The sequence below is a fragment of the Anomaloglossus baeobatrachus genome, chromosome 4 (assembly GCF_048569485.1).
Source record: "Anomaloglossus baeobatrachus isolate aAnoBae1 chromosome 4, aAnoBae1.hap1, whole genome shotgun sequence".
In the NCBI taxonomy this organism is placed as follows: Eukaryota; Metazoa; Chordata; class Amphibia; order Anura; family Aromobatidae; genus Anomaloglossus; species Anomaloglossus baeobatrachus.
In genome coordinates, this window is record NC_134356.1 from 172,524,957 (window position 1) to 172,813,314 (window position 288,358).

The 288,358-nt window shown below is 50.5% G+C and overlaps 1 protein-coding gene across 1 annotated transcript; it reads right to left on the reverse strand.

The window, feature by feature from the left end:
* Positions 1-110,694: 110,694 nt before the first annotated feature.
* Positions 110,695-228,485, reverse strand: LOC142302350 (telomere repeats-binding bouquet formation protein 1-like). The gene is made up of 17 exons (XM_075343409.1): positions 228,346-228,485; positions 228,050-228,150; positions 214,477-214,587; positions 189,680-189,808; positions 189,466-189,597; positions 180,983-181,043; positions 180,789-180,898; positions 180,527-180,655; positions 179,894-180,043; positions 171,342-171,473; positions 170,284-170,409; positions 154,577-154,687; positions 135,283-135,411; positions 135,069-135,200; positions 128,483-128,635; positions 117,927-118,058; positions 110,695-110,861 (listed from the first exon to the last, which is right to left on the reverse strand). The coding sequence occupies exons 1-17, from the start codon at positions 228,483-228,485 to the stop codon at positions 110,695-110,697; spliced, it is 2,145 nt and encodes a 714-aa protein (XP_075199524.1).
* Between the last annotated feature and the right edge of the window lie 59,873 nt (positions 228,486-288,358).

A 288,358-nucleotide genomic window follows, 5' to 3' on the forward strand; every position in this document is an offset into this window, starting at 1 on the left:
TGTCGTTTTTCAGCCACTGAGGTGTGTCTTATGAGGTTCTGCAGCAGCTAAGATGTGTATGAGGATGTTCCTTAGCAGCTGAGTTGTGTATTATAAAATTCTGCAGCAGCTGAGGTACATATTTAACGTCCTTCACCAGCTGGGTTTTGTAGGATGAGGTTCTGCAGCAGCTAAACTATGTATTATGGTGTTATGCAGCCTCTGAAGTGTCTATTATGAGATTCTGCAGCAGATTAAGTCTCTATTATGAGGTTCTACAGCAGCTGAGATGTGTATTATCAGGTTCTGCAGCAGATAAGGTGTGTATTATGAGGTCCTGCAGCAGCTGAGGTGTGTCTTATGAGGTTCTGCAGCAGCTGATGTGTGTATGAGGATGTTCAGTAACAGCTGCGTTGTGTATTATGAGGCTCTGCAGCAGCTGAGGTGTGTACTATGAGGTTCTGCAGCAGCTGAGTTGTGTATTATAAAATTCTGCAGCAGCCGAGGTACATATTTAACGTCATTCATCAGCTGGGTTGTGTAGGATGAGGTTCTGCAGCCTCTGAGGTGTGTATTATGAGGTTCTGCAGTAGATTAGGTATATATTATGAGGTTCTACAGCAGCTGAGTTGAGTGTTATGAGGTTCTGCAGCAGCTGAGGTGCGGATTATAAAATTCTGCAGCAGCTGAGGTTCATATTTAAAGTCATGCACCAGCTGGGTTGTGTAGGATGAGGTTCTGCAGCAGTTGAGCTGTTTATTATACAGTGCTGCAGCAGCTGGGTTGAATATTATGGGGTTCTGCAGCCTCTGAGGTGTGTATTATGAGGTTATGCAGCAGCTGAGATGTGTACGAGGATGTTTAGTACAGCTGTTTTGTGTATGATGAGGTTCTGAAGCAGCTGAGCTGTTTATTATACAGTGCTGCAGTATCTAGGTTGAGTATTATGAGGTTCTGCAGCAGCTGAGGTGTGTATTATGAGGTTCTGCAGCAGCTGAGGTGTGTATTATGAGGTTCTGCAGCAGCTGAGGTGTGTATTATGAGGTTCTGTAGCAGCTGAGATGTGTATTGGGTTTCTGCAGCAGCTGAGGTGCTTATTATAAAATTCTGCACCAGCTGGGTTGTGTAGGATCAGGTTATGTAGCAGCTGAGCTGTGTATTACACCGTGCTGCACCAGCTGGGCTGAGTATTTTGAGGTTCTGCAGCAGCTGAGATGTGTATTATGACGTTTTTCAGCTGCTGAGGTGTGCTTTGAGGTTCTGCAGCAGCTGTTTCGTGTATGATGAGTTTCTGCATCAGTTGAGATGTGTATTGAGTTTCAGAAGAAACAGAGTTGCAGAAGCTGAGGTGTGTATTACGAGGTTCTGCAGCAGCTGAGGTGTGTATGATGAGGTTCTGCAGTAGCTGAGATGTGTATTATACAGTGCTGAAGAAGCTGGGTTTAGTATTATGGGGTAATGCAGGAGATAAGGTGTGTCTTATGAGGTTCTGCTGCAGCTGAGGTGTGTATGAGGATGTTCTGTAGCAGCTGCGTTGTGTATGATGATGTTCTGCAGCAGCTGAACTGTGTATTATGGGATTCTGCAGCCTCTGAGGTGTATATTATGAGGTTTTGCAGCAGCTGAGATGTGTATTTTGACTGTTTTAGCCGCTGAGGTGTGTCATATGAGCTTCTGCAGCAGCTAAGGTGTGTATGAGGATGTTCTTTAGCAGCTGTGTTGTGTATAATGAGGTTCTACGGCAGCTGAGGTGTGTATTTTGAGTTTCTGCAGCAGCTGAGGTTTGTATTATGAGGTTCTCCATCAGTTGAGTTGTGTATTATAAAATTCTGCAGCAGCCGAGGTACATATTTAAAGTCATGCACCAGATGGGTTGTGTAGGATGAGGTTCTGCAGCAGCTGAGCTGTTTATTATACAGTGCTGCAGTAGCTAGGTTGAGTATTATGGGGTTCTGCACCAGCTAAGGTGTGTACTATGAGGTTCTGCAGCAGCTGAGGTGTGTATTGGGTTTCTGCAGCAGCTGAGGTGCTTATTATAAAATTCTGCACCAGCTGGGTTGTGTAGGATGAGGTTATGTAGCAGCTGTGCTGTGTATTACACCGTGCTGCAGCAGCTGGGCTGAGTATTTTGGGGTTCTGCAGCCTCTGAGGTGTGTATTATGAGGTTCTTCAGCAGCTGAGATGTGTATTATGTTTTTCAGCCGCTGAGGTGTGCTTTATGAGGTTCTGCAGCAGCTAAGGTGTTTATGAGGATGTTCTGTAGCAGCTGTGTCGTGTATTATAAAGTTCTGCAGCAGCCGAGGTACATATTTAAGGTCATGCACCAGATGGGTTGTGTAGGATGAGGTTCTGCAGCAGCTGAGCTGTGTATTCTACAGTGCTGCAGCAGCTGGGTTGAGTATTATGGGGTTCTGCAGCCACTGAGGTGTGTATTATGAGGTTATGCAGCAGCTGAGATGTGTATGAGGATGTTTAGTACAGCTGTTTTGTGTATGATGAGGTTCTGCAGCAGCTGAGCTGTTTATTATACAGTGCTGCAGTAGCTAGGTTGAGTACTATGAGGTTCTGCAGCAAATGAGGTGTGTATTATGAGGTTCTGCAGCAGCTGAGGTGTGTATTATAAAATTCAGCAGCAGCTGAGGTACATATTTAACTTCATTCACCAGATGGGTTGTGTAGGATGAGGTTCTGCAGCAGCTGAGCTGTGTATTATACAGTGCTGCGGCAGCTGGGTTGAGTATTATGGGGTTCTGAAGCCTCTGAGGTGTGTCATATGAGGTTCTGCAGCAGCTAAGGTGTGTATGAGGATGTTCTTTAGCATCTGTGTTGTGTATAATGAGGTTCTACGGCAGCTGAGGTGTGTATTATGAGGTTCTGCAGCAGCTGAGGTGTGTATTATGAGGTTCTCCATCAGCTGAGTTGTGTATTATAAAATTCTGCAGCAGCCGAGGTTCATATTTAAAGTCATGCACCAGCTGGATTGTGTAGGATGAAGTTCTGCAGCAGATTAGGTGTGTATTATGCGGTTCTACAGCAGCTGAGATGTGTATCATGTCGTTTTTCAGACTCTGAGGTGTGTATTATGAGGTTCTGCAGTAGATTAGGTGTGTATTATGAGGTTTTACAGCAGCTGAGGTAAGTATTATGAGGTTCTGCAGCAGCTGAGGTGCGGATTATAAAATTCTGCAGCAGCCGAGGTTCATATTAATGTCATGCACCAGCTGGGTTGTGTAGGATGAGGTTCTGCAGCAGTTGAGCTGTGTATTATGCAGTGCTGCAGCAGCTGGGTTGAGTATTATGGGGTTCTGCAGCCTCTGAGGTGTGTATGATGAGGTTCTGCAGCAGCTGAGTTGTTTATTATACAGTGCTGCAGTAGCTAGGTTGAGTATTATGGGGTTCTGCACCAGCTAAGGTGTGTACTATGAAGTTCTGCAGCAGCTGAGGTGTGTATTATGAGGTTCTGCAGCAGCTGAGGTGTGTATTATGAGGTTCTGTAGCAGCTGAGGTGTGTATTGGGTTTCTGCAGCAGCTGAGGTGCTTATTATAAAATTCTGCACCAGCTGGGTTGTGTAGGATGAGGTTATGTAGCAGCTGTGCTGTGTAATACACCGTGCTGCAGCAGCTGGGCTGAGTATTTTGGGGTTATGCAGCCTCTGAGGTGTGTATTATGAGGTTCTGCAGCAGCTGAGATGTGTATTATGTTTTTCAGCCGCTGAGGTGTGCTTTATGAGGTTCTGCAGCAGCTAAGGTGTTTATGAGGATGTTCTGTAGCAGCTGTGTTGTGTATTATAAAGTTCTGCAGCAGCCGAGGTACATATTTAAGGTCATGCACCAGATGTGTGGCGCCCCTGACCTGGTCAGGCACCACTGAGTACTGCACCCATGCTGGGGACAGTACAATACAGGTAATCCAGAAGGCTGACCGGGGTGTGGAACACAGGCGCATAGTGATCAGGTCTCACACATGTACCCATGAGAGGACCCCTGGGGATCCCAGGAGGGGGAAAAGCCTTGACCTTCACTGGAATAGTGGAGGGGGCCAAAAGCCTCCATCTCCTCTCAAGGGGTGTGGTAAGAGAATCTGGTTGCTAGGTGGCGTAGGCAAGAACAGGAGAGGGGGGGCAGTGAGTCAGTTAGAAGAGAACTCCAGAGGGCTCAGTGAGGAGCAGACCTGTGGGGTTGCTGCTGTCTAACAGCGCCCGCGCAGTGGCTACTGACGGGGGAGAACGGTCAACTAGGAGTGCTGCCTGAAAGCCAGCTTCAGCTAGAGAGAAAGCACGGAGTGGGAAGTAAGGAGACTGCTAGAGAGCACCAGGCCCAACCGGGCGGCAGATCCCGAAGCGAAGATAGATCCAGCTTTCTTCCGCTAAACCTGCCGGTGTGGGGCTCTCAAAGCCCACACCACAACACCACAAAAGCCGCAGCCACGTAACCGCAGTGAGGGCCCATAGGTCACAGGAGGCAAGCAGCTGGAGTGGCCTGGTCCGGGGAACAAGCAAACGGCAAACAAAAGGGGGAGAGAGAGGCTGCAGCATCTTCCCTGGGTGACCCCCATAGGGACTCAAAGTCGGGGTCACCCCAAACCACCAAGGGCTAAGGAAGGCGAGTCAGTAGTCACCCTCATAAAGTCAGCCTGAAGGATACCTGGTTCCCATCTGGTTCATCCCAGCTACGCCCGGGTTACTCACCCTGCCACCTGAAGTGAGTAAAAACCCTGAAAGACATTCTGCCTGTGTGAAGTTATTCTGCGCCTTGTGGTACTACGCACCTACACCGGGCCCTGGGGCTTGCCTCACTCTCAGGAGGCTATTCCAACTAACTGCACACACCATCAGCCCCAGGCGACCCTCAACCTGCAGTGGCGGTCCCCACTGACCGCAATACTGAGAGTGGCGTCACGATCAAAACCGAAGATTCCCTACCTGTGACCAGCACCAGCTACGTGGAGTCCCTGAAGGTATGCACCGATACAACACCTGTGGGGCTTCACATCTGGCGTCACGAACAGGATAAGGACTAGACCTGTTCAGACAGGTGACCATGTGCCTGGGCGGTCCGCTTGAAAAATTGGAAGCGCCGCCATATTGCCACCATGAAAAGCGCGCTGAAAAACAACAGCAGCCCGCGCTGGAAGAAGTTACCGCCCACGAAGAGGTGTGGCTACCCAGAGATCCTCTGCAGAGTCCTGACCTCGCTGATGAAGAAAGCGGAAGCGTCCAGAAACGGCGGAGCAGAAGAGAAGCCAGCAGCTTGCTAATGAAGATGGCGTCTGAGAGCAGAGATCCAGAGCCAGGCTCCGCTGCCTGGTGGTGCCGGGAGCTTGCTATTTTCTGTGACCAGCTGGAGGCCAGGATTGTGCGACAGCTCAGGGAAGAACGCACGGAGCTCCTGGAGATGGCTGCGGCGGTGCGGACCTACGAGGAGGGAGCCGCGCGACGCCTGCCAGACCGAGCGGCGACGACGCAGACCCCGATGCTGCCACAGATGGGTGAGTCGAGTGATGCCCCGGCCAGCGCAAGTGCCCCGGCCCCTGCTGCCACGCCCGCGGTCCCAGAAGAGGCGCCCGGCGCGGCGACGCTGGACCAGGCCGCAGCCACGCTAGAAGCGGCCCGCCAAATCCAGGCCGCCGCAGCGATGCCCCGCCTGTCCCGCAGGGCTCCGACCACCACGGCAGTGCTCATCCGTGCTGCAGGTGTGACGCTGACCCAGGCTGCCACCCTGCTGAACCCGGTCCGCCAAGACCCCAACGCAGCAGCGACGCTCGTCCGCGCCGCAAGTGAGATGCTGAACCAGGCCGCAGCCCCGCCAGGTGCGGCCCGCCAAGCTCCGATCGCTGCAGCGACGTCCAGCCCAGCCTGCACAGAGCCCCCTGCAACAGCGACACTGATCCAGGCCGCCGCCATGCCAGGCGCGGCCCGCCAAGACCAGGCCGCCGCCATGCCAGGCGCGGCCCGCCAAGAGAAGACTACCTCACTATTTTCCCCGGCCTGCAAGGCCAGAGCAGACACCGCTCCCCAGCTCAAAGAGGTCCCTGCTAGGAAGACCCTGATAGGAGAGGACCCCGCATACTGGAAGCTGAAGGCTGATCTGGAGGCCCAGTTCCCGCAAGAGATGGTGGATCGGTATCTGCTCCCTCCGCATACCCCCAAGGAAGTACAGGCAACCCCTGCAGCTGCGCCGGAGAGTCCACCGCCTGAGCCTGCTGAAGAAAGCCCATCCCCAGCACTGCCACCAAAGGAGTGCCAAGAAGAACTAAGGGGGAGAGGAGGCCAGGAAGCAGAAGGGTTGACTCCGACTCCAGTGCCACCAGCAGCAGACCCCTACCCAGAGCCGGAGATGCTGCCCTATTCCCGCTGGGAGGAGGAAGACTTGACACCGTCAGCAGATGAAGATCAACCCAAAGACCTCACCTGGGAGCCCGCAGGCATGAACCCAGCCCGCAAGACACGGCGCAGCAGAGCCAAGTATCCTCCAACACCACAGTCTCCAGAGCAGAGAGAGGTCACAGCCAGAGACCTGGAGGAGAAAAGGTGCCTAAGAAGGTCCAAAGCCCAGGCTAGAGGACCCCTTTACAGAGGAATAGTAGAGGACTTCAACCTGAAAAGCGGATACGGCTTCATTGTAGTAAAAGGAATAAAAGAGGGCATATTTGTGAATCGGAGAGATGTTCAAGCCCACCTGCCCAGAGGACATTCAGGCAGAAATTTGAAAATTGGGGACTTAGTACAGTTCACCTTGCATGAAGGCGAAAGAGGACTGTACGCGCTTGACGTAGCACTATGCACCAGCAAACCTTACAGCCACCCCATGCTACAAGAAAGAAAAGACAGAGATAAAGACACAGATGAAGATCAAGAAAGAAAAGACAAGGAACCTACAGATGAAACTACCTCAGACGACGACAAAGAGCAAGAAAGCAGCAGGTGCCGCAGCCCAACAGGCCCAAGCCCTGGTAAAGAGGAGTAAAAGTAAAGTAAAGAAAGAAGTTACCAGTTGAAGTTTTGAAAAGTTTTGGTTTGCAACGTTCTAAAGTTCAAGTATGTGCCCACAAAAACTATTGTGAGAAAACCATAAACCTTAAGGCTATGAACTAGCTATAGCCACAAACTCTCGCAGTGTAAATAGTTACACCAAAAGGGCACCACCGCCACCAGAGTCAGCCTGTTTAGGGGCTTGGCTCGTCTGCAACCAGGAGGAGCCCGTCCGTATATAGGGCCTTGGCTCACCTGCAACCAGAGAGCACGCCTGTTTATGGGGCCTTGGCTCACCACCACAAAGAGGGTACCTGGTCAGCACCAACTGTGGAGGCCGCCTCTGCATCCTGCCAGAAGAGGCTGAAGGCGCGGATCCACCAGGCCAGGTATACCCTGAAACCACCAGCCCATGAAAGCCGCCTCTACATCCTGCCAGAAGTGGCTGAAGCCGCGGCCAACGTGAAAGGGTTTTGGGTGGGTTAACGGACTTGTGGGTGGAGGGTGGTGATGTATGGTACCTGGTGCTTTTAAAAGTTTTAACATGTTTTAATGTTTTATGCATTTTAAAATGTTGTCTTGCAGCCCGAGGACGTGCTGGTGATAACTAAGGGGGAATGTGGCGCCCCTGACCTGGTCAGGCACCACTGAGTACTGCACCCATGCTGGGGACAGTACAATACAGGTAATCCAGAAGGCTGACCGGGGTGTGGAACACAGGCGCATAGTGATCAGGTCTCACACATGTACCCATGAGAGGACCCCTGGGGATCCCAGGAGGGGGAAAAGCCTTGACCTTCACTGGAATAGTGGAGGGGGCCAAAAGCCTCCATCTCCTCTCAAGGGGTGTGGTAAGAGAATCTGGTTGCTAGGTGGCGTAGGCAAGAACAGGAGAGGGGGGGCAGTGAGTCAGTTAGAAGAGAACTCCAGAGGGCTCAGTGAGGAGCAGACCTGTGGGGTTGCTGCTGTCTAACAGCGCCCGCGCAGTGGCTACTGACGGGGGAGAACGGTCAACTAGGAGTGCTGCCTGAAAGCCAGCTTCAGCTAGAGAGAAAGCACGGAGTGGGAAGTAAGGAGACTGCTAGAGAGCACCAGGCCCAACCGGGCGGCAGATCCCGAAGCGAAGATAGATCCAGCTTTCTTCCGCTAAACCTGCCGGTGTGGGGCTCTCAAAGCCCACACCACAACACCACAAAAGCCGCAGCCACGTAACCGCAGTGAGGGCCCATAGGTCACAGGAGGCAAGCAGTTGGAGTGGCCTGGTCCGGGGAACAAGCAAACGGCAAACAAAAGGGGGAGAGAGAGGCTGCAGCATCTTCCCTGGGTGACCCCCATAGGGACTCAAAGTCGGGGTCACCCCAAACCACCAAGGGCTAAGGAAGGCGAGTCAGTAGTCACCCTCATAAAGTCAGCCTGAAGGATACCTGGTTCCCATCTGGTTCATCCCAGCTACGCCCGGGTTACTCACCCTGCCACCTGAAGTGAGTAAAAACCCTGAAAGACATTCTGCCTGTGTGAAGTTATTCTGCGCCTTGTGGTACTACGCACCTACACCGGGCCCTGGGGCTTGCCTCACTCTCAGGAGGCTATTCCAACTAACTGCACACACCATCAGCCCCAGGCGACCCTCAACCTGCAGTGGCGGTCCCCACTGACCGCAATACTGAGAGTGGCGTCACGATCAAAACCGAAGATTCCCTACCTGTGACCAGCACCAGCTACGTGGAGTCCCTGAAGGTATGCACCGATACAACACCTGTGGGGCTTCACAGATGGGTTGTGTAGGATGAGGTTCTGCAGCAGCTGAGCTGTGTATTATACAGTGCTGCGGCAGCTGGGTTGAGTATTATGGGGTTCTGCAGCCTCTGAGGTGTGTATTATGAGGTTCTGCAGTAGCTGAGCTGCGTATTATACAGTGCTGAAGAAGCTTGGTTGAGTACTATGAGGTTCTGCAGCAGATTAAGTGTGTATTATAAGGTTCTTCTGCAGATAAGGTGTGTATTATGAGGTTCTGCAGCAGCTGAGTGTGTATTATGAAGTTCTGCAGCAGCTGAGGTGCGTATTATACAGTGCTGAAGAAGCTGAGTTCAGTATTATGGGGTTCTGCAGCCTCTGAGGTGTGTCTTATGAGGTTCTGCAGCAGCTAAGGTGTGTATGAGGATGTACTGTAGCAGCTGGATTGTGTAGGATGAGGTTCTGCAGCAGCTGAGCTGTGTATTACACCGTGATGCAGCAGCTGGGCTGAGTATTTTGGGGTTCTGCAGCCTCTGAGGTGTGTATTACGAGGTTCTGCAGCAGCTAAGGTGTTTATGAGGATGTTCTGTAGCAGCTGTGTTGTGTATTATAAAGTTCTGCAGCAGCCGAGGTACATAATTAAGGTCATGCACCAGATGGGTTGTGTAGGATGAGGTTCTGCAGCAGCTGAGCTGTGTATTCTACAGTGCTGCAGCAGCTGGGTTGAGTATTATGGGGTTCTGCAGCCACTGAGGTGTGTATGATGAGGTTCTGCAGCAGCTGAGCTGTTTATTATACAGTGCTGCAGTAGCTAGGTTGAGTACTATGAGGTTCTGCAGCAGCTGAGGTGTATACTATGAGGTTCTGCAGCAGCTGAGGGGTGTATTATGAGGTTCTGCAGCAGCTGAGGTGTGTATTATGAGGTTCTGTAGCAGCTGTGTTGTGTATTATAAAATTCTGCACCAGCTGAGGTACATATTTAACTTCATTCACCAGCTGGGTTGTGTAGGATGATGTTCTGCAGCAGCTGAACTGTGTATTATGGGATTCTGCAGCCTCTGAGGTGTATATTATAAGGTTCTGCAGCAGCTGAGCTGTGTATTATACAGTGCTGCGTCAGCTGGGTTGAGTATTATGGGGTTCTGTAGCCTCTGAGGTGTGTATTATGAGGTTTTGCAGCAGCTGAGATGTGTATTATGATGTTTTTCAGCAGCTGAGGTGTGTCATATGAGGTTCTGCAGCAGCTAAGGTGTGTATGAGGATGTTCTTTAGCAGCTGTGTTGTGTATTTTGAGTTTCTGCAGCAGCTGAGGTGTGTATTTTAAGCTTCTGCAGCAGCTGAGGTTTGTATTATGAGGTTCTCCATCAGCTGAGTTGTGTATTATAAAATTCTGCAGCAGCCGAGGTACATATTTAAAGTCATGCACCAGCTGGGTTGCGTAGAATGAGGTTCTGCAGCAGCTGAGCTGTGTATTATGGGGTTTTGCAGCCTCTGAGGTGTGTACTATGAGGTTCTGCAGCAGCTGAGATGTGTATTATGATGTTTTTCAGCCACTGAGGTGTGCTTTGAGGTTCTGCAGCAGCTAAGGTGTTTATAAGGATGTTCTGTAGCAGCTGTGTCGTGTATTATAAAGTTCTGCAGCAGCCGAGGTACATATTTAAGGTCATGCACCAGATGGGTTGTGTAGGATGAGGTTCTGCAGCAGCTAAGATGTGTATGAGGATGTTTAGTACAGCTGTTTTGTGTATGATGAGGTTCTGCAGCAGCTGAGGTGTTTATTATACAGTGCTGCAGTAGCTAGGTTGAGTATTATGGGGTTCTGCACCAGCTAAGGTGTGTACTATGAGGTTCTGCAGCAGCTGAGGTGTGCATTATGAGGTTCTGCAGTAGATTAAGTGTGTATTATGAGGTTTTACAGCAGCTGAGGTAAGTATTATGAGGTTCTGCAGCAGCTGAGGTGCGGATTATAAAATTCTGCAGCAGCCGAGGTTCATATTTAATGTCATGCACCAGCTGGGTTGTGTAGGATGAGGTTCTGCAGCAGTTGAGCTGTGTATTATGCAGTGCTGCAGCAGCTGGGTTGAGTATTATGGGGTTCTGCAGCCTCTGAGGTGTGTATTATGAGGTTATGCAGCAGCTGAGATGTGTATGACAATGTTTTAGTACAGCTGTTTTGTATATGAAGAGGTTCTGCAGCAGCTGAGCTGTTTATTATACAGTGCTGCAGTAGCTAGGTTGAGTATTATGAGGTTCTGCAGCAGCTGAGGTGTGTATTATGAGGTTCTGTAGCAGCTGAGATGTGTATTGGGTTTCTGCAGCAGCTGAGGTGCTTATTATAAAATTCTGCACCAGCTGGGTTGTGTAGGATGAGGTTATGTAGCAGCTGTGCTGTGTAATACACCGTGCTGCAGCAGCTGGGCTGAGTATTTTGGGGTTATGCAGCCTCTGAGGTGTGTATTATGAGGTTCTGCAGCAGCTGAGATGTGTATTATGTTTTTCAGCCGCTGAGGTGTGCTTTATGAGGTTCTGCAGCAGCTAAGGTGTTTATGAGGATGTTCTGTAGCAGCTGTGTTGTGTATTATAAAGTTCTGCAGCAGCCGAGGTACACATTTAAGGTCATGCACCAGATGGGTTGTGTAGGATGAGGTTCTGCAGCAGCTGAGCTGTGTATTATACAGTGCTGCGGCAGCTGGGTTGAGTATTATGGGGTTCTGCAGCCTCTGAGGTGTGTATTATGAGGTTCTGCAGTAGCTGAGCTGCGTATTATACAGTGCTGAAGAAGCTTAGTTGAGTACTATGAGGTTCTGCAGCCTCTGAGGTGTGTCTTATGAGGTTCTGCAGCAGCTGAGTGTGTATTATGAAGTTCTGCAGCAGCTGAGGTGTGTATTATGAGGTTCTGCAGCAGCTGAGGTGCGTATTATACAGTGCTGAAGAAGCTGAGTTCAGTATTATGGGGTTCTGCAGCCTCTGAGGTGTGTCTTATGAGGTTCTGCAGCAGCTAAGGTGTGTATGAGGATGTACTGTAGCAGCTGGGTTGTGTAGGATGAGGTTCTGCAGCAGCTGAGGTGTGTATTTTGAGTTTCTGCAGCAGCTGAGCTGTGTATTACACCGTGATGCAGCAGCTGGGCTGAGTATTTTGGGGTTCTGCAGCCTCTGAGGTGTGTATTACGAGGTTCTGCAGCAGCTAAGGTGTTTATGAGGATGTTCTGTAGCAGCTGTGTTGTGTATTATAAAGTTCTGCAGCAGCCGAGGTACATAATTAAGGTCATGCACCAGATGGGTTGTGTAGGATGAGGTTCTGCAGCAGCTGAGCTGTGTATCATACAGTGCTGCAGCAGCTGGGTTGAGTATTATGGGGTTCTGCAGCCACTGAGGTGTGTATTATGAGGTTATGCAGCAGCTGAGATGTGTATGAGGATGTTTTGTGTATGATGAGGTTCTGCAGCAGCTGAGCTGTTTATTATACAGTGCTGCAGTAGCTAGGTTGAGTACTATGAGGTTCTGCAGCAGCTGAGGTGTATACTATGAGGTTCTGCAGCAGCTGAGGCGTGTATTATGAGGTTCTGCAGCAGCTGAGGTGTGTATTATGAGGTTCTGTAGCAGCTGTGTTGTGTATTATAAAATTCTGCAGCAGCTGAGGTACATATTTAAAGTCATGCACCACCTGGGTTGCGTAGAATGAGGATCTGCAGCAGCTGAGATGTGTATTATGATGTTTTTCAGCCACTGAGGTGTGCTTTGAGGTTCTGCAGCAGCTAAGATGTGTATGAGGATGTTCTGTAGCAGCTGTGTCGTGTATTATAAAGTTCTGGAGCAGCCGAGGTACATATTTAAGGTCATGCACCAGATGGGTTGTGTATGATGAGGTTCTGCAGCAGCTGAGCTGTTTATTATACAGTGCTGCAGTAGCTAGGTTGAGTATTATGGGGTTCTGCACCAACTAAGGTGTGTACTATGAGGTTCTGCAGCAACTGAGGTGTGCATTATGAGGTTCTGCAGTAGATTAGGTGTGTATTATGAGGTTTTACAGCAGCTGAGGTAAGTATTATGAGGTTCTGCAGCAGCTGAGGTGCGGATTATAAAATTCTGCAGCAGCCGAGGTTCATATTTAATGTCATGCACCAGCTGGGTTGTGTAGGATGAGGTTCTGCAGCAGTTGAGCTGTGTATTATGCAGTGCTGCAGCAGCTGGGTTGAGTATTATGGGGTTCTGCAGCCTCTGAGGTGTGTATTATGAGGTTATGCAGCAGCTGAGATGTGTATGACAATGTTTAGTACAGCTGTTTTGTATATGAAGAGGTTCTGCAGCAGCTGAGCTGTTTATTATACAGTGCTGCAGTAGCTAGGTTGAGTATTATGAGGTTCTGCAGCAGCTGAGGTGTGTATTATGAGGTTCTGTAGCAGCTGAGATGTGTATTGGCTTTCTGCAGCAGCTGAGGTGCTTATTATAAAATTCTGCACCAGCTGGGTTGTGTAGGGTGAGGTTATGTAGCAGCTGTGCTGTGTATTACACCATGCTGCAGCAGCTGGGCTGAGTATTTTGGGGTTCTGCAGCCTCTGAGGTGTGTATTATGTTTTTCAGTCGCTGAGGTGTGCTTTATGAGGTTCTGCAGCAGCTAAGGTGTTTACGAGGATGTTCTGTAACAGCTGTGTTGTGTATTATAAAGTTCTGCAGCAGCCGAGGTTCATATTTAAGGTCATGCACCAGATGAGTTGTGTAGGATGAGGTTCTGCAGAAGCTGAGCTGTGTATCATACAGTGCTGCGGCAGCTGGGTTGAGTATTATGGGGTTCTGCAGCAGCTGAGGTGTGTATTATGAGGTTCTGCAGCAGCTAAGGTGTGTATGAGGATGTACTGTAGCAGCTGGGTTGTGTAGGATGAGGTTCTTCAGCAGCTGAGGTGTGTATTTTGAGTTTCTGCAGCAGCTGAGCTGTGTGCTACACCGTGCTGCAGCAGCTGGGCTGAGTATTTTGGGGTTCTGCAGCCTCTGAGGTTTGTATTATGAGGTTCTGCAGCAGCTGAGTGTTGTATTATGATGTTTTTCAGCCGCTGAGGTGTGCTTTATGAGGTTCTGCAGCAGCTAAGGTGTTTATGAGGATGTTCTGTAGCAGCTGTGTCGTGTATTATAAAGTTCTGCAGCAGCCGAGGTACATATTTAAGGTCATACACCAGATGGGTTGTGTAGGATGAGGTTCTGCAGCAGCTGAGCTGTGTATTCTACAGTGCTGCAGTAGCTAGGTTGAGTACTATGAGGTTCTGCAGCAGCTGAGGTGTGTATTATGAGGTTCTGCAGCAGCTGAGGTGTGTATTATGAGGTTCTGTAGCAGCTGTGTTGTGTATTATAAAATTCTGCAGCAGCTGAGGTACATATTTAACTTCATTCACCAGATAGGTTGTGTAGGATGATGTTCTGCAGCAGCTGAGCTGTGTATTATACAGTGCTGCGGCAGCTGGGTTGAGTATTATGGGGTTCTGAAGCCTCTGAGGTGTGTCATATGAGGTTCTGCAGCAGCTAAGGTGTGTATGAGGATGTTCTTTAGCAGCTGTGTTGTGTATAATGAGGTTCTACGGCAGCTGAGGTGTGTATTTTGAGTTTCTGCAGCAGCTGAGGTGTGTATTATGAGGTTCTCCATCAGCTGAGTTGTGTATTATAAAATTCTGCAGCAGCCGAGGTACATATTTAAAGTCATGCACCAGCTGGGTTGCGTAGAATGAGGTTCTGCAGCAGCTGAGCTGTGTATTATGGGGTTTTGCAGCCTCTGAGCTGCTATTATGAGGGTCTGCAGCAGATTAGGTGTGTATTATGAGGTTCTGAAGCCGCTGAGGTGTGTATTATGAGGTTCTGCATCAGTTGATTTGTGTATTACACTGTGATGCAGCAGTTGGGCTGAGTATTTTGGGGTTCTGCAGCCTCTGAGGTGTGTATTATGAGGTTCTGCAGCAGCTAAGGTGTTTATGAGGATGTTCTGTAGCAGCTGTGTCGTGTATTATAAAGTTCTGCAGCAGCCGAGGTACATATTTAAGGTCATGCACCAGATGGGTTGTGTAGGATGAGGTTCTGCAGCAGCTGAGCTGTATATTCTACAGTGCTGCAGCAGCTGGGTTGAGTATTATGGGGTTCTGCAGCCACTGAGGTGTGTACTATGAGGTTATGCAGCAGCTGAGATGTGTATGAGGATGTTTAGTACAGCTGTTTTGTGTATGATGAGGTTCTGCAGCATCTGAGCTGTTTATTATACAGTGCTGCAGTAGCTAGGTTGAGTACTATGAGGTTCTGCAGCAGCTGAGGTGTATACTATGAGGTTCTGCAGCAGCTGAGGTGTGTATTATGAGGGTCTACAGTAGATTAGGTGTGTATTATGAGGTTCTGTAGCAGCTGCGTTGTGTATTATAAAATTCTGCAGCAGCTGAGGTACATATTTAACTTCATTCACCAGCTGGGTTGTGTAGGATGATGTTCTGCAGCAGCTGAACTGTGTATTATGGAATTCTGCAGCCTCTGAGGTGTGTCTTATGAGGTTCTGAAGCAGCTAAGGTGTGTATGAGGATGTTCTGTAGGTAGCTGTGTCGTGTATTATAAAGTTCTGCAGCAGCCGAGGTACATATTTAAGGTCATGCACCAGATGGGTTGTGTAGGATGAGGTTCTGCAGCAGCTGAGCTGTGTATTCTACAGTGCTGCAGCAGCTGGGTTGAGTATTATGGGGTTCTGCAGCCTCTGAGGTGTGTATTATGATGTTTTTCAGCAGCTGAGGTGTGTCATATGAGGTTCTGCAGCAGCTAAGGTGTGTATGAGGATGTTCTTTAGCAGCTGTGTTGTGTATAATGAGTTTCTGCAGCAGCTGAGGTGTGTATTTTGAGTTTCTGCAGCAGCTGAGGTTTATATTATGAGGTTCTCCATCAGCTGAGTTGTGTATTATAAAATTCTGCAGCAGCCGAGGTACATATTTAAATTCATGCACCAGCTGGGTTGCGTAGAATGAGGTTCTGCAGCAGCTGAGCTGTGTATTATGGGGTTTTGCAGCCTCTGAGCTGCTATTCTGAGGGTCTGCAGCAGATTAGGTGTGTATTATGAGGTTCTGAAGCCGCTGAGGTGTGTATTATGAGGTTCTGAAGCCGCTGAGGTGTGTATTATGAGGTTCTGCAGCAGCTGAGGTGTGTATTATGAGGTTCTGCATCAGCTGAGTTGTGTATTATAAAATTCTGCAGCAGCCGAGGTTCATATTTAAAGTCATGCACCAGATGGGTTGTGTAGGATGAGGTTCTGCAGCAGCTGAGCTGTGTATTATACAGTGCTGCGGCAGCTGGGTTGAGTATTATGGGGTTCTGCAGCCACTGAGGTGTGTATTATGAGGTTCTGCAGTAGCTGAGCTGCGTATTATACAGTGCTAAAGAAGCTGGGTTGAGTATTATGAGGTTCTGCAGCAGATTAAGTGTGTATTATAAGGTTCTTCTGCAGCAGCTGAGGTGTGTATTATGAGGTTCTGCAGCAGCTGAGGTGTGTATTATGAAGTTCTGCAGCAGCTGAGGTGTGTGTTATGAGGTTCTGCAGCAGCTGAGGTGTGTATGAGGATGTACTGTAGCAGCTGGGTTGTATAGGATGAGGTTCTGCAGCAGCTGAGGTGTGTATTTTGAGTTTCTGCAGCAGCTGAGCTGTGTATTACACCGTGCTGCAGCAGCTGGGCTGAGTATTTTGGGGTTCTGCAGCCTCTGAGGTGTGTACTATGAGGTTCTGCAGCAGCTGAGATGTGTATTATGATGTTTTTCAGCCGCTGAGGTGTGCTTTATGAGGTTCTGCAGCAGCTAAGGTGTTTATGAGGATGTTCTGTAGCAGATGTGTCGTGTATTATAAAGTTCTGCAGCAGCCGAGGTACATATTTAAGGTCATGCACCAGATGGGTTGTGTAGGATGAGGTTCTGCAGCAGCTGAGCTGTGTATTATACAGTGCTGCAGTAGCTAGGTTGAGTATTATGGGGTTCTGCACCAGCTAAAGTGTGTACTATGAGGTTTTACAGCAGCTGAGGTAAGTATTATGAGGTTTTGCAGCAGCTGAGGTGCGGATTATAAAATTCTGCAGCAGCTGAGGTTCATATTTAAGGTCATGCACCAGCTGGGTTGTGTAGGATGAGGTTCTGCAGCAGTTGAGCTGTGTATTATGAAGTTCTGCAGCAGCTGAGGTGTGTATTGGGTTTCTGCAGCAGCTGAGGTGCTTATTATAAAATTCTGCACCAGCTGGGTTGTGTAGGATGAGGTTATGTAGCAGCTGTGCTGTGTATTATGCAGTGCTGCAGCAGCTGGGTTGAGTATTATGGGGTTCTGCAGCCACTGAGGTGTGTATTATGAGGTTATGCAGAAGCTGAGATGTGTATGAGGATGTTTAGTACAGCTGTTTTGTGTATGATGAGGTTCTGCAGCAGCTGAGCTGTTTATTATACAGTGCTGCAGTAGCTAGGTTGAGTACTATGAGGTTCTGCAGCAGCTGAGGTGTGTATTATGAGGTTCTGCAGCAGCTGAGGTGTGTATTATGAGGTTCTGTAGCAGCTGTGTTGTGTATTATAAAATTCTGCAGCAGCTGAGGTACATATTTAACTTCATTCACCAGATGAGTTGTGTAGGATGATGTTCTGCAGCAGCTGAGCTGTGTATTATACAGTGCTGCGGCAGCTGGGTTGAGTATTATGGGGTTCTGTAGCCTCTGAGGTGTGTTTTATGAGATTTTGCAGCAGCTGAGATGTGTATTATGATGTTTTTCAGCAGCTGAGGTGTGTCATATGAGGTTCTGCAGCAGCTAAGGTGTGTATGAGGATGTTCTTTAGCAGCTGTGTTGTGTATAATGAGGTTCTACGGCAGCTGAGGTGTGTATTTTGAGTTTCTGCAGCAGCTGAGGTGTGTATTATGAGGTTCTGCATCAGTTGAGTTGTGTATTATAAAATTCTGCAGCAGCCGAGGTTCATATTTAAGGTCATGCACCAGATGGGTTGTGTAGGATGAGGTTCTGCAGCAGTTGAGCTGTGTATTATACAGTGCTGCAGTAGCTAGGTTGAGTATTATGGGGTTCTGCACCAGCTAAGGTGTGTACTATGAGGTTCTGCAGCAGCTGAGGTGTGTTATGAGGTTCTGCAGCAGCTGAGGTGTGTATTATGAGGTTCTGTAGCAGCTGAGATGTGTATTGGGTTTCTGCAGCAGCTGAGGTGCTTATTATAAAATTCTGCACTAGCTGGGTTGTGTAGGATGTTATTTAGCAGCTGTGCTGTGTATTACACCGTGCTGCAGCAGCTGGGCTGAGTATTTTGGGGTTCTGCAGCCTCTGAGGTGTGTATTATGAGGTTCTGCAGCAGCTGAGATGTGTATTATGTTTTTCAGCCGCTGAGGTGTGCTTTATGAGGTTCTGCAGCAGCTGAGGTGCGTATTATACAGTGCTGAAGAAGCTGAGTTCAGTATTATGGGGTTCTGCAGCCTCTGAGGTGTGTCTTATGAGGTTCTGCAGCAGCTAAGGTGTGTATTTTGAGTTTCTGCAGCAGCTGAGTTGTGTATTTCACCGTGCTGCAGCAGCTGGGCTGAGTATTTTGGGGTTCTGCAGCCTCTGAGGTGTGTATTATGAGGTTTTGCAGCAGCTGAGATGTGTATTATGATGTTTTTCAGCAGCTGAGGTGTGTCATATGAGGTTCTGAAGCAGCTGTGTATGAGGATGTTCTGTAGCAGCTGTGTCGTGTATTATAAAGTTCTGCAGCAGCCGAGGTACATATTTAAGGTCATGCACCAGATGGGTTGTGTAGGATGAGGTTCTGCAGCAGCTGAGCTGTGTATTTTACAGTGCTGCAGCAGCTGGGTTGAGTATTATGGGGTTCTGCAGCCACTGAGGTGTGTATTATGAGGTTCTGCAGTAGCTGAGCTGCGTATTATACAGTGCTGAAGAAGCTGGGTTGAGTATTATGAGGTTCTGCAGCCTCTGAGGTGTGTCTTATGAAGTTCTGCAGCAGCTGAGGTGTGTGTTATGAGGTTCTGCAGCAGCTGAGGTGCATATTATACAGTGCTGAAGAAGCTGAGTTCAGTATTATGGGGTTCTGCAGCCTCTGAGGTGTGTCTTATGAGGTTCTGCAGCAGCTAAGGTGTTTATGAGGATGTTCTGTAGCAGCTGTGTCGTGCATTATAAAGTTCTGCAGCAGCCGAGGTTCATATTTAAGGTCATGCACCAGATGGGTTGTGTAGGATGAGGTTCTGCAGCAGCTGAGCTGTGTATTATACAGTGCTGCAGCAGCTGGGTTGAGTATTATGGGGTTCTGCACCAGCTAAGGTGTGTACTATGAGGTTCTGCAGCAGCTGAGGTGTGCATTATGAGGTTCTGCAGTAGATTAGGTGTGTATTATGAGGTTTTACAGCAGCTGAGGTAAGTATTATGAGGTTTTGCAGCAGCTGAGGTGCGGATTATAAAATTCTGCAGCAGCTGAGGTTCATATTTAAGTTCATGCACCAGCTGGGTTGTGTAGGATGAGGTTCTGCAGCAGTTGAGCTGTGTATTATGCAGTGCTGCAGCAGCTGGGTTGAGTATTATGGGGTTCTGCAGCCTCTGAGGTGTGTATTATGAGGTTATGCAGCAGCTGAGATGTGTATGAGGATGTTTAGTACAGCTGTTTTGTGTATGAAAAGGTTCTGCAGCAGCTGAGCTGTTTATTATACAGTGCTGCAGTAGGTAGGTTGAGTATTATGAGGTTCTGCAGCAGCTGAGGTGTGTATTATGAGGTTCTGCAGCAGCTGAGGTGTGTATTATGAGGTTCTGTAGCAGCTGAGATGTGTATTATGATGTTTTTCAGACGCTGAGGTGTGCTTTATGAGGTTCTGCAGCAGATAAGGTGTTTATGAGGATGTTCTGTAGCAGCTGTGTCGTGTATTATAAAGTTCTGCAGCAGCCGAGGTACATATTTAAGGTCATGCACCAGATGGGTTGTGTAGGATGAGGTTCTGCTGCAGCTGAGCTGTGTATTATGCAGTGCTGCAGCAGCTGGGTTGAGTATTATGGGATTCTGCAGCCTCTGAGGTGTGTATTATGAGGTTATGCAGTAGCTGAGATGTGTATTATACAGTGCTGAAGAAGCTGGGTTGAGTATTATGGGGTTCTGCAGGAGATAAGGTGTGTATTATGAGGTTCTGCAGCAGATTAGGTGTGTATTATGAGGTTCTGCAGCAGCTGAGGTGTGTATTATGAGGTTCTGCAGCAGCTGAGGTGTGTATTATGAGGTTCTGCAGCAGCTGAGGTGTGTATTGGGTTTCTGCAGCAGCTGAGGTGCTTATTATAAAATTCTGCACCAGCTGGGTTGTGTAGGATCAGGTTATGTAGCAGCTGAGCTGTGTATTACACCGTGCTGCACCAGCTGGGCTGAGTATTTTGAGGTTCTGCAGCAGCTGAGATGTGTATTATGACGTTTTTCAGCTGCTGAGGTGTGCTTTGAGGTTCTGCAGCAGCTGTTTCGTGTATGATGAGTTTCTGCATCAGTTGAGATGTGTATTGAGTTTCAGAAGAAACAGAGTTGCAGAAGCTGAGGTGTGTATTACGAGGTTCTGCAGCAGCTGAGGTGTGTATGATGAGGTTCTGCAGTAGCTGAGATGTGTATTATACAGTGCTGAAGAAGCTGGGTTTAGTATTATGGGGTAATGCAGGAGATAAGGTGTGTCTTATGAGGTTCTGCTGCAGCTGAGGTGTGTATGAGGATGTTCTGTAGCAGCTGCGTTGTGTATAATGAGGTTCTACGGCAGCTGAGGTGTGTATTTTGAGTTTCTGCAGCAGCTGAGGTTTGTATTATGAGGTTCTCCATCAGTTGAGTTGTGTATTATAAAATTCTGCAGCAGCCGAGGTACATATTTAAAGTCATGCACCAGATGGGTTGTGTAGGATGAGGTTCTGCAGCAGCTGAGCTGTTTATTATACAGTGCTGCAGTAGCTAGGTTGAGTATTATGGGGTTCTGCACCAGCTAAGGTGTGTACTATGAGGTTCTGCAGCAGCTGAGGTGTGTATTGGGTTTCTGCAGCAGCTGAGGTGCTTATTATAAAATTCTGCACCAGCTGGGTTGTGTAGGATGAGGTTATGTAGCAGCTGTGCTGTGTATTACACCGTGCTGCAGCAGCTGGGCTGAGTATTTTGGGGTTCTGCAGCCTCTGAGGTGTGTATTATGAGGTTCTTCAGCAGCTGAGATGTGTATTATGTTTTTCAGCCGCTGAGGTGTGCTTTATGAGGTTCTGCAGCAGCTAAGGTGTTTATGAGGATGTTCTGTAGCAGCTGTGTCGTGTATTATAAAGTTCTGCAGCAGCCGAGGTACATATTTAAGGTCATGCACCAGATGGGTTGTGTAGGATGAGGTTCTGCAGCAGCTGAGCTGTGTATTCTACAGTGCTGCAGCAGCTGGGTTGAGTATTATGGGGTTCTGCAGCCACTGAGGTGTGTATTATGAGGTTATGCAGCAGCTGAGATGTGTATGAGGATGTTTAGTACAGCTGTTTTGTGTAGGATGAGGTTCTGCAGCAGCTGAGCTGTGTATTCTACAGTGCTGCAGTAGCTAGGTTGAGTACTATGAGGTTCTGCAGCAAATGAGGTGTGTATTATGAGGTTCTGCAGCAGCTGAGGTGTGTATTATAAAATTCAGCAGCAGCTGAGCTACATATTTAACTTCATTCACCAGATGGGTTGTGTAGGATGAGGTTCTGCAGCAGCTGAGCTGTGTATTATACAGTGCTGCGGCAGCTGGGTTGAGTATTATGGGGTTCTGAAGCCTCTGAGGTGTGTCATATGAGGTTCTGCAGCAGCTAAGGTGTGTATGAGGATGTTCTTTAGCAGCTGTGTTGTGTATAATGAGGTTCTACGGCAGCTGAGGTGTGTATTATGAGGTTCTGCAGCAGCTGAGGTGTGTATTATGAGGTTCTCCATCAGCTGAGTTGTGTATTATAAAATTCTGCAGCAGCCGAGGTTCATATTTAAAGTCATGCACCAGCTGGATTGTGTAGGATGAAGTTCTGCAGCAGATTAGGTGTGTATTATGCGGTTCTACAGCAGCTGAGATGTGTATCATGTCGTTTTTCAGACTCTGAGGTGTGTATTATGAGGTTCTACAGTAGATTAGGTGTGTATTATGAGGTTTTACAGCAGCTGAGGTAAGTATTATGAGGTTCTGCAGCAGCTGAGGTGCGGATTATAAAATTCTGCAGCAGCCGAGGTTCATATTAATGTCATGCACCAGCTGGGTTGTGTAGGATGAGGTTCTGCAGCAGTTGAGCTGTGTATTATGCAGTGCTGCAGCAGCTGGGTTGAGTATTATGGGGTTCTGCAGCCTCTGAGGTGTGTATGATGAGGTTCAGCAGCAGCTGAGTTGTTTATTATACAGTGCTGCAGTAGCTAGGTTGAGTATTATGGGGTTCTGCACCAGCTAAGGTGTGTACTATGAAGTTCTGCAGCAGCTGAGGTGTGTATTATGAGGTTCTGCAGCAGCTGAGGTGTGTATTATGAGGTTCTGTAGCAGGTGAGATGTGTATTGGGTTTCTGCAGCAGCTGAGGTGCTTATTATAAAATTCTGCACCAGCTGGGTTGTGTAGGATGAGGTTATGTAGCAGCTGTGCTGTGTAATACACCGTGCTGCAGCAGCTGGGCTGAGTATTTTGGGGTTATGCAGCCTCTGAGGTGTGTATTATGAGGTTCTGCAGCAGCTGAGATGTGTATTATGTTTTTCAGCCGCTGAGGTGTGTGTTATGAGGTTCTGCAGCAGCTGAGGTGCATATTATACAGTGCTGAAGAAGCTGAGTTCAGTATTATGGGGTTCTGCAGCCTCTGAGGTGTGTATTATGAGGTTCTGCAGCAGCTGAGATGTGTATTATGTTTTTCAGCCGCTGAGGTGTGTGTTATGAGGTTCTGCAGCAGCTGAGGTGCATATTATACAGTGCTGAAGAAGCTGAGTTCAGTATTATGGGGTTCTGCAGCCTCTGAGGTGTGTCTTATGAGGTTCTGCAGCAGCTAAGGTGTTTATGAGGATGTTCTGTAGCAGCTGTGTTGTGTATTATAAAGTTCTGCAGCAGCCGAGGTACATATTTAAGGTCATGCACCAGATGGGTTGTGTAGGATGAGGTTCTGCAGCAGCTGAGCTGTGTATTATACAGTGCTGCGGCAGCTGGGTTGAGTATTATGGGGTTCTGCAGCCTCTGAGGTGTGTATTATGAGGTTCTGCAGTAGCTGAGCTGCGTATTATACAGTGCTGAAGAAGCTTGGTTGAGTACTATGAGGTTCTGCAGCAGATTAAGTGTGTATTATAAGGTTCTTCTGCAGATAAGGTGTGTATTATGAGGTTCTGCAGCAGCTGAGTGTGTATTATGAAGTTCTGCAGCAGCTGAGGTGCGTATTATACAGTGCTGAAGAAGCTGAGTTCAGTATTATGGGGTTCTGCAGCCTCTGAGGTGTGTCTTATGAGGTTCTGCAGCAGCTAAGGTGTGTATGAGGATGTACTGTAGCAGCTGGATTGTGTAGGATGAGGTTCTGCAGCAGCTGAGGTGTGTATTTTGAGTTTCTGCAGCAGCTGAGCTGTGTATTACACCGTGATGCAGCAGCTGGGCTGAGTATTTTGGGGTTCTGCAGCCTCTGAGGTGTGTATTACGAGGTTCTGCAGCAGCTAAGGTGTTTATGAGGATGTTCTGTAGCAGCTGTGTTGTGTATTATAAAGTTCTGCAGCAGCCGAGGTACATAATTAAGGTCATGCACCAGATGGGTTGTGTAGGATGAGGTTCTGCAGCAGCTGAGCTGTGTATTCTACAGTGCTGCAGCAGCTGGGTTGAGTATTATGGGGTTCTGCAGCCACTGAGGTGTGTATGATGAGGTTCTGCAGCAGCTGAGCTGTTTATTATACAGTGCTGCAGTAGCTAGGTTGAGTACTATGAGGTTCTGCAGCAGCTGAGGTGTATACTATGAGGTTCTGCAGCAGCTGAGGGGTGTATTATGAGGTTCTGCAGCAGCTGAGGTGTGTATTATGAGGTTCTGTAGCAGCTGTGTTGTGTATTATAAAATTCTGCACCAGCTGAGGTACATATTTAACTTCATTCACCAGCTGGGTTGTGTAGGATGATGTTCTGCAGCAGCTGAACTGTGTATTATGGGATTCTGCAGCCTCTGAGGTGTATATTATAAGGTTCTGCAGCAGCTGAGCTGTGTATTATACAGTGCTGCGTCAGCTGGGTTGAGTATTATGGGGTTCTGTAGCCTCTGAGGTGTGTATTATGAGGTTTTGCAGCAGCTGAGATGTGTATTATGATGTTTTTCAGCAGCTGAGGTGTGTCATATGAGGTTCTGCAGCAGCTAAGGTGTGTATGAGGATGTTCTTTAGCAGCTGTGTTGTGTATTATGAGTTTCTGCAGCAGCTGAGGTGTGTATTTTGAGCTTCTGCAGCAGCTGAGGTTTGTATTATGAGGTTCTCCATCAGCTGAGTTGTGTATTATAAAATTCTGCAGCAGCCGAGGTACATATTTAAAGTCATGCACCAGCTGGGTTGCGTAGAATGAGGTTCTGCAGCAGCTGAGATGTGTATTATGATGTTTTGCAGCCACTGAGGTGTGCTTTGAGGTTCTGCAGCAGCTAAGGTGTTTATAAGGATGTTCTGTAGCAGCTGTGTCGTGTATTATAAAGTTCTGCAGCAGCCGAGGTACATATTTAAGGTCATGCACCAGATGGGTTCTGTAGGATGAGGTTCTGCAGCAGCTAAGATGTGTATGAGGATGTTTAGTACAGCTGTTTTGTGTATGATGAGGTTCTGCAGCAGCTGAGCTGTTTATTATACAGTGCTGCAGTAGCTAGGTTGAGTATTATGGGGTTCTGCACCAGCTAAGGTGTGTACTATGAGGTTCTGCAGCAGCTGAGGTGTGCATTATGAGGTTCTGCAGTAGATTAGGTGTGTATTATGAGGTTTTACAGCAGCTGAGGTAAGTATTATGAGGTTCTGCAGCAGCTGAGGTGCGGATTATAAAATTCTGCAGCAGCCGAGGTTCATATTTAATGTCATGCACCAGCTGGGTTGTGTAGGATGAGGTTCTGCAGCAGTTGAGCTGTGTATTATGCAGTGCTGCAGCAGCTGGGTTGAGTATTATGGGGTTCTGCAGCCTCTGAGGTATTATGAGGTTATGCAGCAGCTGAGATGTGTATGACAATGTTTAGTACAGCTGTTTTGTATATGAAGAGGTTCTGCAGCAGCTGAGCTGTTTATTATACAGTGCTGCAGTAGCTAGGTTGAGTATTATGAGGTTCTGCAGCAGCTGAGGTGTGTATTATGAGGTTCTGTAGCAGCTGAGATGTGTATTGGGTTTCTGCAGCAGCTGAGGTGCTTATTATAAAATTCTGCACCAGCTGGGTTGTGTAGGATGAGGTTATGTAGCAGCTGTGCTGTGTAATACACCGTGCTGCAGCAGCTGGGCTGAGTATTTTGGGGTTATGCAGCCTCTGAGGTGTGTATTATGAGGTTCTGCAGCAGCTGAGATGTGTATTATGTTTTTCAGCCGCTGAGGTGTGCTTTATGAGGTTCTGCAGCAGCTAAGGTGTTTATGAGGATGTTCTGTAGCAGCTGTGTTGTGTATTATAAAGTTCTGCAGCAGCCGAGGTACACATTTAAGGTCATGCACCAGATGGGTTGTGTAGGATGAGGTTCTGCAGCAGCTGAGCTGTGTATTATACAGTGCTGCGGCAGCTGGGTTGAGTATTATGGGGTTCTGCAGCCTCTGAGGTGTGTATTATGAGGTTCTGCAGTAGCTGAGCTGCGTATTATACAGTGCTGAAGAAGCTTAGTTGAGTACTATGAGGTTCTGCAGCCTCTGAGGTGTGTCTGAGGTTCTGCAGCAGCTGAGTGTGTATTATGAAGTTCTGCAGCAGCTGAGGTGTGTATTATGAGGTTCTGCAGCAGCTGAGGTGCGTATTATACAGTGCTGAAGAAGCTGAGTTCAGTATTATGGGGTTCTGCAGCCTCTGAGGTGTGTCATATGAGGTTCTGCAGCAGCTAAGGTGTGTATGAGGATGTTCTTTAGCAGCTGTGTTGTGTATAATGAGTTTCTGCAGCAGCTGAGGTGTGTATTTTGAGTTTCTGCAGCAGCTGAGGTTTATATTATGAGGTTCTCCATCAGCTGAGTTGTGTATTATAAAATTCTGCAGCAGCCGAGGTACATATTTAAATTCATGCACCAGCTGGGTTGCGTAGAATGAGGTTCTGCAGCAGCTGAGCTGTGTATTATGGGGTTTTGCAGCCTCTGAGCTGCTATTCTGAGGGTCTGCAGCAGATTAGGTGTGTATTATGAGGTTCTGAAGCCGCTGAGGTGTGTATTATGAGGTTCTGCAGCAGCTAAGGTGTGTATGAGGATGTACTGTAGCAGCTGGGTTGTGTAGGATGTTCTGCAGCAGCTGAGGTGTGTATTTTGAGTTTCTGCAGCAGCTGAGCTGTGTATTACACCGTGATGCAGCAGCTGGGCTGAGTATTTTGGGGTTCTGCAGCCTCTGAGGTGTGTATTACGAGGTTCTGCAGCAGCTAAGGTGTTTATGAGGATGTACTGTAGCAGCTGTGTTGTGTATTATAAAGTTCTGCAGCAGCCGAGGTACATAATTAAGGTCATGCACCAGATGGGTTGTGTAGGATGAGGTTCTGCAGCAGCTGAGCTGTGTATTCTACAGTGCTGCGGCAGCTGGGTTGAGTATTATGGGGTTCTGCAGCCACTGAGGTGTGTATTATGAGGTTATGCAGCAGCTGAGATGTGTATGAGGATGTTTTGTGTATGATGAGGTTCTGCAGCAGCTGAGCTGTTTATTATACAGTGCTGCAGTAGCTAGGTTGAGTACTATGAGGTTCTGCAGCAGCTGAGGCGTGTATTATGAGGTTCTGCAGCAGCTGAGGCGTGTATTATGAGGTTCTGCAGCAGCTGAGGTGTGTATTATGAGGTTCTGTAGCAGCTGTGTTGTGTATTATAAAATTCTGCAGCAGCTGAGGTACATATTTAAAGTCATGCACCACCTGGGTTGCGTAGAATGAGGTTCTGCAGCAGCTGAGATGTGTATTATGATGTTTTTCAGCCACTGAGGTGTGCTTTGAGGTTCTGCAGCAGCTAAGATGTTTATAAGGATGTTCTGTAGCAGCTGTGTCGTGTATTATAAAGTTCTGGAGCAGCCGAGGTACATATTTAAGGTCATGCACCAGATGGGTTGTGTAGGATGAGGTTCTGCAGCAGCTAAGATGTGTATGAGGATGTTTAGTACAGCTGTTTTGTGTATGATGAGGTTCTGCAGCAGCTGAGCTGTTTATTATACAGTGCTGCAGTAGCTAGGTTGAGTATTATGGGGTTCTGCACCAGCTAAGGTGTGTACTATGAGGTTCTGCAGCAACTGAGGTGTGCATTATGAGGTTCTGCAGTAGATTAGGTGTGTATTATGAGGTTTTACAGCAGCTGAGGTAAGTATTATGAGGTTCTGCAGCAGCTGAGGTGCGGATTATAAAATTCTGCAGCAGCCGAGGTTCATATTTAATGTCATGCACCAGCTGGGTTGTGTAGGATGAGGTTCTGCAGCAGTTGAGCTGTGTATTATGCAGTGCTGCAGCAGCTGGGTTGAGTATTATGGGGTTCTGCAGCCTCTGAGGTGTGTATTATGAGGTTATGCAGCAGCTGAGATGTGTATGACAATGTTTAGTACAGCTGTTTTGTATATGAAGAGGTTCTGCAGCAGCTGAGCTGTTTATTATACAGTGCTGCAGTAGCTAGGTTGAGTATTATGAGGTTCTGCAGCAGCTGAGGTGTGTATTATGAGGTTCTGTAGCAGCTGAGATGTGTATTGGGTTTCCGCAGCAGCTGAGGTGCTTATTATAAAATTCTGCACCAGCTGGGTTGTGTAGGATGAGGTTCTGCAGCAGTTGAGCTGTGTATTATGCAGTGCTGCAGCAGCTGGGTTGAGTATTATGGGGTTCTGCAGCCTCTGAGGTGTGTATTATGAGGTTATGCAGCAGCTGAGATGTGTATGACAATGTTTAGTACAGCTGTTTTGTATATGAAGAGGTTCTGCAGCAGCTGAGCTGTTTATTATACAGTGCTGCAGTAGCTAGGTTGAGTATTATGAGGTTCTGCAGCAGCTGAGGTGTGTATTATGAGGTTCTGTAGCAGCTGAGATGTGTATTGGGTTTCTGCAGCAGCTGAGGTGCTTATTATAAAATTCTGCACCAGCTGGGTTGTGTAGGGTGAGGTTATGTAGCAGCTGTGCTGTGTATTACACCATGCTGCAGCAGCTGGGCTGAGTATTTTGGGGTTCTGCAGCCTCTGAGGTGTGTATTATGTTTTTCAGTCGCTGAGGTGTGCTTTATGAGGTTCTGCAGCAGCTAAGGTGTTTACGAGGATGTTCTGTAACAGCTGTGTTGTGTATTATAAAGTTCTGCAGCAGCCGAGGTTCATATTTAAGGTCATGCACCAGATGAGTTGTGTAGGATGAGGTTCTGCAGAAGCTGAGCTGTGTATCATACAGTGCTGCGGCAGCTGGGTTGAGTATTATGGGGTTCTGCAGCAGCTGAGGTGTGTATTATGAGGTTCTGCAGCAGCTAAGGTGTGTATGAGGATGTACTGTAGCAGCTGGGTTGTGTAGGATGAGGTTCTTCAGCAGCTGAGGTGTGTATTTTGAGTTTCTGCAGCAGCTGAGCTGTGTGCTACACCGTGCTGCAGCAGCTGGGCTGAGTATTTTGGGGTTCTGCAGCCTCTGAGGTTTGTATTATGAGGTTCTGCAGCAGCTGAGTGTTGTATTATGATGTTTTTCAGCCGCTGAGGTGTGCTTTATGAGGTTCTGCAGCAGCTAAGGTGTTTATGAGGATGTTCTGTAGCAGCTGTGTCGTGTATTATAAAGTTCTGCAGCAGCCGAGGTACATATTTAAGGTCATACACCAGATGGGTTGTGTAGGATGAGGTTCTGCAGCAGCTGAGCTGTGTATTCTACAGTGCTGCAGTAGCTAGGTTGAGTACTATGAGGTTCTGCAGCAGCTGAGGTGTGTATTATGAGGTTCTGCAGCAGCTGAGGTGTGTATTATGAGGTTCTGTAGCAGCTGTGTTGTGTATTATAAAATTCTGCAGCAGCTGAGGTACATATTTAACTTCATTCACCAGATAGGTTGTGTAGGATGATGTTCTGCAGCAGCTGAGCTGTGTATTATACAGTGCTGCGGCAGCTGGGTTGAGTATTATGGGGTTCTGAAGCCTCTGAGGTGTGTCATATGAGGTTCTGCAGCAGCTAAGGTGTGTATGAGGATGTTCTTTAGCAGCTGTGTTGTGTATAATGAGGTTCTACGGCAGCTGAGGTGTGTATTTTGAGTTTCTGCAGCAGCTGAGGTGTGTATTATGAGGTTCTCCATCAGCTGAGTTGTGTATTATAAAATTCTGCAGCAGCCGAGGTACATATTTAAAGTCATGCACCAGCTGGGTTGCGTAGAATGAGGTTCTGCAGCAGCTGAGCTGTGTATTATGGGGTTTTGCAGCCTCTGAGCTGCTATTATGAGGGTCTGCAGCAGATTAGGTGTGTATTATGAGGTTCTGAAGCCGCTGAGGTGTGTATTATGAGGTTCTGCATCAGTTGATTTGTGTATTACACTGTGATGCAGCAGTTGGGCTGAGTATTTTGGGGTTCTGCAGCCTCTGAGGTGTGTATTATGAGGTTCTGCAGCAGCTAAGGTGTTTATGAGGATGTTCTGTAGCAGCTGTGTCGTGTATTATAAAGTTCTGCAGCAGCCGAGGTACATATTTAAGGTCATGCACCAGATGGGTTGTGTAGGATGAGGTTCTGCAGCAGCTGAGCTGTATATTCTACAGTGCTGCAGCAGCTGGGTTGAGTATTATGGGGTTCTGCAGCCACTGAGGTGTGTACTATGAGGTTATGCAGCAGCTGAGATGTGTATGAGGATGTTTAGTACAGCTGTTTTGTGTATGATGAGGTTCTGCAGCATCTGAGCTGTTTATTATACAGTGCTGCAGTAGCTAGGTTGAGTACTATGAGGTTCTGCAGCAGCTGAGGTGTATACTATGAGGTTCTGCAGCAGCTGAGGTGTGTATTATGAGGGTCTACAGTAGATTAGGTGTGTATTATGAGGTTCTGTAGCAGCTGCGTTGTGTATTATAAAATTCTGCAGCAGCTGAGGTACATATTTAACTTCATTCACCAGCTGGGTTGTGTAGGATGATGTTCTGCAGCAGCTGAACTGTGTATTATGGAATTCTGCAGCCTCTGAGGTGTGTCTTATGAGGTTCTGAAGCAGCTAAGGTGTGTATGAGGATGTTCTGTAGGTAGCTGTGTCGTGTATTATAAAGTTCTGCAGCAGCCGAGGTACATATTTAAGGTCATGCACCAGATGGGTTGTGTAGGATGAGGTTCTGCAGCAGCTGAGCTGTGTATTCTACAGTGCTGCAGCAGCTGGGTTGAGTATTATGGGGTTCTGCAGCCTCTGAGGTGTGTATTATGATGTTTTTCAGCAGCTGAGGTGTGTCATATGAGGTTCTGCAGCAGCTAAGGTGTGTATGAGGATGTTCTTTAGCAGCTGTTTTGTGTATAATGAGTTTCTGCAGCAGCTGAGGTGTGTATTTTGAGTTTCTGCAGCAGCTGAGGTTTATATTATGAGGTTCTCCATCAGCTGAGTTGTGTATTATAAAATTCTGCAGCAGCCGAGGTACATATTTAAATTCATGCACCAGCTGGGTTGCGTAGAATGAGGTTCTGCAGCAGCTGAGCTGTGTATTATGGGGTTTTGCAGCCTCTGAGCTGCTATTCTGAGGGTCTGCAGCAGATTAGGTGTGTATTATGAGGTTCTGAAGCCGCTGAGGTGTGTATTATGAGGTTCTGCAGCAGCTGAGGTGTGTATTATGAGGTTCTGCATCAGCTGAGTTGTGTATTATAAAATTCTGCAGCAGCCGAGGTTCATATTTAAAGTCATGCACCAGATGGGTTGTGTAGGATGAGGTTTCTGCAGCAGCTGAGCTGTGTATTATACAGTGCTGCGGCAGCTGGGTTGAGTATTATGGGGTTCTGCAGCCACTGAGGTGTGTATTATGAGGTTCTGCAGTAGCTGAGCTGCGTATTATACAGTGCTAAAGAAGCTGGGTTGAGTATTATGAGGTTCTGCAGCAGATTAAGTGTGTATTATAAGGTTCTTCTGCAGCAGCTGAGGTGTGTATTATGAGGTTCTGCAGCAGCTGAGGTGTGTATTATGAAGTTCTGCAGCAGCTGAGGTGTGTGTTATGAGGTTCTGCAGCAGCTGAGGTGTGTATGAGGATGTACTGTAGCAGCTGGGTTGTATAGGATGAGGTTCTGCAGCAGCTCAGGTGTGTATTTTGAGTTTCTGCAGCAGCTGGGTTGTGTAGGATGAGGTTATGTAGCAGCTGTGCTGTGTAATACACCGTGCTGCAGCAGCTGGGCTGAGTATTTTGGGGTTCTGCAGCCTCTGAGGTGTGTACTATGAGGTTCTGCAGCAGCTGAGATGTGTATTATGATGTTTTTCAGCCGCTGAGGTGTGCTTTATGAGGTTCTGCAGCAGCTAAGGTGTTTATGAGGATGTTCTGTAGCAGATGTGTCGTGTATTATAAAGTTCTGCAGCAGCCGAGGTACATATTTAAGGTCATGCACCAGATGGGTTGTGTAGGATGAGGTTCTGCAGCAGCTGAGCTGTGTATTATGAAGTTCTGCAGCAGCTGAGGTGTGTATTGGGTTTCTGCAGCAGCTGAGGTGCTTATTATAAAATTCTGCACCAGCTGGGTTGTGTAGGATGAGGTTATGTAGCAGCTGTGCTGTGTATTATGCAGTGCTGCAGCAGCTGGGTTGAGTATTATGGGGTTCTGCAGCCACTGAGGTGTGTATTATGAGGTTATGCAGAAGCTGAGATGTGTATGAGGATGTTTAGTACAGCTGTTTTGTGTATGATGAGGTTCTGCAGCAGCTGAGCTGTTTATTATACAGTGCTGCAGTAGCTAGGTTGAGTACTATGAGGTTCTGCAGCAGCTGAGGTGTGTATTATGAGGTTCTGCCGCAGCTGAGGTGTGTATTATGAGGTTCTGTAGCAGCTGTGTTGTGTATTATAAAATTCTGCAGCAGCTGAGGTACATATTTAACTTCATTCACCAGATGAGTTGTGTAGGATGATGTTCTGCAGCAGCTGAGCTGTGTATTATACAGTGCTGCGGCAGCTGGGTTGAGTATTATGGGGTTCTGTAGCCTCTGAGGTGTGTTTTATGAGGTTTTGCAGCAGCTGAGATGTGTATTATGATGTTTTTCAGCAGCTGAGGTGTGTCATATGAGGTTCTGCAGCAGCTAAGGTGTGTATGAGGATGTTCTTTAGCAGCTGTGTTGTGTATAATGAGTTTCTGCAGCAGCTGAGGTGTGTATTATGAGGTTCTTCATCAGTTGAGTTGTGTATTATAAAATTCTGCAGCAGCCGAGGTTCATATTTAAGGTCATGCACCAGATGGGTTGTGTAGGATGAGGTTCTGCAGCAGTTGAGCTGTGTATTATACAGTGCTGCAGTAGCTAGGTTGAGTATTATGGGGTTCTGCACCAGCTAAGGTGTGTACTATGAGGTTCTGCAGCAGCTGAGGTGTGTTATGAGGTTCTGCAGCAGCTGAGGTGTGTATTATGAGGTTCTGTAGCAGCTGAGATGTGTATTGGGTTTCTGCAGCAGCTGAGGTGCTTATTATAAAATTCTGCACTAGCTGGGTTGTGTAGGATGTTATTTAGCAGCTGTGCTGTGTATTACACCGTGCTGCAGCAGCTGGGCTGAGTATTTTGGGGTTCTGCAGCCTCTGAGGTGTGTATTATGAGGTTCTGCAGCAGCTGAGGTGTGTATTGGGTTTCTGCAGCAGCTGAGGTGCTTATTATAAAATTCTGCACCAGCTGGGTTGTGTAGGATGAGGTTATGTAGCAGCTGTGCTGTGTATTACACCATGCTGCAGCAGCTGGGCTGAGTATTTTGGGGTTCTGCAGCCTCTGAGGTGTGTATTATGAGGTTCTGCAGCAGCTGAGATGTGTATTATGTTTTTCAGCCGCTGAGGTGTGCTTTATGAGGTTCTGCAGCAGCTGAGGTGCGTATTATACAGTGCTGAAGAAGCTGAGTTCAGTATTATGGGGTTCTGCAGCCTCTGAGGTGTGTCTTATGAGGTTCTGCAGCAGCTAAGGTGTGTATTTTGAGTTTCTGCAGCAGCTGAGTTGTGTATTTCACCGTGCTGCAGCAGCTGGGCTGAGTATTTTGGGGTTCTGCAGCCTCTGAGGTGTGTATTATGAGGTTTTGCAGCAGCTGAGATGTGTATTATGATGTTTTTCAGCAGCTGAGGTGTGTCATATGAGGTTCTGAAGCAGCTGTGTATGAGGATGTTCTGTAGCAGCTGTGTCGTGTATTATAAAGTTCTGCAGCAGCCGAGGTACATATTTAAGGTCATGCACCAGATGGGTTGTGTAGGATGAGGTTCTGCAGCAGCTGAGCTGTGTATTTTACAGTGCTGCAGCAGCTGGGTTGAGTATTATGGGGTTCTGCAGCCACTGAGGTGTGTATTATGAGGTTCTGCAGTAGCTGAGCTGCGTATTATACAGTGCTGAAGAAGCTGGGTTGAGTATTATGAGGTTCTGCAGCCTCTGAGGTGTGTCTTATGAAGTTCTGCAGCAGCTGAGGTGTGTGTTATGAGGTTCTGCAGCAGCTGAGGTGCATATTATACAGTGCTGAAGAAGCTGAGTTCAGTATTATGGGGTTCTGCAGCCTCTGAGGTGTGTCTTATGAGGTTCTGCAGCAGCTAAGGTGTTTATGAGGATGTTCTGTAGCAGCTGTGTCGTGCATTATAAAGTTCTGCAGCAGCCGAGGTTCATATTTAAGGTCATGCACCAGATGGGTTGTGTAGGATGAGGTTCTGCAGCAGCTGAGCTGTGTATTATACAGTGCTGCAGCAGCTGGGTTGAGTATTATGGGGTTCTGCACCAGCTAAGGTGTGTACTATGAGGTTCTGCAGCAGCTGAGGTGTGCATTATGAGGTTCTGCAGTAGATTAGGTGTGTATTATGAGGTTTTACAGCAGCTGAGGTAAGTATTATGAGGTTTTGCAGCAGCTGAGGTGCGGATTATAAAATTCTGCAGCAGCTGAGGTTCATATTTAAGGTCATGCACCAGCTGGGTTGTGTAGGATGAGGTTCTGCAGCAGTTGAGCTGTGTATTATGCAGTGCTGCAGCAGCTGGGTTGAGTATTATGGGGTTCTGCAGCCTCTGAGGTGTGTATTATGAGGTTATGCAGCAGCTGAGATGTGTATGAGGATGTTTAGTACAGCTGTTTTGTGTATGAAAAGGTTCTGCAGCAGCTGAGCTGTTTATTATACAGTGCTGCAGTAGGTAGGTTGAGTATTATGAGGTTCTGCAGCAGCTGAGGTGTGTATTATGAGGTTCTGCAGCAGCTGAGGTGTGTATTATGAGGTTCTGTAGCAGCTGAGATGTGTATTATGATGTTTTTCAGACGCTGAGGTGTGCTTTATGAGGTTCTGCAGCAGATAAGGTGTTTATGAGGATGTTCTGTAGCAGCTGTGTCGTGTATTATAAAGTTCTGCAGCAGCCGAGGTACATATTTAAGGTCATGCACCAGATGGGTTGTGTAGGATGAGGTTCTGCTGCAGCTGAGCTGTGTATTATGCAGTGCTGCAGCAGCTGGGTTGAGTATTATGGGATTCTGCAGCCTCTGAGGTGTGTATTATGAGGTTATGCAGTAGCTGAGATGTGTATTATACAGTGCTGAAGAAGCTGGGTTGAGTATTATGAGGTTCTGCAGCAGATTAGGTGTGTATTATGAGGTTCTGCAGCAGCTGAGGTGTGTATTGGGTTTCTGCAGCAGCTGAGGTGCTTATTATAAAATTCTGCACCAGCTGGGTTGTGTAGGATGAGGTTATGTAGCAGCTGTGCTGTGTATTACACCATGCTGCAGCAGCTGGGCTGAGTATTTTGGGGTTCTGCAGCCTCTGAGGTGTGTATTATGAGGTTCTGCAGCAGCTGAGATGTGTATTATGTTTTTCAGCCGCTGAGGTGTGCTTTATGAGGTTCTGCAGCAGCTGAGGTGCGTATTATACAGTGCTGAAGAAGCTGAGTTCAGTATTATGGGGTTCTGCAGCCTCTGAGGTGTGTCTTATGAGGTTCTGCAGCAGCTAAGGTGTGTATTTTGAGTTTCTGCAGCAGCTGAGTTGTGTATTTCACCGTGCTGCAGCAGCTGGGCTGAGTATTTTGGGGTTCTGCAGCCTCTGAGGTGTGTATTATGAGGTTTTGCAGCAGCTGAGATGTGTATTATGATGTTTTTCAGCAGCTGAGGTGTGTCATATGAGGTTCTGAAGCAGCTGTGTATGAGGATGTTCTGTAGCAGCTGTGTCGTGTATTATAAAGTTCTGCAGCAGCCGAGGTACATATTTAAGGTCATGCACCAGATGGGTTGTGTAGGATGAGGTTCTGCAGCAGCTGAGCTGTGTATTTTACAGTGCTGCAGCAGCTGGGTTGAGTATTATGGGGTTCTGCAGCCACTGAGGTGTGTATTATGAGGTTCTGCAGTAGCTGAGCTGCGTATTATACAGTGCTGAAGAAGCTGGGTTGAGTATTATGAGGTTCTGCAGCCTCTGAGGTGTGTCTTATGAAGTTCTGCAGCAGCTGAGGTGTGTGTTATGAGGTTCTGCAGCAGCTGAGGTGCATATTATACAGTGCTGAAGAAGCTGAGTTCAGTATTATGGGGTTCTGCAGCCTCTGAGGTGTGTCTTATGAGGTTCTGCAGCAGCTAAGGTGTTTATGAGGATGTTCTGTAGCAGCTGTGTCGTGCATTATAAAGTTCTGCAGCAGCCGAGGTTCATATTTAAGGTCATGCACCAGATGGGTTGTGTAGGATGAGGTTCTGCAGCAGCTGAGCTGTGTATTATACAGTGCTGCAGCAGCTGGGTTGAGTATTATGGGGTTCTGCACCAGCTAAGGTGTGTACTATGAGGTTCTGCAGCAGCTGAGGTGTGCATTATGAGGTTCTGCAGTAGATTAGGTGTGTATTATGAGGTTTTACAGCAGCTGAGGTAAGTATTATGAGGTTTTGCAGCAGCTGAGGTGCGGATTATAAAATTCTGCAGCAGCTGAGGTTCATATTTAAGGTCATGCACCAGCTGGGTTGTATAGGATGAGGTTCTGCAGCAGTTGAGCTGTGTATTATGCAGTGCTGCAGCAGCTGGGTTGAGTATTATGGGGTTCTGCAGCCTCTGAGGTGTGTATTATGAGGTTATGCAGCAGCTGAGATGTGTATGAGGATGTTTAGTACAGCTGTTTTGTGTATGAAAAGGTTCTGCAGCAGCTGAGCTGTTTATTATACAGTGCTGCAGTAGGTAGGTTGAGTATTATGAGGTTCTGCAGCAGCTGAGGTGTGTATTATGAGGTTCTGCAGCAGCTGAGGTGTGTATTATGAGGTTCTGTAGCAGCTGAGATGTGTATTATGATGTTTTTCAGACGCTGAGGTGTGCTTTATGAGGTTCTGCAGCAGATAAGGTGTTTATGAGGATGTTCTGTAGCAGCTGTGTCGTGTATTATAAAGTTCTGCAGCAGCCGAGGTACATATTTAAGGTCATGCACCAGATGGGTTGTGTAGGATGAGGTTCTGCTGCAGCTGAGCTGTGTATTATGCAGTGCTGCAGCAGCTGGGTTGAGTATTATGGGATTCTGCAGCCTCTGAGGTGTGTATTATGAGGTTATGCAGTAGCTGAGATGTGTATTATACAGTGCTGAAGAAGCTGGGTTGAGTATTATGAGGTTCTGCAGCAGATTAGGTGTGTATTATGAGGTTCTGCAGCAGCTGAGGTGTGTATTATGAGGTTCTGCAGCAGCTGAGGTGTGTATTATGAGGTTCTGCAGCAGCTGAGGTGTGTATTGGGTTTCTGCAGCAGCTGAGGTGCTTATTATAAAATTCTGCACCAGCTGGGTTGTGTAGGATCAGGTTATGTAGCAGCTGAGCTGTGTATTACACCGTGCTGCACCAGCTGGGCTGAGTATTTTGAGGTTCTGCAGCAGCTGAGATGTGTATTATGACGTTTTTCAGCTGCTGAGGTGTGCTTTGAGGTTCTGCAGCAGCTGTTTCGTGTATGATGAGTTTCTGCATCAGTTGAGATGTGTATTGAGTTTCAGAAGAAACAGAGTTGCAGAAGCTGAGGTGTGTATTACGAGGTTCTGCAGCAGCTGAGGTGTGTATGATGAGGTTCTGCAGTAGCTGAGATGTGTATTATACAGTGCTGAAGAAGCTGGGTTCAGTATTATGGGGTTCTGCAGCCTCTGAGGTGTGTATTATGAGGTTCTGCAGCAGCTGAGATGTGTATTATGTTTTTCAGCCGCTGAGGTGTGTGTTATGAGGTTCTGCAGCAGCTGAGGTGCATATTATACAGTGCTGAAGAAGCTGAGTTCAGTATTATGGGGTTCTGCAGCCTCTGAGGTGTGTCTTATGAGGTTCTGCAGCAGCTAAGGTGTTTATGAGGATGTTCTGTAGCAGCTGTGTCGTGTATTATAAAGTTCTGCAACAGCCGAGGTACATATTTAAGGTCATGCACCAGATGGGTTGTGTAGGATGAGGTTCTGCTGCAGCTGAGCTGTGTATTATGCAGTGCTGCAGCAGCTGGGTTGAGTATTATGGGGTTCTGCAGCCTCTGAGGTGTGTATTATGAGGTTATGCAGTAGCTGAGATGTGTATTATACAGTGCTGAAGAAGCTGGGTTGAGTATTATGGGGTTCTGCAGGAGATAAGGTGTGTATTATGAGGTTCTGCAGCAGATTAGGTGTGTATTATGAGGTTCTGCAGCAGCTGAGGGTCGTATTATACAGTGCTGAAGAACCTGAGTTCAGTATTATGGGGTTCTGCAGCTTTTGAGGTGTGTCTTATGAGGTTCTGCAGCAGGTAAGGTGTGTATGAAGATGTACTGTAGCAGCTGGGTTGTGTAGGATGAGGTTCTGCAGCAGCTGAGGTGTGTATTTTGAGGTTCTGCAGCAGCTGAGAGGTGTATTGAGTTTCTGCAGCAGCTGGGTTGTGTAGGATGAGGTTCTGCAGCAGCTGTGGGAAGATGCTATTAAGCACGTCTGGTTGCCGTGTGATACAGAAGCTTATTTGGAGCTAGTGATGCGCTTTTCTGGGATGCTGTGATATTAGTTTTTTTAATGAGCGCAGTAGTGGTCTATTCATTCAGGTTTCATGCCATGATCTCTTGTGAGTTATTCCGGGCATGAAGCAGTCACTGTCAGTGCGCGGCTACTAGATCTTTCTGGATTCATCCTTCTGGGCATACTGCAATATTCTGATATCTTGGCACTTTGCTGATATCGGGCACGCTAGCAGAATGTATCATTACAAGATTTACTATACTCATCTGGATGCAGGTAATGGACCGCTGTCATTTCCACACATGGAGGATTATTAGATTTGTCACGGTTACCACTAGTAACTAAACAAGTAAGTGAAGAAATGAGGGTTGACATCTGCATGACAGTCAGTACACTGCTGTTCTGTGCATGACAGGGGCAGGAGAATCGTGTTACCACTGTGTGATTAATCCTCTGTTCTGTATAATACATGTCCTTTACTAGGAGAACTAGATGGCAGAGAGGGCAAAACTCCCATCTGTGTGTACAGGACTTTACACCATCCACGAAAACACCAGTGCGTCATTCTCCCGATACATGGGGGCCCCATTGGAGAGATACACATGAACCATGCATTATGTAATATCCATGGATACAGCAGAAATGGACGAGATCCAAAGACCCCTAAAAGAATGAGGTCAGACGTAGTGGAATTAATGTGGATTTGAGGTGCAGATTTTCCAGCACAAATTTGGAGGAGTTTATTTTACAATACATTTGAAGAAATCAAGTTTCTTAGGATATTAAGAAAATGGCCTCCTGTCCTCATTTGTGTCTTGAGAAACTGGGTAAAAAAAATAGTCGAGTGGGGGCATCAAAGGGCAGTTTTGCACAGGGCACCAATAAGCCTAAGGCTGGCCCTGCCTAGAGTATTGTATATCTCTTCCCATCTTTTCTGTCTAAAGTACTCGACTGTGCTAAATGTTCACAATGATGTGATAAAACATATGGTACTATGAACTGAACGCCTCGAGCTTTTGTTTTACCATGACCGTGAAATCATACACCTTCTTGTATTGCAGTGACAATGGCAATTGTGTTATGTTCTTTGCTGCACTTTATTTTAATTGTTTTCATTTGTGTATTGCTCCTTTTTCTTGTGATTTTCTGAATTTGAGGCAACAGTTTTGAAAAATTGCAGCTCTGTGTCTGTCCCCCCCTGCTGTCTGTGTGTCCCCGCTGTCTGTCCCCCCCTGCTGTCTGTCCCCCCCCTGCTGTCTGTGTGTTCCTTGCTGTCTGTGTCCCCCCCCCGCTGTCTGTGTCCCCCCCGCTGTCTGTGTCCCCCCCGCTGTCTGTGTCCCCCCCGCTGTCTGTGTCCCCCCCCGCTGTCTGTGTCCCCCCCGCTGTCTGTGTCCCCCCCGCTGTCTGTGTCCCCCCCGCTGTCTGTGTCCCCCCCGCTGTCTGTGTCCCCCCCGCTGTCTGTGTCCCCCCCGCTGTCTGTGTCCCCCCCCGCTGTCTGTGTCCCCCCCCGCTGTCTGTGTCCCCCCCCGCTGTCTGTTTGTTCCCCCCCGCTGTCTGTTTGTTCCCCCCCGCTGTCTGTTTGTTCCCCCCCGCTGTCTGTGTGTCCCCCACCCGCTGTCTGTGTGTCCCCCACCCGCTGTCTGTGTGTCCCCCACCCGCTGTCTGTGTGTCCCCCACCCGCTGTCTGTGTGTCCCCCACCCGCTGTCTGTGTGTCCCCCCCGCTCTCTGTGTGTCCCCCCCGCTGTCTGTGTGTCCCCCCCCGCTGTCTGTGTGTCCCCCCCCGCTGTCTGTGTGTCCCCCCCCGCTGTCTGTGTGTCCCCCCCCGCTGTCTGTGTGTCCCCCCCCGCTGTCTGTGTGTCCCCCCCCGCTGTCTGTGTGTCCCCCCCCGCTGTCTGTGTGTCCCCCCCTGCTGTCTGTGTGTCCCCCCCGCTGTCTGTGTGTCCCCCCCGCTGTCTGTGTGTCCCCCCCGCTGTCTGTGTATCCCCCCCACTGTATATGTGTGTCCCCCGCTGTCTGTATGTCCATATATGTACCAAATGAGGTCATGCATGACACGTGAGATAAAGGATTGCTAAATGTGTTAGCTCCTAATTGGTTGACAGTCCTTATACCTGCGCTGTCTTTTACTTGTAGGATTATAGGATTATGCATAGCTCCACCTCCTATTTCATTTTATTGACAAGTCATCTGGCTATTATTAGAACAAGAAATTCCCAAGGGGTGAACAAGCAGGATAACCAAAACATGGCACCTACATGGCACACTCAAAACATTACAAAATCTGGATGAAATGATCTGACTATCGGTGATCGCAGTGCTTTTTTTGCGGTGGTACGCGCTGGTACGGCGTACCGGAAAATCTGAAGAACGCTGAGGATAAGCATCTCTGGCTCTGTCCACATGGCTAATTTGTAAATTTGCTATATCATCAGCCATTGGCTGGAGCAGGGTGACCTCTGTGTCTCCCCCCCCACCCCTCTCCGATCTGATTGGAGCTAAAATCCATGTGACGCTATACCTCCAATCAGATGTGGAGGGACGGTGGGTGCCTCCACATCTCAGTTGTCCCCCGTCGTCCGATTCAAACCTCCCCCCCGCTACCACCGGCGCCATGTCTGCTCCCAGCTGCTAAGCGGGAACACTAGAAAAAAAAATCTCACACTTACCGGTCTGCAGCCTCCCGGGACACGTCTGATCGGCTTCAGGACCTGCTGGTAATCAGCTGATGCAGACACGCTACGGCATCAGCTGACAGTTTAAGTCCAGCGGTGGGGCCGGCTTTTTACTGCCCAGCTGGTTTAAGCGATCAGGTGATGCTCTGAGGTGACTCCAGCAGCTGATTACCGGCGGCTCCTGGAGCGATCAGTCTTGTCCCAAGATTTTGCAGACAGGTGAGTAGTTTTTCTTTTTGCACTGATGCATCAGCTGATAGTATAAACGGCTTTTATACAATCAGCTGCTGTGTCATGTGATTCATGTCCTTTAACCTGACATCATCTGATCGCTTTGCCTTCCAGCAAACCGATCAGGTGATATTGGATACGGATTGGACGGTGTGGGATCCTTGACCCAGAATTACTGAGGAGGGGGGTTCTTTATTTCAATAAAGATGGAGTCACTAATTGTGTTGTGTTTTATTTCTAATAAAAATATTTTCTCTGTCTTGTGCTTTTTTTATCTTTACAAGGTGGCCATGTCTAATATTGGCGTGACACCATGAATTTCGGGCTTAGGGCCAGTTGATAATATACAGCTGGCCCTAACCCCTTATTACCCAGCGAGCCACCCGTCACCAGGGCCGCTGGAAGAGTTGGATACAGCACCAGAATATGGCGCTTGTATGAAAGCACCATTTTCTGGGGAGGCTGCGGACTGCAATTCGCAGCAGGGGTGCCCAGAAAGCTTGGGCACTCTGCGCTGCAGATTCCAATCCCCAGCTGCCTAGTTGTACCTGGCTGGACACAAAATTTGTGTGACGCCCACGTCATTTTTTTTTTTCTTAAATTATTTTCTGAAATAATTAAAAAAAGGGCTTCCCTATATTTTTGGTTCTCAGCCGGGTACAAATAGGCAGCTGGGGGTTGGGGGCAGCCCATACCTGCCTGCTGTACCTGGCTTAATACATACAAAAATATGGCAAAGTCCACGTCATTTTTTTTTTTTCTTTTTTTTTTTTTCATTTTAAGTTTTTGGGCAAAAAACTCCTGCATACAGTCTTGGCTGAAGGATGCTGAGCCTTGTAGTTCGGCAGCTGCTGTCTGCTCTCCTGCATACACTAGTGGATGGAATATGCTGAGCCTTGTAGTTCTGCTCCCCCTGCCTCTCTCTCCTGCATACACTAGTGGATGGAGTATGCTGAGCCCTGTAGTTCTGCTGGTTCTGTTGCTCTCTACCTGGTTGTGTAACTAATATGGGGGTATGCTTTACCATATGATTGGATCTGTCTGCTATAACTTGTGGTCCTCACTGCACAGTGTGGGTCATTCTGAGTCTTGATATTTGTTCAGCTTTCTGAAAAAGAAAGAGGTTGCAATAAATGAAATACTCCTGACTTTTACAATCAAATCTTTACAAGTCTGATATTCTTACACATATACTGTATTTTGAAAAGAATTAGGTGTGTTCAAAAGGCTTTTCTTGCCACACTCCTTAAAATGCTAATGACGCTGTGAGGGGACAGGTAAACGCAATACAACATGGTAATAAAAGGATTCATCACTTTATGCCAACTTCTTGCTTTCTTAACACAATTTTTAAATGGCGGTGAGTAATAAGTAAATAGTGCCCCCCAGCAGGCCAAAATCCTGAAGGTGACAGCTGTATATGACAACTACAACGTGCGGCATTGGCCTCGACCGATCAGATCTGATTAACCCCTCGAAAATATGACAGCAGGATCAAGTGGTTAAAAAGGGGGTAAAAACCATATTTTGACTCCAACAGCCTCCAGCAATCATAATGGTACTATGGTTGCTATGGCACCCCAGGGCACAGTGGCCTGTTAGAACCTGCTATAAGTAGCGTCTAAGAGGCTGTGTCAACGAACAACTGACAGGTCTCATGCACTGCAGTACACAAGTATTGCAATGCAAGAGACCAGCAATCAATGTAAAAAATATTTATGTCCCACAGTGCAACTAAGTCAAAAAGGAAAACAGTTTCATAAAATGTGTAAAAATAACACTCAAATCACAAAAACCCATCACCAATAAATTGCGCATGACCAGAAGTGCGGGACATTCAGCTCAGCGTTCACTATGGACACAGGTACGCGCATCACCACTGGTGACTGACGCTGCATTGAATAGCATGTTAGTACTAACATGCTAAGAGGTCAGCTATTCGGGGGGAAGTAGCGCCCTCATTAGCATATTTCAAAGAATCTTTAGAAATACTTTATCTAAAGATCTTTATCTATGCTAGTATATACCGGGACGATTAGGCAGGGATTAGCAATATGCACCCAGAACTGCTCGTGTTTCTGATTGCATACTGTACCTGACAGGTTCCCTTTAACAGAAATAAACACTTGAAATAGATCACTCTTTTTATTGAATCACAATTTGTTGTCCATAATTAGAGGGACACTAATCCCATTGTATGACATCACCTGATGAAGGAGACGGATCGTCCCTGAAACGCGATGTGATTGTGAATAAACCATTGTTCATTATTCCTTGTGGAGTTCACTTCCTACAGCACCCAGAGACCGCTCAGCTTTTGATCCAGCTGATAGAGTTTACAAGATAATACATGGCTACCATAAATAGAGCAGGTGAAATAAGTATTGAACACGCAACTGATTTTGTAAATAAATATCGTTTTAAGGCCTTGTGCGCACTAGGCGTTTTTGCCGCGTTTTTAGCGGCGTTTTTTACCGCGTTTTTGTGCTGAAAACGCAGTGACATTGCTTCCCCAGCAATGTCAATGGGTTTTCAGAAGTGCTGTCCTCACACAGCGTTTTTTTTCAGCTGCGTTTTTGTGGTGACCACAAAAACGCAGCATGTCAATTATTTCTGCGTTTTCCACTGCGTTTTTCACTCATTGAATTCAATGAGATGTTAAAAACGCAATGAAAAACGCATATAGCCACGTTTCTATGACTAAAAACGCAGCTATAAACGCAAGGGGTGGGCACTACAGTGACGTGTACAGGAAGAGGATTCCTTCTGTTGGTAAACACAGAAGCAGGAATCCTCCCGGTACCGTCACCGCTGCTTCCACCTCCCGTACTGTGCATGTCAGCTCCGTGCGGCGCCATGTACAGGCAGGAGGTGGAGGCAGCGGCGAAAAACAAAGTGAACAGTAGAAAAAAAAAAAATGTCATATACTCACCTGTCTGCAGGGTCCCGATGCCATGCCCGCTCCCATCTCCTCCCGGTCCCGCCGCTCTGGCGGTGTGCAGTCTCCCCGGGGCAGGACCTTGCTTGCAGGACCTGGCGCTGATCACCTGATGCAGTCACCTGACGCATCAGCTGATCGCGGTGTCGCCGGCTTTTTCGCGCCCGGCCGGCTATCAGCTGATCCTGCCGTCAGGGGACTTCATCAGCTGATTACCGGCAGCTCCGGCAGCGATCGTATAGGATCAGATTCCTGTCCAATCGATCGCTCCAGGAGCTGCCGGTATCAGCACAGCACATAAGTGAGTATTATTTTTTTTTTTTTTTTTGCACCGATGCATCAGCTGATTGTATAACCGGCTTTTATACAATCAGCTGATGTGTGATGGGATTCAGGCACTTGATCCTGACACATCATCTGATCGCTTTGCCTTCCAGCAAACCGATCAGATGATATTGGATCCGGATTGGACGGCGCGGGACCCTGACCCAGGATTACTGCGGAGGGGGGTTTATTTCAATAAAGATGGAGTCACTAATTGTGTTGTGTTTTATTTCTAATAAAAATATTTTTCTCTGTGTTGTTTTTTTTTTATCATTACTAGAAATTCATGGTGGCCATGTCTAATATTGGCGTGACACCATGAATTTCGGGCTTAGGGCTAGCTGATAATATACAGCTAGCCCTAACTCCATTATTACCTAGCTAGCCACCCGGCATCGGGGCAGCTGGAAGAGTTGGATACAGCGCCAGAAGATGGCGCTTCTATGAAAGCGCCATTTTCTGGGGTGGCTGCGGACTGCAATTCGCAGTGGGGGTGCCCAGAAAGCATGGGCACCCTGCACTGTGGATTCCAATCCCCAGCTGCCTAGTTGTACCCGGCTGGACTCAAAAATTAGGCGAAGCCCACGTCATTTTTTTTTTTAATTATTTCATGAAATAATTAAAAAAAAAGGGCTTCTCTATATTTTTGGTTCCCAGCCGGGTACAAATAGGCAGCTGGGAGTTGGGGGCAGCCCGTACCTGCCTGCTGTACCCGGCTAGCATACAAAAATATGGCGAAGCCCACGTCATTTTTTTTTTCTTTTTGGGCAAAAAACTGCATACAGTCCTGGATGGAGGATGCTGAGCCTTGTAGTTCTGCAGCTGCTGTCTGCTCTCCTGCATACACTAGTGAATGGAGGATGCTGAGACTTGTAGTTCTGCAGCTGCTGTCTGCTCTCCTGCATACACTAGTGAATGGAGGATGCTGAGACTTGTAGTTCTGCAGCTGCTGTCTGCTCTCCTGCATACACTAGTGAATGGAGGATGCTGAGACTTGTAGTTCTGCAGCTGCTGTCTGCTCTCCTGCATACACTAGTGAATGGAGGATGCTGAGACTTGTAGTTCTGCAGCTGCTGTCTGCTCTCCTGCATAAACTAGTGAATGGAGGATGCTGAGACTTGTAGTTCTGCAGCTGCTGTCTGCTCTCCTGCATACACTAGTGAATGGAGGATGCTGAGACTTGTAGTTCTGCAGCTGCTGTCTGCTCTCCTGCATACACTAGTGAATGGAGGATGCTGAGACTTGTAGTTCTGCAGCTGCTGTCTGCTCTCCTGCATACACTAGTGAATGGAGGATGCTGAGACTTGTAGTTCTGCAGCTGCTGTCTGCTCTCCTCCATACACTAGTGAATGGAGGATGCTGAGACTTGTAGTTCTGCAGCTGCTGTCTGCTCTCCTGCATACACTAGTTCTGCAGCTGTCTCCTGCATACAATGAACATTTTGAAGAAGGAAATGACATCAGACCTTTTTTTTTTTTTTTTTTTCATCAACAATCTTTAATGGCATTGTGCACTGATTAAAAACGCAGTGAGCAAAAACGCAGCAAAAAACGCACCAAATCGCGGCAAAAACGCATGCGTTTTTGCCGCGTTTTTTTTGCCGCGGGTGCGTTTTTTATACAAAAACGCACATAAAAACGCAGCGTGAAAAAAACGCCTAGTGCGCACATACCCTAAAGGTGATATTGACATAAATTTCTTGCCAGATGTCAGTAGCAACCCATCCAATCCACACAGGCAGAAGAAGAAATCAAACCATAGATGTCCATAAATTATGTAAAATAATGAGAAATGACACAGAGAAAAAGTATTGAACACACGTACTGAAATGAAGGGAATTTTGTTACTTACCGTAAATTCCTTTTCTTCTAGCTCCTATTGGGAGACCCAGACGATTGGGTGTATAGCACTGCCTCCGGAGGCCACACAAAGCAATTACACTAAAAAGTGTAAGGCCCCTCCCCTTCTGGCTATACACCCCCAGTGGGATCACTGGCTCACCAGTTTTGGTGCAAAAGCAAGAAGGAGGAAAGCCAATAACTGGTTTTAACAAATTCACTCCGAAGTAACGTCGGAGAACTGAAAACCGTTCAACATGAACAACATGTGTACCCGAAAAACAACCAAAAATCCCGAAGGACAACAGGACGGGTGCTGGGTCTCCCAATAGGAGCTAGAAGAAAAGGAATTTACGGTAAGTAACAAAATTCCCTTCTTCTTCGGCGCTCCATTGGGAGACCCAGACGATTGGGACGTCCAAAAGCTGTCCCTGGGTGGGTAAAGAATACCTCATGTTAGAGCTGCAAGACAGCCCTCCCCTATAGGGAGGCAACTGCCGCCTGCAGGACTCTTCTACCTAGGCTGGCGTCCGCCGAAGCATAGGTATGCACCTGATAATGTTTGGTGAAAGTGTGCAGACTCGACCAGGTAGCTGCCTGGCACACCTGTTGAGCCGTAGCCTGGTGTCGCAATGCCCAGGACGCACCCACGGCTCTGGTAGAATGAGCCTTCAGCCCTGATGGAACCGGAAGCCCAGCAGAACGGTAGGCTTCAAGAATTGGTTCTTTGATCCATCGAGCCAGGGTGGCCTTAGAAGCCTGCGACCCTTTGCGCTTACCAGCGACAAGGACAAAGAGTGCATCCGAACGGCGCAAGGGCGCCGTGCGGGAAATGTAGATTCTGAGTGCTCTCACCAGATCTAACAAATGTAAATCCTTCTCATACCGATGAACTGCATGAGGGCAAAACGAAGGCAAAGAGATATCCTGATTAAGATGAAAAGAGGATACCACCTTCGGGAGAAACTCCTGAATGGGACGCAGCACTACCTTGTCCTGGTGGAAGACCAGGAAAGGAGCCTTGGATGACAGCGCTGCTAGCTCAGACACTCTCCGAAGAGATGTGATCGCTACCAGAAAAGCCACTTTCTGTGATAGTCTAGAAAGTGAAACCTCCCTCAAAGGCTCGAAGGGCGGCTTCTGGAGGGCAACTAGTACCCTGTTCAGATCCCATGGATCTAACGGCCGCTTGTACGGGGGTACGATATGGCAAACCCCCTGTAGGAACGTACGCACCTTAGTAAGTCGTGCCAGACGCTTCTGAAAAAAGACGGATAGCGCCGAGACCTGTCCCTTAAGGGAGCCGAGCGACAAACCTTTTTCTAACCCAGATTGCAGGAAAGAAAGAAAGGTAGGCAATGCAAATGGCCAGGGAGACACTCCCTGAGCAGAGCACCAGGATAAGAATATCCTCCACGTTCTGTGGTAGATTTTAGCGGACGTGGGCTTCCTAGCCTGTCTCATGGTGGCAACGACCCCTTGGGATAATCCTGAAGACACTAGGATCCAGGACTCAATGGCCACACAGTCAGGTTCAGGGCCGCAGAATTCCGATGGAAAAACGGCCCTTGGGACAGTAAGTCTGGTCGGTCTGGTAGTGCCCACGGTTGTCCGACCGTGAGATGCCACAGATCCGGATACCACGCCCTCCTTGGCCAGTCTGGGGCGACGAGTATGACGCGGCTGCAGTCGGATCTGATCTTGCGTAGTACTCTGGGCAAGAGTGCCAGAGGTGGAAACACATAAGGGAGCCGGAACTGCGACCAATCTTGCACTAAGGCGTCTGCCGCTAGCGCTCTGTGATCGCGAGACCGTGCCATGAAGGTTGGGACCTTGTTGTTGTGCCGGGACGCCATTAGGTCGACGTCCGGCCTTCCCCAACGGCGACAGATTTCCTGAAACACGTCCGGGTGAAGGGACCATTCCCCTGCGTCCATGCCCTGGCGACTGAGGAAGTCTGCTTCCCAGTTTTCTACGCCGGGGATGTGAACTGCGGATATGGTGGAGGCCGTGGCTTCCACCCACGTCAGAATCCGCCGGACTTCCTGGAAGGCTTGCCGACTGCGTGTCCCCCCTTGGTGGTTGATGTATGCCACCGCTGTGGAGTTGTCCGATTGAATTCGGATCTGCCTTCCTTCCAGCCACTGCTGGAAGGCTAGTAGGGCAAGATACACTGCTCTGATTTCCAGAACATTGATCTGAAGGGTGGACTCCTGCTGAGTCCACGTACCCTGAGCTCTGTGGTGGAGAAAAACTGCTCCCCACCCTGACAGACTCGCGTCTGTCGTGACCACCGCCCAGGACGGTGGTAGGAAGGATCTTCCGTGTGATAAAGAGGTGGGAAGAAGCCACCACTGCAGAGAGTCCTTGGCCGTCTGGGAAAGGGAGACTTTCCTGTCCAGGGATGTTGACTTCCCGTCCCATTGGCGGAGAATGTCCCATTGAAGTGGGCGCAGATGAAACTGCGCAAACGGAACCGCCTCCATTGCCGCCACCATCTTCCCTAGGAAGTGCATGAGGCGTCTTAAGGAGTGCGACTGACTTTGAAGGAGAGCCTGCACCCCAGTCTGTAGTGACCGCTGCTTGACCAGTGGAAGCTTCACTATCGCTGAGAGAGTATGAAACTCCATGCCAAGATACGTTAGTGATTGGGTCGGTGACAGATTTGACTTTGAGAAGTTGATGATCCACCCGAACGTCTGGAGAGTCTCCAGCGCAACCTTCAGGCTGAGTTGGCATGCCTCTTGAGAGGGTGCTTTGACAAGTAGATCGTCCAAGTAAGGGATCACCGAGTGTCCCTGAGAGTGCAAGACTGCCACCACTGCCGCCATGACCTTGGTGAAAACTCGTGGAGCTGTCGCCAGACCGAATGGCAGAGCTACGAACTGAAGATGGTCGTCTCCTATCACAAAACGTAGAAAACGTTGGTGCTCCGTAGCAATTGGCACGTGAAGATAGGCATCTTTGATGTCTATTGAGGCAAGGAAGTCTCCTCGAGACATTGAGGCAATGACGGATCGGAGGGATTCCATCCGAAACCGCCTGGCGTTCACATGCTTGTTGAGCAGTTTTAGGTCCAGAACAGGACGGAAGGAGCCGTCCTTTTTTGGAACCACAAAGAGATTGGAGTAAAATCCTCGCCCTCGTTCCTGAGGGGGGACAGGGATCACGACTCCTTCTGCTCTTAGAGAGTCCACCGCCTGCAGCAGGGCATCTGCTCGGTCGGGGTGTGGGGAGGTTCTGAAGAACCGAAGTGGAGGGCGAGAACTGAACTCGATTCGGTACCCGCGAGACAAAATGTCTGTTACCCACCGGTCTTTGACCTGTGACAGCCAAATGTCGCAAAAGCGGGAGAGCCTGCCACCGACCGAGGATGCGGAGGGAGGAGGCCGAAAGTCATGAGGTAGCCGCTTTGGAAGCGGTTCCTGCATTTGCTTTCCTGGGGCGTGAGTGAGCCCGCCAGGAATCTGAGCTCCCTTGTTCCTTCTGAGTCCTTTTGGCCGAGGAGAATTGGGCCTTGCCCGAGCCTCGAAAGGACCGAAACCTCGACTGCCATTTTCTCTGTTGAGGTTTTTTTTTTTTTTTTTTTTTTTTTGGAACCAGCATCTGCTTTCCAATCCTTTAACCACAAGGCTCTGCGCAAAACCACAGAATTTGCGGACGCCATAGAGGTACGGCTCGTAGATTCTAGGACCGCATTGATAGCATAGGTCGCAAACGCAGACATTTGCGAAGTTAGGGACGCCACTTGCGGTACTGCTGGATGTATGATAGCATCCACCTGTGCTAAACCAGCTGAAATAGCTTGGAGTGCCCACACGGCCGCGAATGCTGGAGCAAACGACGCGCCGATAGCTTCATAGACAGATTTCAACCAAAGGTCCATCTGTCTGTCGTTGGCATCTTTAAGTGAAGCGCCATCCTCTACTGCGACTATGGATCTAGCCGCAAGCTTGGAAATTGGGGGATCCACCTTTGGACACTGGGTCCAGCATTTGGCCACTTCAGGGGGAAAAGGATAACGGGTATCCTTAGAACGTTTAGAGAAACGCTTGTCTGGATGAGCGTCGTGTTTTTGGATTGATTCTCTGAAGTCAGAGTGGTCCAAAAAAGCACTTAGTTTACGCTTGGGATACAGGAAATGGAACTTCTCCTGCTGTGCAGCTGCCTCCTCTGCTGAAGGGGCTGGGGGAGAAATATCCAACAGTCTGTTAATTGCCGATATAAGGTCATTAACCATGGCGTCACCATCAGGGGCATCCAGATTGAGAGGGGCCTCAGGATCAGAATCCTGAGCACCGTCCTCAGACTCATCACAGAGAGACTCTTGTCGCTGAGACCCTGAGCAGTGTGATGACGTCGAGGGTCTTTCCCAGCGAGCTCGCTTAGGGTGACTGGGACTGTCATCTGAGTCAGAGACTTCAGCCTGTGAAGCTTGAGACCCCCTTGAAGTACGGATTAGTTCCAACTGAGGGGGACCAGGGAGCATAGACACAGCAGTGTCCATGGTCTGTGTAACTGGCCTGGACTGCAAGGCCTCAAGGATTTTTGTCATAGTCACAGACATTTTATCAGCAAAAACTGCAAAATCTGTCCCCGTCACCGGGGCAGGGTTCACAGGCGGCTCTGCCTGGGCTACCACCACAATAGGCTCTGGCTGGCGAAGTGCCACTGGGACTGAACATTGCACACAATGTGAGTCATTGGAGCCTGCCGGTAGATCAGCCCCACATGCAGCACAAACAGTGTACACAGCCTGTGCCTTGGCACCCTTGCGTTTTGCGGATGACATGTTGCTGTCTCCTCAGAGCAGTACAGGGTGTCTAGCCAAGAAGCGACCTTACAGTGCAACTATATAAATATATATATATATATATATGGTACTAAGAAAAAAGTACACTAATATATCACTGAGGCACTAGTGGGGCCAGCACTAAAATGCTGCTTACCGCCCGCTTAAGAGCGGGTGTGTGGTCGCCGAAATCCCTTTAGTCTGGGTCTCCCAGAGCCTGTTGCCTTTCCCCAGCCAGACTGCATGTGTAATGGCTGCCGGCGTCCTTGTGGAGAGGGGGGGCGGGCCCTGGGCGTATACAGACGAAGAGCGGGAAGCCTGCTTCCCCCTGTGCCTAGTGAGAGGGCTGGAGCATGTAAATAAAGCTCCAGCCCTCGGCGCTGCCAATTGAGCAGCGTCTCTCCCCTACCCTGATTGACAGGGTGGGGGCGGGAACGAAGCGGCGCTAGGCCGCAGAAGCCGGGTACTAAAGTATGGAAGCGCCGCCGCCGTAAAAGCGCGGTCGGCGCAAGGTCCCCGGCGCACCACAAGTCGCAGCTGCGCCGCCGCTCCAGGAGCGGTCGGCGCAGTAGTTCCCAACATGTAACGTCACTCAGCAAAGCTGCAGTGACCTAACCCCAGCGCACAGCGCTACTGTCCCCGGCGCACTATAACGCTCAGCAAGCCTTGAGAGTGTCCGTGCCTGCCGGGGACACCGAGTACCTGAATGATGCAGGGCCTTGTCCCTGACTGTACTCATGCTCCGAATCCAGCAGGTTCTCTGGGTCTGTGGATGGAGCCCGGCCTCAGGGCTTGGGGGCCGGCAAGATCCCACTTCCACAGAGCCCTCCAGGGGATGTGGAAGGAAAACAGCATGTGGGCTCCAGCCTCTGTACCAGCAATAGGTACCTCAACCTTACAAGCACCACCGCGGGTGAGAAGGGAGCATGCTGGGGGCCCTATATGGGCCCTCTTTTCTTCCATCCGATATAGTCAGCAGCTACTGCTGACTACAAACAGTGGAGCTATGCGTGGATGTCTGACCTCCTTCGCACAAAGCAGAAAACTGGTGAGCCAGTGATCCCACTGGGGGTGTATAGCCAGAAGGGGAGGGGCCTTACACTTTTTAGTGTAATTGCTTTGTGTGGCCTCCGGAGGCAGTGCTATACACCCAATCGTCTGGGTCTCCCAATGGAGCGCCGAAGAAATAATACTTTGTGCAAAAGCCTTTGTTTGTGATGAAGCTTCAAGACACCTCCTGCCATATGCTGAAAAACAGCCCCATACCATGGTGTTCCAACCTCCAAACTTCACTGTTGGTATATGGTTTTTTTTTGGATGATTTGCCTGTTGACCTCCAAAGTGTACAATTTTAGTCTCATCTGACCCTGTATTTCAGACTTGTCTAAATATGGTTGAGAAAACTTTAAATGCGTTTGAACATGCTCTTTGGTCAGCAATTGAGTCTTCCGTGATGAGCGTGCATACAGGCCATGGAGGGGGAGTACATTACTTAGTGTTTTCTTTACAAAAATTGAACAATTGGACCTGTTGATTCCAGGTCTTTCTGTAGGTCTCTAGTTAGTTTTTTTCTTTTGGACACTTCTATAATTATTTTCACTGCTTTGTCTAAAATCTTGCAAAGAGCACCTCGTTGTGGCCGGTTTATGGTGAAATGTTATTCTTTCCACTTTTGGATTATGGCCCCAAAAGTGCTCACTGGAATTTTGATTAGTTTAGAAATTATTCTGTAACCAATGCCATCAGTATGTTTTGCAACAATAAAGTTGGAAATGTTGTGAGACAGCTGATGGGTGAAACCCATCAGGCGATGTTTCTTGTGCGGCACCCTTGGTAATCAGTCACTTTTTTATTTGACCCAACTCACATTTTGCACTAAGTTGCAGGATTCCTTTCTAATTACTGATAAGATTTCAGGTGATATCATGAATTTCCATGGCTTTTTGCACCTTTCCTCATGTGTGCAATACATTTTTCCTATGTAATTTCTCATTACTACGCATCACATCATTTATGGACATCTTCTGTTTGATTTATTTTCTTGTGTGGATTGGATAAGTTGTTCCCAACATCTGATGAGAAATTCATGTCAAGATTACCTTAATAAATATATTTACTTAGAACATTGGTGACATGTGCAATATTTATTTCACCTGCTGTATATACTGTGACTACAGATATCACACCAGTCACATATTATCCTGTCGTCCTAAAATGGATTAAAATACTAAAACAACTACTGGAAATGCAGCATACAATGTAAAGATATTGGAATGGCAGAGCTTACCACAATTTTGATGCCAATCTACTCTGCTGTTGATTTCTTCGTAGATTTTCGATATTCTAAAATAAATACCAAAATTGATTATGATCTTCATTCACATTTCAGCAGAGGAGCAATCTCTAACTTCCAACATTGGAAGAAGCAGAACTTAGAAGCAGACTTCTCCCGAGCATCCCCAGTCTCCTGGAACTCGCTGCCTCAACACGTCAGACTATCCCCTACTCTTGCAAACTTGAAACGGAACCTGAAAACGCACCTGTTCAGAAATGCCTACAATCTACAATGAACTCGCTGCCGCCCGACCACCGTGCGCAGCTGCCGCCCGACCACCGTGCGCAGCTGCCGCCCGACCACCGTGCGCAGCTGCCGCCCGACCACCGTGCGCAGCTGCCGCCCGACCACCGTGCGCAGCTGCCGCCCGACCACCGTGCGCAGCTGCCGCCCGACCACCGTGCGCAGCTGCCGCCCGACCACCGTGCGGAGCTGCCGCCTGACCTACACCCCACCTATTGTCTCCTCCCCATAATCCTATAGAATGTAAGCCCGCAAGGGTAGGGCCCTCTTCCCTCTGTACTAGTCTGTCTACTGTAACTTGTATACGTATTTTGTATGTAACCCCCTTCTCATGTACAGCACCATGGAATTAATGGTGCTCTATAAATAAATAATAATAATAATAATAATATTACACACTATACAGACCAAAGTATTAAGACGTCTAGACATTACACCCAGGGAAGTGTTATTGTGACGCCCTGGACTAGCCAGGTAGTCACAGGTAGACCCCCACACTACACTTGTCCCCCAATAAGGTAACATCAGCCAACCATTAAAACCTAGTCACCTCCCTCAGTGTTTGATGGACACACCAGGGGGCGGAGCCAGGTGGTTGACCGCGCCCATTGAGGAGTCCAGAGGGCCTGAGGCAGGAAAACAGGAGTTGAGTTCAGTCAGTCAGTCAAGGAGGACAGTAGTGAGAGGAGTCTGACAGGTGCCGGGATTGGAGCCCGGGCACCTTTGGCTAGGAGGCAGACGGTGGCCTTAGCCTGCAGGAGCCGGGAAGACTGCTCGGTGGAACCGTGGTGGACCGGGACAGGGTAGTGGCCCGCCGGTACCGACCCGGGGAACCGACTCGGAAACCGGAGCACACAGGGGGTTACTCAAACCCTGAAATGAGATCCAGAATCCACTGGACTGAGTAAATTGACTGATTGCGGTCTGGACTATAGGTCCTTTATCACCCAAGTCCCGACTGAAGACAACAGCCCACCGAGGGGGATAGAAAGCCACCGCACAGGCAGAGAGATCCCATGGGCCAGCGTCTGCGGGCAAAGGGCTTTCCCGACATTCACACAGCCGGGGAGTGGACTCCCGTCGCTGAAGCGCAGGCAGTCCAAATACACAACACGGTGCAGGAGAAAGGCCAAGACCACCGAACCAGGTGGGGGACCAGACGCAGCCGGCTGCTGGCACCGACCACCATCAACTTGGTTTACCAGAGACTTGTGTGTGTCAATAACAGTGAGTACAACTGTGCCATCCGGCCGTGCACCTCCCTGCACCGCCCAGCTACCCCCAACGGGTCCCGAGGCCACCATCCCTGACCATGGAGGCGTTAACAACTTGCTGCCTAAACATCTCTCCCGGGTGCCCCGTAACTGCAGCGGTGGTCGGTACCGGCGGGCCACTACCCTGTCCCGGTCCACCACGGTTCCACCGAGCCTCCTGCAGGCTAAGGCCACAGTCTGCCTCCTAGCCAAAGGTGCCTGGGCTCCAACCCTGGCACCTGTCAGACTCCTCTCACTACTGTCCTCCTTGACTGACTGACTGAACTCAACTCCTGTTTTCCTGTCCCAGGCCCTCTGACTCCTCGGTGGGCATGGCCAACCGCCTGGCTCCCCCCCTGGTGTGTCCATTGAGCACTGAGGGAGGTGACTAGGTTTTAATGGTTAGCTGATGTTACCTTATTGGGGGACAGGTGTAGTGCGGGGGTCTACCTGTGACTAACTGGCTAGTCCAGGGCGTCACATTATGACATCCCATTCTAAATCCCTAGTCATTAATATGGAGTTGCTCTCCCTTTGCAGATATTATAGCTTTCTAAAGAATGTTGGGGTATTTGTGTGCACATTTTTGTCCATTCATCTAGAAAAGCATTAATTAAATGCCACGGACTTCCCCTGTTGCAGAGTTTTGTGACATGTTCTGGGTCAGAGTCTCACTTTATCATGTGGGACTCTGCAGCCTAAATGAATTCCCTTTTCTTTGGGGAGGACAGGGTTAATTCCAGCAGCTCTTGACTCCTGGTCAGGTGTTTCCGGTGGGGACCACACCCAGGTTCTATAAATACCCTCTACGTCAGACCTGGGCACGGGGCGGCCCGCGGGCCACATCCGGCCCGCCTACTCTCTGTGACCGGCCTGCCTGGTTCAGGGCGTCCATGCAGGCCGCATAGTGATGAGGGCAATCTGCCCTGTTGTCCGGAGCTCCAGGGTCCGGGAGGCTCCAGGTCAGATCGCCCTCATCACACGCTGCAAGCCAGGCAGGGAGCGATCCTGCAGCTCCGCACAGTGTAGCAGCGGAACGCAGGAATCTGTCCTCTGTTCCCTGCCCGGCACCTTTCTCTATGACACACACGCACGCCTTGATGTCGTCAGTACGGCGCGCGTGTGTGTCATTTGAAAAGTTCCTGCCCGGCAGGAGAAGAAGCTGCAGCAGCCGGGGCCCGTATGGAGAGAAGCAGTGGCGGGGGCCCGTACAAGAACAGCAGCGGCGCAGTCAGGGCCCGTACAAGAGAAGAAGCATCTTGGCGGGGGCCCGTACGGAGGTGCCTGAGGAGGAGACAATAAGAAGGGAGAGGTGAGTGGGCACTAGTAACCTGAGGGGACAACTGGGGGAGGGGGGTAACTAGTGACTAATATTTGGGGTATAGTGATGTAGTATATGTAAATGTAGTTTTACAGGTGTAGTATTTAGGGGTGTAGTGATATATATATATATATATATATATATATATGGGGGTGTAGTGATGTATATTACAGGTGTAGTATATAGGGGTGTAGTGATATAAATGAGGTTGTAGTGATGTATATTACAGGTGTAGTATATAGGGGTGTAGTGATATATATGGGGTTGTAGTGATGTATATTACAGGTGTAGTATATAGGGGTGTAGTGATATATATGGGGGTGTATCGATGTATATTACAGGTGTAGTATATAGGGGTGTAGTGATGTATATGGGGTATCATCGATGTATATTACAGGTGTAGTATATAGGGGTGTAGTGATGTATATTGGGGTGTAGCGATGTATATTACAGGCAGGGCCGTATTTGCCATTAGGCACTTGAGGGCACGTGCCTAGGGGGGCGGCGCCTAAACCAAAATTTAAAAAAAAAAAAAAAATAATATTTTTTTTTTTAAATCTTCCTCCCTCCTCAACTCTTTATTAAATCCGGCGCCTTTTTGGAGGAGGGAGGGGGCGCACAGTCATTTATAGTCGCGTCTATAACACGCGAATATAAATGAAACTGTGAGCGTGCCGGCACTTACTTCCGGGGTCAGAGGAGCTGTAATCAGCTCCCCGCCCCGACGTGCTGCCGTGCGCTCACTGTGCAGAGGTCACAGGAGCGTGAGGCAGCGCCGCGCAGAGGAGGACGGGACATGGAGCCGCCGCCGAGGAAGATGTCCAGAGGAGGACGGGACATGGAGCCGCCGCCGAGGAAGAACGGGAGGTGCAGCCGCCGGAGATGCCGCCTGGAGCAGGTAAGCGCTTTACAGCCGAAGACAGCGCCGAACAAGCAACCCGGGGGGGGCGCAACATGGAGGATGGGGGGATGGAACATGATATGGGGGCGCAACATGGAGGATGGGGGGATGGAACATGATATGGGGGCGCAACATGGAGGATGGGGGGATGGAACATGATATGGGGGCGCAACATGGAGGATGGGGGGATGGAACATGATATGGGGGCGCAACATGGAGGATGGGGGGATGGAACATGATATGGGGGCGCAACATGGAGGATGGGGGGATGGAACATGATATGGGGGCGCAACATGGAGGATGGGGGGATGGAACATGATATGGGGGTGCAACATGGAGGATGGGGGGGATGCAGCATGATGTGGGGGTGCAACATGGAGGATGGGGGGATGCAGCATGATGTGGGGGTGCAACATGGAGGATGGGGGGGATGCAGCATGATGTGGGGGTGCAACATGGAGGATGGGGGGATGCAGCATGATGTGGGGGTGCAACATGGAGGATGGGGGGGATGCAGCATGATGTGGGGGTGCAACATGGAGGATGGGGGGGATGCAGCATGATGTGGGGGTGCAACATGGAGGATGGGGGGGATGCAGCATGATGTGGGGGTGCAACATGGAGGATGGGGGGGATGCAGCATGATGTGGGGGCGCAACATGGAGGCTGGGGGGGATGCCGCATGATGTGGGGGTGCAACATGGAGGATGGGGGGATGGAACATGATATGGGGGCGCAACATGGAGGATGGGGGGGATGCCGCATGATGTGGGGGCGCAACATGGAGGATGGGGGGGATGGAATATGATATGGGGGTGCAACATGGAGGCTGGAGGGGATGCCGCATGATGTGGGGGCGCAACATGGAGGATGTGGGGATGGAACATGATATGGGGGCGCAACATGGAGGATGGGGGGATGGAGCATGGGGGGATGGAACATGATATGGGGGCGCAACATGGAGGATGGGGGGATGGAACATGATATGGGGGTGCAACATGGAGGATGGGGGGGATGCAGCATGATGTGGGGGTGCAACATGGAGGATGGGGGGATGCAGCATGATGTGGGGGTGCAACATGGAGGATGGGGGGGATGCAGCATGATGTGGGGGTGCAACATGGAGGATGGGGGGGATGCAGCATGATGTGGGGGTGCAACATGGAGGATGGGGGGGATGCAGCATGATGTGGGGGTGCAACATGGAGGCTGGGGGGGATGCCGCATGATGTGGGGGTGCAACATGGAGGATGGGGGGATGGAACATGATATGGGGGCGCAACATGGAGGATGGGGGGGATGCCGCATGATGTGGGGGCGCAACATGGAGGATGGGGGGGATGGAATATGATATGGGGGTGCAACATGGAGGCTGGAGGGGATGCCGCATGATGTGGGGGCGCAACATGGAGGATGTGGGGATGGAACATGATATGGGGGCGCAACATGGAGGATGGGGGGATGGAGCATGGGGGGATGGAACATGATATGGGGGCGCAACATGGAGGATGGGGGGATGGAACATGATATGGGGGCGCAACATGGAGGATGGGGGGATGGAACATGATATGGGGGTGCAACATGGAGGATGGGGGGGATGCAGCATGATGTGGGGGTGCAACATGGAGGATGGGGGGGATGCAGCATGATGTGGGGGTGCAACATGGAGGATGGGGGGATGCAGCATGATGTGGGGGTGCAACATGGAGGATGGGGGGGATGCAGCATGATGTGGGGGCGCAACATGGAGGATGTGGGGATGGAACATGATATGGGGGCGCAACATGGAGGATGGGGGGATGGAGCATGGGGGGATGGAACATGATATGGGGGCGCAACATGGAGGATGGGGGGATGGAACATGATATGGGGGTGCAACATGGAGGATGGGGGGGATGCAGCATGATGTGGGGGTGCAACATGGAGGATGGGGGGATGCAGCATGATGTGGGGGTGCAACATGGAGGATGGGGGGGATGCAGCATGATGTGGGGGTGCAACATGGAGGATGGGGGGGATGCAGCATGATGTGGGGGTGCAACATGGAGGATGGGGGGGATGCAGCATGATGTGGGGGTGCAACATGGAGGCTGGGGGGGATGCCGCATGATGTGGGGGTGCAACATGGAGGATGGGGGGATGGAACATGATATGGGGGCGCAACATGGAGGATGGGGGGGATGCCGCATGATGTGGGGGCGCAACATGGAGGATGGGGGGATGGAATATGATATGGGGGTGCAACATGGAGGCTGGAGGGGATGCCGCATGATGTGGGGGCGCAACATGGAGGATGTGGGGATGGAACATGATATGGGGGCGCAACATGGAGGATGGGGGGATGGAGCATGGGGGGATGGAACATGATATGGGGGCGCAACATGGAGGATGGGGGGATGGAACATGATATGGGGGCGCAACATGGAGGATGGGGGGATGGAACATGATATGGGGGTGCAACATGGAGGATGGGGGGGATGCAGCATGATGTGGGGGTGCAACATGGAGGATGGGGGGATGCAGCATGATGTGGGGGTGCAACATGGAGGATGGGGGGGATGCAGCATGATGTGGGGGTGCAACATGGAGGATGGGGGGGATGCAGCATGATGTGGGGGTGCAACATGGAGGCTGGGGGGGATGCCGCATGATGTGGGGGTGCAACATGGAGGATGGGGGGATGGAACATGATATGGGGGCGCAACATGGAGGATGGGGGGGATGCCGCATGATGTGGGGGCGCAACATGGAGGATGGGGGGGATGGAATATGATATGGGGGTGCAACATGGAGGCTGGAGGGGATGCCGCATGATGTGGGGGCGCAACATGGAGGATGTGGGGATGGAACATGATATGGGGGCGCAACATGGAGGATGGGGGGATGGAGCATGGGGGGATGGAACATGATATGGGGGCGCAACATGGAGGATGGGGGGATGGAACATGATGTGGGGGCGCAACATGGAGGATGGGGGGATGGAACATGATGTGGGGGCGCAACATGGAGGATGGGGGGATGGAACATGATATGGGGGCGCAACATGGAGGATGGGGGGGATGCAGCATGATGTGGGGGCGCAACATGGAGGATGGGGGGGATGAAGCATGATGTGGGGGCGCAACATGGAGGATGGGGGGGATGAAGCATGATGTGGGGGCGCAACATGGAGGATGGGGGGGATGAAGCATGATGTGGGGGCGCAACATGGAGGATGGGGGGGATGGAGCATGATGTGGGGGCGCAACATGGGGATGGAGCATGATGTGGGGGCGCAGCATGGGGGATGGAGGAGAATGGGAAAATGGGGGGGGGGAGGGAAAATGAGGGAGGGTGGTGGACAGTATAGCAAATGGGAGTTACAGTATGGAGAATGAGAGGCATGGTATGGAGAATGGGGTAGCACGGGGGGGGGGGGCATGGTATGGAGAATGGGGTAGCACGGGGGGGGGCATGGTATGGAGAATGGGGTAGCACGGGGGGGGCATGGTATGGAGAATGGGGTAGCACGGGGGGGGCATGGTATGGAGAATGGGGTAGCACGGGGGGGGGGCATGGTATGGAGAATGGGGTAGCACGGGGGGGCATGGTATGGAGAATGGGGTAGCACGGGGGGGGCATGGTATGGAGAATGGGAAAGCATGGGGGGGTACTCTGTATGGAAGGGGAACCATGGTGGGCTTGGTATGGAGGGGGCTTGATATGGAGAAGGGGCAGCATGGGGAGCGCTCAGTTAGGAGCCTGGAAGGGCTGGGTATACAGAATGCGAAGCATAAGGCTCATTATAGAGTGGGGACATCATGAGGGGGGCAGTGAAGTGGGGGCTGCATGGAGAGGTGGGGACAGTGGAGGTCATAGTTCATAAGTGAGGAAGGTCTGGAGGGTATAATTCAGTGGGGAGGACAGCGGGGGGTTTTCATTTGAGGGGGCAGTGTAGTGGAAATGTTATAGGAGAGAATGTGGAGGCTGTATACTATAAGTGACGCGGTGTGGGGTCATTCTTTGTGCTGTGAGCTCAGTGATGGGCAATTACTTATTCTTGGGCACAGCCTTGGCTTACTTAGGGTGGTTACTCTTTAGTGAGAATTATGAGTCTGTCACCAGGTTTTTGCCACCTAATTTGAGAGCAGCATAATGTAGGGGCAGAGATCCTGATTCCAGTGTTGTCACTTACTGGGCTGCTTAGTGTAGTTTTGATAACTACTGCTGATTAAACAGTGATGTTATCATTACAGGACTACTTGGTGTGCTGCAGGTAGTCCAGCATATTCATGAGCTCTGTATAACTGCGAGATCTGCAGCAGAGAAAATGACAGCAAACAGCTCAGTAAGTGACACATCGCTGGAATCAGGGGCTCTGTCTCTACATTATGCTGCTCTCAGATGGGGGAGCAAAACCTGGTGACAGATTCCCTATACGGGCACCATTGCAGTATGTGCTGCAGCAGACCAAACAAGAGGGGAGTATTGGGAGACGCAGGACAATGTGTTGCTAAGAGCGATGACATTTTACTTTTACTCCCAAAATGCCAATTAATCTGCAGACACATTTATACAGGGGACGTCGCTCTGGCATGTACAGTTTTAACTTAATATTTTATTATATATATGCAGACTGTTCTGTCCCCCCTGGTGCGGCCGATGTCTTGGTGCACCGTCCTATTTGCATATTAAAGACAGTCCCTCGTCCTTAGGTGAGAGTCAGTGCTGTCTAAAATCACTTAGCATTTCTGCACGTGTCCTGACACTGGAGGAGCAGAGTAGCACTCCAAGTGTCAGTGTGGGTGCGCATGCAATGTGACTGCAGTGTCCGCGTGGGTGCGCCTGCAGTGTGACTGCAGTGTCCGCGTGGGTGCGCCTGCAGTGTGACTGCAGTGTCCGCGTGGGTGCGCCTGCAGTGTGACTGCAGTGTCCGCGTGGGTGCGCCTGCAGTGTGACTGCAGTGTCCGCGTGGGTGCGCCTGCAGTGTGACTGCAGTGTCCGCGTGGGTGCGCCTGCAGTGTGACTGCAGTGTCCGCATGCAATGTGACTGCAGTGTCCGCGTGGGTCTGCATGCAATGTGACTGTAGTGTCCGCATGCAATGTGACTGCAGTGTCCGCGTGGGTGCGCCTGCAATGTGACTGCAGTGTCCGCGTGCAATGTGACTGCAGTGTCCGCGTGGGTGCGCCTGCAATGTGACTGCAGTGTCCGCGTGGGTGTGCATGCAATGTGACTGCAGTGTCCGCGTGGGTGCGCCTGCAATGTGACCGCAGTGTCCGCGTGGGTGTGCATGCAATGTGACTGCAGTGTCCGCGTGGGTCCGCATGCAATGTGACTGCAGTGTCCGCATGCAATGTGACTGCAGTGTCCGCATGCAATGTGACTGCAGTGTCCACGTGGGTGCGCGTGCAATGTGACTGCAGTGTCCGCATGCAATGTGACTGCAGTGTCCGCATGCAATGTGACTGCAGTGTCCGCGTGGGTGCGCCTGCAGTGTGACTGCAGTGTCCGCGTGGGTGCGCCTGCAGTGTGACTGCAGTGTCCGCGTGGGTGCGCCTGCAGTGTGACTGCAGTGTCCACGTGGGTGCGCCTGCAGTGTGACTGCAGTGTCCGCGTGGGTGCGCCTGCAGTGTGACTGCAGTGTCCGCGTGGGTGCGCCTGCAGTGTGATGCAGGTACGTTCTGACACCTGGTTGCTGCCTGTATTTGACTGCCGATTCAATGAGGAAGGTTGTTGAAGTGAGCAGACAGCACATCACAGCGCCGTGTCCCCCTCCTTACTGTACTCCTCCTGTGTTGTGTGCACACCCGCACTGACGCTTGGCGTGTGCCGCTGTGCTCCTTCTGTGTTGGATGCACACATGCACTGACGCTTGGAGTGTGCCGCTGTACTCCTCCTGTGTTGGATGCACACCCGCACTGACGCTTGGAGTGTGCCGCTGTGCTGCTCCTGTGTTGTGTGCACACCCGCACTGACACTTGGAGTGTGCCGCTGTGCTCCTCCTGTGTTGTGTGCACACCTGCACTGACGCTTGGAGGGTGCCGCAGTGTTGGGTGCGGTGCAGTCAGGAGATCTGGTGTTGCGGTGCTCACTCTCACCAATGGATCACTATTAATCAAGACAAAGGCCTGGCTAGTATTTTCCTATATTCGGTGGTATCGGTGCACCCAGGCTTAGGCCGCGCAGAAATGTCCTCATTTTCATATCAAATGTGGCTTTTTCAGTGAACATTAAAGGGAACCTGTTACACCCTTTTTCAATTCTAAACTGCCCCCCCTCTTGTTAGTGACGCAACATTAAGTGATGCACATTTTCTGACTAACAAGACAATGGAGCAGTTTAATATTAAAGGTCGTGACCAGTTCCTTTTAAGCTGAACTATATGGGTGGGTTTATTTCTCCACAGATCATGTCCCCCATATAAATATTTCTGCAGTCTAGGTGTCATTTTGGGGTGACAGATTCCCTTTAAGTCAGCTTAAAAATCATCTCACCTGACGAATGAGTTTTTTGCTCGTGCATCGGGTGATGGACACTGTTTAGATAAATCAGTTTCCCATCTTTGGCTGCAGTGTGAATGCTGCTTTTAAAGGGGTTTTCTCACATTGGGAACTTACCCCCTATCCTTGGGATGGGGAATAACTTTCCAATCGCTGGGGGTCCGACTACCGTGGCCCCAAGTGTTTCCCAGAACCAGAACATGCAGACAGAATGGATTCCGGGAGTAAAATTTCATAGTCCTGTCTCCTGAGCTGTGCACTTAAGAGGTCTTTTGAGCAATTGGTGGGGGTCTCAAGTCCCACCCCATGATGCCCCTTCTCCCTACTGAGCCCACCTCTGCCCTACTAATCTCCTCAGAATTAATGGACCTAAACCTATAAGATCTCGTCCAAAAGTTAAGTCTACTGCCTGGGACTAATCAGTATTGTGGTTCTTATATGGTCCACAGTCTAATGATGGCTGGTAACAACTACCAGCATCTCCTTACCATTGTTAAGGACATACTGAGAGTTGTACGTTAATGCAATACATAGATGTATATGGGTCTAACCTGACACTGCACTTGATTGCTGTGTGAAGTTGGCAATGTATTCATGTACTGATGGTGGTTTTGGCGATGTATTGTCTTCAGGGTGGGTTTGGTGATGTATTATTGTATTTAGGGTGGTTTTGGTGATATTACTGTATTGACAGTAGTTCTGTTGATGTATTACTGTACTAACTGTGGTTTTGGTTACATATTCTTGTATGTAGTGTGGTTTTAGTTATGTATTACTGCACTGATGGTGGTTCTGGTGATAGTCATGTGGCTGTTGTAATCTTTACCTTATCAGTCTTGATCCTAAAACATAGGGTCAGCGTGCTGGACTAAAATACAGCTATCTGCATGTCTGTCAGCCGAATAAGTAATAGACTAAAGCCACCATACACTATAGTCTGATTTTTAGGCCGGCAGCTATCTTGCTCGGCTCTCCCATATACAGGAGCACTCATTCTGCCAATTGTTTCTGTGTTCTTTATTAGAGCCGCTGCTGGACATCTCCGACAGCAGCTTATCATTTAGAGGATAATAGGATCTACACTCCATAATTGGACATTCTGGATCCTTATTCCCCTGACAATCAGAAGTTAGAGCCCCCATACACATTGGACTGTAAGCAGAACCTGTCGATATTGGCGGGTTTAGACAACTTTAGGTTAATGTGTATGGAGGTCTTAACTACTATCTGAAGGCTCTGGGCTCTATCAGGGAATGTGCACACGTCTTGTAGATGTCTGTGAACCCCCGGAATTATTCAGACAGAAAACACTTCAGGACAGTCATCATTTTATCCTGAAGCAAATATTTATTTTTTTTTTTTGCTGTGGCTTCTTGGTTGTTTTTTCCAACATCTTTTAGCTACTGGATTTTACTTATTTTTTAAATGAAGTAGTAAGCGGCATCCAAGCAGAAGCCGCCATATAATGGCCGGTCACAACTAGTAAGCGGCATCCAAGCAGAAGCCGCCATATAATGGCCGGTCACAACTAGTAAGCGGCATCCAAGCAGTAGGCGCCATATAATGGACCGGTCACAACTAGTAAGCGGCATCCAAGCAGAAGCCGCCATATAATGGACCGGTCACAACTAGTAAGCGGCATCCAAGCAGAAGCCGCCATATAATGGACCGGTCACAACTAGTAAGCGGCATCCAAGCAGTAGGCGCCATATAATGGACCGGTCACTGTCAGCCGCTTCATGTCTGAGGAAACCTGACGCGCTTAAAAAAAACTCCAAAGACTGAACATATGGACAGCAAGTCATTTTACACTGCAGTGTATGAGTTCATTTCTTTAATATTTAGAGTTTGGGTTTTTTGGGCGGGTTATAGGGCGGATCTGTCTAAAAAAAAAAAAAAAAAAAGCTGTGTGCACATACCCGTAATCTGACTGATCAGAAGGGGGCGCCAGCACTGACAGTGCCTAGGGCAGCAAAAACCCCAAATACGGCCCTGATTACAGGTGTAGTATATAGGGGTGTAGCGATATATATTACAGGTGTAGTATTAGTATATAGGAGTGTAGAGGTGCAGTTGATTACAAGTGTAGTATATAGGAGTGTAGTGATGTATATTACAGATGTAGTATATAGGGGTGTAGTGATGTATATGGGGGTGTATCGATGTATATTACAGGTGTAGTATATAGGGGTGTAGTGATGTATATATGTATATGGGGTATCATCGATGTATATTACAGGTGTAGTATATAGGGGTGTAGTGATGTATATGGGGGTGTAGTGATGTATATTACAGGTGTAGTATATAGGGGTGTAGTGATATATATGGGGGTGTAGCGATGTATATTACAGGTGTAGTATTAGTATATAGGAGTGTAGAGGTGCAGTTTATTACAAGTGTAGTATATAGGAGTGTAGTGATGTATATTACAGATGTAGTATATAGGGGTGTAGTGATGTATATGGGGTTGTAGTGATGTATATTACAGGTGTAGTATATAGGGGTGTAGTGATATATATGGGGTTGTAGTGATGTATATTACAGGTGTAGTATATAGGGGTGTAGTGATATATATGGGGGTGTATCGATGTATATTACAGGTGTAGTATATAGGGGTGTAGTGATGTATATGGGGGTGTAGCGATGTATATTACAGGTGTAGTATATAGGGGTGTAGTGATATATATGGGGGTGTAGTGATGTATATTACAGGTGTAGTATATAGGGGTGTAGTGATATATATGGGGGTGTAGTGATGTATATTACAGGTGTAGTATATAGGAGTGTAGAGGTGCAGTTTATTACAGGTGTAGTATATAGGGGTGTGGTGATGTATATTACAGGTGTAGTATATAGAAGTGTAGTGACATATATTGGGGTGTAGTGATGTATATTACAGGTGTAGTATATAGGGGTTAGTGATGTAGTATATGGGGACTGTTTGTGTATGTATGTATATAGTGTGTGTATGTGTGTGTGTATATATATATATGTGTATATATATATATATATATATATATATCTATATATATAATTGCCTTATTCTGTCTGTCTGTCTGTCTGTCTGTCTGTCTGTCATGCTCCAAAATTGTGTCCTTACGGTGACACTAAGTGTCCTTACGGTGACACAAAGCTGATTGGCCGCTGGGCTCGCCATGGCCCCGCCCCCCCGCACGGATTGGCCGCTCGCCTTGCCTCGGCTCCTCCCCCGCATGGATTGGCCGCTCGCCTCGCCTCGGATCCGACCCCCCCGCACGGATTGGCCGCCACTCACACTCAGACTCACACTCAGACTCACACTCAGACGCAGACTCAGACTCAGACGCACACTCAGACGCACACTCAGACGTAGACGCACACAGACGCACACTCAGACGCAGACACAGACTCAGACGCACACTCAGACACAGACTCAGACGCACACTCAGACTCACATACTCACACTCAGACTCACACTCAGAAGCAGACTCACACTCAGACGCAGACTCAGACGCAGACTCAGACGCAGACTCAGACGCAGACTCAGACACAGACTCAGACGCACACTCAGACGCACACTCACACAGACTCACACTCAGACACAGACTCAGACACAGACTCAGACACAGACTCAGACACAGACTCACACTCAGACACAGACTCAGACTCACACTCACTCACACTCAGACTCACACTCAGACTCAGACTCACTCACACTCACACTCAGACTCAGACGCACACTCAGACGCACACTCAGACGCACACTCAGACGCACACTCAGACGCAGACTCAGACACACACTCAGACACAGACTCAGACTCACACTCAGACTCACACTCAGACACAGACTCAGACTCACACTCACTCACACTCAGACTCACACTCAGACTCAGACTCACTCACACTCACACTCAGACTCAGACGCACACTCAGACGCACACTCAGACGCACACTCAGACGCACACTCAGACGCAGACTCAGACACACACTCAGACACAGACTCAGACTCACACTCAGACTCACACTCAGACTCACACTCAGACTCACACTCAGACTCACACTCAGACTCACTCACACTCAGACGCGCACTCAGACGCGCACTCAGACGCACACTCAGACGCACACTCAGACGCACACTCACACTCACACTCACACTCAGACTCACACTCAGACTCACTCAGACACACTCAGACTCACACTCAGACTCACACTCAGACTCACACTCAGACTCACACTCAGACTCACACTCAGACTCACACAAACACACACACTCAGACTCACACGCACTCACACTCAGACTCAAACGCACACTCAGACTCACACGCACACTCACACTCAGACTCACACGCACACTCACACAAACACTCAGACTCAAACGCACACTCACACTCAGACTCAAACGCACACTCACACTCAGACTTACACGCACACTCACTCACACTCAGACTCACACGCACACTCACACTCACTCACACTCAGACTCACACTCAGACTCACACTCAGACTCACACTCAGACTCACACAAACACACACACTCAGACTCACACGCACTCACACTCAGACTCAAACGCACACTCAGACTCACACGCACACTCACACTCAGACTCACACGCACACTCACACAAACACTCAGACTCAAACGCACACTCACACTCAGACTCAAACGCACACTCACACTCAGACTTACACGCACACTCACACTCACTCACACTCAGACTCACACGCTCACTCACACTCAGACTCACACTCAGACTCACACTCAGACTCACACTCAGACTCACACTCAGACTCACACTCAGACTCACACTCACACTTACACTGACTCACACTCAGACTCACTCAGACTCACACTCAGACTCACTCACTTTCACACTCAGACTCAGACTCACTCACACTCAGACTCACACTCAGACTCACACTCAGACTCACACTCAGACTCACTCAGACTCACACTCAGACTCACTCACACTCAGACTCACACTCAGACTCAGACGCACACTCAGACGCACACTCAGACGCAGACGCAGACTCAGACACACACTCAGACTCACACTCAGACTCACACTCAGACTCACACTCAGACGCAGACTCACACTCACTCACACTCAAACTCACAAGCACACTCAGACTCAGACTCACACTCACACTCACACTCAGACTCACACTCACTCACACTCACTCAGACTCACACTCAGACTCACACTCAGACTCACACTCAGACTCACACTCACTCACACTCAGACTCACTCAGACTCACTCACACTCACACTCAGACTCAGACTCACTCAGACTCACTCAGACTCACACTCAGACTCACTCAGACTCACACTCAGACTCACTCACACTCAGACTCACACTCACACTCACACTCAGACGCACACTCAGACGCACACTCAGACGCACACTCAGACACAGACGCACACGCACACAGACTCACACTCAGACTCACACTCAGACTCACACTCAGACGCAGACTCACACTCACTCACACTCAAACTCACAAGCACACTCAGACTCACACTCAGACTCACACTCAGACTCAGACTCACACTCAGACTCACACACACTCAGACGCAGACTCAGACACACACTCAGACACAGACTCAGACTCACACTCAGACTCACACTCAGACTCACACTCAGACTCACACTCAGACTCACACTCAGACTCACACTCAGACTCACACTCAGACTCACTCACACTCAGACGCGCACTCAGACGCGCACTCAGACGCACACTCAGACGCACACTCAGACGCACACTCACACTCACACTCACACTCAGACTCAGACTCACACTCAGACTCACTCAGACACACTCAGACTCACACTCAGACTCACACTCAGACTCACACTCAGACTCACACTCAGACTCACACTCAGACTCACACAAACACACACACTCAGACTCACACGCACTCACACTCAGACTCAAACGCACACTCAGACTCACACGCACACTCACACTCAGACTCACACGCACACTCACACAAACACTCAGACTCAAACGCACACTCACACTCAGACTCAAACGCACACTCACACTCAGACTTACACGCACACTCACTCACACTCAGACTCACACGCACACTCACACTCACTCACACTCAGACTCACACTCAGACTCACACTCAGACTCACACTCAGACTCACACAAACACACACACTCAGACTCACACGCACTCACACTCAGACTCAAACGCACACTCAGACTCACACGCACACTCACACTCAGACTCACACGCACACTCACACAAACACTCAGACTCAAACGCACACTCACACTCAGACTCAAACGCACACTCACACTCAGACTTACACGCACACTCACACTCACTCACACTCAGACTCACACGCTCACTCACACTCAGACTCACACTCAGACTCACACTCAGACTCACACTCAGACTCACACTCAGACTCACACTCAGACTCACACTCACACTTACACTGACTCACACTCAGACTCACTCAGACTCACACTCAGACTCACTCACTTTCACACTCAGACTCAGACTCACTCACACTCAGACTCACACTCAGACTCACACTCAGACTCACACTCAGACTCACTCAGACTCACACTCAGACTCACTCACACTCAGACTCACACTCAGACTCAGACGCACACTCAGACGCACACTCAGACGCAGACGCAGACTCAGACACACACTCAGACTCACACTCAGACTCACACTCAGACTCACACTCAGACGCAGACTCACACTCACTCACACTCAAACTCACAAGCACACTCAGACTCAGACTCACACTCACACTCAGACTCACACTCAGACTCACACTCACTCAGACTCACACTCAGACTCACACTCAGACTCACACTCAGACTCACACTCAGACTCACACTCACTCACACTCAGACTCACTCAGACTCACTCACACTCACACTCAGACTCAGACTCACTCAGACTCACTCAGACTCACACTCAGACTCACTCAGACTCACACTCAGACTCACTCACACTCAGACTCACACTCACACTCACACTCAGACGCACACGCACACAGACTCACACTCAGACTCACACTCAGACTCACACTCAGACGCAGACTCACACTCACTCACACTCAAACTCACAAGCACACTCAGACTCACACTCAGACTCACACTCAGACTCAGACTCACACTCAGACTCACACTCACTCAGACTCACACTCACACTCACTCAGACTCACACTCAGACTCACTCACACTCAGACTCACACTCAGACTCACTCAGACTCAGACTCAGACTCAGACTCACACTCAGACTCACACTCAGACTCACACTCAGACTCACACTCAGACGCAGACTCAGACGCAGACTCACACTCACACTCAGACTCAGACTCACTCAGACTCACTCAGACTCACACTCACACTCAGACGCAGACTCAGACGCACACTCAGACGCAGACTCAGACACAGACTCAGACGCACACAGACTCACACTCAGACTCACACTCAGACTCACACTCAGACGCAGACTCACACTCACACTCAGACTCAGACTCACTCAGACTCACTCAGACTCACACTCACACTCAGACTCACTCACACTCAGACTCACACTCACACGCAGACTCAGACGCACACTCAGACGCACACTCAGACGCAGACTCAGACGCACACGCACACAGACTCACACTCAGACTCACACTCAGACTCACACTCAGACTCACACTCAGACTCACACTCAGACTCACACTCAAACTCACAAGCACACTCAGACTCACACTCAGACTCACAATCAGACTCACACTCAGACTCACACTCAGACTCACACTCAGACTCACTCAGACTCACACTCACACTCACCCAGAGTCACACTCAGACTCACTCACACTCAGACTCACACTCAGACTCACTCAGACTCACTCACACTCAGACTCAGACTCACATTCAGACTCACACTCAGACTCACACTCACACTCAGACGCAGACTCACACTCAGACTCACTCAGACTCACTCAGACTCTCACTCAGACTCACTCACACTCAGACTCACACTCACACTCAGACGCACACTCAGACGCAGACTCAGACACAGACTCAGACGCACACAGACTCACACTCACACTCAGACTCACTCACACTCAGACTCACACTCACACTCAGACTCACACTCAGACTCACACTCAGACTCAGATGCAGACTCACACTCACTCACACTCACACTCAAACTCAGACTCACACTTACACTCACACGCACACGCACACTCAGACTCACACGCACACTCAGACTCACACGCACACTCAGACTCACACGCACACTCAGACTCACACGCACACTCACACTCAGACTCACACGCACACACACTCAGACGCACACTCACACTCAGACTTACACTCAGACTCACACAAACACTCACACTCAGACTCAAACGCACACTCACACTCAGACTCAAACGCACACTCACACTCAGACTTACACGCACACTCACACTCACTCACACTCAGACTCACACGCACACTCAGACTCACACGCACACTCACACTCAGACGCACACTCACACTCAGACTCAGACTTACACTCAGACTCACTCACACTCAGACTCACACTCAGACGCAGACTCAGACGCAGACTCAGACGCACACTCAGACACAGACTCAGACGCACACGCACACAGACTCACACTCAGACACTCACTCACACTCACACTCAAACTCACAAGCACACTCAGACTCACACTTACACTCACACTCACACGCACACTCAGACTCACACGCACACTCAGACTCACACGCACACTCAGACTCAGACTCACACGCACACTCAGACTCAGACTCACACGCACACTCACACTCAGACTCACATGCACACACACTCAGACGCACACTCAGACTCAGACTTACACTCAGACTCACACAAACACTCACACTCAGACTCAAACGCACACTCACACTCAGACTCACACGCACACACACTCAGACGCACACTCAGACTCAGACTTACACTCAGACTCACACAAACACTCACACTCAGACTTACACGCACACTCACACTCAGACTTACACGCACACTCACTCACACTCAGACTCACACGCACACTCACACTCAGACGCACACTCACACTCAGACTCAGACTTACACTCAGACTCACACAAACACTCACACTCAGACTCAAACGCACTCACACTCAGACTCAAACGCACACTCACACTCAGACTCACACGCACACTCACACTCAGACTCAAACGCACACTCACACTCAGACTCACACGCACACTCACACTCAGACTCACACGCACACTCACACTCAGACGCACACGCACACTCACATGCACACTCAGACTCAGACTCACTCGCACACTCAGACTCACACGCACACTCAACGCAGCAGACACACAACACACAAACACCGCGGCACACACAAATATACGCACATACCGCACAACACACACATTGCACAAAACATACCTCCCCCCAAAACACACACACACCCACACAAACCGCGCAACACACATACACAACGATACAGACACACAGCGCTCCACAAATAACCACACACAACGCAACACACAAACAACACCGCTCTCACCCCCCGCTACACCCAGACAACACCCAGAACATGTACAGCCCCTACACAAACACTTGGTAACTACACACAACAACATCTATATATATATATATATATATATATATATATATAAACAAAAATCATACATTAACTACACAATACGTAAATTCTAGAATACCCGATGCGTAGAATCGGGCCACCTTCTAGTATGTATATATTGTGAGGTAGCGCGGTCAGCTGCGCAGCAGAAGACACGAGATCCAGGCATCAAGGTTCACAGCACACGGTGTTTAATGTCCAAACAAAAATCCACAGCAATATACATGTCCCTCCAGCAGAGAACACAAGGGTTGTGATCACTCCCTCACACCCGGCACACCTGCCCCTCGTTCCTGTTTCCATTTAACCCTTCCTTCAGCCTGTAGGGAAACAGCATTAACCCTAGAGTGGATTTACTTTCTATCATGGAGTGAGCACAACCGGGGCGAGACATACCGGCCGTCATAGATAACCCCGGTCACAGTCTCACACACCCCCCCCCCTCAGTTCAAGCGAGCGGGGTTGAACTCCCGCCATCAAACACGGGCCGCGGGACAAGGCATCGGCGTTGCCCTGCAACCTACCGGCCCGGTGTTCAACCGTAAACCGGAAGTTCTGCAGAGAAAGGAACCACCGGGTAACCCGGGCATTCCGTTCCTTGGCGGACCTCATCCAGACCAGTGGAGAGTGATCCGTCACCAAGCGAAACTGCCGTCCCAGCAGGTAATAGCGTAGGGACTCCAAGGCCCATTTGATCGCCAGGCACTCCTTCTCCACTACGCTATAATTCCGCTCGGGAGGGGTGAGCTTCCTACTTAAGAAGGTGACGGGGTGTTCCTCCCCCTGAACCACCTGAGACAACACTGCCCCCAGGCCGACCTCAGAGGCGTCAGTCTGTACTATGAACTCCTTCCGGAAATCAGGGTGTACAAGAACGGGCTGTCCGCACAAGACCCCCTTCAGGGCCCGGAAGGAGTCCTCGGCCTGCGGAGTCCAGCGCACCATGACGGACTTCTTGCCTTTGAGAAGGTCCGTCAAGGGGGCTGATAGTCCCGCAAAATCCCTTACAAACCTCCTGTAGTACCCCACGATACCCAGGAAGGCCCTAACCTGCTTCGTGGTCAGGGGTCTAGGCCACTTCTGGATCGCCTCAACCTTGTTAATTTGGGGCTTAATCACTCCTTGGCCTATCACGTAGCCCAAGTAGCGGGCTCCCGTGAGTCCCAACGCACATTTCTTGGGATTGGCTGTCAATCCGGCTGTCCGAAGCGCGTCCACCACCGCTTGTACCTGTTCCAAGTGGGTCTGCCAATCGGAGCTGTAAATAATGATGTCATCAAGGTACGCTGATGCATACGCCTGGTGGGGTTCCAGCACCAAGTCCATCAACCTCTGGAACGTGGCCGGAGCGCCATGTAACCCAAAAGGCAAGACAACATAGTGGAAGAGACCCTCCGGCGTAACAAAAGCGGTTTTCTCCTTGGCGGACTCAGTCAGTGGCACCTGCCAGTACCCCTTGGTCAGGTCGAGCGTGGTAAAATATCGCGCCTGTCCCAGCCTATCAATCAGCTCATCCACCCGGGGCATGGGGTAGAGATCGAACTTGGATATTTCGTTCAATCTCCGGAAGTCATTGCAGAACCTTAGGGAGCCATCGGGTTTTGGTATTAGGACAATGGGACTAGCCCATTCACTCCGGGATTTTTCGATGACCCCCAGGCGTAGCATTGTCTTCACTTCTTCTGATATGGCTTGTCTTCGAGCCTCCGGCACGCGGTATGACTTCAGGCGTACCTTCAGGTGGGGCTCGGTGACAATGTCATGTCGTATCAGACTGGTCCTACCCGGCAACTCGGAGAAGACATCGGGGTTCTGCTGAACCAGCCGTCTGGCCTCTCGCCTCTGTTGCTTGGTGAGGGCTTCTCCGATCCTTACTTCCGGTTCGTCCTCTCCGGAGGTCGCTGAAGCCGGGAGTGGACGACCCGAAGAGGAGGGAGATGGGGGAAACTCAACCATCAGGCTTTCCCGTTCCTGCCACGGTTTTAATAGGTTGACATGGTATATTTGTTCAGGTTTCCGCCTACCGGGCTGCAATACTTTATAGTTGACCACCCCGACTTTTTCCTTTATCTCGTAGGGGCCTTGCCACTGAGCCAGGAATTTACTCTCCGCCGTGGGGATTAATACCAACACCCGATCCCCGGGTTTAAAGGTCCGCACGGTGGCTTGTCTATTGTAGCGGCCGCTTTGCGCGGCCTGAGCCTCCTGTAAATGCTCCTTCACAATTGGCATGACCGCACTTATGCGGTTCTGCATTCCTAAAATGTGTTCAATCACACTTTTATGGGGGGTGGGCTCTTGCTCCCATGTTTCCTTTGCCAGGTCCAACAATCCCCGGGGATGTCGCCCGTATAACAATTCAAAAGGCGAAAACCCCGTGGATGCCTGTGGCACCTCTCGGATGGCAAACATCAAATAGGGAAGCATCATATCCCAGTCTTTCCCGTCTTTGGAGATCACCCTTTTTAGCATGGTTTTCAGGGTTTTATTGAATCGTTCTACTAACCCATCCGTCTGAGGATGATACACAGACGTACGCAACTGCTTGATCTGGAGTAGCCGGCATAGTTCTTTGGTCACTTTAGACATGAATGGGGTCCCCTGATCCGTAAGGATCTCCTTGGGCAACCCCACCCGGCAGAACACAGAAAACAACTCCCGAGCTATAAGCTTCGCCGCAGTATGTCTGAGAGGTATCGCCTCTGGATACCGGGTGGCATAGTCAACGATCACTAGGATGTGTTGGTGCCCTCGAGCAGACTTTACGAGGGGCCCCACCAGATCCATCCCTATCCGTTCAAAAGGGACTTCTATAATGGGTAACGGCACCAACGGACTGCGAAAGTGGGCCAGTGGTGCGGTAAGCTGACACTCCGGGCAGGTTTCGCAGAACCGTTTTACCTCCCCAAAGACCCCGGGCCAATAGAACCTTTGCAATATTCGCTCCTGCGTTTTCTTGACCCCTAGGTGGCCACTCATCAGATGGTTATGAGCCAAGTCGAGGACCCGCCGGCGATACGGCTGGGGCACCACCAACTGCTCCACCCCCACGCCCCGTATTTCATCTACCCGGTAGAGTAAATCCTGTTTAAGAGCGAAATGGGGGTACCTTACCTGGGCTCCGGGCAGCTGGGCCACCCCGTCAATTACTAACACCCTATTCCGGGCATGTATTAACGTAGGGTCTTGGAGTTGGGCTGTCCCAAACGCATCCGGGGATGCCTCCAAGTCCGGGATGGGCTCGACCGTCTCAGCCTCTCCTGCCAATACCTCTAGGGGCGACCTATCGGGTTCACATTCTGTCCCTATCATGGGGACCCCTACGGCAGGTGTCCCGGATTCAGGATTGTAGGGCTCAGGCCCCGGACTGACCAATATCGGAGGGGACCTAGGGGTTCCCTTCCATAAAGTCCAAAAATAGGGCAGATCCCGTCCTAGGATCACGTCATAAGGAAGAGTGTTAAGCAGTCCCACCTCATGTTGCACCTGACCGCAAGGTGCTGTGATGGTGACAATCCCCGTGGGATAGTCTCGGCGGTCCCCATGTATGCAAACCACCCCCACGGTACGTCCTGTGGCCTTTACTTTAGCCCTCAAGGTGGATCGCACAAGGGTCACTAAGCTTCCGGAATCCAACAATCCTGTAACCGGACATCCATTCACCTGTATTTGGCACAAGTGGGGCTCAGTCTCTGGGGGAACCAGGTCAGCGGTACACACCACCTGAGCATACATTGAACCCCGCCGGGTAACCCCACAATCCATGGGCTCCGTGGTCAGGGGACACTGGGCTTCCATATGTCCCACCCGCTGGCACCGCCAACATCTAATAGGGAAGGAAACCCCCTTGACAAGTTGTCGTTTAGGGTACATGGCCTTCCGGACCTCAGGAACGGCGGGCGCGGCCTCAGCCGGGATGGTAGCGGACCCCTGTACCGGTGTCGGTGGTGGGTCCTTGGCCCTAGGCTTGGAGGGGCCGGACCGACGGGCGGTACGCAAAGTCTCAGTGTCCCGTATCAAGTCCTGCGTAGCCACATGCCGCTCTACCAGGGACACTAATTGGTCCAGGGTACTCGGGTCACCCTGTCCTACCCACCGTTGAACGGTGACGGGTAAAGTGCGCACAAAACGATCCACTACTACCCTTTCCACCATTTGCGCCGGGCTCAGAGTGTCAGGCTGCAACCACTTTTTTACAAGATGTAATAAGTCATAGGCCTGGGAGCGTACGGGTTTGGCTTCCTCATAGAACCACTGATTAACCCGCTGAGCCCGTACATAGGTATTCACCCCCAACCGAGCCAGTATTTCGGCTTTCAGGGTCACATAGTCAATGGCGTCCTCGGTACCGAGGTCCAGGTACGCTTTTTGGGGTTCCCCTGTCAGATAGGGCGACAATACCTCAGCCCACTGGGGGGTCGGCAGCTTTTCCCGCTCGGCCACCCGCTCAAACACTGCCAGGAACGCTTCCACATCATCCCCCGGGGTCATCTTTTGCAACGCTTGTCTCACCGCTTTCCGGACGCTGCCGTCGTCACCCGGTCCCGGGGTTGTTGCTGCCGGTCCGGCACGGATTGACTTGGCCAGGAGAATCATCTGTTCTTGGTGCCTTTTTTCCTGCAATTTCAAGGATTGCTGGTGCTGTTGCTGCTGTTGCTCCAACGTCTGGAGCAGGTGGGTATTCACCTGTTGTTGCTGTGCATTAGCCTCTTGTTGTTGTGCATTAGCCTGAGCCAAATGCCTTAGTATGTCCTCCATGGCGTCGCTGGGTTTGGGCCGTAGTATAGCTGCTTGAATCCAGGACATGTGCTACCGGATCACCAGAAAAGGAAGTTACACCTCACCGGGCTGGCATGCCCGCCGATTCTCCACCATATGTGAGGTAGCGCGGTCAGCTGCGCAGCAGAAGACACGAGATCCAGGCATCAAGGTTCACAGCACACGGTGTTTAATGTCCAAACAAAAATCCACAGCAATATACATGTCCCTCCAGCAGAGAACACAAGGGTTGTGATCACTCCCTCACACCCGGCACACCTGCCCCTCGTTCCTGTTTCCATTTAACCCTTCCTTCAGCCTGTAGGGAAACAGCATTAACCCTAGAGTGGATTTACTTTCTATCATGGAGTGAGCACAACCGGGGCGAGACATACCGGCCGTCATAGATAACCCCGGTCACAGTCTCACAATATATATATATATAATATATATAAAATGTGTGTGTATTTATACTATATGCAGCTTTGTCGCCATAGAAGGGGGGGCCAGATACAATTTCTTGCACAGGGGCCCCAAGCTGTCAGTGTCCGCCCCTGCTGCTGAGAGCAGACACTTGATTGTGGTGCTCCTGGCATTGGCCCCGTGTGGAGCTCAAACATAACTAGAGTGGGTCTGGTACCTAGAATCAGCGCAGAGAAATCCCGTAACTGCGAGTGATACTGGAGTTACATCTGGTACCATGCGCACCCTCCCCGCCCCCTGCAGTGACATGCCGCCATTACAGGGCCTGATTGCGTTTCTCCGGTACCTGTTTGCATACGTGTGACAGGTACCGGAGAAAACACGAGTCTGAAATAAAAAGATTTTCCATATTTACCTGCTTTCTTTGGCTCTGCTGCCTCCCGCTCATGACCCCGCTCATTCATCGATTATTCACCGCACTCAGGACCTGGAAGCTGGAGCATCGCGGTGACAGCGCCGGGCACAGCACCGCCGAGAACATCACCTCGGGGACAGGTGAGCATTCTGCAAGCACAGTGACATCCAGGAGGTCATCAGAGTTTCCAATTAACTCTGATGACCCCCCTGCGATACTCGCGCTACAACTTCACGGGTTCATCAACATTCATTGGGAACTGTGAGGAGTCCCCGATGCTGTCCCTGCGATGCTCCGGCTTCCAGGTTCTCACGACACACACCCACACCCACATCCACACTGAGCACATATACACACATATGTATACATGCAAAGCAGACACACATGGATACACTGAGCACATATACACATATAGTGCACATGCATGTATACACTGAACACACACACACTCTGCTGTATACTCACCCAGCGATGTGGTCCACGGCGCTGTCCCCGCTTCCAGCTCCACAAGGCACTGAATATTCAGTGAGTATAATGAGCGGGAGTCGGAGACAGTATCGCTGGAGAGAGGTAAATATAGAAAATCTTTTTATTAAAAAGACCTGTGCTTTCTCCGGTCCGTGTCACACTGATGTCACACCAATCACATCAGTGTGCGATCCGTCTGACACCTGTGCTACCGGTGAAAAAACAGACATGTCTGCGTGCGGGGCCACGAGGGGGTCATACAGTCCGTGTGAAAACACGGACTTGTGAGGAACAACAAATAACAACATGGGTACGTGTGGCATCCGTGTTAAAAACGGATATCACATGTACCTAAAACACGTACATCTGAAACCGGCCTAGAGTTGACAATTTTCTAAAGTGAACAATCACAAGGTCATTAAAGTTCATCGTCTCATTAAATAATGAAATTAGGTCCTCCATATTTTCATTGAATCTTTGTATTGTTTAACTTACTGTTTGTTTATGAAGGGACTGTATAAATACTATATACAGTATTGGGTAAAACTGGGTTAATTATATTAGTCCGGCCCTCTAAAACCATCCCAATTTCTCATGCGGCCCCATGGAAAAATTAATTGCCCACCCCTGCTCTACGTCCACCAGAAGATGCCGGTTATTTTCTATCATTAGGAAGCTTGGCCAGGAGATTAAAAGAGCTGTTATTACTCTCTCAGTTGTTCTGTTGGCTGCAGCATTGGAGTTTGCTGCAGCATTCTCAGGTGTGTTTGTTCTGGTTTGGAAGTTCCTCAGTAGTCTTTTTATTCCCCCCTTTTATGTTGTCTACCCTCGTGCACTTATTGTGACTCTTTTGTGTGTGGTTGCCATGTGTACAAGTAGGTTTAGTTGTTGTTGTTACCCATGTCTATCCATATTCATTGGTGGGGTGATGACTCCTGTTTGTGCCCTTTTCCCCCGGGTGCTGGGTCATAAAATCAGGGACAAGGACAGGAGATAGGACCTGCACCTCCCTACCATCAAGGGTACTTCCAGGGTTAGGGTGAGCGCAAAGGCCCCAGCTTTGGGGCCAGTATAGGCTCCCCTGGGTTTCCCAGTCACTTTCGTGACATCAGGTCAGCCACTGATGTTGAACAAGGGGTCCTTGCTGGCAATCCCAACTTCAACCCTAACGTGTTTAATAGAATTAGGGTGCACTCACATTAGTGTTTGGTTTGAGTGCAATGCAAACTTTTCTAGCATTGCACTTGCCCGTTTTAATGTTATTCAATGAGGCAGAGCAGATCTGCGATTTTCTTAAATGCCGATTTGGCATTATAAAACAATCGCAACATGCTGCAAGTGCCTCTGCAAATCGAATCACGCGCACCCATACAAGTCTCTGGGTGAGCGTGAATCATCAGACTGCACTGATGCCATCCGAGTCCAATATACGCAGAGACAGGCAATGAAGAAGATGGAGATATTTATCTCTCCATCTTCTCTTCACTTGTTCTCCAATTCTCTCACATGCCAGAATTGGAGAACAGTGAATGACACTCGGCGCGTACTCGCAGCAGAGTTTGAGACGAGTGTCATTAGCATATGTCATCCAATTCTATCGCATGCTATATGCTTGAGTGACCCCGGCCTTAAGGTCAGGACTGTTTAAGGGCCAGTGAAGTTCTTCCACACCAAATTCACCCAATCAAGTATTTTTTGGACTTTCATGAACTGATTTGTTACAACAGCGACATACTCTTAAAACACAATGTTGAACTCAGTGATCTCTTAGAACAATCTATTTTTTAATAAGTGTATATAGAAACAGATTGCACATTTAGGAATTGAATTATATATATTCCTGTGGCAATGACATGGAAAGAAAACCTGAATGCAAGCATTAAGGAGTTCCCATACTTGCCCCGCAGTGTGAGGCATCATTCACGTGTCTGTGTTGTATGTATGTGTTGTATCAGTTTTTTTTCCAAGAACAGAATATGTACACATTATAAACTATGGGGCTATTCACATGTCATTTTGTCCATGCAAGACTCATGGAGACATGTCTGTTTCTCTGGAGTCACCAATGCAAAATGCCAATGTAAGTGTATGGGAAGGGGTTCCTGACATATAGGTATGTCATGGTGATCGCGTGGGGATCAGGAGCTATGCTTGAGCAATTGATCGCAGTGACCTCAGCTTACATGACAGCCAAGAGATGTGCCTGCACCGTCCCAGGATGGTTAACCCCCTAAATGCTGCAATCAATAGCAATCCCATCAGTTAGGGGCTGGGAGATGGACTGCGCACCCTCTAGCAAGAGATCGGTACCCCACGGATGTGATCACGGGGACCGTATCATTGGCATGGAAACCCAAATCATTATGACGACCTCTGCCACCCAGCTACAGAAAGCCTCTGAGATCATGCCAGGAGTTTTGTAAGTGCAGCACTGACAGGTGCATTGCAATAAATCATACCAGTGATCAGAGCAATAAAAGTTAAATGTCCCATATAGGGACAAAGTAAAAACGTTTAATATATATATATATATATATATATATACCAAAATACTATACCAAAAACAAAAATATACAAAAAAGTACCCAAATTTAGAATCATGTCCATAGTAACCAGATCTATAAAATTGCTCACTAGCTTTCCACGTGTCCCTACTTTTTACCTGTTACCTAAAATACATAAAAATTGCCGTCAACCCACCAGGGCATCTGATTGTGTCTGGCATAGAAGGTCTCTGTGATCCGATTTTGCAAATTTATTAATCACTATTTAAACCTGTACCTGTAGTTGAGTGCCTACCCTCCTATGTCAAAGACACAACAGACTTCCTAAATTGGGTTCAGGACATCTTTATGGAAGAGGACATGTTAATGGCCAGTGCCGACGTGAAGTCGCTCTATGCCTGTATCAGACATGAAGACGGTCTGGAGGCAGTCCGTTTCTTCCTCAAATCCATCGGTCTGGATGGTGGTCTCAATGATCTCAATATCTGCTGCTCAGCTTTGCCCTGACACACAATGTTTTCGAGTTTAAGGATGTTTTTTTATTTACAGCGATGCGGCACTGTGATGGGCGCGGCCTGCGCTCCCTCTTACGCCAAGCTTTTCCTAGGTTACTGGGAAAGGTTGATGCTTTTATTTTCTGGGAGGGCACAGCTGAGCACCTCCCCACATTGATGGGACAATAGAACAACAATTCTTTAAATATCATATAAACTTATAGATCAAGCAAGGCTAATTTAGATTTCCTGGACATTAAAATTATGGTTGATGATGAATAATACATCAAGACTGATGTGTTTCGGAAAGACATATCAGTCAATTCCCCCTTATACGCATCATCAGGACATAATACATAAACTATACGCGTCATCCCAACCGGAAAGTTACTACGTATGAAACTGATCTGCTCTTCTACTACCACCTTTGAATCTCAGTCGTCTGATCTCCGATGCAGGTTTAGAGCTAGGGGGTACAGTAACAAATGCATTAAGAAAGATTATCTTCCAGCCAAAAATACCCCTAGGAACCAATTGCTCAAATACGTACCACGTTGGACTGGCCATGATACACAAGTACGTTTTATTGGTACTGTTATGGACAAGATTATGAGTATATAGGAGTATATATGGAGATATCCATAAAGAACAGGATTTAAGATGGTGTTTGAACTGTACCACACATATATCTCTTGGCATAAGACTCAGACAGACAGTCTGGGCTATTCATGTGACAAGTGAATCATGCTGACATTGCTTAATATAAATGAGGAAGCAAGCACCTTACAGTAAATTGTATATCACAGAATAAGCTGTTCTACTTTATCCAATAGGAGACGTGTTACGTATTCTTGGCACCTAGCCAATAAGTCCGGGTTAAATATTTGTACAACTTCCGGAATAAATCAGTCTTACTTTCTATTCATATCTGAGTACGTCTCTAGTGTGAGTGAAAGAGAGTGGTATGCATGCTACCACGAGTGACTCATAATTTGGACTGCAGACAGTTTAAGAGGGATGCATGACTGAATGGCATCAACCTAAATTAAGGCTTTATCATTACCTTCAATCAAGACTGGGACACCATGAGGGGCATCCTGGGCAAACATTGGCCCATAATTCAAACTGATCCTTTCCTGGCAGGGACTTTGCCTAGAGTGTCCCTAATGACGGCTAGGAACCTCGGAGATTTTCTTGTCAGAAGCCTCTACATTCCACCTCGGACCAATTTTTTATGTTCGAGATGTCCTAACCGGGGTTGCTTCACATATGAGCATTGACCAATTTGGCCTTTGCAAACATATTACGGAGCACAACCTTCTGCTCATATGACGGCAAGAAAACGTTCTCAATCCAACACTATATATGCTGCGGGACTACTCATGTGGTGAACTATGCCACCTGTCTGTGTAACATGATCTATGTGGGCCTCATCTCCCGTGAGCTCCGAGTGCCAGAGAGTACGTAGTCAGGGACAAAGCAGCAGCTGGATCTGTAAAGGATGTGACACTCTTCAAGACCCTCCCACGCCACTTCAAGGCTTATCACAACTGCTCCAACCCCAAATACCTCCAGATTAGACGGCTTGACCTAATATAAGGTGGCATTAGCAGGGGGAACTTAAGGAAAACCCTCACCCAGCATGAAGCCAAATGAATAATATCTTTGAACACACTTGTCATGCATCTAAATGAAACAGTCAGCTTTGCTCCATTTTTATAGCCATTCATGTTGCATTTCAGCCCCTCCCTCCCACATTTTTCCCCTCACCCAATTTGGATCTCTTCTCAACCTGACCATGTATTAATAATAATTTTTTGCAAGAATATGTTCATATGAAATGAAATATTAAGGGATGGTTCTCCCATTGCTTCACTTTTTAATTGTTTTTATCTTTACTTCTCAGTTAACCACATGTGGTGATTTTTGTATTTCCCTTTTAATGTGCCTTTTCTTTCTTTTTTTCTTTATCTATATCAGGTCTTTTTAACAATTGATTCACATTCTGACATTTTGATGGCTTTTCCCCTTCTATCTCCTCTGGAAGCATCCTCCTAATTGATTTACAGACAGACATCTTGATACCGTTAGGTGTCTCAGTGGTTGCCTATAAAGATTTCCCTATGTATTTATTGTTTAAAAGAACAGAGAGTCCTCAGTGGTTGATTATCAATCTCTCGGATTACAAACCAAACAAAATGGAAGTTGCTGTGCTTTCTAGAGGACTCTCATTTTGTCCGACTAAAGCTCTAGACAAAATTGAACTCTGCAGCGACATGGAAGATTACTTCAGGAGACTACGTCTGAGGGAATATTTTAGCGATGCAGATGTTTCAGAATCCTCCCAGACTGAAGGAAGACGGATCTTGACAACCAGGAAAAGATCAGATTGGACACCTCCACCAGGACGCAACCCTCATCTGGATAACTATATAGACACTTTCAGACATTTGGTAAATCAACCACTGAGGACTCTCTGTTCTTTTAAACAATTTTTTTATCTCTACTGGCTAACACGGTACAAAGATATATTTTACTTGTATCCTATGTATTTATAACACTTAAATTAACAGATCTCCTCATAACCATGAGTACCATAATTACAGATAAGTGCGGGTCTTGGGGGCATGCATGAGTCCGGATCACAATGATTCATGGCTTTCAGCTCTGTTGGTAATGTGGCGCCCTGAGGCTCCAGTCGCCACAGAGGTACTGCACCTCAGCCAGAGGTGTGGTATCCCATTCCCGGGTAGGGAGGAGGTCACAAGTCGTTGCACACATACACAGACAAACACTCTTAATTTATGGACACTCCACTAGGCCGTGGTTAGGGCGAGTTGCACCTTTAGGGAAAGCACAGGCCCAAAAGCCAGTCTGGAGGTGGGGTTTAGTTAGTGGGAGCAGACTGTAGAACATGAGGCAGTCAGGAAGTGGACGTGGAGGAGAAAGGTCCTGGGGTCGGGAGCTGGAGCAGCTCATCCCATCTGAGCACCAGAATACAGAAGGAAAGAAAGGAGTAGAAGAAGAAGGGGTCCTAGAGCCACAGGAAGTGAGAGATCCACCAGTGGGCTCGCATCCACCGCCGATGTACCGATGTGGAGGGACTTGGCCGCAAAGGGGACCGGCCTCTCAACTAGTGGAGAACTACAATGCTCAGCTAGAAAACCGGAGGTTGAAGCTACTTCAAGTACTGAAGCCACATCCACACACATCCAGTGAAAAGGTGACCACATAGGACTAAGGGACAAGGCAGGAAAGCCACTGACAAAAGGGATCCATGGACACCGGTCCAGGGCTCTGTGTGTGAGGCGCAGGGCAGGCAGGAAAGGCCAGAGCAGGGAGATGACCAGGGAAGGAACACAGTCGGGTGTACCGGGTTGTGCCTCCAAACTATCCGAGGATCTGCTGGGGCCCATCACAGCAGGACCCAGCACTCCGAGGGCAAGCTCTGACTAGTCGTGGTAGCCTGGAACTATTCACTGTGAGCAAAGACATTGTGACTGCATTCCTCTGTTGCCCAGTTATTTCCTGCGCCTCTGGCCCTGCACCCCACCATTGCATCTCAACACCATAGACTCTATCACATGTCGACAGCCCTGGGGTTCAACTCTACCTATGGAGAGCTATTCCAATTCTACTGCATCACCACCGACCCCAAGGGAACTGAATAGCAGCTGTGGCACCTATCTTGCCGCATACCAGGTGGCGTCACAAACTCATCTACCCTTGTAAATAACATTCCCCATTTGAAAACAACACTGCCGGGGTCACGGAGCTGGGCCTTGCCCCCGTGGTATCCACTCCGGATAGAGCCGGCTCGGTAACTATTGCCCCCAGGCCCCGGTGGGTGTGTCAGTAATAGTAAGGGTCTGTGTGCACGTGTGCTCTTTTTCTTGCTTTTTGGTTGCTTGTTAAACTGCACTGTCAATGACAAAATGCATGCGTTTTGCTTCCCGAGTAAAGTCTATGAGAAGTCAGAATTTCCATCTGCACGTTGCTTTTTGTTTAGGCAGTGTTTTGCTTGACAAATATTTGACAAAATCGTTGCCTAAAAAAAAAGCAGCATCTCACTTCTTCATTGCACTTTGGTTGCATTTTCCATCCATTGACTTCTCAATCTCAAAACGCACTATTTAAATCGCGGCAAAAACGCATCGAACACGCTTGCGTTTTTACCGCGTTTTTTTGTCAAACACAGTGTTTACATTTGTCAAAACGCCGCAGTTTAGTTGTCAAGCCAGAATGCAGACATGCGGACATAGCCTTATGGGGCCTTTGAGGCTTACGCTGCGTTACATGGGTGGTATTGGATTTTTGTTCAATTATAGTGCCACCCGGTGGCCATCTGTATTAGTACATGCACCTTAAATTTAGCTGACTGATTTTGGACTTCTGTGCCATTATAGCTCCACCTTGTGGTCACTGGAGATAATACAGGCTTTTCAATTAATTGAGCCTACCATGACCTAAGTGTAATCTTATAAGGGATTTTAACACTTGATATATTTGACTAATCCTTGTAGTGTTGCTCTTCAGGGTGACTTTTCCTTTCTGTATCCTCATGATCTCTTGTCTTGGTTTTAGTAATTAACAAGCTGTAGTACCCGGCGTTGCCCAGGACAGTAACTGTCTCTGTTTGTCTGCTTCTCTGTCTGTCTCTTTCGCTGTCTGCCTCTGTCTATCTCTCTGTCTGTTTCTGTATCAGTTTATCTCTGTGTCTGTCTCTCTCTATCTGTGTCTGTATCTCTCTATCTCTGTGTCTGACTGTCTCTTTTCCCATCTGTCTCTTTCCCCGTCTGTCTCTATCTCTCAGTCTCTTACCATGTCTGTCTCTTACCATGTCTGTCTCTTACCATGTCATCTGTCTCTTACCATGTCATCTGTCTCTTACCATGTCATCTGTCTCTTTCCAGGTCTGTCTCTTTCCAGGTCTGTCTCTTTCCAGGTCTGTCTCTTTCCCTGTCTGTCTCTTTTGCTGTCTATTTTTCTGTCTGCCAGTGTCTGTCTGTCTTTTTCCTTGTCTGTCTCTATCTCTCTATCTCTTTCCTTGTCAGAAATCCTGTATCTTCCAGAAGACCACCGTCGAGGAAAAGCCAGGCCACCCGACCGGTACATCGCCGTGGTGACCTGCCGTAATGTCAGGAGGTTATGTTGAGGATAAAGAATTGAGTATCCAAAAATACTTAATTCAGCCATTTCATAGACTCAGGTATATAGTTTAGTAAGATGTAAACTAACACACATATCTATGCATGTCTTTGTTCTCTTTTATTATTTTACTAATATGTTTATATAAGTATATTGCATATTCAGTGTATTTTCCTTAGACTCAGTATATACTAGGATATATATATATATGTATAGCTTGAAGATGGCTGCTATTTCCTGTTCTACACCCAAGACAGATGGACAAAGGAAAATTCCTGTAGTCTGGACCGACCAATCCAAGGAGGATGTGTAGATCTCTCTACGTCATGAAGCCCTGCCCTGCGATATTTGATTGGACTAAAACTTTTGTTTACACCCCCTTACTGCTCGGTTTAGAGTTTCTTTCAAACAATAAAAAAAACACACTTGGTCAAGAGCCAGTCATGGAGATAGATGTAACTGACTTGCTGTCCAGTTATTTTTCATTCTCGTGTGCACACATGACATTTTTAATTAGAAACAGCAGCCGGATATCGAGAGATCCTTTGAGTCTCATCATCATCGTCATTCTGACTGTGACAGTTGGCGCCCAACGTGGGGCCACCGAGAAGGGTGAGTCAGAGATTCCATTTTCCGGACGTCTGGGGGCTACTCCACAAGTATCCAGGTGTCGCTCGATAGGATTGATCACCCTCCGTTTCACGGTGAGCATCATATACATTGTGTGTGCTGTTTTATCTGTGGATCGAGAGACAGCTCGCGAAAGGGGGTGGTCACTAGTCCGGAGAATGGTAGTGCACCGGAGACCTAACGGTGTGACTGTCACTCGCCGGTGAGCTAGGACCCAGCTTCTATAGGGGCTAGGTGTAGGTTTTAAAGTATCCGGCTGTCTGTATGGTTAATTAGGCTTGTGATTTCTCTGTTTGATTCTCGGAGAGTTAATTGTCTGTTATTGTTCACGGAGGGGACAGAGAGCGGGAGTTGTATTACGCGCTGTGCCTGCAGTCTCTTACACAAAGAAAGCAGGGGGGGAAGTTAATCACCCACTGCCTGCAGTTTTTTTCTTCTTCACTCAGAGCGAAGAGGCAGACTGCGGGGGTCTGGTAGAGCTCAGGGACATCCATGACAGTCTTTCTATTGAGAACAAAGAATGCGAGAGGGGGGAGCAGAAGCCCACAGAAGCAGCTACATCCTTACATTCTTACACTCAGAGGAAGCAAAAAGGTGGGGGCCATATGTCCACCAGCTGCTTGAGACAGAGCGGAGATCAAATTGCACAGCTACGTCTCTGCTGTCTTTTATCTGAGAAGCAAGGGGGGTTCAAGGAGTGAACAGGCAGAGACAAGACAGCGCAGCTCTTTGGAGTGAGGAGAGAGGAGGGGTCAGTGGGCTAATATACAGGAGATGGCGGCAGCCTTTGTATAGTACAGCAAACAGAGTTGTAATGATTTGAAAGAAAAACAAGTGTTATTTCGGTTTGGATTAGAGAGAAATTAACGAGTTCATGCATTTTTCAGTCTTTTCAAATTGTTTGTTTTTGAACAGAAGTATGAGAACTAGCGATTCCCCTGTGTTGCGGATAACACAGCCACTGTTTGTTAGATATTAGATATTAAATATTGAATATTAAATATTAAATATTGAATGTTGAATAGATAATAGACGAGGCGGGAAGGGTTCTGTTAACTTAAAGTGGATTTAGCGTATTCCCCTGCGGTTCAGGCGCATGTCACTGTCTGCGTGGCAGACGAGGCGGGAAAGGAACTCACTTTAGTTAAGTTAAGGGTGCTGGAGTTAGCGGATTCTCCTGCGTATTAGACGCGAGTCACTGTCAGCGCGTTACAAACGCGGACGAGGCGAGAAAGGACTCCGTTGGAACGGCCGGTCCAATTAAGCACTGTATACTCTGTTCAAAAGATAAATATGTTGTTTTTAGTAGGAGCTGAGAACGCTGTCGCCCTAGTTACAAAAAACGGAAAAAATATAAAAGATTGCAAAAAGTTGTGTAAAATCGTTGGACTACCACTAGATGGCAGGCTGCAATCCATGTACTGAAGTTCAGATTAATCTCCAGTGAGTTTATAATGAAGAACAAAGACCCCATTCACTGTCTGTTGCTGTTTGTAGAATCACTAAATGTTTTTCTCTAGCTGTGCCTCATGGTTTTCCTTTAGAAGTCATCATATCTGGTGCTAATCAAATCTTTCCTTTGTCCCCACCGGACTACCCAAACAGGGCGTGGACGTGGCGGCTCAACGATTCCTTATTAAGAGATGAAACATGTGTAACAGACCTAAGGGAGACAATGGACGTCTTTATGTCCACCCACGCGACGGACTCTACACCCCTACCATTTCAGTGGGAGGCATTTAAATGTGTAATAAGAGGAATCCTAATAAAACACGGGACAAGGATCAAAAAAGAGAGAACACAGGAGGTGGCTCAACTTCTCCGAACGATTAATTCACTAGAGACAACACACAAAAATAATCCCTCTTCGGATATTCTAGCCAATCTGACAACAACAAGGGACAAATTAAGAAAGCTACTGGATTGTAGACTTCTTAGGTTTCAAAATCAATTCAAAAGGCTATTATATAATCACTCGGACAAAAGCGGGCGACAACTTGCGCGGCTATTACACCCACGAAATCAAGCTTCGCACGTTACTAAAATAAAGACTCGGGGAAACTCAGACACGCAAGACCCCGCAAAAATTTTAAATCACTTTAAAGAATACTATGCAGAACTATACAATATACGGGGCACATTCTCAGATATGGCCCCGGGTGAATTACAGGCCCGAATTGAGTCATACATTTCAGAGACAGCTCTCCCTGCATTAGATGGGGAAGATGCCAGGGGACTGGACAGGACAATCGAGGAGGGGGAGGTGGCCACAGCGATAGAGATCTCCCCAAGCGGTAAAAGCCCGGGACCTGATGGGTTCTCTCCTGCTTTTTATAAACTTTTTAAAGCCCAAATCACTCCATTCCTCACAAAAGTATATAACTCGGTATCAGAATCGTCCCCTTTCACCCCACAATCCTTAGAAGCCCACATCACAGTTCTACCTAAACATGGTAAAGACCAAACAATGGTAGCCAACTACCGCCCGATCTCACTAATAAATATTGACGTAAAAATCTTCGCAAAAGTACTGGCTAGCCGGTTGGCACCTCTGTTGCCCTCCATTATACACACAGATCAGGTTGGGTTCGTGCAGGGTAGGGAGGCCCGCGACAATGTGACCAAAACAATTCACCTAATAGCCAGAGCCGCGTCGAGAAGGGAGCCCCTAGGGCTGCTCTCAATAGATGCAGAAAAAGCATTTGACCGTGTTCATTGGGGATTCATGAACTCAGCATTAAGACAAATTGGTTTAGGCCCGAACTTTGTGAGTAAGATAATGGCCTTGTACTCTAGACCGTCGGCACGAGTTCGGGTTAACGGGGCCCTCTCGGATCCGGTGGAAATCAGAAACGGCACCCGTCAGGGGTGCCCTTTATCCCCCCTTCTATATGTCATTGTTATGGAGCACCTTGCAGTGGCCATTAGACAGAACCCCAATGTACACGGTCTGAGCATTGGAGACAGGGAATTTAAGACGGCTATATACGCAGATGACCTCCTGCTCTATACGTCCCAACCTTTGATCACATTCCCTTCACTACTAAAAGAATTCGAACGATTTGGAAATTTGAGCAATTTTAAAATAAATTATTCCAAAACAGAAGCGCTAAACATCTCCCTTAAAATAGAGGAAGTCGCCCTACTAAAAGAAAAATTCCCGTTTCGATGGCAGGCATCCTCAATAAAATATTTAGGGGTAACGATCCCATCTAATCTGGGGACACTTTATTCCCTGAATTACCAAGTCTTATTAAACAGAACCCTAAAAGATATGGAAGAGTACAACAAACGACCCCTTTCGTGGTTCGGCCGCGTAAACACATTCAAAATGGACATACTACCACGATTCCTTTACATCTTTCAGGCGATACCTATAAATCCCCCTCCGGCCTTCTTTAAGACATTGAGGTCCGCACTGGTTCGCTTTGTGTGGAAAGGGGGAAAACCAAGGATCAAATATCAGACTTTGATACGACCCAAACAGAGGGGGGGAGCCGGATTGCCTGATTTACGTACCTATCACCATGCTGTCCTGGTGGCTAGGTTGTTAGACTGGCATTTTCACCGGCAGACCAAGCAGTGGGTGGCACTAGAGCAGCTTTATTCCCCAGTTCCGCTTGGGGCACTTCCCTGGCTATTACCAAAAGAGTTGGAGGATGTAAGGAGACAGGTGGAGCCTGGTGGGATTTTGCTCAGGGCGACACTGGAGGTATGGGAGGCCACAAAGCTGAAAAGTGGCCTGATTGGCTCGCCCACTCCTCTGATGCCTTTGTTCGGCAATCCGGGCTTCCCTCCGGGGTGTACGGTGGAGAGATTTCTGGGCTGGCAACGAAGTTTGGATATTAGACTGGGGCAGATATTACAGGGCAGAGACTTGCCCCCTTTTGAAGACTTTCAGGCCGCGTTCCCCGGATTGAGATTGAGGTGGCTCGAATACATACAACTTCACTCCTTTGTGCGATCCTGGCTGGGTGGGAAGAGGCCCCCCTCCCCGGATACATCCACCCCATTTGAACACTTATTCCTGCAGAGTTTGCCTCCGACGCACCAGATCTCCCTCATTTGCAATATGATGAACAGGAACCTCTATTCTGAGGACCCCAGTTACATTGGAAGATGGGAATCGGAATTAGGTTTCAGCCTTACTGAAGAGGAAAAACGAAAGGCGTATGTGTTCTCCCACAAGATCTCAGTAGCATGCAATGCCCAGGAAAAGAGCTTTAAGCTACTGGCAAGATGGTATCAATGCCCGGTCAACCTCCATAGAGCCTTCCCTATGGTCCCGGAGGAGTGTTGGCGCTGTGGCTCAGACAAAGGTACGCTGCCACACATTTGGTGGGGTTGTAACAAACTATCCAACTTTTGGACTCAGGTGTTTGCGACCTACAACCAAATGGCAGGAGAAAGCGTAACTCCTTCCATTAAGATCGCCCTACTGTCTATTTTACCCGGTTCACTGGGATGCCAAAAGAAGCGCCTGTTGCGGTTCTTTTTGATTGCGGCCAGAGCAGTCATTCCACGACACTGGAGGACCACAGTGACCCCCGGAATAGGGGAATGGCTGACAGAGTTAACGCATCTTTGTCACATGGAGGAACTCTCCTCTTGGGTATCGGGCACAAATGAGAAGTTTACCAAACTATGGCAGCCGTGGATACTGTTCAAGGAGTCCCCTGCATTCAGGAGCCTGTTCTAGTGACAGTGCATAAACAACCCCCGTCTTACCTCCCTCCCGCAACCCCTTGTATAAGTCCCTTCCTTTTCCTTCTCCCCTCTCTTTCTATTCTGCTATCTACTCACTCTACATCTTGACCACTTTTCTAGTAAGGTTCTTCATATAGACAGACGGGTCTAGCCCTTTGGAAGTAAAAGGCGACAAACAGTAACGTATGAATATGGTATAGTCACAGATAATCTATCAAAACACGGATGGAAATACATTCTTGTCAGTAATGTATTATGTAGATTGTATAAACACCAAGGGTAGCGGCCCACCTACGGAACTTTAAGTGGCTAATATTCTCTTATTTTTCTTTCTGTATGCTTGTTATGTTTAATCTGTTTCTGTTATGGAAATCTTCAATAAAAACTGATTGGTTAAAAAAAAAATCTTTCCTTTGTATGCTGAAATGCAAATTTACAGGCACTAAAAGTATCCCTGGTTTACTACGTAGTTCCAGCCACTCCCAGTACACCCAGGGAGTCACAACATGGATGCTGCACCCGGACGTCAGGTGCCTGGAACTTCCTGTGGCAGCCGTCTTGCTACACCCACTGATGGCAGTACACCTCATAAGCCACACCCCTCGCAATGGCTCTTTGTTCAAAGCTCTCCACCCATCCCCCGGTGGGAGGTGTTCTGTGGTATAAATGACTAACACATTTGAATAAGTATAAATTGTATATTTGTTTACTCAGCTATCCAATACATGTAAGTCAAAGATAAGTAAGTGAAATTTTTTACTGAATTGATAAAGTCAGAGATAAGAATGGAATGTGTCTTTCCCCAATAGTGATGTAAGTTTGGTTTAACCCTTAGAGTTCAGGATTTCCCATTTTTAGTTTGCTGTTTATACTTGAATAGGGAATATTAAATTTTATGGGATGTGCGATATAATTTGTGTTGTTTTGTTTTTAATGGCGATTTATTCGAACAATATATTTTTATTTTGTGACTATCACCTTCTCTGTTTTTATGATTATTTCTAAATAATTTATATATTTTTGCAGGTTAGTCGCCTAGTCACAGCTGTCATTTAATCATGTCTCAGTTATTTCTACTATGAAAGGTTTTTCTTTTCTTTATGGATACAGTGTTGTTTATTGTAAGGTTTTAAATTTTCCCAGTAATGTATATTGTTGTGAGATATACGTTATTTTCAGTGTTTATTTTTTTTTAGGTTTTAGTATGTGGCTAATTTATTACCTGCTGTTTTATCTTTTCTTTTAGGGAATACCAGTATAAAAACGCTGAATTTTGCCATATTGGTAAATAAACAATTAAACAAGGGGGGAATAAGGTATTAATTATATTCTCCAGTTTCTTCGAGGGTGCAGTAGGCATATTAGATAGGTTTTGAAGCTGACCTTTTTCCCACAGGCTATGTTTATTAGATTACTATGAGGTATATCTGTTAACTGAAATAGGAAAGTCTTGTCTTGTATGTGTATTTGTTTATTTGTTTGTTTATTTATTAAGTATTCTCAGTCATGTGAAGTATAGATGACCACTAACTGTATTATGATCAGAGATGAAGTTATAAGAATGATCTAATGTATATTTTTTAGTTTTTGTTTTTATAGATGAAACCAGATGGTGGTCGATTCTGCACTGGATATGCTGCTGTTTACACCACATGAGGTAGTCTAAATTCGACCACTCCCTCCAATCCTATTGATACAGGAGACAGTGATGTATTAATGTCTCTCTTGATGGGTAGAACAGGAGTGGGTAAGAGTCTTTAGAGGTGTATGTAGGTTGTAGATTTTTTCCTGTTGTCAAATGAATTAGGTATGCCGAAAAGAAAGTCTAGATCTGAGCTGATGGATTCGGATGGAGATCCTCGCACAGGTGCAGCTGACCAAGAAGCAGTGAACGGGCCTAGAGTTAAGAGTCTTTCACCAATACCGACCATGCCTTGGTGACACCGGTCACGTCAGTGACTTCTGTCACTCCTTGTGTTCTTAAATCCCTACAGGAACAAGCAAATCAACAAGGAATGGAGTGTGACATGCAGGGAGCCAGCTGACTGAGGAAGGTCTGTGGACAAAGGGTGGTAAGCTTTCTCTGCCATGAGAGCTCTTCTTAATGATGGCCCAGGTAACATCTGTGAAAGACAATTGTCAGCGTGTGCTTTGGTGACACCGGGTTCAGTACCCAGGTGGGCAGATTCACCCAGTCTTGTGAGACAAGTGCCTAGAACAAAGTGAGAAAAAACTGTAAAGAGTCCGTAGAAACACCCTGCACCTGCTCTACCCATTCTTAGAGACCGCAAACTGATTATAGATGTATATCATGAGCACGTTGTATGCAAGTCTGTGCGTGTTGTGTAAGTTTCTCTCCAGGTTTGGTCAGAGGCATTCCAGTGCAGAAAACGATATTATTGTTGAGAAGCACATGAAGGTGGTATGTAAAGAAAAATGTGTTTACAAAAAGTGTATATTTTATAGAAAAGTGGAAACTAGTAAATTGTGTATAAAATGTATATGTTTTGTTTTCTTTTTGCAATAAACAGGTTTTTATGTAAGATGTTTTTGGTTTAGCACGGACATGTATATTTTTATATAATTGACTGAATAGTGTGATAATCAGGTGTATTCTCCAATTCCAGATCTTAAATCAGAGCTATTAGCATATGGTCTCCAGTCAGGAGACTGATTGATCCTAAAGGACAAGCGAGAAAGAGCCATGAGTCAACACTAGAGGAGCTGATCAACCACAGAAACATCTATGGATCCACACCTCGCATTGTAGAAGGGTTAATCAACCAGAGCTGCACTGAGCGTCCTGCTCATACTTATCCTTTTCAGAAAACCCTGTACAGTCTTAGACCAGCATTGCCAAAACAGTTAGAAGAGAGGACTTAGAGAACCTTGAGACATGGGAAAGTCCAACTACAAAGGGTGAGGACTCGCCTAGGAGTCCTTGGTCTCAAACCGGTGAAGAAAACCCCTTTCCCCTTTCCGCCCATGCCTCAACGTTCAGTTAGGCAGGTTTTTCAACAGATCTTTCTACCTCTTTTCCTAAGGGAACACAGTACCCTTAGAATTTAGAAATGGCAGAAGTAAGTCTTTAGGGGGGACTGTTGAGGATAAAGAATTGAGTATCCAAAAATACTTAATTCAGCCATTTCATAGACTCAGGTATATAGTTTAGTAAGATGTAAACTAACACACATATCTATGCATGTCTTTGTTCTCTTTTATTCTTTTACTAATATGTTTATATAAGTATATTGCATATTCAGTGTATTTTCCTTAGACTCAGTATATACTAGGATATATATATATATATATGTATAGCTTGAAGATGGCTGCTATTTCCTGTTCTACACCCAAGACAGATGGACAAAGGAAAATTCCTGGAGTCTGGACCGACCAATCCAAGGAGGATGTGTAGATCTCTCTACGTCATGAAGCCCTGCCCTGCGATATTTGATTGGACTAAAACTTTTGTTTACACCCCCTTACTGCTCGGTTTAGAGTTTCTTTCAAACAATAAAAAAAACACACTTGGTCAAGAGCCAGTCATGGAGATAGATGTAACTGACTTGCTGTCCAGTTATTTTTCATTCTCGTGTGCACACATGACATTTTTAATTAGAAACAGCAGCCGGATATCGAGAGATCCTTTTGAGTCTCATCATCATCGTCATTCTGACCGTGACAGTTAGAGCTGGAGGGCACTGACAGGCCCCACCCCCAGTGGAGGCTGAGGCCTACCAACTTCCGCCGACCTCAGGCGCGCCCGCAAATTCCTCCCGGGGTGGGGCCTGGCTCACACAGCCAAGCTGCTGTCCCGCACCCGAAGGGTCCCTGTAGGGGCCTCTGCGCCACTGCTGGGGCCGCACATATGCATCCCTAAATAGCCCCGCTGGCGACCGGGGCCTGCGGGAAGGCCGGTCCTGCGACAGAACAGCGGGAGGGGTAGGGGATGGCGCTCAAGCTCTAAAGGGGCCAGCCTCGGTGACGGCCGAGGCCTGAGGCCCCTCTTGTGGCAGAGCACAGGGGAGGGGGATGGGACTCAAATGCTGCAGTGAACAGTCCCGACGGCCAGGGCCTGCAAGAAAGTTGCTCTTGCAGCAGAACAGAGGAAGACTCATGTGCTGCAGGGGAGCTGGCGCCAGGACCTGCGGTGAGACTGCTCCAGCACCAGAGAGGAGGCAGGTACTAGCCAGCAGATGAGAGCCGCACCGGCACCCAGGGCCTGTTTGAAGGCCACAGCATGTATTGGTCGTCAGATGGAGGTAGGACACAATCCCATGGGAGCGCATGCCAAAGAATCCTCCATCCCTAGGCTGGCCTCTATATACTCCAACTGACCCCTAATCCCACCCCCCACCCCCTTCTGAGGGTCACCTCCTCCTAACCAAGTCATGCTGGCCTCCACTCACACCGTGGGGTGGGGTTCTGACCTTGTACTTTAGACTCTGCCATTTTGTTTTCCCGCGTGCGTAGAACAGTGTTGCCATAAGAAACAAACACAACATTTTGAAAACATATATTAGATACATAAGGCTTTCATGTGATGTAACATTTGATACCATAGGAATCAAGATCAAAGCCAAAGACTTATCAGCAGCCCCTCGTACTTCAGTGATCTGCAACGGTAATGCAATGATGACGTCTCGTCTGAGTATTCAGGTTCCTGACTTCAGCAGTCTTGTGCTGTACATGCTGATATCACGTAACCTCAGATCCTCACAAGATCTCCTTCTCTATTCCTCTATTATCTCCTCTTCCCACATTCACATACAAGATTTCTCCTGTGCCTCCCCCATACTCTGGAACGCTCTACCCCAGCATATCTCCTACCGTGAAAAGCTTCAAGAGGAACCTGAAGACCCACCTCTTCCGACAAGCCTACAACCTACAATAACCCTCAGTCCAGTACACCACTGCGCAACCAGCTCTGTTCTCACCTATTGTACCCTCACCCATTCCCTGTATACTGTGACCCCTCGCGGGCAGGGTCCTCTGTACCTGTCTGTTTTGTACTGTTAATGATTGTTGTACTAGTTTTTATGTATACCCTATTTCACTTGTAAAGCGCCATGGAATTAATGGCGCTATAATGACTTTCCCCCAAAGGTAGATGGATAAGCAGAGGAATAGTTGGGCTGTTGGAATTCTGCATGCCTGATCCGTTGGTCCTTAAAAGGAATCTTTCACCAGGTTTTTGCCACCTAATCTGAGAGCAGCATAATGTAGGGGCAGAGATAATAAGTCCAGTGATGTGTAGTTTTGATAAAATTACTGTTTAACCAGCAGTAGATGATTAGAGAACTGCTTGGCGTGCTGCAGGGAGTCCAGCATATTCATGAGCTCTGTATAACTGCAGAGAAAACATTGATGTTATCAAAATGACAGCAAACAGTTCAGTAAGTGAGACATCGCAGGAATCAGGATCTCTGTCTCTATATCATGCTTCTCTCAGATGTGGGAGCAAAAACTTGGTGACAGATTCCCTTTAAGGCTATGTGCGCACAGTGCGTTTTTCGCGGCGTTTTTGCACGTTTTTCGGGTGCGTTTTTGGCCTCAAAACTGCATGACTTTGCTTCCCCAGCAAAGTCTATGAGTTTTCATTTTTGCTGTCCGCACACAACTTTAAGCTGCGTTTTTGAGCTTGAAAAAAAAAATGGACATGTCAATTCTTTCTTGCGTTTTTCTGCGTTTTCCCCCCATACAATGCATTGGAAAAACGCAGCAAAACGCAGAGATCAAAAACGCAGCAAAACACAGCCAAAAACGCACCAAATCGCGGTAAAAACGCATGCGTTTTTTCGACGCAAGTGCGTTTTTGTGCGTTTTTAGCGGCCAAAAACGCAGCGCCAAAAAAAACGCAGTGTGTGAACTTAGCCTAAGGGAGATAAGCTGTCACCACAGGTATCTAGCATCCTATTACCTTATGAAATGGAATGGAAAAAGGGACATCTGCTTTGCTGTTCCTTTAGGAGTCATACAAAAAGAAAAATGCTTTCTTAAGGAGGTATTTCCATCTCGAATATTTGTTGCCTATTCACAGAATGAACCCGGTGTCACTGGAAATCTCAAGTGTTCTTGAGATTGATGGGATTTGTATCTACTACACATTGATAGTATATCCTATGGATATGCCATGTATGTACAAGGTGGACGTCTGTAATAAAGAGAATTTTGTTTACTTACCGTAAATTCTTTTTCTTATAGTTCCGTATTGGGAGACCCAGACATTGGGTGTATAGCTTCTGCCTCCGGAGGACACACAAAGTACTACACTAAAAACTGTAGCTCCTCCCTCTGAGCCTATACACCCCCTGGAGAACGAGATCTAGCCAGTTTAGTGCAAAAGCTGAAGAAGAATAGCCACCCACAAGTAAAAACAGAGCAAGAACCGGAACAACCGGAGACTCTGTCCACGACAACAGCCGGTGATAACACGCGGAACAAGAAACTGCCAACAGGCAACAGGGAGGGTGCTGGGTCTCCCAATACGGAACTATAAGAAAAAGAATTTACGGTAAGTAAACAAAATTCTCTTTTTCTTTATCGTTCCTATGGGAGACCCAGACATTGGGACGTCTCAAAGCAGTCCATGGGTGGGAATAAACAGAAAAACTGAGAAGTAGGCAGAGCCTAACTTCACAAATGGGCGACAGCCGCCTGAAAGATGCGTCTGCCCAAGCTCGCATCTGCCGAAGCATGAGCATGTACTTGGTAGTGCTTCGAAAAGGTATGCAGGCTAGTCCAAGTGGCAGCCTGACAGACTTGCTGAGCCGTAGCCTGGTGCCTGAAAGCCCAAGAGGCACCGACAGCTCTGGTCGAGTGTGCCTTGATCCCCGGCGGGGGAGGCACCCGAGAACCCTGGTAGGCATCGAAAATGGTCGACCTAATCCAACGGGCTAAGGTCGGCTTAGAAGCAGAGAGGCCCTTACGCCGACCTGCGGTTAGCACAAAAAGAGAGGTGCACCGCCTAAGAGCAGCGGTGCGAGACACATAGATCAGGAGCGCCCACACCAGATCCAGAGTATGCAACGCTTTTTCAAAGCGATGAACAGGAGCCGGACAAAAGGAAGGCAGGGTAATGTCTTGGTTAAGGTGGAAAGGAGAAACCACCTTAGGGAGAAAGTCCGGAGTCGGACGGAGAACCACCTTGTCTTGATGGAAAATCAAAAAAGGTGACTCCGAAGAGAGCGCAGCCAAATCAGAGACTCTCCTGAGGGAAGTTATGGCCACTAGAAAGACTACCTTCTGTGAAAGACGAAACAAGGAAACCTTCCTAAGAGGCTTAAAGGGGGGTTTCTGCAAGGCCGTGAGGACCAAATTGAGGTCCCAGGGATCCAAGGGCCGCCGGTAAGGCGGAATGATGTGAGCCGCGCCCTGCATGAAGGTGCGGATCTGAGCCAGCCTGGCGATACGCCGCTGGAACAGCACTGACAGAGCCGAGACTTGTCCCTTGAGAGAATTGAGGGACAGTCCTAGCTGCAGACCGGACTGTAGAAATGACAGAAGTGTCGGTAAGGAAAAAAGCCAAGGAGCATGGCCGGAAGAGCGACAGCAAGACAGGAAGATTTTCCAAGTCCTGTGATAGATTTTGGCCGAGGAAGACTTCTGGGCCCGAGTCATAGTGGAAATGACTTCAGGAGGAATACCAGAAGCCGTCAAGATCCAGGACTCAAGAGCCACGCCGTCAATCTGAGAGCCGCAGAATTCTGGCGGAAAAACGGACCTTGTGAGAGAAGGTCTGGACGGTCCGGAAGGTGCCACGGCACCTCTACAGACAGATGGAGCAGGTCTGGATACCAAGCTCGCCTGGGCCAGTCCGGAGCAATGAGTATGACCCGACGGCCCTCCATTCTGATCTTGCGCAGGACTCTGGGCAAGAGAGCTAGAGGGGGAAACACGTAGGACAGACGAAACTGGGACCAGTCCTGAACCAGAGCGTCCGCTGCGAAGGCCTGAGGATCGTGGGAGCAAGCCACGTAAACCGGAACCTTGTTGTTGTGACGGGATGCCATTAGGTCTACGTCCGGAGTGCCCCACTTGCAGCAGATTGACTGAAACACTGCCGGATGCAGGGACCACTCGCCACTGTCCACGGTTTGACGGCTGAGATAATCTGCCTCCCAGTTTTCCACGCCTGGGATGTGGACTGCGGATATGGTGGACTTGGAGTCCTCCGTCCATTGAAGGATGCGTTGTACCTCCAACATTGCCAGGCGGCTGCGTGTCCCGCCCTGGTGATTGATGTAGGCAACCGCTGTCGCATTGTCTGACTGGACTCGGATGTGTTTGCCCGCCAATAGGTGGTGAAAAGCTAGGAGAGCCAGGAGCACGGCTCTGGTTTCCAGCACATTGATCGAGAGGGCTGACTCGGATGGAGTCCAAGTGCCCTGAGCTCGGTGGTGGAGACATACCGCTCCCCAGCCGGATAGACTGGCATCCGTGGTGAGGATCACCCAGGACGGAGCCAGGAAGGAGCGTCCCTGAGACAGAGAGAGGGGCCGAAGCCACCACTGAAGAGAGCTCCTGGTCTGTGGCGACAGAGCCACTAACCTGTGCAAGGAGGAAGGCCGCTTGTTCCAACAGCGGAGAATGTCCAGCTGCAGAGGACGCAGATGGAACTGGGCAAAGGGAACAGCCTCCATTGACGCCACCATCTGCCCAGCACCTGCATCAGGTGCCTGATGGAATAACGGCGGGGCCTCAGCAGAGAGCGCACCGCCAGTTGGAGAGACTGCTGTTTGATCAAGGGCAACTTCACAAGTGCCGGCAGAGTCTCGAACTGCATCCCTAGGTATGTGAGCCTCTGGGTCGGAGTCAGAGTGGATTTGGGAAGATTGACCAGCCACCCGAATTGGGCTAGAGTGGCGAGAGTGAGCGAGACGCTCCGCTGACAGTCTGCGCTGGATGGAGCCTTGACTAGAAGGTCGTCCAGGTAAGGAATCACTGCCAACCCCTGGAGGTGCAGAACCGCAATCACTGCTGCCATGACCTTGGTGAATACCCGAGGGGCCGTGGCTAACTCGAAGGGGAGAGCCACGAATTGGAAATGTTCCTCTCCGATTGCAAAACGTAGCCAACGCTGGTGAGAAACTGCAATTGGCACATGCAGATAGGCATCTCTGATGTCGATGGAAGCCAGGAAATCTCCTTGGGTCATTGAGGCAATGACTGACCGCAGAGATTCCATGCGAAAATGCCGCACCTGAACATGCTTGTTGAGAAGCTTGAGATCCAGGATGGGCCGGAAGGAACCGTCCTTTTTGGGGACTAGGAAGAGATTTGAGTAGAAACCTCTGAACCATTCCCGGGCGGGAACCGGTACAATTACTCCGTTGGCCTGCAAGGATGCCACGGCCTGAGCGAAGGCGGCGGCCTTGGAACAGGGGGGAGTTGACAGAAAAAATCTGTTTGGCGGGCTGGAAGAGAATTCTATCCTGTAGCCGTGGGAGATTACATCCCGCACCCACTGATCGGAGACGTGTTGAAACCAAGCGTCGCCAAAGTGGGAGAGCCTGCCACCGACTAAGGACGTCGCTGGCGCGGACAGATAGTCAAGAGGAGGCTGCCTTAGTGGCAGCAGCTCCTGCGGTCTTCTGTGGACGCGCCTTTGTGCGCCAGTTGGATTTTTGGTCCTTGGCTGAGTTAGTGGACGAGGCCGAGGGCTTAGAGGACGACCAGTTGGAGGAACGAAAGGAACGAAACCTCGACTTGTTCCTACCCTGGACAGGTTTCCTGGTTTTGATTTGTGGCATGGAAGTACTCTTCCCGCCAGTAGCTTCCTTAATAATTTCATCCAGTTGTTCACCGAACAGACTGGACCCAGCAAAAGGGAGCCCCGCAAGGTACTTCTTTGAAGAAGCATCTGCCTTCCACTCTCGAAGCCACAAGATCCTGCGGATAGCGAGGGAATTAGCCGAAGCCACCGCAGTGCGGTGACAAGCCTCCAGCATGGCAGACATGGCATAGGATGAAAAAGCAGAAGCTTGGGAAGTTAAGGCAACCATTTCGGGCATAGATTCCCTGGCGAGGGAATGCATCTCCTCTAGAGAAGCAGAGATGGCTTTGAGAGCCCACACTGCTGCAAAAGATGGGGAGAACGAGGCCCCTGCTGCCTCATATACAGATTTGGCCAGAAGGTCAACCTGACGGTCAGTGGAATCCTTAAGAGAGGTGCCATCAGCCACTGATACAACAGTCCGGGTTGAGAGTCTAGACACCGGGGGGTCTACCTTTGGTGAATGAGCCCACTCCTTGACCACCTCGGGTGGAAAAGGAAAACGGTCATCAGAACCACGCTTTGGGAAGCGTTTGTCAGGACAGGCCCTAGGCTTGGTCACAGCGGCCTGAAAACTGGAGTGGTTAAAGAACACACTCTTTGTCCTCTTAGGCAAGGTAAACTGGTGCTTTTCTGCCAGAGAGGGTTGCTCCTCTGATACTGGCGGATTGAGGTCCAGTACCGAATTAATGGACGCAATCAAATCACTAACATCTGAGTCACTTTCGGACAGATCAATGGGGCACATGGAGGTAGCCTCCGAGCCCCCTGTAAAGGCATCCTCCTCGTCTCGCGAGTCAGCTTCTGAAGCAGAGCCGCGAGACGAGGAAGGGGAGGGAGCCCTACGTCTCCTCTTAGGAGGACGGGGTCTGGGACCAGATGAAGAATCCTCTGTGAGCTCCGCTGAGAGAGCCCTAGCAGCAGAGGCGCCCTGTGAAGGGGGCTGAAGCATGTTCAGCAAAGTCCGGGACAGCTGTCCCATGGAGTCGGCAAAAGACTGGGAGATTGACCTAGAGAAGGATTCTACCCAAGCCGGGGGTTCAGCCACCGGAGCCGGAGCAGCCGGAGGGACCACTGTGGGTGCGATTCCAGGCTGAGGCATCGTCAGGTTAGAGCAGGCATCACAATGTGGATATGTGCTCGGTATAAGCAGCACGAGCTTACATGCAGTGCATACTGAGTACAGCCTTGCAGCCTTGCTCCTTGTGTGAGACATGCTGCTGGAGTGGGGGCTCTGAGCCAGAATGACCCCCAGAGAGTATATAAGAAGGTCCACAACCGGAGGTTGTGGCTTACCAGACCGTTTGTGTGCCCTCCAGATCCCACAGCCGGACCCCCAAGCAGCTTAGCAGGGATGCTGCAGCAAGCGCTGATCGCAGAGAAAAACGCTGATAAAATGGCGCCGGAGCGAGGAGAGGGGGCGGGACCTGCTCTGAGAGCGGGATCTGGAGGGCCAAGGAGACTTACAGGGGAGGGGACATGTACCCAGAGAGGAGTGTCCCTCCCCTGTGCCGAACGGCCGCTGGGCAGAGCCGCACTGTCCCTCTGCATGATTGACATGCGAGGGCAGTGAAATCGAAAGTAGGCCTCCGGCGAAGCCGGGGCCTAAATTTGAGCAATGCGGCCGGCGCGCAGGCACCATCGGCGCGGTTCTCAGGCGACAGCCAGAGAACCGGCCGGAAATGTCAGAAAAGTTACACAGCACACTCTCCCACCATAATAAAGTACAGGGACCCCCAGATAAAAACGTCTCAGGTACTTAGCTTGCTGAGACGCAGGGTTCCAAGTCCCTGTGGATGAGTGCTCCGTCCAGCAGGATCCTGAAGGGCTGCGGATGGAGACCGGTCTCCTGCAAAGCATGGAGGACCGTGCTGGCTCCCACTTCAAGCCAGAGCCCGAGGGATGGTGAAGGAGCGCGGCATGTAAGGCTCCAGCCCTGGAATCAACCTTAACAGCACCGCCGACACAGTGGGATGAGAAGGGACATGCCGGGGGTCCAGGCTTGGACCCGCTTTTCTTCAAACTCTTTCCAAAAATGAAAAATCAGATGAGAATGCATGTGTGGATGTGTGCCTCCTGAACACAAAGCAATGAAACTGGCTAGATCTGGTTCTCCAGGGGGTGTATAGGCTCAGAGGGAGGAGCTACACTTTTTAGTGTAGTACTTTGTGTGTCCTCCGGAGGCAGAAGCTATACACTCAATGTCTGGGTCTCCCATAGGAACGATAAAGAAGAAGGGAATTTTGTTACTTACCGTAAATTCCTTTTCTTCTAGCTCTTATTGGGAGACCCAGACGATTGGGGTATAGCTACTGCCCTCCGGAGGCCACACAAAGCACTACACTAAAAAGTGCAAGGCCCCTCCCCTTCTGGCTATACCCCCCCCGTGGTATCACGGGTTCTCCAGTTTTAGTGCCAAAGCAAGAAGGAGGAAGCCAATAACTGGTTTAAACAAATTAACTCCGAGTAACGTCGGAGAACTGAAAACCGTTCAACATGAACAACATGTGTACCCGCAAACAACAAAAAAATCCCGAAGGACAACAGGGCGGGTGCTGGGTCTCCCAATAAGAGCTAGAAGAAAAGGAATTTACGGTAAGTAACAAAATTCCCTTCTTCTTCAGCGCTCTATTGGGAGACCCAGACGATTGGGACGTCCAAAAGCTGTCCCTGGGTGGGTAAAGAGATACCTCATGTTAGAGCTGCAAAACAGCCCTCCCCTACGGGGATGTCACTGCCGCCTGCAGGACTCTTCTACCTAAGCTGGCATCCGCCGAAGCATAGGTATGCACCTGATAATGTTTGGTGAAAGTGTGCAGACTCGACCAGGTAGCTGCCTGGCACACCTGTTGAGCCGTAGCCTGGTGTCGCAATGCCCAGGACGCACCCACGGCTCTGGTAGAATGGGCCTTCAGCCCTGAAGGAACCGGAAGCCCAGCAGAACGGTAGGCTTCCAGAATTGGTTCTTTGATCCATCGAGCCAGGGTGGCTTTAGAAGCCTGCGACCCCTTGCGCTGGCCAGCGACAAGGACAAAAAGTGCATCTGAACGGCGGATGGGCGCCGTGCGAGAAATGTAGATTCTGAGTGCTCTCACCAGATCTAGCAAATGTAAGTCTTTCTCATACCGGTGAACCGGCTGAGGACAAAAGGAAGGCAAGGATATATCCTGATTAAGATGAAACGAGGATACGACCTTAGGAAGAAACTCCGGAATGAGGCGCAGCACTACCTTGTCCTGGTGGAACACCAGGAAGGGAGCCTTGGATGACAGAGCTGCCAGTTCAGACACTCGCCGAAGCGATGTGATCGCAACAAGAAACGCCACTTTCTGTGACAGGCGAGAAAAGGAAACGTCCTTCAGAGGCTCGAAGGGCGGCTTTTGCAGAGCAACTAGTACTCTGTTCAGATCCCATGGATCTAACGGCCGCTTGTACGGGGGCACAATATGACAGACCCCCTGTAGGAACGTCCGCACCTTAGGAAGACGTGCTAGACGCTTCTGAAAAAACACAGATAGTGCCGAGACTTGCCCTTTAAGGGAGCTGAGCGACAAGCCCTTTTCCAACCCCGATTGCAGGAAGGAAAGAAAGGTGGGCAATGCAAATGGCCAAGGGGATACTCTCTGTGCAGAGCACCAGGATAAGAAAATCTTCCACGTTCTGTGGTAGATCTTAGCAGACGTTGACTTCCTAGCTTGTCTCATTGTGGCTACGACTCCTTGAGATAATCCTGCGGACGCTAGGATCCAGGACTCAATGGCCACACAGTCAGGTTCAGGGCCGCAGAATTCTGATGGAAAAACGGCCCTTGGGACAGTAAGTCTGGTCGGTCTGGCAGTGACCACGGTCGACCGACCGTGAGATGCCACAGATCCGGATACCACGATCTCCTCGGCCAGTCTTGGGCGACGAGTATGACGCGGCTGCAATCGGATCTGATCTTGCGTAACACTCTGGGCAAGAGTGCCAGAGGTGGGAAGACGTATGGGAGCCGGAACTGCGACCAATCTTGAACCAATGCGTCTGCCGCCAGAGCTCTTTGATCGCGCGACCTCGCCATGAATGCCGGGACCTTGTTGTTGTGCCGGGACGCCATTAGGTCGACGTCCGGCACTCCCCATCGGCGACAGATTTCCTGAAACACGTCCGGGTGAAGGGACCATTCCCCTGCGTCCATGCCCTGGCGACTGAGGAAGTCTGCTTCCCAGTTTTCTACGCCTGGGATGTGAACCGCGGATATGGTGGATGCTGTGTCCTCCACCCACATTAGAATGCGCCGGACTTCTTGGAAGGCTTGCCGACTGCGCGTCCCTCCTTGGTGGTTGATGTATGCCACCGCTGTGGAGTTGTCCGACTGGATTCGGATCTGCTTTCCTTCCAGCCACTGTTGGAAGGCCAGAAGGGCAAGATACACTGCCCTGATTTCCAGAACATTGATCTGAAGGGTGGACTCCTGCGGAGTCCACATCCCCTGAGCCCTGTGGTGGAGAAACACTGCTCCCCACCCTGACAGACTCGCATCTGTCGTGACCACTGCCCAGGATGGGGGCAGGAAGGATCTTCCCTGAGACAATGAGGTGGGAAGGAGCCACCATTGTAGAGAGTCCTTGGCCGTCTGGGAAAGAGAGACTTTCCTGTCCAGGGACGTTGACTTCCCGTCCCATTGGCGGAGAATGTCCCATTGAAGTGGGCGCAGATGAAACTGCGCAAAGGGAACTGCTTCCATGGCTGCCACCATCTTCCCGAGGAAGTGCATGAGGCGCCGTAAGGGGTGCGACTGGCCTTGAAGGAGGGATTGCACCCCTGTCTGTAGGGACCGCTGCTTGTTCAGCGGAAGCTTCACTCTCGCTGCTCGAGTATGGAACTCCATGCCAAGATACGTTAGTGACTGTGACGGTGACAGATTCGACTTTGGAAAGTTGATGATCCATCCGAACGTCTGTAGAGTCTCCAGCGTAGCATGTAGACTGAGTTGGCATGCCTCTTGAGAGGGTGCCTTGACAAGTAGATCGTCTAGGTAAGGGATCACCGAGTGTCCCTGAGAGTGCAAGACTGCTACCACCGCCGCCATGACCTTGGTGAAGACCCGGGGGGCTGTCGCCAGACCGAATGGCAGAGCTACGAACTGAAGATGGTCGTTTCCTATCACAAAACGTAGAAAACGTTGATGTTCTGTAGCAATTGGCACGTGGAGATAAGCATCCTTGATGTCTATTGAGGCAAGGAAGTCTCCTTGAGACATTGAGGCAACGACAGAGCGGAGGGTTTCCATCCGGAACCGCCTGGCGTGCACATGTTTGTTGAGCAGCTTTAGATCCAGAACAGGACGGAACGAGCCGTCCTTTTTTGGAACCACAAAGAGATTGGAGTAAAACCCTCGCCCTTGTTCCTGAGGCGGTACAGGAACCACTACTCCTTCCGCTCTTAGGGAGACCACCGCCTGCAGCAGGGCATCTGCTCGGTCTGGATGTGGGGAGGTTCTGAAGAACCGAGCTGGAGGACGAGAACTGAACTCGATTCTGTACCCGCGAGACAAAATGTTTGTCACCCACCGGTCTTTGACCTGTGACATCCAAATGTCGGAAAAGCGGGAGAGCCTGCCCCCGACCGGAGATGCGGAGGGGGGGGGCTGGGAGTCATGAGGTAGCCGCTTTGGAAGCGGTTCCTCCATTTGCTTTCTTGGGGCGTGCGTGAGCCCGCCAGGAATCTGAGACTCTTTGCGTCCTCTGAGTCCCTTTGGACGAGGAGAATTGTGTCTTGCCCGAACCTCGAAAGGACTGAAACTTCTGCTGCCATTTTTTCTGCTGAGGTTTGCTTGATCTGGGCTGGGGTAAGGAAGAGTCTTTACCCTTGGACTGTTTAATGATGTCAGCCAATGGCTCGCCAAACAGTCTATCTCTAGATAAAGGCAGGCTGGTTAAACATTTTTTGGAACCAGCATCTGCTTTCCAGTCCTTTAACCACAAGGCTCTGCGCAAAACTACCGAATTGGCGGACGCCATTGAGGTGCGGCTGGTAGATTCTAGGACCGCATTGATAGCGTAAGACGCAAACGCAGACATCTGCGAGGTAAGGGACGCCACTTGCGGCCCCGCTGGATGTATGATAGCATCCACTTTTGCTAAACCAGCTGAAATAGCTTGGAGTGCCCATACGGCTGCGAATGCTGGAGCAAACGACGCGCCGATAGCTTCATAGACAGATTTTAACCAAAGGTCCATCTGTCTGTCATTGGCATCCTTAAGTGAAGCGCCATCCTCCACTGCAACTATGGATCTAGCTGCAAGTTTGGAAATCGGGGGGTCTACTTTTGGACACTGGGTCCAGCGCTTGACCACATCAGGGGGGAAAGGAAAACGTGTATCCTTAGAACGTTTAGAGAAACGCCTTTCTGGATGAGCGTCGTGTTTCTGGATTGACTCTCTGAAGTCAGAGTGATCCAAGAAAGCACTCAATTTACGCTTGGGATAGAGGAAACGAAACTTCTCCTGCTCTGCAGCTGCCTCCTCTGCAGAAGGAGCTGGGGGAGAAATATCCAACAGTCTATTGATGGCTGAGATAAGATCGTTTACCATGGCGTCCCCATCCGGGGTATCCAGATTGAGAGGAGTTCCAGGATAAGACTCCTGATCACTCTCTTCAGACGCATCACAGGGCGACTGATTGCGCTGAGACCCTGAGCAGTGTGATGACGTTGAGGGTCTTTCCCAGCGAGCTCGCTTAGGGTGGCTGGGGCTATCATCTGAGTCATAATACTCAGCCTGGGAAGCCGGGGACCCCCTTGCAGTCTGGATTAATTCCAACTGAGGGGGATTAGAGGACAGAGACCTCGCCGTGTCCATAGACTGAGCCCCAGTCATGGATTGCAAAGTTTCAAGGATTTTTGCCATAGTCACAGACATTCTATCAGCAAAAACTGCAAAGTCTGTCCCTGACACCGGGGCAGGACTTACAAGCGTCTCAGCCTGGGTCACTACCTCTCCGGACTCCGGCTGGCGAAGCAGCACCGGATCTGAGCATTGCACACAATGGGGGTCTTTGAAGCCTGCTGGTAGAGCAGCCCCACATGCAGCACACGCAGTGTACACAGCCCTAGCCTTGGCAGCCTTGCGTTTTGTGGATGACATGTTGCTGCCTCCTCAGAGCGATCTGGGGTATCCAGCCAGGAAGCGACCTCACAGTGCAAGAAATAAATAAATATATATATCTGGTGACACAGTACACCAATACACACTGAGGCACTAGAGGGGCCAGCTGAAATGCCGCTTACCGCCCGCTTAAGAGCGGGTGTGTGGTCTCCAAAAGCCCCCTAGTCCAGGTCTCCCAGAGCCTTGCGTCCTTCCTCTAGCCAGACTGCATGTAATGGCTGCCGGCGTCCTGGAAGAGGAGGGGGGGCGGGCCCTGGGCGTTCCTGACCAAGAGCGGGAAGCCTGCTTCCCTCTGTGCCTAGTGAGAGGGCTGGAGCATGTAAATCAGGCTCCAGCCCTCGTCGCTGCTGTGAAACAGCGTCTCTCCCCTACCCTGATTGACAGGGTGGGGGCGGGAACGAAGCGGAGCTAGGCCGCAAAAGCCGGGGACTGGATTTATAAACGCCGCCGCCGTAAAAGCGCGGTCGGCGTGTCCCCGGCGCACTACAAGTCACAGCAGCGCCGCCGGTCCAGTGGGGGTCGGCGCTGCGTTCCCACAACACAAAAGTCCCCCAGTAAACTGCAGGAACACCAACTCAATCGTTACGGTCCCCGGCGCACTACAACACCCAGCCAGCCCGGAGTGTGTCTGTGCCTGCCGGGGACACAGAGTACCTTTATGATGCAGGGCCATGTCCCTGATTGTACTCCTGCTCCGTATCCATCAGGTGCTATGGGTCTGTGGATGGAGCCCGGCGTCAGAGCTTTGAGGCCGGCAGGATCCCACTTCCACAGAGCCCTACAAGGGGATGTGGAAGGAAAACAGCATGTGGGGCTCCAGCCCCTGTACCAGCAATAGGTACCTCAACCTTACAACACCATCCACGGGTGAGAAGGGAGCATGCTGGGGGCCCTATATGGGCCCTCTTTTCTTCCATCCGAAATAGTCAGCAGCTACTGCTGACTAAAATCTGTGGAGCTATGCGTGGATGTCTGACCTCCTTCGCACAAAGCTTGAAAACTGGAGAACCCGTGATACCACGGGGGGGGTATAGCCAGAAGGGGAGGGGCCTTGCACTTTTTAGTGTAGTGCTTTGTGTGGCCTCCGGAGGGCAGTAGCTATACCCCAATCGTCTGGGTCTCCCAATAGAGCGCTGAAGAAATAAGAGCCTATTGGCAACTTATTCCACTGTATGTAGATTGAAAGGACAGAGGAATACATTGGGAAATCCTCCTGACACATAAGTGGAACATATACTTACGTTAACAGAGACAGCTTCACTCTGAAATGTTAAAGCATGCCAGCACTTCAGAGTGCAACTGTCTATGTCACGTTGAGTTTTGCAGTCGTTCAGACTGCATGTTGGGATTGCCATCAGTTTTTTTGCCTATATACTTCTTTACACATCTCATTTACAAGGTAAGGTGCTTATACCCATCGTCAGTTTCTTTCACAGACGATACTGTTATTATGGGGTGTGGGGTACCCATGGGTGGTATACCTCCCCACCTCACCACCACTGCCAAATCACAAACATCATTGCAATCTTACTAATATGTCTGCAGTTCTGAAGGACGTATCTCGCTGCTTTTTGTAATTTGTCATCCTGTGACTCCGCCAGAATCTGGTCCATGAGGGAAAGTCCGTGGCTTTTCAGCAGTTTATATTGATTTGCCTCTGTGGAATGAGACACTTATTAAAAACAGTTCACACTATGGTACTGATCACATATCACTGATCTCGTATCGCTCCACCGCTGTGTAAATGTTATTGTGTCGGAGCTGCTGCCGTGAATGTTTTCCAGAAACAGAGCAGCATGTGGGTCAATAAAATATGAATGCAGAAGAAAGGATAAACCGTATCAAACCACAGTTATTTCCCACCGAGATCCTACAATGCCCTCTGATTTCATTTGTGGGAAATGTGAAAAGTAGAAGTAGATCTTTATATTTTGCATCATGTTTATATAAGTACAGATATAAAGGTGCTATCACATTGTATTCTTCCCCGCGTTCAGTGGTCCCATCCGATCCCCCCACAAAACGGGATTCTGAACTTTTTCCATTGACTATAATGGTGCAGATGGAGTCATTGTGTGCACTATTTTCGAGCCTATATGCCTACTGGAGGCAGACACTCAGACGTAGTAGACCGGAGACACAGACATACACAGACCCATTAAAATCAATGGGTCTGTGCACACATCCCTGTTTTCTCATGGATCTGTGTCCATGTGGCGCACACACGTGTCCTTGTGCTTTTCTCTAGAAGCACTATTGTCACACGGCCCGTGCACTGTGATCCATGTGACATCAGTGTGGCACGTACTGGAGAAGAAGGGAATTTTGTTACTTACCGTAAATTCCTTTTCTTCTAGCTCTTATTGGGAGACCCAGACGATTGGGGTATAGCTACTGCCCTCTGGAGGCCACACAAAGCACTACATTAAAAGTGCAAGGCCCCTCCCCCTCTGGCTATACCCCCCCCCGTGGTATCACGGGTTCTCCAGTTTTAGTGCCAAAGCAAGAAGGAGGAAGCCAATAACTGGTTTAAACAAATTAACTCCGAATAACATCGGAGAACTGAAAAACCGTTCAACATGAACAACATGTGTACCCGCAAACAACAAAAAAACATCCCGAAGGACAACAGGGCGGGTGCTGGGTCTCCCAATAAGAGCTAGAAGAAAAGGAATTTACGGTAAGTAACAAAATTCCCTTCTTCTTCAGCGCTCTATTGGGAGACCCAGACGATTGGGACGTCCAAAAGCTGTCCCTGGGTGGGTAAATAAATACCTCATGTTAGAGCTGCAAAACAGCCCTCCCCTATGGGGGTGTCACTGCCGCCTGCAGGACTCTTCTACCTAAGCTGGCATCCGCCGAAGCATAGGTATGCACCTGATAATGCTTGGTGAAAGTGTGCAGACTGGACCAGGTAGCTGCCTGGCACACCTGTTGAGCCGAAGCCTGGTGACGTAATGCCCAGGACGCACCCACGGCTCTGGTTGAGTGGGCTTTTAGCCCTGAAGGAACCGGAAGCCCCGCAGAACGGTAGGCCTCTAGAATTGGTTCTTTGATCCATCGAGCCAGGGTGGCTTTAGAAGCCTGCAACCCCTTGCGCGGACCAGCGACAAGGACGAAAAGTGCATCGGCACGGCGTATGGGCGCCGTGCGGGAAATGTAGATTCTGAGTGCTCTCACCAGATCTAGCAAACGTAAGTCCTTTTCATACCGGTGAACCGGATGAGGGCAAAAAGAAGGCAAGGAAATATCCTGATTAAGATGAAAAGAGGATACGACCTTAGGAAGAAACTCCGGAATGGGGCGCAGCACCACCTTGTCCTGGTGGAACACCAGGAAGGGAGCCTTGGATGACAGAGCTGCCAGCTCAGACACACGCCGAAGCGATGTGATCGCAACAAGAAACGCCACTTTCTGCGACAGCCGAGAAAAGGAAACTTCCTTCAGAGGCTCGAAGGGCGGCTTCTGGAGAGCAACTAGTACCCTGTTCAGATCCCATGGATCTAACGGTCGCTTGTACGGGGACACAATATGACAGACCCCCTGCAGGAACGTGCGCACCTTAGGAAGACGTGCTAGACGCTTCTGAAAAAACACGGATAGTGCCGAAACTTGCCCTTTAAGGGAGCTCAGCGACAAGCCCTTTTCTAACCCCGATTGCAGGAAGGAAAGAAACTTGGGTAATGCAAATGGCCAGGGAGACACTCCCTGGGCCGAGCACCAGGATAAGAAAATCTTCCACGTTCTGTGGTAGATCTTAGCAGAATTCGACTTTCTAGCTTGTCTCATTGTGGCAACCACTCCTTGAGATAATCCTGCAGATGCTAGGATCCAGGACTCAATGGCCACACAGTCAGGTTCAGGGCCGCAGAATTCTGATGGAAAAACGGCCCTTGGGACAGTAAGTCTGGTCGGTCTGGCAGTGACCACGGTCGACCGATCGTGAGATGCCACAGATCCGGATACCACGACCTCCTCGGCCAGTTTGGAGCGACGAGTATGATGCGGCTGCACTCGGATCTGATCTTGCGTAGCACTCTGGGCAAGAGCGCCAGAGGCGGAAACACGTAAGGGAGCTGAAACTGCGACCAATCTTGAACCAAGGCGTCTGCCGCCAGAGCTCTTTGATCGCGCGACCTCGCCATGAATGCCGGGACCTTGTTGTTGTGCCGGGATGCCATTAGGTCGACGTCCGGCACTCCCCAGCGGCGACAGATTTCCTGAAACACGTCCGGGTGAAGGGACCATTCCCCTGCGTCCATGCCCTGGCGACTGAGGAAGTCTGCTTCCCAGTTTTCTACGCCTGGGATGTGAACCGCGGATATGGTGGATGCTCTGTCCTCCACCCACATTAGAATGCGCCGGACTTCTTGGAAGGCTTGCCGACTGCGCGTCCCTCCTTGGTGGTTGATGTATGCCACCGCTGTGGAGTTGTCCGATTGGATTCGGATCTGCTTTCCTTCCAGCCACTGCTGGAAGGCTAGTAGGGCAAGATACACTGCTCTGATTTCCAGAACATTGATCTGAAGGGTGGACTCCTGCGGAGTCCACGTCCCCTGAGCCCTGTGGTGGAGAAACACTGCTCCCCACCCCGACAGACTCGCATCTGTCGTAACTACTGCCCAGGATGGGGGCAGGAAGGATCTTCCCTGAGATAATGAGGTGGGAAGGAGCCACCATTGTAGAGAGTCCTTGGCCGTCTGGGAAAGCGAGACTTTCCTGTCCAGGGACGTTGACTTCCCGTCCCATTGGCGGAGAATGTCCCATTGAAGTGGGCGCAGATGAAACTGCGCAAAGGGAACTGCTTCCATGGCTGCCACCATCTTCCCTAGGAAATGCATGAGACGCCGCAAGGGATGCAACTGGCCCTGCAGGAGAGATTGCACCCCTGTCTGTAGTGACCGCTGCTTGTTCAGCGGCAGCTTCACTATCGCTGCTAGAGTATGAAACTCCATGCCAAGATACGTTAGTGACTGAGTCGGTGATAGGATCGACTTTGGAAAGTTGATGATCCATCCGAAAGACTGTAGAGTCTCCAGCGTAGCATTCAGGCTGTGCTGACATGCCTCCTGAGAGGGAGCTTTGACCAATAAGTCGTCTAGGTAAGGGATCACCGAGTGTCCCTGAGAGTGCAAGACTGCTACCACCGCCGCCATGACCTTGGTGAAGACCCGTGGGGCTGTCGCCAGACCAAATGGAAGAGCTACGAACTGAAAATGGTCGTCTCCTATCACAAAACGTAGAAAACGTTGATGTTCTGTAGCAATTGGCACGTGGAGATAAGCATCTTTGATGTCTATTGAGGCAAGGAAGTCTCCTCTGGACATTGAGGCAATGACAGAGCGGAGGGTTTCCATCCGGAACCTCCTGGCGTGCACATGTTTGTTGAGCCGTTTTAGGTCCAGAACAGGACGGAACGAGCCGTCCTTTTTTGGAACCACAAAGAGATTGGAGTAAAACCCTTGCCCTTGTTCCTGAGGAGGGACTGGGATCACCACTCCTTCCGCTTTTAGGGAATCCACCGCCTGCAGCAGAGCATCTGCTCGGTCTGGATGTGGGGAGGTTCTGAAGAACCGAGCTGGAGGACGAGAATTGAACTCGATTCTGTACCCGCGAGACAAAATGTCCGTCACCCACCGGTCTTTGACCTGTGACATCCAAATGCCGGAAAAGCGGGAGAGCCTGCCCCCGACCGGCGATGCGGAGGGGGGGGGCTGGAAGTCATGAGGTAGCCGCTTTGGAAGCGGTACCTCCATTTGCTTTCTTGGGGCGTGTGTGAGTCCGCCACGAATCTGAGTTTCTTTGCGTCCTCTGAGTCCCTTTGGACGAGGTAAATGGTGTCTTGCCCGAACCTCGAAAGGACTGAAACCTCTGCTGCCACTTTTTCTGCTGAGGTTTGGATGTTCTGGGTTGTGGTAAAGAGGAGTCTTTACCCTTGGACTGCTTAATGATGTCAGCCAATGGCTCGCCAAACAGTCTATCTCTAGACAAAGGCAAACTGGTTAAACATTTTTTGGAACCAGCATCTGCTTTCCAGTCCTTTAACCACAAGGCTCTGCGCAAAACTACCGAATTGGCGGACGCCATTGAGGTGCGACTGGTAGATTCTAGGACCGCATTGATAGCGTAAGACGCAAACGCCGACATCTGCGTGGTAAGGTGCGCCACTGCTGGATGCATGATAGCATCCACTTTTGCTAAGCCAGCTGAAATAGCCTGGAGTGCCCATACGGCTGCGAATGCCGGAGCAAACGACGCGCCGATAGCTTCATAGACAGATTTTAACCAAAGGTCCATCTGTCTGTCATTGGCATCTTTAAGTGAAGCGCCATCCTCCACTGCAACTATGGATCTAGCTGCAAGTTTGGAAATCGGGGGGTCTACCTTTGGACACTGTGTCCAGCGCTTGACCACCTCAGGGGGGAAAGGGAAACGCGTATCTTCAGATCGTTTAGAGAAACGCCTTTCTGGGTGAGCGTCGTGCTTCTGGATTGATTCTCTGAAGTCAGAGTGATCTAACAAAGCACTCAATTTACGCTTGGGATAAAGGAAACGAAACTTCTCCTGCTCCGCCGCCGCCTCTTCTGCTGAAGGGGCTGGGGGAGAAATATCCAACAGCCTATTGATGGCTGAGATAAGGTCGTTTACCATGGCATCCCCATCCGGGGTATCCAGGTTGAGAGGGGTTCCAGGAGTGGATTCCTGATCACTCTCATCAGACACATCACAGGGAGACTGATTGCGCTGAGACCCTGAGCAGTGTGAAGACGTCGAGGGTCTTTCCCAGCGAGCTCGCTTAGGGTGGCTGGGGCCATCATCTGAGTCATAATCCTCGGCCTGTGAAGCCGGGGACCCCCCTGTGGGCTGGATACATTCCAAGTAAGGGGGACCTGAGGACAGAGGCCTCGCCGTGCCCAGAGACTGAGCCCCATGCATAGATTGCAAGGTTTCAAGGATTTTTGCCATAGACACAGACATATTATCTGCAAAAACTGCAAAGTCTGTCCCTGTCACCGGGGCAGAACTTACAAGCGTCTCAGCCTGGGTCGCTACCTCTCCTGACTCCGGCTGGCGAAGCAGCACCGGGTCGGAGCATTGCACACAATGGGGGTCATCGGAGCCTGCTGGTAGATTAGCCCCACATGCAGCACACGCAGTATACACAGCCCTTTTTGCCTTGGCCGCCTTGCGTTTTGAGGATGACATGTTGCTGCTTCCACAGAGCGATCTGGGATATGCAGCCAGAAGCGCACCTCACAGTGCAAGAAATACAATATCTATATATCTGTACCCAGTACACTGATACACAGTGAGGCACTAGAGGGACCAGCACAGAAAAATCGCTTACCGCCCGCTTAAAAAGCGGGTGTGTGGTCGCCAGATAGCCCCTAGTCCAGGTCTCCCAGAGCCTTGCGTCCTTCCTCCAGCCAGGCATGCATGTAATGGCTGCCGGCGTCTCGAGAGAGGAAGGGGGGCGGGCCCTGGGCGTTCCTGGCTAAGAGCGGGAAGCCTGCTTCCCTCTGTGCCAAGTGAGAGGGCTGGAGCATGTAAATCAGGCTCCAGCCCTCGTCGCTGCTAGCGAACAGCGTCTCTCCCCTACCCTGAATGACAGGGTGGGGGCGGGAACGAATCGGAGCTGCCGGCGTCCTAGGCCCAAAAAGCCGGGGACTAAATTTATAACCGCCGCCGCCGTAAAAGCGCGGACGGCGGATCCCCGGCGCACCACAAGTCACAGCAGCGCCGCCCGGTCCAGAGGGGGTCGGCGCTGCGTTCCCATACACAAAAAAGTCCCCCAGTAATCTGTAGGGACACCCACTCCACGTTGCGGTCCCCGGCGCACTACAACACCCAGCCAGCCCGGAGTGTGTCTGTGCCTGCCGGGGACACAGAGTACCTGTATGATGCAGGGCCTGTCCCTGATCGTACTCCTGCTCCGTCTCCATCAGGTTCTAATGGGTCTGTGGATGGAGCCCGGCGTCAGAGCTGAGAGGCCGGCAGGATCCCACTTCCACAGAGCCCTACCAGGGGATGTGGAAGGAAAACAGCATGTCAGGCTCCAGCCCTGTACCAGCAATAGGTACCTCAACCTTACAACACCATCCAGGGGTGAGAAGGGAGCATGCTGGGAACACTATATGTGTCCTCTTTTCTTCCATCCGAAACAGTCAGCAGCTACTGCTGACTAAAATCTGTGGAGCTATGCATGGAATGTCTGACCTCCTTCGCACACAAAGCTAAAACTGGAGAACCCGTGATACCACGGGGGGGGTATAGCCAGAGGGGGAGGGGCCTTGCACTTTTAATGTAGTGCTTTGTGTGGCCTCCAGAGGGCAGTAGCTATACCCCAATCGTCTGGGTCTCCCAATAGAGCGCTGAAGAAAACACGTGTCTTTGAAATATAATGATTTTCTATACTGACCCATCTTCGGCTCTGCTGTCACTAGCTTCTGGGCTTGCTCATTATGCTCATGCATATTCACTGCTCTGCAAACCCAGAATCAACAGCAGCTCCGGGGGCAGGTGAGTATAGACGTTCCTGCTGTCCGTGTGCTATCACAGATAGAACATGGATATCACACTGACAGCACACGCTGAACACACACACACACGAAACACGCACACACATACATACCCACACCAAGGACCATGAAAAACGTGCATTTTTATCACGGACGTGTGAACGGGGCCTAATGGAAACTATTGACCATTGCAGAACACATACCGCAGTTTTTTGTGAGGTGTCCGATGGTGAGGACAATTCTGTACTTGTATTTTGCTCCCAGGTTTCCGCAGGATAAAAGGCTCATCAGACTTGATATTATATTGTGATTTTCCAGGTGACGGATAGACTCAGCTAGGAAACAAATAAATCATAGTACCAATGTTACTATACGTTCTCTATCATATCGCTACTATTTTGTGTAGATCAGGTCCCAGAAATTTTGTGATAGTTGGCTTCAGTGTAAAAATTTCACCTAATGCCCCTTTACATCTCATTCATTCCTGCATCTGAGGCTTTTCTTTCCAGCAGACTCCATTATAAATCAATAGGTTCCATTGGGGCCAATAATATAGGGTGTGAGCTGAAATGATTTGTTGTTTAATTACATAGTGGAAAATCTGAATTGAGAATGTAGATGTGAACACGTATGCTGGTGTCACACATCCGTGTAGCTCGGACTTAGTACAGACGGACTGTGGGTCTCCTGCCCTGAAATCGACAGTCTTGTAAATGCCTATGAGGCTGCTGAATTTGGATCAGGAGACCTGTGGCTATTTCTGACATCGTGGTCCATACTGTGTGATATTGGCCACAATTTAATATCAGTTTCCTATATATAGTTGTACATACCAACATAAGGATGGACTGACATCCAGGTATTGGATTTATTCTCTGTGAGGAGCATTAGCCTCTCGGTGAAGTGTAGCGCTACTTATGAGCATATTTTTGCAATGAGTTTCCCCAGGTCTAATATATCACGATGGGTGGTAACAGTGGCATAACTAGAGTCCGATGGGCCCCACTGCAAAGTTTGAGCCTGGACCCCCACCCATATGCTGGTCAGATGTATGGGCCGCTATAGCACTCTAAATCCTATAAAGACATATGAGTTGCTCCCCTCCCCCTTCATTTTGTAGTACTGCCCCCAATCCTGGACTAATGTCCCCCATCCTGGGCTACTTCCTGGTAAATATGTCCCTCATCCTGGTGTATGACCTCATCATGGCTATATCCTCGTATATATAACCCCATCATAGCCCATCCTGGTATATATCTACATCCTGACCCCATCCTGGTACATATGTCCCCATCCTAATATATATGTCCCCATCATGGCCTCATCCTGGTATACATGTCCCTATAATGGCCTCATCCTGGTATACATGTCCCCACAATGGCCGCATCCTGGTATACATGTCCCCATAATGGCTCCATCCTGGTATACATGTCCCCATAATGGCCTCATCCTGGTATACATGTCCCCACAATGGCCGCATCCTGGTATACATGTCCCCATAATGGCTCCATCCTGGTATACATGTCCCCATAATGGCCGCATCCTGGTATACATGTCCCCATAATGGCCTCATCCTGGTATACATGTCCCCATAATGGCCTCATACTGGTATACATGTCCCCATAATGGCTCCATCCTGGTATACATGTCCCCATAATGGCCGCATCCTGGTATACATGTCCCCATAATGGCTCCATCCTGGTATACATGTCCCCATAATGGCCTCATCCTGGTATACATGTCCCCATAATGGCCTCATCCTGGTATACATGTCCCCATAATGGCCTCATCCTGGTATACATGTCCGCATAATGGCCACAGCCTAGATTATGTTCCCATCCTGGCAGCATCCTGGTACATATGATACCCCCAAGCGCCACACACAGTAAACAAAGAAGGGAATTTTGTTACTTACCGTAAATTCCTTTTCTTCTAGCTCCTATTGGGAGACCCAGACGATTGGGTGTATAGCTACTGCCTCCGGAGGCCACACAAAGCATTACACTAAAAAGTGTAAGGCCCCTCCCCTTCTGGCTATACACCCCCAGTGGGATCACTGGCTCACCAGTTTTAGTGCAAAAGCAAGAAGGAGGAAAGCCAATAACTGGTTTAAACAAATTCACTCCGAGTAACATCGGAGAACTGAAAAACCGTTCAACATGAACAACATGTGTACCCGAAAAAACCCAAAAATCCCGAAGGACAACAGGGCGGGTGCTGGGTCTCCCAATAGGAGCTAGAAGAAAAGGAATTTACGGTAAGTAACAAAATTCCCTTCTTCTTCGGCGCTCCATTGGGAGACCCAGACGATTGGGACGTCCAAAAGCTGTCCCTGGGTGGGTAAAGAATACCTCATGTTAGAGCTGCGAAGACAGCCCTCCCCTACGGGGAGGCAACTGCCGCCTGCAGGACTCTTTTACCTAGGCTGGCGTCCGCCGAAGCATAGGTATGCACCTGATAATGTTTGGTGTGCAGACTCGACCAGGTAGCTGCCTGGCACACCTGTTGAGCCGTAGCCTGGTGTCGCAATGCCCAGGACGCACCCACGGCTCTGGTAGAATGGGCCTTCAGCCCTGATGGAACCGGAAGCCCAGCAGAACGGTAGGGTTCAAGAATTGGTTCTTTGATCCATCGAGCCAGTGTGGCCTTAAAAGCCTGCGACCCTTTGCGCTTACCAGCGACAAGGACAAAGTGCATCCGAACGGCGCAAGGGCGCCGTGCGGGAAATGTAGATTCTGAGTGCTCTGACCAGATCTAACAAATGTAAATCCTTCTCATACCGATGAACTGCATGAGGACAAAACGAAGGCAAAGAGATATCCTGATTAAGATGAAAAGAGGATACCACCTTCGGGAGAAACTCCTGAATGGGACGCAGCACTACCTTGTCCTGGTGGAAGACCAGGAAAGGAGCCTTGGATGACAGCGCTGCTAGCTCAGACACTCTCCGAAGAGATGTGATCGCTACCAGAAAAGCCACTTTCTGTGATAGTCTAGAAAGTGAAACCTCCCTCAGAGGCTCGAAGGGCGGCTTCTGGAGGGCAACTAGTACCCTGTTCAGATCCCATGGATCTAACGGCCGCTTGTACGGGGGTACGATATGGCAAACCCCCTGTAGGAACGTACGCACCTTAGTAAGTCGTGCCAGACGCTTCTGAAAAAAGACGGATAGCGCCGAGACCTGTCCTTTAAGGGAGCCGAGCGACAAACCTTTTTCTAACCCAGATTGCAGGAAAGAAAGAAAGGTAGGCAATGCAAATGGCCAGGGAGACACTCCCTGAGCAGAGCACCAGGATAAGAATATCCTCCACGTTCTGTGGTAGATTTTAGCGGACGTGGGCTTCCTAGCCTGTCTCATGGTGGCAACGACCCCTTGGGATAATCCTGAAGACGCTAGGATCCAGGACTCAATGGCCACACAGTCAGGTTCAGGGCCGCAGAATTCCGATGGAAAAAACGGCCCTTGGGACAGTAAGTCTGGTCGGTCTGGTAGTGCCCACGGTTGGCCGACCGTGAGATGCCACAGATCCGGATACCACGCCCTCCTTGGCCAGTCTGGGGCGACGAGTATGACGCGGCTGCAGTCGGATCTGATCTTGCGTAGCACTCCGGGCAAGAGTGCCAGAGGTGGAAACACATAAGGGAGCCGGAACTGCGACCAATCTTGCACTAAGGCGTCTGCCGCCAGAGCTCTGTGATCGCGAGACCGTGCCATGAAGGTTGGGACCTTGTTGTTGTGCCGGGACGCCATTAGGTCGACGTCCGGCCTTCCCCAACGGCGACAGATTTCCTGAAACACGTCCGGGTGAAGGGACCATTCCCCTGCGTCCATGCCCTGGCGACTGAGGAAGTCTGCTTCCCAGTTTTCTACGCCGGGGATGTGAACTGCGGATATGGTGGAGGCCGTGGCTTCCACCCACATCAGAATCCGCCGGACTTCCTGGAAGGCTTGCCGACTGCGTGTCCCCCCTTGGTGGTTGATGTATGCCACCACTGTGGAGTTGTCCGATTGCAATTCGGATCTGCCTTCTTTCCAGCCACTGCTGGAAGGCTAGTAGGGCAAGATACACTGCTCTGATTACTAGAACATTGATCTGAAGGGTGGACTCCTGCTGAGTCCACGTACCCTGAGCCCTGTGGTGGAGAAAAACTGCTCCCCACCCTGACAGACTCGCGTCTGTCGTGACCACCGCCCAAGACGGTGGTAGGAAGGATCTTCCCTGTGATAATGAGGTGGGAAGAAGCCACCATTGCAGAGAGTCCTTGCCGTCTGTGAAAGGGATACTTTCCTGATCAGGGATGTTGACTTCCCGTCCCATTGGCGGAGAATGTCCCATTGAAGTGGACGCAGATGAAACTGCGCAACCGGAACCGCCTCCATTGCCGCCACCATCTTCCCGAGGAAGTGCATGAGGCGTCTTAAGGAGTGCGACTGACCTTGAAGGAGAGTCTGCACCCCAGTCTGTAGTGACCGCTGCTTGTCCAGCGGAAGCTTCACTATCGCTGAGAGGGTATGAAACTCCATGCCAAGATACGTTAGTGATTGGGTCGTGACAGGTTTGACTTTGAGAAGTTGATGATCCACCCGAACGTCTGGAGAGTCTCCAGCGCAACATTCAGTCTGAGTTGGCATGCCTCTTGAGAGGGTGCCTTGACAAGTATATCGTCCAAGTAAGGGATCACAGAGTGTCCCTGTGAGTGCAAGACTGCTACCACTGCCGCCATGACCTTGGTGAACACCCGTGAGGCTGTCGCCAGACCGAATGGCAGAGCTACGAACTGAAGATGTAGAAAAAACAGTGGTGCTCTGTAGCAATCGGCACGTGGAGATAAGCATCTTTGATGTCTATTGATGCTAGGAAATTTCCTTGAGACATTGAGGCAAAGACGGAGCGGAGGGTATCATCCGGAACCGCCTGGCCTCCACGTGCTTGTTCAGCAGTTTTAGGTCCAGAACGGAACGGAAAGAGCCATCCTTTTTTGGCACCACAACCAGATTGGAGGAAAACCGTGTCTTGTTCCTGAAGAGGAACAGGGATTACCACTCCTTCTGCCTGCAGAAGAGCATCGGCTCGGTGGGGAGGTTCTGAAGAATCGAGTCGGAGGACGAGAACAGAACTCTGTCCTGTGCACGTGGGCACACTGACCCTCACCCACCGGTCTGTGACCTGTGGCAGCTAAATGTCGCCAAAGGCGAGCGAGTCTGCCATCAACCGCGGATGCGGAGAGATGAGAGAGCTGAGAGTCATGAGGAGACCGCCTTGGTAGCGGTTCCTCCGGCTGCCTTCCTTGGGCGTGATTGAGCCCGGCCGGAAGCTGAGCCCCTCTGAGGCTTTTCAGCCCTTTTGGACGAGGACAATTGGGACCTGCCCGGGCCTGGGAAGGACCGAAACCTCGACTGTCCTTCCAGGACAGCATTAATAGGGTAAGTCGCAATGCAGACATTGCGAGGTTACGGACGCCCCTGCGGCACAGATGTACATGTGCTCAAGACCAGCTGCGCAAGAACAGCTGAAAAGCTTAGGGTGCCCATACGGCTGTGAATGCCGGAGCAACCGACACGCCGATAGCCTCATAGACAGATTTCAACCAGAGTCCATCTGTCTGTCAATGGCATCTTTAAGTGAAGTCCCATCTCCACTGCAACTATGGCTCTAGCCGCAAGCCTGGAGATTGGAGAATCCACCTTTGGACCCTGGGTCCAGCGCTTGACCACGTCAGGGGGGAAGGGATAACGTGTATCCTTAATCCGTTTGGAGAAAACGCTTCTCTGGGAAGCGTGGTGTTCCTGGACTGCTTCTCTGAAGTCAGCGTGGCCAGAACAATACTCAATATACGTTTGAGCCACTGAAATGGGACTTCTCCTGCTGTGAAGCTGACTCCTCCGCTGGGGGAGCTGAGGGAGAAAAATCCAACATTCCATTGATGGACGCTATAGGATCATTCCTTATGGCGTCACCATCCGGTGTATCCGGATTGAGAGCGGTGTCAGGATCAAGTCCTGATGAGCTACGTCTGCCTCATCATACAGAGAGTCTTCCTGGGACCCCCCCGGAGCACCGATTTTATTCCAAATGAGGGTGGCCAGGGAGCAATGATCCAGATTGCCCATGGCCTGTCCGGACTGCAAGTCTCTATCCCATTGCAACTCCGTCCCTGTCCTTGGACAGGGTTGAGAGGTGGTTCCTTTGACCACGTCAAGTAAAGACCCCGGCTGACCAAGTGCTACAGGGGAGCATTGCACACAATGGGGTTCAGTGCCGTGGAACAGTATCACATGCAGTAAAAACAGCAACGAAAGCCTGTGTTGCTTATATGCTGCTGCCGACTAGCCATCTAGGAGTATAGAGCCAAGAATGGCGACCGTACAGTGCAATGTATAGCATACAAGCATAAAGTACAAATGAACACTGCAGCACATGCAATACAAGCAGCATAGAAAGCCTGTGCCTTGGCACCCCTGCTTTTCTGCTGCTGTAGACTAGCCATCTAGGGGAATATAGCCCAGAATAGCGACCATACAGTGCAATGTATAGCATACAAGCATAAGTACAAATGAACACTGCAACACCTGCAATACAAGCAGCATAGAAAAAAACCTGTGCCTCAGCACCCTTGCTTTTCTGCTGCTGTAGTCTAGCCATTCTATGGCGAATATAGCCAAGACTAGCGACCGTACAGTGCAGTGTATAGCATCCAAGCATAAATACACATGAACACTTCAGTACGTGCAATACAAGCAGCATAGAAAGCCTGTGCCTTAGCACCCCTGCTTTCCTGCTGCTGATGTGTCGCCATCTAAGAGGGCATATAGCCAAAAATAGCGACCTATGCAGTGTAAGCCTAAAATACAAATGGACAACTGCGGTATTTAGTGTCAGCACTTCAGGTGCCGCTTACCGCCCGCCTATAAGCGGGTGTGTGGTCGCCCTAGTCCTGTGCCTGGTTGCCCAGAGTCCGTTCTCTCAGCTCGGACTGCAGGAATGGCTGCCGGCGTCTTCTCCAGCTCGTGTGTGTAGGGGCGGGCCGTGGGCGTGCCCCAAGTCAGAGCGGGAAACCGGCGTCCCACAGTGTCCAGTGAGAGGGCTGGAGCATGTAAATAAGGCTCCAGCCCTCGGCGCTGCTGATTGTACAGCGTCTCTCCCCTACCCTGATTGACAGGGTGGGGGCGGGAACGAAGCGGAGCTAGGCCGCAAAAGCCGGGGACTGGATTTATAAGCGCCGCCGCCGTAAAAGCGCGGTCGGCGCTAAGTCCCCGGCGCACTACAAGTCCGGCGCGGTAGTTCCCAATACATAAAGTCACTCAGCAAGGCTGCAGTGACTGTAACCCTTTACTGTCCCCGGCGCACTAGCACACCCAGCAAGTCTGGAGCGTGCTGTGCCTGTGTGTACGGGGACACAGAGTACCTGAATGGTGCAGGGCCATGTCCCTGAACGGTACCCAGCTCCGTATCCAGCAGGTTCAATGGGTCTGTGGATGGAGCCCGGCCTCAGGGCTTTGGGGCCGGTAAGATCCCACTTCCTCAGAGCCCCTCAGGGGGATGGGGAAGGAAAACAGCATGTGGGCTCCAGCCTCCGTACCAGCAATAGGTACCTCAACCTTACAAACCACAAGCGGGGTGAGAAGGGAGCATGCTGGGGGCCCAATATGGGCCCTCTTTTCTTCCATCCGATATAGTCAGCAGCTACTGCTGACTAAACAGTGGAGCTATGCGTGGATGTCTGACCTCCTTCGCACAAAGCAGAAAACTGGTGAGCCAGTGATCCCACTGGGGGTGTATAGCCAGAAGGGGAGGGGCCTTACACTTTTTAGTGTAATGCTTTGTGTGGCCTCCGGAGGCAGTAGCTATACACCCAATCGTCTGGGTCTCCCAATGGAGCGCCGAAGAAATAAATTATTATACTTACCCTCCCTCCACTCTCCAGTGTCCTCCTCTGATGATGACATGCCGCAACTGACCAGCGAGTAAGCGGTACAGTGCATAATGTCACTGTCATGCGCAGTGTGCCCACTTACAGTACAGTCAGCTGCCGGGTGCTGGCATATTCCCTGCTCCTCATGCCTGGATTTTGAGTGTGGGGAGCAGTGAATAGTCAAAGCCTTAGGGCTCATTCAGACGACCTTTCCGTCTGTCCTGTTCAGTTCCTGTCTTTTTGTGGACTTTCTAACAGGACTATCTTTTCAATGTCCTTTTTATTATGGAACATGTCCTATTCTGTTCCATAATTGCGGACCGTGACACAATACAACTCAATGGATCCGCAAAATCCCCGTAAGCCACACGGAAGCACTTCCATGTGACATCCTTCGGGTGCCCCTACAGTCTGTCTTCCACTACCAGCCAGCCCTGCAGCTGCTGGCACTTCAGTGTGTCAGCATCTGCCCACACTGCAGTATGTCAGCATCTGCCCACATTGCAGTATGTCAGCATCTGCCTACACTGCAGTATGTCAGCATCTGCCTACACTGCAGTATGTCAGCATCTGCCCACACTGCAGTATGTCAGCATCTGCCCACACTGCAGTATGTCAGCATCTGCCCACACTGCAGTATGTCAGCATCTGCCCACATTGTAGTATGTCAGCATCTGCCTACACTGCAGTATGTCAGCATTTGCCCACACTGCAGTATGTCAGCATCTGCCCACACTGCAGTATGTCAGCACCTGCCCACACTGCAGTATGTCAGCATCTGCCCACACTGCAGTATGTCAGCATCTGCCCACACTGCAGTATGTCAGCATCTGCCCACACTGCAGTATGTCAGCATCTGCCCGCACTGCAGTGTGTCAGCATCTGCCCGCACTGCAGTGTGTCAGCATCTGCCCCTACTGCAGTGTGTCAGCATCTGCCCGCACTGCAGTGTGTCAGCATCTGCCTGCACTGCAGTGTATCAGCAACTGCCCGCACTGCAGTATGTCAGCATCTGCCCATACTGCAGTATGTCAGCATCTGCCCGCACTGCAGTGTGTGAGCAGCTGCGGGAATGACGAGCACCAACATCAGGAGGTTAGCAAAGTTCATTACCTGTAGTGATAAATGCCTGCACTCCTGAAGATAGCGCTTGTCACTGGCTTCCATGCCTGCCACGTTCTCACATCAAGTCTCGTGAGCGGGCAGAGACTGTGACTAGCTGTTATGTCACAGGCCGCTCGCGATACTTTGCTTGTGAATGCAGCAGACAATGGGAGTCAGTGGAGAGTGCTGACGTCAGGAGTACAGCGGATCTCATCACCGCACGTAATGTACCTAGCTAAACTCATGACGTTAGCACTTGTTATTCCTTGCAGTGACCTGGGATGACCTATTGATGTTAGCTCAGGTCATTGCACTGCTTTTCCAGACAATGGGGAACATTCTGTTCTTCATTGACTGGGACACTGAGTATGGTTTGGATCATCGTGGGACCCCCTTATTGGATTACGCTTGACCCAGATTTGTTTTTCTTTTTAATAAATTGGTGAAAGAGGGAATGTTTTAGGGAGTGTTTTTGTCAAATAAAAATTTGTTTGTCGTCTTTTTGTTTTTATTACTGACTGTGTTAGTGATATCGAGCATCTGATAGACGCCGTGACATCACTAACCCCAGGGCTCGATGCCAGGTGACATTACACAGCTGGTATCAACCCGATATATTACCCAGTTTGCTACTGCACCAGGGCATTCGGGATGAGCCGGGTAAAGCTCTGGGACTGTCGCATGTAATGAATGTGGCAATTCCGGGCGGCTGCTGGCTGATATTTTTAGGCTGGGGGGCTTTCAATAATGTGAGTTTTCTCAGCCTGAGAATACTAGCAAGCAGCTGTGAGGCTTTACCTTGGCTGGTATCAAAATTGGGGGGGACCGCACGCCATTTGTTTTTAAATTATTCATTTATTTATTGTATTGTACGATTTAGACCCGCCCACCGGCGGCTGTGATTGGTTGCAGTCAGACAGCTGTCACTTAGCGTGGGGGCATGTCTGACTGCAACCAATTACAGATGCCGATGAGCATGGAAACAGTGAATATGAAATGAGCCTAATGAGCAGCCGGCTTCGGAAGAGCAAAGAGCTGCCACGGGAGCAGTGTGACAGCCGCCCAGTGTTCGGTGAGTATGTAGCGTTTACTCCTACCTCTTTCTGCCGGATTCTGCTCCCCATTGACCTTATATGGGGACCAGCATCTGGCCAGATACCCTGGACTCTATGGAACTCTCCTTCCGCTTTTTGCGGTCTGCAAAAAAACAGAACTCACACGGATGACACATGGACTGTACATGGAACGGGACGGATGTGGTTATCACACGGATGCCGCACGGATGCATCTGTGGACTGTTTTTTGCTGACTGTAAAAACGGAACAGTCGTGTGAATGTAGCCTTAATTGGCAGCTGGCACATCGCAGTGTAGGAACCCGACGCGTCTATGTGCTGCAATGTATTTCAGCTGAATTAGTGCTCTCGGCTGCACATCCAGCTGAAGCAGAAGCTGGGGCCAGCGGGTCCCCTGTACTTCCGGGCCCGGTCACGGTTGCTACACTCTTGGGTCGTATGGAGAATTATGACTCTTTGTATCAACAAGTCCTTTGCTTATTATTGCTGTACTTTATATTATATTCAAGTAGCAAAATACCTCATTGGTATATGTAACCTATCAAATGACCGACCAAGGCAGAGGTGGACAGAATACCATGCACATGGTGATGGGAAAAGTCCACACTGTGGGATTGTGTGGCCATGTGCCACTTGCAGTTCTCCATGTACAGCCTTGTTAACTTACAGTTTCCTGTGATGCACGTGTCCAAAGTTTCCATAACCAAGATAGCAAGCCTGAAATCCAAACTTCTTTCTTCTAAACCATTCACTAGGTGGGAGAGAATATCAGCCAATATTTCTAGCCCTCCAATAGAGGCAAAGTAATCTTGGGCAAATCCTAAGGAAACACAATGATTTCAGACATAAAACACAGTCTTACTGTACTTTTACATCTTGCTTGGTGATATGCGACTCTGCATTGTGCTTGGTGATGTATGGCTCAGCATTGTACTTGGTGATATACGACTCGGCATTGTGCTTGGTGATTATATGACTCGGCGTTGTGCTTAGTGATATACGGCTCAGCATTGTGCTTGGTGATGTATAGCTCACCATTGTGCTTGGTGATGTACGGCTCAGCACTGTGATTGGTGATGTATGGCTCAGCATTGTGCTTGGTGATGGATGGCTCAGCATTGTGTTTTGTGATGTATGGCTCAGCATTGTGCTTGGTATTGTATGGTTCAGTATTGTGCTTGGTGATATACGACTCAGCATTGTGCTTGGTGATGTATGGCTCAGAATTGTGGTTGGTGATATATGACTCGGCGTTGTTCTTGGTAATATATGGCTCAGCATTGTGCTTGGCGATGTAAGGCTCAGCATTGTGCTTGGTGATGTACGGCTCAGCATTGTGCTTGGGAGATATACGGCTCAGCATTGTGCTTGGTGATGTACGGCTCAGCATTGTGCTTGGTGATGTACGGCTCAGCATTGTGCTTGGTGATGTATGGCTCAGCATTATGCTTGATGTAAGGCTGCAGGCAGTTGCTAACTATTTTATAAGGAAGAGTTAGGCTATGTGTCCACGGTAGAATGTCCCTGCGGATTTTTCTGCATGAAAATCCGCGACTTTTGCGGCAAATCCACACCTTTTTTTTGCCGCGGATTTACCGCGGATTTGCCGCGGATTTTGATGCGGATTTTTTTTTTCACCTAATGCCACTTTAGATCTCATTCATTCCTGAGGCTTTTCTTTCCAGCAGACTCCATTATACATCAATAGGTTCCATTGGGGACAATAATATAGGGTGTGAGATGAAATGATTTGTTGTTTAATTACATAGTGGAGAATCTGAATTGAGAATGTAGATGTGAACACGTATGCTGGTGTCACACATCCGTGTAGCTCGGACTTAGTACAGACTGACTGTGGGTCTCCTGCCCTGAAATCGACAGTCTTGTAAATGCCTATGAGGCTGCTGAATTTGGATCAGGAGACCTGTGGCTATTTCTGACATCGTGGTCCATACTGTGTGATATTGGCCACAATTTAATATCAGTTTCCTATATATAGTTGTACATACCAACATAAGGATGGACTGACATCCAGGTATTGGATTTATACCCTGTGAGGAGCATAAGCCTCTCGCTGAAGTGAAGCGCTACTTATGAGCATATTTTTGCAATGAGTTTCCCCAGGTCTAATATATCACGATGGGTGGTAACAGAGGCATAACTAGAGTCCGATGGGCCCCACTGCAAAGTTTGAGCCTGGACCCCCACCCATATGCTGGTCAGATGTATGGGCCGCTATAGTGTTCTAAATCCTATAAAGACATATGAGTTGCTCCCCTCCCCCTTCATTTGTAGTACTGCCCCCAATCCTGGCCTAATGTCCCCCATCCTGGGCTACTTCCTGGTAAATATGTCCCTCATCCTGGTGTATGACCTCATCATGGCTAAATCCTCGTATATATATATCCCCATCATAGCCCATCCTGGTATATATCCACATCCTGACCCCATCCTGGTACATATGTCCCCATCCTGATATATATGTCCCCATCATGGCCTCATCCTGGTATAGATGTCTCCATAATGGCCCCATCCTGGTATAGATGTCATCATCATGGTCCCATCCTGGCATAAATGTCCCCATCCTGGTATACATGTCCCCGTAATGGGTCCACCCTGGTATATATATATCCCTATCATAGCCCATCCTGAGATATATCCACATCCTAACCCCATGCTGGTACATATGTCCTCATCATGATATAAATGGATCATGGATCCATCCTGATATAAATGTCTCCATAATGGGACAATCCTGATATAGATGTCACCATCATGGTCGCATCCTGCCATAGATGTCCCCATCCTGTTATACATGCCCCCATAATAGCCCCATCCCGGTATACATACATGTCCCCATAATGGACGCATCCTGGTATACATGCCCCCATAATAGCCCCATCCCGGTATACATGTCCCCATAATGGCTGCATCCTGGTATATGTGACACCCTGGACTAGCCAGGTAGTTACAGACACAACACCACACACACTCCTTCCCCGGACAGGTAACAACAGTCAAACAAAAATCCTTGTTGCCACCCTCCAGGGTCTGATGTCCACACCAGGTGGGGTGGAGCCAGGCGGTTGACTCTGCCCACCGAGGAGTTCACAGTCCTGGAGGCGGGAAGACACAAGAGTCGCAGTCAGTCAGAGTCAGTGAGAGAGAGTGGAGAGGAGAGAAGTAAAGACGTGCACAGGCAGACCTGGGACCAGGCCTGCCACAGACTGTCTAGATGTCTGGGTCGGAGCCCAGGCACCTCCAGCAAGGTCGGCAGACGGTGGTGGCCGTCTGCAGGAGTTGGTGAATGGTTGGTGGAACCGTAGGACCGGGGTCGGGCGGTGGCCCGCCGGTACCGAACCAGGGAGCCGATTGGAGCCAGGCACCAGGCAGGGTACTCAGACCCCGACTAGGCTAGAAGCTGCCCTGATTGTCCAATTTACTGATTGCGGTCTGGACCTCAGGGGTTCATTCCCACCCAAGTCCCGATTGACGGCATTAGCCCAACCATCCCGGATAAGTGCCACCGCCAAAGGCAAGAGATCCAAAGGGCCAGCGTCTGCGGGCAAACGGGCTCCTACGACACTTACACGCCGGGGAGCGGACTACCAGTGTCCAGGCACAGGAGTCAAAAACTACATAACACAGGAACGACAGCCATCACCAGCCTATCGAGGGAGAACACCGAAGCCGGCTGTGGGCCCTATCCATTCTACCGTTTGGTTTACCAAAGACTCCGTTATCTTGTGTCAGAGTGATTACACCAATGCCGTCAGCACCACACCACGCTGCACCGCAACACTGCGCCCTGCACCCCGGACCTCACCTTCCCGCGGGCCCCCGGGACCTTCGCCCCTGCCCACGGAGGGGTTAACACCAAGCTGCATAACACCGTCCCCGAGAGGCCTAGTAAAAGGCAGCGGTGGTGTCCACCATACAATCACCACAACCCGTGGGTGGCGTCACGAACTTTAACAAACAACCACCCCAAACCCCCCCTGCATACACCGCCGCTACACCCTTCTAGAGCGACGTGACCCCCGGGTCCGGAGGCGCTCGAGCCACCGACAAACGAGTCCGGATCCGAGCGGCTCGGCAGCCGCAGCCGAGGCCGCGGGGTGGTACACATCGACCTCTTTTGGCGTCACGAACAGGATCGATCCAGTCTACTTACCAGTAGAAGTGCGCCTTGTGGTTCTCGTCAGCAGCGTCCCGCTGAAAAATCTGAAGATCCGCCATTTTGGGCGCAAAAGTTTCCCGATCGAGTCGTCTTTCCCGAGCAGTGAAGGCGCGAAGGTGAAGCTTCGCCCCCAAAGAGAGAGGTGCTGCAGAAAGGCCAAGGGGGAGCAGGTAAGCGGGCGGCTACTGATGCTCGCAGGAGAAGAAAAAGGAAATTGTCGGCGTTGCCGGACGGGAGCGGAGCGGCACCCGTCACCGGAGTGGCGGGGCCTGAAGGTAAATTAGCTAGCCAGCGGGTGGCTCCCACTCCGGTCGCAGGGGCGGCGGGCCCAGAGGTACCATGGTGACCCCCCCCCCGTGCAGCAGCTGGCGGTGACCCGCCTGCCGCAGGAAGGATGTCGGCCCCGGCAGTTCGCCCAGCCTTGATGAGAACGGCGCTCGGTTTGGAAGATCCCACAGCCCCCAAGTCGGAACCAGAGACGACAGATGGCAGGAGCTCGGGAGACGATACGGAGTCCGTCTCGGAGGATGAGGCCCCGCTCGTTGTTGGCGTCTTCGGAGACATGATGGTAGCGATCTGCAGGTACTGCAGGCAGCCAGGGCACTTTGCGGGTGCGTGCCCTGAGAACGGCCGGCCTTAAGACGGGGCCGGAGAACCGCAAAGCATTAACCCCTGAAGTTTAAAGTTCAATGTTTTAAAGTTGAAGTTTTAAAGGTCCCGTCCCTGCATCACCGTCTTCCTTTGTTGAACGTCCCTGAGTTCTCCGTGGGACGCCATCTGGTACGCTGGGTGGAAGGGCCGGACCCCGCTTGACTTGTTGAACGCCGCCGGGGTCGGAGCCTCGGTGGGCGCCATCAGGGGTCGGAGCCCCTGGTGGAGGACGGCAGGGAGTTAGAGGAGCGAGGACAGTTCTGTAAGTGGAGCCCAGTTCACCGTACCCGCATCACAAGCAGTGGAAGACGGGGTCTTTATGGACAGTGCCACCGTGAGTGAGTGTGGCATTGGGGACCCGTGCTGCCCTGTGGTGGACAGGGGAAAGTGACTGGAAGAGGCTGCGTCGGCAGCAACGTTTTACCCTACAGCAAGTCTCCGTTGGGACCCTACAGTTTTGTTTTATGGTAGCGGACCTGGCTACTGAAATGCCCGTCCCTGTTGGGACTGATGTTGTCCCTATTCCCCAAAGACAAGGCTGAGAACTAGCAAGCCACCCAATAACTATTGGGCTTGTAAATAATGCCCCCAATTGCCCTTCCAACAACTGCCAGTCTCCGGAGAGGCTGGTTGGAGGAGGGACCCGCAGCAGAGCAGGCTGGGGTTCGGTCACCGTCAGAACCGGTGACCATCCTCCGGGTCAGGGGTCCCCTGGACGTGGGGCCTCTGAGTGACTGCCGGGTGCGAAGCACCGTACCCGTTCCCGCTTGGGGACCCTGGCCAGGTTCCTGTTTCCGGACTGGGGAAAAGGCGTGCTGCCCATTTCTTAGGGGCAGCATCAAGGTGCAGATTGCTTGGGTGGGAAAGCGGAAGGACATGGACCCGTTCCCTGTTATAATTAAAAATGTTCCCGTTGTAAGGGTTCAAGTAATGTGCCTCCCGTAAGAGAAGAAATGAAAAGTGCTTGTTTGAATGTTTTTCAATTGTTTATATCTTTTTCAGAAAAATAAAACCGGTGATGGACGGGCAGCCCGTGGACGGTCTGCGTTAAACTAAGGGGGAATGTGACACCCTAGACTAGCCAGGTAGTCTCAGATACAACACCACACACACCCCTTCTCCGGACAGGTGACCACAGTCAAACAAAAATCCTTGTTGCCATCCTCCAGGATCTGATGTCCACACCAGGTGGGGCGGAGCCAGGCGGTTGACTCCGCCCACCGAGGAGTTCACAGTCCTGGAGGCGGGAAGACACAAGAGTCGCAGTCAGTCAGAGTCAGTGAGAGAGAGTGGAGAGGAGAAGAGTAAAGACATGCACAGGCAGACCTGGGACCAGGCCTGCCACAGACTGTCTAGGTGTCTGGGTCGGAGCCCAGACACCTCCAGCAAGGTCGGCAGACGGTGGTGGCCGTCTGCAGGAGTTGGTGAACGGTCGGTGGAACCGTAGGACCGGGGTCGGGCGGTGGCGCGCCGGTACCAAACCGGGGAGCTGATTGGAGCCAGGCACCAGGCAGGGTACTCAGACCACGACTAGCCTAGAAGCCGCCCTGATAGTCGAATTTACTGATTGCGGTCTGAACCTCAGGGGTTCATTCCCACCCAAGTCCCGATTGACGGCAACAGCCCAACCATCCCGGATAAGTGCCACTGCCAAAGGCAAGAGATCCAAAGGGCCAGCGTCTGCGGGCAAACGGGCTCCTACGACACTTACACGCCGGGGAGCGGATTACCAGTGTCCAGGCACAGGAGTCAAAAACTACATAACACAGGTGCAGGGAAACGACAGCCATCACCAGCCTGTTCAGGGAGAACACCGCAGACGGCTGTGGGCCCCGTCCATTCTACCGTTTGGTTTACCAGAGACTCCGTTATCTTGTGTCAGAGTGAGTACACCAATGCCGTCAGGCACCACACCGCGCTGCACCGCAACACTGCGCCCTGCACCCCGGACCTCACCTTCCCGCGGGCCCCCGGGACCCTCGCCCCTGCCCATGGAGGGGTTAACACCAAGCTGCATAACACCGTCCCCGGGAGGCCTAGTCAACTTCAGCGGTGGTGTCCACCATACAATCACCACAAACCGTGGGTGGCGTCACGAACTTTACCAAACAACCACCCCAACCCCCCCTCGCGTGCACCGCCACTACACCCTTCCAGAGCGACGTGGTCCGGAGGCGGGAAGACACAAGAGTCGCAGTCAGTCAGAGTCATCCGCAGGGATCCTGTTCAGCGGCCACGGAATAGTGACGTGGCCACTGGACTAGGGTCCTGCTGATCAATTCACATCTGTACTGTCCACTGATTTCCAAAGTGGCCTTGAACTGGGCAAACCGGATGACGGACAGCGCTGAAACGACTAGGATGTAGCAGAACTACTAAACTTAGTGTGAACAGTTCCCAGACAGCTGAAGTGAGGACTTACTGTTATTAGACACCAAGAGCAGGATCATGGAGATACACATCTGCTTTAGATTTACCGAAGACCCCTCATCTGATAAGATTGTGCAGATCTCTCTAAAGTATTCGGCGGTGCTCAGGATTTGCTGACAATACACTGGAATGGAAGTCAGGATAGAAATATTAAAAATATTTTGGACCATTTTACAATAAATTGTCAGAATTGGGGTCATCTTTACCGTTGCTTCGTGCCAAGACCGCCAGCGTGAATAAGGAGGCTTCCTTTACCCAGGAGTGACTGCTGGATTCGACTAAATTATAGAGAAGCCTTAATCCACCACTGTCTACGAAGTACTTGCACGCGTCACCTGTAGAAAAAAAACAATACTATATTTATGCTTGTGCTATATGGCGTCACATAGCGCAAACTTTAACATACTGTAAAAGCCACGTCAGAAAGTGGGACGTGCCCTCGATTCTGGGGTCCAGTGAGTGGGACCAAGAAGTCATGTGCCCCTTGTTAGGGAATGTTCACATGTGGCGGACACACTGTGGACTTTCCAATTTACAAGAATACATTTTCAATGCAACATCAAAGCAGCAAAAAAGATGTACCGCAAGATCTGTGCGGACTTTTGTACACAGAAGATTTGCACATGTGAATATACACTTAAGGGGGCTTTACACGCTGCGACATCGCTAATGCGGAGTCGTTTGGGTCACACAATTTGTGACGCACATCCGGCCGCATTAGCGATGTTGTTGCGTGTGACACCGATGAGCAATTTTGCATCGTCGCAAAAACGTGCAAAATCGCTCATCGGTGACATGGGGGTCCATTCTCGATTATCATTACTGCAGCAGTAACGAAGTTGTTCCTCGTTCCTGCGGCAGCACACATCGGTACGTGTGACGCCGCAGGAACGAGGAAGCTCTCCTTACCTGCCTCCCGGCCGCTATGCGGAAGGAAGGAGGTGGGCGGGATGTTACGTCCCGCTCATCTCCGCCACTCCGCTTCTATTGGGCGGCCGCTCAGTGACCTCGCTGTGACGCCGCACGGACCGCCCCTTTAGAAAGGAGGCGGTTCGCCGGTCACAGTGACGTCGCCGGGCAGGTAAGTATGTGTGACGGGTCTGGGCGATGTTGTGCGGCACGGGCAGCGATTTGCCCGTGTCACAGAACAGATGGGGGGGGTACCCACACTAGCGATATCGGGACCGATATCGCAGTGTGTAAAGCGGCCTTTAGGCTACGTTCACACTAGAAAAATGATTTTTCTTAAGAAATTTCTTGCGAGTGAAGGATTAGTGCACCTGCGTTAAAAAAACGCACTAATAACGCACGTGTGTTTTGGTGCGTTTTTGGTGTGTTTTTTTCAGGTTGGTCCCTGCGTTTTTTAATGCTTTTACAGCAATAAAGCACGTTGAAAATGAAAAAAAAAATAGATAGATAATACAGAGATAGATAATACAGAGATAGATATAGATAGATAGATAGATAATACAGAGATAGATAATACAGAGATAGATATAGATAGATAATAGATATTTAGGGGAATAGATAATAGATAGATAATAGATAGATAATACAGAGATAGATATAGATAGATAGATAGATAATACAGAGATAGATAATACAGAGATAGATATAGATAGATAATAGATATTTAGGGGAATAGATAATAGATAGATAATAGATAGATAATACAGAGATAGATAGATAGATAGATAGATAATACAGAAATAGATAGATAGATAGATAATACAGAGATAGATATAGATAGATAGATAATACAGAGATAGATAGATAGATAGATAGATAATACAGAGATAGATAGATATTTAGGGGAATAGATAATAGATAAAGGGAATTTTGTTTACTTACCGTAAATTCCTTTTCTTCTAGCTCCTATTGGGAGACCCAGACAATTGGGTGTATAGCTTCTGCCTCTGGAGGCCACACAAAGTATTACACTTTAAAAAGTGTAACCCCTCCCCTCTGCCTATACACCCTACCGTGGACCACGGGCTCCTCAGTTTTGGTGCAAAAGCAGGAAGGAGAAAACTTATAAATTGGTCTAGGGTAAATTCAATCCGAAGGATGTTCGGAGAACTGAAGACCATGAACCAAAAGAACAATTCAACATCAACAACATGTGTACACAAAAGAACAACCAGCCCGAAGGGCACAGGGGCGGGTTCTGGGTCTCCCAATAGGAGCTAGAAGAAAAGGAATTTACGGTAAGTAAACAAAATTCCCTTTTTCTTTGTCGCTCCATTGGGAGACCCAGACAATTAGGACGTCCAAGAGCAGTCCCTGGGTGGGTAAAAGAATACCTCAATAAAAAGAGCCGAAAACGGCCCCCTCTTACAGGTGGGCAACCGCCGCCTGAAGGACTCGCCTACCTAGACCGGCGTCTGCCGAAGCATAGGTATGCACTTGATAGTGCTTCGTGAAAGTGTGCAGACTAGACCACGTAGCTGCCTGACACACCTGCTGAGCCGTCGCCCGGTGCCGCAATGCCCAGGACGCACCTACGGCTCTGGTAGAATGGGCTTTCAGCCCTGAAGGGAGCGGAAGCCCAGAAGAACGGTAGGCCTCGAGAATCGGTTCCTTGATCCACCGAGCCAAGGTTGACTTGGAGGCCTGAGAGCCCTTACGCTGGCCAGCGACAAGGACAAAGAGCGCATCTGAACGGCGCAGGGGCGTCGTGCGAGACACGTAGAACCGGAGTGCTCTCACTAGATCCAAAGAGTGCAAATCCTTTTCACACTGGTGAATTGGATTAGGGCAAAAGGAAGGCAAGGAGATATCCTGATTTAGATGAAGAAGGGAATTTTGTACTTACCGTAAATTCCTTTTCTTCTAGCTCTTATTGGGAGACCCAGACAATTGGGTGTATAGCTACTGCCTCCGGAGGTCACACAAAGTATTACACTAAAAAGTGTAAGGCCCCTCCCCTTCTGGCTATACACCCCCCGTGGGATCACGGGCTTACTCAGTTTTAGTGCCAAAGCAAGAAGGAGGAAAGCCAATAACTGGTTTAAACAAATTCACTCCGAATAACATCGGAGAACTGCAAACCGTTCAACATGAATAACATGTGTACCCGCAACAAACCAAGAATCCCGAAGGACAACAGGGCGGGTGCTGGGTCTCCCAATAAGAGCTAGAAGAAAAGGAATTTACGGTAAGTACAAAATTCCCTTCTTCTTCAGCGCTCTATTGGGAGACCCAGACAATTGGGACGTTCAAAAGCTGTCCCTGGGTGGGTAAATAAATACCTCTTGATAGGGCTGCAAGACAGCGCTCCCCTACGGGGAGGCCACTGCCGCCTGCAGTACACTTCTACCTAGGCCGGCATCCGCCGAAGCATAGGTATGCACCTGATAATGTTTGGTGAAAATGTGCAGACTCGACCAGGTAGCTGCCTGGCACACCTGTTGAGCCGTAGCCTGGTGGCGTAATGCCCAGGACACACCCACGGCTCTGGTTGAATGGGCCTTCAGCCCTGATGGAACCGGAAGCTCAGCAGAACGGTAGGCTTCAAGAATTGGTTCTTTGAGCCATCGAGCCATGTTGGCTTTAGAAGCCTGCAATCCCTTGCGCGTACCAGCGACAAGGACAAACAGTGCATCAGATCGGCGCATAGGCGCCGTGCGGGAAAAGTAGATTCTGAGTCCTCTGACCAGATCTAACAAATGTAAACCCGTTTCAAACCGGTGAGTCGGATGAGGACAAAATGAAGGTAATGATATATCCTGATTAAGCTGAAACGCGGATACTACCTTAGGGAGAAACTCCTGAATGGAGCGCAACACTACCTAGTCCTGGTGAAACACCAGGAAGGGAGCCTGATATGACAGAGCTGCCAGCTCATACACTCGCCGAAGAAACGTGATCGCCCTAGAAAAGCCACTTTCTGTGACAGGCGAGGAAGGGGAAACTCCCATCAGAGGCTCGAAAGGCGGCTTCTGGAGAGCAACGAGTACCTCGTTCAGATCCCATGGATCTAACGGCCGCTCGTACGGGGGCACAATATGACACTCCCTGTAGCAACGTGCGCACCTTAGGAAGACGTGCTAGACGCTTCTGAAACAACACGGATAGTGCCGAGACTTGCCCTTAAAGGGAGCCGAGCGACCAACCGTTTTCCCGACCAGAGTGCAGGAGGGCAGGCAAAGTAGGCAAAGCCGATGGCCAGGGATACACTCCCTGAGCAAAACACCAAGATAAGAATATCTTCCACGAGTTGTGGAATATCTTGGCAAACCGCGGCTGGCGAGCCCGTCTCATTGTGACCCTGACGTAATGCTCACAGTCGACTGACGGTGAGATGCCACAGATCTCGGTACCACAACCTCCTCGGCCAGTCTGGGGCGACGAGAATAGTGCGGCAGCAATCGGAAGCTGGAACTGCGACCAATCTTGAGCCAAGGCGCCTGTCGCCAGAGCCCCGCCATGAAAATCGAGACCTTGTAGTTGCCGAGACGCCATGATGTCGACGTCCGTCCTCATCCCGCGGCTACCGATTTCTGGAAGCCAAACGGGAGCAGGTCCCATTCCCCTGCGTCCACGTCCTCGCGACTGAGGAAGACTTGCTTCCTAGTGTTGTACGTCCGGAATGTGTACGCCACCGCTGTGGATAGTCCGACTGAATTCGGTTCTGATTGCATTCCAGCCACTGCAGGAAAGCTTGCAGTGCAAGATACACTGCCCAGAGCTCTAGACCACTGAGTTGAAGAGTGGACTCCTCTGAAGACGGTCTTTGACCGTCTGTGAAAGGGGGACGTTACTGTGTAGGAACATCGACTTCCTTCCCCTTAGCGAAGAATCTTCTAATGATGCGGACGCAGATGAAACTGCGTGAAAAGGCTCGCCTCTGGATGAGGCGCCTCCTTGAAGGAGAGACTGCACCCTCGTCTGTAGTGAACGCTGTTTGTCCAGCGGAATTCACTATCACTGAGAGAGTGTGAAAACTCTATGCCAAGATATGCCAGCGATTGGGTTCAACTTAGAAGAAGTCAAAGACCTCCCCGAAACTCTGGGAAGGGTCCAGCGCCATGTTCAGGTTGTGTTGGCATGCTTCTAAAAGAGAGTGCCTTGACAAGTAGATTGTCCAAGAAAGGGATCACAGAGTGACCGTAAGAGCGCGGGACTGCTCCCACTGCTGCCATGAACTTGGTGAAAAACCCGTGGGGCTGTCGCCAGCCGAAGGGTAGGGCTACAAAACGAAATATGCCCGTAGCCAACGCCGGTGCCTTGGAGCAATCGGCACGTGGAGATAAGCATCCTAATGTCTATGGATGTTAGGAAAAAACTCTTTGAGACAGTGAGGCAATGACGGAGCGGAGTGATTCCCTCCGGAACCGCCTGGTTGTCACGTGCTTGTTAAGCAGTTTAAATTCCAGAACGGGACGGAAGGAGCCGTCCTATCTTGGCACCACGACCAGGTCGAAGCAAAAGGCGTAACTGGTTCCTGAAGAGGAACAGGGATTACCACTCGTCCTGCCTGCAGAAGAGCCTCGGCTCGGTCGGAGAGGTAGTTTGAGACAAACTGACTCTCTCTCACCGGCCTTTGACCTGTGGTAGGTAAATGTCGCTAAAGCGGGGGAGTCTGCTCCCCGCGGTTGCGGAGTGAGAAGGCTGAAAATTATGAGAAAAAAACGCTTTGGTAGCGATTCCTCCGGCTGCCTTCCCCGGGCGTACTTGAGCCTGCTAGGAATCTATGCCCTTCTGGGCCTTTTGAGTCGTTTTGGACAGTTGAATGAATTCATTCAACCCTTACCAACAGACTATCACTAGATAAAGGCAACCTGGTTAAGCACTTTGTTGGAAGAAGCATCTGATCCAATCTGTTAACCACTAGGCTCTGCGTAAAAAAAAATACGGAGATGGCCGATGCCACCGCCGTCCGGCTCGTAGAGTCTCGGACAGCCTTAACAGCATGGTTCGCCATGCGGCGATTGCGAGATTACAGACGCTGCTGAGACCGAGATGTACCGGTGACAGCGTCCCTCTGCGCAACACTATCTGAAATAGCTTGGAGTGCCTTCACGGCTGCGACTGCCGGAGCAACCGACCTGCCGATAGCTTCATAGACAGATTGCGGCCAGAACCTATCTATCTGTCAATGGCATTTTGACGTGAAGCCCCATCCACCACTACAACTATAGATCCAGCTGCAAGCCTGGAGATCGGGAGATCCACATTTGGACCTGGGCTAGCGCTTGTCCAATCAGGGAGGAGAGTGTCTCATTAATACGGTCGGAGAACGCTTATCGTGAAAAGCGTTGCGTTTCTGGACTGCATCTCTAGGATCAGAGGGCCAGACGAGTACGCAATTGCTTGCGATTTTAGAAAAGAGATCTCCCCTGCTGTGAAGCTGACTCTTTCACTGATGGAGTCGAGGGCTATTCCCAGCGAGCCTGCTTAGGCCCTCTTGAACTGACGTCCGTGTCGGAGCCTGCCCCCTGGGACGCGTGAAAACCACCCTGGAGCCTTGAGCTGCTCCTCAAATCATGGTGGCCAGGGGCATTGCAACTATATTGCCCAAGGTCTGCGTGGGCTGCCAGACTGTAAGATGTTAGCCATAGTCACAGCCAATATAACAGCGGAAAGAAACTGCAATTTCGTCCCTGTCTCTGGACAGGAAGCACAGGTGGTTCTTTTAACCACATATAGCCGAAAACCCCGGTCAAGCAATTGCCCGCACTGGGGTCCTAGACTCGTATTACATGCCGTACAAGCAACATATAAAGTCCTCATTGGCCTTTTCTTTTTCTGCTGTTGTTGTCTAGCTATCTAAGTGCATAGCCTAGGATAGCGACCGCACAGTAAATAATCATACAAGCATGAAGTACAAATAAACACTTCAGCTCATGTAGTACACGCAGCATTGAAAACTTGTGGCTTGGCACATTAGCTCTTCTGCTGCTGTTGTCTATTTATCCAGGAGCTTGAGACAAGGATAGCGACATACAGTGAATGTATAGCATTCAAGCACGAAGTACAAGTAAACACTTCAGCACCTGTAGTACCCGCAGCATTGAAAACTTGTGGCTTGGCACATTAGCTCTTCTGCTGCTATTGTCTATATATCTAGGAGTATGAGACAAGGATAGCGACATACAGTGAATGTATAGCATACAAGCCTGAAGTACAAGTAAACACTTCAGCACATGTAGTACACGCAGCATTGAAACTTGTGGCTTAGCACATTAGGCCTTCTGCTGCTATTGTCTATATATCTAGGAGTATGAGACAAGGATAGCGACATACAGTGAATGTATCGCATACAAACATGACAGTAAACACTGCCAGCACATGCAAATGCAGCAGCCTTGCAAGCTGGTGCCTTGGCACCACTGCTCTACTGCTGCTGTTGTCCAGTTAACTAGGAGCATGAGGCAAGGATAGCGACATACAGGAAATGTATAGCATACAAGCATGACAGAAAAACACTGCAGTACAAGCAAATCAAGCAGCATTGAGAGCCCGTGCCTTGGCAGCCTGCCTTACTGCTGCTATTGTCTGTTTAACTAGGTGCATTAGCCAAGAAAAACGACATATAGTGCATGTATAGCATGACAATAAACCCAATTGCAGCACCTGCAAACGAAGCGGCAATGAAAGCTTGTGCCTTGGCACTTTGCTGTTGCCAAATCTGCCAACAAACACTGCAGACTAATCATTGAACACTTGTCTAGCCATCTAGGAGAGTATGCCCAGAATAGCGACAGTACAGTGCTGCATCGCATATCCGCACACAGTTCAAAAGCCCACTTCAGTATTAGTGGGACCAGTACTGCCTATCGCCCGCCCAGCGCGAGTATGAGGTTGCTCAAAAACCTGTGCCTGGTTCCGTTCTCCCAGAGTGGAAACCATAATGGCTGCCGGCTTCTCTTCCACGTCCTGTGCAGAGGGGCGGGCCGTGGGCGAGCCCCAGCCAAGAGCGGGAACCCGGCATCTCACTGTGTTCAGTGAGAGGGGGCTGGAGAATGCAAAGCAGACTCCAGCTCCCTGCGCTGAGATCTGTACAGCGTCCCGCCCCTCCTCTGACTGGCAGGGCTGGGGGCGGGAACGAAGCGGTGCCAGGCCTCAGAAGCCGGGGACTAAAGTTACAGGCGCCCCCGCCGTAAAAGCGCGGTCGGCGCCAAGTCCCCGGCGCACTACAAGTCACATCAGCGCCGCCGCCGTATGAGCGGTCGGCGCAAGTTCCTAAACATGACCCGTCGCTCAGCCATGGCTGCAGCAACATAAGCCCATCACTAATGTCCCCGGCGCACTATAACGCCCAGCAAGCCCGGAGCGTGCTGTGCTTGCCGGAGACACCGAGTACCTGACCGATGCAGGGCCTTGTCCCTGATAGTACTCGTGCTCCACATCCATCAGGTTCTTCTGGGTCTGTGGATGGAGCCCGGCCTCAGGGCTTGGAGGCCGACAGATCCCACTTCCACAGGGCCCTCCAAGGGGATGTGGAAGGAAAACAGCATGTGGGGCTCCGGCCTCTGTACCAGCAATAGGTACCTCAACCTTGCAACACCATCTGGTGAGAAGGGAGCATGCTGGGGACACTATATGTGTCCTCTTTTCTTCCATCCGAGATAGTCAGCAGCTACTGCTGACTATACAATGTGGAGCTATGCGTGGATGTATGACCTCCTTCGCACACAAAGCTAAAACTGAGTAAGCCCGTGATCCCACGGGGGGTGTATAGCCAGAAGGGGAGGGGCCTTACACTTTTTAGTGTAATACTTTGTGTGACCTCCGGAGGCAGTAGCTATACACCCAATTGTCTGGGTCTCCCAATAGAGCGCTGAAGAAAAGGGGATACCACCTTAGGGAGAAATTCCGGGACAGGACGCAGAACCACCTTATCCTGGTGAAAGACCAGGAAGGGGGCTTTGCATAACAGCGCTGCAAGCTCAGACACTCTCCGAAGTGATGTGACTGCCACCAGGAAGGCCACCTTCTGCGAAAGACGGGAGAGAGAGACATCCCGCAGCGGCTCAAAAGGCGGCTTTTGAAGAGCCGTCAGGACCCTGTTAAGATCCCAAGGTTCCAACGGACGTTTGTAAGGTGGGACCATGTGGCAGACCCCCTGCAGGAACGTGCGGACCTGCGGAAGCCTGGCTAGACGCTTTTGAAAAAACACGGAGAGCGCCGATACTTGGCCCTTGAGAGAGCCGAGGGACAAACCCTTGTCCATTCCAGATTGTAGGAATGAAAGGAATGTGGGTAAGGCAAACGGCCATGGAGGAAAACCGTTATCAGCGCACCAGGATAGGAAGATTTGCCAAGACCTGTAATAGATCTTGGCAGACGTTGGCTTCCTGGCTTGTCTCATGGTGGCAATGACATCCTGAGATAACCCTGAAGACGCTAGGAGCCAGGACTCAATGGCCACACAGTCAGGTTGAGGGCCACAGAATTCAGATGGAAAAACGGGCCTTGTGACAGCAAGTCTGGGCGGTCTGGAAGTGCCCACGGTTGACCCACCGTGAGATGCCACAGATCCGGATACCACGACCGCCTCGGCCAGTCTGGAGCGACGAGAATGGCGCGACGGCAGTCGGACCTGATCTTGCGTAGTACCCTGGGCAGCATCGCCAGAGGGGGAAACACATAAGGCAGTCGAAACTGCGACCAATCCTGGACTAAAGCGTCCGCTGCCAGAGCTCTGTGATCCTGAGACCGTGCCATGAAGGCCGGGACCTTGTTGTTGTGTCGTGACGCCATGAGATCGACGTCCGGCGTTCCCCAGCGGCGACAGATCTCTCGAAACACATCTGGGTGTAGAGACCATTCCCCCGCGTCCATGCCCTGACGACTGAGAAAATCTGCTTCCCAGTTTTCTACGCCCGGGATGTGAACTGCGGAGATGGTGGAGCCTGTGGCTTCCACCCACTGCAGAATCCGCCGGACTTCCTGGAAGGCTTGACGACTGCGAGTGCCGCCTTGGTGGTTGATGTAGGCGACGGCAGTGGCGTTGTCCGACTGGATTCGGATCTGCCTGCCCTCCAGCCACCGATGGAAAGCCAATAGGGCTAGATATACTGCCCTTATCTCCAGGATATTGATCTAAGGGGACGATTCTATCGGAGTCCACTGTAAGGCTTTGTTGACACGACACCCGAGAAGGGGCCCTGACTAGGAGGTCGTCTAAGTAGGGGATCACCGAGTGGCCCTGAGAGTGCAGGACCGCCACGACGGATGCCATGACTTTGGTGAAAACCCGTGGGGCTGTCGCCAGGCCGAAAGGCAATGCCACGAACTGGAGGTGTTCGTCCCCGATGGCGAAACGCAGGAAACGTTGATGTTCGGGTGCAATCGGCACATGGAAATAAGCATCCTTGATGTCGATCGATGCTAGGAAGTCTCCTTGTGACATCGAGGCGATGACTGAGCGGAGAGATTCCATCCGAAACCGTCTGGTTCTCACATGACTGCTGAGTAACTTGAGGTCCAGAACGGGACGGAATGACCCGTCCTTTTTTGGCACCACGAACAAGTTGGAGTAAAATCCGCGACCACGTTCCTGAAGGGGAACGGGAATCACAACTCCTTCGATCTTTAGAGCGTCCACTGCCTGAAAAAGTGCGTCGGCCTGTGCGGGGGGTGGGGAGGTTCTGAAGAAACGAGCCGTAGGTCGGGAGCTGAACTCTATCCTGTAACCATGAGACAAAATGTCTCTCACCCATCGGTCTTGAACGTGTGGCCACCAGGCGTCGCCAAAGCAGGAGAGCCTGCCACCGACCGAGGATGTGGCTAGGTGAGGCCGAGAGTCATGAGGAGGCCGTCTTGGAGGCAGTGCCTCCTGCGGCCTTTTGGGGGCGCGACTTGGACCGCCACGCATAGGAGTTCCTCTGGCCTTTCTCCGGCCGGTTGGACGAAGAGGATTGGGGCTTGGCGGAGGGACGAAAGGACCGAAACCTCGATTGGATTTTTCTCTGCTGAGGTCTCTTAGGTTTGGATTGGGGTAAGGAGGAGTCCTTTCCCGAGGATTCCTTAATAATCTCATCCAATCGTTCGCCAAATAAACGGTCGCCAGAAAAAGGCAAACCAGTTAAGAACCTTTTGGAAGCAGAGTCTGCTTTCCATTCGCGCAGCCACATGGCCCTGCGGACTGCCACGGAGTTAGCAGATGCTACTGCCGTACGGCTAGTGGAGTCCAGGACGGCGTTCATGGCGTAGGACGAAAAAGCTGATGCCTGAGAGGTCAAGGAAGAAACATAAAAAACTGAGGAGCCTGTGGGCCATGGGAGGGTGTATAGGCAGAGGGGAGGGGTTACACTTTTTAAAGTGTAATACTTTGTGTGGCCTCTAGAGGCAGAAGCTATACACCCCAATTGTCTGGGTCTCCCAATGGAGCGACAAAGAAAGATAATAGATAGATAGATAATACAGAGATAGATAGAATGATAGATAGATAGATAGATAGATAGATAATACAGAGATAGATAGATAATACAGAGATAGATAGATAGATAGATAATACAGAGATAGATAGATAGATAAATAGATAGATAGATAATACAGAGATAGATAGATAGATAGATAATACAGAGATAGATAGATAGATAATACAGAGATAGATAGATAGATAGATAGATAATACAGAGATAGATAGATAGATAGATAGATAATACAGAGATAGATAGATACATAGATAGATAATACAGAGATAGATATAGATAGATAATAGATATTTAGGGGAATAGATAATAGATAGATAGATAATACAGAGATAGATAGATAGATAGATAATACAGAGATAGATAGATAGATAATACAGAGATAGATAGATAATACAGAGATAGATAGATAGATAGATAATACAGAGATAGATAGATACATAGATAGATAGATAGATAGATAGATAGATAGATAATACAGAGATAGATAGATAGATAATACAGAGATAGATATAGATAGATAATAGATATTTAGGGGAATAGATAATAGATAGATAATAGATAGATAGATAGATAGATAGATAGATAGATAATACAGAGATAGATAGATAATACAGAGATAGATAGATAATACAGAGATAGATAGATAGATAGATACTACAGAGATAGATAGATACATAGATAGATAGATAGATAATACAGAGATAGATAGATAGATAGATAATACAGAGATAGATAGATAGATAAATAATACAGAGATAGATACATAGATAGATAGATAGATAATACAGAGATAGATAGATAGATAATACAGAGATAGATATAGATAGATAATAGATATTTAGGGGAATAGATAATAGATAGATAGATAATAGATAGATAGATAGATAGATAGATAGATAGATAATACAGAGATAGATAGATAATACAGAGATAGATAGATAGAGACCCTGAAAAACAAGGCCTGCAAAACCTTTTATGCCATCCGAAGGAAATTGTATCATCTGAAGCCACCAGTGAGGGTCTGGCTAAAAATCTTCGATTCCATCATCGTCCCAATCCTCCTGTATGGCAGCGAAGTCTGGGGCCTTCACACTTACCCAGATTGGTCAAGGTGGGATTCCAGCCCAACAGAAATATTTCACCTGGAATTCTGTAAGCACCTTCTCCAGGTCCATCGAAGCACCTCTAACAGTGCCTGTCGAGCCGAGCTGGGCAGATTCCCTCTACACCTAGCAGCTCTGAAGAGGTCACTATCATTTCAGGCTCACCTACAGAGTAGCAATCCAAGCTCCCATCACCACAAAGCTCTGATATATATATGTGGGCCAGATGAACCAGGACCCCTGGCACAGCTCTCCCAAACGCAACTGGACAAAATAACCAATCACACCAGCCTGACAAGAACCAGAATCAGGAAGATGGTAGACGAGGGCCAGGAGAGGTATGTCAATGACTGGAGGACCGACATCAACACCTCACAGAAACTAACCACGTACCAGAGACTACAGAGAGACTACAGACTGGCCCCATATCTGGAAAAACTCCCGGATCCCAGAGACCGCAGGACCCTGAGCCGATATAGACTCAGTGCCCACAGTCTAGCCATCGAATCCGGTCGACACAAGCAGAACTACAAGCCCAGGGAGGACAGACTGTGCCAACACTGTGACCTGGAGGCCCTGGAGGATGAAACCCACTTCCTGCTACAATGCACCAAGTACTCAGCAGTGAGGGACACTCACTTCAGGAGACTCTCCCATCTCTTCCCGGATTTCAGCTCCATGAAGGAGGAAGAGAAAATATATATCCTGCTGGGAGAAGAAGAGAGCGCAGTGGAGATAGCAGCGCAGTATGTGAGCGAATGTCATAGACTTCGAGAAAAAGAACTATGATAAGTCATGGACTTCCATAGCCCCCCATCCCAGATGTGGCCCCCCAATCCCCGCCCTGGATATGCCCCAACCACCGTTACTACAGTCCCCACCCTGGATATGCCCCATCATAAGCCATGGACTTCCATAGCCCCCATCCTAGAAGTGCCCCCACAGTCCCTACCCTGGATGTGCCCCATCCATCCTTCCTACAGTCCCCACCCACCATCCCCACAGCCCCAGTCCCTAATGTACACTTGCTTTGGCAAAACTAATTTGTATTTGGTCCTGCCAATAAAGCTTATTTGATTTGATTTGATAGATAGATAATACAGAGATAGATAGATAGATAATACAGAGATAGATAGATAGATAGATAATACAGAGATAGATAGATAGATAGATAGATAATACAGAGATAGATAATACAGAGATAGATATAGATAGATAATAGATATTTAGGGGAATAGATAATAGATAGATAATAGATAGATAGATAGATAATACAGAGATAGATAGATAGATACGGTAGATAGATAGATAGATAGATGGATAGATATTTAGGGGAATAGATAGATAATATAGAAAGATAGATAATAGATAGATAGATAATACAGAGATAGATATGCCCCATCATAAGCCATGGACTTCCCATCCTAGAAGTGCCACCACAGTCCCCACCCTGGATGTGCCCCATCCATCCTTCCTACAGTCTCCACCCCCCATCCCCACAGCCCCAGTCCCTAATGTACACTTGCTTTGGCAAAACTAATTTGTATTTGGTCCTGCCAATAAAGCTTATTTGATTTGATTTGATAGATAATATAGAAAGATAGATAATAGATAGATAGATAGATAATACAGAGACAGATAGATAGATAGATAGATACATAGATAGATAGATAATACAGAGATAGATATAGATAGATAATAGATATTTAGGGGAATAGATAATAGATAGATAGATAATAGATAGATAGATAGATAGATAGATAGATAATACAAAGATAGATAGATAGATAGATAGATAGATAGATAATACAGAGATAGATAGATACGGTAGGTAGGTAGATAGATAGATAGATGGATAGATAGATGGATAGATATTTAGGGGGATAGATAATATAGAAAGATAGATAATAGATAGATAGATAATACAGAGACAGATAGATAGATAGATAGATAATACAGAGATAGATAGATAATAGATATTTAGGGGAATAGATAATAGATAGATAGATAGATAGATAATACAGTCTACAGTCCCCACCCACCATCCCCACAGCCCCAGTCCCTAATGTACACTTGCTTTGGCAAAACTAATTTGTATTTGGTCCTGCCAATAAAGCTTATTTGATTTGATAATACAGAGATAGATAGATAGATATTTAGGGGAATAGATAATAGATAGATAGATAGATGGATAGATATTTAGGGGAATAGATAATAGATAATAGATAGATAGATAGATAGATAGATGGATAGATATTTAGGGGAACAGATAATAGATAATAGATAGATAGATAGATATAGACAGATAATAGATAGTTATTTAGGGATATAGATAGATAGATAATAGATAGATAATAGATAGATAGATAGATATAGATAGATAATAGATATTTAGGGGAATAGATAGATAAATAAGATATATAGATAGATAATAGATAGATATTTAGGGGAATAGATAATAGATAGATAATAGATAGATATTTAGGGGAATAGATAGATAATATAGAAAGATAGATAATAGATAGATAGATAGATAAATAAGATAGATAGATAGATAGATAGATAGATAATAGATAGATAGATACATAATATAGATAGATAGATAGATAATAGATAGATAGATAAATAATATAGATAGATAGATAGATGGATAGATAATAGATGGATAGATAATAGATAAATAATATAGATAGATAGATAGATAGATGGAGGGATGGATAGATAAATAGATAGATAATAGGGGGATAGATATTCTTTATATATGATGTTTCCCCCCACACACACTGCACTTCTCGCGGCCGGTATTATGTTCACATCAGCGGCCGTGAGAAATGTCCTGAAGTTACCCGCAGCCTCGCTGAGGGAGCCGCATTCAGCACTCGCTCCCTGACCGAGGCTGCGTGGAGAACTGTCACACGCGGCTGGAGCAGAGCTGGAAGTGCCGCGGGACATTGCTGTGGATTACACCGGAGCTGTGTGTTTCGGGGGGTTAATACAGTGGAGAAAAAGGGGCTTTTTGTCTTTTATTCAAAATAAAGGATTTTTCGGTGTTTGTGAGTGTTTCTTTACTGTCACTTACAGATTAGTGACAGCGCGTCATAGACACTGCCATTACTAATCTTGAACTTAGCGGCAGCTATTGGTTGCCGTTAACTCCATATTACCCTGATTGCCACTGCATCACGGCAACAGGAAGAGCCGGTAACACGCCGGGACTGCCGCATAATGGATGCGACAGTCCCGGGGCAGCGGTGGGCTGATATTCTGGGCTGCGGGAGGGGGGGGGGGCATTAACCTGTCCCTCGCCCCCCCCAGCCTGAGAATACCGGGCCGCCACTGTGTCTTTACCTCGGCTGGACAGTAAAAATACGGCAGAGCACACGCTTTTTTTTTCTCTTCTTCTTCCTCTTCCTGTCCTAGTGACATAACTTCCCTGCAAAACGCAGGGCAGGGATTTACACTATGTCCCGAAAACGCAAAATAACGCGGGAATAACGCAGGTATAACGCAGGAATAACACAGGAATAACGCACATCACTTGCTACCTGCGTTATTCCTGCGCTATTTCATGATTACATTACAGTCAATGGAGTGAAATAAAGCAGTTAGCTGCAGAAAAGAAGTGACATGCTCATTCTTTTTCTTAAGAAAATCTACTGAAAGAATTTTCTTAAGAAAAAAACGCAGTGTGCGGACAGCTAATTTTTTTTTCCCATAGGTTTTGCTGGGAAATGACTGCAGAAAGGTTACAAGAATATCTAAAGAAATTTCTGCAGCAAAAACGGACCAAAAACGCGGGTAAAAAACACAGTGTGTGAACATAGCCTTAGGGGCTTTAGATACAGAGCTGTTTAAGTAGGATGCTGCCTGCAGCGCCTCTACAGGAAAACTGAAGTATTGCAGAATGCCTGCTAAAAATGAATACAATCCCCAGCTCTCAATCGCTAAAGGCCCCGTTACACGCAACGATATCGCTAATGAGATATTGTTGGGGTCACGGAATTCGTGACGCACATCCGGCGTAGTTAGCGACGTCGTTGCGTGTGACACCTACGAGCAACCGCTAACGATCCGAGAAACGGAAAAAATCGTTGATTGTTGACACGTCGTTCCTTTCCCAAATATCGTTGCTCACTTTGGACGCAGGTTGTTTGTCGTTCCTGAGGCAGCACACATCGCTACGTGTGACACCCCGGGAACAACGAACAACATCGTTCCTGCGTCCTCCGGCAACGAGGTGGGAGTGACGTTCATGCGGCTGCACTCCACCCCTCCACTTCTATTGGTGGCCCGCTGTGTAACACCGCTGTGACGCCGCACGAACCTCCCCCTTAAAAAAGAGTTTGTTTGCCGGCCACAGCGAAGTCGTTAGGAAGGTATGTTTGTGTGACGCATACTAGCGGTATTGTTCGCCACGGGCCCGGGATAGTAACTAAGGCTGTTTTCACACATCCGTTTTTTGCTGAGCGGCACAATACGGCGCTTTACAGAAAAAACGCAACCGGGTTTTTTTTGCCGCTGGTTGCGTTTTTTCCGCATAGACTTGCATTAGCGCCGTATTGTGCCGCATGGCCTTGCGTTGCGTCCGTTTTTTGCCAGATGCGGCATATTACATTAGCCCATGCAGCGGCCGAATGGAACGTTGCTTGGCACGATTTTTTGTGCGGCAAAAAAAAACGCATTGCGCCGGATCAGGCGCAATGCGGCGCTATTTACAATGCAAGCCTATGGACGACGGATGCAGCATCCTGCGGCAAAAACCGCATCAGTCCACCGGATGCGGATTTTTGAACTGCGCATGCTCAGTATCAAGCCACATCCGTCAAAAAACGGACGGGCCACATGGAAAAACTTATGCAACGGATCCGTTTTTTCAACACATCCGTTGCATAGGTTTTTAATCCGGATTGTGCCTGATGCAAAAAAACTGATGTGTGAAAGCAGCCTAAGGGGTACTTTGCACACTACGACATCGCAGGTGCAATATCGGTGGGGTCATGTTGAAAGTGACGCACTTCCTGCGTCGCTCTCGACATTGTAGTGTGTAAATCCTAGATGATACGATTAACGAGCGCAAAAGCGTCGTAATCGTATCATCGGTGTAGCGTTGGCGAATTCCATAATTACGCTGACGCAACGGTCCGATGTTGCTCCTCGCTCCAGCGGCAGCACACAGCACACTGTGTGTGAAGTCGCAGGAGCGAGGAACATCTCCTACCTGCGTCACCGCGGCTCCCGTCGGCTATGCGAAAGGAAGGAGGTGGGGGGGGATGTTTACATCCTGCTCATCTCCGCCCCTCCGCTCCTATTGGCCGCCTGCCGTGACGTTTCAGTGACGCCTCACAACCCGCCCCCTTAATAAGGAGGCGGTTCGCCGGCCAGAGCGACGTCGCACGACAGGAGAGTATATGTGAAGCTGCCATAGCGATAATGTTCGCTACGGCAGCTATCACAATGATATTGCAGCTGCGACGGGGGCGAAGACTATCACGCTCGGCATCGCAGCATCGGCTTGCGATACCGTAGTGTGCAAAGTACCCCTAAGTGTCTCCCTCTCTGTCTGTCTCTCTATCCATCTCTCTCTGTTTCTGTGTCTCTGTCTGTTTGTCTGTCTCTCTCTGTATATATATATATATATATATATGTATATATATATATCTCTGGCTGTCTCTCTCTGTCTCTTTCTGGCTGTCTCTAACTCTGTCTGTATCTCTCTTTGTCTCTCTCTCTCTGTATCTCTATCCATCTCTCTCTGTTTCTGAGTCTCTGTCTGTTTCTCTCTGTCTCTCTGTATGTTTGTCTGTCTCTGTCTGTTTCTCTCTGTCTGTCTCTCTCTATCTCTCTCTCTTGCTGTCTCTCTCTGTCTCTTTGTTTCTCTGTCTGTCTCTAAAGCGGGCTTTACACGCTACGACATCGCTCAAGTGATCTCGTTGGGTCACGGAATTTGTGACACAAATCCGGTCGCTTTAGCGATGCCGTTGCGTGTGACACCTATGAGCGATTTTGCATCGTCGCAAAAACGCTCATTGGTGACATGGGGGTCCATTCTCAAATATCGTTACTGCAGCAGTAACGAAGTTGTTCCTCGTTCCTGCGGCAGTACACATCGGTACGTGTGACACCGCAGGAACGAGGAACCTCTCCTTACCTGCCTCCCGGCCACAATTCGTAGGGAAGGAGGTGGGCGGGATGTTCGTCCCGCTCATCTCTGCCCCTCCGCTTCTATTGGGCGGCGGTTCAGTGACGCTGCTGTGACGTCGCTGTGGCGCTGAACGAACCGCCCCCTTAGAAAGGAGGCGGTTCGCCGGTCACAGAGACGTTGCAGGGAAGGTAAGTCCGTGTGACGGGTCCAGGCGATGTTGTGCGACACGGGCAGAGATTTGCCCGTGTCGCACAACCGATGGGGGCGGGTACGCACGCTGGCGATATCGGTACAGATATCGCAGTGTGTAAAGCGGCCTTAACTCTCTTTGTCTCTCTGTTGCCTCTCTCTTTCTCTTGCTGTCTCGCTCTCTGTCTCACTCTCCCTGTCTGTCTCTCTCTTTCTCCCCGTCCTTCACTCTCTCCCCATACCCCTCTATCGCCGTCCCTCTTTCTCTCTGTCCCTTCGTCTCTCCCTCTTCATCTCTTCCTGTCTGTCCCTGTCTGTCTCTCTCTGTCTCTCTATCTGTCCCTCCACGGATATCACATCACCTCACACATAAGCTTCTTATACTAAGAATGTCCTTTGTTGCCTATAGCAACCAAACACAGCTCCTATTAATGACATGTAGCTCCCAGCTCCATTGACTTTAATGTAAGCAGGATTTTTGGTGAATAACGATAAAGTGAGGGTTACATTTTCCCCTCAAAGCATAGTCTATGATGTTCCCTGAGTCACATGACGAGAGTGCAAAATTTTGTGATTGTAAATGCGACTTCCTTTAGCGGAGGTACATACACACACATACACATACACATAAGCTTAGATTATATATATAAATATACATATATATATATTTATTTCTTACTGTTCTCCTGGCAAATCGATCGCACAGCCACCAAGGTCTCGTTCTGGAATTCAGGATCGTCCATTTGAACCTCCAGACGTTCCATTAAGACACTGAGTTCTGACTTCATTTCTGGTAAAAATGGAAATAATGGAAGTTATTTATCAATATGACAGAAAAATAAGAAGCTATACTTGCCAATGTACGGTTATATCATCAATACACTGCAGACAAGAAACATATGGAGAGGCAGTACAGGTGCAAAATGCTGATGAGCGACCACTCACACTCCCATTCTCCTATAGCCGGCCTGGTGCACTACATGTAAGGCAAGGTACAGAAGACTATTTTCGGTCAAGTGCGATTTGACCAAACATTGCATCGCACTCGGACCAACTTTATTTTATGGAGCCGTGCACATGCCCGATTTTTTCCTTGGTCCGAGTCTATCTGATGAAAATTAATGCAGTATGCCCGATTTGCCTCTGTAAATCGGATCGCACTCGGCCATGCAAGCCAATGGGTCTGTTGAAAAAATTGGACCACACTCAGATAACATCTAAGTGAAGTACGATTTTCAGGGACTGACAGAATGGAGGAGATAGCCTAACAGCACTCTAAATTTTTCAGATGAGCATAATGATAGGCCCACGTAGCACCTTAGCTTGGTGACTTCATGGTTGCACAGACCCTATAATAGTATAGGTATGATAAAGCTTTTATGTGTACTTCCCCTTTAATCCTGTTTCTTTCATCAACAGTAATGATAGGGTTAACACATTTTTAGTGATATTTGAGAGAAGTTTTGAATCAGCTGTCAGGTGAAGAACCAGTTGGAAGCAGCTGTTTTGAGGTTTTTCCTCATCTATAATTGGACGGTTTAAAAAGTGCAGGGAGAATTTCCAGCACTTAACCCCGGACTCTCTGAATCAGCTGGCTGTATAACAGCGGAGCAGGAAGAAGAAACACAAGATGGCAGACTACTTTGGCAGCTTTCAGGAAGAAACCGCACGGACCCTTTGGGGCTCCACTCTCGGGGATCTGGGGCTGATAAAAAAAGGAGACCGTCAGCTGATGACGAAATAGCTAGCCAAGTTATTGATTATTATCTCAAACCCATCTAGAACATCTTTTAAGGACTATACAAGGTCATATTCTTTAGGCTTAGGCTGATTCTCGTTATTTTTGCATGATTTTCTTACGATCCTATTCGTGCCCTTTCACGGCAAGTGAAAGATGTAAAAGTAGTAGGCAAAGTAGTAGATGTGGTCCCACTGGGAGCGCATGCGCAGGGAAGCCTCAGCATGTGTCCCCAAAGAGGAAGCTTCCTTAGGGGGAGGCGTGGGTTAACTGACGTCAGCGAAAGTATTCTTACGATCCGTGCCTCCTCTGAAATGACCGGATGAGACGGACTCTATGTGCGGCATCCAGCCCCCTGCACGCGCCTAAACAGCAACGATCTCGCCCCAGACACCCCATATAAAAACATGCACATTACACTTAATCCCTGCGCCCCTCCCCCCAGGAAGCCGGATATGAAACGCGCGTCGGAGCGACTCAACACATCCGGGTACAAGTGCACTTTATGGGTGAGTCCGGGTCACGATGATTCATGGCTGTTAGCTCTGTTGGTAATAGTAATGATAGACTTTAAGGCTTAGGCTGTGTTACATGGGTGGTATTGGATTTTTGTGCTATTATTGCGCCACCCGGTGGCCATCTGTGACAATCTCTTACCAGACCGTACGACCATGTCCACCCTGACAAATTATTTAGATTGTCCCAGTGACCTTATTCTGAGCCTTATTGCACTTACAAACCAAAACCAGTTAAATCCCTAAAAACCCCTGAATCATCAACCCGGTGTAAGCTTACATCTTCGGAGCCCAAACCAAACACACCGTACTGAGTACTTCCGGCAAAAGCCAGCCCCAACACCTACAATGAAAACCTGGTCCAAACAGCCAAGCTAAAACAACCCCTGAGGCCTAACATATCCCTGATACCGCCGAGACTCCCAATTTCCACGTCACTCAAACTATCTTGAGGGTGAACCACATCAGCAGTCTGTGTCACCTCTTCTGATGTAGAATGCATGCGGCACATAACTCGCCGTATCCAAACCAAAAGAGCCCCCAACTTATATTGGGTAGGGTCCTCGAAGCTCAAAAATCAGGTGTTTAACTAATAAACCTATTAACATTAACTTGCCCCCCCCCCCCAACCACACTTACTCCCAGCCGTAACCACCAGCTCAAAACCACCAATGGAAAAAGAGGCTGGGGGGTGAATAAGTACTAAACACGGGACTGGATATTCTATTGCCATTGGTCCCCCAAATCACCCACCAGACCATCAACTAAAACAGGAAATTAAAAGGGGGGGGTTAATATTTCCGCAGAATCCCCAGTAACAATTTACGCCTCCCCTACCACGACAGCGCCACCAGAGAGATTCTAAAGAACACCATCAGGGAGGGACCACAGCTTCTAGTACCCTTCTACCAAAGGTCAAATCCACCGTGGCAGACAAATCCAACCGATAGTGATTAAACAAGGTCATAGGAGAGGACCAGGTTGCAGCCTTACATGTGCTCATTTGACCGATATAGCTATATATATGATAAGATATGGCTTGATTTAACCATTTTAATGTTTATAAATAAAAATTGATTTTAGAGAAATTAGTTTTTCGGTCTATTGAGAGGAAATCTAGCCTCTCCGAGAGGATCCAAGGGTCTGACACTGACATCCTCTGGAGCCAGTAAAACCAAGGCCTCCTGGGCCAGAAGGGAGCGATGAGGAGCAATCTGGCTTTGTCCTCCCGGGCCTTCTTCAAGACTGCCGGAAGCAATATCAGGGGTGGGAAAACATACAGCAGACCCCCTCCACATGAAACCTGAAATGCGTCTACTGCCCAAGGTCTGTCGAGAGGGTTGAGGGAACAGAACCGGTGTACCTGTCTCTTGGATCTGGTTGCAAAGAGGTATACCGCCGGGCACCCCCAAAGATGTACTATCTGGTGGAAGACTTCTTTGTGCAGACACCACTCCCCTTGCCGTACTTGACGCCTGCTCAGGAAGTCGGCTGTGACATTGTCCACCCCCCGTATATGAATTGCCGTAAGGGAGGAAAGGTGACTTTGAACCAGTGAAAAGATAGCGTTTGTTATCCCCATAAGGGAAGAAGACCGAGTGCCCCCCGGGTGGTTGATATAGGAGACTGCCACTTTGTTGTGTGAGAATACTCTGACATGTGTACCCACTAGGTGAGGAAAAAGAGTGTGTAGAGCCTTTCCAATTGTGCGCAATTCTCTTGCGTTCGACGAGCCCAAACGTTCCAGAGGACTCCAGTGACCCTGCACCACCTGGTCTCTTAGATGAGTCCCCCAACCCAGTGCAATGGCGTTGGTCGTGATGACATCTTAAAGTGGAAGCGACCAGGGAACCCCAGCTGACAGATTCCAGATCTGCACCCACCAGCGGAGGGAATGAAGAGTGCGGAAAGAAAGGGTGATGAGCTTATCCAAACACCCTCCCAATAACCTCTGCGCACTCAACACCTCCTCTTGAAGAACCCGAGTATGCCACTGTGCCCAGGGGACTGCCGGGATATATGCAAGTAGGGATCCCAGTAACGACATGGCCTCTATGAGGCTGAGAACAGGGTTTGCGATGACCGAGGAGACTCGTGTTTTGAGAAATGATGCTTTCTCCTGAGGTAGGAGGCAGAGCTGAGAGCGAGAATCCAGAGTGAGGCCCCAAAAAACCTGTCTTCTGGAGGGCTCTAGTTTTGATTTTTCTAGATTCAAAATTCAACCCACTGTCTGTAGCATGGAGATCACTACAAGAATCTGGGACCTGCAGTGTGACTCTGAAGTTCCCACTATAAAAAAATCGTCCAGGTATGGGACGATGAGGATTTTTTTTTTTGTGCATGTAGGCCATCATCTCTGCTACCACCTTTGTAATGACCCTCGGGGCCATGGCCAACCCGAAGGGAGGCGCTCGTATTACACCACTGATTGGAAGGGCTACTATGAGGAACTCCTGATGGGAAACATGAAATGGAATATGGTAATACATGTCCCTGAGATCCACAACCACCATGAAACACCCTGGAAACAGTAGTTTTATGGCCAATTTCACAGACTCCATTTTGAAGTGATGATACACCAAATGTTTGTTGAGACATCGCAGGTTGATAATTGTCCGGAACAATCCATCGGGTTTTCTTACTAGGAACAATGGAGAATAAAACCCGGAGCCTTCCTTTGGGAACGTCGACCAGAACAGATTTCCTGAGTAGCCCCTTGACGTCCTGCTGCAACGCGAGTTGTTTTTCTTCCGACCTGCCGAGCGATGTTAGTATGAATGACCCCCGAGGGGTCGATGGAATTGCAGTTGTAACCCATCTTTAACAATCCCAAGAATCCAAGAACTGGACGAGATGTTGCACCATGCAGGGTAGAAGGAGGAGAGTCTACCTCCCACCGGAACAGAGGTATCACCGAGCTGGCTTCTTACCGTCTGTAGGAGATCTGAACAAGAAGCCTGATCTCTTTTTCTTGTTGTCTCTCCACCCCTCCTTGGACGCGGGTTGCTTTCCCTTACCGAATTCCTTCATCCTGAAGGGGGCAGAGGAAAAACTGGGAAATCCCTTTTTTACATCTTCCGCTTTCTTTAGTATCTCATTAAGCGGCTTACCAAAGAGATATTCACCCTCGCAAGGCAGAGGCCATAGTTTTGACTTCGACTGCGAGTCTCCTGGCCATCCCTTCAACCAGCGCAATCGCCATGCTGAGTTGGACAAAGCCGCTGACTTGGCAGATAAACGAAGGATATCCGTTGAAGCGTCGGCCAAAAAAGCAGCTGCTCCTTTGGCACAAGGGATGTTAGCGAGGATCTGATCCCGCGGGCCCTCCTCTGTAATCTGATCTTCCAGCTGTTGCAACCAGACCATCAGGGACCTAGATACACAGGTACCGGCCACTGCAGGTCGAAGTGCTCCTGCGGCCGACTTCCAAGCAGAGCGGAGATAGTTATCTGCCTTTCTGTCCAGCGGCTCCTTCAAGGAACACAGGTCTTCAAATGGTAGGGAAGACTGCCTTGCCGTCTTAGCCACCGCCACATCTATTTTATGGCAATGGTCCCACAAGGAACAATCGGACTCCTGAAAGGGATACTTCTTTTTAAATAAAGACGGAGGGATAAAGCTATGTGCGCACATTGCGTATTTGCATGCAGTTACGCTGCGATCTGCACCGCAGCGTAACTGCATGCGTCCTGCGTCCCCAGAATAATCTATGAAGATTATGCAGGAGACGTGCGCATGTGGCGTCTTAGAGCGCAGCGCTTCGGCTGCTGCCCGAAGTGTGCGTTCTAAGAAGTGACATGTCACTTCTTCCGTGCGCTCTGCCTGCAGCTCCTGCTCTGTCTATGGGAGGGGCTGCACTCAGAGCGCATGGAATCGACTTTTTTTTTTCACTACGGACTCTTTCTGCAGCGATTTGAAGTGAACGTGTGCTGTTCAAATCGCTGCAGAAATTTCTGCAGGGAAGAACGCAACGTGCGCACATAGCCTTAGCTCTCCTATCTGGTTTTTCCACTAGTCTGCTATCAGTCTCTTAACCTTGTCATGGAGAGGGAAGGAGCGCCACCGCTTATGTTCCAGTCCTCTGAGCATTAGATCCTCAACAGATTCAGGATCCTTTGTCTCTCCAGACCCATCGTAGCTCTGACCGCCTTTACCAGGTGATTAACTTCAGCAGCAGGAAAACAAGATCTGCCCCCCACATCGTCCTCGGACGATGAACCCGGAGACGATGAGGAGGAACCGGACACTGAGTCTGAGGCCTCTCCGGACTCCTGATCCTGCACTCTGGTTTTGCTTGAGGTGCTTCTGGGACTCCCTGACCTCTGCTCTAATGACTTCCTTGAGACTGGTCGCAATCTCTGGTGCTTCCTCTGCAATCGTTTTCTGGATACAGAATTTACATAATTTCTTCAGGCAGTCAGAGGGCAGCGGGGATTTATGTGATGCCCTGGCACCCCCAGATGGTCTCACAGAATAGGCCCCCCTCACAACACCTTCCCTCACAGGGTTACATCAGCCAACCAAACCTAGTCACCCCCCTCAGGGTAGGACAGACACACCAGTAGGCGGGACCAGGCAGATGGAGAACGCCCAACTAGGGGTCTAGAGAACTCGGGGCGGGAAAAAAGTAGTTGTTGTTTTTAAGTAAGTAGAGAGTGTTTAATTAAGTGGAGTGGAGGTGGTAGTCGAAGTGGAGTGAAGTGAAAAGACAGAAAGGAAAGAGGTCGGGGTTGGAGCCCCGGCGTGCTGGCTAGGTGGCAGACGGTGGTCCGTGTCTGTCAGGAGACGGGAAGACGGCTGCCGGAGATCCAAGGTGGACCGGGGCAGGGTTGGAGCCCGCTGGTACCGACACCGGAGAACTGACCCGGAAACCGTGCACAGAGGGGGTACTTGGACCTTGAAGCAGAAAACCGGAACCACCGACTTTGCTAATTAACCAATTGAGGACAGGATTATAGGTCCTGTCCCAACCAAAGTCCCAAAAGCAGACAACAACCCACTGAGAGGGATAGGGCATCCGCCAGGGCCTGGTAGATCCCAAGGGTCAGCATCAGCGGGCAAGGCTCCCAACAAAGTACCGGGAGCGGACTCCAGTGTTCCACACCGGGAAGTCCGACACACCGAAAACACAGTGCAGAGGAAGGAAACACAGTGCAGAGGAAGGTGACACAGACTATCAACCCGGGTGAGGGACCAGAATACACCCGGCTGCGGCGGCCGGCCACCAGCACCTTGGTTTACCATTGGACTTGTGCGATTCTTTCAACCGTGAGTAAACTAACATTCCTCGGTCTGACCGGGTGCCCCGGCCCCTGCAGTCACCATTCTCAGCACAGAGACACTGGGCCCCGGGGAATTCATCCCTACCCACGGAGGGGTTAACATCCAGCTGCCATCCCATCGCCCCTGGGTACCCCACAACAGCAGCGGTGGTGCCACACTTCACCACACACTGTGGTTGGCGTCACAGAGTGTCTACGGCAAAACCCGTACAAATACGTCCCCTTTTATTTGAAGTGTCCGCGAGCCCCTGGGTCCAGAAGAATCCCTCGAGCCACGCTGCAGGTTCGGATCCGAGCAGTCCGACGGCTGGCGTGGGGGCGGCACATTGACATAAGGCACATTCTTTGGGGTACTTTGCACGTTGCGACATCGCATCCGGAATATCGTCGGGGTCACGTCGTTAGTGACGCACATCCGGCGCCGGTAATGGCATCGCAACGTGTAAATCCTAGATGCGCCGATAAACGATTGCAAAAGCGTGGAAAATCGGTGATCTGTGTAGCGTCAGCCATTTTCATGTCGAGTCGACCGCAGGTATGATGTTGTTTGTCGTTCCTGCAGCTCCACACATCGCTGTGTGTAAACCCGAAGGAGTGACAAACATCTCCTTACCTGCGTCCCGATGGCAATGCGGAAGGGAGGTGGGCGGGATGTTATGTCCCGCTCATCTCCGCCCCTCCGTTTCTATTGGCCGGCCGATTAGTGACGTCACGGTGACGTCGCTGTGACGCCGAACGCACCTCCCACTTGAAGGAGGGATATTTTGGCAGTCACAGCGACGTTGCCGAGCAGGTATGTGCGTGTGACGCTGCCGTAGCGATAATGTTCGCTATGGCAGCAATCACTACATATCACATGTGCGACAGGGGCGGGTACTATCGCTTTCGGCATCGCTGAGAACGGGAACGCCGTCCTTCACTGTGGCAGCATCACAGCTCTTCTGGGTCTCCCATCTTGGGACAGGAAACCAAAACTGATGCGAGAGAGAGGAGCCGCCCTTTTTATTTCAGTGGGTTTCCTGTCCTAACATGGGCGGACCTATCTCTCTGGTGGCGCTGTTGTGGTGAAGGAAAAATAATGCAACAAATCCCAAAAACCCCATGGGGTCAACACCGAAAAATCATCCCGGTAACAAATAACTGACTCAAAAAACCCCGAAACGTCTCACACCACACACCCCAAAAGGAAGTAAATTAGAACAATGACACGACAATGAACAGCCCATAGGTAGGCACCTGTCAACAAAATACACCCTGTCCCAGAAGCAGCCGAGAAGGCGAACACTGTCAGGATAGACCAGCAATAAAACCAAATGCCGGTTCCAAATCCGTTTTTTTCCATTAGGGCCCCCCTGCTACAACAACGACACCCATTCCTCCGCCTTGTCGAACATTGTGTTAATACCGAGCAAAACTCTGCATCAATACCAAAGTGACCAACCACCCCCCCTCTATGGGTAGTACCCGTGATGAAGGAGTCTAAACTTATTCCCTCTTCCGGAGCCACCCCCAACAGGGAAAAAACTTCCAAATCCAGAAAAACCAGAGAGACCAAAGAAAGGAATGGGTGGGGGAACAGACATACGACTCCTGCTGGATACAACTAAGTCACCTGGAGATTTTTTTTTTTTTTTCCATAAAATCCGCAGAATCCAAAAGACAGAAGAAGGAATCTGAAAACCCACAGAAAACCCTCTAACGATAACACCACCTTCTCCTGATCAGGAAACCTTAATGAGATAAGGGAGCATGCTTGAAACCTCACCAGCAGTGGCGTACCGTCCATAGAGGCAGACCACGCCACTGCTACGGGCCCGTGAGCTGGAGGCAGGAGGGGGGCCGCAGCTGACTGCCCAGGCTCCTTCCCTTTCACCCCCTAGCTCACCGGGCCCCAGGGGGCGGGGCCGACATCAGGGCAATGAGGGGGCCCGAATTGCTCATAGAGAGCTGCCCTCTCTCCTACTCTGCACTGATGTATGTGATCGGTGCAGGACAGGAAATGTACTATGGACGCTGCGGTAAAGGACTTGTCATCTAACTGATCATGTGCCTGATCACATGACTAGTGAACATCTAGGTCCTGCTGTTCAGCTGCAGCAGCCTCCGTGCAAGTCCCCGTGGTTTCTCTCCTGCTCTTCACTGATCAGAAACTGCAAGATGAGGTAATGTATAGTGTGTGTAACTGTGCATGTAGTCTGTCTGTCTGGATGCCTCTGTCTGTCTCTTTCCCTGTGTCTCTCATTCCCTGTCTCTCATTCCCTATCTGTCTCTGTCTCTCATTCCCTGTCTCTGTCTCTCTCTGTCTCTAATTCCCTATCTGTCTCTCTCTCATTCCCTGTCTGTCTCTCTCTCATTCCCCGTCGTTCTCTGTCTCTCATTCCCTGTCTGTCTGTCTCTGTCTCTCATTCCCTATCTGTCTCTCTCTCATTCCCTATCTGTCTCTGTCTCTCATTCCCTGTCTCTCGCTCTCTGTCTCTCATTCCCTATCTGTCGGTCTCTGTCTCTCATTTCCTATCTGTCGGTCTCTGCCTCTCATACCCTATCTGTCTGTCTCTGTCTCTCATTCCCTATCTGTCGGTCTCTGTCTCTCATTCCCTATCTGTCTGTCTCTGTCTCTGATTCCCTATCTGTCTGTCTCTGTCTCTCATTCCCTATCTGTCGGTCTCTGTCTCTCATTCCCTATCTGTCTGTCTCTGTCTCTCATTCCCTGTCTGTCTCTGTCTCTCATTCCCTATCTGTCTGTCTCTGTCTATCATTCCCTATCTGTCTGTCTCTGTCTCTCATTCCCTATATGTCTGTCTCTGTCTCTCATTCCCTATCTGTCGGTCTCTGTCTCTCATTCCCTATCTGTCGGTCTCTGTCTCTCATTCCCTATCTGTCGGTCTCTGTCTCTCAATCCCTATCTGTCTGTCTCTGTCTCTCATTCCCTATCTGTCTGTCTCTGTCTCTCTCTCTCATTCCCTGTCTCTCCCTCTCTCTGTCTCTCATTCCCTGTCTGTCTCTCATTCCCTGTCTCTCTCTCGCTCTGTCTCTCATTCCCTATCTGTCTCTCTCTCATTCCCTATCTGTCTCTGTCTCTCATTCCCTGTCTCTCGCTCTCTGTCTCTCATTCCCTATCTGTCGGTCTCTGTCTCTCATTTCCTATCTGTCGGTCTCTGTCTCTCATTCCCTGTCTGTCTCTCTCTGTCTCTCATTCCCTGTCTCTCTCTCATTCCCTGTCTCTCATTCCCTGTCTCTCTCTCTCTGTCTCTCATTCCCTATCTGTCTGTCTCTGTCTCTCATTCCCTATCTGTCTGTCTCTGTCTCTCATTCCCTATCTGTCTGTCTCTGTCTCTCATTCCCTGTCGGTCTCTTTCTCTCATTCCCTATCTGTCGGTCTCTGTCTCTCATTCCCTATCTGTCTCTCTCTCTCATTCCCTATCTGTCTCTCTCTCTCTCATTCTCTATCTGTCTCTCTCTCATTCCCTATATGTCTCTATCTCTCATTCCCTGTCTCTCTCTCTCTGTCTCTCATTCCCTATCTGTCTGTCTCTGTCTCTCATTCCCTATCTGTCTGTCTCTGTCTCTCATTCCCTGTCGGTCTCTTTCTCTCATTCCCTATCTGTCGGTCTCTGTCTCTCATTCCCTATCTGTCTCTCTCTCTCATTCCCTATCTGTCTCTCTCTCTCTCATTCTCTATCTGTCTCTCTCTCATTCCCTATATGTCTCTATCTCTCATTCCCTGTCTCTCTCTCTCTGTCTCTCATTCCCTATCTGTCGGTCTCTGTCTCTCATTCCCTATCTGTCGGTCTCTGTCTCTCATTCCCTATCTGTCGGTCTCTGTCTCTCATTCCCTATCTGTCGGTCTCTGTCTCTCATTCTGTCACGCTGTACTCTAAGATGTACAATAGCAGTACAGCGTAGTAATGTGGGACTGAGAAGATTCCTGAAACTATCTAAGAAGGTAGTTAGCTGGTAAACCACTAGGGGGCGTAAAAGTGGAGGAAACGTATGAGCAGTGAATTCCCTAGCAGAGGTAATACTAGTCAAGCCCACCAGATGGCAGTAGAATCGTCAGAAAGCCGTGTCACAACATGAGGTTTTGTAAATACACAGGGGCAAAGTCTAAACGTAGTCAGAGGGAAGCAAATAGTCAGTAGTCGGGAAATCAGAGCCTAGAAGCGAGGGGGAATGGGAAGACAAGACAAAATTAAGCTAAACAGATAAGGAACGAACAGGGAGACAGCGAAGAGACACTGATGGAAACAGAGAACAGAGGAGGTTAACAACAGGTCAGGTCAACACGGAGGTCAGGCGGGGGCAGGGCAGACAACAGGTCACTCAAGAGCAGAACACAGCAGAGCCAGAAATATCACTGGCGAAGTCCAAGAGAAACAGTGCCCTAATAAAGGAGCCTGACCTCCAGAACGAGGCAGGAAGGATTAACCCCTAACGTGACCTGAATCAGAAGTGAAACTAAAAAAAAGGCTCAGCTCCAGCTGAGGAAGGAGTCAATCATGACACATTCCCTATCTGTCTGTCTCTGTCTCTCATTCCCTATCTGTCAGTCTCTGTCTCTCATTCCCTATCTGTCTGTCTCTGTCTCTCATTCCCTATCTGTCTGTCTCTGTCTCTCATTCCCTATCTGTCGGTCTCTGTCTCTCATTCCCTATCTGTCTGTCTCTGTCTCTCATTCCCTATCTGTCTGTCTCTGTCTATCATTCCCTATCTGTCTGTCTCTGTCTCTCATTCCATATCTGTCTGTCTCTGTCTCTCATTCCCTATCTGTCGGTCTCTGTCTCTCATTCCCTATCTGTCGGTCTCTGTCTCTCATTCCCTATCTGTCGGTCTCTGTCTCTCAATCCCTATCTGTCTGTCTCTGACTCTCATTCCCTATCTGTCTGTCTCTGTCTCTCTCTCTCTCATTCCCTGTCTCTCCCTCTCTCTGTCTCTCATTCCCTGTCTGTCTCTCATTCCCTGTCTCTCTCTCGCTCTGTCTCTCATTCCCTATCTGTCTCTCTCTCATTCCCTATCTGTCTCTGTCTCTCATTCCCTGTCTCTCGCTCTCTCTCTCTCATTCCCTATCTGTCGGTCTCTGTCTCTCATTTCCTATCTGTCGGTCTCTGTCTCTCATTCCCTGTCTGTCTCTCTCTGTCTCTCATTCCCTGTCTCTCTCTCATTCCCTGTCTCTCATTCCCTGTCTCTCTCTCTCTGTCTCTCATTCCCTATCTGTCTGTCTCTGTCTCTCATTCCCTATCTGTCTGTCTCTGTCTCTCATTCCCTATCTGTCTGTCTCTGTCTCTCATTCCCTGTCGGTCTCTGTCTCTCATTCCCTATCTGTCGGTCTCTGTCTCTCATTCCCTATCTGTCGGTCTCTGTCTCTCGCTCTCATTCCCTATCTGTCTGTCTCTCGCTCTCATTCCCTATCTGTCTGTCTCTCTCTCTCTCTGTCATTCCCTGTCTGTCTCTCTCTCTATCCATCTCTCCACCGGTATCATATTACCTCACACAGAAGCTTCTTAAGCTGGGTTCACACATAGCGACAACGACGTCGCTGCTAATTCACCATTTTCTGTGACGTTGCAGCGACGTCCCGTCGCTGTCTCTTTGTGTGACATCCAGCAACAAGCTGGCCCCTGCTGTGAGGTCGCTGCTCGTTGCTGAATGTCCTGCTTCATTTTTTGCTCGTTGCTCTCCCGCTGTGAAGTACACATTGCTGTGTGTGACAGCGAGAGAGCGACGAACTGAAGCGAGCAGGGAGCAGGCGTCTGGCAGACTGCGGTAAGCTGTAACCACGGTAAACATCGGGTAACCAAGGGAAGCCCTTTCCTTGGTTACCCGATATTTACATTACTAGCACCGCCGCTCTCACGCTGCCAGCGCCGGCTCCCTGCTCCCTGCACACGTAGTCGGACTACACATCGGGTAAATAAGCAAAGGTTTGCTTATTAACCCGATGTGTACTCTGGCTAGGAGTGCAGGGAGCCAGTGCTAAGCGGTGTGCGCTGGTAACCAAGGTAAATATCGGGTAATGGTTACCCGATATTTACCTTAGTTACTAAGCGCAACATCGCTTCCACGCGTCGCTGCTCGCTGGGGGCTGGTCATTGGTCGCTGGTGAGATCTGCCTGTTTGACAGCTCACCAGCGACCATGTAACGACGCAGCAGAGATCCTGATAAGGTCAGGTCGCCTGTCGTGATCGCTGCTGCGTCGCTATGTGTGAACCCAGCTTTACACTAGCAATGTCCTTTGTTGCCTATAATAACCAATCACAGCTCCTATTAATGACCTCACCTACTAGCTCCATTTAGTTTAATGTAAGGAATTTTTTTGGAGAGTAACTGTAAGGGCAGCACGGTGGCTCAGTGGTTAGCACTGCATCCTTTCAGCACTGGGGTCCTTGGTTCAAATCCTACCAAGGACACCATCTGCAAGGAGTTTGTATGTTCTCCCCGTGTTTGCGTGGGTTTCCTCCGGGTACTCCAATTTCTTCCCACACTCCAAAAACATACAGATAGGGACTCTAGATTTTGAGCCCCAATGGGGACAGTGTTGCAAATGTATGTAAAGCGCTGTGGAATTAATAGCGCTATATAAATGAACACAATTCTTATTATTATTATTAAGACACACGGCATGAAAATCGGAGCGAGTGGGATGCGATAAAACATCGTATTCCACTCGGACAAACATTAGCCTATGTGCCAGCGCATATGAGCGATTATTTTCTCGGCCCCAATCGGACCGAGAAAACGATTGCAGCATGCTGCGATTGTTATGCGAGACTCTCTTGCACCCATTCAAGTGTATTGGGCGAGAGAAGAATCGCACTGCACTCGCGTTACACCGGTGGACCGCGAGTGCAGTGCAAGAATGGCAATAGCCGGCAATGGAGGAGAGAGAGAGATAAATCCCTCCCGCCCCTCCTGTGTGCCGGCCCATCCCCTACAGCTGAGGTCCGATCGCATGATCGGAGCTCAGTCGCAGTGACACTCGCATGAGAGTCGGCTCCTGCTGTGCTCCCAGCGTGAGCCGAGTGTAATGCGAGGATCACAGTAGTGCCCTGTGTGGCCCCAGCCTAAAGCGCGGGGTTATATTTTCCCCTCAAAAAATAGTCTATGACGTTCCCTGAGTCACATGAGGTGTCTGTGCAAAATATCGTGATTGTAAATGAGACGGTGCGGGTTCCTATAGCGGACACACATACAGTGTATGTATATATATATAATATTATAATCTAATCTATCCACACACACATACACAGCTTTATATATATTAGATATACACATATGGCTGACAATTCTGTCTGGGGTTCGTCATTTTAATGACCCAAAAAATGGTGCATGCAGCTTTTTTCGGGCAGTCAAAATGACAACTAGTGGTTAATGTTTAATTGGTGTTTGCAGAATTGGAGATTTTCCAAGAGTGATGGTGGATTGTGGAAGGTTGGAAGTCAGTATGCTAAGGAGGATCTCAGCTCCCCCGGTAAAGTCATCACCTGGGTCCTCTCTCTGGGGGACGGTGCAGGGAGGGCAGCTCCATGTTCAAAGAGGCAAAGTCCGGCAATAGAACAAAAGTTGTTTCCAGCGTCACGGCCAAGAAAAGAGGTTAAAAACCAATTTTATTCCATAACTTGTGCAAATACAACAGGATATCTCTAAAGCGGGCTTTACACGCTACGAGATCGCTGTAGCGATCTCGTTGGGGTCACGGATTTTGTGACGCACATCCGGCTGCTGTAGCGATCTCGTTGTGTGTGACTCCTAGGAGCGATTTTGGATCGTTGCAAAAACGTCCAAAATCGCTCCTCGCTGACATGGGGGTCCATTCTCAAATATCGCTGCTGTCGCGTGGGCGAAGTTTATCCTTGTCCCTGCGGCAGCACACATTGCTACGTGTGACGCCGCAGGAACGAGGAACCAGTGAAAAAAATGGACCGTGTTTTCGGACAGCAAAAACGGAACGGTCATATGAATGAGCCCTAACCAGCAGTAGATGATTACAGGACTACTTGTTGTGCTGCAGGTAGTCCAGCATATTCATGAGCTCTGTATAACTGCAGAGAAAACATTGATTTTATCAAAATGACAGCAAACAGCTCAGTAAGTGAGACATTGCAGGAATCAGGGTCTCTGTCTCTACATCATGCTGCTCTCAGATATGGGAGCAAAAACCTGTTGACAGATTCCCTTTAAGGGAGATAAGCTGTCACCACAGGTATCTAGCATCCTATTACCTTATGAAATGGAATGGAAAAAGGGACATCTGCTTTGCTGTTCCTTTAGGAGTCATCAAGCAAAAAGAAAAATGCTTTCTTAAGGAGGTATTTCCATCTCGAATATTTGTTGCCTATTCACAGAATGAACCCGGTGTCACTGGAGATCTCAAGTGTTCTTCAGATTGATGGGATTTGTATCTACTACACATTGATAGTATATCCTATGGATATGCCATGTTTGTACAAGGTGGACGTCTGTAATATAAGAGCCTATTGGCAACTTATTCCACTGTATGTAGATTGAAAGGACAGAGGAATACATTGGGAAATCCTCCTGACACATAAGTGGAACATATACTTACGTTAACAGAGACAGCTGCACTCTGAAATGTTAAAGCATGCCAGCACTTCAGAGTGCAACTGTCTATGTCACGTTGAGTTTTGCAGTCATTCAGACTGCATGTTGGGATTGCCATCAGTTTTTTTGCCTATATACTTCTTTACACATCTCATTTACAAGGTAAGGTGCTTATACCCATCGTCACTTTCTTTCATAGACGATACTGTTATTATGGGGTGTGGGGTACCCATGGGTGGTATACCTCCCCACCTCACCGCCACTGCCAAATCACAAACATCATTGCAATCTTACTAATAGGTCTGCAGTTCTGAAGGACGAATCTCGCTGCTTTTTGTAATTTGTCATCCTGTGACTCCTCCAGAATCTGGTCCATGAGGGAAAGTCCGTGGCTTTTCAGCAGTCTATGTTGATTTGCCGCTGTGGAATGAGACACTTATTAAAAACAGTTCACACTATGGTACTGATCACATATCACTGATCTCGTATCGCTCCACCGCTGTGTAAATGTTATTGTGTCGGAGCTGCTGCCGTGAATGTTTTCCAGAAACAGAGCAGCATGTGGGTCAATAAAATATGAATGCAGAAGAAAGGATAAACCGTATCAAACCACAGTTATTTCCCACCGAGATCCTACAATGCCCTCTGATTTCAATTGTGGGAAATGTGAAAAGTAGAAGTAGATCTTTATATTTTGCATCATGTTTATATAAGTACAGATATAAAGGTGCTATCACATTGTATTCTTCCCCGCGTTCAGTGGTCCCATCCGATCCCCCCACAAAACGGGATTCTGAACTTTTTCCATTGACTATAATTGTGCAGATGGAGTCATTGTGTGCACTATTTTCGAGCCTATATGCCTACTGGAGGCAGACACTCAGACGTAGTTGACCGGAGACACAGACATACGCAGACCCATTAAAATCAATGGGTCTGTGCACACATCCCTGTTTTCTCATGGATCTGTGTCCATGTGGCGCACACACGTGTCCTTGTGCTTTTCTCTAGAAGCACTATGTGTCTTTGAAATATAATGATTTTCTATACTGACCCATCTTCGGCTCTGCTGTCACTAGCTTCCGGGCTTGCTCATTATGCTCATGCATATTCACTGCTCTGCAAACCCAGAAGCAACAGCAGCGCCAGGGACAGGTGAGTATAGACGTTCCTCCTGTCCGTGTGCTATCACAGATAGAACATGGATAGCACACTGACAGCACACGCTGAACACACACACGGAACACGCACACACATACATACTCACACCACGGACCATGAAAACGTGCATTTTTATCACGGACATTTGAATGGAGCCTAATGGAAACTATTGACCATTCCAGAACACATACCACAGTCTTCTGTGAGGTGTCCGATGGTGCGGACAATGCTCAACTTGTATTTTGCTTCCAGGTTTCCGCAGGATAAAAGGCTCATCAGACTTAATATTATATTGTGATATTCCAGGTGACGGATAGACTCAGCTAGGAAACAAATAAATCATAGTACCAATGTTACTATACGTTCTCTATTATATCGCTACTATTTTGTGTAGATCAGGTCCCAGAAATGTTTTGATAGTTGGCTTCAGTGTAAAATTTCACCTAATGCCACTTTACATCTCATTCATTCCTGCATCTGAGGCTTTTCTTTCCAGCAGACTCCATTATACATCAATAGGTTCCATTGGGGACAATAATATAGGGTGTGAGATGAAATGATTTGTTGTTTAATTACATAGTGGAAAATCTGAATTGAGAATGTAGATGTGAACACGTATGCTGGTGTCACACATCCGTGTAGCTCGGACTTAGTACAGACTGACTGTGGGTCTCCTGCCCTGAAATCGACAGTCTTGTAAATGCCTATGAGGCTGCTGAATTTGGATCAGGAGACCTGTGGCTATTTCTGACATCGTGGTCCATACTGTGTGATATTGGCCACAATTTAATATCAGTTTCCTATATATAGTTGTACATACCAACATAAGGATGGACTGACATCCAGGTATTGGATTTATACCCTGTGAGGAGCATAAGCCTCTCGCTGAAGTGTAGCGCTACTTATGAGCATATTTTTGCAATGAGTTTCCCCAGGTCTAATATATCACGATGGGTGGTAACAGTGGCATAACTAGAGTCCGATGGGCCCCACTGCAAAGTTTGAGCCTGGACCCCCACCCATATGCTGGTCAGATGTATGGGCCGCTATAGCGCTCTAAATCCTATAAAGACATATGAGTTGCTCCCCTCCCCCTTCATTTTGTAGTACTGCCCCCAATCCTGGACTAATGTCCCCCATCCTGGGCTACTTCCTGGTAAATATGTCCCTCATCCTGGTGTATGACCTCATCATGGCTAAATCCTCGTATATATATCCCCATCATAGCCCATCCTGGTATATATCCACATCCTGACCCCATCCTGGTACATATGTCCCCATCCTGATATATATGTCCCCATCATGGCCTCATCCTGGTATAGATGTCTCCATAATGGCCCCATCCTGGTATAGATGTCATCATCATGGTCCCATCCTGGCATAAATGTCCCCATCCTGGTATACATGTCCCCGTAATGGGTCCATCCTGGTATATATATCCCTATCATAGCCCATCCTGAGATATATCCACATCCTAACCCCATGCTGGTACATATGTCCTCATCATGATATAAATGGATCATCCTGATATAAATGTCTCCATAAAGGGACAATCCTGATATAGATGTCACCATCATGGTCGCATCCTGCCATAGATGTCCCCACCCTGTTATACATGCCCCCATAATAGCCCCATCCCGGTATACATGTCCCCATAATGGCTGCATCCTGGTATATGTGACGCCCTGGACTAGCCAGGTAGTAACAGACACAACACCACACACACTCCTTCCCCAGACAGGTGACAACAGTCAAATAAAAATCCTTGTTGCCACCCTCCAGGGTCTGATGTCCACACCAGGTGGGGCGGAGCCAGGCGGTTGACTCCGCCCACCGAGGAGCTCACAGTCCTGGAGGCGGGAAGACACAAGAGTCGCAGTCAGTCAGAGTCAGTGAGAGAGAGTGGAGAGGAGAGGAGTAAAGACGTGCACAGGCAGACCTGAGACCAGGCCTGCCACAGACTGTCTAGGTGTCTGGGTCGGAGCCCAGGCACCTCCAGCAAGGTCGGCAGATGGTGGTGGCCGTATGCAGGAGTTGGTGAACGGTCGGTGGAACCGTAGGACCAGGGTCGGAAGGTGGCCCGCCTGTACCGAACCGGGGAGCCGATTGGAGCCAGGCACCAGGCAGGGTACTCAGACCCCGACTAGGCTAGAAGCCGCCCTGATAGTCAAATTCACTGACTGCGGTCTGGACCTCAGGGGTTCATTCCCACCCAAATCCCGTTTGACGGCATTAGCCCAACCATCCCGGATAAGTGCCACCACCAAAGGCAAGAGATCCAAAGGGCCAGCGTCTGCGGGCAAACGGGCTCCTACGACACTTACACGCCGGGGAGCGGATTACCAGTGTCCAGTCACAGGAGTCAAAAAACTACATAACACAGGTGCAGGGAAACGACAGCCATCACCAGCCTGTCCAGGGAGAACACCGAAGCCGGCTGTGGGCCATGTCCATTCTACCGTTTGGTTTACCAAAGACTCCGTTATCTTGTCAGAGTGATTACACCAGTGCCGTCAGCACCACACCGCGCTGCACCGCAACACTGCGCCCTGCACCCCGGACCTCGCCTGCCCGCGGGCCCCCGGGACCCTCGCACCTGCCCACGGAGGGGTTAACACCAAGCTGCATAACACCGTCCCTGAGAGGCCTAGTAAAAGGCATCGGTGGTGTCCACCATACAATCACAACCCGTGGGTGGCGTCACGAACTTTACCAAACAACCACCCCAAACCCCTCCTGCGTACACCACCACTACACCCTTCTAGAGCGACGTGACCCCCGGGTCCGGAGGCGCTCGAGCCACCGACAAACGAGTCCGGATCCGGGTGGCCGCAGCCGAGGCCGCGGGGAGGTACACATCGACCTCTTTTGGCGTCACGAACAGGATCGATCCAGTCTACTTACCAGTAGAAGTACGCCTTGTGGATCCCGTCAGCGGCGTCCCGCTGAAAAATCTGAAGATCCGCCATTTTGGGCGTGAAAGTTTCCCGCTCGAGTCGTCTTCCCCGAGCACTGAAGGCGCGAAGGTGAAGCTTCGCCCCCAAAGAGAGAGGTGCTGCAGAAAGACCAAGGGGGAGAAGGTAAGCGGGCGGCTACTGATGCTCGCGGGAGAAGAAAAAGGAAATTGTCGGCGTTGCCGGACGGGAGCGGAGCGGCACCCGTCACCGGAGTGGCGGGGCCTGAAGGTAAATTAGCTAGCCAGCGGGTGGCTCCCACTCCGGTCGCAGGGGCGGCGGGCCCAGAGGTACCGTGGTGACCCCCCCCCGTGCAGCAGCTGGCGGTGACCCGCCTGCCGCAGGAAGGATGTCGGCCCCGGCAGTTCGCCCAGCCTTGATGAAAACGGCGCTCGGTTTGGAAGATCCCACGGCCCCCAACTTGGAACCGGAGACGACATATGGCAGCAGCTCGGGAGACGATACGGAGTCCGTCTCAGAGGATGAGGCCCCGCTCGTCGTTGGTGTCTTCGGAGACATGATGGTAGCGATCTGCAGGTACTGCAGGCAGCCAGGGCACTTTGCGGGTGCGTGCCCTGAGAACGGCCGGCCTTAAGACGGGGCCGGAGAACCGCAAAGCATTAACCCCTGAAGTTTAAAGTTCAATGTTTTAAAGTTGAAGTTTTAAAGGTCCCGTCCCTGCATCACCGTCTTCCTTTGTTGAACGTCCCTGAGTTCCCCGTGGGACGCCATCTGGTACGCTGGGTGGAAGGGCCGGACCCCGCTTGACTTGTTGAACGCCGCCGGGGTCGGAGCCTCGGTGGGCGCCATCAGGGGTCGGAGGCCCTGGTGGAGGATGGCGGGGAGTTAGAGGAGCGAGGACAGTTCTGTAAGTGGAGCCCAGTTCACCGTACCCGCATCACAAGCAGTGGAAGACGGGGTCTTTATGGACAGTGCCACCATGAGTGAGTGTGGCATTGGGGTCCCGTGCTGCCCTGTGGTGGACAGGGGAAAGTGACTGGAAGAGGCTGCGTCGGCAGCAAGGTTTTACCCTACAGCAAGTCTCCGTTGGGACCCTACAGTTTTGTTTTATGGTAGCGGACCTGGCTACTGAAGTGCCCGTCCCTGTTGGGACTGATGTTGTCCCTATTCCCCAAAGACAAGGCTGAGAACTAGCAAGCCACCCAATAACTATTGGGCTTGTAAATAATGCCCCCAATTGCCCTTCCAGCAACTGCCAGTCTCCGGAGAGGCTGGTTGGAGGAGGGACCCGCAGCAGAGCAGGCTGGGGTCCGGTCACCGTCAGAACCGATGACCATCCTCCGGGTCAGGGGTCCCCTGGACGTGGGGCCTCTGAGTGACTGCCGGGTGCAAAGCCGGGTCCGTACCCGTTCCCGCTTGGGTAGCCTGGCAAGGGTCCTGTTTCCGGACTGGGGAAAAGGCGTGCTGCCCATTTCTTAGGGGCAGCATCAAGGTGCAGATTGCTTGGGTGGGAAAGCGGAAGGACATGGACCCGTTCCCTGTTATAAATAAAAATGTTCCCGTTGTAACGGTTCAAGTAATGTGCCTCCCGTAAGGGAAGAAATGAAAAGTGCTTGTTTGAATGTTTTTCAATTGTTTATATCTTTTTCAGAAAAATAAAACCGGTGATGGACCGGCAGCCCGCGGACGGTCTGCGTTAAACCAAGGGGGAATGTGACACCCTGGACTAGCCAGGTAGTCACAGATACAACACCACACACACACCCCTTCCCCGGACAGGTGACAACAGTCAAACAAAAATCCTTGTTGCCATCCTCCAGGGTCTGATGTCCACACCAGGTGGGGCGGAGCCAGGCGGTTGACTCTGCCCACCGAGGAGTTCACAGTCCTGGAGGCGGGAAGACACAAGAGTCGCATTCAGTCAGAGTCAGTGAGAGAGAGTGGAGAGGAGAGGAGTAAAGACATGCACAGGCAGACCTGGGACCAGGCCTGCCACAGACTGTCTAGGTGTCTGGGTCGCAGCCCAGGCACCTCCAGCAAGGTCGGCAGATGGTGGTGGCCGTCTGCAGGAGTTGGTGAACGGTCGGTGGAACCGTAGGACCGGGGTCGGGCGGTGGCCCGCCGGTACCAAACCGAGGAGCCAATTGGAGCCAGGCACCAGGCAGGGTACTCAGACCCCGACTAGGCTAGAAGCCGCCCTGATAGTCGAATTTACTGATTGCGGTCTGAACCTCAGGGGTTCATTCCCACCCAAATCCCCATTGACAGCAACAGCCCAACCATCCCGGATAAGTGCCACTGCCAAAGGCAAGAGATCCAAAGGGCCAGCGTCTGCGGGCAAACGGGCTCCTACGACACTTACACGCCGGGGAGCGGATTACCAGTGTCCAGGCACAGGAGTCAAAAACTACATAACACAGGTGCAGGGAAACGACAGCCATCACCAGCCTGTCCAGGAAGAACACCGCAGCCGGCTGTGGGCCCCGTCCATTCTACCGTTTGGTTTACCAGAGACTCCGTTATCTTGTGTCAGAGTGAGTACACCAGTGCCGTCAGGCACCACACCGCGCTGCACCGCAACACTGCGCCCTGCACCCCGGACCTCACCTTCCCGCGGGCCCCCGGGACCCTCGCCCCTGCCCACAGAGGGGTTAACACCAAGCTGCATAACACCGTCCCCAGGAGGCCTAGTCAACTGCAGCGGTGGTGTCCACCATACAATCACCACAACCCGTGGGTGGCGTCACGAACTTTACCAAACAACCACCCCAACCCCCCCCCCTGCGTGCACCGCCACTACACCCTTCCAGAGCGACGTGGTCCGGAGGCGCTCGAGCCACCGACACACGAGCCTAGATGCGAGCGGCTCGGCGGCCGCAGCCGAGGCCGCGGGGCGGTACATATACATGTCCTCATAATGCCTCAATCCCGGTATACAAGTCCCCATAATGGCTGCATCCTGGTATGCATGTCCCCATAATGGCCTCATCCTAGTATACATGTCCCCATAATGGCCTCATCCTGGTATACATGTCCCCATAATGGCCGCATCCTGGTATACATGTCCGCATAATGGCCTCATCCTGGTATCCATGTCCGCATAATGGCCTCATCCTGGTATACATGTCCGCATAATGGCCACAGCCTAGATTATATTCCCATCCTGGCAGCATCCTGGTACATATGATACTCCCAAGCGCCACACACAGTAAACAAAATAAATGATTATACTTACCCTCCTTCCACTCTCCAGTGTCCTCCTCTGATGATGACATGCCGCAACTGACCAGCGAGTAAGCGGTACAGTGTATGATGTCACTGTCATGCGCAGTGTGCCCACTTACAGTACAGTCAGCTGCCGGGTGCTGTCATATTCCCTGCTCCTCATGCCTGGATTTTGAGCGTGGGGAGCAGTGAATAGTCAAAGCCTTAGGGCTCATTCAGACGACCTTTCCGTCTGTCCTGTTCAGTTCCTGTTTTTTTGTGGACTTTCTAACAGGACTATCTTTTCAATGTCCTTTTTATTATGGAACATGTCCTATTCTGTTCCATAATTGCGGACCGTGACACAATACGACTCAATGGATCCGCAAAATCCCCGGAAGCCACACGGAAGCACTTCCGTGTGACATCCTTCGGGTGCCCCTGCAGTCTGTCTTCCACTACCAGCCAGCCCCGCAGCTACTGGCACTGCAGTGTGTCTGCATCTGCCCACACTTCAGTGTGTCAGCATCTGCCCACACTGCAGTATGTCAGCATTTGCCCACACTGCGGTATGTCAGCATTTGCCCACACTGCAGTATGTCAGCATCTGCGCGCACTGCAGTATGTCAGCATCTGCCCACACTGCAGTATGTCAGCATCTGCCCACACTGCAGTATGTCAGCATCTGCGCGCACTGCAGTATGTCAGAATCTGCCCACACTGCAGTATGTCAGCATTTGCCCACACTCCAGTATGTCAGTATCTGCGCGCACTGCAGTATGTCAGCATCTGCCCATACTGCAGTATGTCAGCATCTGCCCGCACTGCAGTGTGTGAGCAGCTGCGGGAATGACGAGCACCGACATCAGGAGGTTAGTAAAGATCATTACCTGTAGTGATAAAGTCCTGCACTCCTGAAGATAGCGCTTGTCACTGGCTTCCATGCCTGCCACGTTCTCACATCAAGTCTCGTGAGTGGGCTGAGACTGTGACTAGCTGTTATGTCACAGGCCGCTCGCGATACTTCGCTTGTGAATGCGGCAGACAATGGGAGTCAGTGGAGAGCGCTGACGTCAGGAGTACAGCGGATCTCATAACCGGAGGTATTGTACTTAGCTAAGCTCATGACGCCGGCGATCATTATTCCTTGCAGTGACTTGGGATGATATATTGATGTTAGCTCAGGTCATTGCATTGCTTTCCCAGCCAATGGGGAACATTCTGTTCTTCATTGACTGGGACACTGAGTATGGTTTGGATCGTCGTGGGACCCCCTTATTGGATTACGCTGGACCCGGATTTGTTTTTCTTTTTAATAAATTTGTGAAAGAGGGAATGTTTTAGGGAGTGTTTTTGTCAAATGAAAATTTGTTTGTCGTCTTTCTGTTTTTAATACTGACTGTGTGAATGATGTCGAGCATCTGATAGACGCCGTGACATCACTAACCCCAGGGCTTGATGCCAGGTGACATTACACAGCTGGTATCAACCCGATATATTACCCAGTTTGCCACCGTACCAGGGCATTCAGGATGAGCCGGGTAAATCTCCGGGACTGTCGCATGTAATAAATGTGGCAATTTCGGGCGGCTGCTGGCTGATATTTTTAGGCTGCGGGGCTTTCAATAATGTGAGCTTTCCCAGCCTGAGAATACCAGCCAGCAGCTGTGAGGCTTTATCTTGGCTGGCATCAAAATTGGGAGGGACCGCACGCCGTTTTTTTTTAATTATTCATTTATTTATTGTACTATACGATATAGACCCGCCCACCGGCGGCTGTGATTGGTTGCAGTCAGACAGCTGTCACTCAGCGTGGGGGCATGTCTGACTGCAACCAATCACAGACGCCGATGAGCATGGAAACAGTGAATATGAAATGAGCCTAATGAGCGGCCGGCTTCGGAAGAGCAAAGAGCTGCCACGGGAGCAGTGTGACAGCCGCCCAGTGTTCGGTGAGTATGTAGCGCTTACACCTACCCCTTTCTGCCGGATTCTGCTCCCCATAGACCTTATATGGGGACCAGCATCTGGCCAGATACCCTGGACTCTATGGAACTCTGTCTTTTGCGGTCTGCAAAAAACCAGAAGTCACACGGATGACACATGGACTGTACACGGAACGGGACGGATGTGGTTATCACACGGATGCCGCACGGATGCATCTGTGGAAAAACAGGACCGTTTTTTGCTGACTGTAAAAACGGAACAGTCATGTGAATGTAGCCTTAATTGGCAGCTGGCACATCGCAGTGTAGGAACCCGACGTGTCTATGTGCTGCAATGTATTTCAGCTGAATGAGTGCTCTTGGCTGCACATCCAGCTGAGGCAGAAGCTGGGGCCAGCGGGCCCCCTGTACCTCCGGGCCCGGTCACGGTCGCTACACTCTTGGGTCGTATGGAGCATTATGACTCTTTGCATCAACAAGTCCTTTGCTTATTATTGCTGTACTTTATGTTATATTCAAGTAGCAAAATACCTCATTGGTGTATGTAACCTATCAAATGACCGACCAAGGGAGAGGTGGACAGAATACCATGCACATGGCGATGGGAAAAGTCCACACTGTGGGATTGTGTGGCCATGTGCCACTTGCAATTCTCCATGTACAGCCTTGTTAACTTACAGTTTCCTGTGATGCACGTGTCCAAAGTCTCCATAACCATCATAGCAAGCCTGAAATCCAAACTTCTTTCTTGTAAACCATTCAGTAGGTGGGAGAGAATATCAGCCAATGTTTCTAGCCCTCCAAAAGCGGCAAAGTGATCCTGGGCAACTGCTAAGGAAACACAATGATTTCAGACATAAAACACAGTCTTACTGTACCTTTACATCTTGCTTGGTGATATGCGACTCGGCATTGTGTTTGGTGATATATGACTCGGCGTTGTGCTTGGTGATGTACGGCTCAGCATTGTGCTTGGTGATGTATGGCTCAGCATTGTGCTTGGTGATGTATGGCTCAGTATTGTTCTTGGTGATGTACGGCTCGGGCATTGTGCCTGGTGATGTACGGCTCAGCATTGTGCTTGGTGATGTACGGCTCAGCATTGTGCTTGGTGATGTACGGCTCAGCATTGTGCTGGGTGATGTACGGCTCAGCATTGTGCTTGTTGATGTATGGCTCAGTATTGTGCTTGGTGATATACGGCTCAGCATTGTGCTTGGTGATGTATGGCTCAGCATTATGCTTGATGTAAGGCTGCAGGCAGTTGCTAAGTATTTTATAATAAAGAGTTAATGTATCAAGCTGCCATACACTTACTATTATTGGCGACAATGGGTCTAATCATGCAACAGATAGGCCGCACTATCTCATGTTGGAGAGAATCATAAAGCCATTCCATCGCCTGTGGAATTGCTGACCTGCAGAGGTTCTGGTTCTCTTCTGAAAGAGAAACACAAAATGAATGAAGCCATAGATTGACATGGAAAACCTGGCGGCACTCGCCCTTCACGGCTCAATAAACCCTATTCTCTCACCTGTCAGGAAGTGAACAGTAAATATAAAGAGATCTTACCATTCTGTTTAGCAGCACAGGCGCCCAGCGCGCTGCAGACAGACGACCACAGCTGATATTCTGGATTTGTGCTTCCACTGACCAGCACCACATTACTTGGCAATATTTTGCTGCAAAGCATAAAAAAGACATATAAAACTATATCTCTGTGTGGATTTCATCAGATGGGAGAAAAAGTCATTTCCATATTTTACCTAAATAATAAGAGAAGTGTTTCAATACATCCTGATTCTCTAGCAAGACTCTGGCCGGTCTCTAAAAAACAAAAACAGAAAAAAAACCAATAAAACACAATAAATCAACCAACACATCTAGCAAGAAGAATGCGGCATAGCTGTCCATACACATCGAACAATCGGATGGAGGAAGGATTGGGCTGATGGATTTCGATATGCCCCATCCTTTTTGTCCTCCTGAGCAGAGCAGATCAAACTATTTTAGTGCGCATGCGCGGTACCTCAATGGCGGCTAGTGTACATGACGTAGGAAGCGTCATGCACCCAGACTTCACAAGAAGGAGAACAAAGATGGCCGAAAGAGGATGCGCCGCGAACGGAGAATGGAGACACCCATCCGACCCATCTGCACTGCCCCTCAGGGGAGAATTATAAAGTGATTTTTACGTTCTACACAGCAGCCTGGCCTCTTATATACAGTATGTTAGAATGCTGTATATAAGAGCCCACTGGTGGTGACCGCAGATTATAGTCCCAAATCTGGTGACAGGTTCCCTTTAAGTGGTAGTAGATAGAATCTGCTGGTTAGAATGTAAAGAAGGGAAATTTGTTTACTTACCGTAAATTCCTTTTCTTCTAGCTCCAATTGGGAGACCCAGACAATTGGGTGTATAGGCTATGCCTCCGGAGGCCGCACAAAGTATTACACTTAAAAGTGTTAAGCCCCTCCCCTTCTGCCTATACACCCCCCGTGCTCCCACGGGCTCCTCAGTTTTGGTGCAAAAGCAAGAAGGAGGAAAAAGAATTATAAACTGGTTTAAAGTAACTTCAATCCGAAGGAATATCGGAGAACTGAAACCATTCAACATGAACAACATGTGTACACAAAAAAACAGGGGCGGGCGCTGGGTCTCCCAATTGGAGCTAGAAGAAAAGGAATTTACGGTAAGTAAACAAAATTCCCTTCTTCTTTGTCGCTCCATTGGGAGACCCAGACAATTGGGACGTCCAAAAGCAGTCCCTGGGTGGGTAAAATAATACCTCGTAAGAGAGCCGTAAAACGGCCTCTTCCTACAGGTGGGCAACCGCCGCCTGAAGGACTCGTCTACCTAGGCTGGCATCCGCCGAAGCATAGGTATGCACCTGATAGTGTTTCGTGAAAGTGTGCAGGCTCGACCAGGTAGCCGCCTGACACACCTGCTGAGCCGTAGCCTGGTGCCTCAAAGCCCAGGACGTGCCCACGGCTCTGGTAGAATGGGCCTTCAGCCCTGAGGGAACCGGAAGCCCAGCCGAACGGTAGGCTTCGAGAATTGGCTCCTTGATCCACCGAGCCAAGGTTGATTTGGAAGCCTGTGACCCTTTACGCTGGCCAGCGACAAGGACAAAGAGTGCATCCGAGCGGCGCAGGGGCGCCGTACGAGAAATGTAGAGTCTGAGTGCTCTCACCAGATCTAACAAGTGCAAATCCTTTTCACATTGGTGAACTGGATGAGGACAAAAAGAAGGTAAGGAGATATCCTGATTGAGATGAAAGGGGGATACCACCTTAGGGAGAAATTCCGGAACCGGACGCAGAACCACCTTGTCCTGGTGAAAACCCAGGAAAGGGGCTTTGCATGACAGCGCTGCTAGCTCAGACACTCTCCGAAGTGAAGTGACTGCTACTAGAAAAACCACTTTCTGCGAAAGGCGTGAGAGAGAAATATCTCTCATTGGCTCGAATGGTGGTTTCTGAAGAACCAGCAGCACCCTGTTCAGATCCCAGGGTTCTAACGGCCGCTTGTAAGGAGGAACGATGTGACAAACCTCCTGCAGGAACGTGCGTACCTGTGGAAGTCTGGCTAGGCGCTTCTGGAAAAACACAGAGAGCGCTGAGACTTGTCCCTTAAGGGAGCCGAGCGACAAACCCTTTTCCAGTCCAGATTGAAGGAAGGACAGAAAAGTGGGCAAGGCAAAAGGCCAGGGAGAAAAACCCTGAGCAGAGCACCATGACAGGAAAATTTTCCACGTCCTGTGGTAGATCTTGGCGGATGTTGGTTTCCTAGCCTGTCTCATAGTGGCAACGACGTCTTGAGATAACCCTGAAGACGCTAGGATCCAGGACTCAATGGCCACACAGTCAGGTTGAGGGCCGCAGAATTCAGATGGAAAAACGGCCCTTGAGATAGCAAGTCTGGTCGGTCTGGTAGTGCCCACGGTTGGCCGACCGTGAGATGCCACAGATTCGGGTACCACGACCGCCTCGGCCAGTCTGGAGCGACGAGGATGACGCGGCGGCAGTCGGCCCTGATCTTGCGTAACACTCTGGGCAACAGTGCCAGCGGAGGAAACACATAAGGGAGCTGAAACTGCGACCAATCCTGAACTAAGGCGTCTGCCGCCAGAGCTCTGGGATCTTGAGACCGTGCCATGAACGTCGGTACCTTGTTGTTGTGCCGGGACGCCATGAGGTCGACGTCCGGCACCCCCCAGCGGCAACAGATCTCCTGAAACACGTCCTGGTGAAGGGACCATTCCCCTGCGTCCATGCCCTGGCGACTGAGATAATCTGCTTCCCAGTTTTCCACGCCTGGAATGTGAACTGCAGAGATGGTGGAGGCCGTGGCTTCCACCCACATCAAAATCCGCCGGACTTCCTGGAAGGCTTGCCGACTGCGTGTGCCGCCTTGGTGGTTGATGTATGCCACCGCTGTGGAATTGTCCGACTGAATTCTGATCTGCTTGCCTTCCAGCCACTGCTGGAACGCTTTCAGGGCAAGATACACTGCCCGTATTTCCAGAACATTGATCTGAAGCGAGGACTCTTGCTGGGTCCACGTACCCTGAGCCCTGTGGTGGAGAAAAACCGCTCCCCACCCTGACAGACTCGCGTCCGTCGTGACCACCTCCCAGGATGGGGGTAGGAAGGATTTCCCCTTCGATAATGAAGTGGGAAGAAGCCACCACCGAAGGGAAGCTTTGGTCGCCTGAGAGAGGGAGACGTTCCTGTCGAGGGACGTCGGCTTCCTGTCCCATTTGCGTAGGATGTCCCATTGAAGAGGACGCAGGTGAAACTGCGCGAAAGGAACTGCCTCCATTGCTGCCACCATCTTCCCCAGGAAGTGCATGAGGCGCCTCAAGGGGTGTGACTGGCCTTGAAGGAGAGATTGTACCCCTGTCTGTAGTGACCGCTGCTTGATCAGCGGAAGCTTCACTATCGCTGAGAGGGTATGAAACTCCATGCCAAGGTATGTGAGCGATTGGGCCGGTGTCAGATTTGACTTTGGAAAATTGATGATCCACCCGAAACTCTGGAGAGTCTCCAGGGTAGCGTCGAGGCTGTGTTGGCATGCCTCTTGAGAGGGTGCCTTGATCAGGAGATCGTCCAAGTAAGGGATCACCGAGTGACCCTGAGAGTGGAGGACCGCTACTACAGTAGCCATAACCTTGGTGAAAACCCGTGGGGCTGTTGCCAGGCCAAACGGCAGTGCCACGAACTGCAGGTGTTCGTTTTCTATGGCGAAGCGCAAGAAGCGCTGGTGCTCTGGAGCAATCGGTACGTGGAGATAAGCATCTTTGATATCGATCGATGCAAGGAAATCTCCTTGGGACATTGAGGCGATGACGGAGCGGAGGGATTCCATCCGGAACCGCCTGGTCGTTACGTGTTTGTTGAGAAGTTTCAGGTCCAGGACAGGACGGAAAAACCCGTCCTTCTTTGGGACCATAAACAAGTTGGAGTAAAAACCGTGGCCCTGTTGCTGAAGAGGAACAGGGACCACCACTCCTTCTGCCTTCAGAATGCCCAGCGCCTGCAGAAGAGCCTCGGCTCGCTCGGGAGGCGGGGATGACCTGAAGAATCGAGTCGGGGGACGAGAGGTGAACTCTATCTTGTAACCGTGAGACAGAATGTCTCTCACCCAACGGTCTTTTACCCGTGGCAGCCAGGCGTCGCAAAAGCGGGAGAGCCTGCCACCGACCGAAGATGCGGAGTGAGGAGGCCGAAAGTCATGAGGAAGCCGCTTTGATAGCGGCACCTCCGGTGGCCTTTTTAGGACGTGACTTAGACCGCCATGCGTCAGAGTTCCTTTGATCTTTCTGAGGCCTTTTGGACGAGGAGAATTGGGACCTGCCCGCGCCCCGAAAGGACCGAAACCTCGACTGCCCCTTCCTCTGTTGGGGTATGTTCGGTTTGGGCTGGGGTAAGGATGTATCCTTTCCCTTGGATTGTTTGATGATTTCATCCAAACGCTCGCCAAACAATCGGTCGCCAGAAATTGGCAAACTGGTTAAGCGCTTTTTGGAAACAGAATCTGCCTTCCATTCCCGTAGCCACAAGGCCCTGCGGAGTACCACCGAATTGGCGGCTGCAACCGCCGTACGGCTCGCAGAGTCCAGGACAGCATTAATAGCGTAAGACGCAAATGCCGACGTCTGAGTGGTTATGGACGCCACCTGTGGCGCGGACGTGCGTGTGGCTGCGTCAATTTGCGCTTGACCTGCTGAGATAGCTTGTAGCGCCCATACGGCTGCGAACGCTGGGGCAAAAGAAGCGCCGATAGCTTCATAGATGGATTTCAACCAGAGTTCCATCTGCCTGTCAGTGGCATCTTTGAGTGAAGCCCCATCTTCCACTGCAAGTATGGATCTAGCTGCCAGTCTGGAGATTGGAGGATCCACTTTGGGACACTGAGCCCAACTTTTGACCACGTCAGGGGGAAAAGGATAACGTGTATCCTTAAGGCGCTTAGAAAAACGCTTATCTGGACAAGCATGGTGATTCTGGACTGCCTCTCTGAAATCAGAGTGGTCCAGAAACATACTCGGTGTACGCTTGGGAAACCTGAAACGGAATTTCTCCTGCTGAGAAGCTGACTCCTCCACCGGAGGAGCTGAGGGAGAAATATCCAACATACGATTGATGGACGCAATAAGGTCGTTCACTATGGCGTCCCCGTCCGGAGTATCAAGATTGAGAGCGGCCTCAGGATCAGAATCCTGATCAGCTGTCTCCGCATCATCAACCAGAGATTCCCCCCTCTGAGACCCTGCACAATATGATGATGTCGAGGGAAAATCTAAGCGAGCTCGCTTAGTCGGTCTGGGGCTGGGGTCTGTGTCAGAACCCTCAGCCTGGGATCCATGAGATACCCCGGGAGGACATTGTTGGTCCAGCTGAGGTGGTCCAGGGAACAAAGATTCAACAGAGTCCCTGTGCTGAGATACCGGCCTGGACTGCAAGGCTTCTAGTATCTTAGCCATAGTCTCAGAGAGTTTTGCAAACTCCGTCCCCGTCACCTGAACAGTGTTAGCAGGTGGCTCCCCCTGGGCCCCTCTTAGCAGAGGCTCCGGCTGAGTAAGTGCCACAGGGGCCGAAAAGTGCACACAATGAGGGTCAGTGGAACCTGCCGGTAGCGGGGTCGTACATGCGGCGCAGGCAACATAATAAGCCTGTGTTTTGGCACCCCTGCCTTTCGTGGGCGCCATGCTATTATCTTCCCTGAGTAACACAATAGGGTATATAGCCAGAAATCAACTGTGCACCATACAGTGTAAAACATATATACCATAAACATATAATGTTACACTACTGCACAATGGGGCTAGCACCACAGGTGCTGCTTACCACCCGCCTAAAGCGGTTGTGAGGCCACCAGAGTCCCTGCCTGGGTCTCCCAGACTTTGTCCCCCTCTGCAGCGTCCGAGGAGCTGACAGGAATGGCTGCCGGCGTCCTGAGGAGAGGAGGGAGCCGTGGGCGTGACCCAGAAAGAGCGGGAACTGGTGCCCGCACTGTGCACAGTGAGAGGGGTGGAGTATGCAAAGCATGCTCCAGCCCTCAGTGCTGCTCGTTCTGTGCAGCGTCCCGCCCTTCCCCTGCCTGTCAGGTCTGTGGGCGGGAGGAAAGGAAACTAGGCCGCAAAAAGCCGGGGACTCTAGTAATAAACGCGGCCGCCCTAAAAGCGCGGCCGGCGTGAAAGTCCCCGGCGCACTACAAGTCCCAGCCGCGCCGCAGTGTTTCCATGGCCGCGGCGGTCAGTGCGGCAGTCCCTATACATAAACACACTCAGCAACGCTGAGTGTGTAATGGCACATATTAACCCGGTCAGCGCCGTGGTCCCCGGTGCACTAGCACACCCAGCAAAGCTGGAGTGTTGCTGTGCACTGTCCCCACAGGGATACAGAGTACCTCCAAGTAGCAGGGCCATGTCCCTGAACGATACCCGGCTCCTATCCAGCAGGCTCCACAGGAGTTGTGGATGAAGCACGGTCTCAGTGCCTGGAGACCGATAGGATCCCACTTCACCCAGAGCCCTGAGGGGGATGGGGAAGGAAAACAGCATGTGGGCTCCAGCCTCCGTACCCGCAATGGATACCTCAACCTTACAACACCACTGACAAGAGTGGGGTGAGAAGGGAGCATGCTGGGGGCTCTATATGGGCCCACTTTTCTTCCATCCGACATGGTCAGCAGCTGCTGCTGACCAATCTGTGGAGCTGTGCGTGCGTGTCTGACCTCCTTCGCACAAAGCAAAAAACTGAGGAGCCCGTGGGAGCACGGGGGGTGTATAGGCAAAAGGGGAGGGGCTTAACACTTTTAAGTGTAATACTTTGTGCGGCCTCCGGAGGCATAGCCTATACACCCAATTGTCTGGGTCTCCCAATGGAGCGACAAAGAAAGCTGGGTACCTCGGCCACCTCCAACAGCAAGTGCACCAGGGGTTAAGGAAAAGCTTTAGCCCCGGGGAGGAGCTTGGGAAGTAAGGCAGGGAAAAGTTAGAGGAGAAGAAGATAGCTGCAAGAAGAGCAGAGTGTGAGTAGTGCCGGGGTTGGACCGATCCCCCTATGAGCAGGTCCCTATTGTCGGCGGGACTGCTGGGCGAAAATAGGGGTATACGGGACCCTGAGGAACGGTTGCCTGTAGCAGGGCCAGGAGACTGCACTTACACATGACACAGACCACGGCTCCAGCGTCCCTGCTACCCTGCTTACACCACAACCAAAGTTAGCATGTTGCCCCTGCCAAAAAGGGTTAATATACTAATATTGACAGCACCCCGTCCCTTTCATTGTTTGGTACTTTTGGCAGTGACTTTGTCTGGTACTGATGCTCCACAGCCCAGTAAGCAGGAGGGAGGAAGATAGGCTGTAACCAATCTGCAAATAACTTATGCCCATCAATATTGTATCCACCTTTAAGAAATCCCTTTAAAGAATACACATAAAGGGGCATCTATGATTATATACTGTAAGAAGCAGGCGTCTCTTGCAGCCTTTAAAGGAAATCTGTCACCAAGTGTTTGCTTGATAAAATCAATGTTTTCTCTCCTGCAGATCTAGCAGTTATACAGAGCTCATGGATATGCTGGACTACCTTGCACCTGGCCAAACAGTCCTGTAATGATAATCTCCTGCTGATTAAACAGTGATTTCAACGATGTGTCACTTACTGAGCTGTTTGCTAAAGGGTACTTTACACGCTGCGACATCGCTAACGATTTATCGTCGGGGTCACGGTGTTAGTGACGCACATCCGGCGTCGTTAGCGACATCGCAGCGTGTGACACGTATGAGCGACCTTCAACGATCGCAAACGTGGTAAAAATCGTTGGTTTTGGAGAGGTCGTTCAAACACCAAATATCGTTGTTTGGGCACTAGCGATGTTGTTCCTTGTTCCAGCGGCATCACACATCGCTATGTGTGACACCGCAGGAGCGACGAACATCTCCTTACCTCCGTCCACCGGCAATGAGGAAGGAAGGAGGTGGGCGGGATGTTCCAGCGGCTCATCTCGCTCCTCCTCTGCTATTGGACGGCTGCCGTGTGACGTCGCTGTGACCCCGCACGAACCGCCCCCTTAGAAAGGAGGCGGTTCGCCGGCAACAGCGACGTCGCAAGGAAGGTAAGTTCGTGTGATGCGTGTTAGCGATGTTGTGCGCCACGGGCAGCGATTTGCCCGTGACGCACAACCGACGGGGGCGAGTACGCTCGCTAGCAATATCGATACCGATATCGCAGCGTGTAAAGTACCCTTTAGCCTAATAAGTGACACATCGCTGGAATCAGGGTCTCTGCCCCTACGTTATGCTGCTCTCAGATTAAGTGGCAAAAACCTGTTGACAGATTCGCTTTAATGGGAGCCCAGTAGAGATGAGCTAATAGATTTGCAGGACTGTCGTCCGGTGGCCACGTCACTATTCCATAGGCCTGCAAATCTCCTCTTTCCTGCTGTCTCTTCTGATTAGTAGGCCTGACACCACATCATCACTGCACTTACTGATCAGAAGAGGCACCGGTAGGTAGGAGGTCATCCGCAGGGATCCTGTTCAGCGGCCACGGAATAGTGACGTGGCCACTGGACTAGGGTCCTGCTGCTCAATTCACATCTGTACTATCCACTTATTTCCAAAGTGGCCTTGAACTGGGCAAACCGGATGACGGACAGCGCTGAAACGACTAGGATGTAGCAGAACTACTAAACTTAGTGTGAACAGTTCCCTGACAGCTGAAGTGAGGACTTACTGTTATTAGACACCAAGACCAGGATCAAGAAGACAGAGATCTGCTTTAGATTTACCGAAGACCCCTCATCTGATAAGATTGTGCAGATGTATCCAAAGAATTCGGCGGTGCTCAGGATTTGCTGACAATACACTGGAATGGAAGTCAGGATAGAAATATTAAAAATATTTTGGAGCATTTTACAATAAATTGTCAGAATTGGGGTCATCTTTACCGTTGCTTCGTGCCAAGACCGCCAGCGTGTATAAGGAGGCTTCCTTTACCCAGGAGTGACTGCTGGATATGGCTAAATTATAGAGAAGCCTTAATCCACCCATGTCTACGAAGTACTTGCACAAGTCACCTGTAGAGAAAAAACAATACTATATTTATGCTTGTGCTATATGGCGTCACATAGCGCAAACTTTCTTCAGCGCTCTATTGGGAGACCCAGACGATTGGGGTATAGCTACTGCCCTCTGGAGGCCACACAAAGCACTACATCAAAAGTGCAAGGCCCCTCCCCCTCTGGCTATACCCCCCCCGTGGTATCACGGGTTCTCCAGTTTTAGCTTTGTGTGCGAAGGAGGTCAGACATTCCATGCATAGCTCCACAGATTTTAGTCAGCAGTAGCTGCTGACTATTTCGGATGGAAGAAAAGAGGACACATATAGTGTCCCCAGCATGCTCCCTTCTCACCCCTGGATGGTGTTGTAAGGTTGAGGTACCTATTGCTGGTACAGGGCTGGAGCCTGACATGCTGTTTTCCTTCCACATCCCCTGGTAGGGCTCTGTGGAAGTGGGATCCTGCCGGCCTCTCAGCTCTGACGCCGGGCTCCATCCACAGACCCATTAGAACCTGATGGAGACGGAGCAGGAGTACGATCAGGGACAGGCCCTGCATCATAAAGGTACTCTGTGTCCCCGGCAGGCACAGACACACTCCGGGCTGGCTGGGTGTTGTAGTGCGCCGGGGACCGCAACGTTGGAGTTAGTGTCCCTACAGATTACTGGGGGATTTTTTGTGTATGGGAACGCAGCGCCGACCCCCTCTGGACCGGGCGGCGCTGCTGTGACTTGTGGTGCGCCGGGGATCCGCCGTCCGCGCTTTTACGGCGGCGGCGGTTATAAATTGAGTCCCCGGCTTTTTGGGCCTAGGACGCCGGCAGCTCCGATTCGTTCCCGCCCCCACCCTGTCATTCAGGGTAGGGGAGAGACGCTGTTCGCTAGCAGCGACGAGGGCTGGAGCCTGATTTACATGCTCCAGCCCTCACACTAGGCACAGAGGGAAGCAGGCTTCCCGCTCTTAGCCAGGAACGCCCAGGGCCCGCCCCCCTTCTCTCTCAAGGACGCCGGCAGCCATTACATGCAGTCTGGCTGGAGGAAGGACGCAAGGCTCTGGGAGACCTGGACTAGGGGCTATCTGGCGACCACACACCCGCTTTTTAAGCGGGCGGTAAGCGATTTTTCTGTGCTGGTCCCTCTAGTGCCTCACGGTGTATCGGTGTACTGTACAGATATATAGATATTGTATTTCTTGCACTGTGAGGTCGCTTCTGGCTGCATCTCCCAGATCCCTCTGTGGAAGCAGCAACATGCCATCCTCAAAACGCAAGGCTGCCAAGGCCAGGGCTGTGTGTGCTGCGTGTGCTGCATGTGGGGCTAATCTACCAGCAGGCTCCCATTGTGTGCAATGCTCCGACCCGGTGCTGCTTCGCCAGCCGGAGTCAGGAGAGGTAGTGACCCAGGCTGAGACGCTTGTAAGTTCTGCCCCGGTGACAGGGACAGACTTTGCAGTTTTTGCGGATAATATGTTTGTGTCTATGGCAAAAATCCTTGAAACCTTGCAATCTATGCATGGGGCTCAGTCTTTGGGCATGGCGAGGCCTCTGTCCTCAGGTCCCCCTCACTTGGAATTAATCCAGCCCACAGGGGGGTCCCCGGCGTCACAGGCCGAGGATTATGACTCAGATGATAGCCCCAGCCACCCTAAGCGAGCTCGCTGGGAAAGACCCTCGACGTCATCACACTGCTCAGGGTCTCAGCGCAATCAGTCTCCCTGTGATGTGTCTGATGAGAGTGATCAGGAATCCATTCCTGGAACCCCTCTCAACCTGGATACCCCTGATGGGGATGCCATGGTAAACGACCTTATCTCAGCCATCAATAGGCTGTTGGATATTTCTCCCCCAGCCCCTTCAGCAGAAGAGGCGGCTGCGGAGCAGGAGAAGTTTCGTTTCCTTTATCCCAAGCGTAAATTGAGTGCTTTGTTGGATCACGCTGACTTCAGAGAATCAATCCAGAAGCACGACGCTCACCCAGAAAGGCGTTTCTCTAAACGATCTAAAGATACGCGTTTCCCTTTCCCCCCTGAGGTGGTCAAGCGCTGGACACAGTGTCCAAAGGTAGACCCCCCGATTTCCAAACTCGCAGCTAGGTCCATAGTTGCAGTGGAGGATGGCGCTTCACTTAAAGATGCCAATGACAGACAGATGGACCTTTGGTTAAAATCTGTCTATGAAGCTATCGGCGCGTCGTTTGCTCCGGCATTCGCAGCCGTATGGGCACTCCAGGCTATTTCAGCTGGCTTAGCAAAAGTGGATGCTATCATACATCCAGCAGTGCCGCAAGTGGCGCACCTTACCACGCAGATGTCGGCGTTTGCGTCTTACGCTATCAATGCGGTCCTAGAATCTACCAGTCGCACCTCAATGGCGTCCGCCAATTCGGTAGTTTTGCGCAGAGCCTTGTGGTTAAAGGACTGGAAAGCAGATGCTGGTTCCAAAAAATGTTTAACCAGTTTGCCTTTATCTAGAGATAGACTGTTTGGCGAGCCATTGGCTGATATCATTAAGCAGTCCAAGGGTAAAGACTCCTCTTTACCACAACCCAGAACAACCAAACCTCAGCAGAAAAAGTGGCAGCAGAGGTTTCAGTCCTTTCGAGGTTCGGGCAAGACACCATTTACCTCGTCCAAAGGGACTCAGAGGACGCAAAGAAACTCAGATTCGTGGCGGGCTCACACGCGCCCCAAGAAAGCAAATGGAGGTACCGCTTCCAAAGCGGCTACCTCATGACTTCCAGCCCCCTCCCTCCGCATCGCCGGTCGGGGGCAGGCTCTCCCGCTTTTCCGGCATTTGGATGTCACAGGTCAAAGACCGGTGGGTGACGGACATTTTGTCTCGCGGGTACAGAATCGAGTTCAATTCTCGTCCTCCAGCTCGGTTCTTCAGAACCTCCCCACATCCAGACCGAGCAGATGCTCTGCTGCAGGCGGTGGACTCCCTAAGAGCGGAAGGAGTGGTGATCCCAGTCCCTCCTCAGGAACAAGGGCAAGGGTTTTACTCCAATCTCTTTGTGGTTCCAAAAAAGGACGGCTCGTTCCGTCCTGTTCTGGACCTAAAACGGCTCAACAAACATGTGCACGCCAGGAGGTTCCGGATGGAAACCCTGCGTTCTGTCATTGCCTCAATGTCCAGAGGAGACTTCCTTGCCTCAATAGACATCAAAGATGCTTATCTCCACGTGCCAATTGCTACAGAACATCAACGTTTTCTACGTTTTGTGATAGGAGACGACCATTTTCAGTTCGTAGCTCTGCCATTTGGTCTGGCGACAGCCCCACGAGTCTTCACCAAGGTCATGGCGGCGGTGGTAGCAGTCTTGCACTCTCAGGGACACTCGGTGATCCCTTACCTAGACGATTTATTGGTCAAAGCTCCCTCTCAAGAGGCATGTCAGCACAGCCTGAATGCTACGCTGGAGACCCTACAGTCTTTCGGATGGATCATCAACTTTCCAAAGTCGATCCTATCACCGACTCAATCACTAACGTATCTTGGCATGGAGTTTCATACTCTAGCAGCGATAGTGAAGCTTCCGCTGAACAAGCAGCGGTCACTACAGACAGGGGTGCAATCTCTTCTGCAGGGCTAGTTGCATCCCTTGCGGCGCCTCATGCATTTCCTAGGGAAGATAGTGGCAGCCATGGAAGCAGTTCCCTTTGCGCAGTTTCATCTGCGCCCACTTCAATGGGACATTCTCCGCCAATGGGACGGGAAGTCAACGTCCCTGGACAGGAAAGTCTCGCTTTCCCAGACGGCCAAGGACTCCCTACAATGGTGGCTCCTTCCCACCTCATTGTCTCAGGGAAGATCCTTCCTGCCCCCATCCTGGGCAGTAGTCACGACAGATGCGAGTCTGTCAGGGTGGGGAGCAGTATTTCTCCACCACAGGGCTCAGGGGACGTGGACTCCGCAGGAGTCCACCCTTCAGATCAATGTTCTGGAGATCAGAGCAGTGTATCTTGCTCTACTGGCCTTCCAACAGTGGCTGGAAGGAAAGCAGATCCGAATTCAATCGGACAACTCCACAGCGGTGGCATACATCAACCACCAAGGAGGGACGCGCAGTCGGCAAGCCTTCCAAGAAGTCCGGCGCATTCTAATGTGGGTGGAGGACAGAGCATCCACCATATCCGCGGTTCACATCCCAGGCGTAGAAAACTGGGAAGCAGACTTCCTCAGTCGCCAGGGCATGGACGCAGGGGAATGGTCCCTTCACCCGGACGTGTTTCAGGAAATCTGTCGCCGCTGGGGTGTGCCGGACGTCGACCTAATGGCATCCCGGCACAACAACAAGGTCCCGGCATTCATGGCGAGGTCGCGCGATCAAAGAGCTCTGGCGGCAGACGCCTTGGTTCAAGATTGGTCGCAGTTTCAGCTCCCATACGTGTTTCCGCCTCTGGCGCTCTTGCCCAGAGTGCTACGCAAGATCAGATCCGAGTGCAGCCGCATCATACTCGTCGCTCCAGACTGGCCGAGGAGGTCGTGGTATCCGGATCTGTGGCATCTCACGATCGGTCGACCGTGGTCACTGCCAGACCGACCAGACTTACTGTCCCAAGGGCCGTTTTTCCATCAGAATTCTGCGGCCCTGAACCTGACTGTGTGGCCATTGAGTCCTGGATCCTAGCATCTGCAGGATTATCTCAGGGAGTCGTTGCCACAATGAGACAAGCTAGAAAGTCGAATTCGGCTAAGATCTACCACAGAACGTGGAAGATTTTCTTATCCTGGTGCTCTGCTCAGGGAGTGTCTCCCTGGCCATTTGCATTGCCCAAGTTTCTTTCCTTCCTGCAATCGGGGTTAGAAAAGGGCTTGTCGCTCAGCTCCCTTAAAGGGCAAGTTTCGGCACTATCCGTGTTTTTTCAGAAGCGTCTAGCACGTCTTTCTAAGGTGCGCACGTTCCTGCAGGGGGTCTGTCATATTGTGCCCCCGTACAAGCGGCCGTTAGATCCATGGGATCTGAACAGGGTACTAGCTGCTCTCCAGAAGCCGCCCTTCGAGCCTCTGAAGGAAGTTTCCTTTTCTCGGCTGTCACAGAAAGTGGCGTTTCTTGTTGCGATCACATCGCTTCGGCGAGTGTCTGAGCTGGCAGCTCTGTCATCCAAGGCTCCCTTCCTGGTGTTCCACCAGGACAAGGTAGTGCTGCGCCCTATTCCGGAGTTTCTCCCTAAGGTCGTATCCTCTTTTCATCTTAATCAGGATATATCCTTGCCTTCTTTTTGTCCTCATCCGGTTCACCGGTATGAAAAGGACTTACGTTTGCTAGATCTGGTGAGAGCACTCAGAATCTACATTTCCCGCACGGCGCCCATGCGCCGTGCCGATGCACTTTTTGTCCTTGTCGCTGGTCCGCGCAAGGGGTTGCAGGCTTCTAAAGCCACCCTGGCTCGATGGATCAAAGAACCAATTCTAGAGGCCTACCGTTCTGCGGGGCTTCCGGTTCCTTCAGGGCTAAAAGCCCACTCAACCAGAGCCGTGGGTGCGTCCTGGGCATTTCGTCACCAGGCTTCGGCTCAACAGGTGTGCCAGGCAGCTACTTGGTCCAGTCTGCACACTTTCACCAAGCATTATCAGGTGCATACCTATGCTTCGGCGGATGCCAGCTTAGGTAGAAGAGTCCTGCAGGCGGCAGTGACACCCCCGTAGGGGAGGGCTGTTTTGCAGCTCTAACATGAGGTATTTCTTTACCCACCCAGGGACAGCTTTTGGACGTCCCAATCGTCTGGGTCTCCCAATAGAGCGCTGAAGAAGAAGGGAATTTTGTTACTTACCGTAAATTCCTTTTCTTCTAGCTCTTATTGGGAGACCCAGCACCCGCCCTGTTGTCCTTCGGGATGTTTTTTTGTTGTTTGCGGGTACACATGTTGTTCATGTTGAACGGTTTTTCAGTTCTCCGATGTTATTCGGAGTTAATTTGTTTAAACCAGTTATTGGCTTTCTCCTTCTTGCTTTGGCACTAAAACTGGAGAACCCGTGATACCACGGGGGGGGTATAGCCAGAGGGGGAGGGGCCTTGCACTTTTGATGTAGTGCTTTGTGTGGCCTCCAGAGGGCAGTAGCTATACCCCAATCGTCTGGGTCTCCCAATAAGAGCTAGAAGAAAAGGAATTTACGGTAAGTAACAAAATTCCCTTCTTAACATACTGTAAAAGCCACGTCAGAAAGTGGGACGTGCCCTCGATTCTGGGGTCCAGTGAGTGGGACCAAGAAGTCATGTGCCCCTTGTTAGGGAATGCTCACATGTGGCGGACACACTGTGGACTTTCCAATTTACAAGAATACATTTTCAATGCAACATCAAAGCAGCAAAAAGGATGTACCGCAAGATTTGTGCGGACGTCTATACACAGAAGATTTGCACATGTGAATATACACTTAAGCGGGCTTTACACGCTGCGACATCGCTAATGCGGAGTCGTTTGGGTCACAGAATTTGTGACGCACATCCGGCCGCATTAGCGATGTTGTTGCATGTGACACCGATGAGCGATTTTGCATCGTCGCAAAAACGTGCAAAATCGCTCATCGGTGACATGGGGGTCCATTCTCAATTATCGTTACTGCAGCAGTAACGAAGTTGTTTCTCATTCCTGCGGCAGCACACATCGGTATGTATGACGCCGCAGGAATGAGGAACCTCTCCTTACCTGCCTCCCGGCCGCTATGCTGAAGGAAGGAGGTGGGCGGGATGTTGCGCCCACTCATCTCCGCCCCTCCGCTTCTATTGAGCGGCCGCTCAGTGACGTCGCTGTGACGCCGCACAGACCGCCCCCTTAGAAAGGAGGCGGTTCGCCGGTCACAGCGACGTCGCCGGGCAGGTAAGTATGTGTGACGGGTCTGGGCGATGTTGTGCGGCACGGGCAGCGATTTGCCCGTGTCACACAACAGATGGGGGGGGGGGGTACCCACACTAGCGATATCGGAACCGATATCGCAGCGTGTAAAGTAGCCTTTAGGCTATGTTCACACTAGAAAAATGATTTTTCTTAAGAAATTTCTTGAGAGTGAAGGATTAGTGCACCTGCGTTAAAAAAACGCACTAATAACGCAGGTGCTTTTTTGGTGTGTTTTTTTTCAGGTTGGTCCCTGCGTTTTTTAATGCTTTTACAGCAATAAAGCACGTTGAAAATGAAAAAAAAAAAATAGATAATACAGAGATAGGTAATACAGAGATAGATATAGATAGATATATATAGATGGATAATAGATAGATAGATAGATATTTAGGGGAATAGATAGATAGATAAATACTGTAGATAGATAATATATAGATAGAAAGATAGATAATAGATAGATAATATATAGATTAATAGATAGATAGATAATAGATGGGTAGATAGATAGATAATAGATAGATAATAGATAGATAATAGATAGATAGATAATAGATGGATAGATAGATAGATAGATAATAGATAGATAGATAATAGATAGATAATAGATAGATAATAGATAGATAAATAGATAATAGATGGATAGATAGAAAATAGATAGATAGATAATAGATAGATAATAGATAGATAATAGATAGATAGATAATAGATGGATACATAGATAGATAATAGATAGATAATAGATAGATAGATAATAGATAGATAGATAATAGATAGATAGATAATAGATGGATAGATAGATAATAGATAGATAGATAATAGATAGATGGATAGATAATAGATAGATAATAGATAGATAGATAGATATATAATAGATAGATAATAGATAGATAATAAATAGATCATAGATAGATAATAGATAGATAATAAATAGATAATAGATAGATAGATAATAGATAGATAATAGATAGATAGATAATAGATGGATAGATAGATAATAGATAGACAATAGATAGATAATAGATAGATAATAGATAGATAATAGATAGATAGATAGAGGGATAGATGGATAGATAATAGATAGATAGATAATAGATAGATAGATAGAGGGATAGATAGATAGATAGATAGATATATAATAGATAGATAGATAATAGATAATAGATGGATAGATATATAGATAATAGATAGATAATAGATAGATAATAGATAGATAGATAGATAATAGATGGATAGATAATAGATAGATAGATAATAGATAGATAGATAATAGATAGATAATAGATAAATAGATAATAGATAGATAGATAGATAGATAGATAAAGGGATAGATAGATAGATAGATAGATAATAGATAGATAATAGATAGATAGAGGGATAGATAATAGATAGATAGATAATAGATAGATAGATAGATAGATAGATAATAGATAGATAATAGATAGATAGATAATAGACAGATAGATAGATAGATAATAGATGGATAGATAGATAGATAATAGATACATAGATAATAGATAGATAATAGATCGATAGATAATAGATAGATAATAGATAAATAATAGATAGATAGATAATAGATAGATAATAGATAGATAGATAATGAAGGGAATTTTGTTTACTTACCGTAAATTCCTTTTCTTCTAGCTCTAATTGGGAGACCCAGACAATTGGGTGTATAGGCTATGCCTCCGGAGGCCGCACAAAGTATTACACTCAAAAGTGTTAAGCCCCTCCCCTTCTGCCTATACACCCCCCGTGCTCCCACGGGCTCCTCAGTTTTGGTGCAAAAGCAAGAAGGAGGAAAAAGAATTATAAACTGGTTTAAAGTAACTTCAATCCGAAGGAATATCGGAGAACTGAAACCATTCAACATGAACAACATGTGTACACAAAAAGAAGGGAATTTTGTTACTTACCGTAAATTCCTTTTCTTCTAGCTCTTATTGGGAGACCCAGACGATTGGGGTATAGCTACTGCCCTCCGGAGGCCACACAAAGCACTACACTAAAAAGTGCAAGGCCCCTCCCCTTCTGGCTATACCCCCCCGTGGTATCACGGGTTCTCCAGTTTTAGTGCCAAAGCAAGAAGGAGGAAGCCAATAACTGGTTTAAACAAATTAACTCCGAGTAACGTCGGAGAACTGAAAACCATTCAACATGAACAACATGTGTACCCGCAAACAACAAAAAAATCCCGAAGGACAACAGGGCGGGTGCTGGGTCTCCCAATAAGAGCTAGAAGAAAAGGAATTTACGGTAAGTAACAAAATTCCCTTCTTCTTCAGCGCTCTATTGGGAGACCCAGACGATTGGGACGTCCAAAAGCTGTCCCAGGGTGGGTAAAGAAATACCTCATGTTAGAGCTGCAAAAACAGCCCTCCCCTACGGGGATGTCACTGCCGCCTGCAGGACTCTTCTACCTAAGCTGGCATCCGCCGAAGCATAGGTATGCACCTGATAATGTTTGGTGAAAGTGTGCAGACTCGACCAGGTAGCTGCCTGGCAGACCTGTTGAGCCGAAGCCTGGTGCCGCAAAGCCCAGGACGCACCCACGGCTCTGGTTGAGTGGGCTTTTAGCCCTGAAGGAACCGGAAGTCCAGCAGAACGGTAGGCTTCCAGAATTGGTTCTTTGATCCATCGAGCCAAGGTGGCTTTAGAAGCCTGCAACCCCTTGCGCTGGCCAGCGACAAGGACAAAAAGTGCATCTGAACGGCGGATGGGCGCCGTGCGAGAAATGTAGATTCTGAGTGCTCTTACCAGATCTAGCGAACGTAAGTCTTTCTCATACCGGTGAACCGGATGAGGACAAAAGGAAGGCAAGGATATATCCTGATTAAGATGAAACGAGGATATGACCTTAGGGAGAAACTCCGGAATGGGGCGCAGCACTACCTTGTCCTGGTGGAACACCAGGAATGGAGCCTTGGATGACAGAGCTGCCAGCTCAGACACTCGCCGAAGCGATGTGATCGCAACAAGAAACGCCACTTTCTGTGACAGGCGAGAAAAGGAAACGTCCTTTAGAGGCTCGAAGGGCGGCTTTTGCAGAGCAACTAGTACTCTGTTCAGATCCCATGGATCTAACGGCCGCTTGTACGGGGGCACAATATGACAGACCCCCTGTAGGAACGTGCGCACCTTAGGAAGACGTGCTAGACGCTTCTGAAAAAACACAGATAATGCCGAGACTTGTCCTTTAAGGGAGCTGAGCGACAAGCCCTTTTCCAACCCCGATTGCAGGAAGGAAAGAAAGGTGGGCAATGCAAATGGCCAAGGGGATACTCTCTGTGCAGAGCACCAGGATAAGAAAATCTTCCACGTTCTGTGGTAGATCTTAGCAGACGTTGACTTCCTAGCTTGTCTCATTGTGGCTACGACTCTTTGAGATAAACCTGCGGACGCTAGGATCCAGGACTCAATGGCCACACAGTCAGGTTCAGGGCCGCAGAATTCTGATGGAAAAACGGCCCTTGGGACAGTAAGTCTGGTCGGTCTGGCAGTGACCACGGTCGCCCGACCGTGAGATGCCACAGATCCGGATACCACGATCTCCTCGGCCAGTCTGGGGCGACGAGTAAGACGCGGCTGCAATCGGATCTGATCTTGCGTAACACTCTGGACAAGAGTGCCAGAGGTGGGAAGACGTATGGGAGCCGGAACTGCGACCAATCTTGAACCAAGGCGTCTGCCGCCAGAGCTCTTTGATCGCGCGACCTCGCCATGAATGCCGGGACCTTGTTGTTGTGCCGGGACGCCATTAGGTCGACGTCCGGCACTCCCCATCGGCGACAGATTTCCTGAAACACGTCCGGGTGAAGGGACCATTCCCCTGCGTCCATGCCCTGGCGACTGAGGAAGTCTGCTTCCCAGTTTTCTATGCCTGGGATGTGAACCGCGGATATGGTGGATGCTGTGTCCTCCACCCACATTAGAATGCGCCGGACTTCTTGGAAGGCTTGCCGACTGCGCGTCCCTCCTTGGTGGTTGATGTATGCCACCGCTGTGGAGTTGTCCGACTGGATTCGGATCTGCTTTCCTTCCAGCCACTGTTGGAAGGCTAGTAGGGCAAGATACACTGCCCTGATCTCCAGAACATTGATCTGAAGGGTGGACTCCTGCGGAGTCCACGTCCCCTGAGCCCTGTGGTGTAGAAACACTGCTCCCCACCCTGACAGACTCACATCTGTCGTGACCACTGCCCAGGATGGGGGCAGGAAGGATCTTCCCTGAGACAATGAGGTTGGCAGGAGCCACCATTGTAGAGAGTCCTTGGCCGTCTGGGAAAGAGAGACTTTCCTGTCCAGGGACGTTGACTTCCCGTCCCATTGGCGGAGAATGTCCCATTGAAGTGGGCGCAGATGAAACTGCGCAAAGGGAACTGCTTCCATGGCTGCCACCATCTTCCCGAGGAAGTGCATGAGGCGCCGTAAGGGGTGCGACTGGCCCTGAAGGAGGGATTGCACCCCTGTCTGTAGGGCCCGCTGCTTGTTCAACGGAAGCTTCACTCTCGCTGCTCGAGTATGGAACTCCATGCCAAGATACGTTAGTGACTGTGACGGCGACAGATTCGACTTTGGAAAGTTGATGATCCATCCGAACGTCTGTAGAGTCTCCAGCGTAGCAAGTAGACTGAGTTGGCATGCCTCTTGAGAGGGTGCCTTGACAAGTAGATCGTCTAGGTAAGGGATCACCGAGTGTCCCTGAGAGTGCAAGACTGCTACCACCGCCGCCATGACCTTGGTGAAGACCCGGGGGGCTGTCGCCAGGCCGAATGGGAGAGCTACGAACTGAAGATGGTCGTTTCCTATCACAAAACGTAGAAAACGTTGATGTTCTGTAGCAATTGGCACGTGGAGATAAGCATCTTTGATGTCTATTGAGGCAAGGAAGTCTCCTTGAGACATTGAGGAAACGACAGAGCGGAGGGTTTCCATCCGGAACCGCCTGGCGTGCACATGTTTGTTGAGCAGCTTTAGATCCAGAACAGGACGGAACGAGCCGTCCTTTTTTGGAACCACAAAGAGATTGGAGTAAAACCCTCGCCCTTGTTCCTGAGGCGGTACAGGAACCACTACTCCTTCCGCTCTTAGGGAGTCCACCGCCTGCAGCAGGGCATCTGCTCGGTCTGGATGTGGGGAGGTTCTGAAGAACCGAGCTGGAGGACGAGAACTGAACTCGATTCTGTACCCGCGAGACAAAATGTTTGTCACCCACCGGTCTTTGACCTGTGACATCCAAATGTCGGAAAAGCGGGAGAGCCTGCCCCCGACCGGAGATGCGGAGGGGGGGGGCTGGAAGTCATGAGGTAGCCGCTTTGGAAGCGGTTCCTCCATTTGCTTTCTTGGGGCGTGCGTGAGCCCGCCAGGAATCTGAGACTCTTTGCGTCCTCTGAGTCCCTTTGGACGAGGAGAATTGTGTCTTGCCCGAACCTCGAAAGGACTGAAACTTCTGCTGCCATTTTTTCTGCTGTGGCTTGCTTGATCTGGGCTGGGGTAAGGAAGAGTCTTTACCCTTGGACTGTTTAATGATGTCAGCCAATGGCTCGCCAAACAGTCTATCTCTAGATAAAGGCAGGCTGGTTAAACATTTTTTGGAACCAGCATCTGCTTTCCAGTCCTTTAACCACAAGGCTCTGCGCAAAACTACCGAATTGGCGGACGCCATTGAGGTGCGGCTGGTAGATTCTAGCACCGCATTGATAGCGTAAGACGCAAACGCAGACATCTGCGCGGTAAGGGACGCCACTTGCGGCCCCGCTGGATGTATGATAGCATCCACTTTTGCTAAACCAGCTGAAATAGCTTGGAGTGCCCATACGGCTGCGAATGCTGGAGCAAACGACGCGCCGATAGCTTCATAGACAGATTTTAACCAAAGGTCCATCTGTCTGTCATTGGCATCCTTAAGTGAAGCGCCATCCTCCACTGCAACTATGGATCTAGCTGCAAGCTTGGAAATCGGGGGGTCTACCTTTGGACACTGGGTCCAGCGCTTGACCACATCAGGGGGAAAAGGAAAACGTGTATCCTTAGAACGTTTAGAGAAACGCCTTTCTGGATGAGCGTCGTGTTTCTGGATTGACTCTCTGAAATCAGAGTGATCCAAAAAAGCACTCAATTTACGCTTGGGATATAGGAAACGAAACTTCTCCTGCTCTGCAGCTGCCTCCTCTGCTGAAGGGGCTGGGGGAGAAATATCTAACAGTCTATTGATGGCTGAGATAAGATCGTTTACCATGGCGTCCCCATCCGGGGTATCCAGATTGAGAGGGGTTCCAGGATAAGACTCCTGATCACTCTCTTCAGACGCATCACAGAGCGACTGATTGCGCTGAGACCCTGAACAGTGTGATGACGTTGAGGGTCTTTCCCAGCGAGCTCGCTTAGGGTGGCTGGGGCCATCATCTGAGTCATAATACTCAGCCTGGGAAGCCGGGGACCCCCTTGCAGTCTGGATTAAATCCAACTGAGGGGGATTGGAGGACAGAGACCTCGCCGTGTCCATAGACTGAGCCCCAGGCATGGATTGCAAAGATTCAAGGATTTTTGTCATAGTCACAGACATTCTATCAGCAAAAACTGCAAAGTCTGTCCCTGACACCGGGGCAGGACTGACAAGCGTCTCAGCCTGGGTCACTACCTCTCCGGACTCCGGCTGGCGAAGCAGCACCGGATCTGAGCATTGCACACAATGGGGGTCTTTGGAACCTGCTGGTAGAGCAGCCCCACATGCAGCACACGCAGTGCACCCAGCCCTAGCCTTGGCAGCCTTGCGTTTTGTGGATGACATGTTGCTGCCTCCTCAGAGCGATCTGGGTATCCAGCCAGGAAGCGACCTCACAGTGCAAGAAATAAATAAATATATATATCTGGTGACACAGTACACCAATACACACTGAGGCACTAGAGGGGCCAGCTGAAATGCCGCTTACCGCCCGCTTAAGAGCGGGTGTGTGGTCTCCAAAAGCCCCCTAGTCCAGGTCTCCCAGAGCCTTGCGTCCTTCCTCCAGCCAGACCGCACGTGTAATGGCTGCCGGCGTCCTGGAGAGGAGGGGGGGCGGGCCCTGGGCGTTCCTGACTAAGAGCGGGAAGCCTGCTTCCCTCTGTGCCAAGTGAGAGGGCTGGAGCATGTAAAACAGGCTCCAGCCCTCGTCGCTGCCGTGAAACAGCGTCTCAACCCTACCCTGATTGACAGGGTGGGGGCGGGAACGAAGCGGCACTAGGCCGCAAAAGCCGGGGACTGGATTTATAAACGCCGCCGCCGTAAAAGCGCGGTCGGCGTGTCCCCGGCGCACTACAAGTCACAGCAGCGCCGCCGGTCCAGTGGGGGTCGGCGCTGCGTTCCCACAACACAAAAGTCCCCCAGTAAACTGCAGGAACACCAACTCCATCGTTACGGTCCCCGGCGCACTACAACACCCAGCCAGCCCGGAGTGTGTCTGTGCCTGCCGGGGACACAGAGTACCTGTATGATGCAGGGCCATGTCCCTGATTGTACTCCTGCTCCGAATCCATCAGGTGCTATGGGTCTGTGGATGGAGCCCGGCGTCAGAGCTTAGAGGCCGGCAGGATCCCACTTCCACAGAGCCCTACAAGGGGATGTGGAAGGAAAACAGCATGTGGGGCTCCAGCCCCTGTACCAGCAATAGGTACCTCAACCTTACAACACCATCCACGGGTGAGAAGGGAGCATGCTGGGGGCCCTATATGGGCCCTCTTTTCTTCCATCCGAAATAGTCAGCAGCTACTGCTGACTAAAATCTGTGGAGCTATGCGTGGATGTCTGACCTCCTTCGCACAAAGCTTGAAAACTGGAGAACCCGTGATACCACGGGGGGGTATAGCCAGAAGGGGAGGGGCCTTGCACTTTTTAGTGTAGTGCTTTGTGTGGCCTCCGGAGGGCAGTAGCTATACCCCAATCGTCTGGGTCTCCCAATAGAGCGCTGAAGAAAACAGGGGCGGGTGCTGGGTCTCCCAATTAGAGCTAGAAGAAAAGGAATTTACGGTAAGTAAACAAAATTCCCTTCTTCTTTGTCGCTCTATTGGGAGACCCAGACAATTGGGACGTCCAAAAGCAGTCCCTGGGTGGGTAAAATAATACCTCGTAAGAGAGCCATAAAACGGCCTCTTCCTACAGGTGGGCAACCGCCGCCTGAAGGACTCGTCTACCTAGGCTGGCATCCGCCGAAGCATAGGTATGCACCTGATAGTGCTTCGTGAAAGTGTGCAGGCTCGACCAGGTAGCCGCCTGACACACCTGCTGAGCCGTAGCCTGGTGCCTCAAAGCCCAGGACGCGCCCACGGCTCTGGTAGAATGGGCCTTCAGCCCTGAGGGAACCGGAAGCCCAGCCGAACGGTAGGCTTCGAGAATTGGCTCCTTGATCCACCGAGCCAAGGTTGATTTGGAAGCCTGTGACCCTTTACGCTGGCCAGCGACAAGGACAAAGAGTGCATCCGAGCGGCGCAGGGGCGCCGTACGAGAAATGTAGATTCTGAGTGCTCTCACCAGATCTAACAAGTGCAAATCCTTTTCACATTGGTGAACTGGATGAGGACAAAAAGAAGGTAAGGAGATATCCTGATTGAGATGAAAGGGGGATACCACCTTAGGGAGAAATTCCGGAACCGGACGCAGAACCACCTTGTCCTGGTGAAACACCAGGAAAGGGGTTTTGCATGACAACGCTGCTAGCTCAGACACTCTCCGAAGTGAAGTGACTGCTACTAGAAAGACCACTTTCTGCGAAAGGCGTGAGAGAGAAATATCCCTCATTGGCTCGAATGGTGGTTTCTGAAGAACCATCAGCACCCTGTTCAGATCCCAGGGTTCTAACGGCCGCTTGTAAGGAGGGACGATGTGACAAACCCCCTGCAGGAACGTGCGTACCTGTGTAAGTCTGGCTAGGCGCTTCTGGAAAAACACAGAGGGCGCTGAGACTTGTCCCTTAAGGGAGCCGAGCGACAAACCCTTTTCCAGTCCAGATTGAAGGAAGGACAGAAAAGTGGGCAAGGCAAAAGGCCAGGGAGAAATACCCTGAGCCGAGCACCACGACAGGAAAATTTTCCACGTCCTGTGGTAGATCTTAGCGGACGTTGGTTTCCTAGCTTGTCTCATAGTGGCAATGACGTCTTGAGATAACCCTGAAGACGCTAGGATCCAGGACTCAATGGCCACACAGTCAGGTTGAGGGCCGCAGAATTCAGATGGAAAAACGGCCCTTGAGATAGCAAGTCTGGTCGGTCTGGTAGTGCCCACGGTTGGCCGACCGTGAGATGCCACAGATCCGGGTACCACGACCACCTCGGCCAGTCTGGAGCGACGAGGATGACGCGGCGGCAGTCGGCCCTGATCTTGTGTAACACTCTGGGCAACAGTGCCAGCGGAGGAAACACATAAGGGAGCTGAAACTGCGACCAATCCTGAACTAAGGCGTCTGCCGCCAGAGCTCTGGGATCTTGAGACCGTGCCATGAACGCCGGTACCTTGTTGTTGTGCCGGGACGCCATGAGGTCGACGTCCGGCACCCCCCAGCGGCAACAGATCTCCTGTAACACGTCCGGGTGAAGGGACCATTCCCCTGCGTCCATGCCCTGGCGACTGAGATAATCTGCTTCCCAGTTTTCCACGCCTGGAATGTGAACTGCAGAGATGGTGGAGGCCGTGGCTTCCACCCACAGCAGAATCCGCCGGACTTCCTGGAAGGCTTGCCGACTGCGTGTGCCGCCTTGGTGGTTGATGTATGCCACCGCTGTGGAATTGTCTGACTGAATTCTGATCTGCTTGCCTTCCAGCCACTGCTGGAACGCTTTCAGGGCAAGATACACTGCCCGTATTTCCAGAACATTGATCTGAAGCGAGGACTCTTGCTGGGTCCACGTACCCTGAGCCCTGTGGTGGAGAAAAACCGCTCCCCACCCTGACAGACTCGCGTCCGTCGTGACCACCTCCCAGGATGGGGGTAGGAAGGATTTCCCTTTCGATAATGAAGTGGGAAGAAGCCACCACCGAAGGGAAGCTTTGGTCGCCTGCGAGAGGGAGACGTTCCTGTCGAGGGACGTCGGCTTCCTGTCCCATTTGCGTAGGATGTCCCATTGAAGAGGACGCAGGTGAAACTGCGCGAAAGGAACTGCCTCCATTGCTGCCACCATCTTCCCCAGGAAGTGCATGAGGCGCCTCAAGGTGTGTGACCGACCTTGAAGGAGAGATTGTACCCCTGTCTGTAGTGACCGCTGCTTGATCAGCGGAAGCTTCACTATCGCTGAGAGGGTATGAAACTCCATGCCAAGGTATGTCAGCGATTGGGCCGGTGTCAGATTTGACTTTGGAAAATTGATGATCCACCCGAAACTCTGGAGAGTCTCCAGGGTAGCGTCGAGGCTGTGTTGGCATGCCTCTAGAGAGGGTGCTTTGATCAACAGATCGTCCAAGTACGGGATCACCGAGTGACCCTGAGAGTGGAGAACCGCTACTACAGTAGCCATAACCTTGGTGAAAACCCGTGGGGCTGTTGCCAGGCCGAACGGCAGTGCTACGAACTGCAGGTGTTCGTTTCCTATGGCGAAGCGCAAGAAGCGCTGGTGCTCTGGAGCAATCGGTACGTGGAGATAAGCATCTTTGATATCGATCGATGCAAGGAAATCTCCTTGGGACATTGAGGCGATGACGGAGCGGAGGGATTCCATCCGGAACCGCCTGGTCTTTACGTGTTGGTTGAGAAGTTTCAGGTCCAGGACAGGTCGGAAAGACCCGTCCTTCTTTGGGACCACAAACAAGTTGGAGTAAAAACCTTGGCCCTGTTGCTGAAGAGGAACAGGGACCACCACTCCTTCTGCCTTCAGAATGCCCAGCGCCTGCAGAAGAGCCTCGGCTCGCTCGGGAGGCGGGGATGACCTGAAGAATCGAGTCGGGGGACGAGAGGTGAACTCTATCTTGTAACCGTGAGACAGAATGTCTCTCACCCAACGGTCTTTTACCCGTGGCAGCCAGGTGTCGCAAAAGCGGGAGAGCCTGCCATCGACCGAGGATGCGGAGTGAGGATGCCGAAAGTCATGAGGAAGCCGCTTTGGTAGCGGCACTTCCGGTGGTCTGTTTAGGACGTGACTTAGACCGCCATGCATCAGAGTTCCTTTGATCTTTCTGAGGCCTTTTGGACGAGGAGAATTGGGACCTGCCCGCGCCCCGAAAGGACCGAAACCTCGACTGCCCCTTCCTCTGTTGGGGTATGTTCGGTTTGGCCTGGGGTAAGGATGTATCCTTTCCCTTGGATTGTTTGATGATTTCATCCAAACGCTCGCCAAACAATCGTTCGCCAGAAATTGGCAAACTGGTTAAGCGCTTTTTGGAAACAGAATCTGCCTTCCATTCCCGTAGCCACAAGGCCCTGCGGAGAACCACCGAATTGGCGGCTGCGACCGCCGTACGGCTCGCAGAGTCCAGGACAGCATTAATAGCGTAAGACGCAAATGCCGACGTCTGAGTGGTTATGGACGCCACCTGTGGCGCGGACGTGCGTGTGGCTGCGTCAATTTGCGCTTGACCTGCTGAGATAGCTTGTAGCGCCCATACGGCTGCGAATGCTGGGGCAAAAGAAGCGCCGATAGCTTCATAGATGGATTTCAACCAGAGCTCCATCTGCCTGTCAGTGGCATCTTTGAGCGAAGCCCCATCTTCCACTGCAAGTATGGATCTAGCTGCCAGTCTGGAGATTGGAGGGTCCACTTTGGGACACTGAGTCCAACCCTTGACCACGTCAGGGGGAAAGGGATAACGTGTATCCTTAAGGCGCTTAGAAAAACGCTTATCTGGACAAGCATGGTGATTCTGGACTGCCTCTCTGAAATCAGAGTGGTCCAGAAACATACTCGGTGTACGCTTGGGAAACCTGAAACGGAATTTCTCCTGCTGGGAAGCCGACTCCTCCGCCGGAGGAGCTGAGGGAGAAATATCCAACATACGATTGATGGACGCAATAAGGTCGTTCACTATGGCGTCCCCGTCCGGAGTATCAAGATTGAGAGCGGCCTCAGGATCAGAATCCTGATCAGCTGTCTCCGCATCATCAACCAGAGATTCCCCCCTCTGAGACCCTGCACAATATGATGATGTCGAGGGAAAATCTAAGCGAGCTCGCTTAGTCGGTCTGGGGCTGGGGTCTGTGTCAGAACCCTCAGCTTGGGATCCATGAGATACCCCGGGAGGACATTGTTGGTCCAGCTGAGGTGGGCCAGGGAACAAAGATTCAACAGAGTCCCTGTGCTGAGATACCGGCCTGGACTGCAAGGCTTCCAGTATCTTAGCCATAGTCTCAGAGAGTTTTGCAAACTCCGTCCCCGTCACCTGAACAGTGTTAGCAGGTGGCTCCCCCTGGGCCCCCCCTAGCAGAGGCTCTGGCTGAGCAAGTGCCACAGGGGCCGAACAGTGCACACAATGGGGGTCAGTGGAACCTGCCGGTAGCGGGGTCGTACATGCGGCGCAGGCAACATAATAAGTCTGTGTTTTGGCACCCCTGCCTTTCGTGGGCGCCATGCTAATATCTTCCCTGAGCAACACAATAGGGTATATAGCCAGAAATCAACTGTGCACTATACAGTGTAAAATAAACATATAATGTTACACTACTGCACAATGGGGCTAGCACCACAGGTGCCGCTTACCACCCGCTTAAAGCGGTTGTGAGGCCACCAGAGTCCCTGCCTGGGTCTCCCAGATTTTGTCCCCCTCTGCAGCGTCCGAGGAGCTGACAGGAATGCGTCCTGAGGAGAGGAAGGAGCCGTGGGCGTGACCCAGAAAGAGCGGGAACTGGTGCCTGCACTGTGCACAGTGAGGGGAGTGGAGTATGCAAAGCATGCTCCAGCCCTCAGTGCTGCTCGTTCTGTGCAGCGTCCCGCCCTTCCCCTGCCTGTCAGGGCTGTGGGCGGGAGGAAAGGAAACTAGGCCGCAAAAAGCCGGGGACTCTAGTAATAAACGCGGCCGCCGTAAAAGCGCGGCCGGCGTGGAAGTCCCCGGCGCACTACAAGTCCCAGCCGCGCCGCAGTGTTTCTGGCAGCGGCGGTCAGTGCGGCAGTCCCTATACATAAACACACTCAGCAACGCTGAGTGTGTAATGGCACATATTAACCCGGTCAGCGCCGCGGTCCCCGGTGCACTAGCACACCCAGCAAAGCTGGAGTGTTGCTGTGCGCGGTCCCCACAGGGATACAGAGTACCTCCAAGTAGCAGGGCCATGTCCCTGAACGATACCCGGCTCCTATCCAGCAGGCTCCACAGGAGTTGTGGATGAAGCACGGTCTCAGTGCCTGGAGACCGATAGGATCCCACTTCACCCAGAGCCCTGAGGGGGATGGGGAAGGAAAACAGCATGTGGGCTCCAGCCTCCGTACCCGCAATGGATACCTCAACCTTACAACACCGCCGACAAGAGTGGGGTGAGAAGGGAGCATGCTGGGGGCCCTATATGGGCCCACTTTTCTTCCATCCGACATGGTCAGCAGCTGCTGCTGACCAATCTGTGGAGCTGTGCGTGCGTGTCTGACCTCCTTCGCACAAAGCAAAAAACTGAGGAGCCCGTGGGAGCACGGGGGGTGTATAGGCAGAAGGGGAGGGGCTTAACACTTTTGAGTTTAATACTTTGTGCGGCCTCCGGAGGCATAGCCTATACACCCAATTGTCTGGGTCTCCCAATAGAGCGACAAAGAAATATAGATAGATAATATATAGATAGATAGAGGGATAGATAGATAGATAATATATGGATATATAGATAGATAATAGATAGATAGATAGATAATAGATAGACAGATAATAGATAGATAGATAGATAATAGATAGATAATAGATAATAGATAGATAATAGATAGTTAGATAGATAGATAATAGATAGATAGATAATAGATAGATAGATAATAGATAGATAATAGATAGATAATAGATAGATAATAGATAGATAGATAATAGATAGATAATAGATGCCATTACTAATCTTGGACTTAGCGGCAGCTATTGGTTGCCGTTAACTCCATATTACCCTGATTGCCACTGCATCACGGCAACACGAAGAGGCGGTAACACGCCGGGACTGCCGCATAATGGATGCGACAGTCCCGGGGCATCGGTGGGCTGATATTCTGGACTGCGGGAGGGGGGGGCATTAACCCTGTCCCTCGCCCTCCCCAGCCTGAGAATACCGGGCCGCCGCTGTGTCTTTACTTCGGTTGGACGGTAAAAATACGGCGGAGCACAAGCTTTTATTTTTCTCTTCTTCTTCCTCTTCCTGTCCTAGTGACATAGCTTCCCTGCAAAACTAAGGGCAGGCATGTACATTATGTCCCGAAAACGCAAAATAGCGCGGGAATAACGCAGGAATAACACAGGAATAACGCACATCACTTGCTACCTGCGTTATTCCTGCGCTATTTCATGATTGTCAATGGAGTGAAATAACGCAGTTAGCTGCAGAAAAGAAGTGACATGCTCATTCTTTTTCTAAAGAAAATCTACTGAAAAAATTTTCTTAAGAAAAAAACGCAGTGTGCGGACAGCTAATTTTTTTTTGCCATAGGTTTTGCTGGGAAATGCCTGCAGAAAGGTTACAAGAATATCTCAAGAAATTTCTGCAGCAAAAACGCGGGTAAAAAACACAGTGTCTGAACATAGCCTTAGGGTCTTTAGATACAGAGTTGTTTAAGTAGGATGCTGCCTGCAGCGCCTCTACAGGAAAACTGAAGTATTGCAGAATGCCTACTAAAAATGAATACAATCCCCAGCTCTCAATCGCTAAAGGCCCCGTTACAAGCAACGATATCGCTAATGAGATATTGCTGGGGTCACGGAATTCGTGACGCACATCCGCCGTAGCTAGCGACGTCGCTGCGTGTGACACCTACGAGCAACCACTAACGATCCGAGAAACGGAAAAAATCGTTGATTGTTGACAAGTCGTTCCTTTCCCAAATATCGTTGCTCACTTTGGACGCAGGTTGTTTGTCGTTCCTGAGGCAGCACACATCGCTACGTGTGACACCCCGGGAACAACGAACAGCAGCGTTCCTGCGTCCTCCGGCAACGAGGTGGGAGTGACGTTCATGCGGCTGCACTCCACCCTTCCACTTCTATTGGTGGCCCGCTGTGTAATGCCGCTGTGACGCCGCACGAACCTCCCCCTTAATAAAGAGTTTGTTCGCCGGCCACAGCGACGTCGTTAGGAAGGTATGTGTGTGTGACGCATACTAGCGGTATTGTTCGCCACGGGCCCGGGATAGTAACTAAGGCTGTTTTCACACATCCGTTTTTTGCTGAGCGGCACAATACGGTGCTTTGCAGAAAAAACGCAATTTTTTTTTTGCCTCCGGTTGCGTTTTTTCCGCATAGACTTGCATTAGCGCTGTATTGTGCCGCATGGCCTTGCGTTGCGTCCGGTTTTTGCCAGTTGCGGCATATTACATTAGCCCATGCGACGGCCGGATGGAACGTTGCTTGGCACGATTTTTTGTGCGGCAAAAAAAACCGCATGGCGCCGGATCAGGCGCGATGCGGCGCGATTTACAATGCAAGCCTATGGACGACGGATGCGGCATCCTGCGGCAAAAACCGCATCAGTAAACCGGATGCAGTTTTTTGAACTGCGCATGCTCAGTATCAAGCCGCATCCATCAAAAAACGGGCGGGCCACATGGAAAAACGTATGCAACGGATCCGTTTTTTCAACACATCCGTTGCATAGGTTTTTAATCCGGATTGTGCCTGATGCAAAAAAACTGATGTGTGAAAGCAGCCTAAGGGGTACTTTGCACACTACGACATCACAGGTGCAATGTCGGTGGGGTCATGTTGAAAGTGACGCACTTCCTGCGTGGCTCTCGACATTGTAGTGTGTAAATTCAAGATGATACGATTAACGAGCGCAAAAGCGTCATAATCGTATCATCGGTGTAGCGTCGGCGAATTCCATAATTAAGCTGACGCGACGGTCCGATGTTGTTCCTCGCTCCAGCGGCAGCACACATCGCTGTGTGTGAAGTCGCAGGAGCGAGGAACATCTCCTACCTGCGTCACCGCGGATCCCGTCGGCTATGCGAAAGGAAGGAGGTGGGCGGGATGTTTACATCCTGCTCATCTCCGCCCCTCCGTTCCTATTGGCCGCCTGCCGTGTGACGTTTCAGTGACGCCGCACAACCCGCCCCCTTAATAAGGAGGCGGTTCGCCGACCAGAGCGACGTCGCACGACAGGAGAGTATATGTGAAGCTGCCGTAGCGATAATGTTCGCTACGGCAGCTATCACAATGATATCGCAGCTGCGACGGGGGCGGAGACTATCACGCTCGGCATCGCAGCATCGGCTTGCGATACCGTAGTGTGCAAAGTACCCCTAAGTGTCTCCCTCTCTGTCTGTCTCTCTATCCATCTCTCTCTGTTTCTGTGTCTCTGTCTGTTTGTCTGTCTCTCTCTGTATATATATATATATATATATATATATATATATATATATATATATATATATGTATATATCTCTGGCTGTCTCTGTCTCTTTATTTCTCTTTCTGGCTGTCTCTAACTCTGTCTGTATCTCTCTTTGTCTCTCTCTCTCTGTATCTCTATCCATCTCTCTCTGTTTCTGAGTCTCTGTCTGTTTCTCTTTGTCTCTCTGTATGTTTGTCTGTCTCTGTCTGTTTCTCTCTGTCTGTCTCTCTCTATCTCTCTCTCTTGCTGTCTCTCTCTGTCTCTTTGTTTCTCTGTCTGTCTCTAAAGCGGGCTTTACACGCTACGACATCGCTCAAGTGATCTCGTTGGGTCACAGAATTTGTGACGCAAATCCGGTCGCTTTAGCGATGCCGTTGCGTGTGACACCTATGAGCGATTTTGCATTGTCGCAAAAACGCTCATTGGTGACATGGGTTTCCATTCTCAAATATCGTTACTGCAGCAGTAACGAAGTTGTTCCTCGTTCCTGCGGCAGTACACATCGGTACGTGTGACACCGCAGGAACGAGGAACCTCTCCTTACCTGCCTCCCGGCCACAATTCGTAGGGAAGGAGGTGGGCGGGATGTTCGTCCCGCTCATCTCTGCCCCTCCGCTTCTATTGGGCGGCGGTTCAGTGATGCTGCTGTGACGTCGCTGTGGCGCTGAACGAACCGCCCCCTTAGAAAGGAGGCGGTTCGTCGGTCACAGAGACGTCGCAGGGAAGGTAAGTCCGTGTGACGGGTCCAGGCGATGTTGTGCGACACGGGCAGAGATTTGCCCGTGTCGCACAACCGATGGGGGCGGGTACGCACGCTGGCGATATCGGTACAGATATCGCAGTGTGTAAAGCGGCCTTAACTCTCTTTGTCTCTCTGTTGCCTCTCTCTTTCTCTTGCTGTCTCGCTCTCTGTCTCTCCCTGTCTGTCTCTCTCTTTTTCCCTTCCTTCACTCTCTCCACATACCCCTCTATCCCCGTCCCTCTTTGTCTCTGTCCCTTCGTCTCTCCCTCTTCATCTCTTCCTGTCTGTCCCTGTCTGTCTCTCTCTGTCTCTATCTGTCCCTCCACGGATATCACATCACCTCACACATAAGCTTCTTATACTAAGAATGTCCTTTGTTGCCTATAGCAACCAAACACAGCTCCTATTAATGACATGTAGCTCCCAGCTCCATTGACTTTAATGTAAGCAGGATTTTTGGTGAATAACGGTAAAGTGAGGGTTACATTTTCCCCTCAAAGAATAGTCTATGATGTTCCCTGAGTCACATGACGAGAGTGCAAAATTTTGTGATTGTAAATGCGACTTCCTTTAGCGGAGGTACATACACACACATACACATACGCTTAGATTATATATAAATATATATATATATATTTTATATTTCTTACTGTTCTCCTGGCAAATCGATCGCACAGCCACCAAGGTCTCGTTCTGGGATTCAGGATCGTCCATTTGAACCTTCAGACGTTCCATTAAGACACTGAGTTCTGACTTCATTTCTGGTAAAAATGGAAATGATGGAAGTTATTTATCAATATGACAGAAAAATAAGAAGCCATACTTGCCAATGTATGGTTATATCATCAATACACTGCAGACAAGCAACATATGGAGAGGCAGTACAGGTGCAAAATGCTGATGAGCGACCACTCACACTCCCATTCTCCTATAGCCGGCCTGGTGCACTACATGTAAGGCAAGGTGCAGAAGATTGTATTTTCGTTTAAGTGCGATTTGACCAAACATTGCATCGCACTCGGACAAACGTTATTCTATGGAGCCATGCACATGCCCGATTTTTTCCTTGGTCCGAGTCTATCTGATGAAAATGAATGCAGTATGCCCGATTTGCCTCTGTAAATCGGATCACACTCGGCCATGCAAGCCAATGGGTCTGTTGAAAAAATTGGACCACACTCAGAAAACATCTAAGTGCAGTACAATTTTCAGGGACTGACAGAATGGAGGAGATAGCCTAACAGCACTCTAAATTTTTCAGATGAGCATAATGATAGGCCCACATAGCACCTTAGGTTGGTAACTTCATGGTTGCACAGACCCTATAATAGTATAGGTATGATAAAGCTTTTATGTGTACTTCCCCTTTAATCCTGTTTCTTTCATCAACAGTAATGATAGGGTTAACATATTTTTAGTGATATTTGAGAGAAGTTTTGAATCAGCTGTCAGGTGAAGAACCAGTTGGAAGCAGCTGTTTTGAGGTTTTTCCTCATCTATAATTGGACGGTTTAAAAAGTGCAGGGAGAATTTTCAGCACTTAACCCCGGACTCTCTGAATCAGCTGGCTGTATAACAGCGGAGCAGGAAGAAGAAACACAAGATGGCAGACTACTTTGGCAGCTTTCGGCTATGTGCGCACTTACCGGATTTTGCCGCGGATTTTCCGCGGATTTGCTGCATGTTTCGCTGCAGAAAATGTTCATAACATCTCTGCAGTGAATCACCAGCAAATCCTATGGAGAAAAAAAATCCTGTGCGCACTGGGCGGAATTTGACAGCTGCATGTTTTGCTGCGGGAATCCCGCAGCAAAAACAAGTGCATGTCAATTCTTTCCGCACGTCGCTGCGGGATTTCACTCCATTGACTCCAATGTTAATCGTGAAATCCCGCAGGGAATAACGCAGGCAGCAAATTCTGTGCGGTTCACTGCGTTTTCCTGCGTTATTCCCTGCGGTATTTCGCGGTTTACCTCCGGTAATGTACATCGCTTGTCTGCGGTTTGCAGGGAAGTGATGTCATTACAGGAAGAGGAAGCCGTGCAGAGTAAACACACACACACATCACACTCACACAGACATCACAGACACATAGAACACATAGACACAGACACATAGAACACACATAAAAAGAAAACGGAAATATAGAAAACAAAGAACGTGGGCTCCGCTGCATATTTACCTTCCAGCCGAGGTAAGCACACAGTGGCGGCCCGGTATTCTCAGGCTGGGGAGGGAGAGGGGCAGGGTTAATGTTCCCCGCCTCACTCCCCCTCCGGCAGCCGAGAATATCAGCCGCAGCTGCCCCGGGACTGTCGCATCCATTATGCGGCAGCACCGGCATGTCCTCGGCTCTTCTTGCCGCCGTGTAGCAGTGGCAGCAAGGTAATACAAGGGGTTAATGGGGGAGGACCACCTCCATTAACTCCAGGCTTGATCATGGCAGCGTCTATGTGACAGCTGACATGATCAACCCATAAGTAAAGTGAATAAAACACAGACACCGAAAAATCCTTTATTTTAAATAAAACAAACAAGCCTCGTTCACCATTTTATTAACCCCTCCCGCACCAAAGCTCCGGCGTAATCCACCGCTCCGGCGTAATCCACAGGTCCTGCGATGCTTCCATCCAGCCGCGACTGTCACAGACACAGCGCTGAATGAAAGCAGCAGACAGCAGAGGTAATTACCGGTCATTTCCCACGGCCGGTAATGTGAACTCACTGCCGACCGTGGGAAATGCAGCGATCTGTCCTCTATCTATCCCTCTATCTGTCTGTCTATCTATCTATCCCTCTATCTATTCTTCTGTCTATCTACTATCTCAGAAATAAATGACTTTTTTTTTTTTTTTTCAATGTGCTTTATTGCATTGAATGCAATAAAGCACATCCCAACCCGCACGCGGCAAAACCGCGGCAATACCGCGAACAATACCGCGGTAAAACCGCAGCAAACCACGGCAAACCGCATGCGGTTTTCGGGTGCGGTTTCCCGCAGTTTTTTACCGCGGGTGCGGTAATCTTTGAGAGCATGCGGAATTTTCTCAAGAAAATTCCATTTCCCAGTGCGCACAAGGCCTTCAGGAAGAAACCGCACAGACCCTTTGGGGCTCCACTCTCGGGGATCTGGGGCTGATAAAAAAAGGAGACCGTCAGCTTAAGTTATTGATTATTATCTCAAACCCATCTAGAACATCTTTTAAGGACTATACAAGGTCATATTCTTTAGGCTTAGGCTGATTCTCGTTCTTTTCTTACGACCCTGTTTGTGCCCTTTCACTTGCCAGTAGTAGATGTGGTCCCACTGGGAGCGCATGCGCAGGGAAGCCTCAGCATGTGTCCCCAAAGAGGAAGATTCCTTAGGGGGAGGCGTGGGTTAACTGACGTCAGCGAAAGTATTCATACGATCCGTGCCTCCTCTGAAATGACCGGATGAGACGGACTCTATGTGCGGCATCCAGCCCCCTGCACGCGCCTAAACAGCAACGATCTCGCCCCAGACACCCCATATAAAAACATGCACATTACACTTAACCCCTGCGCCCCTCCCCCCAGGAAGCCGGATATGAAACGCGCGTCGGAGCGACTCAACACATCCAGGTACAAGTGCACTTTATGGGTGAGTCCGGATCACGATGATTCATGGCTGTCAGCTCTGTTGGTAATAGTAATGATAGGCTTTAAGGCTTAGGCTGTGTTACATGGGTGGTATTGGATTTTTGTGCTATTATTGCGCCACCCGGTGGCCATCTGTGACAATCTCTTACCAGACCGTACGACCATGTCCACCCTGACAAATTTTTTAGATTGTCCCAGGGACCTTATTCTGAGCCTTATTGCACTTTCAAACCAAAACCAGCTAAATCCCTAAAAACCCCTGAATCATCAACCCCACGTGTAAGCTTACATCTCCGGAGCCCAAACCAAACACACCGTACTGAGTACTTCCGGCAAAAGCCAGCCCCAACACCTACAAAGAAAACCTGGTACAAAAAGCCAGGCTAAAACAACCCCTGAGGCCTCACATATCCCTGATAAAGCCAAGACTCCCAATTTCCACGTCTCTCAAACTATCTTGAGGGTCAACCACATCAGCAGTCTGTGTCACCTATTCCGATGTAGAATGCATGTGGCACATAACTCGCCGTATCCAAACCAATACAAACAGGAGCTGTGGAAATTAAGCGCAATAGGGTCTTACCCTTATAGGTGCAGGGCACGGGTAGGGGGAGCAATATTACTCACCATGTGTAGTTGTGACAATCACAACTACTATATTCACATGTAACAATGGATCCCGGCCACGGCAACCCAAGCGGCTGATAACAGAGAGAGATTGTAGAAATCGGGTTTCTAAAGCCGCGCCAGTGATCACAACCAGGACATCAGATTATGTGACTTTATTGCAGCATCGGTCTACGCGTTTCATGAGCTCTGCTCACTTCCTCAGGACCATATAAAAGACACCATCAAATCCTATATACAGCAGACATTGACCCCCGGCCACACGCGGTACATCTCCCGCCATGCACCGCCAGTTACACAGAACAAAGGAGCTCCTTTGTTCTGTGTAACTGGCGGTGCATGACGGGAGATCTACCGTGTGTGGCCGGGGGTCAATGTCTGCTGTATATAGGATTTGATGGTGTCTTTTATATGGTCCTGAGGAAGTGAGCAGAGCTCATGAAACGCGTAGACCGACGTATCCAAACCAAAAGAGCCCCCAACTTATATTGGGTGGGGTCCTCGAAGCTCAAAAATATGGTGTTTCACTAATAAACCTATTAACATTAACTTGCCCCCCCCCACCCCAAACCACACTTACTCCCAGCCGTAACCACCAGCTCAAAACCACCAATGGAAAAAGATGTTGGGGGGTGAATAAGTACTAAACACGGAACTGGATATTCTATTGCCATTGGTCCCCTAAATCACCCACCAAACCATCAACCAAAACAGGAAATTAAAAGGGAGGGTTAATATTTCCGCGGAATCCAAAGTAACAATTTACGCCTCCCCTACCACGACAGCGCCACCAGAGAGATTCTAAAGAACAACATCAGGGAGGGACCACAGCTTCTAGTACCCTTCTACCAAAGGTCAAATCCACCGTGGCAGACAAATCCAACCGATAGTGATTAAACAAGGTCATAGGAGAGGACCAGGTTGCAGCCTTACATGTGCTCACTTGACCGATATAGCTATATATATGATAAGATATGGCTTGATTTAACCATTTTAATGTTTATAAATAAAAATTGATTTTAAAGAAATTAGTTTTTCGGTCTATTGAGAGCAGATCTAGCCTCTCCGAGAGGATCCAAGGGTCTGACACTGACATCCTCTGGAGCCAGTAAAACCAAGGCCTCCTGGGCCAGAAGGGAGCGATGAGGAGCAATCTGGCTTTGTCCTCCCGGGCCTTCTTCAAGACTGCCAGAAGCAATATCAGGGGTGGGAAGGCATACAGCAGACCCCCTCCCCATGAAACCTGAAATGCTTCTACTGCCCAAGGTCTGTCGAGAGGGTTGAGGGAACAGAACCGGTGTACTTGTCTGTTGGATCTGGTTGCAAAGAAGTCTACCGTCGGGCACCCCCAAAGATGTACTATCTGGTGGAAGACTTCTTTGTGCAGACACCACTCCCGTTGCCGTACTTGACGCCTGCTCAGAAAGTCGGCTGTGACATTGTCCGCCCCCCGTATATGAAGTGCCGTAAGGGAGGAAAGGTGACTTTGAGCCAGTGAATCTTGGCGGATCCTATTCAGCGCCGTACTGACAGGGTGGGTTGCTGAGGTCCCCTCTGGCACAGGACAGGAGGACCATTTGATCACCTTATACAACATCTTAAAGGGATCTGTCTGCAGGACACAAAACTAAAAGGTGACCTGGAATGTGTGAATTTTCACAGTGTGGTAACATCTCCTGATGAACCCCAAATAAAGTGGGGGAAACACGTCGGGATTCTTCTGGGAGTTCACTCTCCAGCAAGATAAGTTTACCCAACTGGGATTTAATTAACTACGGGTCCATAAAATAATTTGTTGGTCGACTGTACTGGGTAGCAGTCCTAAGTAGCTACCTGTAGAACTCCCTCCCCCCTTTTGTTAATACATTATCAGAGGGGAGTGTGTGTAGAAATATTCCGACTGGGAATTTTTTCTATGACCAAAAATCATACCTAACATTTACTAGTGTACTGACTATTCACCTAGTGTGACTGAACCACTCTGACTTCAGTACTATTTACACCCCTTTGGGCTATGGGTTAATTATCGTCACAAAGTCAGGTATAGGGTTTCTTAGGGATAGCCGACCCTGAGCGGGGGCGTCCAAAACCTTATGGTGTATTAATCTCTGCGGCCAGGAAGGAGAAAGACTAGGGATTTATAGCCTGGCCCTTACTTTAACATCTCATTTCTATCCCTGGAACCATCGAGTAAAATCACCTTGGGCTATCCCTCACCCTCCTAGATTAATATCCCTTTCAGAGTGCATCTAGCTCTGCACGACGGGTGTGTGCTCACTTGACCGATATAGCTATATATATGATAAGATATGGCTTGATTTAACCATTTTAATGTTTATAAATAAAAATTGATTTTAGAGAAATTAGTTTTCGGTCTATTGAGAGCAGATCTAGCCTCTCCGAGAGGATCCAAGGGTCTGACACTGACATCCTCTGGAGCCAGTAAAACCAAGGCCTCCTGGGCCAGAAGGGAGCGATGAGGAGCAATCTGGCTTTGTCCTCCCGGGCCTTCTTCAAGACTGCCGGAAGCAATATCAGGGGTGGGAAGACATACAGCAGACCCCCTCCACATGAAACCTGAAATGCGTCTACTGCCCAAGGTCTGTTGGGGTTGAGGGAACAGAACCGGTGTACCTGTCTGTTGGATCTGGTTGCAAAGAGGTCTACCGTCGGGCACCCCCAAAGATGTACTATCTGGTGGAAGACTTCTTTGTGCAGACACCACTCCCCTTGCCATACTTGACGCCTGCTCAGGAAGTCGGCTGTGACATTGTCCGCTCCCCGTATATGAAGTGCCGTAAGGGAGGAAAGGTGACTTTGTGCCAGTGAAAAGATAGCGTTTGTTATCCCCATAAGGCAAGAAGACCGAGTGCTCCCCTGTGGTTGATATAGGAGACTGCCACTCTGTTGTCTGAGAATACTCTGACATGTGTACCCACTAGGTGAGGAAGAAGGGGTGTAGAGCCTTTCCAATTGTGTGCAATTCTCTTGCGTTCGACGAGCCCCAACGTTCCAGAGGACTCCAGTGACCCTGCACCACCTGGTCTCTCAGATGAGTCCCCCAACCCAGTGCAATGGCGTCGGTCGTGATGACATCTTAAAGTGGAAGCGACCAGGGAACCCCAGCTGACAGATCCCGGATCTGCACCCACCAGCGGAGGGAATGAAGAGTGCGGAAAGAAAGGGTGATGAGCTTATCCAAACACCCTCCCAATAACCTCTGCGCCCTCACCTCCTCTTGAAGAACCCGGGTATGCCACTGTGCCCAGGGGACTGCCGGGATATATGCAACTAGGGATCCCAGTAACGACATGGCCTCTATGAGCCTGAGAACAGGGTTTGCGATGACCGAGGAGACTCGTGTTCTGAGAAATTATACTTTCTCCTGAGGTAGGAGGCAGAGCTGAGAGCGAGAATCCAGAGTGAGGCCCCAAAAAAGAGAATTTTGTTTACTTACCGTAAATTCTTTTTCTTATAGTTCCGACATGGGAGTCCCAGACCATGGGTGTATAGCTTCTGCCTCCGGAGGACACACAAAGTACTACACTAAAAAGTGTAGCTCCTCCCTCCGAGCATATACACCCCCTGGATGACTATATCCAGACAGTTTAGTGCAAAAGCTGAAGGAGGACATCCACCCACAAGTAAAAACAGAGCAAAACCCGGAACAACCGGAGCCTCTGTCTACAACAACAGCCGGTGAAAACACACGGAACAAGAAAACTGCCAACAGGCAAAGGGAGGGTGCTGGGTCTCCCATGTCGGAACTATAAGAAAAAGAATTTACGGTAAGTAAACAAAATTCTCTTTTTCTTCATCGTTCCTTATGGGAGACCCAGACCATGGGACGTCTCAAAGCAGTCAATGGGTGGGAATAAACAGAAAACTGAGAAGTAGGCCAAACCTAACTTCACAAATGGGCGACAGCAGCCTGAAGGATGCGTCTGCCCAAGCTCGCATCTGCCGAAGCATGAGCATGCACTTGGTAGTGCTTCGAAAAAATATGCAGACTGCACCAAGTGGCAGCCTGACAGACCTGCTGAGCCGTAGCCTGGTGCCTGAAAGCCCAAGAGGCACCGACAGCTCTGGTCGAGTGTGCCTTGATCCCCAGCGGGGGAGGCACTTGAGTACACTGGTAGGCATCGGAAAAGGCCGACCCAATCCAACGAGGTAGGGTCGGCTTAGAAACCGAGAGGCCCTTACGCCGACCAGTGGTCAGCACAGAAGAGAGGTGCACCGCCTAAGAGCAGCGGTGCGAAACACATAGATCCGGAGCGCCCGCACCAGATCCAGAGAATGCAACGCCTTTTCAAAGCGATGAACGGGAGCCGGCCCAAAAGAAGGCAGGGAAATGTCCCGGTTAAGGTGGAAGGAGAAACCACCTTAGGGAGAAAGTCCGGAGTTGGACGGAGAACCACCTTGTCTTGATAAAAAAACAAAAGAAAAAGGCGACTCCTAAGAGAGTGCAGCCAAATCAGAGACTCTCCCGAGAGAAGTTATGGCCACTAGAAAAACCACTTTCTGTGAAAGACAAGACAAAGAAACCGCCCTAAGAGGCTCAAAGGGGGGTTTCTAGAAGCCGTGAGGACCGGATTAAGGTCCCAGGGCTCCAAAGGCCGCTGGTAAGGCGGAAAGATGTGAGATGCGCCCTGCATGAAAGAGCACACCTGAGCCAGCCGGGCGATACGCCGCTGGAACAACACTGACAGAGCCGAGACCTGTCCCTTGAGGGAATTCAGGGATAGTCCTAGCTGCAGACCGGCCTGTAGAAGGGACAGAAGGGTCGGCAAGGAAAAAGGCCAAGCAGCATGGCCTGAAGAGCGACACCAGGACAGGAAAATTTTTTCAGGTCCTGTGAAAGATTTTGGCCAAGGAATACCTCCGAGCCCGAGTCATAGTGGAGATGACTTCAGGAGGAATACCAGAAGTCGTCAAGATCCAGGACTCCAAAGCCACGCCGTCAATCTGAGAGCCGCAGAATTCTGGCGGAAAGACGGACCTTGAGAAAGAAGGTCTGGACGGTCCGGGAGATGTCACGGCACCTCTACGGACAGACGGAGCAGGCCAGGGTACCAAGCTCGCTTGGGTCAGTCTGGAGCAATGAGAATGACCCGACGGCCCTCCATTCTGATCTTGCGCAGGACTCTGGGCAAGAGCTAGAGGGGGAAACACGTAAGACAGACGAAACTGGGACCAATCTTGAACCAGCGCGTCTGCTGCAAAAACCTGAGGATCGTGGGAGCGAAGATCCACGTCCGGAGAGCCCCACTTGCGGCAGATTGACCGAAACACTGCCGGATGCAGAGCCCACTCGCCTCTGTCCACGGTTTGACGGCTGAGATAATCTGCCTCCCAGGTTTCCACGTCTGGGATGTGGACTGCGGATATGGAGGACTTGGAGTCCACCGTCCACGGAAGGATTCGTTGAACCTCCAATCTTGCCAGGCGGCTGAGTGTCCCGCCCTGGTGGTTGATGTAGGCAACCGCTGTCGCGTTGTCTGACTGGACTCGAATGTGCTTGGCCGCCAACAGGAGGTGAAAGGCTAAGAGAGCTAGAAGCACAGCTATGATTTCCAGCACATTGATCGAGAGGGCTGATTCGGCCGAAGTACAAGAGCCCTGCGCTCCATGGTGGAGATATCCTGCTCCCCAGCTGGATAGACTGGCATCCGTGGTGAGGATCACCCAGGACGGAGCCAGAAAGGAGCGTCCCTGAAGAGAGAGGGGCCAAAGCCACCACAGAAAGGAGCCCCTGGTCTGTGGCGACAGAGCCACCAACCCGTGGAAGGAGGAAGTCCGCTTGTTCCAACAGCGGAAAATGTCCAGCTGCAGAGGACGCAGATGGAACTGGGCAAGGGAACCGCTTGTATTGACGCCACCATCTTACCCAACACCTGCATTAGGTGCCTGATGGAACGACGGCGGGGCCTCAGCAAAGAGCCCACCGCCAGAGGAGGGACTGCTGTTTGACTAAGGGCAGCTTCACAAGTGCCGGCAGAGTCTCGAATTGCATCCCTGGGTACGTGAGCGGAGTCAGAGTGGACTTGGACAGAAAGACAAGCCACCCGAATTGGCTAGAGTGGCGAGAGTGAGCGAGGCACTCCGATGACAGTCTGCACTGGATGAAGCCTTGACTAGAAGGCCGTCCAGGAAAAAAGGATCACTGCCAACCCCTGGAGGTGCAGAACCGCAACCACTGCTGCCATGGCCTTGAGAATACTCGAGGGGTCGTGGCTAACCCCAAGGGAAGAGCCACGATTGGAAATGTTCCTCCCCGATTGCAAAACGTAGCCAACGCTGGTGTGAAACTGCAATTGGCATATGCAGATAGACATCTCTGATGTCGATGGATGCTAGGAAATCTTCTTGGGTCATTGAGGCAATGACTGATCGCAGAGACTCCATGCGAAAATGCCGCACCTGAACATGCTTGTTGAGAAGCTTGAGATCCAGGATGGGCCGGAAGGAACCGTCCTTTTTGGGGACTAGGAAGAGATTTGAGTAGAAACCTCTGAACCGTTCCCGGGCGGGAACCGGTACAATTACTCCGTTGGCCTGCAAGGATGCCACGGCCTGTGAGAAGGCGGCGGCCTTGGAGCAGGGGGGAGTTGACAGAAAAAATCTGTTTGGCGGGCTGGATAGAATTCTATCATGTAGCCGTGGAGATGGTATCTCGCACCCACTGATCGGAGACGTGTTGAACCCACACGTCACCAAAGTGGGAGAGCCTGCCACCGACCAAGGACGTTGCTGGCGCGGCCAGATAGTCAAGAGGAGGCTGCCTTAGTGGCAGCAGCTCCTGCGGTCTTCCGAGGACGCGGCTTCGTGCGCCAGTTGGTCCACGGTCCTTGGCTGAGTTAGTGGACGAGGCCGAGGGCTTAGAAGACGACCAGTTGGAGGAACGGAAGGAACGAAACCTCGACTGGTTCCTGCCCTGGACAGGTTTCCTGGTTTGTGGCATGGAAGTACTCTTCCTGCCAGACGCTTTCTTAATAATTTCATCCAGTTATTCACCGAATAGTCTGGTCCCAGCAAAAGGGAGCCCACGAAGGAACTTCTTTGAAGAAGCATCTGCCTCACTCTCGAAGCCACAGGAGCCTTTCGGATAGCGAGGAAATTAGCCGAAGCCACCGCCGTGCGGTGAGAGCTCCAGTATGGCAGACAGGGCATAGGATGAAAAGGCTGAAGCCTGAAGGTTAAGGCAACCATTTCGGGCATAGAGTCCCTGGAGAGGGAATGCATCTCCTCTAGAGAAGCAGAGATGGCTTTGAGAGCCCACACTGCTGCAAAAGATGGGGAGAACGAGGCCCCTGCCGCCTCATATACAGATTTGACCAGAAGGTCAACCTGGCGGACAGTGGAATCCTTAGAGAGGTGCCATCAGCCCCTGATACAACTGTCCGGGCTGAAGGTCTAGACACCGGAGGGTCCACCTATGGTGATTGAGCCCACTCCTTGACCACCTCTGGTGGAAGGGGAACGGTCATCAGAACCACGCTTTGGGAAGCGTCTGTCAGGACAGGCTCTGGGTTTGGTCACAGTGGCCTGAAAAACTGGAGTGGTTAAAGACCACACTCCCCGTTCTCTTAGGCAAGGTATACTGATGCTTTTCTGCCAGAGGGGGTTGCTCCCCTGATACAGGCAGATTGAGGTCCAGTACAAATATAATGGACGCAATCAAATGATTAGCATCTGCGTCACCTTCGGGCAAAATGGTACATGGAGTAGCGTCTGAGCCCGTAGTAAAGGCATCCTCCTCGTCCTGCGAGTCAGCTCGTGAATCAGAGCCGCGGGACGAGGAAGGAAAGGGGACCCTGCGTCTCCATTTTAGGAGGACGGGGTCTGAGACCAGATGAAGAATCCTCTGTGAGCTTTGCTGAGCGAGCCGTGGCAGCAGAAGCGCCCTGAGAAGGAGGCTGATGCATGCTCAGCAGTGTCCGGGACAGCTGTCCCCTGGAGAGAGGGATTCAACCCAAGCCGGGGGTTCAGCCACCGGAGCCGGAGCAGCCGGAGGGACCACTGGGGATGAGCTTCAAGGCTGAGGCACCACTATGTTAGAGCAGGCATCACAATGTGGTTATGTGCTCGGTACAGGCAGTACAAGCCTACATGCAGTGCATATTAAGAACAGCCTTGCAGCCTTGCTCTGATGTGAGACATGCCGCAGAAGTGGGGGCTCTGGCCAGAATGACCCCTAGCAGAGTATATAAACAGAGTATATAAGCAGCTCCACAACCGGAGGTTGTGGCTTGCCAGACCGTTTACATAGAGACATCTCTGTGCCCTCCAGATCCCCCAGCCCAGGCCCCCAGTGTCACAATGTGGTTATGCAGACATGCATGAGAACGCTGATAAAATGGCGTCCGGAGCGAGGAGAGGGGGCGGGGCCTACTCTGAGAGCGGGATCCGGAGGGCAAATGAGGTATACAGGGGAGGGAATCTTTCCTCAGTGAGGAGTGTCCCTTCCCTGTGCTGAACAGCCGCTGGGCGGAGCCGCACTGTCCCCCTGCATGACTGACATGCAGGGGCAGTGAAATCGAAACTAGGCCTCAGGCGAAGCCGGGGCCTAGATTTAAACATGCGACCAGCGCGCAGGCACCATCGGCGCGGTTCTCCGGTGAAAACTGGAGAACCGGCCGGAAATGTTAACACAGTCACATAACACACTCTCCCCAACATATAAAGTACAAGGGACCCCTGGAAAGACCACTTTCTGTGGTAATAACGTCTCAGTACTTAGCTTGTGAGACGCAGGGCCATGTCCCTGAGGGGTGAGCGCTCCGTCCGGCAGGATCCATACGGGCTGCGGATGGAGACCGGTCTCCTGCAGGCAGGGAGAACCGTGTTGGCTCCCACTTCAAGCCAGAGCCCGAGGGGATGGTGAAGGAGCGCGGCATGAAAGGGCTCCAGCCCTGAAATCAACCTTAACAACACCGCCGACACAGTGGGGTGAGAAGGGACATGCCGGGAGTCCAGGCTTGGACCCGCTTTTCTTCAAACGCTTCCAAAAATGAAAATCAGATGAGAATGCATGTGTAGATGTGTGCCTCCTGAACACAAAGCATTGAACTGGCTGTATTTGGTGATCCAGGGGGTGTATATGCTAGGAGGGAGGAGCTACACTTTTTAGTGTAGTACTTTGTGTGTCCTCTGGAGGCAGAAGCTATACACCCATGGTCTGGGTCTCCCATAAGGAACGATGAAGAAAAACCTGTCTTGTGGAGGGCTCTAGTTTTGATTTTTCTAGATTCAAAATTCAACCCAATGTCTGTAGCATGGAGATCACTACCAGAATCTGGGACCTGCAGTGTGACTCTGAAGTCCCCACTATTAAAAAATCGTCCAGGTATGGGACGATGAGGATTTTTTTTTTTTGTGCATGTGAGCCATCATCTCTGCTACCACCTTTGTAATGACCCTCGGGGCCATGGCCAACCCGAAGGGAAGCGCTCGTATTACACCACTGATTGGAAGGGCTACTATGAGGAACTCCTGATGGGAAACATGAAATGGAATATGGTAATACACGTCTCTGAGATCCAGAACCGCCATGAAACACCCTGGAAACAGTAGTTTTATGGCCAATTTCACAGACTCCATTTTGAAGTGATGATACACCAAATGTTTGTTAAGACATCGCAGGTTGATAATTGTCCGGAACGATCCATCGGGTTTTCTTACTAGGAACAATGGAGAATAAAACTCAGAGCCGCCTTCTCCTTTGGGAACCTCTACCAGAATAGATTTCCTGAGTAGGCCCTCTACTTCCTGCTGCAACGCAAGTTGTTTTTCTTCCGACCTGCCGAGCGATGTTATTATGAATGACCCCCGAGGGGTCGAATGGAATTGCAGTTGTAACCCATCTTTAACAATCCCAAGAATCCAAGAACTGGACGAGATGTTGCACCATGCAGGGTAGAAGGAGGAGAGTCTACCTCCCACCGGAACAGAGGTATCACCGAGCTGGCTTCTTACTGTCCGTAGGAGATCTGAACAAGAAGCCTGATCTCTTTTTCTTGTTGTCTCTCCACCCCTCCTTGGACGCGGGTTGCTTTCCCTTACCGAATTCCTTCATCCTAAAGGGGGCAGAGGAAAAAGTGGGAAACGCCTTTTTTACATCTCCCGCTTTCTCTAGTATCTCATCAAGCGGCTTACCAAAGAGATATTAACCCTCGCAAGGAAAAGCCCATAGTTTTGACTTCGACTGCGAGTCTCCCGGCCATCCCTTCAACCAGCGCGATCGCCGTGCTGAGTTGGACAAAGCCGCTGACTTGGCAGATAAACGAAGGATATCCGTTGAAGCGTCGGCCAAAAAAGCAGCTGATCCTTTGGCACAAGGGATGTTAGCGAGGATCTGATCCCGCAGGGCCTCCTCTGTAATCTGATCTTCCAGCTGTTGCAACCAGACCATCAGGGACCTAGATACACAGGTACCGGCCACTGCAAGTCGAAGTGCTCCTGTGGCCGACTTCCAAGCAGAGCGGAGATAATTATCTGCTTTTCTGTCCAGCGGCTCCTTCAAGGAACACAGGTCTTCAAATGGTAGGGAAGACTGCCTTGCCGTCTTAGCCACCGCCACATCTATTTTATGGTGTCACGCTCCCCGGGTCCCGACGTCATTCCTCACTCACCGCTCCGGTCCCCGGGTCCCCTGCCTCCAGCCACACGTCCTCCTCGGCACCGCTCCCTGCTCTGGCCTCCGGCACCCGGGCGTCGCGCATGAGCATTAGGGCGCGCGCGCGGACACTGACCTCCTCTTAAAGGCCCAGCACTCCCTAACAGGATATTGCATCAGTCAGGGTCAGGTATATTAGGAGCTTCCTGCCTGGAGGGCGTCGCCTGTTCTACAAGTTCTGCAAGCTAGGAGTCCAGGTTCCCTTGTGCCTTGCCTATGCTAATTCTGTCTCTTTCATAGAGTCTGCTCTGCCTCCGTAACCGGCTCCTGAATCCGGGATTGCCAAGAGGTCCTCCGGTGTCCGTCAGCGGGGAATCCCACCACCGTTACGTCAGCCTGTTCCCATCTGTGATCCCCGGCCTCACCCGGCTGCCCCCCCGTCACATCCAACTAACCCGGATCCCGTCTGAGCTTCCTAACCGGCAACCGTACCGGACTCCCTTAATTGTCTCCAAGAACTCTGTGGCTCTAAAGACTCCGTTCTACCCATTCCCTGAGGAACGCTATCCCGGTCCCGTTAGTACTCCGGCTACCGTGTACCTAGGCCCTCTGGTGGGGTGACTGGACAGTCCCTGTATAGGGGTTAGCTCCAGGTTGCCTCACTGGGAGAGTCCGGTGCACGGCCCAGAGGATCCACCATCACCCGGACCTAACAGATAGAACAGGCCACGGATCCCGCCGAAGCACTAGCGCCCCAGTTGGCCGGAATGCAGCAGGAACTGGTCCGCCAACGTGAAACACAATCTCGTATGCTGGCTTTTATGACATCAGTGGATACCCGCCTAAACACACTGCAGACAACCGCCATGTCCCTGTCAACCACGGCCACGTCCACGAACCCCGTAGGAGACCCCCCCCCCGGGCCTCAAAACTCCGACTGGCTTCTCCGCCCCGGTACACCGGGGATCCCAAGACCTGCCGGGGGTTCATGAACCAGTGTTCGCTTCACTTCAAGCTGCTACCGCACCATTTTGCTTGTGACCAGGCCAAAGTGGCCTTTGTAATGTCCCACCTGGAGGGCGAGGCACTGGCGTGGATGAATTTCTTGTGGGAGAAGGAAGATCCCATAACCAACAACATCCGGGACTTCCTACATACCTTCTGTACCACCTTTGATGAACCCGGACGTGCCTCCGCGTCGGCTTCCTCACAACTCAGACTACGACAAGGGTCGTTGACAGTGGGACAGTATGCTATCCGGTTCCGTACCCTAGCCTCTGAGCTAGGGTGGAACAATGAAGCATTGACTGCCGCCTTCTGGGAGGGGCTTACCGGTCGTATCAAGGACGAGCTGGCCGGCCGAGACGTCCCCTCCACCTTGGATGCCCTGATTGCCCTCGCAACCCGGATAGACCTCCGCTTTCAAGAAAGGTCTAAAGAAATGTCCCGCGAGCGGCGCCCTGTAAGGCACTCCGCTTCTCCACAGAAGCCTATCCTCTCCTCATCCGTGCTCTCTGGCTCCTCCATCCATGAGCCCATGAAAGTGGACCGGCTACGGTCCTCCGAGCAGCGTCGAGCAGAACGAGCCGCCAAGGGCCTATGCTTCTATTGTGGAAACGGAGCACACCAGGTGCGTGCCTGCCCAGAGAAACTGGGAAACGCCAAAGCCTAGGGTTGGTAGGAGAGGCCACCCTAGGTACTGGGAAGCTCTCTGACCTAGTGACATGGACTGTACAGGTGACAACAGGAGAAACCCGCTTCACGGCAGAGGCGTATCTCAACTCCGGGACAGTGGGCAACTTCATCCAACAGGCCACAGTGGACAAGTACCAGGTACCTGTCACCCCGCTGCAGACACCCCTTGTGATAGCCTCTGTGGATGGGGAACCCCTCTCTGACACCGTCCTGTTCGTCACCAAACCTGTGAAACTGCGTATCGGTGCGCTACACACCGAAGAAATCGCCTTCTATGTTCTGCCACGCATGTCTCGTCCGCTTCTGCTGGGTTTACCCTGGTTACGGGCACATGAACCTACGGTCAGCTGGCGGACTGGAGAAATCTTCCGCTGGGGTCCATCTTGTCATGATAACTGCCTTCAGTCAGTCCAGCCCGTCCGTCGTCCTCCGGCCCCGGACTCCTTACCTGGTCTTCCTCCAGCCTATTGGTCCTTCGCAGATGTGTTCGATAAAAAGGAGTCGGAGGTATTGCCTCCACATCGACCCTACGATTGTGCCATTGACCTTCTGCCGGGAACCACACCCCCTCGGGGACGGATATACCCTTTGTCCCCTGCTGAGACCCGGGCCATGTCTGACTATATCACCGAAAACCTGGTACGGGGGTTTATTCGAAGGTCCTCGTCCCCGGCTGGTGCGGGCTTCTTCTTCGTCAAGAAAAAAGAAGGCGACTTACGGCCCTGTATCGATTACCGGGGACTGAACCAGATCACAGTAAAAAACAAATACCCCCTGGCTCTCATCCCTGAACTCTTCGATCGGCTCCGAGGGGCCCGTATATTCACCAAATTGGATCTCTGTGGGGCCTACAACCTGGTTCGCATACGCTCTGGGGACGAGTGGAAGACCGCCTTCAACACCCGGGACGGGCACTATGAATATTGCGTGATGCCCTTCGGTCTTTGCAATGCCCTGGCAGTCTTCCAGGAGCTGTTGAACGACGTATTCAGGGACCTCCTCTACGTCTGTGTAGTCGTATACCTGGACGACATCTTAATCTACTCCCCAGACCTACGGACCCACAGAGAGCACGTGCAGATTGTGCTACAGAGGCTGAGGAAGAATCGCTTATACGCCAAACACGAGAAGTGTGTGTTCGAACAATCATCCCTTCCCTTTTTGGGCTATGTGATATCGGACACCGGTCTGCAAATGGATCCCGGGAAGGTCTCTGCTATCCTCGACTGGCCTCCTCCGTCGGGACTAAAAGCCATCCAATGTTTCCTCGGCTTTGCTAACTACTATCGCCAGTTCGTCCCTCACTTCTCGACCCTAACTGCTCTGCTCTCCGCCCTGACCAAGAAGGGGGCCAATTCGAAGCCTTGGACACCCGAGGCCGAAGCCGCCTTCTGCTCTCTGAAGCGGTCCTTTGCTTCTTCTCCCGTTCTTCACCGATCTGAGTTGAACCGCCAATTCACCCTGATGGTTGACGCCTCCTCCGCAGGGGCCGTACTTATGCAGAAGTCCGCCACCGGGAAGATGGTCACCTGCGGCTTCTTTTCCAAGATCTTCTCAGCTCCAGAACGCAATTATACCATTGGTGATCGAGAGCTCCTGGCTGTGAAGATGGCGTTGGAGGAATGGCGATATCTCTTGGAGGGAGCGGTTTACCCGGTGATCATCTATACTGACCACAAAAACCTGGAGTATATACGCTCCGCTCAAAGGCTGAATCCGCGCCAAGCATGTTGGTCTCTCTTCTTCGCCAGGTTTGACTTTCAGCTACACTACCGGCCCACGGACAAGAACGTACGGGCGGATGCCCTGTCTCGGTCCTTCGTTCCGGTGGACCAAGAGGAGGAGCCAAACCAGCCCATCATCTGTCCTGGCAAGGTCATCCCGGTGGCTCCCGTCTCTCTGGCACAGATCCCTCCTGGGAAGACTTACGTCACGGAGACTGACCGACTCAAGGTCCAATGGGGACACTCCTCGAAAGTGGCCGGACACGCCGGTCAGAAGAAAACCTGCGGCGCCATCGCCCGTCATTATTGGTGGTCGTCTCTTCGTACGGATGTCACCGCCTTCGTCTCTGCATGTTCCTCCTGTGCCCGGAACAAGACGCCTAAGCACCTGCCCTTTGGTCCTCTTCTCCCTCTCCCGACTCCTTCCATTCCATGGCAACACATAGCCATGGACTTTGTCAGGGACTCCGGTCCCTGTCCTCCGGTCATACAGTTATCTGGGTCATGGTGGACCGGTTCTCGAAAATGGCTCATTTTCTTCCTATGGTTGGATTGCCCTCTGCTCAAGAGCTCGCGGACGCCTTCATACAACACATCTTCCGGCTGCACGGCTTTCCTGCCCATATTGTGTCCGACAGAGGAACACAATTCACCTCACGCTTCTGGAGGGCTCTCTGTGAACACCTGGGGGTGTCACTGGACTTTTCCTCTGCCTACCACCCTCAGTCAAACGGACAAGTGGAACGAGTCAACCAGATCATGTCCACCTTCCTTCGTCACTACGTCAACGCCCACCAGGACAACTGGTCCACGCTCCTTCCGTGGGCTGAATTCTCTCATAATCACCAGGTCAGCGAATCCACCTCCAGTTCTCCCTTCCATGTTGTCTATGGTCTCCAGCCTTCTGTGCTATTACCAGTCTCTCCAGCTTCCGATGTACCTGCAGCAGATGCCCTAGCCAGAGACTTCTCCGCTATATGGGCCTCAGTCAAGACCTCCATGGGACATGCTGCTGCACGAATGAAGAAACATGCTGACAAGAGACGTCTTGATTCCCCTTGCTTCTCTCCTGGGGACTTGGTCTGGCTTGCCTCCAGGTATGTCCGACTCAAGATTCCATCGTACAAGCTGAGTCCGCGGTACATCGGTCCCTTCAAGGTCCTCAGGAAGATCAACGAGGTATCCTACAAGTTGCAGCTTCCGCCCTCCATGCGGATACCCAACTCCTTCCATGTGTCCTTGCTGAAACCTGTTGTCCTCGGTCCCTTCTCCTCTGATGCTAGTCCTCCTCCTCCCATAGCCGATGATGACGTCTATGCGGTAAGAGATATCGTGGCCATGAAGACCGTCAGGGGACGGCAGTACTTCCTGGTTGACTGGGCAGGTTATGGTCCCGAGGATAGGTCCTGGGAACCCCGGGAGAACGTGGGTACTCCTCCGATTCGTGCCTTCATGTCCCGGTTGCGGGGAGGGGGCCTGGGGGGGGTACTGTCACGCTCCCCGGGTCCCGACGTCATTCCTCACTCACTGCTCCAGTCCCCGGGTCCCCTGCCTGCAGCCACACGTCCTCCTCGGCACCGCTCCCTGCTCTGGCCTCCGGCACCCGGGCGTCGCGCATGAGCATTAGGGTGCGCGCGCGGTCACTGACCTCCTCTTAAAGGCCCAGCACTCCCTAACAGGATATTGCATCAGTCAGGGTCAGGTACATTAGGAGCTTCCTGCCTGGAGGGCGTCGCCTGTTCTACAAGTTCTGCAAGCTAGGAGTCCAGGTTCACTTGTGCCTTGCCTGTGCTAATTCTGTCTCTTTCGTAGAGTCTACTCTGCCTCCGTAACCGGCTCCTGAATCCGGGATTGCCAAGAGGTCCTCCGGTGTCCGTCAGCGGGGAATCCCACCACCGTTACGTCAGCCTGTTCCCGTCTGTGATCCCCGGCCTCACCCGGCTGCCTCCCCGTCACATCCAGCTAACCCGGATCCCGTCTGAGCTTCCTAACTGGCAACCGTACCGGACTCCCGTGATTGTCTCCAAGAACTCTGTGGCTCTAAAGACTCCGTTCTACCCGTTCCCTGAGGGACGCTATCCCGGTCCCGCTAGTACTCCGGCTACCGTGTACCTAGGCCCTCTGGTGGGGTGACTGGACAGTCCCTGTATAGGGGTTAGCTCCAGGTTGCCTCACTGGGGGAGTCCGGTGCACGGCCCAGAGGATCCACCATCACCCGGACCTAACATATGGCAATGATCCCAGAAGGAACAATCCGACTCCTGAAAGGGATACTTCTTTTTAAATAAAGACGGAGGGATAAAGCTATGTGCACACGTTGCGTATTTGCATGCAGTTACGCTGCGATCTGCACCGTAGCGTAACTGCATGCGTCCTGCGTCCCCAGCATAATCTATGAAGATTATGCAGGAGACGTGCGCATGTGGCGTCTTAGAGTGCAGCGCTTCGGCTGCTGCCCGAAGCGTGCGTTCTAAGAAGTGACATGTCACTTCTTCCGTGCGCTCTGCCTGTAGCTCCTGCTCTGTCTATGGGAGGGGCTGCACTCAGAGCGCATGGAATCGGCTTTTTTTTTTTTTTTTCACTACGGACTCTTTCTGCAGTGATTTGAAGCGAACGTGTGCTGTTCAAATCGCTGCAGAAATTTCTGCAGGGTAGAATGCAACGTGCGCACATAGCCTTAGCTCTCCTATCTGGTTTTTTCCACTGGTCTGCTATCAGTCTCTTAACCTTGTCATGGAGAGAGAAGGAGCGCCGCCGCTTATGTTCCAGTCCTCTGAGCATTAGATCCTCAACAGATTCAGGATCCTTTCTCTCTCCAGACCCATCGTAGCTCTGACCGTCTTTACCAGGTGATTAACTTCAGCAGCAGGAAAACAAGATCTGCCCCCCACATCGTCCTCGGAAGATGAACCCGGAGACGATGAGGAGGAACCGGACACTGAGTCTGAGGCCTCTCCGGACTCCCGATCCTGCACTCTGGTTTTGCTTGAGGTGCTTCTGAGACTCCCTGACCTCTAATGACTTCCTTGAGACTGGTTGCAATGTCTGGTGCTTCCTCTGCAATCGTTTCTGCATACAGAATTTACATGATTTCTTCAGGCAGTCAGAGGGCAGCGGGGATTTATGTGATGCCCTGGCACCCCCAGATGGTCTCACAGAATAGGCCCCCCGCACAACACCTTCCCTCACAGGGTTACACCAGCCAACCAAACCTAGTCACCCCCCTCAGGGTAGGACAGACACACCAGTGGGTGGGACCAGGCAGATGGAGAACGCCCACCTAGGGGTCTAGAGAACCCGGGCGGGAAAAGAGTAGTTGTTGTTTTTAAGTCAGTAGAGAGTGTTTAAGTCAGTGTAGTGGAGGTGGTAGTCGAAGTGGAGTGGAGTGAAAATACAGAAAGGAAAGGGGTCGAGGTTGGAGCCCCGGCGTGCTGGCTAGGTGGCAGACGGTGGTCCGTGTCTGTCAGGAGATGGGAAGATGGCTGCCGGAGATCCGAGGTGGACCGGGGCAGGGTTGGAGCCCGCCGGTACAGACACCGGAGAACTGACCCAAAAAACGTGCACAGAGGGGGTACTTGGACCTTGAAGCAGAGAACCGGAACCACCGACTTTGCTAATTAACCAATTGAGGACAGGATTATAGGTCCTGTCCCAACCAAAGTCCCAAAAGCAGATAACCACCCACCGAGAGGGATAGGGCATCCGCCAGGGCCTGGTAGATCCCAAGGGTCAGCGTCAGCGGGCAAGGCTCCCAACAAAGTACCGGGTGCGGACACCCGTTTTCCACACCGGGAAGTCCGACACACCGAAACACAGTGCAGAGGAAGGTGACACAGACCATCAACCCGGGTGAGGGACCAGAATACACCCGGCCGCGGTGGCCGGCCACCAGCACCTTGGTTTACCATTGGACTTGTGTGATTCTTTCAACCGTGAGTAAACTAATATTCCTCGGTCTGACCAGGCGTGCCGGCCCCTGCAGTCACCATTCTCAGCACAGAGACACTGGGCCCCGGGGAATTCATCCCTACCCACGGAAGGGCTAACATCCAGCTGCCATCCCATCGCCCCTGGGTACCCCACAACAGCAGCGGTGGTGCCACACTTCACCACACAACGTGGGTGGCGTCACAGAGTGTCTACGGCAAATCCCGTACAAATACATCCCCTTTTATTTGAAGTGTCCGCGAGCCCCGGGGTCCAGAAGAATCCCTCGAGCCACACTGCAGGTCCGGATCCGAGCAGTCCGACGGCTGGTGTGGGGGCGGCACATTTACATAAGGCACATTCTTTGGGGTACTTTGCACGTTGCGACATCGCATCTGGAATATCGTCGGGGTCACGTCGTTAGTGACGCACATCCGGCGCCGGTAACGGCATCGCAACGTGTAAATCCTAGATGCGTGGAAAATCGGTAATCTGTGTAGCGTCGGTCATCTTCATAATGTCGGGTCGACCGCAGGTACGATGTTTTTTGTCGTTCCTGCAGCTCCACACATCACCGTGTGTAAACCCGCAGGAGTGACAAACATCTCCTTACCTGCGTCCCGATGGCAATGCGGACGGGAGAAGGTGGGCGGGATGTTATGTCCCGCTCATCTCCGCCCCTCCGTTTCTATTGGCCGGCCGATTAGTGACGTCACGGTGACGTCGCTGTGTCGCCGAACGCACCTCCCACTTGGAGGAGGGATATTTCGGCAGTCACAGCGACGTTGCCGAGCAGGTATGTGCGTGTGACGCTGCCGTAGCGATAATGTTCGCTACGGCAGCAATCACCACATATCACATGTGCGACGGGGGCAGGTACTATCGCTCTCGGCATCGCTAGCCGATGCTAGCGATGTTGCAACGTGTAAAGGACCCCTTCATGTTTAGTCTTCTCTGACCTCTTCCTAGGTTTGTCCTAAGAATAGAGGAAAGAAGAAGAAGGGAGACCTATTAAAGGGAATAGGTAACCCCAAACAGTCACCCACAGCTGGCCATACGGTATCGAGTCGGGCGAATGAGCGCGTCTCTTGGGACTCCTGTGTGGAGCTGAAGACCTCTTTTCAGGACATCCCCAACTGGAGAGACTACCACCACTTCCACGATGCTGTGCCTGCTTTTCTGCGGGTGTTTTTAAGAGAGCTTACGCTCCTGGGATTCTTCCCTAAGCTCCTCCATAGTGAATCCGGAGGATGAGCAACGTGGAGCGCCTCCAACTTCCCTTTATGCCCTGGAGGCAGAGAAACGGTGGGCAGCTCTATCTTGGCGCCTACCGCGCATGCACAGAGGCGACTTCCGGCTCCCGATGACGTCACCGCCGGACACGGAACCTGACGGCAGTGGAATCACTGCGCCGCATGGCTCCATCTGCATGGTCAGCCACCGGGCGCTGAGACAGGGACACAGGTGGGAGATGGAGCGGCGAATCCTGCAGGGACAGCCACCGGGCGCCGAGACAGGAACGCCGCTGACTCCTTCCCGGTACATATGCTACAGGGCCAGTCACCGGACGCCAAGCAGGAAAGAAACGCACACAGGGGAAGAAAATTATCTCCCCCTGTCTCCTTCCAGAACGAGATTGTCTCACCTTGGAAACGCCGTCCTTCACTGTGGCAGCACCACAGCTCTTCTTCTGGGTCTCCTATCTTGGGACAGGAAACCAAAATTGATGCGAGAGAGAGGAGCCGCCCTTTTTATTTCAGTGGGTTTCCTGTCCTAAGATGGGCGGACCTATCTCTCTGGTGGCGCTGTTGTGGTGAAGGAAAAATAATGCAACAAATCCCAAAAACCCCATGGGGTCAACACCGAAAAATCATCCCGGTAAAAAAAAACTGACTCAAAAAACCCCGAAACGTATCACACCACACACCCCAAAAGGAAGTAAATTAGAACAATGACACGACAATGAACAGCCCATAGGTAGGCACCTGTCAACAAAATACACCCTGTCCCAGAAGCAGCCGAGAAGGCGAACACTGTCAGGATAGACCAGCAATAAAACCAAATGCCGGTTCCAAATCCGTTTTTTTCCATTAGGGCCCCCCTGCCACAACAACGACACCCATTCTTCCGCATTGTCGAACATTGTGTAACTACCGAGCAAAACTCTGCATCAATACCAAAGTGACCAACCACCCCCCCTCTATGGGTAGTACCCGTGATGAAGGAGTCTAAACTTATTCCCTCTTCCGGAGCCACCCCCAACAGGGAAAAAACTTCCAAATCCAGAAAAACCAGAGAGACCAAAGAAAGGAATGGGTGGGGGAACAGACATACGACTCCTGCTGGATACAACTAAGTCACCTGGAGATTTTTTTTTTTTTTTTTCCATAAAATCCGCAGAATCCAAAAGACAGAAGAAGGAATCTGAAAACCCACAGAAAACCCTCTAACAATAACACCACCTTCTCCTGATCAGGAAACCTTAATGAGATAAGGGAGCATGCTTGAAACCTCACCAGCAGTGGCGTACCGTCCATAGAGGCAGACCACGCCACTGCTACGGGCCCGTGAGCTGGAGGCAGGAGGGGGGCCGCAGCTGACTGCCCAGGCTCCTTCCCTTTCACACCCCAGCTCACCGGGCCCCAGGGGGCGGGGCCGACATCAGGGCAATGAGGGGGCCCAAATTGCTCATAGAGAGCTGCCCTCTCTCCTACTCTGCACTGATGTATGTGATTGGTGCAGGACAGGAAATGTACTATGGACGCTGCGGTAAAGGACTTGTCATCTAACTGATCATGTGCCTGATCACATGACTAGTGAACATCTAGGTCCTGCTGTTCAGCTGCAGCAGCCTCCGTGCAAGTCCCCGTGGTTTCTCTCCTGCTCTTCACTGATCAGAAACTGCAAGATGAGGTAATGTATAGTGTGTGTAACTGTGCATGTAGTCTGTCTGTCTGGATGCCTCTGTCTGTCTCTTTCCCTGTGTCTCTCATTCCCTGTCTCTCATTCCCTATCTGTCTCTGTCTCTCATTCCCTGTCTCTGTCTCTCATTCCCTATCTGTCTCTCTCTCATTCCCTGTCTGTCTCTCTCTCATTCCCTGTCTGTCTCTCTCATTCCCTGTCTGTCTCTGTCTCTCATTCCCTGTCTCTCTTTCTGTCTCTCATTCCCTATCTGTCTGTCTCTGTCTCTCATTCCCTGTCTCTGTCTTCCTCTCTGTCTCTCATTCCCTGTCTGTCTCTGTCTGTCTCTCATTCCCTATCTGTCTGTCTGTCTCTCATTCCCTATCTGTCTGTCTCTGTCTCTCATTCCCTGTCTTTCTGTCACTGTCTCTCTCTCTGTCTCTCATTACCTATCTGTCTCTCTCTCATTCCCTGTCTGTCTCTGTCTCTCATTCCCTGTGTCTCTGTCTCTCATTCCATATCTGTCTGTCTCTCATTCCCTATCTGTCGGTCTCTGTCTCTCATTCCCTATCTGTCTGTCTCTGTCTCTCATTCCCTATCTGTCTGTCTCTGTCTCTAATTCCCTATCTGTCTCTGTCTCTCATTCCCTGTCTGTCTGTCTCTGTCTCTCATTCCCTATCTGTCGGTCTCTGTCTCTGTCTCTCATTCCCTATCTGTCTGTCTCTGTCTCTCATTCCCTATCTGTCTGTCTCTGTCTCTCATTCCCTATCTGTCTGTCTCTGTTTCTCATTCCCTATCCGTCTGTCTCTGTCTCTCATTCCCTATCTGTCTGTCTCTGTCTCTAATTCCCTATCTGTCTGTCTCTCGCTCTCATTCCCTATCTGTCTGTCTCTCTCTCTCTCTGTCATTCCCTGTCTGTCTCTCTCTCTATCCATCTCTCCACCGGTATCATATTACCTCACACAGAAGCTTCTTAAGCTGGGTTCACACATAGCGACAACGATGTCGCTGCTAATTCACCATTTTCTGTGACGTTGCAGCGACGTCCCGCCGCTGTCGCTTTGTGTGACATCCAGCAACGAGCTGGCCCCTGCTGTGAGGTCGCTGCTCGTTGCTGAATGTCCTGCTTCATTTTTTGCTCGTTGCTCTCCCGCTGTGAAGTACACATTGCTGTGTGTGACAGCGAGAGAGCGACGAACTGAAGCGAGCAGGGAGCAGGCGTCTGGCAGACTGCGGTAAGCTGTAACCACAGTAAACATCGGGTAACCAAGGGAAGCCCTTTCCTTGGTTACCCGATATTTACATTAGTTACTAGCACCGCCGCTCTCACGCTGCCAGCGCCGGCTCCCTGCACACGTAGTCGGACTACACATCGGGTAAATAAGCAAAGGTTTGCTTATTAACCCGATGTGTACTCTGGCTAGGAGTGCAGGGAGCCAGTGCTAAGCGGTGTGTGCTGGTAACCAAGGTAAATATCGGGTAATGGTTACCCGATATTTACCTTAGTTACTAAGCGCAACATCGCTTCCACGCGTCGCTGCTGGCTGGGGGCTGGTCACTGGTCACTGGTGAGATCTGCCTGTTTGACAGCTCACCAGCGACCATGTAACGACGCAGCAGAGATCCTGATAAGGTCAGGTCGCCTGTCGTGATCGCTGCTGCGTCGCTATGTGTGAACCCAGCTTTACACTAGCAATGTCCTTTGTTGCCTATAATAACCAATCACAGCTCCTATTAATGACCTCACCTACTAGCTCCATTTAGTTTAATGTAAGGAATTTTTTTGGAGAGTAACTGTAAGGGCAGCACGGTGGCTCAGTGGTTAGCACTGCATCCTTGCAGCACTGGGGTCCTTGGTTCAAATCCTACCAAGGACACCATCTGCAAGGAGTTTGTATGTTCTCCCCGTGTTTGCGTGGGTTTCCTCCGGGTACTCCAGTTTCCTCCCACACTCCAAAGACATACAGATAGGGACTTTAGATTGTGAGCCCCAATGGGGACAGTGTTGCAAATGTATGTAAAGCGCTGTGGAATTAATAGCGCTATATAAATGAATACAATTCTTCTTATTATTATTATTATTATTATTAAGACACACGGCATGAAAATCGGAGCGAGTGGGATGCGATAAAACATCGTATTCCACTCAGACAAACATTAGCCTATGTGCCAGCGCATATGAGCGATTATTTTCTCGGCCCCAATCGGACCGAGAAAACAATTGCAGCATGCTGCGATTGTTATGCGAGACTCTCTCGCACCCATTCAAGTGTATTGGGCGAGAGAAGAATCGCACTGCACTCGCGTTACACCGGTGGACCGCGAGTGCAGTGCAAGAATGGCAATAGCCGGCAACGGAGGAGAGAGAGAGATAAATCCCTCCCTCCCCTCCGCAGCACTGGCCCGCCCCTCCTGTGTGCCGGCCCATCCCCTACAGATGAGGTCCGATCGCATGATCGGAGCTCAGTCGCAGTGACACTCGCATGAGAGTCGGCTCCTGCTGTGCTCCCAGCGTGAGCCGAGTGTAATGCGAGGATCACAGTAGTGCCCTGTGTGGCCCCAGCCTAAAACGCGGGGTTATATTTTCCCCTCAAAAAATAGTCTATGACGTTCCCTGAGTCACATGAGGTGTCTGTGCAAAATATCGTGATTGTAAATGAGACGGTGCGGGTTCCTATAGCGGACACACATACAGTGTATGTATATATATATAATATCATAATGTAATCTATCCACACACACATACACAGCTTTATATATATTAGATATACACATATGGCTGACGATTCTGTCTGGGGTTCGTCATTTTAATGACCCAAAAAATGGTGCATGCAGCTTTTTTCGGGCAGTCAAAATGACAACTAGTGGTTAATGTTTGATTGGTGTTTGCAGAATTGGAGATTTTCCAAGAGTGATGGTGGATTGTGGAAGGTTGGAAGTCAGTATGCTAAGGAGGATCTCAGCTCCCCCGGTAAAGTCATCACCTGGGTCCTCTCTCTGGGGACGGTGCAGGGAGGGCAGCTCCATGTTCAAAGAGGCAAAGTCCGGCAATAGAACAAAAGTTGTTTCCAGCGTCACGGCCAAGAAAAGAGGTTAAAAACCAATTTTATTCCATAACTTGTGCCAATACAACATGATATTTCTAAAGCGGGCTTTACACGCTACGAGATCGCTGTAGCGATCTCGTTGGGGTCACGGATTTTGTGACGCACATCCGGCCGCTGTAGCGATCTCGTTGTGTGTGACTCCTAGGAGCGATTTTGGATCGTTGCAAAAACGTCCAAAATCGCTCCTCGCTGACATGGGGGTCCATTCTCAAATATCGCTGCTGTCGCATGGGCGAAGTTGATCCTCGTCCCTGCAGCAGCACACATTGCTACGTGTGACGCCGCAGGAACAAGGAACCTCTCCTTACCTGCCACACGCCAGCAATGAGGAAGGAAGGAGGTGGGCGGGATGTTCGTCCCGCTCATCTCCGCCCCTCCGCTTTGATTGGCCGGCCGCTTAGTGACGTCGCAGAGACGTCGCTGTGATGCCGAACGTTCCTCCCCCTTGAGGGAGGGATTGTTCGGCAGTCACAGCGACGACGACGACCAGGTAAGTGCGTGTGACGCTGCCGTAGCGATAATGTTCGCTGCGGCAGCGATCACCAAATATTGGCATAACGATAGGGGCGGGTGCTATCACGCTCGCCATCGCTAGCATCGGCTAGCGATGTCGCAGCGTGTAAAGCCCGCTTAAGAATAAGAACCTGTTAGGTGTGAAACGCGTCAGACATTGTTTTATACTTCGTGGACGTCCATCCAACCTAGTGTTGGTTTTAACCTTATAGAATAAAATTGGATTTTAACCTTTTCTAGGACGTGATGCTGGAAACAACTTTTTTCTATTGCCGAAGGTTCGAGGGGCGGTAGAGCAGAAGCTGTGGTGGAGTCTGATGGGGGCCCGAAAATTTTATCAGTATCGGGCCTGGAAATTCCTGGTGGCAGCCCTGGCTGGAGGGGCCCGGGGTGGCTGCCCGCAGTGTGTGCGTTTTCACTTTCATGCATCATGCCCCCGGGGACGTCACCAAGCAGCTGATTAACACCGCTGGCAGCCGGCACTGTTTGTATAGCTGCAGACTGGCCAACGCAGAGATTCAGAGGCGCCCACACTGCACACTGTGCGCGGCCTGTGCTGAAGAGGAGGGAGTGGCCAGGCAGCAGAGATGCCAGGAGGAGAACAGCCAATCAGGAGAGGGGGCAGACACGGGAAAATGAAATGATGAAAAGGAAAAGAGTGCAGGAGTGAAGAAGGAGTAGAGACCACAAAAAAGAGAGAAAAGCAAACAGAGAGCAGAAACAAAGTGAGAAGCGGAGAACAGAAGGAATAGAAAGACAAAGCAGAGGAGAGAAGGAGCAGCCAGGAAGACTCACAGGAAGTGCAGCAGGGAGGCCTGAGCCACTATCATCATCTCTCACAGCACAGGAGCAGGTGAGTATTATAATGTACAAATGTCTGCCTGTAAGGCTATGTGCGCACTAGTCCGCTTTACCCGCGGATTTACCCGCGGATTTGCTGCGGAAATTTCTTGAGAAATGTCTGCAATCTTTGTGCAGACATTTCCCAGCAAATCCTATGAGAAAAAAAAATAGCTGTGCGCACGCTGCGGATTTTTCTCAAGAAATGTCCTTGAGAAGACTTTCTTGAGAAAATTTCTTGAGAAAATGAGCATGTCAATTCTTTTCCGCAGGTACCTGCGGATTTCTGCAGTACAGCCTGCAAAATCCGCAGGGAACAACCTGCGGGAAAATCGCGGCAAATTCGCGGCTAATCCGCTGCAAATCCGCATGCGGATTTGGTGCGGATTTTTTCCGGAGGTCCGGAAATCTTCCACTCCCAGAAGTTTCTCAAGAAATTTTCTTGAGAAACTTCACATTTCTAGTGCGCACAAAGCCTAATACTACAGAAAAACTGCCCTGTGCTGTGCCATCACTCTGTGTGTGTGTGTGTGTGTTGCCCCTGTGCCAATACTGTGTGTGTGTTGGCCCTATGCTGTGCCATCACTGTGTGTGTGTGTTGCCCCTTTGCTGTGCCATCAGTGTGTTTGTCTGTGTGTGTGTGTGTGTGTGTGTGTGTGTGTGTGTGTGTGTGTGTATTATCCCTGTACTTTGCAGAGTTTTAATATAGATCCTAAGGCCATAAAGAGTCATAATCCTTACCATTAAATGGGGGAGACAGATGTGAAAATGTATATTGTGTGTAGTGAGGGGCACGAAGAAGGACATCGCTACTTTAGGCCAAGTTCACATATTGCAGATTTTTTAGGGATTTGTGGTGTGAACCCACTGGTCTTGGTGCAGTGGGCTCTGCTCAGTAACAGGACAGCGGTTATATTCAGACTCTATGTGGTGATATTTGGTCATGGTGTGGCGGCATTATTTTGCAATGTAATAATACATTGCAAACCTTTATATGGTGGGTGTTGTTCAGTAACACTATGTAGTAGTATGTGTTATTTCTCACTATAAGCCGCCCCCAATAATACATGCCGGCCCCCAATAACATGTATCATGATTATTATGATAATGTTTTTTTGTTTGTTTGTTTTTTATCGGTGGGCGGGCCCCATTCAGACTTTTGCTATGGGGCTCCATGATTTCTATGTACGCCCCTGCTCACCAGTATCCCACCCTTGGGTATTAGAGGTCCCTAACTTGGCCCTATTTCACTTAAAACACTTAAAGGCCCCGTGAAAGGGGCTGCCACAGTATGAATGTGCCACCCCCATGCCCGCAGCATCCGCGCTGCTCGGATCCGGACCCGCTGTGTGGCTCGAGGGATCCTTTGGACCCGGGGGTCACGCGGACACGCCGAATGAAAAGGGGGACGTAGTTGTACGGCCTCGGCTGTATTCGGTTCGTGACGCCACCCATAGGTGTGAAGTGGGACACCACCGCTGCTGTTGTGGGATACCCGGGGGAGATGTAGTAGCAGCCGGATGTTAACCCCTCCGTGGGTAGGGATGGTTGCCCCGGGGCCCAGTGTCTCTGTGCAGGGTTTGGCGATGGCAGGGGCTTGCGTGTCCGGATGGACCAGGGGATGTTTGGTTACTCACAATTAAATGAATCACACGAGTCTTTTGGTAAACCAAGGTGCTGGTGGCGGCCGCTGTGGCCAGTTGCACTCTGGTCCCCCACCCGGGCTGGGGGTCGCCGTCTCTTCCTCTGCACTAGTTGTGGTTGTGTGTTTGGACTTCCCTGTATGGAGCACGGGAGTCCGCTCCCGGCTTTCTATGTGCCTGAGGAGCCGTGCCCGCTGATGCTGACCCGTGGGATCTATGGGCCCTGGCGGGTGCCCTATCCCTCTCTGTGGGTGGTTGTCTGCTATTGGGACTTTGGTTGGGACAGGACCTAAAATCCTGCCCTCAATCGGTTAATTAGCTAGGCTGTTGGTTCCGGTCCTGGCTTCAGAGTCCGAGTACCCCCTCTGTGCGCGGTTTCCGGTCGGGTCTCCGGTGTCGGTACCGGCGGGCTACAACCCTGTCAAGGGCCTCCTTGGATCTGCCGAACCATCTTCCCGTCTCCTGCTGACGGAGACCAGCCTGGAACCGTCCAACTTGAACTTATACTCCGCTGGAGATACACCTAGCTCCAGCCTCCACTCCTCTAACTTGAACTACAACTTCAATTTGTTTGTTTTCCCGCCCAGGGCTATCTAGACCCCTAGGTGGGCGTTTCCTAACCGCCTGGTCTTGCCCACTGGTGTGCCTGTCTTGCCCTGAGGGGGGTGACTAGGGTTTCAGGTCGGCTGTGTGTGACCTAGGTGAGGGAAGGTGTTATGCGGGGGCCTATTGTGTGACTACCAGGTTTTGCCAGGGCCAACTGGGGCCAATTGCGCAGTGGCCTCAATAAAATTGCCAGCACAAATACCAGGCCCTGAGGTCTGGACCAACCTGAGAACCCTCAGGCCAACTGCCGCCCTCAGCCACCCTTTTCCCAGTAACATTCGCCAAAATTGCAAACGCCTGCACAAGTTCGTGAAAGTCTGTGAAATCAGGCACCACCGACGCTCCTCCTCCTCCGCCTTTTCACTATCATCCTTCCTGCATTTACCCAAATTAACTTTTCCCAAGGGCAACAAGGAAGGACAAATACGTAGTAATTTTCTAAGTTATTTTCCCCTAGACCTCCTTCTTCAAATGAGAGTCCAGTGGTCCCTCAAAAACATACACAGACTTCACCCCATCCCCATCTGAAATGATACAGAAACTGGCTCTGACACCTGGGCCCTCCAGCCGCAACCCCCATACCCGAAACACCAGGAGAAAGCCAAGCGGATACCCCTCCAGTGCAGACTTATTTCCTTCCAAGCGGGCTATCAAGTACCTTAACCCCTGCCAACACTTCCTCTACACCACCCCTGCTTAACTGGTCTGCCCACCCCACTCACCCGGAACCGACGCCGACCGCCGACACCACCTGACTAGATAAAAAGCACACTAAAATCTGATAGAAAAGGGGAGATGAACAAAGACCATACTCACCAGGCTGCGCAGGAGCTGTGATCCCGCCAGCTGAAATTCCAGAATCCTGCTGACAATCCGAAACCGCCAGAAGACTGACCTCTCATTGCTGGTCGGCAAAGAATCTAGGAAATGGTGAAGCGATCCTCGGATCAGCCGTGGCGAGACCCGACCCAGGAGAAGCCTGCCTGAACGATTCGGGAACCGGACCCCCGGGCTGCAGCGTAAAGAGGAAGCCCCAACGACAATCCCCTGTCCACCAATAAGGAATCCCGATTCTTCCAGAAGATCACCGTCGAGGTAAAGCCAGGCCACCCAACCTTAAGAGCTGGAGAGCAGTGGCAGGCCCCGCCCCCAGCGGAGGCTGAGGCCTACCAACCGCCGCTGACCTCAGGTGCGCCCGCCAATTCCTCCCGGGGTGGGGCCCGGCTCACACAGTCAGGTTGCTGTCCCGCACCCAAAGGGTCCCCGTAGGGGCTTCTGCGCCACCGCTGAGGCCGCCGAGGCCTGCGGGAAGGTCAGTCCTGTGGCAGAGCAGAGAAGTACACCGGCACTGCAGGGAATAGCCATGCCAGCGCCTGCGGAAAGGCCGCTCCCGCGGCAGAACAGTGGGAGGGTAGGGAGGGGCGCTCAGGCGCTGCAGTAGACATCCCCGATGACGGCCGAGGATTGAGGCCCCTCCTGCGGCAGACCACAGGGGAGGGGGGATGGGACTCAAGCGCTGCAGTGAACAGCCCCACCGACAGCTAAGGCCTGCAAGAAAGCCGCTCCTTTGGCAGAACAGAGGAAGACTCATGTGCTGCAGGGGAGCTGGCGCCAGGACCTGCAGTGAGACTGCTCCAGCGGCAGAGAGGAGGCAGGTATCAGCCAGCAGATGATAACCGCACCGGCAGCCAGGGCCTGCCTGAAGGCCGCAGCATGTATTGGTCGTCAGATGGAGGTAGGACACAATCCCAGGGGAGCACAGGCCAAAAGATCCTCCACCTCCAGGTTGGCCTCTATATACTCCAACTGACCCCTAATCCCACCCCTCTCTGGGGGTCAACTCCTCCTAACCAAGTCATGCTGGCCTCCGCCCACACCGGGGGTGGGGTTCCGACCTTGTACTTTAGAGTCCGCCATTTTGTTTTCCAGTATGCGTAGAATAGTGTTGCCATAAGCAACAAACACAAAATTTTGAAAACATACATTAGATACATAAGGCATTCATGTGATGTAACATGTGTTACCATAGCAAAAAAAAAAAAAATCAATGTCAAAGACTTAGCAGCAGCCCCTCGTACTTTGGTGATCCGAGCCGGTAATGCAATGATGATGTCTCGTCTGAGTATTCAGGTTCCTGACTTCAGCAGTCTTGTGCTGTACATGCTGATATCACGTAACCTCAGATCCTCACAAGATCTCCTTCTCTACTCCTCTATTATCTCTAATTCCCACATTCACATACAAGATTTCTCCCGTGCCTCCCCCATACTCTGGAACGCTCTACCCCAGCATATCAGACTCTCTCCTACCGGGAGGGCAGGGTCCTGTCTCCTCCTGTACCTGTCTGTTTTGTACTGTTAATGATTGTTGTACTAGTTTTTATGTATACCCTATTTCACTTGTAAAGCTCCATGGAATTAATGGCGCTATAATGACTTTCCCCCAAAGGCAGATGGGTAAGCAGAGCCTGTTGGAATTCTGCATGCCTGATCCTTTTCTCCTTAAATGGAATCTGTCACCAGGTTTTTGCCACCTAATCTGAGAGCAGCATAATGTAGGGGCAGAGATAATGATTCCAGTGATGTGTCTTACTGGGCAGCTTTGTGTAGTTTTGATAAAATTACTGTTTAAGGGCTCATTCACATGACCGTTCCGTTTGTCCTGGTCAGTTCCTGTTTTTTTGCGGACCCACGGACAGGACCATCTTTTCAATGTCTTTTGTGTAGGATCGGATGGTACACGGTAGCACTTCCATGTGTATCCGATTCTACAAAAAAGCACATCGGATGCCATATGTCCGTTCTGTTATTATGGAACATGTCCTATTCTGTTCTGTAAAAATGGACCGTGACTCGATACAAGTCAATGGGCCTGCAAAATCCCCGGAAACCACATGGAAGCACTTCCGTGTGACCTCCATCGGGTGCCCGTGCAGTCTGTGTCCCACTCCCTGCCAGCCCCGCAGCTGCCCGCACTGCAGTGTATCAGCATATGCCCGCACTGCAGTGTGTCCGCATATGCCCGCAGTGCAGTGTGTCCGCATATGCCCGCACTGCAGTGTGTCCGCATATGCCCGCACTACATTGTGTCCGCATATGCCCGCACGCAGTGTATCAGCATATGCCCGCACTGCAGTGTGTCCGCATATGCCCGCACTACATTGTGTCCGCATATGCCCGCACTGCAGTGTATCAGCATATGCCCGCACTGCAGTGTGTCAGCATATGCCCGCACTGCAGTGTATCAGCATATGCCCGCACTGCAGTGTGTCAGCATATGCCGGCACTGCAGTGTGTCCGCATATGCCGGCACTGCAGTGTGTCCGCATATGCCCGCACTGCAGTGTGTCCGCATATGCCAGCACTGTAATGTGTCCGCATAACAGAAGATTAAGAAAGAAAGGAATGGGCCCACCACCAATTCAATAAAATATAAAAAAATTTCTTTTATTGGTATCCAGTTAAAATAATGTCGGGGAACTCACTGTACAAAAATATGTTTAGCAGGTGAAACTTTACGCGTTTCAGACGAGAAAATTATCTAAAATCAGAAGAGTCCTTAATCATAAGTTACCTGCTAGAGGGCCTGGAAGGGAATATAACTATGATTCAAGGGTGGAGAATCCAACCCCCGGGGGGGAGGGTGGGAGTGCCTTGCACACCACCGCAGGAGGATGCAATCAGGGAGGGCAAAGAGGGTGTAATCTTCTGTTACACGCACCGGTATGGACTGACCGGCAGGCCTCGTGCACCTCGGAGGGGAGTATGGACTCTAATAACAGGTGAGCTGGATACATTTTTTGCCTTTTACGTAAATGTGTCCGCAGATGCCCGCACTGCAGTGTGTCCGCATATGCCCGCACTGCAGTGTGTCCGCATATGCCCGCACTGCAGTGTATCAGCATATGCCCGCACTGCAGTGTGTCCGCATATGCCCGCACTGCAGTGTGTCAGCATATGCCGGCACTACAATGTGTCCGCATATGCCTGCGCTGCAATGTCAGCATATGCCGACACTGCAATGCGAGCAGCCGCGGGTATGATGAGCGCTGCCGTCAGGAGGTTAGTAAAGTTTATTACCTGCACTCGTCACTGACCGCCGCGTTCTCACATCTCCTCTCGCGGGCGGGCCCGAGAGTAGCGGTGACGTCACAGGCTGCTCGCGAGAGGTGATCTGAGAACGCGGCGGTCATTGAACTCAGTGACCAGCGCTGACGTCAGGAGTGCAGAGGCTTCCATCAACGCAGGTAATGTACCTCGCTAACCTCCTGAAGTCAGCGCTGGTCATGCCCTGTAGTAACCTGGGCTGACCTCATGATGTTAGCACAGGTCACTGCACTGCTCTCCCAGCAAATGGAGAACGTTCTGTTGGTATCTTTCCAATAAATTGGCGAAAGAGGGAATGTTTTGGGGAGAGTTTTTTCAAATTAGAATTTGTTTGTTGCCTATTTGTTTTTTTATTACTGACTGGGTTACTGATGTCGGGTATCTGATAGATGCTGCAACATCAGTAACCCCAGGGCTTGATGCCAGGTGACATTACACATCTGGTATCAACCCAATATATTACCCCGTTTGCCACCGCACCAGGGCATCAGAATGAGCAGGGGCAAAGAATCAGGATTGGCACATCTAATGGATGCGCCACTTCTGGGGCGGCTGCGGCCTGCTATTCTTAGGCTGGGCAGGGTCCAAGAACCGCGGAACTCCCTAGTCTGAGAATACCAGACCACAGCCGTCCAGTTTACCTTGGCTGGTGATCCAATTTGGGGGTGACCCCACATTTTTTGTTTTAAATTATTTAATTTAAAATAACAGTGTGGGGTGCCCTCTGTTTTGGATTACCAGCCAAGGTGAAGCTGCCAGCTGTGGTCTGCAGGCTGCAGCCATCTGCTTTACCCGAGCTGGATACAAAAAATAGTGGAGACTCCACGTCGTTTTTCTAAATTATTAATTTATTTTTTGGCTAAATACTGTACAAGGCTAAGCACCCTTAAATGCCACATGAAAGGCACTAAAGGGTGCAAGATTACAAAATGCTGGGAAGTGGGACATGATATGTCTTTCTCATCTATTATCTATCTATCCCTCTAACTATCCGTCTATCCCTTCATTCATTCATTCATTCCTCTATTTATATTTATCTATCTATATTTATCTATATATCTCTGTCTCTCTATCTATCCCTCTATCTATCTATATCTAGCTACTCATGTATCTATCTAGCTGCTCCCGTGGTTTGCGGTACGCAAAAAAAATGATAGGCACACGGATAACACGCGGATGACACACGTCCCGTATTTGAAACGCAATGGATTGCCACACAGATGCATCAGTGAAAAAAATGGACCGTGTTTTCGGACAGCAAAAACGGAACGGTCATATGAATGAGCCCTAACCAGCAGTAGATGATTACAGGACTACTTGTTGTGCTGCAGGTAGTCCAGCATATTCATGAGCTCTGTATAACTGCAGAGAAAACATTGATTTTATCAAAATGACAGCAAACAGCTCAGTAAGTGAGACATAACAGGAATCAGGGTCTCTGTCGCTACATCATGCTGCTCTCAGATATGGGAGCAAAAACCTGTTGACAGATTCCCTTTAAGGGAGATAAGCTGTCACCACAGGTATCTAGCATCCTATTACCTTATGAAATGGAATGGAAAAAGGGACATCTGCTTTGCTGTTCCTTTAGGAGTCATCAAGCAAAAAGAAAAATGCTTTCTTAAGGAGGTATTTCCATCTCGAATATTTGTTGCCTATTCACAGAATGAACCCGGTGTCACTGGAGATCTCAAGTGTTCTTCAAATTGATGGGATTTGTATCTACTACACATTGATAGTATATCTTATGGATATGCCATGTATGTACAAGGTGGACGTCTGTAATATAAGAGCCTATTGGCAACTTATTCCACTGTATGTAGATTGAAAGGACAGAGGAATACATTGGGAAATCCTCCTGACACATAAGTGGAACATATACTTACGTTAACAGAGACAGCTGCACTCTGAAATGTTAAAGCATGCCAGCACTTCAGAGTGCAACTGTCTATGTCACGTTGAGTTTTGCAGTCGTTCAGACTGCATGTTGGGATTGCCATCAGTTTTTTTGCCTATATAATTCTTTACACATCTCATTTACAAGGTAAGGTGCTTATACCCATCGTCACTTTCTTTCACAGACGATACTGTTATTATGGGGTGTGGGGTACCCATGGGTGGTATACCTCCCCACCTCACCGCCACTGCCAAATCACAAACATCATTGCAATCTTACTAATAGGTCTGCAGTTCTGAAGGACGAATCTCGCTGCTTTTTGTAATTTGTCATCCTGTGACTCCTCCAGAATCTGGTCCATGAGGGAAAGTCCGTGGCTTTTCAGCAGTTCATATTGATTTGCCTCTGTGGAATGAGACACTTATTAAAAACAGTTCACACTATGGTACTGATCTCATATCACTGATCTCGTATCGCTCCACCGCTGTGTAAATGTTATTGTGTCGGAGCTGCTGCCGTGAATGTTTTCCAGAAACAGAGCAGCATGTGGGTCAATAAAATATGAATGCAGAAGAAAGGATAAACCGTATCAAACCACAGTTATTTCCCACCGAGATCCTACAATGCCCTCTGATTTCATTTGTGGGAAATGTGAAAAGTAGAAGTAGATCTTTATATTTTGCATCATGTTTATATAAGTACAGATATAAAGGTGCTATCACATTGTATTCTTCCCCGCGTTCAGTGGTCCCATCCGATCCCCCCACAAAACGGGATTCTGAACTTTTTCCATTGACTATAATTGTGCAGATGGAGTCATTGTGTGCACTATTTTCGAGCCTATATGCCTACTGGAGGCAGACACTCAGACGTAGTAGACCGGAGACACAGACATACACAGACCCATTAAAATCAATGGGTCTGTGCACACATCCTTGTTTTCTCATGGATCTGGGTCCATGTAGCGCACACACGTGTCCTTGTGCTTTTCTCTAGAAGCACTGATGTCACACGGCCCGTGCACTGATGTGATCCATGTGACATCAGTGTGGCACGTACTGGAGAAAACACGTGTCTTTGAAATATAATGATTTTCTATACTGACCCATCTTCGGCTCTGCTGTCACTAGCTTCCGGGCTTGCTCATTATGCTCATGCATATTCACTGCTCTGCAAACCCAGAAGCAACAGCAGCGCCAGGGACAGGTGAGTATAGACGTTCCTCCTGTCCGTGTACTATCACAGATAGAACATGGATAGCACACTGACAGCACACGCTGAACACACACACGGAACACGCACACACATACATACCCACACCAAGGACCGTGAATAACGTGCATTTTTATCACGGACATTTGAATGGAGCCTAATGGAAACTATTGACCATTGCAGAACACATACCGCAGTCTTCTGTGAGGTGTCCGATGGTGAGGACAATGCTCAACTTGTCTTCTGCTTCCAGGTTTCCGCAGGATAAAAGGCTCATCAGACTTGATATTATACTGTGATTTTCCAGGTGACGGATAGACTCAGCTAGGAAACAAATAAATCATAGTACCAATGTTACTATACGTTCTCTATTATATCGCTACTATTTTGTGTAGATCAGGTCCCAGAAATGTTTTGATAGTTGGCTTCAGTGTAAAATTTCACCTAATGCCACTTTACATCTCATTCATTCCTGAGGCTTTTCTTTCCAGCAGACTCCTCCATTATACATCAATAGGTTCCATTGGGGACAATAATATAGGGTGTGAGATTAAATGATTTGTTGTTTAATTACATAGTGGAAAATCTGAATTGAGAATGTAGATGTGAACACTTATGCTGGTGTCACACATCCGTGTAGCTCGGACTTAGTACAGACTGACTGTGGGTCTCCTGCCCTGAAATCGACAGTCTTGTAAATGCCTATGAGGCTGCTGAATTTGGATCAGGAGACCTGTGGCTATTTCTGACGTCGTGGTCCATACTGTGTGATATTGGCTACAATTTAATATCAGTTTCCTATATATAGTTGTACATACCAACATAAGGATGGACTGACATCCAGGTATTGGATTTATACCCTGTGAGGAGCATAAGCCTCTCGCTGAAGTGAAGCGCTACTTATGAGCATATTTTTGCAATGAGTTTCCCCAGGTCTAATATATCACGATGGGTGGTAACAGTGGCATAACTAGAGTCCGATGGGCCCCACTGCAAAGTTTGAGCCTGGACCCCCACCCATATGCTGGTCAGATGTATGGGCCGCTATAGCGCTCTAAATCCTATAAAGACATATGAGTTGCTCCCCTCCCCCTTCATTTTGTAGTACTGCCCCCAATCCTGGACTAATGTCCCCCATCCTGGGCTACTTCCTGGTAAATATGTCCCTCATCCTGGTGTATGACCTCATCATGGCTAAATCCTCGTATATATATCCCCATCATAGCCCATCCTGGTATATATCCACATCCTGACCCCATCCTGGTACATATGTCCCCATCCTGATATATATGTCCCCATCATGGCCTCATCCTGGTATACATGTCTCCATAATTGCCCCATCCTGGTATAGATGTCATCATCATGGTCCCATCCTGGCATAAATGTCCCCATCCTGGTATACATGTCCCCGTAATGGGTCCATCCTGGTATATATATCCCTATCATAGCCCATCCGGAGATATATCCACATCCTAACCCCATGCTGGTACATATGTCCTCATCATGATATACCGTAAATGGATCATGGATCCATCCTGATATAAATGTCTCCATAAAGGGACAATCCTGATATAGATTTCACCATCATGGTCACATCCTGCCATAGATGTCCCCACCCTGTTATACATGCCCCCCTAATAGCCCCATCCCGGTATACATGTCCCCATAATGGCTGCATCCTGGTATATGTGACGCCCTGGACTAGCCAGGTAGTCACAGACACAACACCACACACACTCCTTCCCCAGACAGGTGACAACAGTCAAACAAAAATCCTTGTTGCCACCCTCCAGGGTCTGATGTCCACACCAGGTGGGGCGGAGCCAGGCGGTTGACTCTGCCCACCGAGGAGCTCACAGTCCTGGAGGCGGGAAGACACAAGAGTCGCAGTCAGTCAGAGTCAGTGAGAGAGAGTGGAGAGGAGAGGAGTAAAGACGTGCACAGGCAGACCTGGGACCAGGCCTGCCACAGACTGTCTAGGTGTCTGGGTCGGAGCCCAGGCACCTCCAGCAAGGTCGGCAGATGGTGGTGGCCGTCTGCAGGAGTTGGTGAACGGTCGGTGGAACCGTAGGACCAGGGTCGGAAGGTGGCCCGCCGGTACCGAACCGGGGAGCCGATTGGAGCCAGGCACCAGGCAGGGTACTCAGACCCCGACTAGGCTAGAAGCCGCCCTGATAGTCGAATTTACTGATTGCGGTCTGGACCTCAGGGGTTCATTCCCACCCAAGTCCAGATTGACGGCATTAGCCCAACCATCCCGGATAAGTGCCACCGCCAAAGGCAAGAGATCCAAAGGGCCAGCGTCTGCGGGCAAACGGGCTCCTACGACACTTACACGCCGGGGAGCGGATTACCAGTGTCCAGGCACAGGAGTCAAAAACTACATAACACAGGTGCAGGGAAACGACAGCCATCACCAGCCTGTCCAGGGAGAACACCGAAGCCGGCTGTGGGCCCTGTCCATTCTACCGTTTGGTTTACCAAAGACTCCGTTATCTTGTCAGAGTGATTACACCAGTGCCGTCAGCACCACACCGCGCTGCACCGCAACACTGCGCCCTGCACCCCGGACCTCACCTTCCCGCGGGCCCCCGGGACCCTCGCCCCTGCCCACGGAGGGGTTAACACCAAGCTGCATAACACCGTCCCCGAGAGGCCTAGTAAAAGGCATCGGTGGTGTCCACCATACAATCACCACAACCCGTGGGTGGCGTCACGAACTTTACCAAACAACCACCCCAAACCCCTCCTGCGTACACCGCCACTACACCCTTCTAGAGCGACGTGACCCCCGGGTCCGGAGGCGCTCGAGCCACCGACAAACGAGTCCGGATCCAGGTGGCCGCAGCCGAGGCCGCGGGGAGGTACACATCGTCCTCTTTTGGCGTCACGAACAGGATCGATCCAGTCTACTTACCAGTAGAAGCGCGCCTTGTGGATCCCGTCAGCGGCGTACCGCTGAAAAATCTGAAGATCCGCCATTTTGGGCGCGAAAGTTTCCCGCTCGAGTCGTCTTCCCCGAGCACTGAAGGCGCGAAGGTGAAGCTTCGCCCCCAAAGAGAGAGGTGCTGCAGAAAAACCAAGGGGGAGAAGGTAAGCGGGCGGCTACTGATGCTCGCGGGAGAAGAAAAAGGAAATTGTCGGCGTTGCCGGACGGGAGCGGAGCGGCACCCGTCACCGGAGTGGTGGGGCCTGAAGGTAAATTAGCTAGCCAGCGGGTGGCTCCCACTCCGGTCGCAGGGGCGGCGGGCCCAGAGGTACCGTGGTGACCCCCCCCCCCCCGTGCAGCAGCTGGCGGTGACCCGTCTGCCGCAGGGAGGATGTCGGCCCCGGCAGTTCGCCAAGCCTTGATGAAAACGGCGCTCGGTTTGGAAGATCCCACGGCCCCCAACTCGGAACCGGAGACGACATATGGCAGCAGCTCGGGAGACGATACGGAGTCCGTCTCAGAGGATGAGGCCCCGCTCGTCGTTGGCGTCTTCGGAGACATGATGGTAGCGATCTGCAGGTACTGCAGGCAGCCAGGGCACTTTGCGGGTGCGTGCCCTGAGAACGGCCGGCCTTAAGACGGGGCCGGAGAACCGCAAAGCATTAACCCCTGAAGTTTAAAGTTCAATGTTTTAAAGTTGAAGTTTTAAAGGTCCCGTCCCTGCATCACCGTCTTCCTTTGTTGAACGTCCCTGAGTTTCCCGTGGGATGCCATCTGGTACGCTGGGTGGAAGGGCCGGACCCCGCTTGACTTGTTGAACGCCGCCGGGGTCGGAGCCTCAGTGGGCGCCATCAGGGGTCGGAGCCCCTGGTGGAGGATGGCGGGGAGTTAGAGGAGCGAGGACAGTTCTGTAAGTGGAGCCTAGTTCACCGTACCCGCATCACAAGCAGTGGAAGACGGGGTCTTTATGGACAGTGCCACCGTGAGTGAGTGTGGCATTGGGGTCCCGTGCTGCCCTGTGGTGGACAGGGGAAAGTGACTGGAAGAGGCTGCGTCGGCAGCAAGGTTTTACCCTACAGCAAGTCTCCGTTGGGACCCTACAGTTTTGTTTTATGGTAGCGGACCTGGCTACTGAAGTGCCCGTCCCTGTTGGGACTGATGTTGTCCCTATTCCCCAAAGACAAGGCTGAGAACTAGCAAGCCACCCAATAACTATTGGGCTTGTAAATAATGCCCCCAATTGCCCTTCCAGCAACTGCCAGTCTCCGGAGAGGCTGGTTGGAGGAGGGACCCGCAGCAGAGCAGGCTGGGGTCCAGTCACCGTCAGAACCGGTGACCATCCTCCGGGTCAGGGGTCCCCTGGACGTGGGGCCTCTAAGTGACTGCCGGGTGCGAAGCACCGTACCCGTTCCCGCTTGGGTAGCCTGGCCAGGTTCCTGTTTCCGGACTGGGGAAAAGGCGTGCTGCCCATTTCTTAGGGGCAGCATCAAGGTGCAGATTGCTTGGGTGGGAAAGCGGAAGGACATGGACCCGTTCCCTGTTATAAATAAAAATGTTCCCGTTGTAACGGTTCAAGTAATGTGCCTCCCGTAAGGGAAGAAATGAAAAGTGCTTGTTTGAATGTTTTTCAATTGTTTATATCTTTTTCAGAAAAATAAAACCGGTGATGGACGGGCAGCCCGCGGACGGTCTGCGTTAAACCAAGGGGGAATGTGACACCCTGGACTAGCCAGGTAGTCACAGATACAACACCACACACACACCCCTTCCCCGGACAGGTGACAACAGTCAAACAAAAATCCTTGTTGCCATCCCCCAGGGTCTGATGTCCACACCAGGTGGGGCGGAGCCAGGCGGTTGACTCTGCCCACCGAGGAGTTCACAGTCCTGGAGGCGGGAAGACACAAGAGTCGCAGTCAGTCAGAGTCAGTGAGAGAGAGTGGAGAGGAGAGGAGTAAAGGGACCAGGCCTGCCACAGACTGTCTAGGTGTCTGGGTCGGAGCCCAGGCACCTCCAGCAAGGTCGGCAGACGGTGGTGGCCGCCTGCAGGAGTTTGTGAACGGTCGGTGGAACCGTAGGACCGGGGTCGGGCGGTGGCCCGCCGGTACCGAAGCGTGGAGCCGATTGGAGCCAGGCACCAGGCAGGGTACTCAGACCCCGACTAGGCTAGAAGCCGCCCTGATAGTCGAATTTACTGATTGCGGTCTGGACCTCAGGGGTTCATTCCCACCCAAGTCCCGATTGACGGCAACAGCCCAACCATCCCGGATAAGTGCCACCGCCAAAGGCAAGAGATCCAAAGGGCCAGCGTCTGCGGGCAAACGGGCTCCTACGACAATTACACGCCGGGGAGCGGACTACCAGTGTCCAGGCACAGGAGTCAAAAATTACATAACACAGGTGTAGGGAAGCGACAGCCATCACCAGCCTGTCCAGGGAGAACACCGCAGCCGGCTGTGAGCCCCGTCCATTCTACCGTTTGGTTTACCAGAGACTCCGTTATCTTGTGTCAGAGTGAGTACACCAGTGCCGTCAGGCACCACACCGCGCTGCACCGCAACACTGCGCTTTGCACCCCGAGCCTCACCTTCCCGCGGGCCCCCGGGACCCTCGCCCCTGCCCACGGAGGGGTTAACACCAATCTGCATAACACCGTCCCCGGGAGGCCTAGTCAACTGCAGCGGTGGTGTCCACCATACAATCACCACAACCCGGGGGTGGCGTCACGAACTTTACCAAACAACAACCCCAACCCCCCCCTGCGTGCACCGCCACCACACCCTTCCAGAGCGACGTGGTCCGGAGGTGCTCGAGCCACCGACACACGAGCCTGGATGCGAGCGGCTCGGCGGCCGAGGCCGCGGGGCAGTACATATACATGTCCTCATAATGCCTCAATCCCGGTATACATGTCCCCATAATGGCTGCATCCTGGTATGCATGTCCCCATAATGGTCTCATCCTGGTATACATGTCCCCATAATGGCCTCATCCTGGTATACATGTCCCCATAATCGCCTCATCCTGGTATACATGTCCCCATAATGGCCTCATCCTGGTATACATGTCCCCATAATGGCCTCATCCTGGTATACATGTCCGCATAATGGCCTCATCCTGGTATACATGTCCGCATAATGGCCACAGCCTAGATTATGTTCCCATCCTGGCAGCATCCTGGTACATATGATACTCCCAAGCGCCACACACAGTAAACAAAATAAATGATTATACTTACCCTCCCTCCACTCTCCAGTGTCCTCCTCTGATGATGACATGCCGCAACTGACCAGCGAGTAAGCGGTACAGTGCATGATGTCACTGTCATGCGCAGTGTGCCCACTTACAGTACAGTCAGCTGCCGGGTGCTGGCATATTCCCTGCTCCTCATGCCTGGATTTTGAGCGTGGGGAGCAGTGAATAGTCAAAGCCTTAGGGCTCATTCAGACGACCTTTCCGTCTGTCCTGTTCAGTTCCTGTTTTTTTGTGGACTTTCTAACAGGACTATCTTTTCAATGTCCTTTTTATTATGGAACATGTCCTATTCTGTTCCATAATTGCGGACCGTGACACAATACAACTCAATGGATCCGCAAAATCCCACGGGAGCAGTGTGACAGCCGCCCAGTGTTCGGTGAGTATGTAGCGCTTACACCTACCCCTTTCTGCCGGATTTTGCTCCCCATAGACCTTATATGGGGACCAGCATCTGGCCAGATACCCTGGACTCTATGGAACTCTGTCTTTTGTGGTCTGCAAAGAAGGGAATTTTGTTACTTACCGTAAATTCCTTTTCTTCTAGCTCTTATTGGGAGACCCAGACGATTGGGGTATAGCTACTGCCCTCCGGAGGCCACACAAAGCACTACACTAAAAAGTGCAAGGCCCCTCCCCTTCTGGCTATACCCCCCCGTGGTATCACGGGTTCTCCAGTTTTAGTGCCAAAGCAAGAAGGAGGAAGCCAATAACTGGTTTAAACAAATTAACTCCGAGTAACATCGGAGAACTGAAAACCATTCAACATGAACAACATGTGTACCCGCAAACAACAAAAAAAAAAATCCCGAAGGACAACAGGGCGGGTGCTGGGTCTCCCAATAAGAGCTAGAAGAAAAGGAATTTACGGTAAGTAACAAAATTCCCTTCTTCTTCAGCGCTCTATTGGGAGACCCAGACGATTGGGACGTCCAAAAGCTGTCCCAGGGTGGGTAAAGAAATACCTCATGTTAGAGCTGCAAAACAGCCCTCCCCTACGGGGATGTCACTGCCGCCTGCAGGACTCTTCTACCTAAGCTGGCATCCGCCGAAGCATAGGTATGCACCTGATAATGTTTGGTGAAAGTGTGCAGACTCGACCAGGTAGCTGCCTGGCAGACCTGTTGAGCCGAAGCCTGGTGCCGCAAAGCCCAGGACGCACCCACGGCTCTGGTTGAGTGGGCTTTTAGCCCTGAAGGAACCGGAAGTCCAGCAGAACGGTAGGCTTCCAGAATTGGTTCTTTGATCCATCGAGCCAAGGTGGCTTTAGAAGCCTGCAACCCCTTGCGCTGGCCAGCGACAAGGACAAAAAGTGCATCTGAACGGCGGATGGGCGCCGTGCGAGAAATGTAGATTCTGAGTGCTCTTACCAGATCTAGCGAACGTAAGTCTTTCTCATACCGGTGAACCGGATGAGGACAAAAGGAAGGCAAGGATATATCCTGATTAAGATGAAACGAGGATACGACCTTAGGGAGAAACTCCGGAATGGGGCGCAGCACTACCTTGTCCTGGTGGAACACCAGGAACGGAGCCTTGGATGACAGAGCTGCCAGCTCAGACACTCGCCGAAGCGATGTGATCGCAACAAGAAACGCCACTTTCTGTGACAGGCGAGAAAAGGAAACGTCCTTTAGAGGCTCGAAGGGCGGCTTTTGCAGAGCAACTAGTACTCTGTTCAGATCCCATGGATCTAACGGCCGCTTGTACGGGGGCACAATATGACAGACCCCCTGTAGGAACGTGCGCACCTTAGGAAGACGTGCTAGACGCTTCTGAAAAAACACAGATAATGCCGAGACTTGTCCTTTAAGGGAGCTGAGCGACAAGCCCTTTTCCAACCCCGATTGCAGGAAGGAAAGAAAGGTGGGCAATGCAAATGGCCAAGGGGATACTCTCTGTGCAGAGCACCAGGATAAGAAAATCTTCCACGTTCTGTGGTAGATCTTAGCAGACGTTGACTTCCTAGCTTGTCTCATTGTGGCTACGACTCTTTGAGATAAACCTGCGGACGCTAGGATCCAGGACTCAATGGCCACACAGTCAGGTTCAGGGCCGCAGAATTCTGATGGAAAAACGGCCCTTGGGACAGTAAGTCTGGTCGGTCTGGCAGTGACCACGGTCGCCCGACCGTGAGATGCCACAGATCCGGATACCACGATCTCCTCGGCCAGTCTGGGGCGACGAGTAAGACGCGGCTGCAATCGGATCTGATCTTGCGTAACACTCTGGGCAAGAGTGCCAGAGGTGGGAAGACGTATGGGAGCCGGAACTGCGACCAATCTTGAACCAAGGCGTCTGCCGCCAGAGCTCTTTGATCGCGCGACCTCGCCATGAATGCCGGGACCTTGTTGTTGTGCCGGGACGCCATTAGGTCGACGTCCGGCACTCCCCATCGGCGACAGATTTCCTGAAACACGTCCGGGTGAAGGGACCATTCCCCTGCGTCCATGCCCTGGCGACTGAGGAAGTCTGCTTCCCAGTTTTCTACGCCTGGGATGTGAACCGCGGATATGGTGGATGCTGTGTCCTCCACCCACATTAGAATGCGCCGGACTTCTTGGAAGGCTTGCCGACTGCGCGTCCCTCCTTGGTGGTTGATGTATGCCACCGCTGTGGAGTTGTCCGACTGGATTCGGATCTGCTTTCCTTCCAGCCACTGTTGGAAGGCTAGTAGGGCAAGATACACTGCCCTGATCTCCAGAACATTGATCTGAAGGGTGGACTCCTGCGGAGTCCACGTCCCCTGAGCCCTGTGGTGTAGAAACACTGCTCCCCACCCTGACAGACTCGCATCTGTCGTGACCACTGCCCAGGATGGGGGCAGGAAGGATCTTCCCTGAGACAATGAGGTTGGCAGGAGCCACCATTGTAGAGAGTCCTTGGCCGTCTGGGAAAGAGAGACTTTCCTGTCCAGGGACGTTGACTTCCCGTCCCATTGGCGGAGAATGTCCCATTGAAGTGGGCGCAGATGAAACTGCGCAAAGGGAACTGCTTCCATGGCTGCCACCATCTTCCCGAGGAAGTGCATGAGGCGCCGTAAGGGGTGCGACTGGCCCTGAAGGAGGGATTGCACCCCTGTCTGTAGGGCCCGCTGCTTGTTCAACGGAAGCTTCACTCTCGCTGCTCGAGTATGGAACTCCATGCCAAGATACGTTAGTGACTGTGACGGCGACAGATTCGACTTTGGAAAGTTGATGATCCATCCGAACGTCTGTAGAGTCTCCAGCGTAGCAAGTAGACTGAGTTGGCATGCCTCTTGAGAGGGTGCCTTGACAAGTAGATCGTCTAGGTAAGGGATCACCGAGTGTCCCTGAGAGTGCAAGACTGCTACCACCGCCGCCATGACCTTGGTGAAGACCCGGGGGGCTGTCGCCAGGCCGAATGGGAGAGCTACGAACTGAAGATGGTCGTTTCCTATCACAAAACGTAGAAAACGTTGATGTTCTGTAGCAATTGGCACGTGGAGATAAGCATCTTTGATGTCTATTGAGGCAAGGAAGTCTCCTTGAGACATTGAGGCAACGACAGAGCGGAGGGTTTCCATCCGGAACCGCCTGGCGTGCACATGTTTGTTGAGCAGCTTTAGATCCAGAACAGGACGGAACGAGCCGTCCTTTTTTGGAACCACAAAGAGATTGGAGTAAAACCCTCGCCCTTGTTCCTGAGGCGGTACAGGAACCACTACTCCTTCCGCTCTTAGGGAGTCCACCGCCTGCAGCAGGGCATCTGCTCGGTCTGGATGTGGGGAGGTTCTGAAGAACCGAGCTGGAGGACGAGAACTGAACTCGATTCTGTACCCGCGAGACAAAATGTTTGTCACCCACCGGTCTTTGACCTGTGACATCCAAATGTCGGAAAAGCGGGAGAGCCTGCCCCCGACCGGAGATGCGGAGGGGGGGGGCTGGAAGTCATGAGGTAGCCGCTTTGGAAGCGGTTCCTCCATTTGCTTTCTTGGGGCGTGCGTGAGCCCGCCAGGAATCTGAGACTCTTTGCGTCCTCTGAGTCCCTTTGGACGAGGAGAATTGTGTCTTGCCCGAACCTCGAAAGGACTGAAACTTCTGCTGCCATTTTTTCTGCTGAGGTTTGCTTGATCTGGGCTGGGGTAAGGAAGAGTCTTTACCCTTGGACTGTTTAATGATGTCAGCCAATGGCTCGCCAAACAGTCTATCTCTAGATAAAGGCAGGCTGGTTAAACATTTTTTGGAACCAGCATCTGCTTTCCAGTCCTTTAACCACAAGGCTCTGCGCAAAACTACCGAATTGGCGGACGCCATTGAGGTGCGGCTGGTAGATTCTAGCACCGCATTGATAGCGTAAGACGCAAACGCAGACATCTGCGCGGTAAGGGACGCCACTTGCGGCCCCGCTGGATGTATGATAGCATCCACTTTTGCTAAACCAGCTGAAATAGCTTGGAGTGCCCATACGGCTGCGAATGCTGGAGCAAACGACGCGCCGATAGCTTCATAGACAGATTTTAACCAAAGGTCCATCTGTCTGTCATTGGCATCCTTAAGTGAAGCGCCATCCTCCACTGCAACTATGGATCTAGCTGCAAGCTTGGAAATCGGGGGGTCTACCTTTGGACACTGGGTCCAGCGCTTGACCACATCAGGGGGAAAAGGAAAACGTGTATCCTTAGAACGTTTAGAGAAACGCCTTTCTGGATGAGCGTCGTGTTTCTGGATTGACTCTCTGAAATCAGAGTGATCCAAAAAAGCACTCAATTTACGCTTGGGATATAGGAAACGAAACTTCTCCTGCTCTGCAGCTGCCTCCTCTGCTGAAGGGGCTGGGGGAGAAATATCTAACAGTCTATTGATGGCTGAGATAAGATCGTTTACCATGGCGTCCCCATCCGGGGTATCCAGATTGAGAGGGGTTCCAGGATAAGACTCCTGATCACTCTCTTCAGACGCATCACAGAGCGACTGATTGCGCTGAGACCCTGAACAGTGTGATGACGTTGAGGGTCTTTCCCAGCGAGCTCGCTTAGGGTGGCTGGGGCCATCATCTGAGTCATAATACTCAGCCTGGGAAGCCGGGGACCCCCTTGCAGTCTGGATTAAATCCAACTGAGGGGGATTGGAGGACAGAGACCTCGCCGTGTCCATAGACTGAGCCCCAGGCATGGATTGCAAAGATTCAAGGATTTTTGTCATAGTCACAGACATTCTATCAGCAAAAACTGCAAAGTCTGTCCCTGACACCGGGGCAGGACTGACAAGCGTCTCAGCCTGGGTCACTACCTCTCCGGACTCCGGCTGGCGAAGCAGCACCGGATCTGAGCATTGCACACAATGGGGGTCTTTGGAACCTGCTGGTAGAGCAGCCCCACATGCAGCACACGCAGTGCACCCAGCCCTAGCCTTGGCAGCCTTGCGTTTTGTGGATGACATGTTGCTGCCTCCTCAGAGCGATCTGGGTATCCAGCCAGGAAGCGACCTCACAGTGCAAGAAATAAATAAATATATATATCTGGTGACACAGTACACCAATACACACTGAGGCACTAGAGGGGCCAGCTGAAATGCCGCTTACCGCCCGCTTAAGAGCGGGTGTGTGGTCTCCAAGAAGGGAATTTTGTTACTTACCGTAAATTCCTTTTCTTCTAGCTCTTATTGGGAGACCCAGACGATTGGGGTATAGCTACTGCCCTCTGGAGGCCACACAAAGCACTACATCAAAAGTGCAAGGCCCCTCCCCCTCTGGCTATACCCCCCCCGTGGTATCACGGGTTCTCCAGTTTTAGTGCCAAAGCAAGAAGGAGGAAGCCAATAACTGGTTTAAACAAATTAACTCCGAATAACATCGGAGAACTGAAAAACCGTTCAACATGAACAACATGTGTACCCGCAAACAACAAAAAAACATCCCGAAGGACAACAGGGCGGGTGCTGGGTCTCCCAATAAGAGCTAGAAGAAAAGGAATTTACGGTAAGTAACAAAATTCCCTTCTTCTTCAGCGCTCTATTGGGAGACCCAGACGATTGGGACGTCCAAAAGCTGTCCCTGGGTGGGTAAAGAAATACCTCATGTTAGAGCTGCAAAACAGCCCTCCCCTACGGGGGTGTCACTGCCGCCTGCAGGACTCTTCTACCTAAGCTGGCATCCGCCGAAGCATAGGTATGCACCTGATAATGCTTGGTGAAAGTGTGCAGACTGGACCAGGTAGCTGCCTGGCACACCTGTTGAGCCGAAGCCTGGTGACGTAATGCCCAGGACGCACCCACGGCTCTGGTTGAGTGGGCTTTTAGCCCTGAAGGAACCGGAAGCCCCGCAGAACGGTAGGCCTCTAGAATTGGTTCTTTGATCCATCGAGCCAGGGTGGCTTTAGAAGCCTGCAACCCCTTGCGCGGACCAGCGACAAGGACAAAAAGTGCATCGGCACGGCGCATGGGTGCCGTGCGGGAAATGTAGATTCTGAGTGCTCTCACCAGATCTAGCAAACGTAAGTCCTTTTCATACCGGTGAACCGGATGAGGACAAAAAGAAGGCAAGGATATATCCTGATTAAGATGAAAAGAGGATACGAGCTTAGGGAGAAACTCCGGAATAGGGCGCAGCACTACCTTGTCCTGGTGGAACACCAGGAAGGGAGCCTTGGATGACAGAGCTGCCAGCTCAGACACTCGCCGAAGCGATGTGATCGCAACAAGAAACGCCACTTTCTGTGACAGCCGAGAAAAAGAAACTTCCTTCAGAGGCTCGAAGGGCGGCTTCTGGAGAGCAACTAGTACCCTGTTCAGATCCCATGGATCTAACGGCCGCTTGTACGGGGGCACAATATGACAGACCCCCTGCAGGAACGTGCGCACCTTAGAAAGACGTGCTAGACGCTTCTGAAAAAACACGGATAGTGCCGAAACTTGCCCTTTAAGGGAGCTGAGCGACAAGCCCTTTTCTAACCCCGATTGCAGGAAGGAAAGAAACTTGGGCAATGCAAATGGCCAGGGAGACACTCCCTGCGCAGAGCACCAGGATAAGAAAATCTTCCACGTTCTGTGGTAGATCTTAGCCGAATTCGACTTTCTAGCTTGTCTCATTGTGGCAACGACTCCTTGAGATAATCCTGCAGATGCTAGGATCCAGGACTCAATGGCCACACAGTCAGGTTCAGGGCCGCAGAATTCTGATGGAAAAACGGCCCTTGGGACAGTAAGTCTGGTCGGTCTGGCAGTGACCACGGTCGACCGATCGTGAGATGCCACAGATCCGGATACCACGACCTCCTCGGCCAGTCTGGAGCGACGAGTATGATGCGGCTGCACTCGGATCTGATCTTGCGTAGCACTCTGGGCAAGAGCGCCAGAGGCGGAAACACGTATGGGAGCTGAAACTGCGACCAATCTTGAACCAAGGCGTCTGCCGCCAGAGCTCTTTGATCGCGCGACCTCGCCATGAATGCCGGGACCTTGTTGTTGTGCCGGGATGCCATTAGGTCGACGTCCGGCACTCCCCAGCGGCGACAGATTTCCTGAAACACGTCCGGGTGAAGGGACCATTCCCCTGCGTCCATGCCCTGGCGACTGAGGAAGTCTGCTTCCCAGTTTTCTACGCCTGGGATGTGAACCGCGGATATGGTGGATGCTCTGTCCTCCACCCACGTTAGAATGCGCCGGACTTCTTGGAAGGCTTGCCGACTGCGCGTTCCTCCTTGGTGGTTGATGTATGCCACCGCTGTGGAGTTGTCCGATTGGATTCGGATCTGCTTTCCTTCCAGCCACTGTTGGAAGGCCAGTAGAGCAAGATACACTGCCCTGATCTCCAGAACATTGATCTGAAGGGTGGACTCCTGCGGAGTCCACGTCCCCTGAGCCCTGTGGTGGAGAAATACTGCTCCCCACCCTGACAGACTCGCATCTGTCGTGACTACTGCCCAGGATGGGGGCAGGAAGGATCTTCCCTGAGACAATGAGGTGGGAAGGAGCCACCATTGTAGGGAGTCCTTGGCCGTCTGGGAAAGCGAGACTTTCCTGTCCAGGGACGTTGACTTCCCGTCCCATTGGCGGAGAATGTCCCATTGAAGTGGGCGCAGATGAAACTGCGCAAAGGGAACTGCTTCCATGGCTGCCACCATCTTCCCTAGGAAATGCATGAGGCGCCGCAAGGGATGCAACTGGCCCTGCAGTAGAGATTGCACCCCTGTCTGTAGTGACCGCTGCTTGTTCAGCGGAAGCTTCACTATCGCTGCTAGAGTATGAAACTCCATGCCAAGATACGTTAGTGATTGAGTCGGTGATAGGATCGACTTTGGAAAGTTGATGATCCATCCGAAAGACTGTAGGGTCTCCAGCGTAGCATTCAGGCTGTGCTGACATGCCTCTTGAGAGGGAGCTTTGACCAATAAATCGTCTAGGTAAGGGATCACCGAGTGTCCCTGAGAGTGCAAGACTGCTACCACCGCCGCCATGACCTTGGTGAAGACCCGTGGGGCTGTCGCCAGACCAAATGGCAGAGCTACGAACTGAAAATGGTCGTCTCCTATCACAAAACGTAGAAAACGTTGATGTTCTGTAGCAATTGGCACGTGGAGATAAGCATCTTTGATGTCTATTGAGGCAAGGAAGTCTCCTCTGGACATTGAGGCAATGACAGAACGCAGGGTTTCCATCCGGAACTTCCTGGCGTGCACATGTTTGTTGAGCCGTTTTAGGTCCAGAACAGGACGGAATGAGCCGTCCTTTTTTGGAACCACAAAGAGATTGGAGTAAAACCCTTGCCCTTGTTCCTGAGGAGGGACTGGGATCACCACTCCTTCCGCTCTTAGGGAGTCCACCGCCTGCAGCAGAGCATCTGCTCGGTCTGGATGTGGGGAGGTTCTGAAGAACCGAGCTGGAGGACGAGAATTGAACTCGATTCTGTACCCGCGAGACAAAATGTCCGTCACCCACCGGTCTTTGACCTGTGACATCCAAATGCCGGAAAAGCGGGAGAGCCTGCCCCCGACCGGCGATGCGGAGGGAGGGGGCTGGAAGTCATGAGGTAGCCGCTTTGGAAGCGGTACCTCCATTTGCTTTCTTGGGGCGCGTGTGAGCCCGCCACGAATCTGAGTTTCTTTGCGTCCTCTGAGTCCCTTTGGACGAGGTAAATGGTGTCTTGCCCGAACCTCGAAAGGACTGAAACCTCTGCTGCCACTTTTTTTGCTGAGGTTTGGTTGTTCTGGGTTGTGGTAAAGAGGAGTCTTTACCCTTGGACTGCTTAATGATATCAGCCAATGGCTCGCCAAACAGTCTATCTCTAGATAAAGGCAAACTGGTTAAACATTTTTTGGAACCAGCATCTGCTTTCCAGTCCTTTAACCACAAGGCTCTGCGCAAAACTACCGAATTGGCGGACGCCATTGAGGTGCGACTGGTAGATTCTAGGACCGCATTGATAGCGTAAGACGCAAACGCCGACATCTGCGTGGTAAGGTGGGCCACTTGCGGCACTGCTGGATGTATGATAGCATCCACTTTTGCTAAGCCAGCTGAAATAGCCTGGAGTGCCCATACGGCTGCGAATGCCGGAGCAAACGACGCGCCGATAGCTTCGTAGACAGATTTTAACCAAAGGTCCATCTGTCTGTCATTGGCATCTTTAAGTGAAGCGCCATCCTCCACTGCAACTATGGACCTAGCTGCGAGTTTGGAAATCGGGGGGTCTACCTTTGGACACTGTGTCCAGCGCTTGACCACCTCAGGGGGGAAAGGGAAACGCGTATCTTTAGATCGTTTAGAGAAACGCCTTTCTGGGTGAGCGTCGTGCTTCTGGATTGACTCTCTGAAGTCAGAGTGATCCAAGAAAGCACTCAATTTACGCTTGGGATAAAGGAAACGAAACTTCTCCTGCTCCGCAGCCGCCTCTTCTGCTGAAGGGGCTGGGGGAGAAATATCCAACAGCCTATTGATGGCTGAGATAAGGTCGTTTACCATGGCATCCCCATCAGGAGTATCCAGGTTGAGAGGGGTTCCAGGAATGGATTCCTGATCACTCTCATCAGACGCATCACAGGGAGACTGATTGCGCTGAGACCCTGAGCAGTGTGATGACGTCGAGGGTCTTTCCCAGCGAGCTCGCTTAGGGTGGCTGGGGCTATCATCTGAGTCATAATCCTCGGCCTGTGAAGCCGGGGACCCCCCTGTGGGCTGGATTAATTCCAAGTGAGGGGGACCTGAGGACAGAGGCCTCGCCGTGCCCAAAGACTGAGCCCCATGCATAGATTGCAAGGTTTCAAGGATTTTTGCCATAGACACAGACATATTATCCGCAAAAACTGCAAAGTCTGTCCCTGTCACCGGGGCAGAACTTACAAGCGTCTCAGCCTGGGTCACTACCTCTCCTGACTCCGGCTGGCGAAGCAGCACCGGGTCGGAGCATTGCACACAATGGGGGTCATCGGAGCCTGCTGGTAGATCAGCCCCACATGCAGCACACGCAGTATACACAGCCCTAGCCTTGGCAGCCTTGCGTTTTGAGGATGGCATGTTGTTGCTTCCACAGAGGGATCTGGGAGATGCAGCCAGAAGCGACCTCACAGTGCAAGAAATACAATATCTCTATATCCTACACAGTACACCGATACACCGTGAGGCACTAGAGGGACCAGCACAGAAAAATCGCTTACCGCCCGCTTAAAAAGCGGGTGTGTGGTCGCCAGATAGCCCCTAGTCCAGGTCTCCCAGAGCCTTGCGTCCTTCCTCCAGCCAGACTGCATGTAATGGCTGCCGGCGTCCTGAGAGAGAAGGGGGGCGGGCCCTGGGCGTTCCTGGCTAAGAGCGGGAAGCCTGCTTCCCTCTGTGCCTAGTGTGAGGGCTGGAGCATGTAAATCAGGCTCCAGCCCTCGTCGCTGCTAGCGAACAGCGTCTCTCCCCTACCCTGAATGACAGGGTGGGGGCGGGAACGAATCGGAGCTGCCGGCGTCCTAGGCCCAAAAAGCCGGGGACTCAATTTATAACCGCCGCCGCCGTAAAAGCGCGGACGGCGGTGCACCACAAGTCACAACAGCGCCGCCCGGTCCAGAGGGGGTCGGCGCTGCGTTCCCATACACAAAAAATCCCCCAGTAATCTGTAGGGACACTAACTCCAACGTTGCGGTCCCCGGCGCACTACAACACCCAGCCAGCCCGGAGTGTGTCTGTGCCTGCCGGGGACACAGAGTACCTGTATGATGCAGGGCCTGTCCCTGATCGTACTCCTGCTCCGTCTCCATCAGGTTCTAATGGGTCTGTGGATGGAGCCCGGCGTCAGAGCTGAGAGGCCGGCAGGATCCCACTTCCACAGAGCCCTACCAGGGGATGTGGAAGGAAAACAGCATGTCAGGCTCCAGCCCTGTACCAGCAATAGGTACCTCAACCTTACAACACCATCCAGGGGTGAGAAGGGAGCATGCTGGGGACACTATATGTGTCCTCTTTTCTTCCATCCGAAATAGTCAGCAGCTACTGCTGACTAAAATCTGTGGAGCTATGCATGGAATGTCTGACCTCCTTCGCACACAAAGCTAAAACTGGAGAACCCGTGATACCACGGGGGGGGTATAGCCAGAGGGGGAGGGGCCTTGCACTTTTGATGTAGTGCTTTGTGTGGCCTCCAGAGGGCAGTAGCTATACCCCAATCGTCTGGGTCTCCCAATAGAGCGCTGAAGAAAAGCCCCCTAGTCCAGGTCTCCCAGAGCCTTGCGTCCTTCCTCCAGCCAGACCGCACGTGTAATGGCTGCCGGCGTCCTGGAGAGGAGGGGGGGCGGGCCCTGGGCGTTCCTGACTAAGAGCGGGAAGCCTGCTTCCCTCTGTGCCAAGTGAGAGGGCTGGAGCATGTAAAACAGGCTCCAGCCCTCGTCGCTGCCGTGAAACAGCGTCTCTCCCCTACCCTGATTGACAGGGTGGGGGCGGGAACGAAGCGGCACTAGGCCGCAAAAGCCGGGGACTGGATTTATAAACGCCGCCGCCGTAAAAGCGCGGTCGGCGTGTCCCCGGCGCACTACAAGTCACAGCAGCGCCGCCGGTCCAGTGGGGGTCGGCGCTGCGTTCCCACAACACAAAAGTCCCCCAGTAAACTGCAGGAACACCAACTCCATCGTTACGGTCCCCGGCGCACTACAACACCCAGCCAGCCCGGAGTGTGTCTGTGCCTGCCGGGGACACAGAGTACCTGTATGATGCAGGGCCATGTCCCTGATTGTACTCCTGCTCCGAATCCATCAGGTGCTATGGGTCTGTGGATGGAGCCCGGCGTCAGAGCTTAGAGGCCGGCAGGATCCCACTTCCACAGAGCCCTACAAGGGGATGTGGAAGGAAAACAGCATGTGGGGCTCCAGCCCCTGTACCAGCAATAGGTACCTCAACCTTACAACACCATCCACGGGTGAGAAGGGAGCATGCTGGGGGCCCTATATGGGCCCTCTTTTCTTCCATCCGAAATAGTCAGCAGCTACTGCTGACTAAAATCTGTGGAGCTATGCGTGGATGTCTGACCTCCTTCGCACAAAGCTTGAAAACTGGAGAACCCGTGATACCACGGGGGGGTATAGCCAGAAGGGGAGGGGCCTTGCACTTTTTAGTGTAGTGCTTTGTGTGGCCTCCGGAGGGCAGTAGCTATACCCCAATCGTCTGGGTCTCCCAATAGAGCGCTGAAGAAAAACCAGAAGTCACACGGATGACACATGGACTGTACACGGAACGGGACGGATGTGGTTATCACACGGATGCCGCACGGATGCATCTGTGGAAAAACAGGACCGTTTTTTGCTGACTGTAAAAACGGAACAGTCATGTGAATGTAGCCTTAATTGGCAGCTGGCACATCGCAGTGTAGGAACCCGACGCGTCTATGTGCTGCAGTGTATTTCAGCTGAATGAGTGCTCTTGGCTGCACATCCAGCTGAAGCAGAAGCTGGGGCCAGCGGGCCCCCTGTACTTCCGGGCCCCGTTACGGTCGCTACACTCTTGGGTCGTATGGAGCATTATGACTCTTTGCATCAACAAGTCCTTTGCTTATTATTGCTGTACTTTATGTTATATTCAAATAGCAAAATATCTCATTGGTGTATGTAACCTATCAAATGACCGACCAAGGGAGAGGTGGACAGAATACCATGCACATGGCGATGGGAAAAGTCCACACTGTGGGATTGTGTGGCCATGTGCCATTTGCAGTTCTCCATGTACAGCCTTGTTAACTTACAGTTTCCTGTGATGCACGTGTCCAAAGTCTCCATAACCACCACAGCAAGCCTGAAATACAAACTTCTTTCTTGTAAACCATTCACTAGGTGGGAGAGAATATCAGCCAATATTTCTAGCCCTCCAATAGAGGCAAAGTAATCCTGGACAAATCCTAAGGAAACACAATGATTTCAGACATAAAACACAGTCTTACTGTACTTTTACATCTTGCTTGGTGATATGCGACTCGGCATTGTGTTTGGTGATATATGACTCGGCGTTGTGATTGGTGATGTATGGCTCAGCATTATGTTTGGTGATATACGGCTCAGCATTGTGTTTGGTGAAATATGACTCGGCGTTATGCTTGGTGATGTACGGCTCAGAATTGTGCTTGGTGATGTACGGCTCAGCATTGTGCTTGGTGATGTACGGCTCAGCATTATGCTTGGTGATGTACGGCTCAGCATTGTGCTTGGTGATGTACGGCTCAGCATTGTGCTTGGTGATATATGACTCGGCGTTGTGCTTGGTGATATATGACTCGGCATTGTGCTTGGTGATGTATGGCTCAGCATTTTGCTTGGTGATGTTTGGCTCAGCATTGTGCTTGTTGATGTATGGCTCAGTATTGTGCTTGTTGATGTTCGGCTCAGCATTGTGCTTGTTGATGTATGGCTCAGTATTGTGCTTGGTGATATACGGCTCAGCATTGTGCTTGGTGATGTACGGCTCAGCATTATGCTTGGTGATATACGGCTCAGCATTGTGCTTGGTGATGTACGGCTCAGCATTATGCTTGGTGATGTACGGCTCAGCATTGTGCTTGGTGATATATGACTCGGCGTTGTGCTTGGTGATATATGGCTCAGCATTGTGCTTGGTGATGTATGGCTCAGCATTTTGCTTGGTGATGTTTGGCTCAGCATTGTGCTTGTTGATGTATGGCTCAGTATTGTGCTTGGTGATATACGGCTCAGCATTGTGCTTGGTGATGTATGGCTCAGCATTGTGCTTGTTGATGTATGGCTCAGTATTGTGCTTGGTGATATACGGCTCAGCATTGTGCTTGGTGATGTACGGCTCAGCATTATGCTTGATGTAAGGCTGCAGGCAGTTGCTAACTATTTTATAATGAAGAGTTAATGTATCAAGCTGCCATACACTTACTATTATTGGCGACAAAGGGACAAATCATGCAACAGATAGGCCGCACTATTATCTCATGTTGGACAGGTTCATGAAGCCATTTGATCGCCTGTGGAAATGCTGAACTGCAGAGTTTCTGGTTCTCTTCTGAAAGAGAAACACAAAATGAATGAAGCCATAGATTGACATGGAAAACCTGGCAGCACTCGCACTTCACGGCTCAATAAACCCTATTCTCTCACCTGTCAGGAAGTGAACAGTAAATATAAAGAGATCTTACCATTCTGTGGGTTAGTAGCACAAGCGCCCAGCGCGCTGCAGACAGACGACCACAGCTGATATTCCGGATTTGTGCTTCCACTGACCAGCACCACATTACTTGTCAATATTTTGCTGCAAAGCATAAAAAAGACATATAAAACTATATCTCTGTGTGGATTTCATCAGATGGGAGAAAAAGTCATTTCCATATTTTACCTAAATAAGAAGAGAAGTGTTTCAATACATCCTGATTCTCTAGCAAGATTCTGGCCGGTCTCTAAAAAACAAAAACAGAAAAAAAACAATAAAACACAATAAATCAACCAACACATCTAGCAAGAAGAATGCGGCATAGCTGTCCATACACATCGAACAATCGGATGGAGGAAAGATTGGGCTGATGGATTTCGATATGCCCCATCCTTTTTGTCCTCCTGGGCAGGGCAGATCAAACTATTTTAGTGCGCCTGCGCGGTACCTGAATGGCGGCTAGTGTACATGACGTAGGAAGCGTCATGCACCCAGACTTCACAAGAAGGAGAACAAAGATGGCCGAAAGAGGATGCGCCGCGAACGGAGAATGGAGACACCCATCCGACCAGTCTGCACTGCCCCTCAGGGGAGAATTATAAAGTGATTTTTACGTTCTACACAGCGGCCTGGCCTCTTATATACAGTATGTTAGAATGCTGTATATAAGAGCCCACTGGTGGTGACCGCAGATTATAGTCCCAAATCTGGTGACGGGTTCCCTTTAAGTGGTAGTAGATAGAATCTGCTGGTTAGAATGTAAAAGCTGGGTACCTCGGCCACCTCCAACAGCAAGTGCACCAGGGGTTAAGGAAAAGCTTTAGCCCCGGGGAGGAGCTTGGGAAGTAAGGCAGGGAATAGTTAGAGGAGAAGAAGATAGCTGCAAGAAGAGCAGAGTGTGAGTAGTGCCGGGCTTGGACCGATCCCCCTATGAGCAGGTCCCTATTGTCGGCGGGACAGCTGGGCGAACATAGGGGTATACGGGACCCTGAGGAACGGTTGCCTGTAGCAGGGCCAGGAGACTGCACTTACACATGACACAGACCACGGCTACAGCGCCCCTGCTACCCTGCTTACACCACAACCAAAGTTAGCATGTTGCCCCTGCCAAAAAGGGTTAATATACTAATATTGACAGCACCCCGTCCCTTTCATTGTTTGGTACTTTTGGCAGTGACTTTGTCTGGTACTGATGCTCCACAGCCCAGTAAGCAGGAGGGAGGAAGATAGGCTGTAACCAATCTGCAAATAACTTATGCCCATCAATATTGTATCCACCTTTAAGAAATCCCTTTAAAGAATACACATAAAGGGGCATCTATGATTATATACTGTAAGAAGCAGGCGTCTCTTGCAGCCTTTAAAGGAAATCTGTCACCAAGTGTTTGCTCCCCCATCTGAGAGCAGCATAACATAGGGACAGAGACCCTGATTCCAGCGGTGTGTCACTTACTGAGTTGTTTGTTGTCATAATGATAAAATCAATATTTTCTCATGAATATGCTGGATTACCAAGTAGTCCTGTAATGATAATCTGCTGCTGATTAAACAGTGATTTTTATCAAAATCACAGGAACACAGACCTTGATTCCAGCGATGTGTCACTTACTGAGCTGTGTGCTATCATTTTGATAAAAAAGGGAATTTTGTTTACTTACCGTAAATTCCTTTTCTTCTAGCTCCTATTGGGAGACCCAGACAATTGGGTGTATAGCTTCTGCCTCCGGAGGCCACACAAAGTATTACACTTTTAAAAAAGTGTAACCCCTCCCCTTTGCCTATACACCCTCCCGTGGATCACGGGCTCCTCAGTTTTGGTGCAAAAGCAGGAAGGAGAAAACTTATAAATTGGTCTAGGGTAAATTCAATCCGAAGGATGTTCGGAGAACTGAAAACCATGAACCATAAGAACAAATCAACATCAACAACATGTGTACACAAAAGAACAACCAGCCCGAAGGGCACAGGGGCGGGTTCTGGGTCTCCCAATAGGAGCTAGAAGAAAAGGAATTTACGGTAAGTAAACAAAATTCCCTTTTTCTTTGTCGCTCCATTGGGAGACCCAGACAATTGGGACGTCCAAGAGCAGTCCCTGGGTGGGTAAAAGAATACCTCAATAAAAGGAGCCGAAAACGGCCCCCTCTTACAGGTGGGCATCCGCCGCCTGGAGGACTCGCCTACCTAGACTGGCGTCTGCCGAAGCATAGGCATGCACTTGATAGTGCTTCGTGAAAGTGTGCAGACTAGACCACGTAGCTGCCTGACACACCTGCTGAGCCGTCGCCCGATGCCGCAAAGCCCAGGACGCACCTACGGCTCTGGTAGAATGGGCTTTCAACCCTGAAGAAAGTGGAAGCCCAGAAGAACGGTAGGCCTCGAGAATCGGTTCCTTGATACACCGAGCCAAGGTTGACTTGGAGGCCTGAGAGCCCTTACGCTGGCCAGCGACAAGGACAAAGAGCGCGTCTGAACGGCGCAGGGGCGCCGTGCGAGACACGTAGAACCGGAGTGCTCTCACTAGATCCAAAGAGTGCAAATCCTTTTCACACTGGTGAATTGGATTAGGGCAAAAGGAAGGCAAGGAGATATCCTGATTTAGATGAAAGGGGGGATACCACCTTAGGAAGAAATTCCGGGACGGGACGCAGAACCACCTTATCCTGGTGAAAAACCAGGAAGGGGGCTTTGCATGACAGCGCTGCAAGCTCAGACACTCTCCGAAGTGATGTGACCGCCGCCAGGAAGGCCACCTTCTGAGAAAGACGGGAAAGAGAAACATCCCGCAGCGGCTCAAAAGGCGGCTTTTGAAGAGCCGTCAGAACCCTGTTAAGATCCCAAGGATCCAACGGACGTTTGTAAGGTGGGACCATGTGGCAAACCCCCTGCAGGAACGTGCGGACCTGCGGAAGCCTGGCTAGACGCTTTTGAAAAAACACGGAGAGCGCCGACACTTGGCCCTTGAGAGAGCCGAGGGACAAACCCTTGTCCATTCCAGATTGTAGGAATGAAAGGAATGTGGGTAAGGCAAACGGCCATGGAGGAAAACCGTTATCAGCGCACCAGGATGAAGGGAATTTTGTTACTTACCGTAAATTCCTTTTCTTCTAGCTCCTATTGGGAGACCCAGACGATTGGGTGTATAGCTACTGCCTCCGGAGGCCACACAAAGCATTACACTAAAAAGTGTAAGGCCCCTCCCCTTCTGGCTATACACCCCCCGTGGGAACACGGGATGCTCAGTTTTAGTGCTAAAGCAAGAAGGAGGAAAGCCAATAACTGGTTTAAACAAATTCACTCCGAGTAACATCGGAGAACTGAAAACCGTTCAACATGAACAACATGTGTACCCGAAAACACCAAAAATCCCGAAGGACAACAGGGCGGGTGCTGGGTCTCCCAATAGGAGCTAGAAGAAAAGGAATTTACGGTAAGTAACAAAATTCCCTTCTTCTTCGGCGCTCCATTGGGAGACCCAGACGATTGGGACGTCCAAAAGCTGTCCCTGGGTGGGTAAAGAAATACCTCATGTTAGAGCTGCAAAGACAGCCCTCCCCTACGGGGAGGCAACTGCCGCCTGCAGGACTCTTCTACCTAGGCTGGCTTCCGCCGAAGCATAGGTATGCACTTGATAATGTTTGGTGAAAGTGTGCAGACTCGACCAGGTAGCTGCCTGGCACACCTGTTGAGCCGTAGCCTGGTGTCGTAATGCCCAGGACGCACCCACGGCTCTGGTTGAATGGGCCTTCAGCCCTGATGGAACCGGAAGCCCCGCAGAACGGTAGGCTTCAAGAATTGGTTCTTTGATCCATCGAGCCAGGGTGGCTTTAGAAGCCTGCGACCTCTTGCGCTGACCAGCGACAAGGACAAAGAGTGCATCAGAGCGGCGCAGGGGCGCCGTGCGGGAAATATAGATTCTGAGTGCTCTCACTAGATCTAACAAATGTAAATCCTTTTCATACCGGTGAACCGGATGAGGACAAAAGAAGGTAACGAGATATCCTGATTAAGATGAAACGAGGATACTACCTTGGGGAGAAACTCCTGAATGGGGCGCAGCACTACCTTGTCCTGGTGGAACACCAGGAAGGGAGCCTTGGATGACAGAGCTGCCAGCTCAGACACTCTCCGAAGAGATGTGATCGCTACCAGAAAGGCCACTTTCTGTGACAGTCGAGGAAGGGAAACATCCTTCAGAGGCTCGAAAGGCGGCTTCTGGAGAGCAACTAGTACTCTGTTCAGATCCCATGGATCTAACGGCCGCTTGTACAGGGGCACGATATGACAAACCCCCTGCAGGAACGTGCGCACCTTAGGAAGGCGTGCCAGACGCTTCTGAAAAAACACGGATAGTGCCGAGACTTGCCCTTTAAGGGAGCCGAGCGACAAGCCCTTTTCTAACCCCGATTGTAGGAAGGAAAGAAAAGTAGGCAATGCAAATGGCCAGGGAGACACTCCCTGAGCAGAGCACCAGGATAAGAAAAATCTTCCACGTCCGTGGTAGATCTTAGCAGACGTGGGTTTCCTAGCCTGTCTCATGGTGGCAACGACCTCTTGGGATAATCCTGAGAACACTAGGATCTAGGATGCAATGGCCACACGGTAGGTTCAGGGCCGTAGAATTCAGCTGTTCTGCCGATTCGTGAAACCCGTCCGGGTGCAGAGACCATTCTCCTGCGTCCACGCCCTGGTGACTGAGGAAGTCCGCTTCCCAGTCTTCTATGCCCGGGATGTGAACTGCGGATATGGTGTATGCTCTGTCTTCCACCCCCAGCAGAATCCGGCGGATTTCCTGGGAGGCTCGCCGACTGCGTAGTCCGCCTTGGTGGTTGATGTATGCCACCGCTGTGGATTGTCCTACTGAATTCGGATCTGTTTGCCTTCCAGCCACTGCGGGAAGTCTTGCAGGGCAATATACACTGCCCAGAGCTCCAGACAATTGATCTGAAGAGTGGACTCCTCTGAAGAAAGTCTTTGATCGTCTGAGAAAGGGGGACGTTCCTGTGTAGGGACATCGACTTCCCCTCCCATTAGCGAAGAATGTTCCATTGAAGTGGACGCAGATGAAACTGCGTGAAAGGGACTGCCTCTGGATGAGGCGTCTCCTTGAAGGAGAGACTGCACCCTCGTCTGTAGTGACCGCTGTTTGTCCAGTGGAAGCTTCACCATCGCTGAGAGAGTGTGAAACTCCATGCCAAGCTATGCCAGCGATTGGGTTTAACTTTGAAAAGTTGAGGACCCCCCCGAAACTCTGGGAAGTCTCCAGCGCCATGTTCAGGCTGTGTTGGCATGCCTTTTAAGAGAGTGCCTTGACAAGTAGATTGTCCAAGCAAGGGATCACAGAGTGACCCTGAGAGTGCGGGACTGCTGTCACTGCTACCATGAACTTGGTGAACACCCGTGGGGCTGTCGCCAGACCGTAGGGTAGGGCTACAAACTGAAGATGCTCGTCTTTAATAACGCATCATAGCCAACGCCGGTGCCCTGGAGCAATCGGCACATGGAGATAAGCATCCTGATGTCTATTGATGCTAGGAAATCTCCTTGAGGCATTGAGGCAAAAACGGAGCGGGGGGTTATATCCGGAACCGCCTGGTTTTCACGTGCTTGTTGAGCAGTTTAAGGTCCAGAACGGAACGGAAGGAGCCGTCCTATTTTGGCACCACGACCAGGTCAGAGCGAAAAGCGTATCTTGTTCCTGAGGAGGAACAGGGATTACCACTCTTCCTGCCTGCAGAAGAGCCTCTGCTCGGTCGGTGAGGCAGTTTTGAGACAAACTGACTCTCACCCACCGGCCTTTGACCTGTGGCAGGTAAATGTCACTAAAGCGGGGAAGTCTGCCCCCGACTGCGGATGCGGAGTGCGAGGGCTGAAAGTCATGAGGAAAACGCCTTGGTTGCGGTTCCTCCGGCTGCTTTCCCCGGGCGTGATTGAGCCCGCCAGGAATCTATGCCCCTCTGGGCCTTTCGAGTCCTCTTGGACAGGTGAATGATTTCATTCAACCACTTACCAACAGCCTGTCACCAGATAAAGGCAACCTGGTTAAGCACTTTGTTGGAAGCAGCATCTGCTCTAATCTCTTACCACTAGGCTCTGCGTAAAAACACGGAGTTGGCGGACGCCACTGACTTACGGCTCGTAGAGTCTAGGACAGCCTTAATAGCTTGAGTCGCAATGTCGACATTGTGAGATTCCGGGCGCTGCTGGGGCCCAGATGTACCTGCGACAGCGTCCCTCTTGCAATACCAGCTGAAAATAGCTTGGAGTGCCTCTGCGGCTGCGAATGCCTGAGCAACCGACCCGCCGCTAGTTTCATAGACAGATTGCAACCAGAGGCCTATCTGTCTGTCAATGGCATTTTTAAGTGAAATCCCATTCTCCGCTGCAACTATAGATCTAGCCGCAAGACTGGAGATTGGGGGATCCACCTTTGGACACTGGGTCTAGCGCTTGACCACGTCAGGGGGGAAGAGACAACGTGTATCAATAATACGGTTGGAGAAACGCTTATCGGGATAAGCGTGGCGTTTCTGGACTGCTGCTCTGGAGTCAGAGTGACCAGAAAAGTACTCAATATACGCTTGAGATACCGAAATAGAGATTTCTCTTGCTGTGAAGCTGACTCCTCCACTGGAGGGGCTGAGGGAGAAACACCCAACCTTCTATTGATGGACGCTATAAGATTAGTCACTAAAAGCGTCACTATCCGGGCATCCGGATTGAGAGCGGTCTCAGGATCAGAGTCCTGAACAGCTACGTCTGCCTCATCATACAGCGAGTACTCCTGCTGGGACCCTGACCAGTGATGAAGTGGAGGGCCGTTTTCAGCGAGCCCGCTTAGGCAGTCTGGGACTGTCGTCCGTGTCAGAGCCTGCACCCTAGGATGCCTGGAACCCCTCTGGGGCCTTGATTTGTTCCAAATCAGGGTGGCCAGGGGCATTGCCAATATTGCCCAAGGTCTGTCTGGACTGCAAAGTCTGTAAGATGTTAGTCATAGACAATATATTAGCGGAAAACTGGGACTCCGTCCCTGTCTCTGGACCGGGATCACAGGTGGTTCTTTTGGCCACATGTAGCCGAGACCCCGGTTGAGCAATTGCACACACTGGGGGTCCTGGAACAGTATCACATGCCGTACAAGCAGCATAGCAAGCTGTGCTTTGGCACCTTGACCATTGTCTAGCAATCTGGGAGCATTAGCCAAGGATAGCGACCGTACAGTGAATAGCATACAAGCATGAAGTACAAATAAACACTTCAGCACATGTAGTACAAGCAGCCTAGAAAGCTTGTGTCTTGGCACCCTAGCTTTTCTGCTGCTGTTGTCTATTTATCCATGAGCATTAGCCAAGGATAGCGACATACAGTGAATGTATAGCATACAAGCATGACACTAAACACTGCAGCACATGCAATCTAAGCAGCATTGAAAGCTTGTGACTTGGCACCCTAGCTTTTCTGCTTCTGTTGTCTATTTATCCAGGAGCATTAGCCAAAAATAGCGACATATAGTGAATGTATAGCATACAAGCATGACAATAAACACTGCAGCACATGCAATCCAAGCAGCATTGAGAGCTTGTGCCTTAGCACCCTTGCTTTTCTGCTGCTGTTGTCTATTTATATAGGAGCATTAGCCAAGAATAGCGACATACAGTGAATGTATAGCATACAAGCATGACAGTAAACACTGCAGCACATGCAATCGAAGCAGCATTGAAAGCTTGTGCCTTAGCACCCTGGCTTTTCTGCTGCTGTTGTCTATTTATATAGGAGCATTAGCCAAGAATAGCGACATACAGTGAATGTGTAGCATACGAGCATGACAGTAAACACTGCAGCACATGCAATCGCCTTAGCACTCTTGCTATTTGCTGCCGCTGTCTAGCCATCTAAGTGGGTAGACAGCCAAGAATAGTCTTTACAGTGCAATGTCAGCATTAGTGGGTCAGCACTTCGGCTGCCGCTTACCGCCCGCACAAAGCGGGTGTGTTGCGCCGGAATCCTGTGACCGGTAGCTCGGCGCTTGTCTCCATTTTCCTGCTCTGCGATGGCTGCCTGCTTCCAGAGAAGAGGGGCGGGCCGAGGGCGTGCCCGAGCCAAGAGCGGGAAAACCGGCGTCCCACTGTGTCTAGTGAAGGGGGCTGGAGAATGCAAAGCAGACTCCAGCTCCCTGCGCCGACTTACTGTACAGCATCCCGCCCCTCCCCTGACTGGCAGGGCTGGGGGCGGGAACGAAAAGGAAACTAGGCCGCAAAGCCGGGGACTAAAGTTAGAAGCGCCGCCGCCGTAAAAGCGCGGTCGGCGCGTCCCCGGCGCACTACAAGTCGCAGCTGCGCCGCCGCTCTAGGGGCGGTCGGCGTGGCGGTCCCCACACATAAAGTCTCCCAGTAAACTGCCGAGACTATAAGCCCAGCGCACATCGCTACAGTCCCCGGCGCACTAGCACACCCAGCAAGCCTGGAGTGTGCGTGCCTTGCCATACGGGGACACAGAGTACCTGAAAGTTGCAGGGCCTTGTCCCTGAACGGCACTCCCGCTCTACATCCAGCAGGTTCTATGGGTCTGTGGATGGAGCCCGGCCTCAGGGCTTGGTGGCCGGTAAGATCCCACTTCCCCAGAGCCCCTCAGGGGGATGGGGAAGGAAAACAGCATGTGGGCTCCAGCCTCCGTACCAGCAATAGGTACCTCAACCTTACAAACCACAAGTGGGGTGAGAAGGGAGCATGCTGGGGGCCCTATATGGGCCCTCTTTTCTTCCATCCGATATAGTCAGCAGCTACTGCTGACTACAAACAGTGGAGCTATGCGTGGATGTATGACCTCCTTCGCACACAAAGCTTGAAAACTGAGCATCCCGTGTTCCCACGGGGGGTGTATAGCCAGAAGGGGAGGGGCCTTACACTTTTTAGTGTAATGCTTTGTGTGGCCTCCGGAGGCAGTAGCTATACACCCAATCGTCTGGGTCTCCCAATGGAGCGCCGAAGAAAGGAAGATTTGCCAAGACCTGTAATAGATCTTGGCGGACGTTGGCTTCCTGGCTTGTCTCATGGTGGCAATGACATCCTGAGATAACCCTGAAGACGCTAGGAGCCAGGACTCAATGGCCACACAGTCAGGTTGAGGGCCACAGAATTCAGATGGAAAAACGGCCCTTGTGACAGCAAGTCTGGACGGTCTGGAAGCGCCCACGGTTGACCCACCGTGAGATGCCACAGATCCGGATACCACGACCGCCTCGGCCAGTCTGGAGCGACGAGAATGGCGCGACGGCAGTCGGACCGGATCTTGCGTAGTACTCTGGGCAGCATTGCCAGAGGGGGAAACACATATGGCAGTCGAAACTGCGACCAATCCTGGACCAGAGCGTCCGCTGCCAGAGTTCTGTGATCCTGAGACCGTGCCATGAAGGCCGGGACCTTGTTGTTGTGTCTCGATGCCATGAGATCGACGTCCGGCGTTCCCCAGCGGCGACAGATCTCTCGAAACACGTCTGGGTGAAAAGACCATTCCCCCGCGTCCATGCCCTGACGACTGAGAAAATCTGCTTCCCAGTTTTCCACGCCCGGGATGTGAACTGCGGAGATGGTGGAGCCTGTGACTTCCACCCACTGCAGAATCCGCTCGACTTCCTGGAAGGCTTGACGACTGCTTGTGCCACCTTGGTGGTTGATGTAGGCGACGGCAGTGGCGTTGTCCGACTGGATTCGGATCTGTCTGCCCTCCAGCCACCGATGGAAAGCCAATAGGGCCAGATATACTGCCCTTATCTCCAGAACATTGATCTGAAGGGACGATTCTATTGGAGTCCAGGTTCCTTGAGCCCTGTGGTGGAGAAAAACCGCTCCCCAACCTGACAGGCTCGCGTCCGTGGTGACCACGGCCCAGGTTGGGGGGAGGAAGGATTTTCCGCGAGACAGAGATGTGGGTAGGAGCCACCACTGAAGTGATGTTTTGGTTGCAAGTGAAAGAGAGATGTTCTTGTCGAGGGAAGCCGAACTCTTGTCCCATTTGCGAAGAATGTCCCATTGGAGTGGCCGTAGATGGAATTGCGCGAACGGCACTGCCTCCATAGCTGCAACCATCTTCCCCAGGAAGTGCATGAGGCGCCTTAAGGGGTGTGACTGACTCCGAAGAAGTGACTGCACCCCCGCCTGAAGAGAAAGCTGTTTGTCCCGCGGTAGCTTGACTAACGCTGGAAGGGTATGAAACTCCATCCCGAGGTAAGTCAGTGATTGGGTCGGCGTCAACTTGGATTTCGGGAAATTGATGATCCACCCGAACTGCTGGAGAGTCGCCAGAGTGACGGTAAGACTTCGTTGACACGCCACCCGAGAAGGGGCCCTGACTAGGAGATCGTCCAAGTATGGGATTACCGAGTGGCCCTGAGAGTGCAGGACCGCCACGACGGATGCCATGACTTTGGTGAAGACCCGTGGGGCTGTCGCCAGGCCGAAGGGCAATGCGACAAACTGGAGGTGTTCGTCCCCGATGGCGAAACGCAGGAAACGTTGGTGTTCGGGTGCGATCGGCACATGGAGATAAGCATCCTTGATGTCGATCAATGCTAGGAAGTCTCCTTGTGACATCGAGGCGATGACCGAGCGGAGAGATTCCATCCAAAACCGTCTGGTTCTCACATGTCTGTTGAGCAGCTTGAGGTCCAGAACGGGACGGAAAGACCCGTACTTTTTTGGCACCACGAACAAGTTGGAGTAAAATCCGCGACCACGTTCCTGAAGGGGAACGGGAATCACAACTCCTTCCATCTTTAGAGCGTCCACCGCCTGAAACAGTGCGTCTGCCTGTGCGGGGGGTGGGGAGGTTCTGAAAAAACGAGCCGTAGGTCGAGAGCTGAACTCTATCCTGTAACCATGAGACAGAATGTCTCTCACCCATCGGTCTTGAACGTGTGGCCACCAGGCGTCGCCAAAGCGGGAGAGCCTGCCACCGACCGAGGATGTGGCTAGATGAGGCCGAGAGTCATGAGGAGGCCGTCTTGGAGGCAGTGCCTCCTGCGGCCTTTTGGGGGCGTGACTTGGACCGCCACCCATAGGAGTTCTTCTGGCCTTTCTCCGGCCGGTTGGACGAAGAGGATTGGGGCTTGGCGGAGGGACGAAAGGACCGAAACCTCGATTGGATTTTTCTCTGCTGAGGTCTCTTAGGTTTGGACTGGGGTAAGGAGGAGTCCTTTCCCAAGGATTCCTTAATAATCTCATCCAACCGTTCGCCAAACAAACGTTCGCCAGAAAAAGGCAAACCAGTTAAGAACCTTTTGGAAGCAGAGTCTGCTTTCCATTCGCGCAGCCACATGGCCCTGCGGACTGCCACGGAGTTAGCGGATGCTACAGCCGTACGGCTAGCAGAGTCCAGGACGGCGTTCATGGCGTAGGACGAAAATGCTGATGCCTGAGAGGTCAAGGAAGACACATGCGGAGCAGAGTTCCGCGTGACAGCATTGATCTCAGTCAGACATGCCGAGATTGCTTGGAGAGCCCACACAGCCGCAAAGGCCGGGGCAAAAGACGCTCCCGTGGACTCATAAATAGACTTCACCAAGAGCTCTATCTGTCTGTCAGTGGCATCCTTCAGGGATGAGCCATCGGCAACAGACACAACGGACCTAGCAGCCAATCTAGAGACTGGCGGATCCACCTTGGGTGAGTGCGCCCAGCCCTTAACGACCTCAGGTGAAAAGGGATAACGCGTGTCAGAGTGCCTTTTAGCAAAACGCTTGTCCGGGACCGCTCTGGGCTTCTGGACAGCGTCCCTGAAGTTAGAGTGATCAAAGAACGTATTGCGCGTACGTTTGGGGAATCGAAATTGGTGTTTCTCCTGCTGAGAAGCCAACTCCTCTACCGGTGGAGGCGGGGGAGAGAGATCCAACATCTGGTTGATGGACGAAATAAGATCATTTACTAAGGCGTCCCCCTCAGGGGTATCAAGGTTGAGGGCGAAGTCAGGGTCAGAGCCCTGAGCTCCCACGTCCGCCTCGTCGTCCTGAGAGTCCTCCAGCTGAGATCCAGAGCAGCGTGAGGAGGCCGGGGAAGAGTCCCAGCGAGGACGCTTAGCCGGTCTGGGACTGCAATCCGGGCAGGAGTCCTCCGCCTGGGACCTAGGGGCTATCCTGGGAGCGCGCTGCGGCGCGGACCGAGAAGGCCCTGGAGGAGACAAACTAACAGGGGCCGGGGCCTGTGAAGAGCCCGGTCTGGACTGCAAAGCCTCAAGGAGCTTAGATGACCATTTGTCCATAGACTGTGCAATGGATTGAGAAAGTGACTGAGAGAGTTTCTCAGCAAAAGAGGCCAATGACGGTGACTCTGTCCCTGCAGCCTGCTCAGGAGGAGCAGGGGGATCTACATGAGCCGAGGGGCCCACAAGTGCCCCGGGCTCCGGCTGAGCAAGCGTGGCAGGAGTCGAGCATTGATCACAGTGAGGGTAGGTGGATCCCGCAGGCAACATAGCCCCACAAGAGGTACAGGCTGCGAAAAAAACCTGTGTCTTAAGGGCTTTGCTCCTTGTGGACGACATCCTGCAAGCAATAAGTGTCCCTTAGGAGAGCGACCACTGAGGGTATATGGGAAAGGGTTAAACAGCCGTTCCGAATATATATAATATATGTAGATATATATATATCACGGCACCCTAGGGGAACCAGCACCGGGTGACTGGTGTGGCTTACCAACCGCTGGTGTCCTCCAGATTCCCTGTCGTGGGTCCCCCAGAGCTGTAGAGATGTGCAGCTGCAGCATACACCGGCAGAATGCCAAACATGGCCGCCGGAGCTCTCAAGGGGGGAGTGGAGCCATGGGCGGCGCCGGCAAAAGGCGGGAATCTGGAGGCCCCATAGTGGTCCATGAGAGGGGAGGGGAGGCATGCAAAGATGCTCCAGCCCTCTGTCGGTAGTACCGCCCTTCCCCCTGACAAGCAGGCCCGGGGGCGGGATTTTTCGCGACTAGGCCGCGATGAAGCCGGGGACTAAATTTAAGGCCGTGCCCGACAAGCAGGCACGGCCGGCGCGGAAGTCTGATGAAAAAACAACGGACGGCACTACTGGGGAGAGAGGCGACCTCTCTCCCCGTACCGTCCCCCCATGGGGACACAGAGTACCTTGAAGGTGCAGGGCCCGGTCCCTGGGGATGAAAACGCTCCGGTCCAGCAGGTTCCACCAGGGGCTGCGGATAGAGCACGGTCTCAGCATGTGAATGACCGATGAAGCTCCCACTTCTCCCAGAGCCGCATAAGGGATGGTGAAGGAGACGGCATGTGGCTCCAGCCTTTGTACCCGCAATGGGTACCTCAACCTTAACAACACCGCCGACATAGTGGGGTGAGAAGGGAGCATGCCGGGGTCCCCATAGGGGACCTCTTTTCTTCTGTCATACTATGTATGAGAATTTTTTTTTTTTTTCTATGAGTGGATGTGTGCCTCCTTCCACACAAAGCATAAAACTGAGGAGCCCGTGATCCACGAGAGGGTGTATAGGCAGAGGGGAGGGGTTACACTTTTTTAAAAGTGTAATACTTTGTGTGGCCTCCAGAGGCAGAAGCTATACACCCAATTGTCTGGGTCTCCCAATGGAGCGACAAAGAAATCAATGTTTTCTCTCCTGCAGATCCAGCAGTTATACAGAGCTCATGGATATGCTGGACTACCTTGCACCAGGCCAAGCAGTCCTGTAATGATAATCTCCTGCTGATTAAACAGTGATTTCAACGATGTGTCACTTACTGAGCTGTTTGCTAAAGGGTCCTTTACACGCTGCGACATCGCTAACGATTTATCGTCGGGGTCACGGTGTTTGTGACGCACATCCGGCGTCGTTAGTGACATCGCAGCGTGTGACACGTATGAGCGACCTTCAGCGATCGCAAACGTGGTAAAAATCGTTGGTTTTGGAGAGGTCGTTCAAACACCAAATATCGTTGTTTGGGCACTAGTGATGTTGTTCCTTGTTCCTGCGGCATCACACATCGCTATGTGTGACACCGCAGGAGCGACGAACATCTCCTTACCTCCGTCCACCGGCAATGAGGAAGGAAGGAGGTGGGCGGGATGTTCCAGCCGCTCATCTCGCCCCTCCTCTGCTATTGGACGGCTGCCGTGTGATGTCGCTGTGACCCCGCACGAACCGCCCCCTTAGAAAGGAGCTGGTTCGCCAGCAACGGCGACGTCGCAGGGAAGGTAAGTTCGTGTGATGCGTGTTAGCGATGTTGTGCGCCACGGGCAGCAATTGCCCGTGACGCACAACCGACGGGGGCGAGTACGTTCGCTAGCGATATCGGTACCGATATCGCAGCGTGTAAAGTACCCTTTAGCCTAATAAGTGACACATCGCTGGAATCAGGGTCTCTGCCCCTACGTTATGCTGCTCTCAGATTAGGTGGCAAAAACCTGTTGACAGATTCCCTTTAATGGGAGCCCAGTAGAGATGAGCTAATAGATTTGCAGGACTGTCGTCTGGTGGCCACGTCACTATTCCATAGGCCTGCAAATCTCCTCTTTCCTGCTGTCTCTTCTGATTAGTAGGCCTGACACCACATCATCACTGCACTTACTGATCAGAAGAGGCACCGGTAGGTAGGAGGTCATCCGCAGGGATCCTGTTCAGCGGCCACGGAATAGTGACGTGGCCACTGGACTAGGGTCCTGCTGATCAATTCACATCTGTACTATCCACTTATTTCCAAAGTGGCCTTGAACTGGGCAAACTGGATGACGGACAGCG

Excerpts from the sequence above, each read along its gene's own strand:
- LOC142302350 (XM_075343409.1), bottom strand. The coding sequence starts at position 228,485 with ATGGTCTGGTTGCAACAGCTGGAAGATCAGATTACAGAGGAGGCCCTG. Across the intron at positions 180,899-180,982 it reads ACACTTCTCTTATTATTTAG|CAAAATATTGCCAAGTAATG; the intron begins GTAAAATATGGA and ends TATGCTTTGCAG. Across the intron at positions 180,044-180,526 it reads TGTCGCCAATAATAGTAAGT|TTGCCCAGGATCACTTTGCC; the intron begins GTATGGCAGCTT and ends TTTCCTTAGCAG.